The following is a 288358-nucleotide window of genomic DNA, read 5'->3' as shown; positions in this document are numbered from 1 at the left end:
AAAACAAGGCAATTTTTGCTTCAGCTCCTCAATATTAACATTACATTTTGGCTTATTATACCCACCTTTGAATTTTCCTTGACCCTGATTCTGGTTAAAATTTACATTCTTATTCTCCATATTTGCAATCTGCGGCTCAGCTACCTTCACCTGTGCCCACATTGCCTTTTCTTTCAATTTCTTCTGCCTGGCATCTATCTCATCACTGCAGTATTTTGCCTTCCTGAGTATGTCATCAACCGAAAGTGCTTGCCATCCGAAAATACCATTCTTGATCATATCACCAATTTCAGGTCTCAGGCCATAAACAAATCTGTATATAAAGTGGCTCATGTCCTTTTCACTTAATTTTTCATAGCCACTGTACTGTTTAAAAACCCACAGCAGTCTTTCATAAAATGAATGAACTGATTCTTTTGGCTCCTGATTCGTTCTGTCAATTTTAACCCAATCTACTTCTTTAGGGGCAATTTTTTCTTTTAACCAATAAATCACTTTGTCATACAGTCCCATGACTTCTGATGATGGAGCACCTGTCACTGAATCTCTACCTGGTTCTACTTTTGGCCAATTTACAGCAATTTTACATTCTGTCCAAAGATCTGATGGGACAACAATGTCAAAGAATCCATCCAGATCAATCCACAGAACTTTTGACACTTTAATAAATCTGTCCACCTGTTGATACCATTCCACTGGCTTCTCTCTCAACCGAGGAAAATCATTTGTGAACAAAGAATGTCTTGTCTAGACCAGGGAACATGCACATAACCACCTCCTGCAATTTCCCTCATTGGATATTGATTAGACACCATGCTCCGTTCTCTCTTTTCTTCCTCTCTCTTTTTCGTCCACTTCACTCTCCATTTACTCAAGTCACCCAATTTCTTAATGTACACAATCAAATCTTTTATATGCAAAATTCTTCCCATTGCAATACAATTTCCAATGTCTCTTTCTGTAAAGTCTATTCTGTAATGCTTTGTCAATTTTTTCTGTTTGCTCAAATCAATCTCTAATTCTGTAGCCAATTCTTCCAACTGTTCATATTTATTTTTCGTTTTCCATTGTATACTTTTGCAAATGAACAACAATTCATCATCTTGATAATGCTTCAAACTGTCAGGCCCAATTGTGCCAATGATTAATTCCTCTAAATCTGCTTTAAGTTTTGCAACATCAAGTATTGAAGACGAATCTGTTTTCTCAACATTCTTTTCTGGAAACTCGGTATTTGATTCTGCGCCCATTGGTGTTCTGCATAATGAACCTGGATTAAAATTTAAATCAAGCATCATTGTTTTCTCTTGATGTATTTCAGTTAATTCTGAGTAAAATTTTTCAGCCACTTTCTGAATTTCTGTATTTAATGGAATAGTCAAACCTGGATGTTTAATTTCTCCCTGATCGAAAACTGGTTGAACAGGACCAATCGTTACTGCAACTGTTACTGCTTCCATGCTTTTAGTCAATTGCCGAATTAACTCTTCTTTTGATCGTAAGCATTCTGAATTATTTGGAATTTCCTCATCCCTTCCAGTACCCATTAAGCTTCTGGGAGGAATCTCATTTCTCGGAACTGGGGTTTCTGGAAAATTTCTACTTTCATCATGTGGACTAGAATTAGTTCTTGTTTCTAATCTTTCAGGAGTTTCTGTATTATTCGGGTAAAATGTGGGTGATTGCTCATTAAGTGGTGGTGCACTTGGTGTGGTTCCTGTAGAAACCATCGGGGTAGACCATGAACAAGCTAGTTTGAAAGGAGTCTGTTTTTTATTTGTAAGTTATATTTCTTCTAGAACCGGATCTTCCAAATCACTCTCTCCAATATTATTTTTCTTTTGGGTATTCTTTTGACCTGGTATTTCTGTAATCATTACTCTTACTGGATAGAGACCATCACACATGTCTGCCTGTCTCCACCGACGCATTCTATCCTCATGGGTTTCTCTATTAGAGTTTGATTTTGGAGGCCTTATCATACCATTCGCTTCCCACTGAAGTTGAATCAGCTCATCCTCCCATTCAACTAAAGCCTCAAATTGTGTTGGTCTAGGCTTCGGCACAAGAGACATCATTTTTTCTCTTAAGTTTTTCAAAATTCTCATATTAAATGAGCCATCCTCCGGCAAAGCCAAAACACCATCATCTTTAGAATAATGCATCCAAACGTCAATCCAAAGACAAGTATGATAACCATATTCACCTTCCATATAGGCTGCAGGTGTTTTGTACTTATGAAGTAATCTTCCACCTCGCGTTTCAAATTTCTTATCGGGTGAAATAAAAAATTTAAATTTTTGAAACCATGTAAGCTTTTTCTCCTCTTTTTTATAATAATAATTCATGTTTTAATCAAATCTGCCTAATTTAAAATGATCGTAAATGTTTCCTGTTTGTTCGGGAAAACCAACCAATCCGTGCGCGAAACACACCAACAAGCCAATCAGGTTGAGCTACGTCACCACCTTGCTCGACCAATAGAATTGCTGCTTTCTGGGAAAGCCAATCAGCTAACAGCTCGTCAGAGTCACGTGAGCCAATCAGTGCGCTAGCTGTGACGTATGCTAACCAATCACAGCGCAAACCCTGTGACGTACACAGCCGCTGCAGCTCCTCGCCTCTCACTCCCAACGCTCACCCCTCCTTCACAAAAACTTTTCACAGCTCCATTTTAAGAAAACTTTTCAATGGATTTCAATTAATAACAACATAAAAACAAACCATTTGTCTGTTTCGCTAAAATAAAGTGATAGTTTATACAATCATTCAAGTATTCTTTTGCGTGGAATAGACGACGCTACTCTCACAGAATATTCAATCGTTGATAAAGTAAGACTACTCTACCCTTCAAACAGGAAATAACAAACTCGTTTTCCTCTGAATGCACATAAAGTGGCATATCATTTACGCACTTTCAAACAGAAAGTTTCACTAACCATACATACATGAGATCCTGGCAGGACTTTAACCAGCCATAGAAATCCACATTCGTCAGTAAAATAAATGACGTCACTTTACCCCTCACTCAAGTTTGGATAAAATTCTACTACTCTCTTTCCAGTGAGTTTTAAAGCAGGCTCCAAGTCCCTATACTCAAAAGCTACGATTTCATAGACAATCCTCACTGTACATTCTACCTAGCACACCTAAAATCCCTAAATCCGTGTTGTACAACCACAACACTAGTGATAACAATACCACTAAAACAGAACAAATGCACTGTGTAACTTCACTTTGTCACACCACTCATATGCCGGCACAACCAGGATTTTTCACATTGCAGGAAAAAACCTTTCGACTACATGTAACAAGTGAACAAACTCAACATATGTTAAACATCAATCCTATGTAATTACCATGTAACATGTTGGTTACCATAGCAACCGAACTCTGCTACCAGGGAAATTGATCCAGCGCCCCTATAGAAAATATGTCATAAGCAACACTACCCAACTACACAATACTCACCATTAATCATAAAACACTCAAAAGGCCCATAAACTAACGGAACATATTTTTGGGCAACTGAATCATGTGACCTAATTAAAAAAACCTATTTATAAAATATATACACATTTATATACAACTGCAGTATTATAAATTTACCATGATTTTTATAAAACTTTGCATTTAATTAAGCCACTTAGGCAAATGGATCTGCTGATGGTAACGTCTGTGAAATAACAAGGCCAGCTTGTCTTTTCAGAAACTTATTTATTAACTATTTATTCAAGGAAAGTGCATTATTTTAGAATCTTTTTATTAAAGCAGCATTATTTGAGGATTGACAAAACAGAGCAAACAGTTTCAAGCAAAATCAATTAGCATGATTAAAGAAGAATAAACAGTTTTTCCATCACCTAAACCCTAACTTCCCTGTCTAAAACTCACTTCACCTAAAGAATAAAGTAAAAAGTCATTTAGCCCTATTAATTCTTACGTGCTCCAAAGAAAGTCCGTCAGCACGTCACGCCTAACAGGTCTCAGGAGAAGATGAGCAGGAAGCGCGCCCTCCCTCGCAAGGGGTCAGTTTTTATACCTTTCTAACTAGCTAAAGTAACATTATCGGACGTTTTTTCAAGAAACTAAACTCTCAATTGGCTAAACCACATCGGCCCACTATTAGGTCATTGTCCTTTGACCAAGTCCGGGGCTTCATCACAGCCCTTATTGTTCTTAGTTTTACCATACTCTTTGCTTCCTCAAAAAGTTACATTTCCCGAGGAGGAACTCTCGTTTCCTAATCTTGGCAGGTTCCGCAGCATCCTGTCCTTGACAAAGGCACCAAGAACACATCTCGACTCGACCACATTTGACATTATTTAAACGTTGTTTGTTCAGCAGAAAGATGACTCTTTCATCAGCGCAACTGCTCATGGGTAGAACTTTCACTCTGGTCAAGTTTTCACAAGCTGCAAAACCGCCATCCATTCTGTCAGGCCCATTCGTACAACTAATGCATAAACAAACACAAAACATTGATTAATGGAAGAAATAAAGTTCGTTCTGTTACCCACCCACCTTTGCTAATTATTACCCATTAATCTATGTTACCTAGCAGAAGCAAAATGAAGTAACAAACAGATTCATGCAACATTTAAGACAGAAAAACAAAACATGAGCACACAGAAATAAGCACATGCCATTATAAAACAGCCGCATTTAATTCTGACAAAGTCGATAGACAGAATTAATGTATTATTTTACACACACATGCATTTGCAACATAAAGCACAAATATGAGCACACATATTAGCTTCCCACATGTAGTGATCTGCAATGTACTCTAGGTTGGTTAATAAAAATTCACTGTACACTTTGTTAATATTATTATTATTATGGAAGTTTAACTTTGCGAGTTGAAATAAATGTATTTCCAAATCTCGCTCCATCACTAGCATACTCAGATCTGCTTCTCACATTCATAAGCTATGGGTTGAAAAGCAAAAGGAGGAGGTTAAAACATGCTCACTCTGGATCTTATTAGCAAGAAACCCAGCCTGGTTCTGGATTACAGCACAAATACGCTGGTTGAATAGATCCAAGGAGTGGCTTGAAGATTTTACCTATGGCAATAAAGCCTCTCACTACCACACTCAGGGCCGGACTGGGAACCCAAACCGGCCCTGGCAAAGTGCTCGGCCGGCCCCCCCACCCCCCGGGCGGGAGGGGGGGCGAGCGCTTTGCCAGGGCCGCTTTTCAGCCGATTTTGTTACAGGGCCGATTTTGCAGCTATGCTGCAAAAACGGCTCTGCAACAAAAACGGCCCCCAGGGCACAAAACCGGACCCCACCCTTGCAGCCGACCGGGGGATTGCCCGGTGCCCACAACGGCCAGTCCGGGCCTGACCACACTGAAGGTAGGTAAGTAGGAAGCTGGGAAAGGGCAAGGTAAGGGGCTCTAATATATGTAAACAAGCAAAAGGAGGCAACATGAAGTATTGTGATCACCATGCAGAGTCACCACTGAGTTCATATCGGTAAATCGATCTTGGGAATCTATTATCCAGTAGATGGTGAGTGGAAAAGAAAACTTCTTCACACTTTTTCTTTATACTTTTTGACTTTACCCATATCCCTACCAGACAGACTGCATTAGTGAATCTCTTCTAGTTAAGGGAGGGAAAGGAGCTGGGCAACTATGGCAAATAGGTTTTTAGTTAGTTTCTTGAATGAGAGGTTAGTGGGGTTTTATGTTTTTGGTGGGAGGTTGTTACATAAGTAGAATCTAGCGTTGGGTAAGCATCAGTCTTCTCTGGATGTGTAGTCAGATTTGGTAGAATGGAGGAGGTTGTAGTTAATGCAAAGCAGAGATATGACAGCATCATATATGTGTAATTTTTCTTCTACATAAGTGGGTGGTAACCTACTTATAGAACTGGAGATGAGGCAGAGGAACTCGAAGGTGATCCTGTTTTTGACTGGAGATCAGTTTAGATTTCTGCAGGGTTGGGTAATATGACAGATTTTTTCACTCCATTTATGAGTCATACTCTAGGGTTCCGTGCTTTTTGCAGTGTGTTTCCTTGATAGTCTGGCAGGCCATATTATCCAATGATTCATTATTCCAGGCAGGATTTAACAAGTTAGCCCACCAGAGTCATGATGTGTCTTAAAAACGTAAGTGTACGGCATACATTATTGATCAATAGTCGTGGCAAATCTGGGAATGCACCATAGATCATGGGTGGATGGCAAATGCCGTAGGCTGTAATGTGTAATCTGTGATTTGAACAGATCAAAGGATTGTATAAAATATACATTTTCTTAACAAAGAAATAACAAATACAGTACATGGTTTTTGAAGAATTGTGCACAAACTTTATTCAAATATAAATAATTGTAAGCATTTATATGTGTTACATTACAGGAAGTTCACCAAATTATCTCTTTTATTTCTTCATGTGGTCTTGGCTTCCTTACTAGGTTTTCAACCGATTGTCCTTTTTTATTGTATATAGTTTTGTGTTCTAGCTCCCGTTTGTGAGATACACCCCTCGCAGTTTCTGACACCTTCTATATATAGTGGTTGACTGCACCGCTTGTTTAAATTTTAAGCAGTGTATACTACCTACCAGGTTATATTTCCTTTCTGACACTACTTCTAATACATCGCCTAGCAAACAGTAGACAGTAGACAGGTACACATTGCGTAACAATAGTGTGAAATGTGTTGACATTTAGCTTGCACATTACCTTCCCCAATCACACCAATGGTTGTTCACTTCACCTTGCATCACGCTAGTATTCATGCTTGCTTGTACATTGTTCCGATTAGCAAAAAATTTTCTTCCAGTTTGAGTAAAGAGACAAACGCCACTTTATACTGTCACGCCCTTTTTTTAAATCTCCAGGTCTGTGTGTATTTTGTCATGTGTGAAGTCACCCATACTTCTCTCGACACTATTTCTTTTAGGGTTTCCACGACTTAATGGTGATCTTTTGTTTGAAATCTTCTAAATGACCAGGGGTTGCTCCAGTGCATCATTGCATTGTGTGCAGCCTATGTGCCTCATGTTACTTTTTTGTATCCTTCCCAGCCCTGAAGAAGTCACTGGATACTTCCCATTGTGACGAAAGACATGTTGGCTGGTTGTGCCTGTCAATGATAAAGATTAAAAAAATTGAAGACTTTCTAAAAAACTTGAATGGACCGTGTATGAAAATATTCTTGATGCAACAGACTTTGCTAATCAGTATATCTTCCCAATAATGTGGGCCCGTGGTTTTCTACACAGAAAGCATATGCACTCTAGCACTGATTAGCAGTGGTAATGTACCCAGAGGCCTAAATCAAACAAAAAGAGGGTTGGTAAAAAAGGAGGCAAAAGGCAAAAAGTCAGTGTATTACCTTGAAAAAAGGGCCAAGTCTAACATCGACATACTCTACCAGATGGATATCCAGGCTCTACAACATAACATCTAGACCATGGGTACTCACAAACTTTCTCTCGGGGGCCGAATTTACAGTGTGGTTTGTGGCCGAGGGCCGCACCGGTGGAGGCGGGGTCAGTGGGGAAGGTGGGAGGGGCTAGAAAGAAAAAAATTGTGACCATGAAGTTGAACACAGGCCCCTGCAGCGGACGCGTTTATCCACTGAGCCAACAGACCAGCATACACACACATCTCTCTCTCTCTCTCGCTCTCTCTCTCTCTCGCTCTCTCCTTCCCTCTCTCTCTGACTCCCTCTGTTTCTCTCCCTCTGTCTCTCTGTCTCACCTCTTTCTCTCTTTGTCTCCCTCCCTCTCTTTCCTTCCCTCTCTCCGTCTCCTTCCATCTGACTCCCTCTATCTGTGTCCCACGGTCCATCTCCCTCTGTCTCCCTCCCTCCATCTGCCCTGTCTGTCTCCCTCCCTCCCTCTGTCTGTCTCCCTCCCTCCCTCTGTCTGTCTGTTGCCTTCCCTCCCTCTGTCTGTTGCCCTCCCTCCCTCTGTCTGTCTGTCTCCCTCCCTCTGTCTGTCTCCCTCCCTCTGTCTATCTCCCACTCTCCCTCTTTCTCCCTCTGTCTGTCTCCATCCCTCCCTCTGTCTGTCTCCCTCTGTCTGTCTCCCTCTCTCCCTCTGTCTGTCTCTCTTTCTCCCTCTGTCACCCTCTGTCTCCCTCCATCTGTCTTCCTCCCTCCGTCTGTCTCCCTCCCTCTGTCTCCCTCCCTCTATCGGTCTCCCTCCTTCTGTCTGTCTCCCTCCCTCTGCCTGTCTCCCTCTGTCTATCTCCCTCTCAGTCTCCATCCCTCCCTCTGTCTGTTTCCCTCTCTCCCTCTGTGTCTCTCTCTGTCTCTCTCTCTGTCTGTCTCTGTCTCTCTCTGTCTCTCTCTCTGTCTCTAAAGCTGTCTGCATCTACCTCTATCTGTCTCTGTCCCTGTCTCTGACCCTACCTAGCTCTGTCTGCCCCTGTCTCTATATGTCTTTATCTGTCACTTTCTCTATCTGTCTCACCTCACCCGGCTCTCACTCCCTGCTGCCCTCTGTCACCTCACCCGGCTCTCACTCCCTGCTCTGCCCTCCCCCTCACCCAGGCTCTCACTCCCTGCTCTGCCCTCCCACCTCACAGGGCTCTCACTCCCTGCTGCCCTCCCACCTCACCCAGGCTCTCACTCCCTGCTGCCCTCCCACCTCACCTGGCTCTCACTCCCTGCTGCCCTCCCACCTCAACCAGGATCTCACTCCCTGCTGCCCTCCCACTTCACCCGGGCTCTCACTCCCTGCTGCCCTCCCACCTCACCTGGCTCTCACTCCCTGCTGCCCTCCCACCTCACCCGGGTTCTCACTCCCTGCTGTCCTCCCACCTCACCCGGCTCTCAATTCCTGCTGCCCTCCCACCTCACCCAGCTCTCACTCCCTGCTGTCCTCTGTCACCTCACCCAGCTCTCATTCCCTGCTGCCCTCTGTCACCTCACCTGGCTCTCACTCCCTGCTCTGCCCTCCCACCTCACCCGGCTCTCACTCCCTGCTCTGCCCTCCCACCTCACCCGGCTCTCACTCCCTGCTGCCCTCCCACCTCACTGGGATCTCACTCCCTGCTCTGCCCTCCCACCTCACCCAGGCTCTCACTCCAAGCTGCCCTCCCACCTCACCCAGGCTCTCACTCCCTGCTGCCCTCCCACCTCACCCAGGCTCTCACTCCCTGCTCTGCCCTCCCACCTCACAGGGCTCTCACTCCCTGCTGCCCTCCCACCTCACCCAGGCTCTCACTCCCTGCTGCCCTCCCACCTCACCTGGCTCTCACTCCCTGCTGCCCTCCCACCTCAACCAGGCTCTCACTCCCTGCTCGGCCCTCCCACCTCACCCGGGCTCTCACTCCCTGCTTCCCTCCCACCTCAACCAGGCTCTCACTCCCTGCTGCCCTCCCACCTCACCCGGGCTCTCACTCCCTGCTGCCCTCCCACCTCAACCAGGCTCTCACTCCCTGCTGCCCTCCCACCTCACCTGGCTCTCACTCCCTGCTGCCCTCCCACCTCAACCAGGCTCTCACTCCCTGCTGCCCTCCCACCTCACCTGGCTCTCACTCCCTGCTGCCCTCCCACCTCAACCAGGCTCTCACTCCCTGCTGCCCTCCCACCTCACCCAGGCTCTCACTCCCTGCTGCCCTCCCACCTCACCTGGCTCTCACTCCCTGCTGCCCTCCCACCTCAACCAGGCTCTCACTCCCTGCTGCCCTCCCACCTCACCCGGGCTCTCACTCCCTGCTGCCCTCCCACCTCAACCAGGCTCTCACTCCAAGCTGCCCTCCCACCTCACCCAGGCTCTCACTCCCTGCTGCCCTCCCACCTCACCCAGGCTCTCACTCCCTGCTCTGCCCTCCCACCTCACAGGGCTCTCACTCCCTGCTGCCCTCCCACCTCACCCAGGCTCTCACTCCCTGCTGCCCTCCCACCTCACCTGGCTCTCACTCCCTGCTGCCCTCCCACCTCAACCAGGCTCTCACTCCCTGCTGCCCTCCCACCTCACCTGGCTCTCACTCCCTGCTGCCCTCCCACCTCAACCAGGCTCTCACTCCCTGCTGCCCTCCCACCTCACCCGGGCTCTCACTCCCTGCTGCCCTCCCACCTCACCTGGCTCTCACTCCCTGCTGTCCTCCCACCTCACCCGGCTCTCAATTCCTGCTGCCCTCCCACCTCACCCAGCTCTCACTCCCTGCTGTCCTCTGTCACCTCACCCAGCTCTCATTCCCTGCTGCCCTCTGTCACCTCACCTGGCTCTCACTCCCTGCTCTGCCCTCCCACCTCACCCGGCTCTCACTCCCTGCTGCCCTCCCACCTCACTGGGCTCTCACTCCCTGCTCTGCCCTCCCACCTCACCCAGGCTCTCACTCCAAGCTGCCCTCCCACCTCACCCAGGCTCTCACTCCCTGCTGCCCTCCCACCTCACCCAGGCTCTCACTCCCTGCTGCCCTCCCACCTCACCTGGCTCTCACTCCCTGCTGCCCTCCCACCTCAACCAGGCTCTCACTCCCTGCTGCCCTCCCACCTCACCCGGGCTCTCACTCCCTGCTGCCCTCCCACCTCACCTGGCTCTCACTCCCTGCTGCCCTCCCACCTCACCCGGGTTCTCACTCCCTGCTGTCCTCCCACCTCACCCGGCTCTCAATTCCTGCTGCCCTCCCACCTCACCCAGCTCTCACTCCCTGCTGTCCTCTGTCACCTCACCCAGCTCTCATTCCCTGCTGCCCTCTGTCACCTCACCTGGCTCTCACTCCCTGCTCTACCCTCCCACCTCACCCGGCTCTCATTCCCTGCTGCCCTCTGTCACCTCACTGGGCACTCGCTCCCTGCTCTGCCCTCCCACCTCACAGGGCTCTCACTCCCTGCTCTGCCCTCCCACCTTCCCTCACCCGGGCTCTCACTCACTGGTCTGTCCTCGTACCTCACACAGGTCTCACTCCCTGCTCTGCCCTTCCACCTCCCTCACCAGGGCTCTCACTCACTGGTCTGCCCTCTCACTGCTCTGCCCTCCCACCTTCCCTCACCCTGGCTCTCACTCACTGGTCTGCCCTCTCACTGCTCTGCCCTCCCACCTCCCTCACCCGGGCTCTCACTCCCTGCTCTGCCCTCCCACCTCCCTCACCAGGGCTCTCACTCACTGGTCTGCCCTCTCACTGCTCTGCCCTCCCACCTTCCCTCACCCTGGCTCTCACTCACTGGTCTGCCCTCTCACTGCTCTGCCCTCCCACCCCCCTCACCCAGGCTCTCACTCCCTGCTCTGCCCTCCCACCTCACAGGGCTCTCACTCCCTGCTGCCCTCCCACCTCACCCAGGTTCTCACTCCCTGCTGCCCTCCCACCTCACCTGGCTCTCACTCCCTGCTGCCCTCCCACCTCAACCAGGATCTCACTCCCTGCTGCCCTCCCACCTCACCCGGGCTCTCACTCCCTGCTGCCCTCCCACCTCACCTGGCTCTCACTCCCTGCTGCCCTCCCACCTCACCCGGGTTCTCACTCCCTGCTGTCCTCCCACCTCACCCGGCTCTCAATTCCTGCTGTCCTCTGTCACCTCACCCAGCTCTCATTCCCTGCTGCCCTCTGTCACCTCACCTGGCTCTCACTCCCTGCTCTGCCCTCCCACCTCACCCAGCTCTCACTCCCTGCTGTCCTCTGTCACCTCACCCAGCTCTCATTCCCTGCTGCCCTCTGTCACCTCACCTGGCTCTCACTCCCTGCTCTGCCCTCCCACCTCACCCGGCTCTCACTCCCTGCTGCCCTCCCACCTCACTGGGATCTCACTCCCTGCTCTGCCCTCCCACCTCACCCAGGCTCTCACTCCAAGCTGCCCTCCCACCTCACCCAGGCTCTCACTCCCTGCTGCCCTCCCACCTCACCCAGGCTCTCACTCCCTGCTCTGCCCTCCCACCTCACAGGGCTCTCACTCCCTGCTGCCCTCCCACCTCACCCAGGCTCTCACTCCCTGCTGCCCTCCCACCTCACCTGGCTCTCACTCCCTGCTGCCCTCCCACCTCAACCAGGCTCTCACTCCCTGCTGCCCTCCCACCTCACCCGGGCTCTCACTCCCTGCTGCCCTCCCACCTCACCTGGCTCTCACTCCCTGCTGCCCTCCCACCTCACCCGGGTTCTCACTCCCTGCTGTCCTCCCACCTCACCCGGCTCTCAATTCCTGCTGCCCTCCCACCTCACCCAGCTCTCACTCCCTGCTGTCTTCTGTCACCTCACCCAGCTCTCATTCCCTGCTGCCCTCTGTCACCTCACCTGGCTCTCACTCCCTGCTCTGCCCTCCCACCTCACCCGGCTCTCACTCCCTGCTGCCCTCCCACCTCACTGGGCTCTCACTCCCTGCTCTGCCCTCCCACCTCACCCAGGCTCTCACTCCAAGCTGCCCTCCCACCTCACCCAGGCTCTCACTCCCTGCTGCCCTCCCACCTCACCCAGGCTCTCACTCCCTGCTCTGCCCTCCCACCTCACAGGGCTCTCACTCCCTGCTGCCCTCCCACCTCACCCAGGCTCTCACTCCCTGCTGCCCTCCCACCTCACCTGGCTCTCACTCCCTGCTGCCCTCCCACCTCAACCAGGCTCTCACTCCCTGCTGCCCTCCCACCTCACCCGGGCTCTCACTCCCTGCTGCCCTCCCACCTCACCTGGCTCTCACTCCCTGCTGCCCTCCCACCTCACCCGGGTTCTCACTCCCTGCTGTCCTCCCACCTCACCCGGCTCTCAATTCCTGCTGCCCTCCCACCTCACCCAGCTCTCACTCCCTGCTGTCCTCTGTCACCTCACCCAGCTCTCATTCCCTGCTGCCCTCTGTCACCTCACCTGGCTCTCACTCCCTGCTCTGCCCTCCCACCTCACCCGGCTCTCACTCGCTGCTGCCCTCCCACCTCACTGGGCACTCGCTCCCTGCTCTGCCCTCCCACCTCACAGGGCTCTCACTCCCTGCTCTGCCCTCCCACCTTCCCTCACCCGGGCTCTCACTCACTGGTCTGTCCTCGTACCTCACACAGGTCTCACTCCCTGCTCTGCCCTTCCACCTCCCTCACCAGGGCTCTCACTCACTGGTCTGCCCTCTCACTGCTCTGCCCTCCCACCTTCCCTCACCCTGGCTCTCACTCACTGGTCTGCCCTCTCACTGCTCTGCCCTCCCACCTCCCTCACCCAGCTCTCATTCCCTGCTGCCCTCTGTCACCTCACCTGGCTCTCACTCCCTGCTCTGCCCTCCCACCTCACCCGGCTCTCACTCGCTGCTGCCCTCCCACCTCACTGGGCACTCGCTCCCTGCTCTGCCCTCCCACCTCACAGGGCTCTCACTCCCTGCTCTGCCCTCCCACCTTCCCTCACCCGGGCTCTCACTCACTGGTCTGTCCTCGTACCTCACACAGGTCTCACTCCCTGCTCTGCCCTTCCACCTCCCTCACCCTGGCTCTCACTCACTGGTCTGCCCTCTCACTGCTCTGCCCTCCCACCTCCCTCACCCGGGCTCTCACTCCCTGCTCTGCCCTCCCACCTCCCTCACCAGGGCTCTCACTCACTGGTCTGCCCTCCCACCTCCCTCACCAGGGCTCTCACTCCCTGCTCTGCCCTCCCACCTCCCTCACCCGGCTCTCACTCCCTGCTCTGCCCTCCCACCTCCCTCACCAGGGCTCTCACTCACAGCTCTGCCCTCCCACCTTCCCTCCCCTGGGCTCCCACTCACTGGTCTGCGCTCTCACTGCTCTGCCCTCCCACCTTCCCTCACCCGGGCTCTCACTCACTGGTCTGCCCTCTCACTGCTCTGCCCTCCCACCTTCCCTCACCCTGGCTCTCACTCACTGGTCTGCCCTCTCACTGCTCTGCCCTCCCACCTCCCTCACCCGGGCTCTCACTCCCTGCTCTGTCCTCCCACCTCCCTCACCAGGGCTCTCACTCACTGGTCTGCCCTCTCACTGCTCTGCCCTCTCACCTTCCCACACCCGGGCTCTAACTCCCTGCTCTGTCCTCCCACCTCCCTCACCAGGGCTCTCACTCACTGGTCTGCGCTCTCACTGCTCTGCCCTCCCACCTTCCCTCACCCGGGCTCTCACTCACTGGTCTGCGCTCTCACTGCTCTGCCCTCCCACCTTCCCTCACCCGGGCTCTCACTCACTGGTCTGCGCTCTCACTGCTCTGCCCTCCCACCTTCCCTCCCTCGGGCTCTCACTCACTGGTCTGCCCTCTCACTGCTCTGCCCTCCCACCTTCCCTCACCCGGGCTCTCACTCACTGGTCTGCGCTCTCACTGCTCTGCCCTCTCACCTTCCCTCACCTGGGCTCTAACTCACTGGTCTGCCCTCTCACTGCTCTGCCCTCTCACCTTCCCTCACCTGGGCTCTAACTCACTGGTCTGCCCTCTCACTGCTCTGCCCTCCCGCCTTCCCTCACCCGGGCTCTAGCTCACTGGTCTGCCTCTCACTGCTCTGCCCTCCCACCTTCCCTCACCCGGGCTCTAACTCACTGGTCTGCCCTCTCACTGCTCTGCCCTCCCACCTTCCCTCACCCGGGCTCTAACTCACTGGTCTGCCCTCTCACTGGTCTGCCCTCCCACCTTCCCTCACCCGGGCTCTAACTCCCTGCTCTGTCCTCGCACCTCACACAGCTCTCAGTTCCTGATGTCCGCTCCTCTCTCTCCCCCCCCCCACTCCCCTGTGTGTCAGGCTGGGCTGACACAGCCTCCCGGGCACCCCAGTACTTCACAGGTCTTTGAAAGACCATTTACATGTAAATGAGGCTTTGCTCACCGATTAGCGCCCCTGCAGCCCCAACTTTTGACTGTGGCTGGAATCGCCCGGCCCCCACAGAGCACTGTCTCTGACTCCGCACTGCTGCTACAGAGGTGTTTGCTGAAGTTTTAAAAAGAACACAGGAGTGATGTCTCAAGTTCCGCGGGCCGCCACAGAAGGCTTGCCGGGCCGCTACTGGCCCGCGGGCCGTACTTTGAGTACCCCTGATGTAGACTATACAAAGCTGGGAATGTCTGCAGTACACAGGTGTGGAGCTTTGGGCTGGGAAGGAAATATCCACAGAGAAATTGAAATTCTGCTAGATAGAACTGGTCTCCATGAGTCATAAATAGTAATTTCTTCTTTTACATTTTTTAAACAAAATACACTTCACACCAGAGAAGCAGCACATTATAAACCCTATTATAGCTCATCATTGTACATGATACACTATGGTATAAGCTGCGTTTATCCATTTGGCCTAGGCATGTTCACCTCTCCTAAATTGTTTAGGTACAATTACCCAAATTGCACCTGGATTGGTGTAGTATGGAGTAGAGTAAAGTTGAGTGGTATAACGGAATAAGCGTTGTGTGTACTGGTGTAAAGTGGAGGGGTGCGGAGTGCAGTGGCACATAGTGAAGTGGCGTACAGTAGATTAGCATACAGTGAAGTGGCTGCATGTAGAGTCACTAGAGTGGTATTGTGTACAATGGAATAGCGTACACTGGAGTGGTAAAGAGCAGAGTGGTATAGAGTTGAGTGGTGTAGAGTGTAATAGTAAAGAGTGGAGTGGAGTATGATGCCACAGATTTGAATGTGGTATAGTGGACCCAGTGTAGTGGCACACAGTGGAGTAGCACACAGTGGAGTGGCATTGAGTAGAGTATAGATGAGTGGTGTGGGATAGACTGGAGTGGCATACTGTGGAAAAACATACAATGCTGTGGTATGGTGTAAAGTGGTATGGTGTAGTTTTAGGAGACTAGCTCATGATTTAATAAATAAACAAAAGGACTCAGGTATGTTTCGCCATGGGATGGGGACACCTGGTGAGTGTGTTCAAAAAGCCCTCACCCACCAACCTAGTTGGTGGCATGCTTCATCATCGGGCCCACCCAGTGACACCTAGCATGTCCCGGGTGTGCTTCGACGCCTGATTACAGCGGAGCAGGTATGTTGCTGAGTGTGCAGTGAAGGGTGTTATGAGGGTGAAGTTTAAAACGGCTAGGCGGGGTCCCAGTACCCGAAGATAAATTAGACTTTAATACCTGGGCCTCCGTCAGCGGTTAAAAATAAGGCTGTTGGATGTTAGAGGCGAGTTACGACCTCCCACATCCGGTGGGTCAACATGTTTCAGCCAGTGCCTTATATATGCTGGCTTTCTTCAGGACTTATGCTAAAAAAGTGGGTGCAGTTAAACTAGTGGGTGTGTATTACAGACTATGTGTTTACACGCCCTAAAGTGTTTATCTATGTGTGAGAGGGGGTATGCGAAGGAGGCACTACAGGTCCAGAGCAGGCTCTGCCCAGAAATGCTGGCCAACCCCCTGCCACTTCTCAACCTTGAAGCATAAACTTGCTAAAACTAGCGTGTTTCTTGAGAAGGGAATCCCCCCTCTCACACATAGATAAACACTTTAGGGCGTGTAAACACATAGTCTGTAATACACACCCACTAGTTTAACTGCACCCACTTTTTTTAGCATAGGTCCTGAAGAAAGCCAGCATATATAAGGCACTGGCTGAAACATGTTGACCCACCGGATGTGGGAGGTCGTAACTCGCCTCTAACATCCAACAGCCTTATTTTTAACCGCTGACGGAGGCCCAGGTATTAAAGTCTAATTTACCTTTGGGTACTGGGACCCCCGCCTAGCCGTTTTAAACTTCACCCTCATAACACCCTTCACTGCACACTCAGCAACATACCTGCTCCGCTGTAATCAGGCGTCGAAGCACACCCGGGACACGCTAGGTGTCACTGGGTGGGCCCGATGATGAAGCATGCCACCAACTAGGTTGGTGGGTGAGGGCTTTTTGAACACACTCACCAGGTGTCCCCATCCCATGGCGAAACATACCTGAGTCCTTTTGTTTATTTATTAAATCATGAGATAGTCTCCTTTTGATTAACATTATATATAACCCCGGGGATAAGGACTAGCTATCTGGTCCTCTCTCTCTCTCTTGATTACGCATATGCATGGTGTAGTTTTAAACAGCATAGCATGCAGTGATGAAGAATGGAGTGGCATGGAGTGGATTGACACAGAGTGGAATAGCATAGAGTGGAGTGGCGCAGAGTGGATTGGTGTACAGTTGAGTTGCATATAGTGGAGTGGCATAGCGTGGAATGGTGAAGAGTAGAGTGGCGTAGTGTAAAAAAAGGGAAGTGGAGTGTCATAGAGAGTAGTGGTGTAGAGTCCCCTTGGGCCCAATGGAAGTAATATGGGGAGGGGGTACAAGCACCCCTCCACAAATCATGTTTGGGCCTGGGGACCCCATCTTTTTGGGCCCAAAGCACAGATAAAGGGAAGGCGGGCTGAGCAGCCCCCATCCAAGCTTTTAAAAGGCCCTGTAGTCCCCAGAACCAGCATTTATACTGTGTCCTGGGTAGCCCACCAACAGGACACAATAGTTTGCCTGCCTGCACCAGCATGGGCAGGGAAGCTTGTGTTTGCTTCCACCTGATGGGAGCATTTTTTAACCTCTCACCATTACAGGAGCAAACATGAAGTTGACTACCAGCAGGCAGGAGATTTAAAAAATGCTCTTCCAGGCTAGAAGCATATTTGTGTTCCGTTTCCCTGCTCGCACTGATGTGGGCAGGGAAACAGAACTAGAATATGCTCCCACATGGTGGTAGCAGCATCAATAGCTGCTCCCTATGGATGGGACGAATGCTTGTTCCAGTACTATTCAGGGATACATACTGCAGCCGAGGGGACCCTAGGGCTCTCTGCCCGGTTTCCAGCTTAATGCTTGGTGGGTGATCCAGGTGGGCACTAACCATTGAATAATGGAGGCCCAGGGGGATCGTGGTCCCCTGGGGAAAATAGGCTAGAGAAGGGAGTGTGTTCTCTACACATTGAAAAACAATCTGAATTCCTTGCTGGAGATGAATGGATCATTGATTTACTGAGGCACAATATCTTCTATAGTGTCTGTCCAAGATGAATAGGTTATTTATTTTTATCTCCTGATCTGAGAGGACAGTCCATGGTTCCCTCTTTTTACTGCTGCAAAATATCCAAAGGCGCCAAATTACCAACAAGCTCAACCCGTTTGGTCCTGTTCCTTCCACATTAGTAGTAAACAACTATGTTCCCTCCATTTTCAAGGCTGAAGAAAATTTCAACTTACCAAAGTGACCCAGGCAGTTTCCCACCAATTTTGAGGGTGAGTTCTAGATATATGAGGACTTCTCCACCAAACCATAACACACTTAATTCATATACTTAAGAGGAAGTACCCTTGTTTGTTGGAGATTCAACTCTTTGTCTGTAGTCTCATCGTCTTTTAAATATGAGGATTCATTTTGCCACAAGGTCGTCGGAGACACTACCTTGTGGTCCTTTATGCAGGTGCATAATAGAATATGAACTTACTCATTAACCAGTAGATAGAAGGCCAGTTGGGTAGACATTTTGTGCAAACCTCTGGGCTCTTCTTTGATAAAATCACAGGCAATGTTCCATTTTGGCCATGGTGCTCATTTGACAGAAACTAAAACTCAAAGGGAAACGCATACAAATATAAACATGGCAGGTGCCCTGTTTGAAGTTACATATCTGTAAAGGACAAATGATCCTAACTTTGTATGCCTGGCCAAGGCAACACAAGTGTGCTTTCTCTACAATTTAATGTTGAAAAACGATCTGAAATCTTGGATGGAGGTGAATACATCCTTGATTGTTTGGAGCAAAATCTCTTCTGTAGTGACTGTCCAAAATTAGGGGTTTCCTCCTTGTCATCTCCTGGTCTGAGAGCAGAGTCTACTATTTTCCCTTTAAATTGGAAAGCAGAGTCAACGGTTCTCCATATTTATAGCTGGCGAGTATGGAATAGTGCCAAATAACCTTCAAGATCCACCCATTTAACCTTACCTTTTCCAGTTAGTAGCAAGGAACAGTGTTCTTGTCATTTTTCATTTTCCAAGCTGCTGGACCTTGTGTTTTTGTTACAACTGCACATTTGTTCAGTGAATTTCTAGGATTTTTATTACCATACATAAACCCTTCCCCCACTGCGGACGGACCTTGATGTGAGGAGTGAGGTGTAGGCCACAAGGCCTGGCCTGCAGCCATGCCCAGTGGTAACCCCTGTAAAAGCAGCCACCAGGCCTTCAGACATGCACACAAGGGGTTGGCCACATGTCCTAGCCTGCGGCCAGACCCTACAGACAACGCCCTGCATGCAGCAAACTCCACCCTGTGCATGGCCTTTGGCCATGCGCAGTGGGGGTTGGCCACGCGGCCTGGTCTGCTACCAGTTCATATGGCCAACCCTTTGGCCATGTGAGGAGGGAGGTTGGCCATAGGTTGGCCATAGGTCCTGGCTCTCGTGACCCCATCTACCAAGGACTTAATTATTTTAAAAGGAAGCATGACACATAGCACCATTCCCTGAGCCTCATTAGGCCATGGCGACACCATACCCCAGGGCTTTCTTTTACTAAGGGGATAAGGGCTGTGTGTCCTCTCCAAGCCTTATTATCCCCTTGGGACCCCGTCCATCAGGGCCTTTTTTTAATAAAGGTGGAGAAATTGGCCATCTCCAAGGGAAATGTTTTTATCAAAGGGGAGGGGGGCAAGTGGTCCCTCTTCAAAGCCTAATTAGGCCCTAAGCACCCCATCCTAGATGGTCACTTCTAAAAATAAAGGGGAGTGGGCTCCCCCTTTTCAGGCATCGAGGACCACAACCCAGAGGGCTAATTATTTTTATTATGGGGTGGGGGACCGGGTGACCCCTTCACTAAGCATGAATAGGTCCTCAGACCCCATCACTCAGGGCCTTTTTTTAAATTTAAAATGGAGGGGGCAACGTGACCACCCACCAAGTCTTATTAAACACTGTGACCCCAATCCCCAGGGTTGTTTTTTTTATTTAAGGGGAGGGGGCTGCAAGCCCCCCTCCCGTATCGTATTAGGCCACAAGGACTCCAATCATGATTGATTTTTTAATAGGGAAGGAGGGCCCCCTGACCCTCCTTCCCTTGCCCTATAATGCCCAGGGGACCAGATCCCCCCGGGCAATTGTTTTTTTATCTTTTAATGTAATTTTTTTGTAAATGGGAGGGGCAGAGTAACCACTCTCCCAATTTCAGCACATTGGATCCCATCTACCGGGTCTCAGTGTAATTTTTAGTGAATGGGGGCATGTTGCCCCCTCACGGGCTGATTTTGGCCCAGGAAACCTCATCCCTGTGGCCCTCAAACCTAAAGGTGGCTGCCCTGGCACTCACTGAGGCATGCACCATACTCATTTTGAGGACCACAGAGGGAGTCTCAAGGCCATAGCCAGCTCCCCATATGCAGTGGGATCCAGAATTGCTCCAACCCTTAGGGAGCAGCAACTAACACTGTTGCCTCTGGGCAGAAGCAACAATTTGATATGTTTCCCTGCCTGCATCAGTGTGGGCAGGAAAACAGATCAAACGTCAACTACCAGTAGGTGAGATTTCCCACTTGGTGGGAAATTCAAAAATGTTCCAGCCAGAACAGTGCAAACACAGGTTTTCCTGTCCGGGCCACTGGGGGTTGGGAAACTGCTACATCTTGGGGTGGGCTCCCTGGAACATAGCTACTGGGCTGTCTTTGGGGTTGGTGTCCCCGGGACCAATAATGGCTCAGGGAATGGGTCATGATCCTACCTCTCTTAAAGTAATCTTCCCGATGGTGGGGTCCTCAGGCCTGTGTTGGCTCAGGAAGGGGGCCCCTCTCCTCATTGTGGAAAATTTCAGCCTTTGGGCCTTTGGAGTCTTGGGGAGTGGTGGCTGCTCATCCTCCCTTCCTTCATTTTTTGTAAATTGTGGCCCTGGAACCTTTTGAGGCTCGGGGAGGGGGCGTGCATCCACCCTCCCTGTTTTGTGCAATTTTGTCCCCAGTGGTGAGCTCCTTTTGGCCTTTGGAGGATAGGGGAGGGGTACCACGTGCCTCACCAATTTTGTGAAATTCTGGCCCCAGGGTTGGGCTCTGCAGGTTCCTTGGAAGCTCGGGGAGGGGTGCCTGCTTACCCTCATAGATGATATGTGCAGTTTACAAATCTATATCACATAACATAACAATAGCAAAACTAATAGCTCAGCTTCAAAGAGCTGAGACCTATTTTTTTGTCAGTTCTTGTTATCAATGTCTTACCCTTTAGGTTGTGTGAGATTGGTCTTCTGTGCTATTTGTAATCATGAGTGCCTTTTTAAACCATCAAAGATATCAACTGATTTGCTACTACAGCTTGCAGTGTTTTGTTACTTTAAGAGTGCCAATACCCTTGAGTTTCAATGACTATACTTCAGTTCAAAGGATTTGATTACTGACTGCCAAAATGTATCTCTCCCTCTAAACTTGGAAGTATATTGAATTGTGTACACAATTGACAAAGGGATACAGATACGGTGTAATCAAAAACAAAACCATATCTAGTGAGCAGTAAGTAAAATGAACAGAAAAGGCAATTGTTAGGCATCCATTACAAACTTTTAATTCAAATTCATAAGCACAAATAACACTTCAAACCTCCAATGTTCTGTTATGCTGGGTTTTAGAATTTGTAAAATATGATTCTCTCAGTCTTCTCACCCATTAATTGAGGATAGATTTACATACATTTCGCGTAAAGAATACTAAATCAATATGTTCCTTCACAATATTTTGGTGCTTGATATTCTGGAGATTATATATTTGTAGGTCTATATTATTGACCTCGATATTGTGACATACATTCTCAGCACATAGAATCCATCTTGTACCATCATCCTCATTCACTATTGTTAGATTGTATGCCACCACTCCCATTTACAGGAATATCTGCTAAACAGATGCAGTTTGGACTGTGCTACCCACAAACATTTTCTAATTTGCATGAGCCTGATTCTCTTTTCAAAACTCCCTACAGCAGCCATTTTATTAACTAGTTTTCAGTAGTCAACTACTCTTTGTCCTACTAACGCTATTTGTGAATTTGAGTAAAAATTGGTCATCTATCTACAGGGCCCTATTCACTTTGGAGTAGGTTTACACTTTGTAGTAAGTTTACTACTTTCAGTATTCTACTCACAAAATCCAATAAAATTACTTTGAAAATCTTAAGTTAAGTTACATGTCTCTACCCCCAGAGTAATGCACATTACTCATTCTTGTTAGGTGGGTGTTGTCCCTCCCTAAACCCCTCCCAGACTCTCCCTAACCCTTTCTTACTCCTCTGTAATCCCGTCCCATTTGGTAGTATGTCTTCCCATTTTGTCACCCACTCCCATGTGGCCCTCTCTCATTTGTGATTAAAATCTGTACTTACTGTCGGATCGCATAGCCCTATACGCCGACGACGTGTTGTTTTTTTCACTAATGTGGACAGGACTGGCCCGCGGCTGTTGGGCATCAAGCAGGTGTTCGGTGATACCTCTGGCCTCTATATGAATGAGCAAAAATCTACTTTGGGCGGAGAGGGCTATCTTGGCAACTGGGCCTCCGCGGTAAGGTGTGGTACACTGTGGGATGAAATATCTAGGTGTGTTCCTCTCTGATTTGCAGTCGATGGCATGGGACAGAAATCTAGTGCCGGTGTGGAACAGGGTGCGCGATGTTATTAAAACATGGTCCCACATGCCCTTATCTATATATGGTCGCTCAGCCATTTTTAAGATGGTCTCTCTTACTCGTCTCTTATATCAGCTACAAAATCATCCATTTCCTATCTCCCCAAGATGGTTCCGCCGGGTCAATGCAGTGTTGGGTCAGATTTTATGGGACGGTGGGTTGGCCAGGTTGTCTTTTCGTACCTGTTTCCAATCCACGTATTGTGGGGGGCTAGCGACATCCAACATTCTTTCGTACTATATGACTTTGCACCTTTTGGTCCTTAATGAATAGTGGTTTGGGAATAGGTTGGATCCAGTGTATGCAGTGGAGCGACGGCTCATGAGTGATTACTCGGAGCACACACTCCTATATTCTGCACCCCTGCTGCCCTCTTTGCCGGTTGCCACACCGCTCATTTTTCGGATCTGGAGACAGGCTTTGTGGATGATGGGTTGGTGGAACCGTTTGACACGGGAGACCCCACTATGGCAAAATGGACACCCGACGCAGTTGCGGCCTTGCCTGGATTCCGAGGTTGGGATGTGATTCGGATCTCCACCTTGGGGGATGTTATGCGGGGGCCCATGTTGAAGTCATCTCAGGACCTGCAGAAAGACTTTCAAATGCCACATACCCAATTTTTTAAACATCTGCAATTTCGACTTGCTATTTCCCCTAGTGTGGAGTGATTGGAGGAGCTGGTTAATTTCAGCCCGGTGGAGGCGAAAGTTTTCATGGGTGATTTGAAGGACCGTAAGGTCTCTAAATGTATCCATTCCTAGTCACGCATAGCTCCCCATCCCTGCAGCATCTCTGCGAGGCTTGGGAGAGTGATGGGGCCAGCTTGAAGAGGAGGACTGGGTGGAGGCAGTAGAGTCAGGCTGTACAGGGCGGGCTTGGTGGCTTCCCCGGTGTGTCTACGCTGCATGCATGAAGAGGGCCCTCTGCTTCATACCATATGGGATTGTTCTGCGCTGGCGCGGTTTCGGCGGAGAGTAATGACATGCCTGTCAGAGGTTTTGGGTTGGGACCTCCCTCGCTCACCTAAGCTGGTTCTCCTGCACGTTATGGATGATATAGGGGCAACGTCTACAAACGTCACCTTTTGCTCCTGGGCTTTACCGTTGCCAAGCGTGACATTGCTCGAGCCTGGAAGGTGACAGTTGCGCCATCCGTCTCGTTTTGTAAGACAGGTCTGGATTTTTGTATGGGTTTGGAGGCTCCCATCTTTATAGCGAGGGGGTGCCCCCATAAACACTACAACATCTGGAAGCACTGGGCAGACTGTCAGGGACTTTATTTGGAGCCTGTTCCAGCACAGGGCCCGGACCGGCTCTGATCTTCTCCCCCCTTTTTTTGTTTGTTTTGGGGGGGTTATTTTTTCTTTTTCTTTTATTTGATTGTATATACATTAGGGAGATAGAGCCCTTTTTTGTAAGGTATTGTAGCGGGCGTAGGATTGATGCTCTGACTGTACAACTTGATTTTGACAGTGCAATAGGGTGGAGGGGCGGGGGGTTTTGTTTGTTCCTTATTTCTTCTGTTCTGTTTAATTTGCAAATCCTTTCAAGATTTTTTCTTTTATTTCTATATGAGAAAAGTGTCAGAGTCATGATAATGTATATTGATGCTATGGAAGCCTCTGGGTTACAGAGCTCCGCTCTATGTGCTATTGACAAATAAAATATGTTAAAAAAAATCAATCAGTCGGGGCAAACAGCTCTACTCGTTGAAGTATACTCAAAAGTTACATGTTTGTAGTATGTTTTGTAGTACATTTTGTAGTATTATAATTAGGCCTCCCAATTTTTTGGGGTATTTATTTTTGGGGCATTTCCATCTGTATTTATCCATATTTATTTTTTGGCTATTTTATCTGTATTTATCCATATTTATTTGGTGTTTTTCGTATATAAGAAGTTGTAAAACTGTGCATTTCTGTATCTATTCAACTGATAGATGCGCACTCATACTATGATGTCTGTCGCTTTTTAGCTATTTAAGCTGCCAAATATTACAGAACAGTACATCCAATGGTAAATACTAGCATTATACCATACATGCATGTGACAGATTCAGTTATTTAAAGAAATGTCATCCTGTTTTTTAATTTCCCTGGCTGTTCATCTGCTCAGGTGCTGGCCTATAATTCATGAAAGACTGCACTGAGAAATACTTAAAAGAAGCACACTTGTCTGAATTTATCCATTTTTTATAATAAATGCAGACAGAAAACACATTGTTTTCTGTCTGTATTTATCTGTAAAAATCAGTAAAAACGGAAAACAGGGAGCCTTAATTATAATGCGTACTACAAAACCACAGTTTGTAAATCAGGTCTGTTGTGTTCTGGATGATAATTTACGAGATGAACACATGCTATGTATAGTGATTTCAAGAACAGAAAAAATGCCATTGTGTGCACATTTTCTCATTTATTTACCTAAAACCTACTGTCCTCATGGTGCACTTTAAACTTTGCAGGCCCTGTCCATGGCACTGTCTACTCAGATGTTCATGACTAATTTGGCAAGTACACCCAGGAGTTTCAACTTTAACACATGCATAAGGAAAAAGATTCACATCTCTTCTATTCTGAGCCCTTATTTAAGATGCAGCCTGCTTCACATTAAACAACGGCTTAGGCTGTGTCTGTGTCCATGCCTGCATTGGCCTGTTCGATTAGAAAATACTTTTAGAATCCATAAAACCTAGTATTAATCACATTATTGTGAGTGTGAAACACAAATCATAATAAATAATTATGTAATAATTAGATTGCACAATATAATTGTATCTCAGACTTGTTCCTTATTTTGCAATCTTCTACCTGTTCTGCTTTTCAAGGCATCTTTCAACTCTTTGTTTGTAAGACTGTAGATTGTGGGGTTGCACAAATGGACTACTCCATAGTAGGCCAAGAAAAGAATTTTGCACTCACTCCCCTAAGTACATGGAGACTGGCCTTACATAGACAAACATGAAGGCCCCATACAATAAAATAAGACACTGTGAGGTGAGATGCACAAATGGAGAAGGCCTTATGTCTCTGTGTAGTGGTCTGCATTTTCACAATGGCTGAGATGATTTTATGTATTATGTATAATTAAAACCATGAGAATTTTACCAATATCAATGTAAGGATAAAATTCATTGTTTCAATGGTACGAGTGCTGGTGCAGGAAAGTTTCAGCAGGGCAGCAATGTCACATAAAATTGGTTACTTGCATGAGTCTTTCAGAAGGAGAATGTGGATAAAAGAACAGTGTGACATACTGGCCCCAGGATGTCTAGAATCCATGCAGCAGTGGCCATATGCAGACACACAGATCTATTCATTATCAGTGTGTACTGTAATGGATTGCAGATGGCTACATAGTGATCAAAAGACATGATGGTGAGCTTAAGGAATTCTTTTGCAATCATGGCTGCGAAAATGTACACCTGCAGCAGGCATTGCAGAAGAGTAATTTGTGTTTTTGCAAGAAAGAAGCTGGGCAGCATTTTTCAGATTGTGACAGAAGTGTAGGACATGTCTACAAAAGACAGGTTTGAAAGGAAGAAATACATAGGTGTTTGGAGTTGTAAGTCTGAGTAAATGATAGATAAGATGGTAAGGTTACCAGAAACTGATATTAGATATCAAAACAGTAATCCAGCAAATACTCTCAAGTCGGAGAGATCAGAGAACCCCACAAGAACAAATTCTCATCTCAAAAAGAAATACAATTATTGTTTACAAAGTCCAAAACACGAAAGATGAGTCAAGTTTCGAAGTAGATTGACTTTAGGCACTTTGCATGAGAGTGCATGCTGAGCAAGTAAATGCTTAAGTTGTAAATATAAAGTTACTATTATTTCTACATTAAGTCTTATTTTAAGGGTAGCCAGAATTATGATGTCAAGACGGACAATTCTCCTGCTCATTAAGCATCATACCTACCCCAAATATGGAAGATTTCTAATTACACTGATCACTTAATCAAGTCTCATGTTTGTAGGTGTGACTTTAATAGAACATGGACAACTATGTGGATCAGCAGGCTAAAAGAGTAACTTGGTGGACAAGTTAACAAGTTACAGAATGCACATAGAGACTTTTCAAGCAAAAACTTACATGCACAAAAGGGGATTATGAGTGTGCAATGACTAAAGCTATTTAGGCATGCCCTTGCCCAAACAAGGAGAATGTTTCACCAAATAAAAAGCTACCTCCATGTGAATAATCAGTCTGCACCAGTCTTATTCTCTTGCCTCACAGTGATAGCGATCATGTGTGCTCCTCCATTTTTACAGGTTGTGATTGTTCCTCACTCCATTGTAGTTCACATATTCTCACTTTCCCAAAAGTAGAGATAAACTTTAGCTTTCCAGGGTCTTTCTAGTCTTGCTCACTGTGCTCTTCGATGCCCATGCTTGTGCCTTCCACATCACATCCACGTGTCAGTGTTGCACTGGAAAGGTTGGCCTCAACAATTGGAGAACCTGTAGAAGGGGAAAGATTATCATCAATTCGGATCCTATGTCTTATGGTGCTCAAGACCTACCATGTGCTTGTCTGAATGTGGTGTATATAGCGTACCGCTGCCTATCTTCTCAGTCTCAGAGCTGGGCAGTTACAACAGAGAAACCTAGGAAATACACTGGGTGTAAACTTGTATCTTATCCTTATCTGTACTCATATAGTCTGCTTGTGATTTCTTCTGCCTCCTGTCTCTATCATTCCTTGTTATCTTGACAACATAGGTCGCTCTGACAATGATTTACATTTGAAGCACCGATTCAGCACACATGCCACGAGAGAGAATACTTTAGAAGCTCTGATGTTCAGATGAAGGTAAGACTCAAGGAGATTACAACTATATGCATGTAGCTTATGCTTACACGATTCTACACCATTTGCTACTAATTTCCATATTTCAAAGGTTGTACTTGTTTGTGCAGTAACTTGAACAGCAGTATGGTGGATGACGTCATTAGTAATGTCATAACTAATCCAATAAATAATATAATTTGAGACATCATCAGTGATGTCTTCAATTATGTCATTGAACAGGTCATGAGTGATGTAATATGTAAGATTATAAGCATAGCACGGAGAGGAGAACATTAGAGTTATCTCAGATAACTGCAACTGAGGAATGTTTTAAGAAGTATTTCCACCAAACTATAACGTCACTTTAACCTTTGTTATTTTTCTAAGTGCAAAGTCTCTCTGTAGTTATAGTTAGGATCAAAGTTTTCGTAGGAAAATCCGCGTGATGAATCTTCTTGAAATTTTCACAAAACTTCCCCTTTTCGGTGCAGCCACTGTGTTGAAGGTTTCCGGGTGGTACATCATACAAAGGCCAAGAAAAAAGTGGGGTCACAAATTTGGTGTAAATACATTCAGTCTTTTTTGAGAATTTAAGGTGTAAAGTTTAAAGATATATTTGTGGATTGGTTGAAACTCAAAAATTCAAGCTACATGAATAAATGAGGTTCCAGTGCACTGATTGACTGGATACAACATATCATGAATTGTTGTAGCAGCCATTAATGATTCGGGGATTTGATACCCTGTCCTGAAAATGTTTTTCAAAAAGGACATAAAAGGGCAGGTTAGGGATAGCCTGACCCCTACACCTTGCAGTGGCATTCGAAAAGGGATTTCACCGGGCCAAATTGTGTTTAGAAGTATAGGGCAAGTTTACCACAGGGCTGGCTATTTTTGTTTAAAAAGGCAGGCCCCCATTTTTCATTAAATTGCCCCTGAAGTGGTCCAGGGTTTGGGACGTAGCGCAAATGTATTTATTTTTATTTTCAGAGGGGTACAAGTACCCACCCAACTTTGACCACAGGGACCTTATCTGTCAGAACCTGATGCTGAACTGTCTTGAGACCCCATCCCCTAAGACTGTTTGATGATTTCAGGTACAATGCTCTGCCCGCAGGGAAAGATGTGTTTTGCTCAGGGAAGGGTGGTACCTCTGGAGTTTTTTCTCACTCATGGCTTGCCAATATTAAGTTGGTGAGTGTGAGCGTGAAAATCGAGCGCTAGACCGCCTGCCAGTGAGATTTCTCAATGCAGGGGGTGTGGCAGATGGCTACCGCTCATGTTAAGAAAACTGCCACTTGCATTGAGAAAGCTACCTCTCAAATAGAAAATCTGCTTGTGCGGCAGAAAGAAGCTGCACCCTCTGGAGCTCCATGTGGTCCCTTTTGTGCTGATTTTACAGTGTGGGACATGCTCCCGTTGCTAAAAATCAGCACGAGAAGCACGACATACTGTACTCCCCAGCAGAATCTTGCAGAGTTTTTAGGTAACTCCGCAGAGATCCATGGAGTGACACGTTGTGAATTCTGCCACCCCTAGTTCTACTCCTGCCGGATGGGAGACATGGTGATAGGGTGCTCCCACCTGACGGGAGCCCAAAGAAATGTAGACAGCTCCTGTGCAGTCTCAGAGGATATGCAATCGCAAAATAGGGAATTGCAATTTTTGCGATTCCTTATTTTGCGAGTAGGTTTAATCTTACCTACATTGCTCAAAGTCAAATTGCGATAGCAAAGGCTGAAAGTCTGTGAATTTCGGCGTTTGCGGTCGCTAGTTGGCTCCCTACATCTGGCCCTGAATGTGTACTTTTGAGATGTGAAATCATGGCACCACAACGCCGAACTTCCAATCAACATCAAGCACTTGCAGTTCAAAACATAGAAGTGAAACCTATAGTACGTGCCTTCTGTGAAAGTGCAGGGGCAATGCCCTTTCCCCCTCGGAGAACATCATTAGAGCTAAGAGGCACCTTAGTAGACAATTGCTCCTTCAGTGTCAAAGTGGAAAATGTTGGAAAAGAAGCTAAACTCAAATTGATTAAGTTTATGGACCCCCATTTGGAGGTTCACAGAGAGACAACATTTCCGATTGATTCTAAATTGAATTAGGGATGTTTGAAAAGGAACACATAAAACACAATCAAAGGGAGTTTCTGCCCTAAACAAAGAGTAAGCAAGGTGACCTGAAATAAGGGTCAGTGAGAGTCCTGACAGCCTTCTGCTTAAACATGACAATTACAGATACAATAGATTTTAACATGAGATGGGTAGTTAGTATTTCTGGTGGGACTGATTGTCAACTTCTTCATTTTTTTTTCATCTGTGGCAAGAAAAAGTTGATTGGCATCCTTTTGCAGTGATCCGCTTACTGCAGAATAGAAAAAAAAATGCCCAGGAAAAGTCCTGACTTACCCCTTGCTATCACTGATCCTGCCCTTGCTCCCATGTTCTTTGGCAAAAACAGAAATTGAACAGGCTGTGGATAAGGGACCTCGACTGTGATGTCACCATGGTTTAACTAGTTGTGATGGATCACTGACATAATATCGACGACACAAATATCGAGATACACAAATATCGAGTAAAAAATATCGATTGACAAAATATCGACTCCCTATCTTCAAACAGGTAAGTACCAAAATATCGACTCCAAAATATCGACTTACAAAAATATAGACTGTCAAAATATCGATTTTTTTAAATGTCTTAAAATTAAGTTAAAACTAATATAGTAATAAATATATTTAATATAAACTTAGAAATAATTAATAAAAAAATGTAATTTTAATAAATAATTTATATAATAAAAAAATTATATCACCAAAAATTACACACACATATATATATATATATTCACTGAAAAAACCATAGGTTATAGACCATATATAGTTAAGAATTAGCATTTAAAAAACCTTATTTTACTCACACAAAACCATTGAAATTCCATATATAGTTAGTTGCACTAACTATATATCGCGCACCTGCAATCCACTGCTGATGATGTCACATATTACATCATTCATGACATGGTCAGTGACATCACTGATGACATCACTGATGACATCTCAAATGACATCACTGATGACATCACTGATGACAACATCCAGTGACTGTATGTTTCTGTAAAGTTAAAATATATCTTACATATTGAAGAATGAGTGGATGTATAAGTGTCTGGATAAAGGATTTAGTAGGTGCGTGACTGACTGTATGAGTGAGTGATTAAATGTGTCTCACTGAATGCATGGGTTAGTGACTAAACTGTCTTAATTTGTGCATCATTATGTCTGTTGTTCTGTAAACTGCTGCATGTGTTGATCATTAGCTATACGAGAGGCTATATGTGTTATTAATTGCTTGCCCAAGTATTTCTATGGGAGATTGAGTTTGTGTGGGGGTGGCTGAAAGGTGTGTGACTCTATGCATAGATGTGTGAACAGTTTATTCACTAGGTGTATGAGTTCAAGAGTGCATGTGGAAACAGCTACATGGGCAGTTGACTGTGTGCATGAGTGTATTGATGAGTAAATGGATATCTCAATGCTACATGTCATAGTAAGTACATATGTAAAACACAGTACATGTGAGAGTTGGCATATATAAATAACTGTGCATGAGAGCCACCGAATGAGTGAGTGGTTGTATCGATCATTGTGAACTTGTATCAGGGATTGTATAAGAGAGTAAATATGTGTTAGTATATGTTTCAATAAGTAAGGTGTGTTTAACTGTATAGTTGAAGAAATGGAGATGAGATTGTTTCTTTGCATGACTGACTGGGTGTGTGAGTAACTCCATGGATGAGTGGAAGTGTGTGAGTGTCTGTATACACTGAGTGTATCTAAGATTATATTAGAGTCTGAAGAGGTTTATCGTATTAGCACAAGAATGATGTCAAATGAGATGTCATTAGTGATGTCATCAGTGATGTCATTTGAGATGTCATCAGTGATGTCATCAGTGATGTCACTGACCATGTCATGAATGATGTAATATGTGACATCATCAGCAGTGGATTGCAGGTGCGCGATATATAGTTAGTGCAACTAACTATATATGGAATTTCAATGGTTTTGTGTGAGTAAAATAAGGTTTTTTAAATGCTAATTCCTAACTATATATGGTCTATAACCTATGGTTTTTTCAGTGAATTTTCAAGGTTTTGTAAATGCTAATTCCTAACTATATATGGTCTATAACCTATGGTTTTTTCAGTGAATTTCAATGGTTTTTTAATAGCAAATATCATAAGCTGTCGAATGTCAAGTACGTGGTAAGTGAAAACATTTTCGTGTTTATGCACACTGATCTGCTTTGAATGGTGCCCCCCCCCCCTCATTTCTATTAGGAGTACTCTCTCTTTGCAGATAGTGAAAGGTAGTTAACGCAGGTCTTTGCCCCCATTGTAATCCGTCGTGCCTGCTTCTCTCTCCATTTGATTCATTGTTATCCAAGTATTTACTGTTTTAGAATTAGTTCTCTTTGGTTCATTCTCTATTTACAAACAAACACAGAGTCGCAATACTCTGTTTAGTCTTTGCAGATAACGAAAAATCGTGTAAAAAAAAAGAAAAGGAATCAAGCAAAATCAGTAGGCCACTAATGGGATCTCTTTTTGACCTCGCTAAAATAGAAACATTAGGAACAACCCCTCATGACAAATACAAAACTAGTGAGATGAACTGAACTCCACACAATGATGGCTGCAAAACAGCTCGGCTCCGCCACCCACCCCGCCCAAAATAACGATAAAGAACGGCTGCCATGATTGGTTGCGGAATGACCACGACGGAGCTACGAAATGGTGCTGCTCTCATGCTAACCCCAGCTTCAGTCTGAAACATCCAGAAACACTGTAGACTACCAATTCGATCAGTTCCGGTAGCGCCCCAATGTAACCCGGTAGAGAAGAACTAGCCCTCCCCTCTTTGACTGATGGTTCTTGTTGCCTGTCCCTTCTGTTGTCATTTAACAGAACTATTTAGCCTGCTGAAAGGGGTTGTGTTCCGACCGCTGGTTGGTGGAGACATTTTGACTATATTCTGTACCTGCGTTGTCGCGTAATGCGTCATATGACGCGCCGCGTTAGCGCATCCGGAAGTCATCCGGGGCGCGCAGCGCGTAACGTAAGCATAACAAGTCATGTGACTTGTTAATAAAACTTTTCATTGGTTCATTTTACTTTTCTTATTGTAATGATGAAAGGCTTGGTCATATGACCTAAAAATTACGCTTTTCATTACTTCCGAACATTATTTTTTCTTAAATATATGTTATAATGTTCCAGGCTAATGTACTTTCCCGGAAATTTTACAACTGTCCTGCAAGTAAAATATATTCTTTTTTCGAGAAAAAGAGCGTTTCTTCGTCCCATGACGGAGCCGTTGAGCAAAAGAGGGTCGACCTGCTGTCTTAGTCGCCGATACGCCTGAATATGAGATTCTTATTGATCACTTTATGTTGCAGGAATAGAAAACACAACAGCCCTTGACCATTTATCTTTACTGCGTTCCTTCGTATTATACCTTTTACCCTTCATGTAATTGGTCTGCTTTATTTCACTTGCCTTTTAATGATTCTAAAACAGTGACTATTATTAAAAACTTTACCAATGTATATACTACTACCATGTTTTCTTTTAAAAACCTTTATTGTGAAAATTTCATTATACAAATACGAGCCTATAACCACGTGGGCCGGCCACGGAGCAAACTGTAATCGTATATGATGAATAGACATTTACACTGTAGAGGAACGTAACGGGCGGGCCATTAGGTTGCAAGAACTAAGGTGTCTAACAGTTACGGAATCGGTGGACGTACATTTTATAATTAAAATACGACAGGGCCAGTTACAATAAAATTATCTAGATATACATTTGCGGGCAAGTACCATGGGTGACGTTAATTCGAACTTTCAACAGTACAGTAATCAATAACACATCAGAACTTAATATCAATAGGGATGTCGAAATATTCAATCAATTCTCGTCCCCGCCCGCCATGTGCTTCAAAACTGCATACGTATCTCGTGATTTCAAGGTTCTGCAACCAGTACACAACAAGGAGTTACGAGTCCCATTTATTCTGGCGCCATTTTGGGCGAGGACGGGCAGGTCCAGGATATAGTCAAAATGTCTCTACCAACCATCGACTATGATGATGTTCATATGCTGTATTTATTAGAGTAACACTCATCTGTCCACATGAAATTAATTTGCCACAATCTAAACATGTCATTTTAATCTTTCCAAAGTTCTTCTAAATATTTGGGACCGTTTCCCTTGCCTCTGAAGCTCTCAGTGCCACTTCTTTGATGAATGTACTAGCAGGTCAGGGGTTCTCCTCCAAATCTCTCTTTTATGCAGCACTATAATTAATTGGTGCCACCTCTCCATATGATGATGCATGGTATAGTTACCACAACTATATTTTTTTTCGGTTCCTCTGGAGAGTTCATCGTGGCAGATGAAGCGTGTAACGTACCGGGCATTTACCTTTTTTTGCATGTACAGGAAAGGAAAAAAAAATCGAGCGTCCGAGTTCTAAGGTGTCCCAGGGCCATTTTGGTGGACCAGGCCCAAATCCAAAGAACAGCTATCTCACAGGCTAATGGGGCGACCCACGCCGAGTTTCAGCATTGTAGGATGACCACACAAGTACAGCAACTTGCTAGACATCACCTCGGTGCCATCCGGATCTCGGCGCCCCACTGCAGATGAAGTGCCTCTCAACTATGAAACCACCACGGTGACATCCGGATCTTGGCGCGTTGTGCTGCCTTCGGCCTATTCGCACATCGGTCCGCTACTGACGCCATCTCACAGGCTAATGGGGCGACCCACGCCGAGTTTCAGCATTGTAGGATGACCACACCAGTACAGCAACTTGCTAGACATCACCTCGGTGCCATCCGGATCTCGGCGCCCCACTGCAGATGAAGTGCCTCTCAACTATGAAACCACCACGGTGACATCCGGATCTTGGCGCGTTGTGCTGCCTTCGGCCTATTCGCACATCGGTCCGCTACTGACGCCATCTCACAGGCTAATGGGGCGACCCACGCCGAGTTTCAGCATTGTAGGATGACCACACCAGTACAGCAACTTGCTAGACATCACCTCGGTGCCATCCGGATCTCGGCGCCCCACTGCAGATGAAGTGCCTCTCAACTATGAAACCACCACGGTGACATCCGGATCTTGGCGCGTTGTGCTGCCTTCGGCCTATTCGCACATCGGTCCGCTACTGACGCCATCTCACAGGCTAATGGGGTGACCCACGCCGAGTTTCAGCATTGTAGGATGACCACACCAACTTGCTAGACATCACCTCAGTGCCATCCGAATCTTGGCATCTCAACGCCTAGTGGTATCTTCCATACAAAAAATATTGTTACGCTGCCTTTGGCCCCATTCGCACATCAGTCCGCAACTTAGACATCACCTCGGTGCCATCCGGATCTTGGCATCTCAGCGCCTTGTGGTGTCAGTCAGAAAATATTGTTGTGCTGCCTTCGGCCTATTCGCACATCGGTCCGCTACTGACGCCATCTCACAGGCCAACGGGGCGCCCCACGCCGACTTTCAGCATTGTAGGATGGCCACACCAGTGCGGCAACTTGCTACACACCACCTCGGTGCCATCCGGATCTTGGCATCTCAGCGCCTTGTGGTGTCTTCTACACCGGAAATATAGTAGAAAATATTGTTGCGCTGCCTTTGGCCCCATTCACACATCAGTCCGCTACTGACACCATCTCACAGGCCAACGGGGCGCCCCACGCCGACTTTCAACATTGTAGGATGGCCACAGAAGTGCGACAACTTACTAGACACCACCTCGGTGCCATCCGGATCTTGGCGCGTTGTGCTGCCTTCGGCCTATTCGCACATCGGTCCGCTACTGACGCAAACTCACAGGCCAACGGGGCGCCCCACGCCGACTTTCAGCATTGTAGGATGGCCACACCAGTGCGGCAACTTCCTACACACCACCTCGGTGCCATCCGGATCTTGGCGCGTAGTGAAGCTGCAGCAGCTGCAAATAAGCTTCAGACAGTGTTACAACCGCTGCTCAGAACTCTCAACTATGACACCACCTCGGTGCCATCCGGATCTTGGCGCGTTGTATTGCCTTCGGCCTATTCGCACATCGGTCCGCTACTGACGCCGCCTCACGTGCCAACGTATTTTCTCCGCATTTTATACCCTATGCCGCATAACAGGTCATGTGACTTGTTTATAAAACTTTTCATTGGTTCATTTTACTTTTGGTTTCCTAATGATGGAAGGCTTGATCATATGACCTAAAAACAACACTTTTCATTGGATGAAAACTTTTTTTTTCCCCCAAACGATGAAAGCCCCACCTTGTTTCTGGATGTTTCAGACTGAAGCTGGCGTCAGCATGAAAGCACCACCATCTCGTAGCTCAGTCGTGGTCATTCCGCGAGCAATCATGGCAGCCGCTCCCCACCAGAAGCCTGCAGGAGTCGGAGCCCCCAAAACTTTTGATGAATTCTCAAGGCGGAGGGGACGCTTTCGAGAATGGGGTCCAAGACCTAGCAGACAAGCGTCCGATTTCCAAGGTGTCCCAGGGCCATTTCAGTGGACCAGGCCCAAAAAGGAAACAGCCTGCCGCCATTTTGAGAGTCCTGTGACAGCCGCCTATCGCTGCACCGCAAGAGTGGGCGCAACTCAGCTGAATGGCGGATTTTGACACAGTGGACCAAAAGCGGACGGAATGGCAACTGAAACGGTAAAGGGGCGCCCCACTAAAACAGATGAGACTCCACCTGGAGAGGCCCGTTCACGCCGCCTCCCCCGGGGCGCTCCACGCCGTTATTCGGAGCAGCATTGTAGGATACCAAAACCAGTGCGGCAACTTACTGGACATCACCTTGGTGCCATCGTTCTGCTGCCTTGGAACTATTCGCACAACAGTTTGCTACTGATGACCCACCCCCCGCGACGCCCCACGCCGTTATTTGCTGGGTGGCAACTTACTAGACATCACTTTCGTGTCATCTAGATTTCGGCGCGTTCTGCTGCCTTGGAACTATTCGCACAACAGTTTGCTACTGATGACCCACCCCCCGCGACGCCCCACGCCGGAAATCTGGACGTTGTGCTGCGTTGGGACTATTCGCACAGCCGACCGCTACTTCGTTGTTTTTCTCTAAAAATGTTTATATGTTATTACTATTTTTGTTTTCTTGTATATATTTATAAATTATTAAAGTTTTATAATCTTACTACTTTGTCGGAGTGCTATATATTTTTAATGTGACACATAATTGTAAAAACTTTGATGTACAAAGAGTCATCCCTGGAATCTTCCGCTTCACGCTCGGTCCCCTCCCCAATCACAATACAGGATGGTTTTCAGATAATAGCAACGCTTCTGCTGTGACGGATCTCATCGAGTGTGGGCCTTGATCTACTATAACTCCTTTGAAGACGGGTGATTCTTTACAGCTGTGGCCATAAACTACATCTGCAGGGCTAGCTGATAGCCTAGGACCGGCCTGGACAATCGGACACAGAGGAAAAGGAGTGTCAGAGGGTGCGGTAGTGAATAGGGCGAAAGGGAGGTGTCGGGCGGGCACAGGGTGTGATTCTCAGGGAAGAACAGCGCAGATGGGGGGAGGTTTATTACCCATGCATAAAACAGAGAGCGGGGGTGACCACTGCCTGGGGGAGATGCTTGCGAGGGTGGGGAGCCATGCTAAGGATCGACAGCGTGCACAGAGTGGATCTGGTCAAGGCATCTAAAATGGCTGCCGTGCACGACAAAAGTGTGGCATTTGAAAAAAGACAAGATGGCGCACACAATGTTTTTCAACAATTCCTGATTTCCTTCGAATCGAACGTTAACAGACGTTGGGGCATATTACCAAAGTTAAGCGATATTTATCCCTAACGATGCATTGCAAAGATTTTTTTACCGTCAGAAATTATCGCAGATAAACCTTGCTATTATCAAGGTTTATCGCAAATACGATAAAAAACGAGCGCAATGCATTAATATCGCTGAAAACTCCGCGATATTCATGCATTACCGAGCTAATGCTCTTAGCCATGTTATCCACCTCCCATTGGATAACATGGCTAAGAACTGCTCAGGGCAGCTGTTACTTTTTGGAGATATTCGCGCTTATCTCGAATATTTCCAAAAGTTGATAATAGGAGATAGCGATGTTAGCGACTGTTTCCAGTCGCTAACATCTTGGCATGCCCACTTTGCATGTCATTAGTGATAAATATCACTCACATGCAAAGTGGGACCCAAGATGGTCGCTATCTCCTACTAGCCGTCGCTAACTGGTGTTAGCAACAGCTAGGTAATACAGATATAATTTTATCTCCGCGAAGCGGAGCGCTGTTACAGATATATATCTTGTTTTTGAACGTTAATTTCTCAAAATGCACTGAAGCACATATATTGAGACATAGCAAAGGCACATCGGGCTACCAGTCCCTAATATTTTACCAAGTTTCGTGCAAATCCATTCAGCCGTTCGATTATTATTATTATTATTTTTTTTTGCCCCGCGGGGCCCTTTTAAAACCTCCACATCAAACCTAGGGGGTCAGCGAGGATCTACTATGCCCCCTTATGGTCATCAGCCGTTCGATTATTATTATTATTTTTTTTTTTTGCCCCGCGGGGCCCTTTTAAAACCTCCACATCAAACCTAGGGGGTCAGCGAGGATCTACTATGCCCCCTTATGGTCATTTGCCCCTTCGCTTTGGCCTCCTCTTGTCTCTCGATCCTACCGAGAGACAAGATGGCGGCCGCTACGTACTGTTTGGAATGTTTACAGACACCGGAGAGCCAATCAGCTTCGCTTCGCAAAGCTCCGTAACGCGAAAAGTACGCGAAGCGGTGCGCTGTTACAGATATATATCTTTTTTTGAACGTTAATTTCTCAAAATCCACTGAAGCACATATATTGAGACCTAGCAAAGGCACATCGGGCTACCAGTCCCTACAATTTTGCCAAGTTTCGTGCAAATCCATTCAGCCGTTCGATTATTATTATTATTATTTTTTTTTGCCCCGCGGGGCCCTTTTAAAACCTCCACATCAAACCTAGGGGGTCAGCGAGGATCTACTATGCCCCCTTATAGTTATTTCCCCCTTTGTTTTGACCTCCTCTTGTCTCTCGATCCTACCGAGAGACAAGATGGCGGCCGCTACGGACTGTTTGGAATGTTGACGCTGTTCCGTCACCTATGGTGTGCTGCATTTACAATGCTTCAGAAAAGGTGTTGGATCTAGCCCTGATCTCTTGACTGGGTGAGAGTACTCTGCTTAATTCAGAGACTCTGTCCATCACCACCCCTTGTTGTAAATTATTTTGTCCACCCTAAGCGTGGAAGGGTATACTCAGATGTGAGTCCCTTGCTCATTGCACCATCAGGATTCAAGCAAGCCGGGCCGAAGACGCCTGAAATGGCAGAAACCGGTCCCCGGAAGCTTGTTTCCTTCCCAGTGTAAGAATTGGCTTGTGTAGTTTGGTTTGCCCTGTTCCCATCATGCACTGGGACAGGAACAGACTAATTTGCATACAGCCAGGTTCTGAAACTGGGATGGTGCAATGAGCTAAATAACGGTGTTGGATCTAGCCCTGATCTCTTGACTGGGTGAGAGTACTCTGCTTAATTCAGAGACTCTGTCCATCACCACCCCTTGTTGTAAAGCATTTACAATGCGGCGCATCATGGGGCAAAAACAGCACAGATGCGTGATGTATCTGTGCCGTAAAGGTGGCGCATTGCTGGAGTTGTATCGCAAGTGTGATGAAGCTCCAGCAAGGGTCGGGGGTGCCCCTGTCGCAGGGTTTCTGTTCTCACACAGAACTGTGGACAGAGGATTGGAACCTCGGCGAATGCATTGCTGGAGTTGTATCGCAAGTGTGATGAAGCTCCAGCAAGGGTCGGGGGTGCCCCTGTCGCAGGGTTTCTGTTCTCACACAGAACTGTGGACAGAGGATTGGAACCTCGGCGAATTAGGGTGTCCCAAAACTCACGTTAGTAATCAAAAACTCCTTAGCAAGCTAGGTACAGTGTCACATTGGATATAACAAACTCTCAATGTTTAGACAATCCACAATATGAACGTATAGTACCTCAGGATACGTGGAACTCATGAACAGTCGGTCGTTATAGATTTCTTAGAAACCAGAACATGGAGTTAAGAAGAACAGATGTGTATTTGAAATGTTTATTTACTAATGCCGTCTTCTCAGGCGTAGTACCTTAGATAATAAAAGTACACATATTATCAGTAGCAAAATTACCAGCATAGTTACTAGTACATAAAAAGTGAATGGTGATAGTATGTTAACATGCTGTAAATGAATAAGAGTTAGCAACACTTATAAGCAGCCGCGGGCCGTGGAGGGAGTTACGGTGGGGCAGGGAGGCGGGGAGGGGGAGGGGCAAGGTAGAGAGGGCTCCACCCTGCTTCTCCCCCTCCCCGCCTCCCTGCCCCATCGTAACTCCCTCCACGGCCCGCGGCTGCTTATATCTCACCCTCCCTAATACACATATTATATTATTTGCTAAGAAGGTCTCTTTGTGTTGGTTTAGGGCGTGCCCATACTTTAGTGTCTTAGATTTGAAGGAATCACATCAGCATACACCAGCTCTCTCTTCATGTGAACCGCATCAACTGTTGTGTATGTGTGTTCGGCAAAGCAATATAAAACCCGCCTCATGCCCAGAATTGGCAGAAGTTGCACTTATGTTATGAGTATGAAGTCGTGGAGATCAGACCTCATAACAATTCTGTATCGTGTTGTTCTTGAAACTTTAGCACTCGCTGTACAGATATAGTTTAACAAGTAAAGCAGATAGTAGACCGATAACATATTATTCTCATGTAAACCACGATGAACTACTAGGTGGAAAGCTAAAGCAACAACTAAGTGTCGTGTGCAGAAGTTGCAAAAAAGGAAAAATGGCGTTTAAACCGGTAATGAGCCCATGCTAACTTAACACGGTGTAAAGATATCCAGGACCTAGATGACACCTCCTCATGATCCGGAAACGAACTGAATAAGATAATAGAAGTGCCATCTCATGAGAGCAGATTGCAAGTTTATATGTGGACGGTCCGCAAGGTAAAGCATTAAAAACTAGGAAAATTTAATGCTAAAGAAAAATAAAACAGCCAAGTACTTTATCGAGTCTTAAGCCAATAGGCAAGGTAAATAATAAAAACTTGACAAATAAGTCAATGAATTGTCAATGAAATGCTAGTACTCAGCATATCAAACATGAAAAAGGTCTATGACATAACTGTGTATGCAAAATAAGCTGCAACAGCCTCCAATAGGAAGTCACCGTCTTCATCCGAAAACAGTTCAGCCATCCAATTTAAAAGCGGAAAAGAACATACGTGCTCTCCCAGCACCGGATCCTCTATCACCATCAGAGGACAGCTCGGTGGGTTTTCAAGAAAGCTCTGTTCCAAGAAAGACTGTGCTGCCGCCAGTAAATTCCAGGGACCAAGTAGTCCATGCATCAATGCCACAGCCATAATCCTTTCGCCAGGACAAACCAACTCGTGAGTAATGATAGGAGTCATCAGCTGATTAAAGTCGACGTCAGGAGAAACCGGTCCGCAGAGACACAAATCAATGGCCCAATCGAAATCACAGGTCAGGCAGTGAAATACAGGCTGGACACAGGTGAAGTAGGAGAACCGAAAAGATAATCCATATGCCGTGCTTAATATCGCCAACGGCATTGTGCCATAATATTCTAGCATGCGATTGCGGAACAGTGTCAGCAGCTGCAGGGTCGGAGGTTGCATAGGAGGGACATCCATATTTAAAAATGTAAAAAAGCACAAGAGCGTCCGCTGGTAATGCAAGTAAAAATGCCAATCCACGAACCTGAGTGCAGAAAATACAATGAAAGGAAGCAGGGATGACTCCAAAGATTTTCTCAAATGAAGTCACGAGACCACTGGTAACAACTTTAAAAAAGTGCACCAGGGACTTTGTGGAGGATGCGTTAAAGATAGTCGGAAACATGTTGCTGAAATTGAAAGGCAAATGTTAATTGAAAAAGGTTTTGCACCTCTGTATGGGTGTTCGCTATGTGAAGTACGAAAGTTTCACGGGCCGAACTCAAGGCCACCTCTCTCTGAGACAAAAGAGCTCTTATTCTTGCCATGCCGTTGAAACGTGTCTCAAGGTTGGTATTTGTGGCCAGATTGAAAACTCCCTATGTTCATTTGTGGGAGGAAATAGAACATTTCTGCAGCAAATAACCCGTTCACTTACTGTTACGATAAAAGGAATACTTTTAATTAACTCAGAACAATCTTCATTATTGAGCATCAAATAACTACCATTTTCCAACAACTTGAACGTGGGGATGATAGCAGGAACTGGCGTGCCTTGCAACATGCAAGCCATATTTGGTTGGTGTTTGTTGCATGAACCGTGTAACTGTATGTGCCTACACATTAGTGAATGATCTGGCGTCTCAGTGCATTCCTCTCCATTCAGATAAACTTCTTGATCATCTTTGAAACATCTATATGTGTATGGAAGCGACCAGACCTCATGAAGAAAAGCACTACCTAAAGGTTCATAACGACCTATTGGTATATATTTCATACAATTTGAAAACTTATATAAAGCAAAAGGCAGCGTTATTAAACCGTGGATAAGGCATGTTGCCAAAAAACCCGCAATCCTCTGCTGATGATGTCACTGAGCATGTCATGAATGATGTAATATGTGACATCATCAGCAGTGGATTACGGGTAATGGTATCTCTAGTTTACTCCCTTATAGCTGTCTTTCTTTTAACATAAGTGTCTGTTTCCTTCCCTTATACTTACTGTTTTTGGGTCGCTTCCGGTTCGCGTACCCGCGAGCGAACTGGGAAGCGAACTAAGAGAAATAGAGGTTGGCACAGTTCCAAATATTGTACCAATTTTTTAATAACGGGGAGGTAGTTCTGAAAAGAACTTTTTTTTTTATTTTTCTGAACATTTTTTTACTGTTTTTGAATTTTTCGGAACAGTTTTATATTTTTTTGGGTTTTTCTTGGAGGGGGCAATGAAAACGATTCATTGTAAAGGGCTCAACAGGAGCAACAAAACAAAAAAAAGAAGTATTTATTATTTTGGGCGTTTCGGACAAACTTGCATATGATAGTCAATAGCTCTGTTGATCAGAGTGATGCTTTTTTCTCCGTAGGAAATGAATCCATCGCAAAATACGCAGGTGTGTTTTACTTCACCAAATCTCATTTGTATATTTGGCACCATCTCCCTGCCCTCTGGTCCCGTTACTTCCGGTACAACAGATCTTCTGGCCATAATAGGGAGATTATCTAGGTCGTTCCGAAACTGTGCAGCACTGTAGTTGTTAGGATGCCACCTAGTCATATGGCGATGCATTGTGTAGTTTCCGAAACTGTATTTTTTGTCGGTCCCTCTGGGCAGTCTATCTTGACATATAAGGCAAGTTACGTATCTTGCATTTACTTTTTTCTGACCTTTGGGAATTTTAAAAAATTGCCAAATGAAGTTTTCTTTCCGGTGAGACGTCCTGGGCTGCTCAGGCAAAAACTGCCTCTCTTCGTGCTCGTCCTCCTGTTCCTCTTCTTCTTCTTCTTCTTGAATTACAACTTGAGCAGGTGGTCCACTCTTCCTTGGATGTGGTGGAGGTGGTGGGGAAGCACCAGCTGAAGCTACTAAAGAAGCCATTGCTCAGTGATCACAAAGGGTCTTTCTCTCACAATGATGAAAGTCAGAGTGAGGAAAGAAGGAGGGATTTTCATCATTTGGGAAAAACAAGAGTTCTCAACCAATCAAAAGTGTTCATTTTAGATTATATGACCTAGTCTTACATCATTAGGAAACCAAAAGTGAAATGAACCAATGAAAAGTGTTATTACCAAGTCACATGACTTGCTGTGTTTACGTTAAGCGCTTTGCAGGGCCTCCCGGTTTGCTTCCAGAAACCTGCGCTTTGCGACTCGCTTCGCGTACCAGTTCGCTAACGTAGCACGTCATATGACGTATCACGCGACAACGTGAAACGTCATGCGGACGGGAGGCGTCACGATGTTGTTTTCTAACGCGGCACTTGCGGTAAAGAAACGTTTACCGGCTCGCGGTCTATTTCGCGGCATCAAGGTCAGCTAACGGGAAGCTTCCCGATTCGCGAAGCGGGAACGAAGAAAAAAAAATATTTTAAAAAAAAATTATTCATAAACATATAAAATATATTTTTGGATTTAAAGAAGAATACATTTTACAGCTACAGATATTAGCTGTTAAAAAACCAATGAAATTCACAGAAAAAACCATAGGTTATAGACCATATATAGTTAGGAATTAGCATTTACAAAACCTTGAAAATTCACTGAAAAAACCATAGGTTATAGACCATATATAGTTAGGAATTAGCATTTAGAAAACCTTATTTTACTCACACAAAACCATTGAAATTCCATATATAGTTAGTTGCACTAACTATATATCGCGCACCCGCAATCCACTGCTGATGATGTCACATATTACATCATTCATGACATGGTCAGTGACATCACTGATGACATCACTGATGACATCTCAAATGACATCACTGATGACATCATCTAGTGTCTGTGTGTTTTTGTAAAGTTTAAATACGTTTTACATATTGAAGAATGACTGGATGTATGGAAGACTGAGTGTGTGTGTGGCTGGCTGGGAGGTGTGTGACTCTGTGCATATCAATGTGTACTTGTATCAGTGATTGTATAAGAGAGTAAGTATGTGTTAGTATATGTGTGAAAAGTATGGTGTTCTGTGTTTAACTATAGATGAGGAAATCGAAGTGTGATTGATTCTTCACAGGACTGACTAGGTGTATGAGTGCATATGATAGTGTTCTAATAATAAGTGACTGTATGTATGAGTAATTGTATGGGTGAATGAGTGAATGTGTGTGTAGACGTACGAATCAGTGAGTGTGTATGTAGTAACTGGTATTGGTGTGTCATGATGTCATCAGTGATGTCATTTGAGATGTCATCAGTGATGTCATTTCAGATGTCATTAGTGATGTCATCAGTGATGTCACTGAAGTATGGTGTTCTGCGTTTAACTGTATAGATGAAGAAATGGAAGTGTGATTGATTCTTTACAGGACTGGCTTGGTGTGTGAGTAACTCCATGGATGAGTGGCAGTGTGTGACTGTCTGCATAGGTGTATGAGTGCATATGATAGTGTTGTAATAATAAGTGACTGTATGTATGAGTGATTGTATGGGTGAATGAGTGAATGTGTGTGTAGACGTAGGAATCAGTGAGTGCTTATGTAGTAACTGGTATTGGTGTGTCATGATGTCATCAGTGATGTCATTTGAGATGTCATCAGTGATGTCATCAGTGATGTCATTTGAGATGTCATCAGTGATGTCATCAGTGATGTCACTGACCATGTCATGAATGATGTAATATGTGACATCATCAGCAGTGGATTGCGGGTGCGCGATATATAGTTAGTGCAACTAACTATATATGGAATTTCAATGGTTTTGTGTGAGTAAAATAAGGTTTTCTAAATGCTAATTCCTAACTATATATGGTCTATAACCTATGGTTTTTTCAGTGAATATATATATATATATATATATATATATATATATATATATATATATAAACATATTATTAAATAAACATATATAACATTTTAGAAAATGTTTAAAATGTATTGTTACAACTATAGTGAGTTCAACATTAGCAAAAGTGTTGGATAGCGTAGAGGTCAAATTTAGTACTCCCACTCCAGTGGGTGCAACAGTAGGGAAAGCGCTGGATAGCGTAGAGGTTAAAATTACTATTCCCACTCCAGGGATGTATGACGTTACAACGCATACTTTTACAACGCCTACCATTACAACAAAACTTTTACAACGCAAAAACTTTTACAACGCATACATTTACAACGCAAGATTTTACAACGCATATACCTTTACAACGCATACCATTACAACGTAAGTATTGGTAAGTATATAATAATTTTTTGAATATAAATTAATAAAAAATATTATAATATAATTTAATATAATTTAATTTTATTAAATAAATTTAATTTAAATGTAATTTTACTTTATTTTTACAAAGTACCCCTGTACCCCAAAAACCCCAAACTGACCCTGAACCCTAAAAATACCCCTTTACCCATAAACTGAAAACTGACCCTGAACACTAAAAATACCCCTTTACCCGAAAACTGACCCTGAACCCTAAAAATACCCCTTTACCCCAAAAACTGAAAACTGACCCTGAACCCTAAAAATACCCCTTTACCCAAAAACTGAAAACTGACCCTGAACCCTAAAAATACCCCTTTACCCCAAAAACTGAAAACTGACCCTGAACCCTAAAAATACCCCTTTACCCCAAAAACTGAAAACTGACCCTGAACCCTAAAAATACCCCTTTACCCAATACCCAAAAACTGAAAACTGACCCTGAACCCTTAAAATACCCCTTTACCCAAAAACTGAAAACTGACCCAGAACCCTAAAAATACCCCTTTACCCAAAAACTGAAAACTGACCCTGAACCCTAAAAATACCCCTTTACCCAAAAACTGAAAACTGACCCTGAACCCTAAAAATACCCCTTTACCCAAAATCCCAAACATATAACCTTTTAAAAATAATTATATACTTACTAATACTTACATTGTAATAGTATGCGTTGTAACGGTATCTGCGTTGTAAAAACATGCTTTGTAAATGTATGCGTTGTAAAAGTTTTTGCAATTTAAAAGTTTTGTTGTAATGGTAGTGCATAGTAAAAGTAGCGTTGTAAACGTTGCATACCCACTCCAGTGGGTGCAACAGTAGGGAAAGTGTTGGATAGCGTAGGGGTTAAAATTACTATTCCAACTTCAGAGAGTGCAATAGTAGGGAAAGTAAATACTTCACAAATATATATAAATAACATAAATAGTAATACCAATTACAAATAATTAAAATATTAAAAAAGTGTATACAAATATTAAATATTTATTTATAAATACAAAATAAAATTATTTAATTATAAAAATTGCCTACTCATACTAATTAATTACCTATTAACAATAAATTAATTTACAATTTAAAAATTAATAAATTATTTTCAATTACCAATTATATTTGAATTAATTACCAATTAATAATTAATTAACAATTAATTCTAAATAAATATCAATAAATAAATTAACATATTTAATAAATTATAATTAAATTACTTCCCACCCTATTCCCCTATAAACACACAACCCGCTACAGAAAATAAATTACTAAAATTAAAATATTTATCAATTAATCAATTATAATTAATTACCAATTATATTTTAATTAATTACCAATTAATAATTAATTAACAATTAATTCTAAATAAATATCAATAAATAAATTAACATATTTAATTAATTATAATTAAATTACTTCCCACCCTATTCCCCTATAAACCCACAACCCGCTACAGAAAATAAATTACTAAAATTAAAATATATATCAATTAATCAATTATAATTAATTACCTATTATATTTTAATTAATTACCAATTAATAATTAATTAACAATTAATTCTAAATAAATATCAATACATAAATTAACATATTTCATTAATTATAATTAAATTACTTCCCACCCTATTCCCCTATAAACCCACAACCCGCTACAGAAAATAAATTACTAAAATTAAAATATTTATCAATTAATCAATTATAATTAATTACCAATTATATTTTAATTAATTACCAATTAATAATTAATTAACAATTAATTCTAAATAGATATTAATAAATAAATTAACATATTTAATTAATTAGAATTAAATTACTTCCCACCCTATTCCCCTATAAACCCACAACCCGCTACAGACTTATATTACACAAAAAATAAAAATTATTATTAACTTACCTTAAATTCGATATTTTTGTTGTCTATATTATGTCTAGTCGATATTATGTCCATTCTATATTTTTTATTCGATATTATGTCCATTCTATTCGATATTAATTTTCTCTAGTCGATATTTTTGTTGTCTATATTATGTCTAGTCGATATTATGTCCATTCTATATTTTTTACTCGCTATTCTGTCCAGTCGAAATAAAAGACTCAATATTATGACTGTACACCAGTTGTGATGTCAATTGCACTACCCCGTCTTTTGGTGGCTCGACACCATGTATGCCTCTATGTGCACTTTCGGTCTTATCCAACACTGAAATCCAGTTCTGCTTTTAGAGAATCATCGTAACGATTGACTTTCACCTAATTTATTAGCATAGCGTCCTCTTGTGATCACCTAGTGTAACACAGAGTGGGGCATATTCTTAAGCCCCAATCAATCAATCAATTAATAATGGAATTTATAAAGCGCGCTACTCACCCGTGAGGGTCTCAAGGCACTGGGGGGAGCGGGAGGAGGGGGGTTGGTGCTGCTACTGTTTGAAGAGCCAGGTCTTGAGGTGCTTCCTGAAGCTGAGATGGTCCTGGGTCAGTCGTAGGTGACTGGGGAGGGAGTTCCAGGTCTTCGCTGCCAGGTAGGAGAAAGATCTTCACCCGGAGGTGGTTCTGCGAATTCGAGGGAAGATGGCGAGGCTGGCGGAGCGGAGCTGGCAAGTGGGGGTGTAGAACGAGAGGCAGCTGTTGAGGTAGGCGGGGCCCAAGTTGTGGAGCGCTTTGTGTGCGTGGGTGAGCAGTCTGAATGTGATCCTTTTGCTGGCGGGGAGCCAGTGGAGGTTTCTCAGGTGGGTGGACATGGGGCTGTGGCGAGGGATGTCGAGGATGAGTCGAGCGGAGGCGTTTTGTATGCGCTGGAGGCGAGTCTGAAGTTTGGCGGTGGTTCCTGCGTATAGGGCGTTCCCGTAGTCCAGTCGGCTGGTGACGAGGGCCTGGGTGACTGTTCTTCTGGTTTCTGTGGCGATCCATCGGAAGATCTTTCGAAGCATACGCAGGGTGTTGAAGCAGGAGGATGAGACGGCGTTGACTTGTTTGGTCATCGTGAGTGAGGAGTCCAGGATGAAACCCAGGTTGCGTGCGTGGTCCGTTGGCGTCGGAGCAGTGCCCAGTGCTAAGGGCCACCAGGAGTCGTCCCAGGCAGAGGGGGATTGTCCGAGGATGAGGACTTCTGTCTTGGCTGAGTTGAGCTTGAGACGGCTGTGCTTCATCCAGTTTGCTACCTCTTTCATTCCTTCCTGGAAGTTGGTTTTGGCGGTGGCTAGTTCCTTGGTGAGGGAGAGTATCAGTTGGGTGTCGTCGGCGTAGGAGATGATGTTGATGTTGTGTTTTTGTGCGATGGTGGCGAGGGGGCTCATGTAGATGTTGAAGAGAGTTGGACTGAGTGAAGATCCTTGGGGTACGCCGAAGATGATCTCTGTCGCCACAGACCGGAAGGGTGGGAGGCGGACTCTCTGGGTTCTTCCGGAGAGGAACGAGGTGATCCATTCAATTGCTTTACCTTGGATTCCAGTGTTGCTGCGGTGGTGTATTAGGGTGCAGTGGCATACGGTGTCGAAGGCTGATAAGAGATCCAGGAGAATGAGGGCGGCTGTTTCTCCATTGTCGATCAGGGTTCGGATGTCGTCTGTGGCTGCGATGAGGGCGGTCTCAGTCGAGCAAGTTGTTGTTCTGAAGGAAAGCGGTCAACTGTTTGTTGACGGTCTTTAAGATGACTTTGGCCGGGAAGGGGAGAAGAGAGATGGGTCGGAAGTTCTTGAGGTTCTTGGGATCAGATGTGGGTTTCTTCAAGAGGGCGTTGATCTCTGCATGTTTCCAGCTTTCAGGGAAGGTGGCTGACGAGAAGGAGCTGTTTATGACGTTCCGCAGGTGGGGTGCAATGGTGGTGCCGGCTTTGTTGAAGATGTGATGGGGGCATGGGTCAGAGGGTGAGCCGGAGTGGATTGTGCTCATGACGTGGACGGTGTCTTCCCTGCTGATGGGGGTCCAGGAGTTGATGGTGATGGGGGGGGTCGCAGGTTTGGTGTTTCGGTGGTGAAGCTTGGGGTCCGAAGCTGTCGTGAATATCTGCAATTTTGTGGTGGAAGAACGTGGTGAGGGAGTTGCAGAGGTCTTGCGAGGGGGTGACGTCGTTGTTTCTGGCGTTGGGGTTGGAGAGCTCTTTCACGATGCTGAAGAGTTCCTTGCTGTTGTGGGTGTTGTTGTACATGTCGCTCTTTGAACAATGTCCTCTTGGTGTTCCGGATCTGCTGGTGGTATTCGCGGGAGGCGGCTTTGAGGGCTGTCATGTTTTCTGTAGTCTGTTCTTGGCGCCAGGTCTTTTTGAGTGTTCTGCAGGATCTTTTTGTGACCTTGAGGGTGTCAGTGAACCGTGAGGGTTTTCTGGTGGTGGACTTGCTGCAGGGGTTTTTCATTGGGGCGAGGTCATCTGCGCAGTTGGTGATCCACTGTGCGAAGTTGAGTGCTGCGTTGTTGGTGTCGGTTGTGTTGGTGTCAGCAGGAGGGTTCGCGCTCAGTGAAGTGGCAAGCAGGTCCATGGTGATTTTACTCCAGCATCTGCGAGGGATCCGGTGTGCGTGGTGGTGGGATGTGATCTTCTTGAAAGTGAAGTGTATGCAGGTGTGGTTGGTCCAGTGTAGTCCCGTAGAGTGGTTGAAGGCGACGTAGGTGCTGGCAGAGAAGATGGCATCGAGGGTGTGGCCGGCGCGGTGGGTGGGGGTGTACACAAGTTGCTTGAGTCCGAGGTTGGCGCGGTTGTCGAGCAGGGTGGTGGTGGCATTGTCGTTGTTGTTCTCCAGGTGGAAGTTCAGGTCTCCTATGAGGATGTATTCTGGTGAGGCTAGGGCGTGCGGGCTGATGATGTCGGCGAAGGTTTCGCTGAATTGTGTCCGTGGGCCTGGGGGTCTGTAGATGAGCGTTCCTCTGAGGTTGGTCTGGGGGTCGGTGCAGATTTGGAAGTGTAGGTGTGCGGCAGTGGGGGTGGTGTCTTCTGCGTTGGTTGTGATGCTGATGGTGTCTTTGTAGATGATGGCGATCCCTCCTCCTGTTTTGTTGGCTCGGTCCTTCCGGGTGATTTTGTAGCCGTCCGGGATAGCTGTGGCGATGTCGGGAGCTGAGGAGGCGTTTATCCAGGTTTCCGTGAGGAAGGCGACGTCTGGTGCTGTTGTGTCGAGGAGGTCCCAGAGTTCAAGGTGGATCTTTGAGCGCGTCCAGTGGAGCTCCACGCCTCCACGTAGCACCTGGGCTCCGTGCTTGTAGCTCCTCCCCCCTCGAGGATGATGATGGTGGCGGTCGGCGATCGGCTGGCGTTCTGTGGTACCCGCTGCGGCTCCTGCTTTCTCTGATTCCTGAGTACCGATCCCCAAAGTAAAAGCGTGAATCTCCCCCTCCTGGGTGCTGTATGACCGCACGTGGAATACCTCTGAAGCAAATGTATCGCCAGCGCACCGGGCGTCTGATGTGCTCGGCGTTTTGGAGCTGAGGCGAGGCGAGGTGAGGCGAGCCTGGGGAGTGTCTACACCGCAGCTGCTTAGGTCTATTCCGGGACTTTCCTCGAGCTGGAGGCGTCCGACTGGATCCTGGTGTGTTTGAGCTACGAGGCGTGAGCTAAGACGCTGTCACGGCTGCGTGGGGAGAAAGGAAAAAGAGCTACTTTCGCCCATAGAGTGAGTCAGTGTATGTTTCATTTGGTAAAAGCTGAGCAGCCCTCTACCAGCTGTGACTCCTCTCTTTCAGATCTGAATTGGTTTAAAACTTTTGAACTTTGAAACCTGTGAACCTCTCAAACCTTCTGAGCCTTTGCATAGTTATCTGGGCTAGTAACCCCTATTAATCTCGGTATACTTTTGTGACGCCATTTAAACTGTGTGCAATATGGGGAAACTTTTAAACACCCGTATTAAGGCAACGTCGACAGCAGGCAAAAGAGGCAGCGGCTAAATTAATAGATGGAGGTAACTCCAAGGAGGACGATTCGGTACACTCATCAGAAAGCTCAGATGAGGTGGAGGAATTAGCGACAGAAAATTTAGCTCAATCCAGTGTGGGGGTTAAAGCCATTGATCCCAATTTGGAAGATAAAGCAAAGACTCTTGAGCCTCCTCAGTCTTCCCAGCCTTCTAAGCAATTTCCCCTGTTCATTAAAAAAATCGTTTTTGCTTTCATCAAGTAATCTCCCCTCCCTAAGTACGGATTTAAGTCAAAATCAGCACTTAGAGACTAATGATGTAAGTACTGCTGTAAGTACTGCTGTAAGTACTGCTGCACCTGATCCAAAGAATATAATTGACTCGGTCGATTTAAAGAAAGAGGAATTAACAAGCACAGTAGTGCACCACTCATAAATACGTGATGAGAGACCCGGTGGGTTGGTGGAGGTCCCTTTCAGCCCTTTGCTAAAGATGGACACTGAGACAGAGCGTGAAATGAGGATGTCCGTGAAGGATATGTTGAACTTAATCCTAGATGAAGTGAGAGAGATTAAGAGGTCTCAAAATGTCGAACTGGTCGCTATCCATCAGAGACTGGACAAAATGGATAAAATTGAGGAACTAGTCTCTAGTTTTCCAGCCCGCCTAGTGGAGGCGGAGGAGAGGATTTCTACCTTGGAGGATCAAATGGTTGAGGTGAAGAAAGAGACTAGAGACATATCTAAAATAACAAGGGCCCTCGAGATTAAACTGGATGATTTGGAGAACTACAACAGAAGATCCAATCTGCGCATAGTGGGGGTTCCTGAAGGAATCGAGGGGGGCCAACATGCTTTTGTGGGTCACCACGTTTTTTCAGCAGGAGGTGATACCGGAATATAAAGGCGATCTAACCATAACTAGAGCTCATCGGGTTCCAGCTCACCCTTTTCTGAACTCTACCCTCCCCCGCACCATTCTGCTAAGCTTTGCAGATGTTAGGGTCATGGAGCAAATATTGATTAGGGCGATCAAACAGAGGCAGTTCCTGGTGAAATGTTGAATCTTTTCCGATTTGTCTGCAGCAGCAGCTAGACGAAGAAAGGAGTTCGTTAAGATTCTTCATCTATTTAAAGCTCAGGGAGCTCAAGCCATGATCGCACAACAATCAAAGTTGAGAGTGCTGATTAAGGGGAAATTTTATATGTTATCCGATGTTGAGGAAGCGCAGGAGATGCTTCATGGGATACAGAATGGCTAGATGGGACATAAGACTGAATATTTGAAAATTCCCCACTACAATCATCATACCTTATGTCTTTTGCTTTATGTCTTATTTTGTTCACAAATTCAGTGGGAGGGGGTGGGTGGCACGGCCCTGGGATTGAAGAGGTGTAATTACACGACACCTCAATGTTAAGGGAAAGGTTCCCGTGGCTAGCGTGGGTAGGGGGAGGTAGAGCAAGGAGAGAGCCACAGGTTGTAGAGGGGGGGTGGGGTGGGTAATAAGTAAAAAAATGGAGTTCTTAACAAAAAAATATTTTTTCTTTTCTTTTCCCTTTTTTTTTTTTCTTTTTTTTCTGGAGATAAAAAATGGCTTTTCGGAAGATACAGATTGCAGTGTTTTTTTGTTTAAAGAAAGTAAAAAAAAAACAATTTTTATTTGACTTAGGTAAATGTAAATGTTTAAATGTCGGCTAGAACAGGATTAAAAATTATCTCTTTTAATGTGAATGGTCCAAATATTCATAAGAAAATGTGGGCCATAGAAACATGGATTTTGAACCCTGCAGTTATACTTCTACAAGAAATTCATATTCCCGTTTCAAAAGTTGCCAAGTTTTCTATGTTTAAAGTTTGGGCTTCCTATCGCGGCTTTTCTCTCTTTACTGAGTCTCAGAGAGGAACCACACTTTTCCTAAATAGGAAAATGGAGGCGGAGATTATTCAAACTGTAAGAGGGAGGCCAGGGTCGTTGGTGCTGGGTTACTTGTAAATAAAAAAATAGACAATCGCCCATAACGTTTGTGAGCTTTTATGCTCCCCTGAATGATAACCCTGCGATATATGAGGAGCTGTTTTAGTCCCTATTGATGGTAGGAGGGGATATTGTCATCGGGGGGGATTTTAATATCCTTATGAATCCTAAATTAGACTCTACCACTGGTGGGAAAAAACTGTCGAAACCCAAATCGTTTAGATCAATTATTAATAATGTAAACACCCTTGATCTTGCTGACCCTTGGCGTTTCAAAAATCCTTCCAAAAGGGAATTTACTTGCTGGGCAGGAAGGTTTAAGTCATTTTCTCGAATTGATTTCTTCTTTGCCTCTACAAAACTTAAAAGTCGGTATCATCGGATTTTGCATAATGGCTTTTCCGACCATGCGATGTTAATTACTGAGTTTGTGTAGGAGGATAGTAAGACAACCTCGAAGCGATGGGTATTTAATAACACTTATCTGTCTGAAAAAGTTTGGGTCACATCACTTAAAGATGAGATAGGGGAATATATCGGACGCAATATGGGGATGGCCCCTCTCCATGTTGTATGGGATTCATTGAAGGCGTTTATTGGGGGGGTTGTCATAGGAAGAGACGCAAGGGAATCAGCTGTTTTAAGGGACATGAAGAATTCACTACAGCAAAAAGTACAGGCCCTAATAGATCAAAAGTATCACAATCCCTCTGTGAGTATACAGAATCAATTAAACGCTGCAAAGCGGGAGCTTAGTGCACACTATTTTGCAAGAAGTGGAGACATTTTTTGTAGACCGTCCCAAAAAATATATGAACATAGTAATTTTACAGCTAAATGTTTGGCATGGCAGATTAAGGAACAAGCGGCAGCCAATATAATTCATTCCCTAAAGTCCCCAATTAATGACTTGGACACCTCAGATTCGGAAGAGATAGGGACCATAATGTTGTCCCACTATGAAAACATCTATACTTCACATCATATTACGGATCAATACAGACTTAATGATTTCTTAGATAAATATCCTCTCCCTACTCTTTCTTATCTGGACTAAGAAACAATGGCAACTTTATTTTCTAGGGATGAATTAGAGTTGGTAGTTAAGGGTCTCCCACGTGGTAAGGGCCGTGGTCCAGATGGACTTCCTGCTGAATTTTTTGTTACTTTTTTAGCTCCCTTGCTGAACTTCTTCTTTTATTATTAAATTCCATGTTGGACGGCGGCCCAATTCCAGCATCCTTTTATGATGGAACGGTGGTTAGCTTTTTGAAAAAGGGAAAATAGCCTAAAGACCCAAATTCCTATAGGCCAATTACACTACTTAATTCGGATTACAAAATTGTCACAAAGTTACTCTCTATTCGCTTTAATTATGTCTCCCCGCAATTGACCCAACCGGATCAGAATGGATTTATTGCAGGCCGTCAACTTATTACCAACACACACTATTTGATTGAGGCACTAGAATATTTTGAAACACGAAAGGTCCCAGCTTTAGTTCTCTAAGATGCAGAAAAAGCTTTTGATTTGGTGGTTTGGGATACACTTTTTTTTATTTTACAGCGTTTGGCATTCCCTCACACATCACTAATCTAATTAAAAATCTGTATCAGGGTGCAAAAGCTCATATTCTTGTCAATACATCCATGGTTGGCTCGATTTCAGTACAGAGGGGGACGAGGCAAGGTTGCACATTGTCTCCTGCCCTTTTCGCCTTTGTTATCGAGCCTTTAGCAGTCGCAATTAGGAACCGTACTGATATTTCTCCGCCTCTTGCCTCCATGGCTAAGATTAAACTATATGCGGATGATATAATGCTGCTATGGAAACCTGAGGTGCATTCACAAATACAGGCCTTTTTTGTCTTTGCAGAATTTGAAGCCTTGGGGGGGTATCGAATTAATAGAAAGAAAACTGAGATTTTAATTTGTGGTGGTATAAATCCCGATTTGCACCCAGATATTCAGAGCTGTATTAATAACAGACCCAAAAGGTATTTGGGAGTATATTTTTCCTCCTCAGTACGGGATTTATATACATTGAATTTCGATCCTCTAATTCAAAAAGTTTGCGATATGTTCACGCGCTGGAATATATTGTCTTTATCCATTCTAGGTCGGGTGGCATTAATCAAAATGTCAGTACTCCCCTTATTTAACTTTTTGTTCTCCACTATTTCCTGCTCCCTCCCTAGCTCCTTTTTCTTAAAAGTCTAGTCTTTAATTTCAGCCTTTGTCTGGGCAAAAAAGACACCCCGAATTGCTATTAGTACGTTATATGCAGACAGGGAACAAGGAGGCCTTGGTCTACCGAATCTTAAAGATTACTATTATGCATACTTTGCACAGTACCTGTCAAGATCTAAACACCCTGTATCTAGTCAGGCATTATTTATTAATTTCTTTTTTGATTTAATCTGTAAAGAGACTAAAATTCCCTCCCCACTCTCGATTTTTAAATCACCTAAATTAGTCAGATATAAGGTTCTGAATTGGTTTTTAAAAAAACGTGATGTTGTTGAAAAGGTATTCACTCTCCCTCCTGAACTTAGTAACTCCATTGAGCGACGCTATTTCTGGTTTCGGGATTAAAATGGGGTTAGAAACTACATCCAATTGGGTCAGATCTGGGTTCTAAACATTGTCGAACTTTGTGAAAAACTGAGTTTGGCTGACTCCGAATGAGATGGCCATTCTAATTTGTGAAAATTTTCTCTTGATAGGCTCATATAACTTGCTTTCTCTAGTCTCTGGTTCAATTCGATCTATTACAGATAGGCCGATCTTTACAGTTAACCAATGAACTCTTTTTGTCTCCACTTTTTAAGAACCCCGTAAAATGGAGAAGAAGCTTAGCGCAAAGCAGGGAGGATGATTTAGGCACCAAAGCAATAAAAAAATGGCAGAAACATGAACATTCTAAATTAACTGATAACTCTTGGACAACATTAAATACATTTAATTTCAGTGTTTTGAGAGGTGCCAATTGGCAAAGAATGCTTTTTTTTAGTAAGTGGCTCTTATACCGTACCCCAGTACCCATTGCGAAAATGTACAGTAACACTTCATCTACCTGTTTCAGATGTAGTCAACCGGACTTAGCTAACTGGTCCCATTAATGGCTCACTGTCCTAAAATTAAGGTATTTTGGGACGGAATTTTTACCTTGATTTATCTTCATTTAAAATTCATGGCTCCCTGCTATGCAAATTTAATTGTATATGGATTTGATCCAGAGCTTAAACTATCCGAACCTTTGGCAAAAGTTATGTATATCATAGTAGCAGTTGCTAGATCACTGATACTTCAGTACTGGAGGACAGAGACGGTTCCAACTGTAGATGAGTGGTATCAAAAAATCAAGAGAGTTAGGAAAAGTGAATTTATATTTGCTCAAAGGATTGGGGGATTGAGGAAATTTACAAAAATGTGGGAATCTTACTTTGATTAGATTTTTATTTGATTATGGTTAGCAAACTCGATGTCTGATGCCGGAACTGTTTGTCTATATGTTCTCCTGGAAATGTACTCTGTTTTTGTTTAAATTCAGTTTATTATTTATTTTGGATTAATTGTAATAAAGGAAATGTCAAGTACTTCAATAAAAAAAAATTTTTTTTAAAAAGACGAGGTCCCAGAGTTCGATGGCGTGCTTGTGGACGGAACAGGTGCTGAGGAGGATGCACTTGAGGTGGTTGTTGTTGCTGTTCGCTTTGGCGGGCGGAGTGCGGGGTCTGAGACAGGTGAATTTGCAGTCTTGACAGGTGAAGGGTCCGTGGGTGCGTCTGGGGGTGGCTTGGTAGCAGGTGGACGGACGTCCGGTGTTGAGTGCGATGAGGGCGGCACTGTTGTATCGCAGTCGGTTGGGTTGGGTCCAGCTAGGTCCAGGGGTTCTGGCGCTGGGCGCGGTCCAGGCGTGGAAGGGCGCAGAAGTACTTGCCTTTGGCGCGCCTATGGCGCGCCATCGGCGTGTCCACTGCGTGCTTTACCTTGGATTCCAGTGTTGCTGCGGTGGTGTATTAGGGTGCAGTGGCATACGGTGTCGAAGGCTGATAAGAGATCCAGGAGAATGAGGACGGCTGTTTCTCCATTGTCGATCAGGGTTCGGATGTCGTCTGTGGCTGCGATGAGGGCGGTCTCAGTCGAGCGAGTTGTTGTTCTGGAGGAAAGCGGTCAACTGTTTGTTGACGGTCTTTTCGATGACTTTGGCCGGGAAGGGGAGAAGAGAGATGGGTCGGAAGTTCTTGAGGTTCTTGGGATCAGATGTGGGTTTCTTCAAGAGGGCGTTGATCTCTGCATGTTTCCAGCTTTCAGGGAAGGTGGCTGGCGAGAAGGAGCTGTTTATGACGTTCCGCAGGTGGGGTGCGATGGTGGTGCCGGCTTTGTTGAAGATGTGATGGGGGCATGGGTCAGAGGGTGAGCCGGAGTGGATTGTGCTCATGATGTGGACGGTGTCTTCACTGATGATGGGGGTCCAGTAGTTGATGGTGATGGGGGGGTCGCAGGTTTGGTGTTTCGGTGGTGAAGGTTGGGGTCCGAAGCTGTCGTGAATATCTGCAATTTTGTGGTGGAAGAACGTGGTGAGGGAGTTGCAGAGGTCTTGCGAGGAGGTGTTGTCGTTGTTGCTGGCGTTGGGGTTGGAGAGCTCTTTCACGATGCTGAAGAGTTCCTTGCTGTTGTGGGTGTTGTTGTACATGTCGCTCTTTGAACGATGTCCTCTTGGTGTTCCGGATCTGCTGGTGGTATTCGCGGGTGGCGGCTTTGAGGGCTGTCATGTTTTTTGTAGTCTGTTCTTGGCGCCAGGTCTTTTTGAGTGTTCTGCAGGATCTCTTTGGGACCTTGAAGGTGTCAGTGAACCGTGAGGGTTTTCTGGTGGTGGACTTGCTGCAGGGGTTTTTCATTGGGGCGAGGTCGTCTGCGCAGTTGGTGAACCACTGTGCGAAGTTGAGTGCTGCGTTGTTGGTGTCGGGTGTGTTGGTGTCAGCAGGAGGGTTCGTGCTCAGTGAAGTGGCAAGCAGGTCCATGGAGATTTTACTCCGGCATCTGCGAGGGATCCGGTGTGCGTGGTGGTGGGATGTGATCTTCTTGAAAGTGAAGTGTATGCAGGTGTGGTTGGTCCAGTGTAGTCCCGTAGAGTGGTTGAAGGCGACGTAGGTGCTGGCGGAGAAGATGGCATCGAGGGTGTGGCCGGCGCGGTGGGTGGGGGTGTCCACAAGTTGCTTGAGTCCGAGGTTGGTGCGGTTGTCGAGCAGGGTGGTGGTGGCATTGTCGTTGTTGTTCTCCAGGTTGAAGTTCAGGTCTCCTATGAGGGTGTATTCTGGTGAGGCTAGGGCGTGCGGGCTGATGATGTCGGCGAAGGTTTCGCTGAATTGTGTCCGTGGGCCTGGGGGTCTGTAGATGAGCTTTCCTCTGAGGGTGGTCTGGGGGTCGGTGCGGATTTAGAAGTGTAGGTGTGCGGCGGTGGGGGTGGTGTCTTCTGCGTTGGTTGTGATGCTGATGGTGTCTTTGTAGATGATGGCGATCCCTCCTCCTGTTTTGTTGGCCCGGTCCTTCCGGGTGATTTTGTAGCCGTCCGGGATAGCTGTGGCGATGTCGCGAGCTGAGGAGGCGTTTATCCAGGTTTCCGTGAGGAAGGCGACGTCTGGTGCTGTTGTGTCGAGGAGGTCCCAGAGTTCAAGGTGGATCTTTGAGCGCTACGGTGGAGCTCCACGCCTCCACATAGCACCTGGGCTCCGTGCTTGTAGCTCCTCCCCCCCTCGAGGATGATGATGGTGGCGGTCGGCGATCGGCTGGCGTTCTGTGGTACCCGCTGCGGCTTCTGCTTTCTCTGATTCCTGATTACCGATCCCCAAAGTAAAAGCGTGAATCTCCCCCTCCTGGGTGCTGTATGACCGCATGTGGAATACCTCTGAAGCAAATGTATCGCCAGCGCACCGGGCGTCTCTGCGCTCGGCGTTTTGGAGCTGAGGCGAGGCGAGGCGAGCCTGGGGAGTGTCTACACCGCAGCTGCTTAGGTCTATTCCCGGACTTTCCTCGAGCTGGAGGCGTCCGACTGGATCCTGGTGTGTTTGATCTACGAGGCGTGAGCTAAGACGCTGTCACGGCTGCGAGGGGAGAAAGGAAAAAGAGCTACTTTCGCCCATAGAGTGAGTCAGTGTATGTTTCATTTGGTAAAAGCTGAGCAGCCCTCTACCAGCTGTGACTCCTCTCTTTCAGATCTGAATTGGTTTAAAACTTTTGAACTTTGAAACCTGTGAACCTCTCAAACCTTCTGAGCCTTTGCATAGTTATCTGGGCTAGTAACCCCTATTAATCTTGGTATACTTTTGTGACGCCATTTAAACTGTGTGCAATATGGGGAAACTTTTGAACACCCGTATTAAGGCAACGTCGACAGCAGGCAAAAGAGGCAGCGGCTAAATTAATAGATGGAGGTAACTCCAAGGAGGACGATTCAGTACACTCATCAGAAAGCTCAGATGAGGTGGAGGAATTAGCGACAGAAAATTTAGCTCAATCCAGTGTGGGGGTTAAAGCCATTGATCCCAATTTGGAAGATAAAGCAAAGACTCTTGAGCCTCCTCAGTCTTCCCAGCCTTCTAAGCAATTTCCCCTGTTCATTAAAAAAATCGTTTTTGCTTTCATCAAGCAATCTCCCCTCCCTAAGTCCGGATTTAAGTCAAAATCAGCACTTAGAGACTAATGATGTAAGTACTGCTGTAAGTACTGCTGTAAGTACTGCTGCACCTGATCCAAAGAATATAATTGACTCGGTCGATTTAAAGAAAGAGGAATTAACAAGCACATTAGTGCACCACTCAGAAATACGTGATGAGAGACCCGGTGGGTTGGTGGAGGTCCCTTTCAGCCCTTTGCTAAAGATGGACACTGAGACAGAGCGTGAAATGAGGATGTCCGTGAAGGATATGTTGAACTTAATCCTAGATGAAGTGAGAGAGATTAAGAGGTCTCAAAATGTCGAACTGGTCGCTATCCATCAGAGACTGGACAAAATGGATAAAATTGAGGAACTAGTCTCTACTTTTCCAGCCCGCCTAGTGGAGGCGGTGGAGAGGATTTCTACCTTGGAGGATCAAATGGTTGAGGGGAAGAAAGAGACTAGAGACGTATCTAAAATAACAAGGGCCCTCGAGATTAAACTGGATGATTTGGAGAACTACAACAGAAGATCCAATCTGCGCATAGTGGGGGTTCCTGAAGGAATCGAGGGGGGCCGACATGCTTTTGTGGGTCACCACGTTTCTTCAGCAGGAGTGGATACCGGAATATAAAGGCGATCTAACCATAACTAGAGCTCATCGGGTTCCAGCTCACCCTTTTCTGAACTCTACCCTCCCCCGCACCATTCTGCTAAGCTTTGCAGATGTTAGGGTCATGGAGCAAATATTGACTAGGGCGATCAAACAGAGGCAGTTCCCGGTGAAATGTTGAATCTTTTCCGATATGTCTGCAGCAGCAGCTAGACAAAGAAAGGAGTTTGTTATGAATCTTCATCTATTTAAAGCTCAGGGAGCTCAAGCCATGATCGCACAACAATCAAAGTTGAGAGTGCTGATTAAGGGGAAATTTTATATGTTATCCGATGTTGAGGAATTGCAGGAGATGCTTCATGGGATACAGAATGGCTAGATGGGACATAAGACTGAATATTTGAAAATTCCCCACTACAATCATCATACCTTATGTCTTTTGCTTTATGTCTTATTTTGCTCTCAAATTCAGTGGGGGGGGGGGTGGGTGGCACGGCCCTGGGGTTGAAGAGGTGTAATTACACGACACCTCAATGTTAAGGGAAAGGTTCCCGTGGCTAGCGTGGGTAGGGGGAGGTAGAGCAAGGAGAGAGCCACAGGTTGTAGAGGGGGGGTGGGGTGGGTAAAAAGTAAAAAAATGGAGTTCTTAACAAAAAATCTTTTTTCTTTTCTTTTCCCTTTTTTTTTTTTTTTCTGGAGATAAAAAATGGCTTTTCGGAAGATACAGATTGCAGTGTTTTTTTGTTTAAAGAAAGTAAAAAAAACAGTTTTTATTTGACTTAGGTAAATGCAAATGTTTAAATGTCGGCTAGAACAGGATTAAAAATTATCTCTTTTAATGTGAATGGTCTAAATAATCATAAGAAAATGTGGGCCATAGAAACATGGATTTTGAACCCTGCAGTTATACTTCTACAAGAAATTCATATTCCCGTTTCAAAAGTTGCCAATTTTTCTATGTTTAAAGTTTGGGCTTCCTATCGTGGCTTTTCTCTCTTTACTGAGTCTCAGAGAGGAACCACACTTTTTCTAAATAGGAAAATGGAGGCGGAGATTATTCAAACTGTAAGAGGGAGGCCAGGGTCGTTGGTGCTGGGTTACTTGTAAATTAAAAAATAGACAATCGCCCATAACGCCCTGCGATATATGAGGAGCTGTTTCAGTCCCTATTGATGGTAGGAGGGGATATTGTCATCGGGGGGATTTTAATATCCTTATGAATCCTAAATTAGACTCTACCACTGGTGGGAAAAAACTGTCGAAACCCAAATCGTTTAGATCAATTATTAATAATGTAAACACCCTTGATCTTGCTGACCCTTGGCGTTTCAAAAATCCTTCCAAAAGGGAATTTACTTGCTGGGCAGGAAGGTTTAAGTCATTTTCTCGAATTGATTTCTTCTTTGCCTCTACAAAACTTAAAAGTCGGTATCATCGGATTTTGCATAATGGCTTTTCCGACCATGCGATGTTAATTACTGAGTTTGTGTAGGAGGATAGTAAGACAACCTCGAAGCGATGGGTATTTAATAACACTTATCTGTCTGAAAAAGTTTGGGTCACATCACTTAAAGATGAGATAGGGGAATATATCGGACGCAATATGGGGATGGCCCCTCTCCATGTTGTATGGGATTCATTGAAGGCGTTTATTCGGGGGGTTGTCTTAGGAAGAGACGCAAGGGAATCAGCTGTTTTAAGGGACATGAAGAATTCACTACAGCAAAAAGTACAGGCCCTAATAGATCAAAAGTATCACAATCCCTCTGTCAGTATACAGAATCAATTAAACGCTGCAAAGCGGGAGCTTAGTGCACACTATTTTGCAAGAAGTGGAGACATTTTTTGTAGACAGTCCCAAAAAATATATGAACATAGTAATTTTACAGCTAAATGTTTGGCATGGCAGATTAAGGAACAAGCGGCAGCCAATATAATTCATTCCCTAAAGTCCCCAATTAATGACTTGGACACCTCAGATTTGGGAGAGATAGGGACCATATTGTTGTCCCACTATGAAAACATCTATACTTCACATCATGTTACGGATCAATACAGACTTAATGATTTCTTAGATAAATATCCTCTCCCTACTCTTTCTTATCTGGACTAAGAAACAATGGCAACTTTTTTTTCTAGGGATGAATTAGAGTTGGTAGTTAAGGGTCTCCCACGTGGTAAGGCCTGTGGTCCAGATGGACTTCCTGCTGAATTTTTTGTTACTTTTTTAGCTCCCTTGCTGAACTTCTTCTTTTATTATTAAATTCCATGTTGGACGGCGGCCCAATTCCAGCATCCTTTTATGATGGAACGGTGGTTAGCTTTTTGAAAAAGGGAAAATAGCCTAAAGACCCAAATTCCTATAGGCCAATTACACTACTTAATTCGGATTACAAAATTGTCACAAAGTTACTCTCTATTCGCTTTAATTATGTCTCCCCGCAATCAATTGACCCAACCGGATCAGAATGGATTTATTGCAGGCCGTCAACTTATTACCAACACACACTATTTGATTGAGGCAGTAGATTATTTTGAAACATGAAAGGTCCCAGCTTTAGTTCTCTTAGATGCAGAAAAAGCTTTTGATTTGGTGGTTTGGGATACACTTTTTTTTATTTTACAGCGTTTGGCATTCCCTCACACTTCACTAATCTGATTAAAAATCTGTATCAGGGTGCAAAAGCTCATATTCTTGTCAATACATCCATGGTAGGCTCGATTTCACTCCAGAGGCGGACGAGGCAAGGTTGCCCATTGTCTCCTGCCCTTTTCGCCTTTGTTATCGAGCCTTTAGCAGTCTCAATTAGGAACCGTACTGATATTTCTCCGCCTCTTGCCTCCATGGCTAAGATTAAACTATATGCGGATGATATAATGCTGCTATGGAAACCTGAGGTGCATTCACAAATACAGGCCTTTTTTGTCTTTGCAGAATTTGAAGCCTTGGGGGGGTATCGAATTAATAGAAAGAAAACTGAGATTTTAATTTGTGGTGGTATAAATCCCGATTTGCACCCAGATATTCAGAGCTGTATTAATAACAGACCCAAAAGGTATTTGGGAGTATATTTTTCCTCCTCAGTACGGGATTTATATACATTGAATTTCGATCCTCTAATTCAAAAAGTTTGCGATATGTTCACGCGCTGAATTATATTCTCTTTATCCATTCTAGGTCGGTGTCAGGAATGGTCATGGCACAATCTTAAACCCGCTTACCACTCCTCATCAGCTAGTTCCTACTGACACTAAGTTTCATTGTCGCTCTGCAAGCTGGACGCAGTTGGTGGCTCAGTTCAGACACAAGATGGAGGAAGCCTCTCCTGATGCCACTGATTGCTAGGACTGTCAGCGTTCTAGTCGTTCTGTCTGACGCGTGAATGCAGGCAATGTGAGGCGCGAGCAATTTTGACGCTGCGCACTTCAACCGTGATTCCCTGAGAGACGGTAGCCTCCGTGCTCTCTCTTTCCCTCTTGAACCGCGTCTCGCGGTAATTATTTGTTAAAATATTTGGATATTCCCTTGAGTTCCTGTCACCCCTTTCCTGGAACTTATCCTGTGACAGCGCTTCATTTTAGTTGGGACAATTTGGACTTCGTCAGCTGTGTTCAGCGTTCACGGTATTTTCCTCATTGAAACGCTATCCAGTGAATACAGCGTTTCCCAGTCCAGTCGCTGTTAAGTCAGCGTTTCCCAGTTCAGTCGAGTCCTTGCTACAGCAGTCATTTCCCGGTAAGAATTTTCCTTGCTGTACTAGTTGAACTTCAGAGTGTATAAACCCTTAAGAATATTTACTGGTTCTAACAAGCGATATAATATACTATCAGTGAGAAGTTTCCTGACCCGTTGGTCCCAGAACAAAGACTGTGAAAGATTACCCAGTTCTAGTTGAAAATTCAGACTTTTTGAACAGCGCCTGAATATTCCAGAACTTGTCCTAGAGCGCCATCTTCTGGGTAAATCTTTAGTTCCTTATCTCCTCAAGACTCAGTGGAATTTGGCAGCAGTTTGGAATATTCGTCGTGCAGGTTCCTGAATGTAGATAGAAATATATATATATATTTTTGCTTACCAACTTTAATCTTCAGCAGCATTGTACTTACCTGTTTTCGAATACCCAGCCCAAGAGACTTAGTTCTAAGCCTTGCAATTCCAGTTCCACGGACCAGTGATAAGCCAGTACTCCAGCTCAAAAGACTTTATTATCGAATATGAAGCAAACCAGTTATTAACCCTATCCAGCCTTTTGAGTCTTTTCAGAGAGAGGCAAATGCACACACTTAGTCAGGTAACAGGAGGGTTAGAGTAAAATAATATTTAGTTTAATCCAGATGTTGTGAGAATGTAGTAATGGTTTGTTAACTCTTGCAGGTGAACTATCATTTTCTGAAGAAGAAGAAGGAAGTCACCAGTGTGTCAGTCTCTCTGTTAGTCATCCACTTCCCCTTTCCCCCTCATCTCTGGGGTCAGAGAAATCTGGTTCAGAGGTGAAAGGGAGTTGGGAAATAAGCATCACATCTTCAGCCAGGCGTTCCTACGGAAATCTGGAATTCCAGGTACTGACCCTTGACAGATTGAAGTGCCCGCAGTTGCCTTCCGTCTGGGCGTCATGGCTGAAGGTTTAGATTTGAAGGCCCTGGGTTCCATTTTAGAAGGATTACAAAAACAGTTGAGTGAGACTAGAGAGGAGGTTAAAAAATCTAATCAGGAGACTAGCTATCTTTGTCAGCGGCTTAATGAACTTACAATTAGTCCCAGTCCAAATTTTGGTGGTCAGAGGTCTCAAACATTTAGTCCTTCTCCTTCGTCTTCAGAACTTACAACTCAGGTAGTGCATGCTATGTCCCCGACAATTCCATTAGCCCCTCCTGAAAGGTTTCTGGGAGACCCAAACAAGGCACAGGTATTTGTTACTCAATGCTCTTTGCATTATCTGTGCAAACCAATAATTTTTAAAGAAGACCAATCAAAAGTGGCGTTCATGCTGTCTTATCTGAGTGGCGATGCTGCGGCGTGGTCTATGCCTTTGGTATCCACCAATGATCCGGTGTTATATAATTTTGAAAATTTCAAAACTGAATTTTTGCGAATTTTTGATCGACGAACAATTTCTCAGTCAACAGACAACGAGCTTTTGGATTTGAAGCAAGGAAACAGAGAGTTGGTGGCGTATCTTGCTCAGTATAATAAACTAATTGTGGAAACGAAATGGCCAGAGGCCAAAAGAGCAGCCATATTCTACCGAGGTCTGAGGGACGAATTAAAGGATGGGTTGGCTCAAATTCCTAAAAGACCTACTGATGTGTCGGAATTGATAGATTTGGTTCTTCAAATTGATCAGAGACAATCAGAAAGACGTTCTGAACGAAGAAAAGATACCCGACCAATTCCTCCAAGGTTTGACCAGATGCGGACAGAAGTTGGAAAGACTAAAGAAGAAGTAACTACAGAAGAACCGATGCAAATTGGTACCGTCCGAGGTCCGCTGAGTAAAGAAGAAAGAGAGAAGAGACGAGTTGGGAAGCTGTGTATGTATTGCGGTGGTTCAGGTCATTTTTTAAGAGAGTGCCCTAGACGACCCAAGACTGCGTCATGGGTAAAAGACAAGCTCCACCAGTAGAAGGAGTTGCTCTGGTGGAAGCAGATTCTAAGACAACTCCCAATCTGCAAAGTTTGGCCAACACTTTGCAATTTTCTGCTCCTCATCTTATTCTTTCATGTCAAATCTCATTTGGCAAATCTGGACTGGCCACTGTGGCAATTATGATTGACTCAGGAGCCACGGGAAATGTCTGTGATCTAGCTTTCGCCAGGAGTTTGGGCATCCAGTTTGTGAAGAAATCCAAACCTGAACCAGTGCGCGCTGTTGATGGAACTCCTCTATCCTCAGGTCCAATATCCTTTGATACTGAAGTGATCACAATTTTGGGTCCAGGAGAACATTGTAGCTACATCAGTTTCAATCTAATTGATGCCCCGCAATTTCAGTTGATTTTGGGGTTACCTTGGCTAACTGAACACAATCCCAAAATTGATCGGGCTAAGCGAACTGTTGAATTGAGTTCTGACTACTGTCTACAGCATTGTTTTCATCCAATTCCTAATGAGAGTGAGCCAACAATCTCTTATTGTCTAGCTAATCAACCTCAGATGATTTGCACGGTGGAAATTCCAGAAATCCCAAAGGAATATCAAGATTTAAAGTCAGTTTTCGATGAAAAAGAAGCTCTTAAACTCCCTCCCCATCGGGAATATGATTGTAAGATTGAGTTAGAGCCCGGAGCGTCTTTGCCATGTAGTCGGATCTATGCTCTTTCAGAATCTGAGAATCTGCATTTAAAAGAGTACCTTGATCAGAATTTGGCCAATGGCTTTATTAGACCTTCACAGTCTCCAGTATCCTCTCCTCTTTTCTTTATCCCAAAGAAGGACAAGAGTTTGAGGACTTGCATTGACTATAGGGCATTAAACCTGGTTACAAAGAAAAATCGTTACCTGCTACCACTCATTTCTGAGCTTCTGGATCAGGTGAAAGATGCCCATATTTACACCAAATTGGATCTAGGAGGGGCTTACCACTTGGTGCGGATGGCTGAAGGAGATGAATGGAAAACGGCATTTCGAACTAGATTTGGTTTATTTGAATACCAGGTTATGCCTTTTGGATTGTGCAATGCACCCGCTGCCTTCCAGCATTTTGTGAATGATATTCTTCGAGAGTTTTTGGATAGGTTTGCGGTAGTCTACATAGACGATATCCTAATTTTTTCTAAGGATTTGGAAGAACATGTTCTTCATGTACGAGCCATCCTGAAATGTTTATTGGAGAATCAACTTTTTGTCAAACTGGAGAAATGTGTTTTTCATTCATCACGAGTCGAATTTTTGGGCTTTATTCTTTCTCCACAAGGAGTTTACATGGATGATTCAAAGTTAAAGGCAATTCAAGATTGGCCCACTCCAAAATCAGTAAAAGAAATCCAAAGTTTTTTGGGGTTTGCTAATTTCTACCGACGTTTCATCCAAAACTTCTCTGAAAAGGTGAGTCCTATCACACGATTGCTCAAGAAGAATGAAAAGTTTGTGTGGGGATCCGCTACTGAGGAAGCCTTCCAGTTCTTAAAAAAATCTTTTATTTCTGCACCTATTCTGCAGCATCCTGACTCATCAGAACCATTTTTTGTAGAAGCGGATGCCTCTAATTGGGCCATTAGAGGAGTTTTGTCACAGCGACACCGGAAGACTGGACAGCTCCATCCGGTAGCTTACCATTCTCGGAAGTTATCTCCGGCGGAGATTAATTATTCCATTATAGATAGAGAATTATTAGCTGTGAAAGAAGCATTTCAAGAATGGCGTCATTATTTGGTGAACTATCATTTTCTGAAGAAGAAGAAGGAAGTCACCAGTGTGTCAGTCTCTCTGTTAGTCATCCACTTCCCCTTTCCCCCTCATCTCTGGGGTCAGAGAAATCTGGTTCAGAGGTGAAAGGGAGTTGGGAAATAAGCATCACATCTTCAGCCAGGCGTTCCTACGGAAATCTGGAATTCCAGGTACTGACCCTTGACAGTCGGGTGGCATTAATCAAAATGTCAGTACTCCCCTTATTTAACTTGTTGTTCTCCTCTATTTCCTGCTCCCTCCCTAGCTCCTTTTTCTTAAAAGTCGAGTCTTTAATTTCAGCCTTTGTCTGGGCAAAAAAGACGCCCCGAATTGCTATTAGTACGTTATATGCAGACAGGGAACAAGGAGGCCTTGGTCTACCGAATCTTAAAGATTACTATTATGCATACTTTGCACAGTACCTGTCAAGATCTAAACACCCTGTATCTAGTCAGGCATTATTTATTAATTTATTTTTTGATTTAATCTGTAAAGAGACTAAAATTCCCTCCCCACTCTCGATTTTTAAATCACCTAAATTAGTCAGATATAAGGTTCTAAATTGGTTTTTTAAAAAACGTGATGTTATGTTGAAAAGGTATTCACTCTCCCTCCTGAACTTAGTAACTCCATTGAGCGACGCTATTTCTGGGCCAGATCTGGGTTCTTAACATTGTCGAACTTTGTGAAAAAATGAGTTTGGCTGACTCCGAGTGAAATGGCCATTCTAATTTGTGAAAATGTTCTCTTGATAGGCTCATATAACTTGCTTTATAAGTCTCTGGTTCAAATCGATCTATTACAGATAGGCCGATCTTTACAGTTAACCAATGAACTCTTTTTGTCTCCACTTTTTAAGAACCCCGTAAAATGGAGAAGAAGCTTAGCGCAAAGCAGGGAGGATGATTTAAGCACCAAAGCAATAAAAAAATGGCAGAAACATGAAAATTCTAAATTAACTGATAACTCTTGGACAACATTAAATACATTTAATTTCAGTGTTTTGAGAGATGCCAATTGGCGAAGAATGCTTTTATTTAGTAAGTGGCTCTTATACCGTACCCCAATACCCATTGCGAAAATGTACAGTAACACTTCATCTACCTGTTTCAGATGTAGTTAACCGGACTTAGCTAACTGGTCCCATTAATGGCTCACTGTCCTAAAATTAAGGTATTTTGGGACGGAATTTTTACCTTGATTTATCTTCATTTAAAATTCATGGCTCCCTGCTATGCGAATTTAATTGTATATGGATTTGATCCAGAGCTTAAACTATCCGAACCTTTGGCAAAACTTATGTATATCATAGTAGCAGTTGCTAGATCACTGATACTTCAGTACTGGAGGACAGAGACGGTTCCAACTGTAGATGAGTGATATCAAAAAATCAAGAGAGTTAGGAAAAGTGAATTTATATTTGCTCAAAGGATTGGGGGATTGAGGAAATTTACAAAAATGTGGGAATCTTACTTTGATTAGATTGTTATTTGATTATGGTTAGCAAACTCGATGTCTGATGCCGGAACTGTTTGTCTATATGTTCTCCTGGAAATGTACTCTGTTTTTGTTTAAATTCAGTTTATTATTTATTTTGGATTAATTGTAATAAAGGAAATGTCAAGTACTTCAATAAAAAATTTTTTTTTTTTAAAAGACGAGGTTCCAGAGTTCGATGGCGTGCTTGTGGACGGAGCGGGTGCTGAGGAGGATGCACTTGAGGTGGTTGTTGTTGCTGTTCGCTTTGGCGGGCGGAGTGCGGGGTCTGAGACAGGTGAATTTGCAGTCTTGACAGGTGAAGGGTCCGTGGGAACGTCTGGGGGTGGCTTGGTAGCAGGTGGACGGATGTTCGGTGTTGAGTGCGATGAGGGCGGCACTGTTGTATCGCAGTCGGTTGGGTTGGGTCCGGCGGGGTTCTGGCGCTGGGCGCGGTCCAGGCGCAGAAAGGCGCAGAAGTGCTTGCCTTTGGCACGCCTGTGGCGCGCCATCGGCGTGTCCACTGCGTGTCCTGGTGGCGTGCTCCATAAGAGGTGAAGAGGGAGGGAGGGGCAGATGGGAGGCGGCGAATGGGAAGGGATGCACAGGCAAGTGGGCGGGCCGCAGGGGTCAGCGGCGGGAATCAGGGGAAATACAGACAGCGGTAGGGTGCTGGAGAATGAAGAAACAGGCAGGCAGAACCTACAAACAAAGAAACAAAACGGGGGAAAGCAGAGAAAGGGCACAGAAAGTGGAGGAGAAGCAGACAGATAAAAAACGGCAGTCACTAGGAGCTGCAAACTCGCGGAGGCAGTGGCAGCTGGAGACGGGGGTCACAATCCCTCAGGAGGAGCCTTGTAGCGTGGGAAGCATCAGGACCAGGGTCAGGACAAACTTACCGCTGTGCAGAACGCACCTTAAGAGGCTGAGTGGGAGGGAGGGACAGCTGGGAGGCAGGAGCGGGGCAGCGAATGGGAAGGGATGCACAGGCAAGTGGGCAGGCAGCAGGGGGCAGCGCCGGGAATCAGGGGAAATACAGACGGCTGTAGGGTGCTGGAGAACAAAGAAACCAGCAGGCAGAACCTACAAAAAAAGAAACAAAATGAGGGAAAGCAGAGAAAGGGCACAGAAAAGGGAGGAGAAGCAGACAGATCAAAAAACGGCAGTGACTAGGAGCCGCGAACTCGCGGAGGCAGTGGCAGCTGGAGGCGGGGGTCACGATCCCTCAGGAGGAGCCTTGCGGCGTGGGGAGCGTCCGGACCAGGGCCAATCGCCACTGTAACTTCCCATTTTCTGACATTCCTGTGGCGATAGGGTCAGCGCCTTATTCTCAAGGCAGCGTTAACCCACTTAACCTGGCTGTAAGCCATTTTAAGTGGCTTAACGCTGCCTTGAATAAAGCCCCTTTCACTCTAAATTTTGCGTGAAAGGGGCGTGCAGTGGGTGCGGCGGTGGGCGTTCCACCGCAACACCCGTTGTAATCGACGCTGCCACCTATTAACAAGGGCGGCGATAATAGGTAGCAGCAACGCACTTAAGACCAGAAAGATCCTGGTCTTAAGTGGGGAAAGGAGGAGAAATGCTTAATTTCACCTCATTTTGTATTGTTTCATTTGTACTGCCTTGTGCAGCACACAGGAAAAAAGCAAAATGGTATTTCAGGAATGTCCATGTGCAGGAAGGTGCACCTTCCTGTACATGAACACCCCTCCCCTGCACACAGACACCATTGCAATCTGGTGCGAGGGTGCCTGCGTTGTCGCTAAGTCATATAACTTAGTGCCTTTGCAGGGGGAAACGCGAAGCTGCACCACATTCTTGAGAATAGGGTGCAGCCTTGCGTTTATGAAGTGGCGGTGAGGGGTGTTAAGCCAAGGAGGATAACGCCTCTCACCGCCACTTCAATGAGAATATCCCCCTGTGTGTTCTGTAGCACTTACTGTAAAATAGTTGTCCGGGGCGATTATGGAACCACGCAGCTTGCTTTGTCTACACATGTGCTTTTGTGTAAATTACCACCCAGTCAACAGTTTTAACCCTAAATGCGGACTGCTGAACCTCAAGTTGGAAGCAGGGCAGCAAATATTTCTGTCACCTTTTTAGCACGCTCTCTAACTTTTGCCTAATTTACACAAACACAAACACTGACAATGGGAACGGTGCCTGCAGGCGTGATGAGCACAATCTCAGATGGCAGTATCTTCACAAGTGCGTTCTTAATTGGGCTTTATCATACATGTACACTTTTACTGCGCTTAAAACAACCACACCAACTCAACATTCAAGACTGCGCCTGGAATGTGTTCCTCTACAAAGATCTGTGTCTTCCATGGCAGCGTGATCTCCGGGAGCTCTTGGCATTCCTGCCATGAAGAGGAGGCAAAGTCGATGCGCCTGAATCCGTGGCCATTTTTACCACCTCCTCCACTTCCAGAACTGCCTTCTCCGTGCTGAAACCCATTCGGAACCCAGATTGAGTGTCACGCAGACTGCTTTGGCTTTCAATAAAATTAGCCAATTGGTGCTGCACCATTTTTTCCAGCATTTTGGCTGGTACAGGTAGCAGAGAAATTGGCCTATAATTGTTTAATTCCCCTGGATCAACACTAGGTTTCTTCCTGAGTGGCAGGAGAATAGCGTGCTTCCAAGTTCACGGGAAGATGCCAGAGGTGGGAGATGTGTTCCATATGTGAGACATCATTTGGATAACATTATGCGCCACCTCCTTCCATATTTTTGGGGGGGCACAGGTCCTCAGGTGAACCTGATTTACATCTCATTATCTCTCCCATGGCGAGGCGGTAAACGTGACAAAGAAAATCAAAGCTGCCACCCACCATCTCAGGGACCAATCACTGTGCGGCATGGGCCACAGTGGGATGACGCCGTGCCTAGTGCTGAAAGTAACAGGCAAAGTGCCACCAACAGAAAGCAGGCATAATAGCTGGAGCACAAGCCCTTGCTCCAGTGACTACGTAGTACAATTGAAAAGACAAGTACTCACTGGCTGCATTGCACTGCATGTAGGGACTGCATGCGTGCCGCCACTCGCTCCCGCAGCAATACTTCATGGGAGTGAACTTCCTCGAAAAGGTGGGACATGCATCTACCATTAGCCATTTACAGGCCAGCATTTCAAAATGGCACACACAAAAGCCAATCGAAAATGATGGAGGATTCAGACTTCACAAAGTGAATATAGCAGATCACCTACAGATCAAGAGCTGTTTAGGATTGACCTAAAAAAATCTGCGTGCCAATTACAAGTGACATATGGATGTTTTAATATATATATGTTAGTTTATAAGGAAGTGCAGATGTACTGGGCACTGCCTTCTGTTATGTACAAACATAGGAGAATAGTGCTGAACAAATACAGCGGACATTAACACCGATATAGCAGAGTTTCAGCACTTGGGAGTTTCCATATGGTGTGTAGCCCATATTGTCATCTGGACAGCAGGGAGTGTCCATGTGGTGTGTAGCCCATATTGTATTCTGACGGCAGGGAGTGTCCATGTGGTGTGTACCCCATATTGTCATCTGGACAGCAGGGAGTGTCCATGTGGTGTGTAGCCCATATTGTATTCTGATGGCAGGGAGTGTCCATGTGGTGTGTACCACTTATTGTCATCTGGACAGCAGGGAGTGTCCATGTGGTGTGTACCCCATATTGTATTCTGACGGCAGGGAGTGTCCATGTGGTGTGTACCCCATATTGTCATCTGGACAGCAGGGAGTGTCCATGTGGTGTGTAGCCCATATTGTATTCTGACGGCAGGGAGTGTCCATGTGGTGTGTACCCCATATTGTAATCAATGCCATCACTGAAGCCAAACTTCACTTTGAAAGTTGTGGATCAATCACTTTACTTTTTCATATATGATGCACATATGAAAGTGGTTGTTGCTTCTTATAGAATTTCAATCGTTAACAATCTTATGTCAATCAGGCAATGTTCAAAGTAAATAAAAAAATAACATGATAAAACTGTTCATTAGCACGTTAGATAGTGCAAATCATGATTTTGTGTTCACCAATAGAGACCTTGATCGTAAGCTTGGCAATACTGATATCACATTGGTTTTTGTACATTACATGAGATAGATGACTTTATGGTGCTGCGTTTGCTGTGTTTTTGCTGTTTCAAGTGCCAAAGAAGGAGCATTTGTTTTCCTGAGCTGTGTTCTCTGGTACAGACAGACTCAAAACCAGACAGAAAATAACCTTCCAAAGCAATATATTTAAAGCTAAAGCTCTAGTGTACATTATCAATGAGTTTTAAATCATAACTCACCCATTGCAGAGCCTTCTGAAGTTTGACACTTTTACAGGCAGATTTGTGTAATGTTAATTCATTTCACTGATTCACAAGATATGTGCTTGATTCAAACACCTTTACCATTGTATCATGAAAACAGGATTCTACAGCTGATGATGTGTAATAAGAATGTGTGTGAATTCTTGGTTTGTGGAGATGTTGCAACAATGGGCCTCATTTATGAAAAGTGACGCATCACTGCGTGAAAACAGCAATGTGTCACTTTTCATTGCGCCCTCCCTGCGACATGCTGGATGCATCATATTTACAGTATGATGCATCCGGTGGCAGGGAGTTACAGTTACGTCAGTATGTCTGACGTATATGCAGGTGCGTGCAAAAATGAAGCATTGCTGGAGTGTGTCACAAATGTGACAAACCTCAGCAATGGGTCATTTTGCATGGGCAAGTCCCATTTCAAATGTGCCTGTGTCAGTCTTACGCCTGCTATGAGGCAGGTCTAAGATATTGACGCATTTGTGTCCTAGAAGTGGCGCAGTGAATTCTCATGGATTTCACTGCGTCACTTCCATGAGGATTACATGAGTCGGAACGCCCACCCTGCATACATTATACTTGGCGCAGGAATAATGTGGCGCAGGGGTTTACAAAGTGAGGCATCCACCTAGATGCCTTACTTTGTAAATATGACACAACATGGTGCATTTTTTACACCACTGGTGCGTCACTAAAAGTGACGACCTGGATGCGCAAAAGTGATACAAGGGCTCATAAATAAGCCCCAATGTGTTCTGTTGTTGTTTGTACGTTTTGTCTTTGTGCTGCGTTTTTGCTGTTTTATTTTATTCTGTAGTTGTTGTGTTGTGTTCAATCTTGATTATGTTATTGTGATGTGCCCAGCTATGTTTTGACCCTCTTGTGTACTGTTTTGTTTATGGTATTGTATTGTGTTGAGTTGTTTACATTTGTAATTTTAACATATGCTGCTATGTTTCCAAACACTCTGCATGCCTTGCAAGTTTCTTTTTAGAGACAATCACTTACTATACTCCAAGTAGGAAAAATAGCTTTGTTCCAGTTCTTCAACTACTTAAGAAGTGAGTCTTCCCAAAATTGGGGCGAAGTGGTGGATGAAGACAACAGTTGAAAGTTTCAGAATTAGGATCAACACTTTTGGAAATTATTCACCGGTTGCTTACAGGTCCCCAAATTTTCAAGAAATTCCAAGACACGACCCTTCAATAACAGGCCAGGTCTTGAAATGATAAAAGGGTTTTCCCCACTTCCAGTCAAAAGCCAGTCCCATCTGGTTCATAGATCTTGTGACTTTTTCCTGAAACCCAATAAAACTACAGCTTATTTGATCTTGAATATAGTTTGTCAGAGTCAGGGATTCCTCTGTTCCTCTGAGGACAGGTAGGACTTCTCTACCAGGCAGTCTTCTTGATGCTTCCTGTGTTCCAAGCAGCACTCTGAATTGAGAGTGATTGGAATGAATGTTATAATGTTAACAAACATTGCATAAAATATGTCCTTACAAATGGAAAATAGTCCTACTCAACCTCATCCTTTTTCTAAGAATAATCACCATTTTTCATGGCTTTTGATGCTGAGCTATGGTCAAAATAATCCAACAATGCCTTGTGGTCCAGTTTTACCAGATGGAGGACTGGAGTCTTGCCTTTGTTTCTCCCCCTCTTTGACTAGCCGTAATGTCAGTCTCCTCGCGCTCCTCCAAGCCCAAAGCCAAACACACTCCAGGGACCTCATATTCACCCAAAGAATCTTGTGAGCACAGTGAGATAAAAGGGGGCAGAGGTGTGGCCTCAATTTGACCTCTAGCGGCTCAAACAGATCCCTTCATGGAAGCTGTCCCTTGAAAACCCTTCCTTTATTAATGACTGCTGACGCAGAAGGCACTGACAGCCAGGTAGTTCTTATTCTAAGCAGATTTGTGATGAGGGAAGCCTCATTTGACATACGGCTGTCAAACTGGAGCGGGACTAAGCCATGCACATTGGACTCCAGTCGCAGCCGCTGGCACTATGGGGTGGTGGGGAGGCAGAAAGGCAGCAGGAGCATCGGACAGGGAGGGGGGCAGTCAGGGGTGGTTTAAATTTAAAAACATTTATAAACGTACCTGTTCCTGTGGCTGCCTCGCACTTCAGTGCTGCTCCTTTCTGCTGTTCCCAGCAGTCTCTGGGACAGCAAACTCCAATCCAGACGCTGCTCTCATATTATGAGAGCACATTGGGGATCAGCCTGAGTGGGCTGGTTTTTACGCTCTACTCAGACACATGGAGTCTGTGCCTTTCTCTTACAGCTGTGTTAGGAAAACCTAAGTTTGCAAGTCTGTTTGGCCGGCCTAGGATGGTCAGCAAAACAGACATGCACACTTAGATTTGCACAACACTGCTCCTCACCCCTCCCATGGAAAGGGCCTGCCCCTCCCTACACGCACTGGCTCAGAGCCAGCAGCTGAAAAATAATTCAATAGTAAAATATAATTGTATTTTTCAGCTGCTGGCTCTGATCCAGTAGGTCAACGCTCCTTCACCATTGCGGAGGAGCCGCCGCTGTTGGACACATCAGATCTGGAGTAGTGGAGTAGTGTGGCTCACTGGTTAGAGGTGGCAGACCCGGGTGCAGAAGTCGGCCCAGGACCAGGGTTCAATTCCCGACGCGGCAGGGTCATGGACTTGGGTCAGTGGACTCGATAATTCTCGCTTCGGTGCTTACTCTAATCAGGGGTTCCACTCGGCAACTCTGGGCATTAGCTTGCCTAATCTCCACAACGGCCCCATCAATTCCGGGGATGCCTGGCTCCACCTTGGGCACTCCCAGCAGGGACCATCCCACAGGGAAAGCCAGGACGTGTTCCCCAGAGTTATACAGCGCCAGGAAACCTACGGACGGGTAGCAGTGCGCTTTACAAGCTCAAATACATTTACATTTACATTTACATTTACATCTGTTCCAGATTCATACGATTCATGGTTTGCAAAACATTTGATAGAACCTATTTTTAGCTACAGTGGATGCAACTGGAGAAAGGTATATCGCTACTACACACAAAGCATTCTTGTACCAAAGAAACTGTTGACTGACTGAATATTATCAATAAATAGCTGTTGTTGGATTCTACTTCTATCTTTCTCTAAGAATAGGATATTTTTTTTTTGAGTTCAAGTTTATTGAAACCAAGTGCAAAAAGAAAAACAAACAAAGATGCATCATACAGGATATTATCAACAGGTATAGAAAACACATAATGAGGATGCAGGAATGAGAGGATTTAAGAAACAATAGTATATGAGTGGAAAAAAAGGGGTAAGGAAGGGGGAAGGAACAGAAAAAAGACATATTGGGAAGATGCAAAAGACACTATGGTAAATTCTGAACAATAGACATTGTATGCATATATATAATAATTTAAGAAAAGAGTACCAATAACAATAAAAATTGAAAGAATAACATCGATGAGTAGCTTATAAATAAAAGACAACAAGGAAATAAAGAATAGGATTTTTAACCTGAAAACATTTATCAATACGTGCACTGCAGCAGGATCACTGAAAACATTTGTATGTTTGTCCAATGTATTCTTTTAAACATGTACCTGAGTTCAGTTACTAAATGTTATATCTGAACAGCTTAAATTAGTGTTTAATTTCAAAATGCATTGTCACACCGGACTAAACATAAAACTAGGGCACTTTGCTTTTTAACACAGAGTCTTCATGTTCAGTGTTCCATTGCTGCTTCTCAGCTCATGTGCTAGGGTTTGCCCCACATGTTATTGGAGAAAGACTGCACTAGACCTCATATGTGATAGCTTAATTTTATGCAGAATGAACAATTACTGCTCATATATGACTGACTTGCAAAAGTGTCTGTCATGCCAGTTAATTGTTCCAACAATTGCCATAGTTTAGGGAAAAACACATGCAGTGAGGGCTGCTGAGCAGTCACTCATTCTACAGTGATAAGAATTATCAGCTATGTATTGTAAAAAACATTTAAAAGATTAATGTTCTACACTCATCGCAAGCATACAACAGTTATCTGTTTGTTTCACGTTTTAAGGTTACATTTTATGACTCAATATCTTTTGATTCAAAAGACCTAGCATGACCAGGTCTGCTTCTCTCGTACTTGAGATGTGGGTTGAAAAACAAAAGGAGGCAGATAAACCAAGCAGGCTCTTCCTGGAAACTCACTCTGGATCTTATTAGCAAGCAACTCAGCCTGGTTCTGGATAACAGCACAAATAGCTTGGTTGAATTCTTGGAGATTGTACTCATGGCAATAAAGCTTCTCGGTGCCACAGTGAATATAGGTAAATAGGAAGCTGGGAAAGGGCAAGGTAAGTTGCTCCGAAAATATATACTCAAGAAGAGTCACCACTCAGTTCACATTTGTAAATGGATCTTCGGAAGCCATCGTCCAGTAGATGGTGAGTGGTAAAGAGAGCTTCTTGCACTCATTTTTTTTTATTTTTTTACTTTACTCAAATTCATATCAGACATATTGCATCAGTTAATTGTTTCTAGCCAAGGGAGGGAAAGGATCTGGGAGACCAGGAGGGGTGGCAGCCACTGCAAATACGTTTTTTTGTTTCTTCTTGAAAGAGAGGTTATTGGTGCTCTGTGCCAGGGGCGCCTCCTCCATGTGGGCGGAAGAGCTTCGCCCCACTGATTTCTTGCAGTGCTAGAAGCAGAAACATAAAATGGTATTTCAAATACCATTTTATGTGCCTGCTTCTTGCACTGCGAGAAAGCAGAAGGGTATGTCTGGTTGGGGGCAGGCAGGTGGGTATGCCTGGTTAGGAGCGGGTGGGTGGGCTTTCCTGCTCCAGGCGGGGGAGGAGTGGCTTGCCCACTGTTGTGGGTGCTGACTGTTTAGTCAGCCTCAGGTCCAACCAAACCAGTCATGCACACTCTGCTTTTTCTCTATGAAGGCTGCATGCAGCCTAAATAGAGAAAATGGCCTCTCCATAGACGCCTGTGGAGTTGGCGTCCTAGACAATCACAACGCTGCCATTGCAGCATTGTGATTGGCTTGGGAGAGGAGAGGGGGGCTGCCTGCTTCCTATGAGGTGTTAGGCACAGAGAGGAGATGTGACTCTGGACCCGAGGCAAAAGAACGTTTAATTTTTTTTTTTAATCAACCCCCTTCCCCCTGCGACCCCCCCGTCCACGAGTCATGCCAGCAGCAACTGCCTCACATGACTGTATTTATCAGAGTAGGCTGAAGAAGAACCTCCAGGACTGTGGGCGTATTATTTATTCTTAGCAAGTACCAGAGAAACCGTGTCATAAACCACTTAAAAAAATAGCTGTAACCATGAAAAAGAAAAGCAAAAACAGCAGAACGACCAGGGAATTAACATATGAGACTCTGAAACCAAAATTACTCTGCAAGTCAGTGGTACCCAATTTATTCCAGTTCCTTTAGATACTAGAAAGATCATGATATCCCGCTCCTAGTGCCTCGAAGTATGGTGCTTCTAATAATTTCCGAAAAAAACAGAGGAAGGGAGGGAGAGTCTCACGAGTGGATTCGTACTCCCTAAGTAAGTTTACATAAACAAAAAGAATCCACGATATAGTGTTTGGAAGTGTTCCTCACTGCGGTGTGGAGCACTTAGTGTTTTTTAAAATTCCCCTCTCACACCAAAAGGACCCTTGGTGTCATGCTTCCTCATAGTGGTCTTCGCACCCCTCTTTGGGATGCGGCGTGCTGCGACCTACGACTACTTGGGAGCACTTATAGTTAATGACTATGTATGGTGCATGTGAGGGTATTTTTATATATTAATGTGAGTGAGTGGTGGGATGAGTGAAAGATTAAAAAGGACCTGGCTCATCGGACTAACAATTTTTTTTATTTAGGTCCCCGGGCTGGTACTATTAAAAAAATGTGAAGTGCGAGGTGTTTATGTTGTGATTATGTACATCACCTCATGTGTGCGTCGACATGTTTCGGAGATCAACTCCTTCTTCAGGAAGGAGTGCACAACTTCCCCACCTTACTCACATTTCACTATGTAAAAGCAGTAATTGAAATTTACAAAAAGTGAACAAAATATATGTGTGTGGCCTATAGGTTATAATGTACCTACAGCGGTATATTCCAAGTAATGTGCAAATTGCATTACCTAAGGAAAATATGAGGAAAAACATCAGTAAAACCTCTTAAAGACATTTTAGCAGGTGCAGTCACCTAGAAAAAAGTCATGCAGGTTGTGCTCACTGAGTAGAGGAGGTCATACTACAAGTGAAGGAATAACCCTGTAAAAAAACGACATAGACATGAATGACACACAAGTAACATAAAACACACACTCTATTGCAGCGATGGAGAAATACTAGATGTGGAGAAAACTGGAAAGAAAAAGGCATTTATAGGCATACTTGTCTTAATATTGTAGCTAACTTCATGAGACTTCTGAACGTCTGGGGTTAACTTGCCAATCTGCAAACTAAAAGTAATAGCTGTAGTGAGCATGGTTTATTACTTACTTAGGGTCTTGATGTGAAAATATGCTCAGTACCATATTCACAGACTCAATGGGAGTCGTTACCGATGTGTCCCCATACGCGGCTCTCCTGGGATGGTGAATGAGCCGGTGGCGTGTGGTATTTATACACCCAGGGTGCTGTTAATTCGCCGCTAATTAGTAGTTAAGGATGCCTGTATACCGGATACGTTAAGATATCCAAATAAGGAAAATACGGAGTCACAGAGGAATGCCAGGTGTGTCAGCCCCGTAGCTGGCAGAAATGATGAGACGCGCATGCGCCGTGCATGGTACCGCACGGCGCATGCGCCGGTAGAAGCCTCTATACCCGGGCTTTCAAGCTAGTGTTAGCTTTCAAGCTAGTTAGTGTTAGCACAAGCGCGGTGCATCCTTAAAGTGCTGCGCGAGCGCAAAACCCAGCCAGTGCAAATGGGCTGCATAATATGGCTATCAATCGGAGGTTCGTGGTGTTAAAACGAATCCGAGGTAATGCATTATTTAAAAAAAAGAGAGAAGAAGGGGAATAATATTCACTGTTGGTGAAGAAAAACAGTTCATAAGCCAACTATGTGCTGTTATTCATGACTGGAAGTATTGAGTTCAATGTAAATACATTACACACTGGGTGGTGTAGTCATGAAGTGTTAGATGACAGATCAGTTAGCAGTGCCCAGAATGAGCGCTGATACCCCTCAATATGCAATGTGGTTTATATAGGGCATGTGTAGACTGTGGAGAATAAATGCACCAGTGGATAAAGGGATTGATCTACCACATTTCATAAACCACTGAGAGAGATATACAGGTCAGTACTGATTGGTCAAGTAGCTAGTTGGCCCCTCGGTATGTCATCATTAAGGCCATTTACATGTGTCCCCAAACGGAACACCCAGCATTGTTCTTTTTGGAAAAGGCCTTCCTCTGACTGCAATTGCTCGATTACAGTCCATCGAAGGTCATTTACGCAATGTTGTGCATTCAGGTAATGAGTAGCCATCTTGGTTGTGCTCTTTTTGCACCTTACGTTGCTCTTGTGTTCATTCATACGGTTTTTTTTGCCCTAGTGGTCATGCCCACATACTTCAGACCACATGGGCATGTGATCATATAGACCACATTCTTCTCTGTTCCCAACTAGTCCCGTTACTGAATGTCAATTTTTTACTCTTTTGTGTCAGGTGGCAACTACTGCAGTTTCCACAAGGAAAGTGACCTTGGACCCCAATAATGGACGTGGTGTGTTCCTGGGTCCTTCGGGGCGTATATGGACCAGTATGCCCTTCAAATTCCCACCCCGTCTATGTGCAAATATGGGTTTTTCCAAATCCAGTGTGCCACACGTAAGGATTCCCCAATGTCTATTTACAATCCTGGAAACTTTGTTGGAAAGTGTGTTGTACGTTGTGACACATATTGGTCGTCTTTGTTCAGAGTTTTTTGGTATCTTTTCTTCCAGGAGGTCTTCCCTGTTGTTGTTTTTAGCCCTTTTCATGGCAGAGTTAATTATCCTGTCTGGGTACTGCCTCAGTTTGAGTTTCTCTTTTAGGTCATTGGCCTGTGTTTTGTACTCGGATACGTCAGTGCAATTACGTCATAGGTGCAGAAATTGGCCATACGGGAGGTTCTCCCTTAAATGTCTGGGATGAAAGCTGTCAAATCTAAGCAAGCAGTACCTGGCTGTCGGGTTAAAGTGAGTGGTAGTTTTTAACACACCTCCTTCTGGGTAAATGTTTAGGTCTAAAAACACTAGTGGTTCGTTTGATACTGAGCTGGTGAATTTCAAAAAGTATTTTGAGTATTTAACCAACTCACAAAGTCGTTCACTGATTGTAGGTCCCCTTGCCAAACGACAAAGATGTTGTCTATGTACCTTCTCCAGACACAGATATTCTGTCTGAAGGGATTGTGCGTGTTCAGGATTTTGTTGGCCTCCAAATGGTGCACATAGAGACCAGCAAGACTCTGGGCGAAAGTACTGCCCATGCTGGTCCCATAGCTCTGTAAGTAGATAGTGGACTCATACTGGAAAAGATGTTGACGCACACATGAGGTGATGTACATAATCACGACATAAACACCTCGTACTTCACATTTTTTTAATAGTACCAGCCCGGGGACCTAAATAAAAAAAAATGTTAGTCCGACGAGCCAGGTCCTTTTTATTCTTTCACTCATCCCACCACTCACTCACATTAATATATAAAAATACCCTCACATGCACCATACATAGTCATTAACTATTAGTGCTCCCACATAGTCGTAGGTCGCAGCACGCCGCATCCTGTAGAGGGGTGCGAAGACCTCTATGATGAAGCATGACACCAAGGGTCCTTTTGATGTGTGAGGGGTATTTTAAAAAACACTAAGTGCTTCTAATAATTCGCCTGCTACTCGGTTTGACTAGTGGAATTGATTTTAGTAATTAGTATTCTACACACCTCTCCACCTACCTATGTTTTAAGTGTGTAAATACATTTATTAAAAATTTTCAAAATGCTAGATCGCACATTAAAAATAATGAAAAAGCAAGCCTTATAGCTCAAACTTGATGTAATGGGGCACTTCAAGTAGTATGCAGGGTTGCCAGTTTTTTAGGTTGAGCGTGGGCCAGTATGCAAGCTCTGCTCTGTGGTATTTCAATACATGAGAGAAGCTCTGCCCACTCCCTTTCCCTTATTTTTCATTGGCTTGTGTCTTTGTCCTTCGTAAATGCTTTCTTGTGATTTATTATGAGGCTTGTTAGTCCCTCCTTAGTACCGCTGTGTCATCATTTGCAACCTCCCATGGCCCCTTTACTTGGTTGTGGCACGGTGGTGTACTTTTTTTATACTGAGCAATGGCGGCCCCTTGTTTACGTTGAACTGGGTTGCTAGGCCATGTCCTAGTCAGGTGTCTGCAGGTAGCAGGACTCTAGGGGCTGCACGGGTAGGATGTTGGACCTCTTCTACCTCCGGTTAGGGTCTTGGAGTTCAGTGCTGATCCATCCTCTTTTCCGGTCCAGGTTTTATTTACCGCCATGCCTCCTATTTGTGCCACTGCACTGTTGCTTCTGTTACTCTGCGCTGGTGTGACATTAGTCTGCTTTCCGGCTTGTGTGGATCCGCTTTGAGTCACACTAATCATGTTATTCCAGACCCTGCTGCTACACACCGACGTTTAATTTCCCGCTACTGTGCTAGTTTTTACTTGGAAATAACAGGGCTGGCACGATGGATGCACTCCCTCAGGCCAAACAGGAACCTCCCATGAGGCTCCTGGGGTTAGGCTCTGGAACGGTAAATGGTCTAAATATCGATTCCAAAATATCGAGTAACCTAAATATCAAGTCCAAAATATAGAATGGACAAAATATCGACTGTTCAGAATATAGACATCCAAAATATCGTTTTGAAGGTAAGTACTGTAATATCGAATTTAAAAATATAGACATTCAAAATATCGAAGTACACAATATAGGTGATTAAAAATATCAACTTTTTAATAATATCAAATTTTTTTAAGTGTTTTATATAGTTAGTTTATGTGTGAAAAGTGTATATTTATTTGTAATTTATTGTAAGTAATTAATTGTATGTTATTTAATTTTTGCGTAATTTAATTCTGTAGCGGGTTGTGGGTTTATAGGGGAATAGGGTGGAAAGTAATTTAATTATAAATAATTAAACATGTTAATTAATTAATTGGTATTTATTTTGAATATATTGTCAATTAATTTTTAATTGGTAATTAATTAATTGTTAATTGATAATTAATTTTTATTAATTGATTAATTGATAATTATGTGAATAATATTATTTTATTTTTAGTAGCGGGTTGTGGGTTTATAGGGGAATAGGGTGGGACGTAATTTAATTATAAATAATTAAACATGTTAATTAATTAATTGATATTTATTTTGAATCAATTGTCAATTAATTATTAATTGGTAATTAATTAATTGGTAATTGATAATTTATGTTTATTAATTGATTAATTGATAATTATGTGAATAATAATATTTTATTTTTAGTAGCGGGTTATGGGTTTATAGGGGAATAGGGTGGGAAGTAATTTAATATAATTAATTAAACATGTTAATTAATTAATTGGTATCTATTTTGAATAAATTGTTAATTAATTTTTAATTGGTAATTAATTAATTGTTAATTGATAATGTATTTTTATTAATTGATTAATTGATAATTATGTGAATAATATTATTTTATTTTTAGTAGCGGGTTGTGGGTTTATAGGGGAATAGGGTGGGAAGTATGATTTATATTAATTTATTTTCACTAGAGTGGGGATATTAACCCCATGGATGCTCAGCATATTCCCCTGCTGTGCTGAGAAATCGTCAATCCCATACAACATGACGAGCTGGGCTCGTCATGAGCGTGCGAGGAGGCTACTTCATGACGAGCCCAGCTCGTCATGAGTGTGGAAGGGGTTAAAATGTACCCCTATGCTATCCAACGCTTTCCCTACTGTTGCACTCTCTGGAGTGGGAATAGTAATTTTTACCCCTACGCTATCCAACGCTTTCCCTACTGGTGCACTCACTGGAGTGGGAATAGTAATGTTTACCCCTACGCTATCCAACGCTTTCCCTACTGTTGAACTCTCTGGAGTGGTAATAGTAATTTTTACCCCTACACTATCCAACGCTTTCCCTACTGTTGCACTCTCTGGAGTGGGAATAGTAATTTTTACCCCTACACTAACCAACGCTTTCCCTACTGTTGAACTCACTGGAGTGGGAATAGTAATTTTTACTCCTACGTTATCCAACGCCTTCCCTACTGTTGCACTCTCTGGAGTGGGAATAGTATTTTTTACCCCTACGCTATCCAACGCTTTCCCTACTGTTGCACTCTCTGGAGTGGGAATAGTAATTTGTATCCCTGTCGTGTATTCCTATAGGTTCTGAATCAATCCCCCTATTCCTGACCCTGTTCTGGTTAAACTAACTATCAAGTTAACTAACAGTCAGCCCATGAGGCAAGACAAGCCCCCATGATGCAGATACCGTTATCTGACGCAGTCACACTACGGCACAGGAACGTGTTATCTGATTAGGTCATAACGCTTGAGATCTAATTAGACAAGCGACATTCCTCCAGCCCCTGATAAGGCATACGACGTTCTCATAACAAATCAAACCTATGACAACCTGGAAAATCCGTGCGGCCATTGTTTTGATTTCACAGAGAACTTTAGTAAAGAATGTGCTAACGAGCAAGTCGTATGACATCTTTATTGACGTATCTATGTCCATCCTTACGTCAATCTCGGCACCTTTAAGGTATAAATATTGCCGATCTTGCCCTATGCAAACACACGCGTGGTGACAAGACGGAGCAGCCACACTTGCCGAAGCCGAGAGCAGAGCAGACCCCGCTGGCGCCGCCCCGCCTTCCTGACGCGCTGAGAGACGCGCTGCTATCTCAAGCCGAGAGACCCAGCACCGGCGCTTTCGGGCAGCCCTCGCAGGCGGCCTGGAATATCGAGAGCAGAGAAAGAGATACCATTCCTCATTCATCCTAAATTCCAGGTACAGAACTGAATAACCCCTCACAGAGAATTCTTTAGTTATTCACTTGGCAAAAACAAACTTAACTTAAAGTGTAACTTTCTATTCCCGCCCACGCATTAGACTTAGGTCAGGTACACGGGGTAGGCGTATTTAGAAACACCAGTTGAGTACGTTTAGTCAAATGTATATGTGTATGTAAATATATTTTAATCATTTTAGACATCATATGGCTCAGAAACCATATCAATGTTTTTACAGTATTATTTTATACTATTGCTTTTAATGTATGCACTTTACTTAACTATAAGTATTGCAATAATATCGATCCATTTCTCATGTATGAGAAAAGAGACTGATCAATAAATAACACCTTTTTATTGAACACGCCCGTCTCTTCCTTTTCTCTACATTCTGATGAGACTAAGAATGCACGTACTGACTGAGTAAAATAATTGTCTTGTGCTCACACGACTCTCGAGATTGACTCTTGATTAGGGGAGAGCAAAGTTGTCATGTTCTATGGTTGTCAGAAACTAAATCCCTTCTTGTCTAATCAGGGAAGTTAATTCCTCCTTGAACATTCGAGAAAGTTTCTAGCGAACTCTGAGCTACGCTGGCAAACCCAAAACTTAAGACTAGTATCGACAGTAGTAGACCTAGTTAACGTCTGGCCTAGGCCTTTACTGCTGTAGGTATTATTCCAATGCGCAGAGCCTATTGGGAAGATAGGAGCTACACTACATGGCGCCCAACGCGTTTGGAAAGGGCGATAAAACTAACGTAAGACATTTAGAGTAACTCAGTCGTGCTTTCTCACTCAGACCCCTTTTTCCATTATACTCCAAAGACGTCTGGAGTGGGTGAAAGGTTATATCCTCCAAAACCTCGCAGGAGGGAACTCCTATGTATGGTTCTTGGTATAGTCAACGTTGAAGGATAAACAGTTCCAAAATATTGTGCATCTAATCTCTGTTTCCATAAAGAAACCTGATCTGCAAACAAACATAATACCATCCTGTCGGTAAAATGGGAGACAGTGATGAAGAAAGAGAAGCAGTTAGATTAGCAGCTGAAATAGCAGCAGCTGATAATGCTGCACTAGATGCGGACGGGGATATAATACTCATCCCGGTCGCCAAAAGGAAATCTATAACCTTAAAACTTATAGAAAATGGACTGACACCTAGAGGTGGTACAGTCATATTCGTAATTGAGGCACACGAATATCGGCAGACAGAGGTATACTATTCATGGATACATTTTCCAGCAGCAAATGCTGTAACAAAGTACTTCCACTATTACAAAATAGAGGTACCACCTGACATTTACACTCCTTTCGAGGAGGTGGAAGTACCACTCAAATTCCAAGAGCATTTGCTCTTATTTGATGGCGCCCTAATACATAACAACCACATTACAAGGCTTGGTCCTTTAGGTAGACCAGGAGCAACGTGGCCGGTCTTAGCCGGATACACACCACACCCAGACATCGAAGGGATGTCTACAGGAGAGCTGTTAATACAGCTAAAACAATTACTAAAGATTCACAGACAATTAGTTCAGTATGTAATGCGGACTTCAACAATTCAGCCAGCGATTAAACTTCCACAGCTGACCCCTCACCAGGGGAACACAAATAAAATTACACCACAGAACATCCAATCCTGCCTAGGTAAAGTACCGGCTAAACGGGAACAAATACCATTCTGGTTGGCACAAAAAATCACCCAAATAGAGGCGGTGTTTCCTGACACCACCCCGCTAGAAAAACACAGGATTCTGACTATATGTCTCCCAATGGGAATCGCACCACACATAGAGGACTGTGACACTTGGGGTACAGTCTTTGCTTCCATCTACACAAAAACGCACGGTGTTCCATCCATTTCGGTAATACCAGATGTGCTAAAACAAATTCAAGATGAATACGGTCCAGAACCAGCTTTAACTCTTGGTATGAAATTACTGAAAGACTTCAAGCAGGTCTCGGCTATATTATTAGCCAACATAAAAGGTGAAGCAGCAAACGTGGCGATCCGCCAGAGGTTAAAAGAGACGGATATAGCAGACCAACCAGCTGAAATTGCCAGAATCATAGAAAAATCCTATGAGGAACTAGGTAGAGATAGTTTAGGTGGAATACCAGTAAAACCGCAACTGACTGAAATTCCAGAAAAAATATTCTTTAATAATAATTCACCAAAAAAGAACTGGGATGGAAACAAACAATCCAATCCTAAAGAAAAGAAATTCCAGTCCAGAGGAAGGTCTCCAAGGCGAAGAGAAAAATCTCCAAACCGAAGACAGAGGTCACCGCAGAGTGACCCCTCTGGGAATAGATACAACCTTAGAAATAGGGATAATATTAAAAAACCTGATAGATATCAAGGCATTGATACACGTCCCTCTCAATCTTTTCAGAATTCCTCGCAGAAATCGGAAAGAAGAGGACGATCAGAACAAAGAGAAGAGCACGCCAAGTCCAAAGACAAGGAACCTGCTCAGCTAAAAAAGAAATTACAATTTCCAAAAAAGAAGGTAGCCAGTATCAAGGTAGTTAACAATGCCGAGAATACTGAGGACACAACTGAAAAACGGAGAGTGGGCTCAGACAATGCTAGACAGCGCAGCAAAGGTGAGCATAGCTCGCAAAGTCCTTATGAATCATCTGGAGACAGTGGACACGAATGAATATCTTCAAGTGGAAACTGCAGACACCAGAGTTAGCAAACCCCACAAGATATACGAGATAACATTACGTATAGAGGGAGATAAGACTAGGAAAATAAGGGGACTATTTTGGGATAATCTCTCCAAGGGCTATGATATCCTTCTAGCTGAAAAAGACTGGCCACCAGAGTTTGTCAGGGAGTGCCCTCATGGCGAAGAAGTAATTATGCCTGCCTTCTCGAATCAAATCCCGATTCATAAAAAATACACACTTGCTAGAAAGTGGGCAGTGGCCTTAGCACCTCCTTTATATAAAAATCATGTAGGATGGGATGAGGATTCTCCTCCTCACAAAATCCAGTTAAAATCACAACCTACTGCACAAAGGCAGTACCCAATTAAGCAAGAAGCTAAAAAACAGGTAAATGAAATACTAGATCAGCTAGAATACCAGGGGGTGATTGAAACTTGCACCTCACAAATGAACAATCCTTTGTTTCCGGTCTCCAAACCAGACAATTCATATCGTCTAGTTTTGGATTACCGACACCTTAACACATGTTGCAAAACTTTTGCAGTGCAAAACTCACACAGTGCTGCACTAATGAATAACATAGTGCGCAAAAAATACAAAACAACCTTGGACATCTCCAATGGATTCTTTTGTCAAAACATAGCACCAGAGAGCAGATATTTAACTGCATTCTCAGTAAATGGCACTCAAAAACAATTCTGTCGGTTAGCCCAGGGGTACAAGAACAGCCCGGGGGTATTCTCAGCGAGAGTAACAGAATTACTACAACTATATGATGATGAAGCATTATCTTATGTCGATGACATTTACTTAACAGATGATGACTTGGATACTCACTTGAAAAGAGTGAACACCATAATACTTGGGTTCGCAGCAGAGGGTTACAAATTCAACTTTAAAAAGTCCAGAATTGCCCATCTGACGGTCCTATTCTTAGGATATGAGTTATCAAGTGAAGGCAAAAGCCTGGCTGACAATTTTCTAGAGAAATGTGCCGTACTCCAAGCACCTAGAACACTAAAAAACCTACAGTCAATTCTAGGCTTCCTAAATTTCGGAAGAACTTACATTGCAAATTACGCAGAAAGGGTCAAACCCCTTTATGATCTAATTAAACCAGACATTAAAAGATCCAGTTGGACTCAAACACACACAGAAATTTTGAGATCCTTACAAACAGACATGCTAATTAAAACAAAATTAGAAACACGTGATAACACACGCAATCTTGTGATTCGAGTCATTCCAGGGAGATGCGGATTCACATACCTGACCTCTAATGAGGGAGAAAAGGTACCAATGGCATTCAAATCACACTTGTACACTAAGGCTGAAATGAAATTTAGCCCAACGGAAAAAATTCTTACAGCAACACAGACAGCTATAGCAAAAGAACGAGCCCTGGCACAAGGTAAACGAATAGTAATCGGGACACCAATACCAGCCTTAGAGGCGGTAACAAAAGCAAGCATTCCAAATGCTAAAGCACTCCATCCGAGATGGATACAATGGGCTAACTCTCTTGCTGCAACAGACGTGGTGTACGAATTTGATCCTTACTTAAGAACACAAGAATTCCTCCAATATGAATTTGAATGTCCTCCGCCAACCGAAATTCTGCCTCTAGATCACTACGGCTGTATAATATATACAGACGGATCAGCACAACCCGCAGTAGGGGGTAAACAAGCTTACAGTGCTGCGTGCGCGATTGTTAAAGGTCGTTGGCACGAAGGGAAATTTAAACCAACCCTCACTAAAACACAATCCCTAGGAGATTGTACAGCTCAGCGAGCTGAACTACTAGCATTCAAGATGGCGCTTGAAAATACCGATCGAGAATTCCCCACACTCATAGTGTGCGATTCGTATTATTGCGTTCAATCTTATCATGAATATTTGCAGATCTGGCTTCAGAACGGCTTCAAAGACGCTAAAGGTGGCACAATCAAGCATAAAATGCTCTGGGAACAAGTAGCTCTTTTACAAAAAGAACTACCAAAGACTCACGTGATACATACACTGAGTCATCAACGTGATGGCGTTCACGTTGCAGGGAATTCATTGGCTGACGAGGCCGCGAAGGCAGCTGTGCAAACGGCTTCCGTAGCTGCCGTCACCCGGTCAAAAACAAAAATAGACAGCGAAATATTACAAGCTGTCAGCACTTCAGAAAAGGATTCGATAGAACCACTCCCTAAAGGCTTTCCAGTAAAATACTCATACATAACTGATGCAAACAATGTTCCTTTTGCTCGAATCCCTGGAGTGGGGGATAGGGCAATTCCAAACATGGAACATAGGTTAGGACTAATAATAGCGGCACACGAAGGGCTTGCTTCTATCCATGCTGGCGTCTCAGCCACAGTATCATTATTAAAACAGAGATACTGGTGGCCACAAATGAGAAGACAAACAAGGAACTATGTTCTAGAATGTGAAATATGTCAAAAAAATGAAAGTATCAACGGTGAGACGTCCAGCGCAGACACCCCTTCTAATCTCGGATAAACCATTAGCCTGTGTTTATCTTGACCACTGCGGTCCCTTACAAAGGGATGGTAACTATAAATATATCTTGGTTGCAGTGGACTCATGCACGAGATTCATATGGATGTGGCCCCAGCGAACGGCTGACGCCAGAACTGTTATAAAAGATTTGCGAGTCTTTATCGGCACATACGCAATTGGCATGCTGCATTCGGACAATGGTCCTGCTTTTAGCTCTCGGGCTTATAAGGAGGCCATGGTCAGCATGGGCGTGCAATTGCGGTACTCTTGTCCATTTCACCCTGAGGGGAACGGAATTGTTGAAAGAAAAAACCGTGACATAAAGCAATCTATAACGGCAAAGGTATTAGGTTCGGGAGCTGGGTGGGTCAAACATCTAATAAGTGTCCAACGTGGTCTAAATAACTTGCCAAGAAATTCTCTGAAGGGATTCAGTCCGTACGAATTATTATTTGGAACTAGAATGATTATCTCTGACCTCGACAGTCAGACTTCAGTGGTTAAAGAAAAAAGCTTTGATGTCAAAGACCGTTTGGCTATTTTGCAGGACTTAAACAAAACAAGAAAAGACCTGAGCAACATACAGTTGAAACAACAGCCAACAACCACTGAAGAATCACCACCTGTCCCAGCAAGACCTGTCTGGATTCCAAAAGTCGGGGATCTAGTCAGGGAGAAGATCGCGGTAAAGAAGGAATTTGGGCCTTCTTACAGAAAAGCAGTTCCTGTCTTGTCTGTCAACGGGACAAGATCAGTTGTACTACCGCCACTTGCTGGTAAAAAGGAGAACCGAGTTGTATCCATCGACCTGGTAAAACCACAACATGTGGCCGATAACAAACGGTAGGCCAAGTGGACTCCCAATAAGTAGCAGAACACCAAGGTTTGCTACCAATACAGAGGTCCTAACAAAGAGGCTCATCACTTTCGAAACGCCCACAGAAGAACAACAAGGACTATGCAACAATGCAATAGAACTAAGACCTCTGAAAACCCAAATAAAAACATTTAGCAGAGACACACCAATCTACAATGAAGTACCAAGTGAAAATGCAAGAAACAAAAATCCTGAACCAATTGGAACAATTGACAGAACTGCATCCGGCTACTTCATAAACTTCGATGATTCCTCTGAAAGCCTCAGTGAATCAAAGACACAGCCATCATCAAAATCCTTTAAAGACAAAGCTAAGGAACTTTTGAACCAACTGAAAGAAACATATCTGACTTCTCCATGGATTGAATTTTGGGTGGGTTTTGGTGCATTTATCCTCATACTTTGGCTCATCATGGTGTTTACTTTGGGACGCTTCATTGAGGGAAAATATGCTAAAATGGACACAGCAAGTCAGAACATCAACTTGGTCCTCAAACCACACACATCTTCACACGTCGAGAAAAGAGAACTTTCTTCAGCCAACTTCACAGCCAATCCGATACCTGGTGGGGTAGCCTGGGACAACACTGACTATGAAATTTATGGTCCGGTCGAGATCCTGAAATATCCACACCAAATCAAGATCTCCTTGAGTGACTTTGCAAAACCAAACTCATTTGCTGATGATTGGGACTTCGAAAGCATTAATAACATGATGTCTGACTTAGTAATGTCTGCTAAATTTACAAAACATGATTATTTGCAAGGTTCTACAAATTATGATAGTATGTCGTGCTATAACCACTATGGAAACCATTTTTTGCATAAATCTGCACAACCTAGAAATGTTTTAAATTATAATCAATGGGAACATTGTGCTACACCTCCAAAAGGGAGCTCAAGAACCGTTTATGACAAATATTCATATTTTTCAGGTTTTAACATAAGTAATGCTGAAACATTTTATTTTAAATTGTCAAACAAGACAGGGATGAAAACCATGATAACCAACACAAAGTTGATATATTCAGATTCATTCTTCGAAAAAATGAATACTTTTGGATTTGATTATTGGGACAAAAATGTTGAATTGAAAAGTGTTTGGGGTACAAAAGAATGGCAAGTACAGGGTATAGAAGCTTTGTTTAGAGCCTGCATGATCCCAGAACAAATGATATTTTTAAATGACACTGTTCAACAAACCACCTGTCTTGGCTTAGCCAAAATCAAAGATTTAAATAAACCGTCTATTCCAAAGCCAACAATGTTTAGCAATAGCTCTGATACAGATGAAGAGATAGACGTAAACCATATATTAAACCAAAACAGAACACATCCTGATTGGAAACAATGGTTGATCTGGCCCACAGATGCAAATAACTGTCAAGACAGATTCCTGAATAAAACACAGGGGTTCAAAATGACCAGGCCAGACCCTAGATATCCCCAAAGACATCACCCAGGGATAATAACAACCTACAGTGTGGGCAAATTATGCCTTCAATGGCTACAAACTTCCACACTGCCTGAAATTAAGCAACACCTAACTTTACTTACTGATGGTGCTGACTTGCGTGATTTCATAATGGGACCACGCAAACAGCGTCAAAAGCGTTTCATAGCAGCCTCTGTATACAATGAGGTCTGGAAGGTTACTCAAATTGAAACAGCAGAAAGAATACGGGAAATTGACCGTATTAATTTGGAAAAATCACTTTCTGTAGTGGACAATGGGTTAATGACTCTGTCCTCCAGAATTTTTTCATTGGACAGCATTGTGTCTTCAGCAATCGATATATTATCGCAAGACTTACTGTTATTACAACATGGACAGTCACAATTGCGTTCTATTGTACAGCTTGGCTGGACGTTACAAAATCTGCGTTCAGGCTATGTGCCTTGGCGTTTAATCAACACAACGTCACTATTCCAAATCTTTAACCTTACTGATAGACAAATTGGTATGGCGCAAAAGGGTGCTGATTATACAATCTTGAGCATTGAAAAACTTGAAAGATTACCAATGACAATGTCAGAACGACCTGTCAGTGAATGGATAATCCACGGAATCATAAATATTCCTATCTCAACCTTCAGGTTTCAATACTGCCAAAAATATATACAGGCTGGCATGTACGAGAAATTGGGAAAGGGGTACCTTAAAACAACATGGAACCTGCCCTATTCACATGCATGTGTCAGTAATAAAGGACAGAAAGTGTTTCTTAGTGGCAACAATTGTGCTATGTCACTAAGCGGCACGCTTCTGTGTAACAGAATTAGTTTGCATGGAGCCTGTGAAGGGAATTCATACAACCTTTCATGTCACCAGCAAGGCGCACCTGCAACTGAGATAGAACCATTCTTTCAAAGACTCTATAATGGGAGTTACATTCTTATTGTAGACCGCAGATGTTGTAGTCTTATGCCCGGGACTCCTTATCTAGTCACTCGACTGCGAAGGTCAAGTGCTGTGGACGTTCTTTGTTCCCCAGCTCCTTTCCAGACAGGGAGGCAAGGGCATGGCCCAATTTGAAAATTACTTCTATTCGAATAGATACTTTAAGCAGAATGAAAACAGTGCTTCTTCAGACGCCTACCAGGCTCTCGTCATCTAAAGAAACGTATGATCTACAAGTCGCAAGGACGACTGCAGAGATACATACATTATTATCTACTAATTCCCCCGTACATTTCGCGGAAATCCTGAGCGAAATCTTAAATATTTCTGATACCACAGGGGTCTCAAAGGTATTTAAGACAGTATTTTCGATGGCATTAACACCATTCAAAGCCATACTGGGTATTTTTCCAGATTTTGTCCATTCGATTTTTGGCGGACTTCCCCTGATCCTGGGACTAATTGCAGGAATCCTATTCTTAGTCCTTATTTTTCGTTATGGCAACCCATGTCACAGATCAAACTCTCGCGACAATGGAAGATACAATCCTAGCCATTGGATACCGGGACCGGATATCAAAAATCCTGGGACTCTCCCGGCTTAGAGACCTGAACATGACTTGGTTTCTATCATTTCGACCAATGTGGCAAAGGTGTGTTTTACCTGTACTAAGGTGCCTGCTATGCGGAGAAGAATGCGTGTTAGACACCTGTCTGACGCTACAATCGGATGCGCCAGTGGATGCAGATACATTGTTGGTTCCTACCAAGGTTCACGCTTTGTGCTGCCCTCAAAGGCTGCCAATCCTGATGACGGCATTCGTGGAATCTTCACCACTACGATTGAAGAGTAGTGAAGTTCGAGATGAAAGCAGCATCGATCAGGTACGACCTTCTGTCAGCAATGCGAATCAGAATGTCAATGGAGACAATCATGCGCATGAATGCATGGTTACACCTATTTCCGACTTAGTGGAACTTTCCCATGAAGCTGTTGACAGTTTTTTCGAAAGCCTTAATGATATGATGTTCTCACCCGAACAGAAATAGAGACTTTTGAGCAAGCTCGCACACGGCGTTCCCTGAATTCGGCCTTCAACTTTAAAAATAAAGTCACATGAACAATTTTTCCCACCAGTTCACGGACAGCAATTTTTTAGCAGCCCCAAATTATTTTTCACAAAATCTTCGGGACACTTATCTTCTGCTTAAAGTAAGAAACTATTCCTAGAGAACTAAGATTTCTATTTTTAGATACTTTATAAACTTTAGTTGCCCGCTGGTATGTTCATAAATATTTTATTATGTGATGAAATGGTTTTGGACTTCCTTTCTGTATAGCCATATTAAGAGCCATTTCATGTGTATTTCTCAAACACCAAATTAGCAATAATGCATACAAATGCGTGTTTACTTTTGCATTTAATTCATAGCTTAAGTGCATACAATATATATGACTGCAATTTTTCAGTATATTTGCAAATTTCAGAATGCTTTTATGTATTTTGGGGTGGTAAGGTGTACACTATACTCTATAGTATGTTGTACTATGTTATACTATGCATAGATTAGTAAATATGACCATAGTTAGCGTGGAGTGGGTGTCGTGTATTCCTATAGGTTCTGAATCAATCCCCCTATTCCTGACCCTGTTCTGGTTAAACTAACTATCAAGTTAACTAACAGTCAGCCCATGAGGCAAGACAAGCCCCCATGATGCAGATACCGTTATCTGACGCAGTCACACTACGGCACAGGAACGTGTTATCTGATTAGGTCATAACGCTTGAGATCTAATTAGACAAGCGACATTCCTCCAGCCCCTGATAAGGCATACGGCGTTCTCATAACAAATCAAACCTATGACAACCTGGAAAATCCGTGCGGCCATTGTTTTGATTTCACAGAGAACTTTAGTAAAGAATGTGCTAACGAGCAAGTCGTATGACATCTTTATTGACGTATCTATGTCCATCCTTACGTCAATCTCGGCACCTTTAAGGTATAAATATTGCCGATCTTGCCCTATGCAAACACACGCGTGGTGACAAGACGGAGCAGCCACACTTGCCGAAGCCGAGAGCAGAGCAGACCCCGCTGGCGCCGCCCCGCCTTCCTGACGCGCTGAGAGACGCGCTGCTATCTCAAGCCGAGAGACCCAGCACCGGCGCTTTCGGGCAGCCCTCGCAGGCGGCCTGGAATATCGAGAGCAGAGAAAGAGATACCATTCCTCATTCATCCTAAATTCCAGGTACAGAACTGAATAACCCCTCACAGAGAATTCTTTAGTTATTCACTTGGCAAAAACAAACTTAACTTAAACTGTAACTTTCTATTCCCGCCCACGCATTAGACTTAGGTCAGGTACACGGGGTAGGCGTATTTAGAAACACCAGTTGAGTACGTTTAGTCAAATGTATATGTGTATGTAAATATATTTTAATCATTTTAGACATAATATGGCTCAGAAACCATATCAATGTTTTTACAGTATTATTTTATACTATTGCTTTTAATGTATGCACTTTACTTAACTATAAGTATTGCAATAATATCGATCCATTTCTCATGTATGAGAAAAGAGACTGATCAATAAATAACACCTTTTTATTGAACACGCCCGTCTCTTCCTTTTCTCTACATTCTGATGAGACTAAGAATGCACGTACTGACTGAGTAAAATAATTGCCTTGTGCTCACACGACTCTCGAGATTGACTCTTGATTAGGGGAGAGCAAAGTTGTCATGTTCTATGGTTGTCAGAAACTAAATCCCTTCTTGTCTAATCAGGGAAGTTAATTCCTCCTTGAACATTCGAGAAAGTTTCTAGCGAACTCTGAGCTACGCTGGCAAACCCAAAACTTAAGTCTAGTATCGACAGTAGTAGACCTAGTTAACGTCTGGCCTAGGCCTTTACTGCTGTAGGTATTATTCCAATGCGCAGAGCCTATTGGGAAGATAGGAGCTACACTACACCCCTACGCTATCCAACGCTTTCCCTACTGTTGCACTTACTGGAGTGGGAATAGTAATTTTTACCCCTACGCTATCCAACGCCTTCCCTACTGTTGCACTCCCTGGAGTGGGAATAGTAATTTTTACCCCTACGCTATCCAACGCTTTCCCTACTGTTGCACTCACTGGAGTGGGAATAGTAATTTGCACCCCTACGCTATCCAACGCTTTCCCTACTGTTGCACTCACTGGAGTTGGAATAGTAATTTTTACCCCGACGCTATCCAACGCTTTCCCTACTGTTGCACTCTCTGGAGTGGGAATAGTAATTTTTACCCTACGCTATCCAACGCTTTCCCTACTGTTGCACTCGCTGGAGTGGGAATAGTAATTTTTACCCCTACGCTATCCAACGCTTTCCATACTGTTGCACTCACTGGAGTTGGAATAGTAATTTTTACCCATACGATATCCAACGCTTTCCCTACTGTTGCACTCTCTGGAGTGGGAATAGTAATTTTTACCACTACGCTATCCTACGGTAATAATATTGTGTATTTTTTATTAATATTATGTTTATATATATATATATATATATATATATATATATATATATATATATATATATTTTAACAGATCTGTTTGTATTTTTTCTTTTATATGTTAAATTAATTATTTAATAATTTTAAGGTAATTTAAGTATTTTTAAGTATATTTTAGCTATTTATTTTTAATAATGTTACATTATTTTTAACAAATTCGATATTTTTACAATGTATATATATATATAAACGATATTTTGGACTCGATATTTTGGTACTTACCTGTTTGTAGATAGGAATTCAATATTTTGTCTGTCGATATTTTGGCGTCGATATTTTGGGTAGTCTATATTGTGTCCGTCGATATTTAGTCAGTGATCCCTCTGGAACACCTATGTGCTGCGCAGAGGTACCCTTCTGTACCCATTTGCTTCCAGATTGCCCTGTAAATCCGCCAACAATGAAAAAGTACAACATTACAAAGTTCCTGCCATGCCTCCTTCCGCCAACATGCCGGGTAAGCGGTAGGGTGGGAGACAGCAGGTCCTGCTCCCTGGCGTCCGTGGTGTGTCCGGTGCAGCAAGAAGCAGAAAATCTAGGGAGAGGGACTTATGTACCCCTCACCCTGCCTGGCGCACCGGACATGACGCGGCATGCACGGGGACTCATCCCCAGGCCAACCCCCCACGAGGGGGGGATGCCCGATGCCACTAGAGGGCCGCCCTCCTGAGTGGCCCCCTGCGGGGGCCTCGGGCAGCCGCACTCCCTGAGGTCAAACGTAAATTGGCTGACTCACCAGTACATACACTCACAGATAAAACCTGGGAATTTTGTTGTGCTCAAGTAAAGAACACTCCTCTACACAACAGACACAAGGAAGTACAATTTAAATACTTGCATAAATACTACTAGAATGCGATCTAGCGTATAGCTAGATTCGGTGGGGAGGGAGTGGAGGTAAATGTGTGAGTTGTGGAAGTCAGTTAGCTGATTTTCTGCAGGTGGCGTCGGCCTGTCCTGTGCATAAGCTGTATTGGCAGGAATTCTTCCAAAGTGTGACAGAGTTACTGGGTGTCCACGGCTTGCAACTGTTTGTTTGTGCAGGCTAGGAGGCTTGGTGCCAACCATTGGATACAAAGCGGATACTAATGTCAAAACATTGACTTCGCAATGCAGCGATATGACTGACCAATGTCCAGAGAGGACAGCCCCCTCAGCCCATCCCAATGACATATGGTTTAGGCTTCAAACGAACCTTTGCAGCACTGACATGCTCTCCGTTCTGGCTGCACAGCCTCCAGACTCCCTCACTGAGCTTTTGTTACACTGTGTAAAACATATGTGTTATTTGGGGACTACTATTTAATTTAATACTAATGTGTGGCATGGCGCACAGTCACTTTATTATAGCTGCAGACCAGCTGCTTTTATTTGTTGATGCATTTGAAGACGCTAACGAAAATGTTTTTTGCCAGAAGGGATCTAATCACCAAAAAGGGCAGCTTTTGGTGACGAAATATGGAGGACCCCTTTGAAAGTTCAGTGGTAGCCTGTTGGTTGCTGATTGCTGTAATCGTGTTAAAATTGTAGGGGCAAAGTAAAACTTTTGCCCATGAAGTAATAATATTGGTTACAACGACAAAAAGGCCATTGAATAAACCAGCTTTAGTCTCATAATGTAACTTTTCTTGCTGCATAATTGTATCCAACCTGCTGCATAACCTGATCCTTCATTGCCACATAACCCCAGTGTCCATGCTTATGTCATTAAAGGTTTTGAGGATTTCCACAGCCCAGGCAGGGGGCCCCCCTCAGAGGGTGGCCATCTTAGTGCCACATTTGGCACAACCTAACTGGTCGAGTGGTTAGACCCCGGAGTCCTGAGGTCCGGCGCATTGCCTGCATCACTTTCGGTGCACCAAATGGGTGGGGGCAAGGTATATATACCTCTCCTGCCCATCCATTTGTGGTGTACGTGGTGTGCCACTGTGCATGTAGCACATACAATTCACACTGGCTCTGGGATAAGCCTGAGTTACAAATGGGGGTGGGGTCGCGCACTACTCACACACCGGCGGTGTCGCCCCTAAGGACTCTGGTCAATGTAGTAAAGTGTTCGCGATGCATCATCTTTCGACCTTCTGCTATCTTCGCTGTCTTCGCCATCCCTGGACACGTGTTTCGGGGTATTACCCCTCATCAGCAGGGATAGGCCGTGTACTGGGGTTGCCGATGGCTGCCAATATCTGCCAGGTATAGTACCACTCAGGCGCGTAGGTGCGGGAGCCCAGGCTCGTCAGCCCGCTGCTCAAGGGAGCTTTAAAGTTACAAATGGGGGTGGGGTCGCACACTACTCACACACCGGCGGCGTCGCCCCTAAGGACTCTGGTCAATGTAGTAAAGTGTTCGCGATGCATCATCTTTCGACCTTCTGCTATCTTCGCTGTCTTCGCCATCCCTGGACACGTGTTTCGGGGTATTACCCCTCATCAGCAGGGATAGGCCGTGTACTGGGGTTGCCGATGGCTGCCAATATCTGCCAGGTATAGTACCACTCAGGCGCGTAGGTGCGGGATCCCAGGCTCGTCAGCCCGCTGCTCAAGGGAGCTTTAAAGTTACAAATGGGGGTGGGGTCGCACACTACTCACACACCGGCGGTGTCACCCCTAAGGACTCTGGTCAATGTAGTAAAGTGTTCGCGATGCATCATCTTTCGACCTTCTGCTATCTTCGCTGTCTTCGCCATCCCTGGACACGTGTTTAGGGGTATTGCCCCTCATCAGCAGGGATAGGCCGTGTACTGGGGTTGCCGATGGCTGCCAATATCTGCCAGGTATAGTACCACTCAGGCGCGTAGGTGCGGGATCCCAGGCTTGTCAGCCCGCTGCTCAAGGGAGCTTTAAAGTTACAAATGGGGGTGGGGTCGCACACTACTCACACACCGGCGGTGTCGCCCCTAAGGACTCTGGTCAATGTAGTAAAGTGTTTGCGATGCATCATCTTTCGACCTTCTACTATCTTCGCTGTCTTCGCCATCCCTGGACACGTGTTTCGGGGTATTACCCCTCATCAGCAGGGATAGGCCGTGTACTGGGGTTGCCGATGGCTGCCAATATCTGCCAGGTATAGTACCACTCAGGCGCGTAGGTGCGGGATCCCAGGCTCGTCAGCCCGCTGCTCAAGGGAGCTTTAAAGTTACAAATGGGGGTGGGGTCGCACACTACTCACACACCGGCGGTGTCGCCCCTAAGGACTCTGGTCAATGTAGTAAAGTGTTTGCGATGCATCATCTTTCGACCTTCTGCTATCTTCGCTGTCTTCGCCATCCCTGGACACGTGTTTCGGGGTATTACCCCTCATCAGCAGGGATAGGCCGTGTACTGGGGTTGCCGATGGCTGCCAATATCTGCCAGGTATAGTACCACTCAGGCGCGTAGGTGCGGGATCCCAGGCTCGTCAGCCCGCTGCTCAAGGGAGCTTTAAAGTTACAAATGGGGGTGGGGTCGCACACTACTCACACACCGGCGGTGTCGCCCCTAAGGACTCTGGTCAATGTAGTAAAGTGTTCGCGATGCATCATCTTTCGACCTTCTGCTATCTTCGCTGTCTTCGCCATCCCTGGACACGTGTTTCGGGGTATTACCCCTCATCAGCAGGGATAGGCCGTGTACTGGAGTTGCCGATGGCTGCCAATATCTGCCAGGTATAGTACCACTCAGGCGCGTAGGTGCGGGATCCCAGGCTCGTCAGCCCGCTGCTCAAGGGAGCTTTAAAGTTACAAATGGGGGTGGGGTCGCACACTACTCACACACCGGCGGTGTCGCCCCTAAGGACTCTGGTCAATGTAGTAAAGTGTTCGCGATGCATCATCTTTCGACCTTCTGCTATCTTCGCTGTCTTCGCCATCCCTGGACACGTGTTTCGGGGTATTACCCCTCATCAGCAGGGATAGGCCGTGTACTGGGGTTGCCGATGGCTGCCAATATCTGCCAGGTATAGTACCACTCAGGCGCGTAGGTGCGGGATCCCAGGCTCATCAGCCCGCTGCTCAAGGGAGCTTTAAAGTTACAAATGGGGGTGGGGTCGCACACTACTCACACACCGGCGGTGTCGCCTCTAAGCACACTGGTCAATGTAGTAAAGTGTTCGCGATGCATCATCTTTCGACCTTCTGCTATCTTCGCTGTCTTCGCCATCCCTGGACACGTGTTTCGGGGTATTACCCCTCATCAGCAGGGATAGGCCGTGTAATGGGGTTGCCGATGGCTGCCAATATCTGCCAGGTATAGTACCACTCAGGCGCGTAGGTGCGGGATCCCAGGCTCGTCAGCCTGAGTGCTCTGCCAAGCTACCAAGGGTGTGTGCAGGAGTTAGCTGAAGAGTGTAACTCCCTTCTCCTGACTAGAGTGGTGAGTTTGGCCATGCGTAGGTACATAGCCTAGCCAACCAGAAACTCCATTTATAACACTGGTAGCGTTATCACCCAGACTCTTTACTTTTTATACAATCGTTTGCTTGTCACTCCTCAGAAGTTGGCCACCTTTTCCCAAGATCTTTCACCTAAATGTTGGTCCTGTTCCTGTCAGCATGCAGATTTACTTCACATGATGTTTCATTGCCCCAACATTGCTTCCTTTTGGCAACTGGTCTGGTCTCGCCTACACAAGATTTTTGGCTTTACACTCCCTTTCTCCCTTCCCAATGTCCTTTTAGGTTCCTTATCCCCTGACTTACCACTTTCCCCTTCTCACTATAAGTTGCTTGACTTGTTTTTGGCCGTTGCATTTCATCTCATCACCTCCAATTGGAAGGATTCCACTAAAGTTAGTTATTCAGCCTGGTGGAATGCTATTTGTTTTCATCATAGACTTGATACCAACTATGTTACCCCCGTTTCATTAGCTGTTAAACGAGACATGTTATGGATTCCTCTCACTACCTACCTTTCCAGAACCTCTCCCTCTCCTCAAACTGTTATTGTTCCTTACCAAAATCCGTTCGATGATGTTCATAAACCACCATGATTTTGCTTATTTCTCTTTTAACTTCAATTTACAACGTTTTTTAATGCTTAGTTATTGCTTGCTGTTTATCACATCTTTCTTTATTTACACTTTGTATTTGCATACAATGTTAATTTTTAGGAATTGTCATTTCCCTCCTATTTTGTTTTTCTTTTTTCTTCCCTCCTTTGTTTTTTTTTTTCTTCTCATTTGTGTACCTCTTATGCCTCTCGTTGATTAACTGTATAACATTTTGTATTTTATGCTGTATTTTTGGTTTCAATAAACTTGAACTTAAAAAAAAAAATAACACTGGTAGCGAATGCCTAGGAGTTATTTGCAGTCCTTTTGCAACTGCCCCACAAGGCGAATGTTAAGAGGCCACATGGCTTGTGGTGGGCTCTTTTGGGGGAGTTTGGTTGAAGAGCTAGTGCCCGACTAGTATGTCTTGTGCTCTCATCGCACTGATAGGCCCTAGTTATGAGCTGATTGGATCAGGGTGAGCTGCCTATGAATGAGATAGCGCTGATGCATCAGAAGCACTGAGAATCTAACAGCTAGAAGTGCTACAGTTGGTGTCCAATGCAAGGGGTATCCGTTAGGCTAGAGCTGTACTCAGATGTAAAGCCTTCAGTGCTGGTTTCAGCCGTCCCCCTAGGACCACCGTTCAAACCCCAGCAGTGGAGGAACTGAGTGGACTGGTTGGTGTATCTCTGTTGGGGGGGTGGCAGCGTGGGGCCTTGTCGCCAGTCACTGGCTTGAGGTGTTCGATTGATTGGTGCGGGAGCGGTGGCATTACCGATTGTGGAGCTGGAGACCCGGGTTTGGGTCTCAGCATCGGCCCTCTATCCTGTGAAGCTGGGCAGGTCCCTTGGTCTGGCTGTAGGGCCGGAAGCGGTTGTTGATTGGTTTGGAACCTGTGACAGACTGGATGGTGCCAGAATTTTATGGCATCGGCTTGATGGAGTGGGGAAGAGTCATTGGTTTGGTTGGTGCTGCAGTGCTTTCACAGTTCTAGTGCTTTTGGGGTCTCGCATGTAGTTCTAATTCTTGTTAATCATATGTGTATAAGGTATAGGAAGCGGCTCAGGGATGGGGGGGTCAATCAGCCTGACTCCCCATCAGTGCATACCCAAAAGTGGTTTAAAGCATGCCGCACTGAATGATTTTTTTTTTGCATAATTACTTAAAATCATTGCAAAATTGCAGTACATTATCCAAAATTACACTAAAAATACGTATCTCGCGCCATTTTAATACAAATATTTAAGCGTTTATAAAAGATTAGGAATGTCATTTGTGCCAGACCGTTTCTTAAATGTGGTCTTGTTCTTGAATTTCTTGATGTTAAAATGAAGTATTAGCAAGGTCGGTGTTCCCTACATATTCATGGGAAATTGATACTTCGGGGGAGATTTACAAGCCCCTTGCGCCTCTTTTCCGCTGCCTTTGTGTCACTTTTGTGACCCAGCAGCGGTGCAAAAGATGCGCCATGGTGCGAGGTATTAACAAAGTGACGCATCTGGGAGATGCATCACGTTGTAAAGCCATGCGCCATAAGGAGGCATTCCTGTGCAGAGGGGGGGGGGGGGGGGGGCGTTCCTGCCCAGGAACGCCTCCTAAAAGTGGCTGAGTGAAATCTACAAGATTTCACTCAGTCACATTTAGGCCCATGCTGCGTCAAAACCCTGCGCCTGCTTGAAGCAGGCGTAAGGCTTGAGGAAGCATTGAAATTATAGGCCCCCCCAGAGCATTGCTGGAGCTGCGTCGCGCTTGCGACGCAACTCCACCAATGCGCCGCTTTTACGGCACAGATGCGTCACGCATCTGTGCCGTTTTGGCCCCATGGTGCGCCGCATTGTAAATGCGGCGCACCATGGGTGAGGGTGCTGCGGCGCACAGTTACTGGCGCATCCCTGCTAATTTGCAGGGATGTGCCAGTAATTGTAAATCTGCCCCTTAGTACGTTGTGGATCTTATGGGTGCTGTACAGGTCTTTCTTGGAAGTGGCAATTCACTGGTCTGCTCCTACTGTTGCTACCAGAGACTCAACAGTTGCAACCGCAAACTTTTCCTCTGTGATGTTTTCATGTAGGACCCTTCCTGTCATATTCATATATTTGCCAAACGTTGCCAGGTCTGAAGGCCCTGCGCTTGACTGAAGCAATGCCACTGCGTCGGCGTATTTTCTAGTCCCATGCCTTTAGGAACATCGGTTTTAACAGTATACCTGCTGCAATGCAATTCTTATTATGCGTCCCGGTAACACACAAGCCCTTTGTAAACTTCCATTTCCCATGGTGCCGTAGGCGTTTAGGCCACCAGATGGCACTGCTGCACTGTGGTTCCTCCCTTCGGTCAACAGTACTGCTAGAATGGGTAAACCTTTGTTGGGATGTTTGTCGCATTATGTTCACGTGGATCCATGCAGCGGGTGCACTTGGGCAGTACGGCAACAGGGATAGGCGGCCTAAGAGATTGTTTTTAAGTTTAAAGTTGATTGAAGAAACGTTTATAGCATACATAGAAAGAAATATCATATAGTCAAATTTACAATAAGAAACTTCTATGACTATTAAAAAAAATGGGAGAGAGAAAGGAGGGAAAGAAAGAAGGGGGAGAGGGGGGAGCAGTAAGAGGAAAAAGCATTACCTGGAGCACAATTCTAATTCAACAACATTAGTATGATGAAGTATAATATGAAATATAAACACAAGAATCCATGAGAAGGAGAAAGGAGTACTATCGAAAGATATTCATCAAGAACATAAAGTAAAAAGACAACTAAGAAATCATGGAGGTTTCCTAACTTCATCCGAAGTGTTGGCTACAGTGGAAGAAGCTAAGGCTGAGGTCGTTAGATATGAAGATTAAGGAAGCCATAAAAGATCTCTTTTAATGCATAAAGAAATAGGGGTGACATTACCTGTATCTAATCTATGATGGAAACAAACAGCATTCCACCAAGCCCTGAAGGTGACTTTCTCAGCTTGTTTCCAGGCCTGAGAGATTTTAACATGACATTGTCTGGATGGTGGGCCTTGTGGGACGACAATAGCTGGGTGGGGTTTAGGCGTATTGGTGTGTCGTAGAGTCAAGGTACATGTAGCCACAGGCAAACTGCAGCTGCCTCTCTGACTGAATCAAAACCGGGACGGACTAATGCTCCATCACCAACTCTTCATGCTGCATGCCACGTGGGCATAATGCTGGGAGAAGGGGGGCGGGGGGGGCAGTCCAATTATATCTGACAGGATTCCTTACTGCTTGGACAACAGTCTTTTAACATCCTTACAGCCTTATTCATCAAGCCGAAATCGGCTCGCAAAGGGCCAGATTCTGAGAATCTGGCCCATTGCGAGCGCTATTTTTGCATTTGGGATTCATCATCCCAAATGCAAAAATCGGTAATAGCGATTTCGCTATTTTGCGAGGAATTACATTTAAGGAATCTCTATTTGAGATTCCTTAAATGCAATTCATCATCCATTTAAAAATTGCGAATTCGCAATTTCGGCCCGCTATTTACCGCAAGGTCAAACCTCGTGGTAAATAGCGAAAACTTAGAAAAATGCTTTTAAAAGCATTTTTCTAAGTTGCATGTTGCACACACACATGTCCTTTGGACATGTGTGTGCGCAACACCGGTTTCAATTTGCATTTAAGGGGTGCTACAGGGTGTCCTTCGGACACCCCTGGCACCCTTTAAATCGCTATCTTATTTGCGATTAGCTAATTGCTAATCGCAAATAAGGAATACTCCCCATTCATTCCTATGGGCCTTTTGGCAATCTCGGGCAATCTCCCGTTTAGCGAGCCCCTAATAGCGATTCATAACGAATCGCTATTAAGGACTTGCAAAACGGGATTCATGTAGGACCCATTCATTCCTATGGGCCTTTTGGCCCATAGGAATGAATGGGGAGTTATTCCTTATTTGCGATTAGCAATTAGCTAATCGCAAATAAGGAATGTGTAGGAATTGCATTTCTTTATGCAATTCCTACATGAATCCCGTTTTGCAAGTCCTTAATAGCGATTCGTTATGAATCGCTATTAGGGGCTCGCAAAACGGGAGATTGATGAATCAGGCTGTTAGTTCACTGTTGTAAAAATGTTAAAGAGGCAAGGCCTCTGATCAGTCATTGAGTTGGGATGGAATGGGATACATAGTAATGGGGTAGTACAAAGTAACACATCAAGGGGTGCCTAGCTTGGAAAGCCCTTAAAAATAATCACCTGTCTATTGTCCCTAACTCAGCATTTCATTGAATAAAGGCGTAATTGCATACAAGGCTGTGAGCTCTGTGTAACTGAGCCTTTGAAAAAGGAAGATTAATCCGAAACACGTCAGGCAGCTCGAGATGTGAGGGATGGTTTTCGGATGTACACTGCTGCCCCCGTCTTGTAGGGAAGTTGGAGCGTCATGTATCACACGGCAGCTTAGCCATGGGGAAGGCATCACCGCTTTGAATCACAGCGAGCCATGGAGCTGGTCATCTTTTCCAGTTCATTTTCGGGCAACAGCACTGTGTATTATCATCAGCCACACCTTGGTGCCCATTGGAGGGTTTGAAAGGGTACCCTGAGACCGCAGCACATTGGGGACTTCATATCCCAGAATGACGGAGACTCATTAGAGCAGCCTATCAGGAGGCATGTCATTGAATAAAGGTGTCTTTGCATACAACGCTGTGCACTCTGTATAACTGAGCCTTTAAAAAGGGAAGATTTATCCGAAACACGTCAGGCAGCTCGAGATGTGATGGATAGTTTTCGGATGTACACTGCCGGATGAGTGCATCCCGTCTTGCAAGCAAGTTGGAGTTTCATATATCACACGGCAGCCTATTTGTGGGGAGTGCAACACTGCTTTGAATCACAGTGGGCCATGGAGGTGGGAATCTTGGCCAGTTCATTATGGGGCAACATTGAATTTCTAAGGTTTTTTAAATGGTCATTTCTAACTATAATGTGCCTGAAACCTATGTTTTTTTAAATGCTAATTTCTAACTATGCCTACAAAGTTAGGACATGTGAAGAAATAGGAAGAAAAGCACAGCAAAAAGCAAGACAAATGCAGAAAGAGGCAACAGAAGTCCAGAAAGACAAAGAAAGGTGCAGGAAGAAGCAAAAGATGTGCAGAAAGAACCAACAGAGGAGCAGAAAGTCCTCCTGCGCCACCAACTTTTTAGTGATGGGTACTGGTGGTAACTGACTCTGACTAACCAGGACCGGAGCCAGTGCTATGCTAAAAGACACCTAGAATACAGTGAAAACACCTACATACACTAGGGAACACTATGCATTGGGGTACCCCTGTAATGGGCATAACCTCCTCTGTATTTGCCATGAGTTAGTGCCTGGGTAATTGCATGAGTACATGGGTAGTGACTGCATGATTAGAGTGCTGCAAGTACAGTGCATGGTGATTTTATAACTGCTTGGGATTTGGCGGAGTGATTGGATACGCACAGGATGCTGGATGGGTGATTGGAGGAGTGCATTGCGAGTGACAGAGGGATTTCTGGAGGGCATGGGTACAACCTGCGTAATTGGAGGAGTGAATCACTACTGTGTAGGTGGTTAGAGGTCTGCATGGTTAGTGCACAGGGGATTATAGCAGTGCATGTGTTAGTGCATGAGTACATGGGTACTGACTGGAAGATTAGAGTACTGCAAGGAGAGTACATGGTGAATTTATAAGTGCCGGGTTTTGGTGGCGAGATTGGTGATTGGAGGCGTGCATGGGTAGTGACAGGGCAATGGCTGGACAGCATGGGTACTGCTCAGGGTATTGTAGCAGTTCATGAGTTAGTGCATGAGTCATTGCATGAATGCATGGGTAGTGACTGGATGATTAGAGTGCTGCAAGGAGAGTGCATGGTGAATGTATAAGTGCTTGGGTTTTGGTGGAGCGATTGCATAAGTACACGCATGTCACACCAGGCCCTGCCCCCGCCCTTCACCACTGTGCAAACGCGCCCCCTAGCGGGTTTTAATTTGAGGAATTAATTCCCCTTGAATCCTGAGGGTCCCTGGGGGCCGACTAGCCCACCATGTACCTCCAGTAAGCGCCACAGATTTGTGTTGCAGAGAGGTGGTCCGAGGCCACAAACCTTTTAACACCTCTCTGCAAAGCAACTCTGTGGCACTTACTGAACGTACCTGGTGGGCTAGTTTACCCCCAGGTACCCTCAGGATTTAAGGGGACTTAATTCCCCAACTTAAAACGTGCCACAGGGCACGTTCGCACACTTGTCATATCAGGCCATGCCCCCTCTCTGCACCACTGTGCAAACGCACCCCCTGGTGCATTGTAAATTGGGGGATTAAGTCCCCTTGAGTCCTGAGGGTCCCTGGGGGCCAATTAGCCCACCAGCTACCTCCACAGAGGTGTTTTGCAGAGTGGTGTAAAAAGATGGCGTGGCCTTGGACCACTTCTCTGCTAGGCAGCTCCCTGGGACTTACTAGAGGTACCTGGTGGGCTAGTTAGCCCCCAGGATCCCTCAGGATTCAGGGGGACTTAATCCACCAAATTGAAACGGGCCACGGGGTGCGTTTGCACAGTGGTGCAGGGAGGGGGCGGGGCCTGATGTGACAAGTGTGCAAATGCGCCCTGTGGCGCATTTTAAGTTAGGGGGTTAAGTCCCCTTGAATCCTGAGGGTCCCTGGGGGGCAACTAGCCCACCAGGTACCTTCAGTATGCGCCAGGGAGCTGCGTTGCAGAGAGGTGTTCAGAGGCTACGTCCCTTTTTACACCTCCCTGCAACACAGCTCTTTGGCTCTTACTGGAGGTACCTGGTGGGCTAGTTGGCCCTTGTTTTTTAAGTGCAGTTTGGGCAGTGAATGCAGTGCTCTGCAAGGCATGCTGTATTCGAGTATGTACTTGAAGCCCAGCCCACTCTCCGCCTAAAGTTGTCATTGGCTTGTGTCATTGTCCTTTGTAAATGCTGGCTTCTGATTCAAAAATAGACTTGTTGGTCCGTCTATTGTCTTCATTTGTAACCTACCTATCTCGAGTGAATTACACCCGACCAATGTGCACTGTTGCAAACTCAGTTGAGTTTATTTTTCAAATTTTAAACCATATCAGATTTTCATTAGTATCAACATAACTTTTCATTGCAATACATTGAACAAAACAGTCTTTGTTATTTAGACATAACAGTTCTTTTTAAGCTCAGAACAATACAGCGTACATAACACTACAGATCATTTTCACATTAAACAATTAAGAAGCCCGATGCATTTCGAGCCCTATGAGGCTCTTCCTCCGGGGCCTGAAATCTGAACAAATATAAGAAAACAGCGTTACATTTTTGGGGACCACTTCTGAATTAAAGTCAAGAAAAACGAAATCAAAGTGTTGAAATTAGTGCTCCACCACCATCTCCCCGTGTGAAATTGTATGAGGCTTACCCTCTCCGTCTAGGACTGGTTAAAGGAACCTAAATAATGAAAAACGTAACATGAACTCTCAAAACCCTATACCAAAGAGCTGTTCTCTAGACACCCACAAACCTCATCTACTTAACAACTAAACTTACCCACGTGAAGACACATCGCCGCAACTGATTCTACAAAGAAAATGAACCGGGGTCAGTATTCCCGAACACCTTAAGGCATTAATAAAAGAACCCATCCGAAAACCAGTTCTACAAGCTACGTACCTAGTGGAAAAACGCTGTTCGTCAATAACATCACTCGTGGCTGTTGCCAGACGGTCAAACAACTATGTCTAAACCTCGCGCTTAAGTCTCCACGTCATTTGCGCGCCTCCCAATGAAAGCCGCTGTGCTACCTCGAACGTCACTCCAACAACTAGAGCGGGCCGCTCTCTCTCAAAGCGGTATTACTTCCTGATCAAAACTCCTCACTATAAACCACGTGATGCCGGCTGGACCTATCCAGTATCGCTAATCTCATAACTTGATCCAAGAACACTCGAAAATGCACGGCGCGTGTTAAATTAAAAATGAAAAATGTGACACATGCAGTGAACAAATATAAGGAAAAACCTACAAAATAAGAAGGAAAAAATCAATCTGTACAATTATTTTCGGTCAACCATCATTACATTGCATAGAACACATGGTGCATGAGATTACAGACAATTTTTACAAAAAGCAAGAAAAATCTATTTTTTCATTTAACCCTTTGGGATCTTGAGTCCCCAACTTTTTTATCCAGAAAATTTCTCTCTGTAACAGAGATCTGGTTAAGTCTGTACCCTCAAACTTCTCAACCCTTTCTAGGACAGAAAACTGCAGTTGAGCTATGCTGTGTTTAGCCTCCTGCCAGTGTACTGCTAAAGGGCTTTTCGTACTTTTATTTCTGATAGTACTTTTGTGTTCAGAAATCCTGACTTTTATTTTTCGCTCAGTTTTACCCACATAAAGTTTCCCACATGGACACTTTATGTAGTAGATCAAAACATTAGAGTTACAATCAGCATTAAAAAATATTGGGATGTTTTTGCCTGTTTGAGGATGATGTATAAACGTGCCCGTGATGGCATTATTACAATGGACACAGTTACCACATCTCTTCATTCCCTTGAAAGAAGAGGTTTGTTTTTGTTTGAATTTAGGCGCCAAAAGTTCCTTGAGATTTTTAGACCTCGTATAAGCAAACATTGGCTTTAATTCAAAAATGCCATTGAAATCAGCTTCATTTTGCAGGAGTGCCCAATGTTTATTTACTATGTTCTTGATCTTTTGAGAGCTGGTGGAAAATTTCAAAACAAAAACTTGTCTCTCCAGTTTCTGTTTCATTTTTTGATGTAACAAATTAGTTCTGTCATACGTTTTCACTCGTTGTCTAGTTTTCTCCAGAATTTCTTTTGGATAACCTCTCTGTTCATATTTTTTCTGTTGTATATCTAGATGTTTCTCCAAGTCTGACTCTTTAGAACAAATCCTTTTAATCCTCATAAATTGAGAGAGGGGTAGATTGTCTCTCAATTTCTGTGGGTGGAAACTTTGGTATAACAATGCATTGTTTACATCAGTCTCTTTCCGAAACACTTCTGTGTGTATTTCTGAGTCCACTAAAGTAATTGCCACATCTAGGAAGGTGGATCTTCTGTTCACTAATATTAGACGTGAACTGGATATGTTCATTGAACTGTTCTAATTGTAACAATTTCTTTTCCAATAGAGATTTCTCAGCATTCCATATGACAAAGATGTCGTCTATAAATCTACAGTATAGTACTGCATGCTTATTCCACTCCTCATCAGTATATATGTGATCTGCCTCGAATTTAGCCATAAATGTATTCGCATACGCCGGGGCCCCGGCAAATCCCATAGAGGTCCCTTGTTGTTGTAAAAAGAAACGTTCTTCCCATAACCTCCCATGAGGACCGGCCCCTTTACTCCTGTTCTCACAAGGTACCTCTTACTTGCTCTGAAAGCACTATTTTCTTGAATGAGTTTCTCCTACTGCAGGCATGACATGCTTTTCTGCAACATTCAGCGTGCCATGCGCACTTTCACTTTCCAAGCAGCCTGGGGCAATTGGCGGGCGCTTCTTTGAAATGAAATTGGTCTCAAATTTACAAGAGTTTCAGCTATTGACTTTGTAAATGACAATGCCTTTTATTTATGTGTTAATTATCAAAACATATAAATAAAAGGTATTTTCATTTCCAATGCCAATAGCTTAAAGGTATGCAAATGCGAGACCTATTGCATTACACATGCTTGTTCTTTCCAGGTGCCCTCCAAAGTAGTTCTGCCCAGCATCTCTTGAACCCTGCACACAACAGGAGAGAATGTTGGCTAGAGCTGGCCCTGCCACTTGGGGCTGGGGAACCAGGTACGAGCCTAGGTATTGGCTCAATATCCTGTGATTAATTCTGGGCAAAAGATCAGTCACTTGATCTCCCCATACCTATTAAAAATGATAGTATATTTGTGTAACATTACGTAGCTGGTGCTCAAGTGAAAGCGCTCAGCGCCCCGTACCTTCCGGTCGAGTTCACGCTATATAAACTAGCACTAATACATATTAATCTTAATCATATGTGGGTGAGAAAGTGAAGATCGGTGCGTTGTTGGCAAGCCGCAGAGCATGCCCTCCCTTGTGTTGTGTGGTTTTTACCTCAGGGGTCCATATTGCCAGTAGCTGTTTTCAGGGTGGCGAGAAAAACGTCACAGCTTCGCACACCAATAATTTACATTGGCTTTCTTCAAACTTTGCTGAAATCGATTTTGAGTATGAGTATATGTATGGTGGTGGTTAAAGACAGCTAAGAGCACACACTTGCGGCATTCAGTCGATCTTGATTTAGATTAGCAGGGCTTCCTCCCTCCTGTCTCTACTGTCTGCATTAAAATAAAAGAAAACAGTTTCAGTTTCATGATGAAACCGAAACTGTGTGTCTGAGTGGCTGAGCTCTTTAGTTCCAGGTCCGGCATTAATGAATTTATGATGGTCCTGTAGCTGTTTATTGCTCCGGATGCCAATACGCCACCAGCCTGACAGTCTTTTTCCTGCCTGCCCTCACCGCCATTAGGGACAACATTTGAAGAGGAAAATTAACACTTGAAGATGTTTGCTGTCTTGCTCTTTATCTCTGTGTTACATAAATAAGGTGCAGATATGTTCTCATGCCAGGAGAGTTGTCAATCGCCCATGTCAATTTCATTCTGCGTGTTTCTTCTGCGGACTCTAGAAGTATAACATTCTTTACTTTCTAGGGATTTACATGAAATTAAAAAGGCTGCACCCATCTCATCATTACCTAGGCATAATTATTGTTGTGATCATACCTCTGGCCATAGCCATTTTGTATGCCTTGCTGTGTACCTATGTGGTGAGGAGCTGTCCTCATAATAAAACGCTGTGGGCAGCTCCTGAGACATGAAGACATGAAGGAGGAAAGGAAATACTTATTATGAAGGAACTGTGCAACAACCCAGTGGCCACCATTTACCTTTCATTATACTGAATAACATGGTACCTACGTTGTTATATGACATCTCTTTATTAATGTAATAACTGTACTTTAACAATTACTTTATCAACCTTCTTGCATTCTCAAATTTTCTTGAAAATGCACTATTTGCCAACTCTTTTTTCAAAAATTTCTTGGGGGGAGAAACCCCCGAAACCCCCATAGGTTGTCCGAGCTCGCACCCTATGGGCTCTCAACACAGTGCACTCCAACACAAATTTTACGCCCCACCACTATCAAATGTCACTAGTTGCCAATGCTCAGTGCATCTGGTTGGAGTCTGTTCTATAAGTTGAATCCAACATTTGGTAAGCATCAGTATCCTCTGTATGTGTATTCTGATTTGGAAGCATGGAGGAGGTAGAAGTTGAAGGAAAACAGTGATTTGACAGTATCATATTTGTGTACTTTTTCTTCTCGGTAAGTGGGTGGTAACCCACTTATAACATTTTAGAAAAGGCAGAGGAACTTGAGTGTGATCATTTCTTTGACTGGATAGCAGTGTAGATTTCTACAAAGTTATGTAATGTATCTGATTTTTTTCACTCTATTTATGAGTCGTACTCCAGAGATCTGTGCTTTTTGCAGTGTGTTATCTTGGTAGTCGGTCAGACCATATTAACCAATGTTTCAGTATTTCAGGCAGGAGTTAACAAATAGAACCCTCCACAGCATCATGATGTGTCTTATCAATCAATCAATCAATCATAGCATCTGTAAAGCGCACTACTTACCCGTGCGGGTCTCAAGGCGCTGGGGGGGTGGGGAATGCAGCTATTGCTCGAAAAGCCATGTCTTGAGGAGTCTTCTGAAGGTCAGCAGGTCATGGGTCTGCCGCAGGTGGATGGGGAGGGTGTTCCAGGTCTTGGCGGCGAGGTGGGAGAACGATCTGCCACTGGTAGTCGCTCTTCGGATGAGGGGACCTGTGGCGAGGGCGAGGTCGGCAGAGAGGAGCTGGTGAATGGGAGTGTAGAAGCTGAGTCAGCTGTTGAGGTACGCTGGTCCGGTGTTGTGGAGTGCCTTGTGTGCGTGGGTGACGAGCTTGAACATTATCCTCTTGTTGACGGGGAGCCAGTGCAGGTCTCTCAGGTGGGGTGTGATGTGGCTGCGGCAAGGGATGTCGCAGATCAAGCATGCAGAGGCGTTTTGAATGTGTTGAAGCAGTTTCAGGAGTTTGGCCGAGGCTCCTGCATAGAGGGCATTTCCATAGTCCAACCTGCTGCTGACGAGGGCCAGGGTGATCGTACTTCTCGTTTCTGTGGGGATCCACTTGTAGATCTTGCGGAGCATGCGGAGGGTGTTGAAGCAGGAGGAAGAGACTGCGCTGACCTGCTTAGTCATGGAGATCGTGGAGTTGAGGATGACCTCTAGGTTGTGTGCGTGGTCGGTGAATGTTGGAGCTGTTCCCAGTGTGGTCAGACACCAGGAGTCGTTCCAGGCAAAAGGGGTGGATCCGAGGATGAGGACCTCCATCTTGTCGAGTTCAGCTTCAGTCGGCTGTTCCTCATCCATTTGGCGACCACCTTCATTCCTTCGTGGAGATTGGTTTTGGCGGTGTGGGGGTCCTTGGTGAGGGAGGGGATCAGCTCGGTGTCATCGGCGTTGGAGATGATGTTGAGGTCGTGCACTCGGGCAACGTGGGTGAGCGGTGCCATATAGATGTTGAAGAGCGTTGGGCTAAGGGATGAGCCCTGGGGTACGCCGCTGATGATCTGGGTGGCTTCAGAGCAGAAGGGGGGTAGGCGGACGCTCTGTGTTCTGCTGGAGAGGAAGGAGTTGGTCCAGTCCAGGGCCTTCTCTTGGATCCCGGGGTCATGGAGGCTTGTTCGTAGTGCGTGGTGCCAGACCATGTCGAAGGCGGCTGACAGGTCCAGGAGGATGAGGGCCGAGTTTTCTCCGTTGTCTAGCAGGGTCCTGATGTCATCGGTGGCGGCGATGAGGACAGTCTCGGTACTGTGGTTTCTGCGGAACCCGGACTGGAACGGGTCTAGGATGATGTTCTCCTTGAGGTAGCGGGTCAGTTGTTTGTTGACGGTCTTCTAGATGACCTTTGCCGGGAACGGGAGATGAGCCGGAAGTTCTTGAGGTCCTTTGTGTCCGCCTTCGGTTTCTTGAGTAAGACGTGCTTCTACCTGTCCGGGAAGGTTGCTGTCTCGAAGGAAATGTTGATGTCTTTCCGGAGATGGGGTGCGATGCCGGTTCTGGCTTTGTTGAAGATGTGGTGTGGGCATGGGTCTGACGGAGATTCGGAGTGGATGGTGTTCATGATCTTGATGGTGTCGTCGTCGTTGATGTTGGTCCAGGAGAGCAGGCAGTTGGTGCAGATGGTGGTCGTGGGGGTGGACGTTTCAGTGGTTGTCAAGGTGGTCATGGCGTTGAAGCGGTCATGGATGTCTGGTATCTTGCGATGAAAGAAGGTGACCAGCATGTCGCACAGGTCTGGCGAAGGAGGGATGTTGTTAGTGTAGGAGCTCGGGTTGGAGAGTTCCTTCATGTTGTTGAAGAGCTCTTTGCTGTTGTGTGCGTTTTTGTCTAGGCAGTCTTTGAAGGAGGCCTTTTGGCTGATCTGATGAGGTGATAGTGTCCAGACCGGGGACCGAGTACACGATTCGTACGGGCAAACGTAGTCACACCTGTAGCATGATTCGTATGGAAAACATTGTGTATGAGCGAGCCGCACCAAAAAAAACGACCTGCACACCAATCAATAAAGCGTACGCCAACACCCACCCCAAAAACCGCACGTATCAGCCAGCCACACCAACAAATACGAACCACACACCAATCAATAAAGCGTACGTGAACCCCCACCCCGAAAATGGCACGTATCAGTCAGCCGCTCTAACAAATACCTATCACGTAACACGTATCAGCAAGCCGCACCAACAAATACAGACCGCACACCAATCAATAAAGCATACATGAAATCCCACCCCAAAAACTGCACGTATGAGCGAGCCGCACCAACAAATACGAACCGCACACCACTCAATAAAGCGTACGCGAACCCCTACCCCGAAAACGTCACGTATCAGCCAGCCACACCAACAAATTCAAACCGCACACCACTCAATAGAGCGTACGCGAACCCCCACCCGAAAACGTCACGTATCAGCCAGCCGCACCAACAAATACGAACTGCACACCACTCAATGAAGCTTACGCGAACACCCCAAAAACGTCCCGTATGAGCCAGCAGCACCAATAAATACAAAACGCACACTCCCCACTAATAAAGCACCCGAACCCCTAAACCAGCATAAGGAGGGTGCAAACGAGTCGCACAACACCACAAAACATGTCTCCTGTGTACACACCATTTGAAAACAATGTCCTGGCCACATCCAAACAGCCAAACAGAGGGCCCAAGTCGCACCCACCCCTTATAACACACCGACCAAAAATTCAAAATAAGCCACACCCACAAATGGACCAATAAAAGGGCCCACACATACAACCCATCATCGATTGCAACATACCTATTTGCACAAACACACTGACAGGACACCAACAACTGCACCCATACACCTTCACACATACACCCTGTCTAATTCACACCCACACCACCCCCACACAATCAGACCCACACACCCTCATCCATACACACCATCACCCCCTCAATCACATACACTCCACACCATGACCACACCAAAGAATCCAAAGTTCACTAACCCAGAGATGGAGATCCTTACAGATGAAGTCATCAGAGTTGAGCCACAGCTGTTTGGTGCATTGGTCAGACAGACCAGCATTGCAGACAAAACCTGGCCTGTGGGAGAAGATCGTTGATAAGGTCAATGCTGTTGCACCCATCAGGCGCACGAGGAGGGATTGCCAGGCCAGGTGGTACGATATGCGGAGGATGGTCAAGAGGAAGATGGACGAAGACTATGCCAATGCACACCACACTGGAGGTGGTGGTCCACGCAGACCTGCCCAATACAATCCCTGGGAGGAGAAAGTCATGGCCCTGCTACCACCGGTGGGAGTTCACAGAATCGAAAGAGCCGTGGAGCCTGGTGAGTATCCAAACAACTCATGTAACATGGGGGGACTCCCAGCAGTGCCTAACAGTATGGGGGTGGGTGGGCGTGACTCCCAGCAGTGCCTAACAGTATGAGGGTGGTATGTGGGTGGGTGCAGAGGAATTCCAGCAGTGCCTAACATGACTCCCAGCAGTGCCTAACAGTATCGGGGTGGATGGGCATGACTCCCAGCAGTGCCTAACAGTATAGGGGTGGTATGTGGGTGGGTGCAAAGGACTTCCAGCAGTGCCTAACAGTATGAATGAATGAATGCGGGTTTTGTAGAGCGCATAGTAACCCGTAAGCATCCCAACGCTAAAACCAAGACAGCAGAATCGGTGTGGGGTGCCGAGATAGAAGAGGGGGGGGGTCAGGGGAAAAGGTGAGTTTTCAGAAGTTTTCTGAAACGGAGATGATTGAGTTCACTCCTAAGTGTGAGGGGTAGGGAGTTCCACAGTTTGGCCGTGTTCACAGAGAAAAGCCGGCCTCCTGTGCGTGCCTTTTTGACTCTATGGACAGTGATGAGGTGTTCGTGATCCGAACTCAGGCTCCTTAAGGCTTTGTAGGGCGTGATGAATTTTTTTAGGATGAGGGGACCCTTGTCCTGTAGCAGTTTGTGCGCCAAGCATAGGGCTTTGAATTTAACTCTCTCTCTTATTGGGAGCCAGTGCAGGAGTTTCAGAGCTGGCTTGGCCGGGGTTCTGGTCGGGGTGTTCGTGAGAAGCCTGGCCGCCGCGTTTTGTATTCGCTGTAGGTTGTTGAGGGTGGCTTCGGGAGCTCCCAAGTAGATGGCATTACTGTAATCCAGCCTAGAAAGGATCAGGCCTTGGATAAGCAGTTTCCGGGAGGTAAGAGGGAGCAGGGGCAGAATTTTTCTAACTGATCTGAGGAGACCGAAGCAAATCCCAGCAGTTTTTTTAGCTTGGGTTTTGAATGACAGGTCTTTCTCTATCCAGATCCCCAGGCTCTTGATCTCCTCTTTGGGAGCAGGGGGATCTCCCAGGCAAGTAGGCCAAAGGTTGGGGGGCAGGGTGGGCCCTTTCTGTCCAAGGACCATGATTTCTGTTTTGGACCCGTTGAGTTTGAGGGCCGATTTGTTCATCCACATGAAAATTTCAGAGAGGCAAGTGTGAGTGTTGGATGGTTCCTGGTTGGGGTGGGATAGTGACACTACCAGTTGGGTGTCGTCGGCATAGCTAATGATTTTTACTCCAAACGGGGTGACCACTTCCTCCAGCGGGGACATGTAGATAGTAAACAATATGGGGCTAAGGGAGGAGCCCTGTGGTACTCGCACTGGAGGGGGATCACTGTGGAGCGGGTGTCATTCTCCCAGACCTGGAAGGAGCGGTTGGTCAGGAATGATGTACGCCATGCTAGCGCGGTACCCTCCACCCTGATGTTCTTGAGTAGCTGGATGAGGACCTGGTGGTTGACAGTGTCAAAGGCCGCACTCAGGTCCAAGAGGATCACTGCCACTGAACCTCCAGCATCCAGTATGCATCTGGTCTCCTCCACCATGGCTAAGAGGGCGGTGTCTGTGCCCTGGCCTGGGCGGAAGCCCGTTTGTGATTTTTTGAGGATGTTGTTGGTTTCAAGGAAATTCGAGAGTTTTCTGTTCACAATCTTTTCCGTGATTTTACTTATACCGGGGAGGAGGGAAATAGGTCTGTAGTTGGCCATGTCTGCTGGGTCCAGAAGCGTTTTTTTGATGACAGCGGCCTTCCAGCTGGGAGGGACCGTTCCTTGGCACAGCGAGGAGTTGATAAGGTCGGTTAAAGAGGGGGCGATTATCGGTGCCACTTTTTTGAGGATACGAATGGGCACCGGGTCGCTGGGGGAGCCGCTTTTGATTGTAATAAGGGTGGTAAGGACCTCTTCTTCCGATGTCAGGTTAAAAGTGTATAAGTAGATATCCAGGTTTCTCAGCTGTGGGCTGCAGGTTAGGGGGTGGTGCTTTTCATCTGCTGTGGGGTTTACTTAGGGTATAGTGGCGAGGATATTGCGAATTTTATCTTCAAAGTATTTTGCCAACTTGTGGCATTTGTCCTCGGAGTTGTTTAGAGCTGGAGGGGGGTTAGGGACCTGGAGCAGTTCTTTCAGGATGATGAAAGTTTCTCTGGCGGAGCTGGAGGATTTTTTTATTCTTTCATCATAGAATTGGCTTTTGGCGTTGCGCAAAGCAGTTTTATAGAGTCTCATGGAGGAACGGAAAGCTAATTTCCTTGGTGAGGTCCCGTCTTTCCTCCAGGCCCGTTCTATCTTTTTACATTCTTTCCGCAGCTCTCTCAGTTCAGGGGTATACCAGGGGGCGGGATTGCCTCTTTTAGTTCACTTTCAGGTGCTTGTTTTGGGGAGAATAGAGTCTAGAGAGTGGGTGAGCCAGGAGTTAAATTTGACATCTGCAGTTGATGGGTCTAGAGCTGGGGGGGGGAGATTTCTTGAGTTTGATGACCCATTCTTCCGGCGAGAGTTTGGCCCAGCGTCTTTCAGTGACCCTGATTTTAGAGGGTTGTGGAAGGGGAGCTTTGTAGTGCCAGTCCATGGGGACCAAGAAGTGGTCGGTCCATGGCATATGGAGGGGGGACGAAATTATGAGGTCGTTGATGTTAGTGAAAATAGGGTCGAGGAGGTGACCTTTCTCGTGGGTGGCCTCTGTGTTAGCTAGTCTAAGATCGAAGGAGGTGAGGTCAAGGAGGAGGTCGGAGGCTGTCAGGTCCTTGGGGTCTAGGAAGTGGAGATTGAGGTCTCCTAAGATTAGGAGGTTGGAGACTGACACGGCCAAAGAGGTGACGGCTTCAGCGAGGGAGCTAGAGAATTTGGTAGAGGGTCCCAGTGGGCGATACATTAGGAGTCCGGCGAGGAAGACTGTGGGCGAAATTTGCAGGGCGAAGTGGCAGCTTTCGCATTCTTCAATAGTGCTGATGTTTGCCCTACAAGTGAAGTGTTCCCTGTGTATTATAGCCAGTCCACCTCCCCTGCCGAGGGGTCTGTTCTGGGAATGGATTTGGTGGCCTTGGGGGAGGGCATTGACAATGTCAAAGTTGGCGTTGTGAGAAACAGGATGTCAATAGAGATCTCCTGAATGAGGAGATTTAGCTCCGTAGAGTGCTTTGGAAGGGACCTGCAGTTGAGTAGGCCCAGCGGGAAACACCCTAAACAACGAAGTTTGAACAACGAATTACCTGAACCACGAATCCCGAACAACGATCATTCAGTTAACAACGAAATCCTAAACAACTACTTACATAAACCACGAAAAGTTATATCATATTTCTTGGGTATGTATTGCGGGGCTGCAGCCTGCCTTCATCCGTCACAGGGAATACTTTTGCTTTCATGCTGGCACAGGGCGCCCGTGTGACTCTTCACCCCCTGACCTGACTCTTCACCTCCTGACCTGACATGCTTCTGGCCCCTTCTAGAATTTACACGGAAATGCAGCCGCAAGGTTGACGGGCTTTGATAAGCGCGGGGTTGCAGCCTGGCTTCATCCTTTCCGCTTGGCAGCACGTCTGCAGGATAACGTCACAGGGAATGCATTTACTTTGGTGCTGGAGGTTTGGTGAATAGGTACAGTGTCCAATCAACGACCCACCCACCCCACCCAAGAACTGTAATGCTCTTTCGCAACATGGAGAATTGTAGGAGACTTTCACCTCGAAACTCACCACTCTCAAAAACCTAGACATCCAAAGCGGATGTAAAGTAGACATTACAGGAAATGCATTCCTTCATTGGAAGTACAAAATAGAGGGTACAGCTCGCCCGTGTGTCATTCATATAGCTTGGCAGCATTTAGAAAACCACGCGGGCTAAGTATTGCAGGGCAGCACCCTGCTTTCATCCTTACAGCATAGCGTCGCAGGCGATGCTTTGGTGCTTGTGGTTGGGTGATTGGGTACAGCGCGCCCTTGTGTCTTTCGGCTCTTCGCCCCCTGACCTGACATGCTTCTATTATTTACACGGAAATGCAGCCACAAGGTTGGCGGGCTTTAACGAGCGCGGGGTTGCAGCCTGGCTTCATCCTCTTAGCTTGGCAGCACCTCCAGAGTATAGCATCACAGGAAATGCTTTTGCTTTGGTGCTGGAGGTTTGGTGAGTAGGTACAGTGTCCAATCCACCCCCTCACCCTAAGAACTGTAATGCTCTTCGCCCCCTTGTATGACACACTCAGCAGGCAACCAGGACCGGTGCTATGTGAGGATGTTGTGTGGTCAGTGGGTAAAGGGCGCCCCTGAACTGACATGCTTCTCGCCCCCTGGCATGATTGACTCTGCATTCTAGCCACCATGTTGGCGGGCTATGACGAGCGCGGGGCAGCAGTCTGCTTTCATCCATCTAGCTTGGCAGTACGTCGGGGGCAAAGCGTCATCTACTATTATATTTATTTTATTAAAAAAGACAAAAATATGCTGATTAAAAAGAACATAGTGGTGAAAATGGGTATTGAACCATTTAAATATATTTCGTGGTTTAGGAACTCGTGGTTAAAAATGCAGTTGTTTAGCATTGCTCGTTGTTTAGCCTTCGTGGTTAAGGAATTCGTTGTTTAGGCAGTAGTTGTTCAATCATACAATCGGCCGAGCTGTAGGTCGTGACGTTCTACCACAGTGTGGGCTGGATTGCAGAGAACGCAATTGATGAAGGGTTTCCCTGCTTCATGAATGTATTTGCAGTTTTTGTTTTTCATGGGGTTGAGGGCAAGAAGGTTTTCTTGGGTATAAGTCAGATGGTTCTGGGTAGAATTGGGTATAGTGGCTGGGCCCAGACGGGCTTGCCTTGGGCGCACCTTTGGCGCCTAAACGGCACGCCCGCTGTGCGCGTCCCCTGCGCGTCCGGTAGATGCACATTATGAAGGGGAGTGGGCGTGGCCTCTGCGAGTGGGCGTGGCCTCGCTACCCCGGAAATGGCGGCAATTTTAGATTTCCCCAGAGCGCCGCGTCAGCGTACAGTCGGCTGCGCGGGAAAGCTTTGGTTGTGAAGGCAAGGGGGGACAAGTGCTCAGGTGAGGAAAATACAATTTTAAAAACAATTTATTCGATTTAAAATAGTGTGAGAATGCAGCAAAGTATCTCCCGGCTTTCCGCCTCAGGAGCTGTCAGGCTAATGCGCAGGGAAGAGCCGGGCGACTTATATAGCGCAAAGGGGAGTGGGCGTGGACTCTGAGAGTGGGCGTGGCCTCGCTACCCCGGACATGGCGGCAATTTTAGATTTCCCCAGAGCGCCGTGTCAGCGTACAGTCGGCTGCGCGGGAAAGCTTTGGTTGTGAAGGCAAGGGGGGACAAGTGCTCAGGTGAGGAAAATACAATTTTAAAAACAATTTATTCGATTTAAAATAGTGCGAGAATGCAGCAAAGTGTCTCCCGGCTTTCCGCCTCAGGATCTGTCAGGCTAATGCGCAGGGAAGAGCAGGGCGACTTATATAGCGCAAAGGGGAGTGGGCGTGGCCTCTGAGAGTGGGCGTGGCCTCGCTACCCCGGAAATGGCGGCAATTTTAGATTTCCCCAGAGCGCCGCGTCAGCGTACAGTCGGCTGCGCGGGAAAGCTTTGGTTGTGAAGGAAAGGGGGGACAAGTGCTCAGGTGAGGAAAATACAATTTTAAAAACAATTTATTCGATTTAAAATAGTGCGAGAATGCAGCAAAGTGTCTCCCGGCTTTCCGCCTCAGGAGCTGTCAGGCTAATGCGCAGGGAAGAGCAGGGCGACTTATATAGCGCACATTGGAGTGGGCGTGGCCTCTGAGAATGGGCGTGACCTCGCTACCCCTGAAAAGCGGCAATTTTAGATTTCCCCAGAGCGCCGCGTCAGCGTACAGTCGGCTGCGCGGGAAAGCTTTGGTTGTGAAGGCAAGGGGGGACAAGTGCTCAGGTGAGGAAAATACAATTTTAAAAACAATTTATTCAATTTAAAATAGTGCGAGAATGCAGCAAAGTGTCTCCCGGCTTTCCGCCTCAGGAGCTGTCAGGCTAAGTATGGGGGTGGGTGGGCATGTCTCCCAGCAGTGCCTAACAGTATGGGATGGAATGTGGGTGGGTGGAAAGGACTTCCAGCAGTGCCTAACAGTATGGGGGTGGGTGGGCATGACTCCCAGCAGTGCCTAACAGTATGGGGTGGTATGTGGGTGGGCGCAAAGGACTTCCAGCAGTGCCTAACAGTATGGGGGTGGGTGGGCATGGCTCCCAGCAGTGCCTAACAGTATGGAGGTGGTATGTGGGTGAGTGCAAAGGACTTCCAGCAGTGCCTAACAGTATGGGGGTGGTATGTGGGTGGGTGCAAAGGACTTCCAGAAGTGCCTAACAGTGTGGGGTGGTATGTGGGTGGGTACAGAGGTCTTCCAGCAGTGCCTAACATGACTCCCAGCAGTGCCTAACAGTATGGGGGTGGGTGGGCATGACTCCCAGCAGTGCCAAACAGTATGGGGGTGGTATGTGGGTGGATGCAAATGACTTCCAGCAGCGCCTAACAGTATTGGGGTGGGTGCACATGACTCCCAGCAGTGCCTAACAGTATGGTGGTGGTATGTGGGTGGGTGCAAAGGACTTCCAGCAGTGCCTAACAGTGTGGGGGTGGTATGTGGGTGGGTGCAAAGGACTTCCAGAAGTGCCTAACAGTATGGGGGTGGTATGTGGGTGGGTGCAGAGGACTCCCAGCAGTGCCTAACAGTATGGGGTGGGTGCAAGGGGAGTGCCAGAAGGCTGGAAGGGGGAGGGTGAGAGGGTGCAAGGTGTAGGCTAGGAGGCTGCACTCATCCCATATGGCCCAGGTACACACCCATGCACCCTGCCAACGCACAGGGAGTGTGAAAGTACTGACAAGATAGCTGACACTGGGCCCTGGTCTAGGCAGCACAAGGCCGTCCTGTGACCAGTGCAAACACTAACACCAGGACAAGGTCAGATATCCTGCACAGGAACTCACAACCACCATCATGGCAGCATGCTTCATGGTGGGACAGACACAACACGAGGGACGTCCACTAGCAAATCACACTCAAACTACTAGCATGGCCTGTCACACACACCCCTTACAGAAACAGAGCCTCTGGGGACAGGCAATGGAGTGCACCACTGTCACAATCGCCATGTGACACAACACAACAAATACTGATCTGATGACGCATCCAAGCTAAAAATGCACAGTGCTGAATCAGAAGTCCATTGTGCCTCCCACACAATGCTGTGGCCACAGCTTTTGGACGCTGTGGATGCACTTAAGTAGCACCATGGACCTGTGCGTTGACAAGGTGATGCATCTTGGAGAAGTGCCATGTTCTAAAGCCCTGAGCCACAATTGGGTGTACTGGTCCAGGGTGGTGGCAGTGGGTGGCCGTCACGCCACAGCAACAGCTTACAAAAGTTGCAGACTGAAATCAGAAAAACGTCCCCTCTGTCTCTATCATAAACATGCTGCATTTAAACCCTGTGCATGCTTGAACCAGGCATAAGGATTGACGCTGCATTGTGCAGATTGGGGCACACAGAGCACAGCTGGATCTGTGTCGTGCTGGCGACACAAGCCACAGCAATGGCTGTGGCAGTCATCGTAAACAGTACCGAACATGTCAATGACCCCTAAGCACATGTCAATCTGATTCCACAACATACCCATACACAAGTGAACCATGACAACAATCCAAAGCAGGTGGAGCAGTGCTAACGAAAATGGATAACAGAATTGGATGTTGCATGATAGTGCATTCACAGTGTCTGTCGCTTACAACCACAGGGCAACCTGTGGAAACTACCCCCAACCAGGGGGGAGATGGATCCCAGTCCCAGGCTCAGCAGGACCCGGACTCCACCGACAGCGACACCTCTCAACACACCGTGGCTGACCCCAACCAACCTGGCCCCTCTGGATCCCAATCCCATGCAGCAGCTGGATCAGACACATCTGTGCCAACCACCACACCCATTCCCGCCACATCCCAGCAGACAGCTCGGAGCCCTGACCATAATCCACACCTGAGCCAGTCTGATAATGAGGGACAAGGTTCACCAGGCACCCAGGAGGTGGCAGACAACACCACCACTGCCAACACTCATGGGTCCCGTCGATCCCATGTGCCCACAAGCGCAGGCCAGGCTTGTTTTGGCAGGGGTGGTGGGAGTGGCGCAAGGCGGAGTCGAGAATCTGACCAGCAAACTGCAGGGCCCGGTATGTCAGAACTCCAAAACATCATGGAGGCATACTGGCGGGACACCAGGGAGTTCAGCCAGGTAGTGGAGGCCCTCAACAAAATTGAAAGTCATCAGGTCGAGCAACATGCCAGTCAAGAACGACACCAGGGACGGATGGTGGCAAGACTGGATGAGCTCTTGACGGTGCAAAGGGAAACAAGCCAATCACTCCGTCAGATTGATGTCAACATGCAACACCCTCCCTGTGTCACCAGGCCCGAAACATCAAGGCAAAGACCAACACCGGACACAGGGAGGGAGGAGGAGGAATTGTCTGACGGAGCGTCCCAAGCATCATCAAGGCCTGCACGTGAGGGTCCCCCAAGGAAGGTGGGTCATCCACGGCTAAGACGTTGAGAGGCCGTGGGCTATGCACAACTCCCAGGTCACCTGGTCTGGCATCTTGCCTTTGTGTGCAAATGCATCACCTTATTGACTCTCCCACATTGACTTGCTGGTCGCAGTGTGCCCAATGATGCAAGCACTGTGGCCTGGACTCTGTTGACTCAAACTGTAAGGCATCAAATCTCCTGCTGTGAACTTTGGATTCCCCCACTTTTTGTACAGCACCTACTTACGTTTCACGCACAAGAACAGAAAATAAATATAAATAACATTATACGCAGTGGTGAAGACGTTTTGTACCCAGGTGCAAAAACATATGTGTGGGGACAAGTAAAAAATGCCAGAGTGTTGAAAAACAGCAGCCATCCACACACTGGGATCGGAGTCCGGTTGAGGACACACATAATAATAATATATAATAATCCTGTATTTGTAAAGCGCACAGCTACCCGCAGTAGGTTTCCCGGCGCTGGGGGCCGTCAGGAAGATTAAGCAAGCTATTGCCCAGAGTCAAATGGTGTTGGGCAGACCCCTGCCACCGGTGCCTGGGATCGAACCGTGATCCCCAGAGTCCAGTGTCAGTCTCCCTGGCCGCTGCACCACACCTCTTCCACATAGGTCACAACATTACAACAACTACATACATGGATGGCAATACACACCTGTGATGGTTACAAAATGCAGAAAGGGGGGTTGGCTTGCAATACTGCAATTACAGACAGGTACAGAAGAGTCACTTGGAGGTGTACAGATCATGGGTAATATGTAGGTGTCCACGGAGGGAGTACCAGGATCTGAGTTCAGATGTATGAAAATTATCAGCCACATGCAGTTGTACTGTGGATGTCATGAATGGTGCCCAGGTCAAGGGTAACGGGGTGTTGGATGGTAGACGTCCATATTAGTTTATTTGCCAGGGCCTGTGGAGTGCCTACTGAGTGTGGCTGAGGAGTATGAAGGTGAACCTGCAGTTGACTGTGGGACTATTGTAGTTATCTCAGGTGGCGGTCATGTGGCAGTAGCAGGGGATGTTGAGGATGAGGTGTGTGCATGCACCCTGGAGTTGCGCAAGTACTCCTGGAGTCTGGTACTTGTACCTGTGAAGAGGTTCATGCTGTAGTTGGGCTGGCTGGTGTCGTTGACGGCGACCAGGCTGAACACCACCTCCTCAACAGACATCGCCATAGCCAACCCAGAATGCTATAAGATCTCCCGCAGACAACGCACCAACAGAGTGGGATGCGGAATCGCCATCATCCACATGAACACTCCCAGACTCACTACCAACACCAATGACACCCTCCACACCACCGCCTAGCACATGCACTTACAGATCCACACTGACGCCAACAACACCCTCAGAGGAACACTCATCGACAGACCACCTGGACCCCGACCACAATCCATCAAATCCATCCCTGACCTCATCAGCACGCACGCCATCCGCTACACGGATTACATACTCCTTGGGGTCATGAACTTCCAGCTTGAGAACAACAACGACACAAACTCCACTGCCATGATCGACAACCTCGTCAACCTCGGATTAAAACTACTCATGACAACACCCACCCACACTACTGGACACACACAGGACCCCATCTTCTCCGCAACTCCACAGTCTCCTTCAACCACACCACCAAACACCACTGGAAAGACCACAGATGCCTCCACTTCATATTCAGTAAACCCACCACACCACCCCGCACACAGCACATGCCATGCCGCTTTTGGTGCAAGGCCACCGTGGACTAACTGACCACCACCCTCGCCCTGGGACCACCCGCCGACCACACATACCCCGACTCGGCTGCCACCAACCTCAAACAGTGGCTCAATGACTGCGCCGACACCCTCGCCAGACTCAAGACCTCCGCCACCTATCACACCAACAAGATAGCCGCATGGTTCAACAAAGACTTCAGGACCTCCAAGTGCACCTGTCGGAAGCTGTAGAGTAAGCATGAGCGGATTTTGCGTATTGTCAATCCGCGGATTTGCGGATTTGCGTATTTCAAAAATACGCAAAAAACGCGGATCCTAGCGTATTTTTTTTTTGTGTTCGCACGGGTTTCTGCAAGTTCGCGAGGGTTTTATTGTACAAAACGCTCGCGAACGTGCAGAAACCCGTGCGAACACAATGTGCCTGGGTAATGCGCTCGTGAAAGTCAAGGATGTAAAGTCTATCCAGCATCACAGCTGATTTTCGACGGTAGATTTGGGAAGAAGGCACATCTGCCCAGCCTTGACAACGCTTACGATTGTTTTTGGGCTGATGAATGAGTCACTGAAATTAAGCTTCAACTAGGGCACATGCTTTATTGATATCTGTAAGTGCTTCCTGTTGAGGTTTAATTTTTGTGCCAGGACCATCGTGCCAGAATGAACCCTGTCCTTCATATTTATTCAAGAAGACGCCACCGTTTTGTGCCATACCTCTACTCAACTGGAGTACTTTCTACCGGATAATCATCAGTAAGTGCTACCTCGTTGGGTAAATGTATAGTGCTTTTACTATACTACAGCTTACTAAAGTGCCAGAGAGTTGTCTACAGCGACCATGTGTGTGTTACTATGCAATCGCCCCGAAGGGCGCAGGGGTCCCTTGGGTGAGCTGCTGCTGTAATTTACAATGGCGCCAGCAAGCTGCCAGCACCGTTGTAAAATAGTTAAAAAGTTAGCTTGCACAGGAAGCACTTAGATAAAATAAAGCAGCACCTGCTTCGTTTTATCTAGTGGTTCCTGTGCAAGCTAACTTTGTAACTATTTTACAACGGCGCTGGCAGCTTGCTGGCGCCATTGTAAATTGTGGGGGTTCAACTTTTGAACCCGTTACATCCGCGCATATTTTTTTCGGATTTTGTGGGAAATCCGTAAAATACGCGTATTGCGGATTCCCCAAAAATCCGAAAAATCCGTGGGCGTAACGGATTTACCGCTCACACTTACTGTAGAGGAGCTGGCTCCGCAACCAAACACCATACAGCTACACCGCACACAAGAGCGCCACACGCAGACACCACCAACTCATCAGGACCACCAACAGGACAGCCTAGACAGCAACGCACCCAACAGCAAACAGTACATCAACATCGTGATTGAACTCACAACTCCCACCTTCAACACCAATGACATAGCACCGTCACAAGACCTGTGTGCCTCACTGTCCACCTTCTTATACCGTAAGATCATCGACATCCACAACAGCTTCCACTCCGCTACCCCCCACACACAAATGAGTCCACCCCCCTTAGACCAACACCCACAAAAATAACCTGACCGCCTGGTACAACGTCAGCGACGAAGACACCATCAGGACCATGGACTCCATCCACTCCGGATCCCCATCTGACACATGGCTTCTCAACATTTTCAAAAAATCCAGCTAAGCCAGCGCACCCCTTGTCCCAAAACACAATCAACATCTCCTTCGAGACAGCTACCTTCAGTGGGAGCTGGGAGAATGCTGATATCAACGTCTTAGTGAATCTACAAAATGCGGAACACAAATACCTCAAGAACTTCAGGGCCATCTCCCCTTCACAGAAAAGGTCACTTAGTCGATCATCAACAGACTGCTGACCCGCTACCTCGAAGACAACAACATCAAGGGACCATCCCAGTCTGGATTCTGCAGCAGCCACAGCACGGACACCGCCCTCATCACCGCCAACAAGGACATCAGCATCCTCATTGACAAAGGAGAAACAGCCGCCCTCATCCTTCTGGACCTATCACCAGCCTTCCACATGGTCTGCCAAGACACCCCAACAGCACGCATCCATGACGCCAAGAGATTGCCCTGGCCTGGGCAACATCTTTCCTCTCCGGCAGAGCCCAGAGCATCTGCCTCCCACACTTCCATTCCAAGACCACTGAGACCATCCACAGCGTCCCACAGGGATCATCCCTCAGCCCGACGTTGATCAATATCCACATGGCAACACTCACCCATGTTGCACTACAACATAGCCTCAACATCATCTCCTGCCCCAATTACACACAGCTGATCATATCCCTCACCAAAGAAGCACACACTGCCAAAGGAAACCTCCACAGAGGAATGAAGGCCGTTGCCAAATGGATGAAAGATAGCAGGCTGATGCACAATTACTAAACGGAGGACCTCATCCCCGGCCCCACCACCTCAGCCTGTGATGACTCCTGTTGGCCAACATCACTAGGAACAGACCCAGAACCTACCAACCACGCACGCACGCAACCTGTGGGTCATCCTCAAATCCTCCCTCACCATGACCAAGCAGGACAACGCCATCTCAGCTTCCTGCTTCAACACCCTCTGAATGCCCTGCAGGATCTTCAAATAGATCACCTCAAACACGTGAGAAACAGTCATCTGGGCCCTCTCCACGAGCTCACTGGATTACCAGAACACGCCCTATGCAGCTACAACAACCAAACTCATGAGATAGCTGCATCGCATCCAGAACGCCTCGTCACGTATGATCGATGATTTCCCCAACACGGCCACATCACACCACACTTGAGAGGCCTGCAGTGGCTCCCTGTCAACAACAGGATCACCTCCAAACTCATCACCCACGCACACTAAGCTCCTAACCACGCCGGACCAGCATACCATAACAACCGACTCAGCTACTACACACCCACCCGCAGCCTCCGCTCTACAAACCTCGCACTTGCCAGAGTCCCTCACTTCTGGAAAACCACAGTCTGTGACAGATCCTTCTCCTACTTTGCCTCAAAGACCTGGAACACCCTCGTTACAAGGCTACAACAGACCCAGGACCTGCTGGCCTTCAGATGACTTCTCAAGACCTGGATTTTCATTCTGTAGCAGCCCCCCCAGCGCATTGAGACCCTCACGGGTAGGAAGGGCGCTCAAAAAATAATAGTTTGATTGTTTGATGGATGGCTTAGCCAAATTGTGTGTGTAGGATTGGAGACCTGTATATGATAGTTACAATGAGGGTAGTCAGGCTGTTGGTGTGATACCGAATGTGCAGATGTTTGACAATGCGGAGTGTGTCCTTGGTGTTGTATGTGACTCTGAGGGTGTACCTCCTTAAGTTGGACCAATCATAATCCTGGTTTTGGTGTGTGGTCCCTGTGGATTTTGTACTATCCGTCTGTGATGGCTATGTAGAAGTGGTGTGCTGATGTTGCATACTACCACGTTTAGTAATGAAGGTGATGTTTTATGCTGTTGTGTTGATGAGGTAACACAGTACAATGTGGTACTGATGGAAGTTGTGTGTGTGCTGTACGAGGTACATGACCTGGTTGTACGTAGATGCACTGTTATGTGGGGCTGCATCGTGTTGCCAGTATGAGTTGCACACACAGGCTGAGAAGCTGTCATGGGTGTGTTTGTGGTAGCGTGAAAGCAGGAGGATGATTGTCTGGTGTTCACTGTTTGTAGGGTGGCTGGAGCAATCAATCAATCAATCAATCAGGGAATGTGTAAAGCGCACTGCTTACCCGCTAGGGTCTCAAGGCGCTGGGGGGTGGAGCTGCAGCTAGTGCTCGAAGAGCCAGGTCTTGAGCATTTTTCTGAATGCCGGGAGGTCTGCGGTCTGTCGTAGGAGGAGGGCGTTCCAGGACTTGGCAGCGCGGTGGAAGAAGGATCTGCCCCCGGAAGTGGTTCTGTGGATGCGCGGGATGGCGGCCATGGATAGGTCGGCTGAGCGGAGTTTCCTGTTGGGTACGTAGAAGGAGAGTCTGTCGTTGAGGTAGGCTGGGCTGGTGTTGTGGAGTGCCTTGTGTGCGTGGATCATGAGTTTGAATGTGAATCTTTGGTCGGTGGGGAGCCAGTGCAGGTCTCTCAGGTGCGGGTGATGTGGTCACGGCGTGGGACGTTGAGGATCAGGCGTGTGGAGGCGTTCTGGATTCTTTGGAGTCTGTTGATGAGTTTGGACGGGGCTCTGGCGTAGAGGGCATTTTTGTGATCGAGTCGGCTACTGTTGAGGGCGTTGGTGACGGTTTTCCGTGTGTCCGTCGGGATCCATCTGTAGATCTTGCTGAGCAGGCGGAGAGTGTGGAAGCAGGAGGAGGAGAATGCATTAACTTGGTTGGTCATGCTGAGCTTGGAGTCAAGTATGATCCCTAGGTTGCGAGCGTGGTTGGTTGGTGCTGGGGCGGTTCGCAGTGATGCTGGCAACCATGAGTTGTCCCACGCTGAGGGATTGGGCTCGAAGATGAGGATCTCCGTCTTGTCCTTGTTCAGTTTGAGTCGGCTTGCCTCCATCCATTCGGCGATGGCCTTCATGCCCTGGTGTAGGTTCGATTTGGCGGTGAGGGGGTATTTGGTGAGGGAGAGGATCAGCTGGGTGTCATTGGCGTAGGAGATTATGTTGAGGTCATGTAGTCTGGCGATGCGTGTGAGGGGGGCCATGTAGACGTTGAACAGAGTGGGGCTGAGTGAGGATCCCTGGGGGACGTCGCAGATGGTAGTGGAGGATCCGGAGTGGAACGGAGAGGCATACTCTCTGGGTTCTGTTGGTGAGGAAGGCAGTGGTCCAGTCCAAGGCCTTGTCTTGGGTCCCTGCATCGTAGAGGCATGTGCGCAGTGTGTGTTGGCTGACGGTGTCGAAGGTGGCAAAGAGGTCCAGGAGGATGAGGGCCGCTGTCTCGCCGCTGTCGAGTAGGAATCTGATGTCATCTGTGGCATCGATGAGGGCGGTCTCGGTGCTGTAGTTGCTGCAGAAGCCTGACTGGGAGGGGTCCAGGATGCTGTTGTCTTCTAGGTAGCTGTTGAGCTGGGTGTTGACGATCTTTTCCATGACTTTCACAGGGAACGGAAGCAGGGAGATGGGCCGGAAGTTCTTGAGGTTGCTTGGGTTAGCCTTGGGTTTCTTCAGGAGGGCGTTGATCTCTTTTACGAGTCTTTACTTTTCATCATTGAACTGAATACTAAACAAACCTTTAAGGGTATCCTTTTATATCGACCTCCCGGATTTAGAAGCCATTTTATCTCTAACATTGACACCCTGTTAGAATCCAGTCTACAAAATGATGAATTCACCATCCTCGGAGAATTTTATTTCTATGTCGAGGATAAAGCCAACAGGGAGACGGAAGCATTACTAGAGACCCTGGAGGCAGTAGGTCTCACTCAAAAAATTCAGACCCTCATCCATGAGGCTGGCCACACCTTGGATGGTTTATTTTCCTCTGTCAACAACCTTGCGCCAATGGAAACGCTTGCCCTGACGTGGTCAGACCATGCATTGATTAAATTTGCCTTTCCATTCACCCCCCTGGGACCGTCCAAGGTATCAAAGACCGCCACCACCACTAAAAGGAAGTGGGAGCTCATGGAGGAGCAATCCCTTCGCTCCCTGTTCGAAGAGTCCTGTCCCTCTTTCATAGGGTCCCCTGAAGTTTCAGCCCCAAAATACCTTAAATGGCTCAACAACTCATTTAACACTTCTGCCCCTTTAAAGAAAATCTCGGGAAATAGACAAAACCCTTCAGCTCCTTGGTTTTCTGAAGAGCTTCGGCTAGAAAAACAGCGCTGCCGGCAATTAGAAAGACGCTGGCGCGCCAAGTACTGCCCTAACCTGAAATCTATCTACAAAACTGCACTATCGCTTTATAAAGATCACCTAATAGCTAGTAAAAAGGATTTTTATACCAGACAAATCAAGGAAGCAAAAAACTCTTCTAAGGAACTCTTTCGAGTGGTTAACATACTTACATCGTCAAAAGGCCCACGATTTAAGTGTGACCAAGAACTATGCGATAATATTGCTGCAGCCTTCAAGTTGAAAGTGTTGAACATTTTCAATAACTTTCAGAATTCCACCCCTTTCCCCTCGATAGATTTCACCTGTAGTGAGCATAACAAAAATACTTCGCTTGCCTTTTCTCCCGTCTCCGTTGAGACCGTAGCCAGATACATCCAAGACACTCAATCTGGATCCCCTTCTGATCCTTGCCCGCCAAAAATCCTTAAAGAAATCGGCGATCTGGTGAGCCCAGCTCTCACAGATATTTTCAATTCCATGTTTAAGACTGGCTGTTTTCCATCAATTTGGAAAGATACCTCCATCCTCCCATTGCTTAAAAACCCTCACTGGAGCCTACTGACCCAAATAATTATCGCCCCATTGCCAGGCTTCCTCTTCCAGCCAAAATAATAGATACAATTATGAATTCTCAATTGACACAATTTATTAATGATAACAATTTGCTGGATCCATCTCAGTTTGGCTTTCGGCGTGAACATAGTACGGAGACAGCACTGATTAAGGCAACAGAAGAGATTAGGGTGGCGATGGATCGGGGTGGCACAGCCATGCTCATACTTCTCGATCTGTCAGCCGCATTTGATACGGTTGACCATTCTCTCTTGCATGAGCGGCTCGAGAGAATAGGGATCGGGGGTACAGCATTGGCTCTGCTTTCCTCCTTCCTAAAAGACAGAACACTCATGGTTGAGTTGGATGCCCACCAATCGGATACATACACCCTCCCTTGTGGAGTGCCTCAGGGCTCATCCTTGAGCCCGTCACTTTTTAACGTGTATGTCTCAGAGCTGGCGCCACTAATTCAGAACTCGGGGTTTTGCCTCACGTCCTATGCTGACGACACTCAGATTGCCATTACCATACAAAAAAAAGATTAATCTCCCGCTGCACAATTCCAAACCTGCATGCGTTCGGTCAATCACTGGATGAACACCCATTGCCTCAAGTTGAACTCCTCTAAAACAGAGATCCTGACTTTTGGCAATGTTCAACCATGCTGGGGCTGTTAGGGTTTGTCATGAACAAAGGGCTTGCCTTTCTTGAAAGGAGTTTGTTGTCATAAGCTGAGACTTGTAAGATGTATAACTCTTGATAAAACCCCTATAATCATTGAATAGAATATTCCGGCAGTTGCATATAAAAGAAAGACAATGTTTGTGGAGCTTCGTTTATTTACTTTGTCAAAGCTTGTTGGATTGACTTTACCAAGCTCCTTTTTGTGTTTGCAAGTGTTTGAGGAAAGTGCCTGCCGGTATTCTAATAAGGGCTGCACGTTCCTAACTGTGGATTCTGAAAACGTGCAGCGCGTGACAGCCCCGCCCGCTCCTGCTTATAAAAGCCGGCTGGAAGCTCTGCCGGTTACTTGTGCTCGTTGGTTCTTTACTTACCTCTGTATCCTGCCTTGTCCAGCAGTTTTCCTGGCCGCGTCGGATCCATTCCTCTCCTTGGCTCTTCCGGATCGTCTGGCTTTGGTGTCAGTCCTGACCTCCTCTCCTTCCCTGTCATTTCCGGTGTCTTCCACAGAATTGTCCGGTGTACAGAGGTTCCTCCTGAAAAAGTAAAGACACACAGAGTGACATGAAAAGCAGGTATCGTGTTGTAGATCTATTGCAATACAGTAAGTGCTTCTTTTGTTTTAAAACTACAACGTTTGGTTAATTAGAAGACAGGATCGTCTTTAAAGATCACAAATAACTTTCTACGAAGATTTGACTTTGGTTAAAGAGGCTCTGAACATTGCGCTCAATAGACGCTTACAGAACCACGTTTTTGAACAGTGTTTTATTCCCAGCAGCTTTGAGAACTCATCATTTAAGGACACATCCTTGGATTTCGATTTCAAACCTTGAAAACTCCTCAAAGAACAATCTTTTGTTTTATTGTAACGATGTACATAGATCTCGAGTCTATGGAACAAAGTGGAATATTTTATGGGCAAAAGTGAACATAATATAAGTGAGTAACGCCATCTAGTGGAATATTTCAGTATATATATATTTGGTTAAGAATCAGGAAGCATATAAATCGGACTTTAGGAAAGAAGCATTTCTTTGATTCAAGTTCACAGTCATGGTGAATTCTGTAACCAGAATAGAGAGGTATTTTACCACATATTAACACAAGAATATTTAGGAGATGTTTAGAAACAAAATAGAGAGATAAGTATTGTCATGTTTTTATGTTCTGTTTAGACATACAGTTCCAGACTTCAGGCTGCATTAAGAAGAGCAACCAGTGAAGCTGTGTTTGTTTCTCTGTTTATTATTTTATCCAATTCCCCCCTTCCTTTGGATTTCTTGATATCTTTACACTGTTATCAGTCAGTGTGGAGGAGCAAGATATTCAGAGGCAGGATAGAACTGTCTTCATCCTCCCAACAGAAGGAACTGGATACACAGGTAAGCGAAATCTAACAGGGGCAACCTTTGGTGGCCAGTGGAGATGGGTGAACCCCACAGACCAGCGGAAATAGTTAAGAACTTGGGGGTGTGGTTGGATCCTAAACTTTCCTTAATCCACCACACCAACGCTACTGTGTCAGCAAGCCACTTACTCATTAAAAAGATCAGAAAAATTCTCCCATACATTCCAGTAGATGCCAGAAAAACTGTTGTCACAGCCCTGATCCAGTCCAAACTGGACTATTGCAATGGATTATTAGGAAATGCCCCAAAACAATGTCTCAAAAAACTCCAAAGTGTGCAGAACTCGGCCGCTAGATTGCTTCTCAACATTCCCAGAACCCACTCAGTCACCGCCGAAATCCACCAGTTGCACTGGCTTCCAGTGGAGAAACGGATTAAATTCAAATCTCTGTCCATAGCTTATAAGGCCCTTAACAATAAAGGGCCGATCTTCTTTCAATACTTGCTGGCCAGGTATGAACCTACCAGGAATCTCCTGTCCTCGGGCACTAAACTTCTCGAGGTACCAAAAACCCGCACCGTCCAATGGGGCGTGCGTAGTTTACATTTTTACACCTCCAAACTCTGGAACTCGCTCCCTCTTGAGCTTAGAGAGTCTCCCTCTCTTATCGGCTTTCGGAAAGGCTTGAAGACCTGGCTATTCCAGAATTAGCCGTCAGTGCAGACTTCCCCACCCGTCCATAGCGCCAAGACACCCACGGGTAAACGTGCGCTCTACAAATTACAATAACATAACATAACATAACATAACATTGCATTCGAGCCATACGCGAGTGGCCCGTACCCCAATAGTACGTGCGTGTGTATGGGTCGTTTCACTATTGCATTCGAGCCACATGCGACCAATAGTACGTGCGTGTGTACGGGTCATTTCACTATTGCATTCGAGCCATACCCGAGCGGACCGTACCCCAATAGTACGTGCGTGTGTACGGGTCATTTCACTATTGCATTCAAGCCATACGCGAGTGGACCGTATCCCGCCATTGCGTGTGTGTGTGAGGGACATTTCACTATTGAATAAGTTGCATTCGCGACGGAATACACACCATACTTGTGTGGGGATCCCAGAAAATACATAGGGAACATCTAGGGGACGAGTAGAATGCCCAGAATGCAGGCTAGTTGTCAAGGAAACAGAGATTTGAGTGTGTTCTACAGGTGTTCTGAAAAATTCAGTTGGGCAACACTATACAATGTTGCAAAATTTGTTGTGGTGCTCAAGCTCAATATTTAAACCATGCAAATGTGTGTCCTGGCATTATGTGTAATGGGATTGGATGAAACATAGGATGCAAACTAATCTGGCCTATCACACTGTACTCCTTGCACTGACAGCCTCTCAGCAGCACTGATTTAAGGCTGCATGTGGCTGTGAGAGGGCACTTGCCTGCAAAACATTGGAGTGGACAACACTGCTGCTGTCTCTGCATTCCCTGGACCCTGATTTTGCTGAGCATGGAGAGGGCACCTGCATTCAGTGAGGAGGAGAACAAGGCCCTGCTGGATGCCCTCCTGCCAAACGACAGGAAGCTGTATGAGAGACCAGGGGAGCAGGTGAGTGATGACTGCACTACCTTGGACTGTGAACCTGTTGTAGGTGTGACACTACAGCCATTGTGTATTTATGGAACAGAGATGCAATGTTGTTTGGAGTCAGTGGCGGTGTGTACATTGTGGTATCTCCCATGCAGTGAATGATGTGGTTAAATATTGTTTACTGCTTACCTGCATTGTGCTAACTGTGACATTCTATGCAATGTGAATCACACTTTCTGCTGTGCCACACCTTGCATGTTTTTTTGGCATGATTTACTTAGCGGTAACTGTGTTCCCCCAGAGTGACAGATGAATGTACTCAATGTTGATGATTGTTTTTCATGACCTGTGTGGATGTAGGACAAATGCATGCTTTGAAGTCATGGAGATTGAAGATTGTGAATGTTCTTTGTCACCTTGCTAATTGTGTATGTGATGTTTTACAAAACTGACAGTTAGCATGACGCCTGTGTGACATCTTTCTGAAGTGTGACATGTGCAAAGTCATGTTGTATACACTGTTGACAATGACGAGCAAATGATCTGTGTCAGGGTGTGCATGTGTGGTCTGCTGAGGGTTCTTCGGTGTAGTGGGATATGTGAGAGCATGTCACGTGCTGTCCACCACCCTGAAGTAGCATATCTTGTTCAGTGTGTGCCATGCTCAGTGAGTGGTTTGCACCCCTTATGGCATCTGTTGCCTTTCAAAGGCATGTAGTGCATTGGTGTTTGCTCACAGGCCACATTCACATGGACAATGATGCAAGTCCGGTCAGCATCCTATGCCCTGTTGTCATCGTCAATGTGGTGCAAGTGTGAGTCTTTGGGACATGGACCAGGTGTACTGATGTTGTTTCACTTTATCTTCCTGACAGGTATCTGCCTATGAGAAGGGGGAGATCTGGCTGGACATAGCCAGGGCTGTCAGGAGTGAGAGGGGCCCTCGCCGAAGGATCCGTAACATCAGGAAGAGATGGCAGGACATCCGGTGCTGGACCCGCCGTATCGCCCGGGTCCAGCTGAAGCTTGAAGCTCCACACCGGCATGGTGACACCCATCACATCACCCCCCAAATGCCCCGGGTCCTGGAAGTGGTTTTTCCAGACCTCCATAAGCAGTTGCAGGAGGGACAGCAGCAAGGAGGGGGTAGGTACATGTCTGTTTGTTGTCATGTGTGTCACATGCTACCTGCAGTGCTCAGAAGCCTGGTAACACTCCCACAGTTGGAGTGGTGTGGTCAGACAGGCAATTTATGCATTGTCATTTTGATGACCCATATTCAGCTGATGCTCTTTAATATCCCTTCCCCTCCTCCACATGTGTCACCTGCTTTGGGTATTTCATTTGTGGGCATGTACTCCTAGGGTGAAATGTATTAGTATGCATATTGCTTAGCACATCATCATGTTGGAGGGAGGTCTGTGACACGTGTTGGTACCTTACCTGTTCCACGACCTGTGCACTGTGTTAGCCCTTTATGATTTTTTGGCACTGATCATGAGTCTCAACATGGAGTTCAGCAACGGTCTGCCTCAGTGGCCTTTGTACAAGGTATACTTTGTATTTCTCATGTGTTAGCTACATGTGCACACTGTCCATGTATACAATGTTTGGCTTGTGCATACTCACACTGGGCAGTGCGTGTGTGGATAATCAGAAGAATATGTTGCTGGTTGTTTGTGACTAATATGGATGGGCTGCCACACGAGGTGACCTTGGGTTAATTTAAATTGCTGCACAGTTATTTATACCCTGATACAGACTTCTTGAGCTGTATCACTCACATTGACGGGGTGATGGGGTTGTTGTGCAGGGGAGGTATGATGGGCCAGCCTGTTTTGCCTTGTCAGTGGTGAGCTGTGTATGTAATTTCTGATGTGAACTCATCACTATGCACTTACCCTGTGAAGTTGGCTCACAGAGAGGATTGTTCCACATAGATTTGTGCAACATGTATGTATTGGTGGTGCAAAGCAGTTTTGTCTTGGTGTGCACACTACTGTATTCACATTTCCCATGTGGTTGAGGGTGTGTCAACAATGCAGCGATGTTTTTAATATTCACAAATCCACGCAGATTATCTTAGGCATTTTCAGGATGTTGGACATGTGGGCCACTTCACTTGACATCCAGGGTGTGTTATGTGCTAGGAACTGTATGATCTGGTGATAGATGCCCCTGTGAGGAGTGTTACAATAGTGTGTGGTGATGGAGGGTGTCTCTGTACCAATCATATACTCACACCCAGTCAACAGGTCAGTGTTTTATCCGTCACCTTTCTGATGCACACTCTGCCCCCAAAGTTCAAACATGGTCATGTGCAAATCTGTCTGTCCATGTGCCTAATGGGAACAGTCCAGTCAAAAATGTCAAACCATGCCTTCCCTGGACTGGAAACAAGGTTCCTGGGACCACTGTCTGGCATTACAGCTGTCTTCAGCCATGCTTGTTTGTATACACATCTGTGTTTCACGCAAGCCTGGCTGTAGACAGCTGTGATGCCAGTGTGAGGTGATAGAAAGCTTGTGTCAGGTCCAGGGATGGCATTACATAGCAGTTTGGGCAGGACTGTTCCCATGTGGCACAGGGTCAGACAGATTTGAACATGACCATGTCTGGACTGGGGTGGCAGAGTGGGCAACAAAACGGTGATGGATCAACACCGGAGCTGTTGACATACAGTGGCTCAGCATTGTGACTCTCATTCTAATTGTGGCCTGGTCTGTTACTTGTAGCTTTGTATACAAGGAGCGTTGTGTCTTTTACAATTGCTCAGTACTGGACTCAAATATGTGCTGAATTATGTGGCATGTGACTCCTGATGCATGCCATGATTAGAAATGTCCAAAAATGATTTGTTGATCATATGTCTGATGTGTACAGGTGACTGATATATATATTTTCTTTCTCCTTGCCAGCAGCATCATCACCTGAAAGTGGAGGAGACACAAGCACGGACCAGGCAGAGGTACCCAGCCGCAGTGCCACCAGCTTTGAGGTGTTGGAGGGAGGCAGTGGCAAAGAGGGTGAAGGGAGTCAGGCGGCCGGACGTCATGAGCAAGACCCCTCATACCATGCGGACGGCTCGGCTTCGGACTCCCAGGAGGAGGGGGAATATGCAGCAACAGCATCTGCACCCACTATGTCTGTCCCCTCCTCCTCCAGACCCATCTTCACCCTCCCAGTTGCTACGGCCCCTTTGGTCCGTGCTGCCCCCTGTGTCTCCTTCGTCCCCGGCACCGCAGCCCCTGCCCCTGTCTCCCCTGCTGCCCTCAGTGCTGAGTCTGTGGACATACTCCGGCCGATTCAAGTTGGTCAGGCCTAAGTGCTGACTGTCCTCCATGGACAAACCAAGATCATGACACAGTTGTTGGAGGGCATGTCATCTGACATGTTATGTTATGTTATTACAATTTATAACGTGCACAGCTACTCATGAGTGTCCCGGCACGGAGCTACAGGTGAGAGAAAAAAGAGGGGACCGAAAGGAAGAAGGACAGAAAAGCCAAATTAGACAAACAGGTGGGTCTTCAATTTCCGTTTAAACAGTGCTGTGTCCTGGATGGAACGAAGTTCAAGGGGGAGTACGTTCCAGGCCAAGCTGGCCTTCACAGTAAAGGAGCTACCTCCAAGCCGCTGAAGCTTGTAATTAGTAACTCGGGTCAGGCGAAGGGACTGAGAGCGAAGAGCACGTGCAGGATGATAAAAGGAGAAGCGTCTCTGCAAGTATAAAGGGCCAAGCTTATGGAGGGCGCGGTGAGCCAAACCCAGAACTTTAAACTTGACTCTGTTCGCCACAGGAGCCAGTGAAGAGAATGCAAATGATGTTGAACACTGATCCTAGATGAGATGCCTAACAGCAGTCTAGCCACTGTGTTCTGCACGACCTGGAGTCGCTTTAACAAATAGGCCGGGATGCCAATGTAAAGAGTGTTCACATAATCCAGGCGCGACAAAATCAAGGCGCAGACTACCGTCTCTTTCGCTGCTCACGGGAGCAGTTGGAAGAAACTCCTCAGGGTTTTAAAGAGACCAAAGCAGCAACCAGTCAGTTTGTTAATGTGTGTTGAGAAACAAAGGGACTCATCCACACCCCCAAATTTTTACCAGGCTGACCCATGGAGTATGGCGGCAATGAGTCTGGAGGCCACAGGAGTTGGCTAAAGTTGGATGGAAATTTGCCAAAGAGCAGAATCTCTGACTTTTGTTCATTGCATTTCAGCTGAGCATCTGCCAGCCAGCTGAAAACTGCAGCGAGACAGTGCTGAGCCGTTGAAACTGAAAGCGAGATCTTATTCCAGGTAAAAAGCAACTGTGTGTCATCGGCGTAGGCCATAACCTTAGCCTCTAACTCCTCAGCCAAATAGATCAGAGGTGTGATATAGAGGTTGTGACTGGTTGAGGAGGGGAAGAACACGGTGGAAGCCAAATCTGATCGATACGGCCTTCCAGGAAGGACTCAAGCGATGCCCACACTGTGCCGGAGACGCCAATCCCCGCAAGCCGAGCCTTCGAGAAGGTTATGCGGCACAGTGTCGAACGCTGCGGAGACCAACGTCGGAGTTTGTCGTCCAAGACTCAACACTGACGGCAGCACTTGTGTGGTAAATATAATATTACCTCATATATCGGATTTTCTAGAATGCTATCAAAAGGTAAAGAGAGAAGAGTCTGTGGTGCAGAGATAAAGACTTTATTCAGTAACTCGAGTTAAGGGAGAGCTCCCGCACCAAGCGGGTTCACACAGCAGAATATTTATACATATCCAATCAGTAGGAAAAAGAAAGAAAAAGGAAGTGACAAGCAGAAGTGACAAACAGTAATTTCAAAAAATATTTGTCAAGGTAGGGGCATGTCCTATGTCTCGTGAGAGTGCATGTGATTTTGAAATGTGTTCTTGCTCTTTTCAGTTGAAGGCCCTTCCTCGTCCGGGGGTTTTTATCTCTGGCTTACAGTCAAGAACAGGAACTATTTCTTAAAACAGGAACTATCTGCTGCTGGTTCCCAGAATTGGCAGAACCACAGGAATGTGTGGTCAATGAACTGAGATGTCAGGTGCAGGGTGTCTTGCTCGTGTGTCTGAAGACAAAATGGATGCCACACACAAAATGGATGTTTGTCTGAAAAAAAGAAAAATGGCTACCAGGCAGAAACAGGGAAATGATGGGGCCCAATTGTCAATTTTATTTCCTCACTTGCCAATCTGCAGCATCAACCCCCCTCTTTCCGACCCATCCACATACCCCTCTCCCATACATGTCCAACATACATGCAGATGCACAAGATCACACAACCCAACAGGAACACCCAGCATACCCACACGTAAGTCAAAACGCAGACCTCCAGGTATCCAATCTCAGGGGGATGTACGCACACCCACAGGGACAGGGGCCAGACATCACCCACCCACTCACAGACACACTACACCTGACTCACAGCTCTCTACCCCCACTCCCATTGTGTCCTCGGGTGCAGGTGGTAGCCTGTCAGAACTGGCAGCAGTGTGCAGCGCTGAATATGTTGCCACCTTTTGCGCTGCACCTGCCACTGTGAAGGAATCCTCCCCACCTGCACCCACTACACATACCCTTCCCTTTCCTGTCCCTGCGGTGCCGGACACTGACTCCAATGATGCCCCCAATGTGTCCACAGACCTCTGGCTCCACCATGTGCAGGCAAGTTTTGGGGTGACAACCTCCACAACGTCAGCACTGTTGTGAACAGTATTTTGGACAGGCCATTGGCCTTCTGTGAGGCTGGACTCATTTAATTTATTATTTTACACGATGGCACTGAATAAAGCATTTTATTTTTCATTCTGAACTATTGCATTTCAGGCAATTGCTTTAGGTGCTTGTGCCTACGAGGTGGTGTAATGTTGATGTTTTGGTATTGTTAAAGATGTCTATTTTTCTGATGGGAATGAGGTGGACGATTGTATCTCTGTGCTATCCCAATGTAGCAGCACATTATCTAGATTGGTGTGTGTGCAGTTTGCATATAGACAATATCCAAAAGAGTGTCCCTTCCTCAGTGTCACATGAGATCTTCACTACAGACAGTTGCACAATTGTTGTGGTGACTTTTGTGAGGATTTCCCCTAGGATTGTACATTCCCTTAGGCAATGGCCATGCGTGCTCACAAATGAAATCAGATAATTGGTCATTGCCATCCATGCTACTCCCTGTGCTTGGGTTTGTAATGTGTAGTACTGCCTTCAGGGGGTTCATCATAATTTTTCACACTGTGCATGACAATGTTATCCGCCTTGACCTCACGATTCAGATTGTAAACTTAGAACTCTGTGCACATAAAACACATTTGGGTGCTTTGTATATAGGAGTTTTGTAGCCTCTTCCTTCCATGAGGGAGTACATGTTTCACCACCTGGACATTCACATCATGTCCGGGATGTACATGACAATTTATTAGTCCATTTGTGCTTCATTTGTTTGTTGGTCTGTTACATGACTACACACTATTGAGTCATGATGGAGGAGGGGTGTGGCAGCTAAATACATGGGTGGATATGCATGTGGGATCTGACAAGAAAAACCACATGTGGTGTGTCACCCAGTGTGTGACAGGATACGTGAAGTAGGTCACTGCTGTGAGCGATGTGTTGATATGCAACTATCATGAGTGTTACAGGTTAGGGATGTACACATACAGGCATGTAGTTGTTGTATGCTGTTGGAAATGTACAACCCTATGACTGAACACTGCTGGGAGTCCTATCTACACCCCCCTCCTATGTCTGGGCACTGCTGGGAGTCCTATCTACACCCCCATCTTATGTCTGGGGACTGCTGGGTAGCCTATCTACACCCCCCTCCTATGTCCGGGCACTGCTGGGAGTCCTATCTACACCCCCCTCCTATGTCTGGGCACTGCTGGGAGTCCTATCTACACCCCCCTCCTATGTCTGGGCACTGCTGGGTATCCTATCTACACCCCCCTCCTATGTCTGGGCACTGCTGGGTATCCTATCTACACCCCCTCCTATGTCTGGGCACTGCTGGGTGTCCTATCTACACCCCCTCCTATGTCTGGGCACTGCTGGGTGTCCTATCTACACCCCACTCCTATGTCTGGGCACTGCTGGGAGTCCTATCCAGCCGGCCCTCCTATGTCTGGGCACTGCTGGGATTCCTATCCAGCCAGCCCTCCTATGTCTGGCACTGCTGGGAGTCATATCTATACCCCCCTCATATGCCTGGGCACTGCTGGGAGTTCTATCCAGCCAGCCCTCCTATGTCTGGGCACTGCTGGGAGTCCTATCCAGCCACCCCTCCTATGTCTGGGCACTGCTGGGAGTCCTATCTACACCCCCTCCTATGTCTGGCCACTGCTGGCAGTCCTATCCAGCCAGCCCTCCTATGTCTGGGCGCTGCTGGGAGTCCTGTCCAGCCAGCCCTCCTATGTCTGGGCACTGCTGGGAGTCCTTTCCAGCCAGCCCTCCTATGTCTGGGCACTGCTGGGAGTCCTATCCACACCCCCTCCTATGTCTGGGCACTGCTGGGTGTCCTATCTACACCCCCTCCTATGTCTGGGCAATGCTGGGAGTCCTATCTACACCCCCTCCTATGCCTGGGCACTGCTCTGTGTCTTATCTACACCCCCCTCCTATGTCTGGGCTTTGCTGGGAGTCCTATCTACACCCCCCTCCTATGTCTGGGCACTGCTGGGAGTCCTATCTACACCTGCCTTCTATGTCTGGGCACTGCTGGGTGTCCTATCTACACCCCCCTCCTATGTCTGGGCACTGCTGGGTGTCCTATCTACACCTCTCTCCTATGTCTGGGCACTGCTGGGTGTCCTATCTACACCCTCTCCTATGTCTGGGCACTGCTGGGAGTCCTATCCAGACAGCCCTCCTATGTCTGCCCACTGCTGGGAGTCCTATCCAGCCAGCCCTCCTATGTCTGGGCACTGCTTGGTGTCCTATCTACACCCCCCCTCCTATGTCTGGGCATTGCTGGGAGTCCTATCCAGCCAGCCTCCTATGTAAGCGCACTGCTGCGAGTCCTATCCTGCCACCCCTCCTATGTCTGGGCACTGCTGGGAGTCCTATCCAAAAATGGTCCAGAACCTATTTCTTTCTATTAACCAATTCAATCAGTAAATATTCAAGCATTCTTAAATTCATGGGCGTTCCTTGTGTTCGCACCAAAGCAAAAAATATAAACTCAGTTGTTTAAGCTAAACCAAAACAAATATATCACTACAGCACCAATATTCCAAACGGAACATGGAAAAACATCATTTTATTTCTCACCATGAAATTATTATTATTTACAAATTACACATTATATTTGCAATAAAAGGTTGCCCAATAGGAGCGTGCACAAAAAGAAGTGATTGAAGAGAAGTGCAGTGAATCAAAGAAAGAGAAGAAATTCAAAGAAATATACAGAATATTTTACAATAGTTTCTATAATTATGGTATTTACAATTTCCATAACATTGTCACCTGGCCCATACACAGATAAACAATAACTAATCTCTAAGTTATGTCAACACAGCAGTCATGTCAATTGTGTGCACTTTTTGACTAAATGCTGGGTCCAAGGTGAATCTAATATTGTCGACGTTTCGACTCGACTTAAAGGCGTCCGGTGAGTTAAACCTGGACCATGCGAGTCTTCATCAGGACGTTCAAAAGAACGGGCAACCAAGGGTTAAGGATGACCCTAGAAAAATCAAAAGGGAGGGGGAATATAAGTTACCCCGCTGTAGTGATATATTACAAATGGAATTAAAAACACCAGGGGATGATTGCTTACCCAAGGGTGTGCAGACTAGGCTGCTTGTGTCTCGTATTCAATCAAGACTGCATCCTGCAAGACAATAATGTGCAGAATGTAGGCTGCTTGTGTCTCGTATTCAATCAAGACTGCATCCTGCAAGACAATAATATGCAGAATGTAGGCTACTGTTCGTAGTGCCCCCTCAGAATTGATACACAAAAGTAGTAAGGATGTCCCGTGGGTATAGCCCAGGGCGTTACCTTATATTGAGGGTGAATCCAACATCCCTCACGCTGTGGCAGTTTATATAGGCGTTCTCTTTATTCAACTCCTTTTTCTAAATAAAACGTATGGCGATTCTAAGGGGAAAGGAGGGTAAATAGTGTAAACCCACAGGGTTAGGTAGTAACGTCTTATAACCCCTTGTTCCCCGAATTACCTTTCGTGATAAAACTCAGTGCCTCAGAGCTCCTGTCCTCCGTGGATCAGGTAGCAGAATCTGGGGAAAAGTAAGGAAAGCTTTAAAAACCCGAGTTGCTGATCCAGTAATATGCCCCACTCATGAGCCCCAAGGAAGGAGTCTCTTACCGCTGCCTATCAACTAGTACTCCGCAGATTATCCAGTTTCTCCGTCTCTCGCCACATCAACGAAAAACGTCATGTGGCGCATGCGCAGTAGCCCTTGTTCTAGAAACCCCGGGACCAAAAATGGAAAAAGGACTACGCGGGCGCTACTATTGCACCGGTGATACTACTGAGGTGCCCGACTATCGGAGCCCCATTACATCAACAGGGGGATCACCTTATGGGACGGAGAAACTGGATAATCTGCGGAGTACTAGTTGATAGGCAGCGGTAAGAGACTCCTTCCTTGGGGCTCATGAGTGGGGCATATTACTGGATCAGCAACTCGGGTTTTTAAAGCTTTCCTTACTTTTCCCCAGATTCTGCTACCTGATCCACGGAGGACAGGAGCTCTGAGGCACTGAGTTTTATCACGAAAGGTAATTCGGGGAACAAGGGGTTATAAGACGTTACTACCTAACCCTGTGGGTTTACACTATTTACCCTCCTTTCCCCTTAGAATCGCCATACGTTTTATTTAGAAAAAGGAGTTGAATAAAGAGAACGCCTATATAAACTGCCACAGCGTGAGGGATGTTGGATTCACCCTCAATATAAGGTAACGCCCTGGGCTATACCCACGGGACATCCTTACTACTTTTTTGTATCAATTCTGAGGGGGCACTACGAACAGTAGCCTACATTCTGCATATTATTGTCTTGCAGGATGCAGTCTTGATTGAATACGAGACACAAGCAGCCTACATTCTGCACATTATTGTCTTGCAGGATGCAGTCTTGATTGAATACGAGACACAAGCAGCCTAGTCTGCACACCCTTGGGTAAGCAATCATCCCCTGGTGTTTTTAATTCCATTTGTAATATATCACTACAGCGGGGTAACTTATATTCCCCCTCCCTTTTGATTTTTCTAGGGTCATCCTTAACCCTTGGTTGCCCGTTCTTTTGAACGTCCTGATGAAGACTCGCATGGTCCAGGTTTAACTCACCGGACGCCTTTAAGTCGAGTCGAAACGTCGACAATATTAGATTCACCTTGGACCCAGCATTTAGTCAAAAAGTGCACACAATTGACATGACTGCTGTGTTGACATAACTTAGAGATTAGTTATTGTTTATCTGTGTATGGGCCAGGTGACAATGTTATGGAAATTGTAAATACCATAATTATTGAAACTATTGTAAAATATTCTGTATATTTCTTTGAATTTCTTCTCTTTCTTTGATTCACTGCACTTCTCTTCAATCACTTCTTTTTGTGCACGCTCCTATTGGGCAACCTTTTATTGCAAATATAATGTGTAATTTGTAAATAATAATAATTTCATGGTGAGAAATAAAATGATGTTTTTCCATGTTCCGTTTGGAATATTGGTGCTGTAGTGATATATTTGTTTTGGTTTAGCTTAAACAACTGAGTTTATATTTTTTGCTTTGGTGCGAACACAAGGAACGCCCATGAATTTAAGAATGCTTGAATATTTACTGATTGAATTGGTTAATAGAAAGAAATAGGTTCTGGACCATTGTTTTCCTTACCGCAATAGACCCAGGTCCGTATCCTTTTGGGTTACCCCATTTTCATTAATGGGAGTCCTATCCAGCCACCCCCTATACTGTCTGGGCACTGCCGGGAGTCCTATGCACCCACCACTCAGATGTGAGGCTCCGTACACATACATTACAGACGTGTGTGCGGCATGTATCACTATTGCGATGGTGATATGCGTGTGCGTGTGGTGCAATGTACCCCGACATTAATGGCGTATGTGCGGCACATTTTCACTATTGCAATGGTGATATGCGCGTCCGTGTGGCGCACCGTACCCCGACATTAATGGCATATGTGCGGCACGTATCACTATTGCAATGGTGATATGCGCGTGCGTGTGGCGCAAAGTACCCCGACATTAATGGCGTATATGAAGCACATTTCGCTATTGCAATAGTAATGTGGGCGTGTGGCGCACCGTACAGGTATACTTAGGTTGTTGTGGTACGTTGTACTCACCGTCTGCACCGTCGTCGGTTTCGATGTACGAGGTCGTAGGCGTACAGGACTGGGATGACACGGACGATGGGGTTCATGTCGTGTATGTCGCGTACCGGGGTGCGGTTCGGGCCGGACTCGCCTTTTACGACAGTTTTCAGCTCTCGTAGCAAAAGGGCCATACGGAGTGTCGTCGACACAGATCGTACTTCCTGGTCTGGAAAGAGCGGCCTATTTATGGTTCGGACGCAGTGTACCGCATCAGCCGGATACAATCCGTATGTACTTTCTAGTTGTATGGTGTTTGGTACGAGTCGTACGGAGTGACGCTTTGGGTTCGGATCATACTTGCTTGTTCGTACGGGGACGTTGTAGGTGTACGATTCGTACGGGGAAAACGCTCTATACAGCTAATCGGAGCGCTTTTTCCCTAATCGGAATCGACCCCTTGGTGTCTTTGTGTGGCTTGATAAATCTGACTTAAGGATTGCATTGCCCTTGCATCACCTTGCATGACACAAGTACAAGATAAATCGTATCCAAGATTTGGATGGTATTCCAGCATTACTATTGATTGAGCGAAGACTTTAGTATTTTCATTAAACAAGTCACAGTGAAGACCACATTGTAATTTCTGAACAGATGACTTGATCCTTCTGTCAAATATCTAGGGATTGCACTACATAGGAATATTGAGCCAACAATAGGAATGAACTATGAGCTGGCAATTGTCAACCTTGCCCTCCAGTTCAACATGTGGATTAGCCTATCATTGTCACTTAAGGTCTGAGTGGCTGTCATAAAAATGGCGGTTCTTCCCAAAGTTTTGTTCTTGAATAAAAAATGCACAATTGATTTCCCTTAAGAGCCAGTCTAGTTTGAGTACCAAACTGAATCGATAATATTGACTATTAGAAATGGGGGTTCTATAGTTTAATGTGGTATACACCCTGTCCAAGTAGGGATCCTTACTACTAGTCAGGATGAGTAAAGTACATGCCTAAATTTGCCTGTGCTCATCCTCTGGTAGCTTGGCTCAGAGCAGTCAGGCTAGACTACAAAGGCAATGCATAAACCAACGACCATAAAGCAACGCCCATCTGACCAAAATACCCAAGATCAAGAGAACACGCTTTGGAGGTCGGCAGTTCTCATTTCAGGCGTCCAAGATATGGAATTCTCTTCCACCAGACCTTCGGGCCCAACCTAATCTCCTGTCATTTCGCAAATCCTTGAAGACATGGTTGTTCCCCTGACCTCTTCTTCTCTCCGCCTGACCCACCTCTGGAGTTCATAGTGGATTCAGTTAGCGCTGGGGCGCTTTCGGGCAGCCATGCGCTCTATAAATCCCCCCCAAAAAAAATACAAAAAATAAAACATTTGTATTTAACACACAGTAACACAGTGAATATACCACAAATGGACACCACATCAGTTTGAAACAATAGAGTATCTTTATCTAAACCAAACACAACCAAAACAAAAAAAATCCAACATACAGATATCAATATATAACTTTTAAAAGGTAAAAGCAGTTCTGCAATGGGAAACTGTGTATGTGTCACTTTTAAAACAAAGTACCTTGGATGCATCAAAATTACATGATGAAACCAGTAGCAGGGAAGGTGATGCATTGGTTTCTTACTTGCAGGGTAGGGGATGCATTGATTTCTTTCTTAAGGGGAGGTGATGCATCAGTTCCTTACTGAAGAGCTAAAGAGGAGGTGATGTGTAAGTTTCTTACTGCAAAGGGAGATGATGCATCTGTTTAATACTGAAAAGCCCAGTGTTGTTGTAGATTTGGCATGCTGGTGCGATGCGTTGTGCATCTGTTTTGTAGTGTTGCTTTACAAGGCTTTGTGTCGTCAGTGCTGGGGATTGCAAGGTGCAGCATTGTGTCATCCGGCATCAGTTGCGAAGAGCTGGCAACTTAGCAGCACTTCTGAGAGGCTGTCAGGGATCACTGACATAATATCGAATACAAAAATATAGGCATTTAAAATATCGACTTCAAAATATCGACTACAAACATATCGAAGTCCTATCTACAAACAGGTAATTACAAAAATATTGTATCAAAAATATCGTTTAACAATTATATAGTTAGTCAAAATATCGAATTTTTGTAAAAGTAATTCAAAATAAATAAAATATTAAAAATAATTAACTAAAACATACTTAAAAATACTTAAATAACCTAAACATTATAAAATAATTAATTTAAGTAAAAAAAAACAATTTTATTTGTTAAAACATAAATATATATATTCACATGATATTAATTAAAAAAACACAATATTTTTACCGTAGGATAGTGTAGGGGTAAAAATGACTATTCCCACTCTAATGAGTGCAACAGTTGGGAAAGTGTTGGATAGCGTAGTGGTAAAAATTACTATTCCCACTCCAGAGAGTGCAACAGTAGGGAAAGCGTTGGATAGCGTAGGGGTAAAAATTACTATTCCCACTTCAAAGAGTGCAACAGTAGAGAAAGCATTGGATAGCGTAGGGGTAAACATTACTATACCCACTCCAGTGAGTGCAACAGTAAGGAAAGCGTTGGATCGCGTAGGGGTTAAAATTACTATTCCCACTCCAGGGTGTGCAACAGTAGGGAAAGCGTTGGATAGGGTAGGGGTAAAAATTACTATTCCCACTCCAGTGAGTACAACAGTAGGGAAAGCGTTGGATAGCGTAGGGGTAAAAATTACTATTCCCACTCCAGTGAGTGCAACAGTAGGGAAAGTAAATACATGTATATTAATATCTATAGAAAATTAATTAAAAGTAATTACCAATTTAATATAATATAAGAATTAATCAATTAAAAATACAAATTAAAATTAATTATTACAATTAGTTTCCTATTAATAAAAATGAATTACAAATTAACAATTAATTAATTATAATTAAATTATTTCCCACCCTATTCCCCTATAAACCCAAAACCCGCTACAGAAAATAAATTAGTAAAATTAACAGAATTATCAATTAACCAATTACATTTAATTAATTGGCAATTAAAATTTTATTAATTGCCAAATAAAAATTAATTATTAATTAATTCAAAATAAATACCAATAAATACGTTTACATATTTAATTAATTATAATTAAATTACTTCCCACCCTATACCCCTATAAACCCATAACCGCTACAGAATTAAATTACACAAAAATTAAATAACATAAAATTCATTAATTAAAATAAATGATAACATAAATACATACCTTTCACACATATACTAACATAAAAAACACTATAAAAAATACGATATTATAAAAAATTCGTTAATTTTAATAACCTATATTATAAACTTCGATATTTTGACTTTCTATATTTTTAAAATTAGATATTACAGTACTTACCTTAAAAACAATATTTTTGATGACTATATTCTGTCCATTCAACATTTTGTCCATTCTATATTTTGAAGTTGATGTTTGTGCAATTCGATTTTCTACTCAATATTTTGTCTGTACACCGCTGTCAGCTGTTTAGCAGGACTTGGCAAGGCTTTGCGTCACTTTGCACTGGTTCTTATAGAGATCAGCTGCAGAACCCAATTCTGAGGCCCTTGGAATGGAGAGAGACACCTCAGGAAAGGATAGGACTCACAGATAGCAAAGTCCAGCAGTGGCAGCAACATATAGCAAAGGGGACATACTCATCCTTACAGCTCATCAACCCTTCTCCTTGGCAGAGGTTCGTCTTGATCCAGAAGTAATCTAAAGTTCTGGAGTTTTAGGTCTAATATGTTTGCCCCCTTTTCCCTTTGTAGTCTTTGTCAGAAAGTTTCTCTTGCTCAGAAAAAAACTGTTCTGCCCTCCCTGGTCAAGCCACACTACAGGGGGTGGAGACAGCATTGTGCAAGACAGCCAAAACCTATTCAGGTGTTAGTGAAAACTCCTCCCACCACTCTAGCCCAAGATGACTCATCAGCATATGCAGGGCACACCTCAGCTCCCTTTTTGTGAGTGTCTGGTGTGAATGCACAAAGAGCCCCTCCCTGTCAGACTAAACCAAGACGTTAAATCCAAAAGCAGGCAGAAGCACACAGACTCATAAAGCAAGAAAATGCCCACTTTCATAAACGTGACATTTTAAAACACACAATTTAAAAAACATCTTCACTAAAAGATGTATTTTTACATTCTCAGTTCAGGGAAACTAAATTCCAAATCTCTAGCTTTTCCCGATTGAAATGTATACTTGTAAAATGTTCCAAGACAGGTCCAGGCATAGATTATGGAAGAGCCAGTCCTTGCAATAGTGAAAAATAAAATTGGCAGTATTTCACTACCAGTACAAGTAAAGTACATAAGCATATGTCCTACCTTTCATTTACATTTTGACCATCTTCGCTCGCACCGAAGCGGTCGCTCCCCACGCTCCCTGACCCCCAGAACTGGTAGCGCTTCACTCCTCCTCGCAGCTGCAGCCTGGTATCGTAGCGCTTGGTGAATCCACCAACTCGCATTGCTTAAAATTCATTTTTGTAGCACCTAGCATTGTAGCGCTTTGCTGCTGATAATTTATAGTGTAATTTGCGGATTGGATTTAAATTTTAATTGTTAGACTGCCGCCTGCATCGCCTGCAATAACATTTGTGCCTGATTGTGCCACTATCACTGCCCGGATCCTAGCGCTATTCCGGCTGTGCCCCTGTCTCGCTTTATATTTGGGCTGCCATTTTGTGGTCGTAACTATTGGCCAGTCTCTTCCCCGCTCCCGCCTCCCAGCTGACCCCCCCTCGCCCCTCCCCTTCCACATATGGTTGATGCCCATACGCGCAGCGGTCACGCGCAGCGGTCGCGCCGAAGGTGCGCCAAAGGTAAGCCCGTCTACGCCCGTCCGTGCCCTCAACCCCAGACCCCCTGGCCCCCGCGTAGCGCCCTTCACCCACATCAAGTATGACGCCGCCACCCTCCTTGCCCTCAACCCCGGACGCATCCCTCATTGTTGCGTAGCTGCCCCTGGACACACCCACGGACCCTTCGCCTGCCACTCCTGCAAATTTACCAGCATCAAGACCCATACCACTAACCCCAAACGCAGCTCCGACTCTAACCACCTGAAGTGCATCCTGCTGAACACCCGCTCGGTCCACAGACATGCCACCGAACTCTGGGATCTACTCGACACTACATCACCGGACGTCGCCTTCCTTACTGAAACATGGATGAACGCATCATCAGCACCCGACATCGCCGTAGCCATCCCAAACAATTACAAGATTATCCGGAAAGACCGCGCCGTCCAAACGGGAGGAGGCATCGCCATTGTCCATAAGAACACCATCAAAATCACGACCCGCTCCGACGATAACCTTACAACCGCCGAACACCTCCACTTCCAGGTCCACACCGACCCTAGAACCACACTTAGAGGCACCCTCATCTACAGACCTCCAGGAACCCGTAAACAATTCAACGAAGACTTCACCGACTTCATCAGCCCACATGCCCTCGCATCCGAGAACTACATTCTATTAGGAACCCTCAACTTCCACCTGGACAAGAAAAGCGACTACAACACCACCACCCTTCTTGACAACCTGACCAATCTCGGCCTCAAACAACTTGTTGACACCCCCACCCATATAGCCGGACACACGCTCGACCCGATATTCACCTCCAGCAAACACATCTCCTTTGACCGCACCACAGCTCTCCACTGGACAGACCACAGCTGTGTTCACTTCAGCTACAAAACAACATCGACCCACAACAGCCCACAACCTATCCCCCGAAGAAAATGGAACAAAATCACCACCGACAAACTCCTCACATCGCTCAACCAAAACCCACCCGCCCTTTCATCGGACCCAAACCAAGCTGCCATCAATTTCAAACAATGGATCACTCACAGCGCTGACGAACTAGCACCCTTGAAAAACCATCTCACCAATCAAAACAATAAAAAGGCCCCATGGTTCAATGATGACCTTAAGAAATCCAAAAAGCTATGCCGCACGCTTGAGAAGACATGGAGAAAAAACCCAACCGCCGACAACATGACCACCCTCAAGGCAGCCACCCGCAAACACCACCAGCAGATCCGATCCACGAAGAAATCAGCATTCAAGAACCGACTTGATAACAACGCCCATAACAGCAAGGAACTATTCAACATCGTCAAAGAATTCACCAACCCCACTGCAGCCTCAAACGACATCACTCCCTCCCAAGACCTCTGCGATTCGTTATCCTCCTTCTTCTACAACAAAATTGCCGACATACACAACAGCTTCGAAAACAGCTCAAACAGACAACCCTCTCCACCCCCCTCAGAACCTAAACCGACCTCTAACTACCTCAACGCCTGGAACCCAATGACTACTGAAGACACCATTCGCCTCATGAACTCTATTCACTCTGGATCGCCTACCGACCCATGTCCCCACCACATCTTCAATAAAGCAGAATCCATCATCGCACCCCATCTCCGTGATATCATCAACTGCTCCTTCATCTCTGCCACCTTCCCAGAAAGCTGGAAACATGCCGAAGTCAGCGCCCTCCTGAAGAAACCCACAGCAGACCCATCTGAACTTAAAAACTACCGCCCCATATCCCTCCTCCCATTCCCGGCCAAAGTCACCGAGAAAGCCGTCAATAGCCAACTCGCCGCCTTCCTCGAATCCAACAACTCCCTCGATCCCTCACAGTCCGGTTTTCGAGCCAAACACAGCACCGAAACCGCCCTCATTGCAGCAACAGACGACATCCGAACACTCCTGGACAACGGAGAAACAGTAGCCCTCATCCTACTCGACCTCTCCGCCGCCTTCGACACAGTATGTCATAGCACACTCATACAACGCCTCAACAACGTCGAAATACAAGGAAAAGCTTTAGATTGGATCATCTCGGTCCTCGCCTGAAGAACACAGAGAGTCCACCTCCCCCCATTCAAATCAGAGGCCACCAAAGTCATCTGTGGTGTACCACAAGGATCTTCACTCAGCCCCACCCTCTTCAACGTATACATGAGTCCCCTCGCATCCATCGCGCGCCAACACAACCTCAACATCATCTCCTACACAGACGACACTCAGCTGATCCTCTCTCTCACCAAAGACCCAAACACCGCCAAAACCAATCTACACGAAGGAATGAAAGAAGTAGCCGAATGGATGAAGAACAGCCGTTTAAAACTTAACTCGGACAAAACGGAAGTCCTCATCTTAGGATCATCCCCCTCTGCCTGGGACGACTCATGATGGCCACCGGCCCTGGGTACAGCACCCATACCTACAGATCACGCACGTAACCTGGGCTTCATCCTAGACTCCTCCCTCTCGATGACCAGGCAAGTCAACGCCGTCTCATCTTCATGCTTCAACATCCTACGCATGCTCAAAAAAATCTTCTGCTGGATCCCCACCGAAACAAGAAAGACAGTCACCCACGCACTTGTTACCAGCCGACTGGACTATGGAAATACCCTTTACGCCGGGACCACAGCCAAACTACAGAAAAAACTCTAACGCATCCAAAACGCCTCAGCCAGACTCATACTGGACATTCCCCGTCATGCTCACATATCCGGTCACCTGAAGGATCTCCACTGGCTCCCGTCAACAAGAGAATAACTTTCCGTCTCCTCACCCACGCACACAAAGCCCTCTACGACCTAGGACCCGAATGCCTCAACACACGACTGTCCTTCTACACACCCACCCGCCAACTACGATCATCCAATCAAGCCCTCGCCGCAATTCCGCACATCCACAGATCCACCATGGGAGGAAGATCCTTCTCCTACTTAGCGGCCAAAACATGGAATTCTCTCCCCACTCACCTCCGACTTACACAGAACCACCTCTCCTTCAGAAAGCAACTAAAAACCTGGCTATTCGATAAGTAATGCACCCACCCTCCCTCAAGCGCCTTGAGACCCTCTGGGTGAGTAGTGCGCTATACAAATTCCTGAACTTGAACTTGAACTTGAACCCCACCCATGGGAGGGCTGAGACAAGTTTACAAGGCTACTCAGTGCTACAGGCATTTGATTTGCAGTCCCTAGGCACACATAGTGCACTTTACTATGGATTTATCAACAAATAAAATAAGTCAATCATAGATGACCATTCAGAATGATAATCTACACAGAGAACAGTGGTAAAGTGCCCAGAGTTCTAACGCCAACAAAAATAGGGACAGAAAAATAGGAAGCAAAATGCAAAATGTCAGGTAATAACCCTGCAAAAAGGGCTAGGTTCAACACAACCTCCCACCAGTGTAATGCCAGGGAAGACCAATCAATACCTTGATAGTCATCCCTGATTGGGGCGTTAGAACATGGACCCTGGCCCGCAATAGCAGGGGCACTGTCAGGAATACACATGAGGCCAGTGTCATGCATCAGCATTTCCCGGGCCTACATACCAACCATGTGCTAATATGTGCCTAAACAATGTGTTCATGATTTCCTGTCACTTGATTTTGCCACTGCTTATTTTAGGCCTTTGTTGTGCCTGCCAATGCTTGCTATACATTTATTGCTCACAGGGAATCTTTGGTTCTTCCACCAACCAAGGCACATGGAAAGAAAGTGTGCATCAGCTTTGTTTTCCCTGTTTCCAGGGAAATGTTCAAGAAGGAACGTGATGCACGTGAAGGAGCAAGGTAAACAAACACGTTGCTAGAAAGTGACTGGCAAAGCCCTAGGATTAGCCATAAATGGCCACACCCAGTGAGGAGCGTCGCTTGGCTTTTTGTCTTCGCCATCCTGAGCAGCGGATTGGCGGCTCTTCGCCGAGTCATCAGCCGCGTCAACGTTGCTCCGGGATTCCTCTACCGCCATCTTGGAAAACAGGCTCCAGCGATGAACATTAACAAAGCAGGAACCAGGACTGAAAACAAAGCTAAGTGTTGAGTTCATGAATCCACTGTATGCATCGTGTGTTTGGGGGATCGCAAGTAACTTCTTGAACATAGTTTGGCCTTCTGGTTATTGAGCACCATGTGCTCATATTAATGTTTTTTTTAGCTTTCACTTTTGTGTGACATTTGCATTTTGACAACTTGATCTTATCAATCAATCAATCAAAAAGCATTTATATGGCGCACTACTCACCCAGAGGGTCTCAAGGCACTGAGGGAGGGGGTCCGCTACTGCTCGAACAGCCAGGTTTTGAGTTGCTTCCTGAAGGCGAGGTAGTCCTGGGTCAGGCGGAGGTGGGTCGGGAGGGAGTTCCATGTCTTGGCGGCGAGGTAGGAGAAGGACCATCCCCCTGTGGTGGCTCTTCGGATGCGGGGGACGGCAGCGAGGGCGTGGCCGGTCGATCGGAGCTGGCGTTTGGGAGCGTAGAAGTTGAGGCGACTGTTGAGGTAACCTGGGCCTTGGTTGTGTAGGGCTTTGTGTGCGTGGGTGAGGAGACGGAAGGTGATTTTCTTGTTGCCAGGGAGCCAGTGCAGGTCTCTCAGGTGTCCGGAGATGTGGCTGCGACGGGGGATGTCCAGGATGAGTCGTGCTGAGGCGTTCTGGATCCGCTGGAGTCTCTTCTGGAGTTTGGCGGTAGTTCTGGCGTAGAGGGAGTTGCCATAGTCCAGGCGGCTGGTGACAAGGGCCTGGGTGACCGTCTTCCTGGTCTCGGAGGGGATCCACCGGAAGATCTTACGTAGCATGCGCAGGGTGTTGAAGCACGATCTTAGTGATGTTTGGCTTAGTGAGACATCATTCCTGGCATTTGAAGTACATTTGCTGGGACACTATTAAAGCCAGAACGTTCATTTAAGTGTAAGGCCTGAATATATCATGCCAATGGTGAGGGTAATTATAAGAAGCATACTAAGTGTGTATCTAGAAATAGGCTGAAAGTTGAATACGTTGCATTTATGTTTTCTAGATCAGTTGCTTTTCACCTATATAGTTGAACAATGTGCATGATATTAAAACAATCCTAGTAGTTCAGTTTCATTGAATGCAAACTAGCAGCCACACTATGGAAGTAACTACTGGGAATACATGTGATCTATAGATATAGTGGGTATATCTTGAGTTTATCTGACTGTTAATAATTACCCTTGCTGCTAGGTTGGGATCTAATGCTAAGCCTGCTCTTTAGAACTCGAATCCTGTCTGGCCCAGTGTCTTCTCTTCTCTTTTTTCTCTCGTCCCGATCTCCTTCCCTCTTGAAACATCTGCCAGAGCTCCTGTTTTAATCAGTAGCGCTGAGAGTTGTTATGAGCGGAATGAGGAGCCCCTGCAGACGATCCTGGATTTCAGGTGAGTGGCTTGTCTCACATCTTACAGGCACATTCCAGTTATATGCCTTTCTGAACCCAGTTGGATCTCTCTGTCCATATTCTCTGACCTCTCTAAGCTAACCCATTGGGAACCCTTCTCTGCACCTGTGGATCCCAGCTGTCCAACACATAACCTTACTTTGCTCACTGATATTTCCCGGTAGGAAGACAGTACCACAAAATACCAACATGGTGATGTGGCACAGTCTACCCCGGGTTCTGACTCTTGCTCCCTCCAGGTGCAACTCTGTCGACCAGGACAACAAGCCAGAGTGGCCACTTACAGCTGTCAATGATGAGAGCCCGGCCTCAAGCCTCTCCGGGCTCTCTAACCCCTGTGATTTCAGAGAGGGAAGGTTGGTAGCCCCAGGTGCCTGGCATCCATTGCCATCTCTCCCTCCTGATAGATCAGCGATGGCATCCTGATACTGGCCCACCAGCCCAGGATATGTACCCTGAAGCTTGACCAGGTCTGGTGGCTCAGTGGACTAATGCGTCCATTGCAGGGGCTTGTGTTTGACCTCGTGGTCACAGGTTCAAATTCCGGCAGGTCCACTCAGCTTTTCATCCTTCTGAGGTCGATAAAATGAGTACCATTGATTTGGGTAACAATGAACAACTGGTATTCAGCTCCAAGAGACCTCTGGGTGAACGTGCACTTTACAAATACAATTTTTATGTTATGTTATGTTATGACAGGAGACTGCCCTCCAAACCAGGGTCTGCACCCTTAGGTTGGACCTGTGCCTGCCAAGTTAGGACTTCTGGGGAAGTATACCGACTACACCAAATGAAGCACCCACCTTCCTCAGGTGTAGTGTGATAGTCTGCCTGATGCAGACCCCCAGGCTCCTGTCCACTTGACAGTACATTAAGACCCCCAGGCTAGAAGTGTCCTCACCAGGGTCAGTCCTGGTGGGCTCTGACATCCTGACCCAATGGTCCCTCCAGTGGGGACTGTCTCCCCCTCTGACCCTTTTCTCTGGACTGCTGCACCCTTCCACTTGGAGTGGTGCTTCCAGACACCAGAACTGATGGTATGCTTGTCACAACAACCCACTCCAGCTCTCTTTACATGAAGGGATCCCCCTCAGGGGATGGCAACCCGGTACAGACTCGGCCCCCCTCCTGGTGCTCACTAAAGTAACCAACCAGGTCTTGGGACTGGGTTTCGGGCACCCTGGGAATCAGCCCCCCACCCTTCAGGAATACTCCTAAAAGTCACCTCAGACTCTCTGGAATCCACCAAAATGTTTATTTCACTAGGATATCTGAAATACCTTAACGCGAAAAAATAAACATTGAACCATTACACAACGCCTCTACCCTGACTAATCTTTCACGAGGCCCAGGAATCACAGCTGACTAGGATGAATTCTTCTGTGAAGTGCACAGCTCAGAAGCAGGGCATGCTTGATATTCTAAATCTTACTTCATCAATTGTGAGAAGTTGGCCTGGTAGGGGATGTTTCCAATTCTGGAACCACCTACTACCTGACCAAACAATCCCTTATGGTGTCTGGTTGTAAGTCAACCTTATTAGACAAGCTATCCTAGGGGTAGCATGGACTAAGCAGCCTAAAGGCTTAACTTAAGAGGTCGTGTTAAGCGAGCTGTTTTACCACATACAATCCTGTAATACCAAATGAAAGGACACCACACAAGTATATATTATAAAAATATATGTGTTTATTACTAAAAACAATCCCCAGTATTCTTTATGAATAAAGGGGCACAAGCGTTAAATCAAAAAGCACTGTTTAAACATACAAGTTGCACAATTATGGATGAGGGCAGGGGGCCACTCAAACCATATACTAAACAAGTGGTATAAGAGAGGCCACTCGAACAGTGGTTAGGCCTAGGGCCTAGGGAATCGCTGGGAGCAGTCAGGACAAGCAATGCTGAAGTCGGGAATGGCCCTCGGGATTCGGGAGATGTGCGGAAAGCGCACGCATGCACCAATGTTAACCAATGGTGCGTAAAAGTCAAATAGTTAAAGTTTAAGGACACTTCCGCTGAACCTAGAGGAACAAAACTTAACACACAGACCCTAGAGGTGTGCACCAGTGTGGGAACACCGGCGGAGCAAAGTTACCTCACCCACAGGAAGTGGGTGCACAGGGTCGAAGTGGCGTCGGGTTTTGACACGCAGGCTCTTGGTGCTTGAAGCTGAAAGGGCTGCAGGCAGGGTGAAGACGAAGTGTCCGGTGGAGTCCAAGGGTGGACTCAAGTTGTAGAGTACCTGAAAGCAGAGGGGACAGAGTCTGGGTCACTCAGCAGTGACCAGGGTGGAACCAGGACGGAACCAGGCAATGTCGGGCGCAATCAGGTGGTCGTCGAGGAGCTTCTCTCCGCTGTCACGTGGGCTCTGGGGCATCTGCGACGTCCAGGAGCAGGTCACGATCTGTCCCACGCAGGCTCTCACCGTCGGTGCAGTCGGCTTCAGGTTTGGAGCAAACAAGCCTTGGTAAGAGCAATCCACGCAGGATCGGAAGATTGCTTCTCACTCGGACCAGGAAGGTCAGAGTCGGGGCTCCTTTTCAGGGGAGCTGGTGTGGATCTGGAGCAACCAGATTCACGAGTCTTCTTCGGTAGTTCGTCGGCACAGGGACCACAAGCCAGCTGGCAAGTGACCGGGCCAACGTGTTGAGCCAAATCGTGCCAAAGGGCCCCACGCAGCACTCGTCGAGTGTGGAGGGCTGAACTTCGGCTCAGGAGTAGCTCAGGGTGGGGGCTTCTCAAACCCCGGTGTACAGCTTCGAGGGTCACTCGTGGGCTGCACGGTCAGCGTCTCGTGGTCACTTCAAGATGGCGTGCCCCACGCTTCCGGTCGCCTCCACGGGTCTCAGCTTTGCAGGGACTGTGGATCGGGCTGTTAGAAGCTGGGCAGGCTTGATCTCGTCGATCTCAGTCGCTCGAGTTCCGGCGGGAACTGCAACTAAGTAGACGTCGAGGGCTGGATGGTGCCTGCTGCTGCAGGGTGGTCACTCCTTGACCACAAGGGAGATTCTTCGGGCTTCCACGTTGAGATGGAGGGCGAAGGGTCCAGAATATCGTTTCAAATGTTTCTTCCAGGAAATCTGATGTGCATTGGCACTGCTCCCACTCTTATTCGAATCTGGTGGGCGTGATTACCTGCTAGGTCCCCTCCTATGGGTGGGACCCAGGAAGTGGGTGGATACACCCCCTTCCTTTGATCCAGGCCGCCCTGGCACGAGGGCTGGAGTGCCCCAGAACCGGTTTGGCCGGATTATGCAAGGGGCAGCCTTGTGCGCCCCAGGCAGTGTCTGGTTTCTTTCAAACCTCCCTGCTACAATACACTATCTCCTGTCTGGAGGGCGGTGACACCCTCCTGTGACAGGAAACCCTTTGTCCAGGACCCCCTTGACTGGGTTTCGGTCAGCTCCAGGGGTCCAGACATTTGTCTGTGGCAGAGGCATCCATTTTGTGGATCTTAAGGCCTTTGGAGAAATCAACCGCATTAAAGTGAAGTAACATGTCTTACCCCTCTAGAGGGGTGGAATGCCATCCCCGTCGCCAGAACTGGCGAGGGGATGGTATTCCAAAGCGTATGACACCTTACACGACATGTTTTGATAAAGCCAAACCAGAGTTGCTAAATAACCGCGAGGATTATAAGGCACTTAATAGTATATGGTATGGCATTATCCTGAAACAGCTTAGGGATTTGTTCCCGACGGCTGCAGACAGGCTCAGCTCATGCTAGAGCTCCATATCACATAAAAACCATGCACCCAGCCTCCAGGATTGGTGAGGCCTGTCTATAGGAGTGGCTCACAGGTTTACATGTGTCCAGATATAGGTTTAGACATAGGTATACTATATCTAAGCAAGGGGTGTGTACACCACCTTACCCCAGCTGAGTGATCAGCCAGTTGTGTCAATTTAAGAACCAGCCAGGGGTGGCAAAAGGTATGCTGCAGCCCCTGGTAGGCCTTAGTGGCTCCTGTGCCCTGTACACCTATAGTGCATTCTACAGGGGCTGACAAGGAGTCCATTTCCAATTGGTATGTACCTAGGGTACATGGAATCCATTTTACAGAGAGAGCAGATGGCCTGGGGCCCTGATTAGCAGGGAACCAGGTCAACTAAGTCAAAAAACCAGCTAAACACAGGCAAAAAATCTGGGGTAACCATAGTCAGGTAGCCACCTTCCTACATAACCCCCCCCCAAACGAAAGGAGATAAGGCTATCCTTGGCCAGGTAAGCCTATATTGCCTGAGTGGCCATATAAGGAAGTACCTGCACTAGCATGGGTACCCCCTGTCTCATGGTCCACTAAGCAGTCCCTCACCCTTTGGGTATTAGAGGGTCTCCACCATAGGGAATCACTACCTTGGGTGTGTTTAGGCAAAGTTAAAGGCTGGTTTGGATATGGAGTATTGAAGCGAGGCTCTACTAATTTAGGGCTTAGCTTCCTCCAATTATCTTCCACCATGTGTGCCTTCCTCTCTTTAACTGAGTTGCACTGTGCTCTCAGGGTCAACCTCTGGCTACCTAAAGCTGGAGGCTGGGTCCCTCTGTTTGGCTTGCTGGAGGGACAGTTCAGGTTTGGGCCCCTTGGGTCCCAGGTTTGGCTGTGCCCAACAGAATCCATCTGTGGGAGGTCCCTAACTGTTTTTAAGGGGGCTCCCTCAGGAGTTTTTAAAGTTTTCACCTTACTAGGGCTACTAGTTTTGGTGCACCTAATCTTTTGATGGGGGTGCTTTATTTGACAGGGGGCCCTCTGGATCTCACTGTCCTTCTTGTCCTCTGCAGCCCTGGGCTGGCTAAGGCAAGGTAGAGAGGGGCAGGTTACCTGCTCCAGACTGGGTCCCACCTGAGAAGGGTCCACTGACATCAGAGGTTCTGTCAGGCTAGGCCCAACCACCTCTGGGGCAGTTCCTTCATCAGGGGTAAGATCAGTTCCCTGAGGAGGCTGATCCTGTCCTAAAGTCTGGTGAGGGGGAGATTTCTCTTCCTCCTCCATGCTCTCAGTTTGTGTGGAGTTATCCATCATTTCAGGTTTCACAACACACGTGTCAGTTTGAGTTTGGGCTGTGGCCATCACAGCCCCACCAACCTTTTCAGGAGGAGACTCAGTTTGGGTTTCTGCTGTTATCATAACAGCTTTGCTATTCTGTTCAGGAAGAGCTTTTGCTAAAGATGGGGCAGAGAGTTTCTCAGCCCTACCAACCTTTTCAGGAAGGACATCTTGAATTGGGGCTGTAGCCATTACAGCCCCACTAACCTTTCCATTGGAATTCACCATTCTAGAATGGGTTTCCTGTTCAACCTCAGCCCAGGCTGAGATCTCCAAATCATTACCAAGTAGGCAGTCTACAGGCAAGTTTGGTGACACTGCCACTCTCTTTGGGCCAATGACACCTCCCCAGCTGAGACTTACTACTGCCATGGGATGATTTGTTTGGATTCCATCAATGTTTGTAACCTGGTATGTGGCACCAGGTAGAAGTTGCTTAGAGGGGACTATGCCATCAGCCACCATGGTGATGCTAGCCCCTGTGTCTCTAAAAGCCTCAACTTTCAAACCATTGATGATGGGTTCTTGTCTATACTTGCTCAAAGTATTTGGGCAAGCAGAGAAGTTGGCAAACCCCATGCCAGTCTCATAAACAAGATCATTGGGTGATGGGGACCTGGATAGGCCAGGGTCCACCTGAGCTCCAACCGTAAACCCACCCAGATTCCTGGGTGTGCTTCCACTTCCTGGGGGATTACTGCTGACAGTAACAGGAGGTGTGGAAGCTGGCTTTGGAGGTATATTTTCTTTATTGTTATTCTTGGGACAACAGTTGTCTGTTTTGTAATGCCCCACCTGTTTACAGGGATAACAATAAGGCTTTTTCTCAGTTGAAGAAGTGTCTTGGGACCCACCCCCATCCTTGGAGTTTTGGGGCCCTGGGGAAGTCTTTTCTTTACTTTTATCCCCACCCTTATCTTGAGGCTTGGTAGACTCCTTCTTCTGGTTATTGTCCTGATTCTTAGGCCTAATCCTGGTTCTGACCCATTTGTCTGCCTTCTTTCCCAATTCTTGGGGAGAGGTCAGATCAGAGTCTACCAGGTGCTGGTGTAAGAGCTGGTTCTGACAATTACTTAGGATCTGCTCCCTCATAATCAAATTATACAATCCTGTAAAGTCATGTACTTTGCTGCCATGTAGCCAACCCTCCAGAGCCTTAGTAGCACAATCTACAAAATCAGTCCAGTCCTGAGTCTGTGTCTTCTGGGTGTCTCTGAACTTCAACCTGTACTGTTTAGTGGTTAAGCCAAACCCATCTATCAGAGCACTCTTCAGGACTTTGTATTTGTTTGCATCCTCATGTCTAACAGTGAGGAGCTTATCTCTCCCTTTCTCTGAAAAGGAGTACCATAAGATTGCTGCCCACTGTTCCTCAGGAACCTGCTGTACCATGCAGGCTCTCTCAAGAGCAGTTATCCACTTGTGGATGTCATCCCCTTCCTTGTAGGGGGGCACAATCTTTGTCAGGTTTCTACTATCATAGGACCTGGGTTTCTCTTTAGGAATATTGCTGCCACCAGTGGCATCTAAGCCACACAATTTTTGCTCTCTTGCCAAGGCAAGTTTAGCTTGAGCTAAGGTAAGCTTAGCTTGACTCAGGGCTACCTCCTCTCTCTCTATCTGGAGTCTGACAGCCCTCATTCTAGCCCTATGCTCAGCTTTCTGAGAAGCACTCATGCCTCTCTCTGATTCTCTGGAGGCACTAGAAAGATGAGAGTCCCCTGAGTGAGATCTCACTCTTCTGTTGCCTGGGAGAATCATCTGTTGGGTTCTGGGGAGGTGCTGGCCCTCTCCATTCCCCAGTAGGTCCAAGTTGGCCTGGCTAAGCCTACCAACTGGAACCTGGCTACCCTGATCCTGTACTCCTAAGTCCTCAACATCTGAGTCCTCATCCAAGTCATCATCATCCTCCTCTTCAAGGGGATCAACTGCAGGGGGGTTCCCTCCAGTTCCTGTATCTAGGGAAGCTGCTTTTGCCTTCTCTAAGTCATCCTGTTCTAGGATTTCTACCAGGATTAGGCAGGTGGGGCTTCTGCCCCTTTTTAACCCTCTTGCTTTGCACAAGGCAATCAAGTCTCTGCGGGTTAGTTTGTCATATCCAAAAGTTGCCTGGGTAGGGTCAACTGTCACAGGACTAGACCCTGAGGCCTTTCCTGTGTCAGACATGGTTACTAGTGAGGTGTAAGTGGTGCACTTACCTACACTAAGTGTTTTCCTACTGGACCTTGCTAGTGAGTTGTAGTCAGGGGTGTGCTACTCCCTTCAACCTACAACTACTAAGTTCAGTAGAACTTAATATGCTAAGCTTTTGATTTTATATGTACCTAGAGGTACTTGATGTGATCTTTCAATTTGATATAAAGATTGCAATGGTAAAACAACAGCAAGCTCAAATCCGCACCGCTGCTCACCAATGTGAGAAGTTGGCCTGGTAGGGGATGTTTCCAATTCTGGAACCACCTACTACCTGACCAAACAATCCCTTATGGTGTCTGGTTGTAAGTCAACCTTATTAGACAAGCTATCCTAGGGGTAGCATGGACTAAGCAGCCTAAAGGCTTAACTTAAGAGGTCGTGTTAAGCGAGCTGTTTTACCACATACAATCCTGTAATACCAAATGAAAGGACACCACACAAGTATATATTATAAAAATATATGTGTTTATTACTAAAAACAATCCCCAGTATTCTTTATGAATAAAGGGGCACAAGCGTTAAATCAAAAAGCACTGTTTAAACATACAAGTTGCACAATTATGGATGAGGGCAGGGGGCCACTCAAACCATATACTAAACAAGTGGTATAAGAGAGGCCACTCGAACAGTGGTTAGGCCTAGGGCCTAGGGAATCGCTGGGAGCAGTCAGGACAAGCAATGCTGAAGTCGGGAATGGCCCTCGGGATTCGGGAGATGTGCGGAAAGCGCACGCATGCACCAATGTTAACCAATGGTGCGTAAAAGTCAAATAGTTAAAGTTTAAGGACACTTCCGCTGAACCTAGAGGAACAAAACTTAACACACAGACCCTAGAGGTGTGCACCAGTGTGGGAACACCGGCGGAGCAAAGTTACCTCACCCACAGGAAGTGGGTGCACAGGGTCGAAGTGGCGTCGGGTTTTGACACGCAGGCTCTTGGTGCTTGAAGCTGAAAGGGCTGCAGGCAGGGTGAAGACGAAGTGTCCGGTGGAGTCCAAGGGTGGACTCAAGTTGTAGAGTACCTGAAAGCAGAGGGGACAGAGTCTGGGTCACTCAGCAGTGACCAGGGTGGAACCAGGACGGAACCAGGCAATGTCGGGCGCAATCAGGTGGTCGTCGAGGAGCTTCTCTCCGCTGTCACGTGGGCTCTGGGGCATCTGCGACGTCCAGGAGCAGGTCACGATCTGTCCCACGCAGGCTCTCACCGTCGGTGCAGTCGGCTTCAGGTTTGGAGCAAACAAGCCTTGGTAAGAGCAATCCACGCAGGATCGGAAGATTGCTTCTCACTCGGACCAGGAAGGTCAGAGTCGGGGCTCCTTTTCAGGGGAGCTGGTGTGGATCTGGAGCAACCAGATTCACGAGTCTTCTTCGGTAGTTCGTCGGCACAGGGACCACAAGCCAGCTGGCAAGTGACCGGGCCAACGTGTTGAGCCAAATCGTGCCAAAGGGCCCCACGCAGCACTCGTCGAGTGTGGAGGGCTGAACTTCGGCTCAGGAGTAGCTCAGGGTGGGGGCTTCTCAAACCCCGGTGTACAGCTTCGAGGGTCACTCGTGGGCTGCACGGTCAGCGTCTCGTGGTCACTTCAAGATGGCGTGCCCCACGCTTCCGGTCGCCTCCACGGGTCTCAGCTTTGCAGGGACTGTGGATCGGGCTGTTAGAAGCTGGGCAGGCTTGATCTCGTCGATCTCAGTCGCTCGAGTTCCGGCGGGAACTGCAACTAAGTAGACGTCGAGGGCTGGATGGTGCCTGCTGCTGCAGGGTGGTCACTCCTTGACCACAAGGGAGATTCTTCGGGCTTCCACGTTGAGATGGAGGGCGAAGGGTCCAGAATATCGTTTCAAATGTTTCTTCCAGGAAATCTGATGTGCATTGGCACTGCTCCCACTCTTATTCGAATCTGGTGGGCGTGATTACCTGCTAGGTCCCCTCCTATGGGTGGGACCCAGGAAGTGGGTGGATACACCCCCTTCCTTTGATCCAGGCCGCCCTGGCACGAGGGCTGGAGTGCCCCAGAACCGGTTTGGCCGGATTATGCAAGGGGCAGCCTTGTGCGCCCCAGGCAGTGTCTGGTTTCTTTCAAACCTCCCTGCTACAATACACTATCTCCTGTCTGGAGGGCGGTGACACCCTCCTGTGACAGGAAACCCTTTGTCCAGGACCCCCTTGACTGGGTTTCGGTCAGCTCCAGGGGTCCAGACATTTGTCTGTGGCAGAGGCATCCATTTTGTGGATCTTAAGGCCTTTGGAGAAATCAACCGCATTAAAGTGAAGTAACATGTCTTACCCCTCTAGAGGGGTGGAATGCCATCCCCATCGCCAGAACTGGCGAGGGGATGGTATTCCAAAGCGTATGACACCTTACACGACATGTTTTGATAAAGCCAAACCAGAGTTGCTAAATAACCGCGAGGATTATAAGGCACTTAATAGTATATGGTATGGCATTATCCTGAAACAGCTTAGGGATTTGTTCCCGACGGCTGCAGACAGGCTCAGCTCATGCTAGAGCTCCATCTCACATAAAAACCATGCACCCAGCCTCCAGGATTGGTGAGGCCTGTCTATAGGAGTGGCTCACAGGTTTACATGTGTCCAGATATAGGTTTAGACATAGGTATACTATATCTAAGCAAGGGGTGTGTACACCACCTTACCCCAGCTGAGTGATCAGCCAGTTGTGTCAATTTAAGAACCAGCCAGGGGTGGCAAAAGGTATGCTGCAGCCCCTGGTAGGCCTTAGTGGCTCCTGTGCCCTGTACACCTATAGTGCATTCTACAGGGGCTGACAAGGAGTCCATTTCCAATTGGTATGTACCTAGGGTACATGGAATCCATTTTACAGAGAGAGCAGATGGCCTGGGGCCCTGATTAGCAGGGAACCAGGTCAACTAAGTCAAAAAACCAGCTAAACACAGGCAAAAAATCTGGGGTAACCATAGTCAGGTAGCCACCTTCCTACATCAATGCAAAACTAGAACGCAAAGGGGTTTGTCACCTTCTAGCAGCCATCTTGGAATTTCTTACTCGTTTGAGCTCAACCTTGGACATGCATGCAGGCTTCTTTCCAAATTTGCCCAATGTTAATGGGGTTTTGATGCTGGGACTCAGCCCCCCTTCAGGATCACTCCGGAAGGCCTTCTAAGACCCTCTGGAATCCACCAAAATATCTGCCATTATTGCGAGCTCCCTGGGGTCAGGGAACTCACTCCACTGGGTGTTATCATGGAAAACATCCTTTACAACACAACTTTTACCACGCAGTGTCTTTACGACGCAACTATTACAACGAAAACCATTACAACGCATTGCGCTGGGGGGCGCTCTAGGATAGGGATTAGATTTAATTTACTATCCAACACCTTCCCTACTATCCACGGGGACTGGAGTTGCAATAGTAAATTAAACTATTCACTATCCAGCACCCCTCAACACTATGCGTTGTAATGGTTTACGTTGTAAAAGTTGCGTCGTAAAGGCATGCGTGGTAAAAGCATGCGTTGTAACGGCGTACATCCTGTCATCATAGCTCTGGAAAACAGGGACTGAACATATGCTCTCAACCAATCACATCACACAGCCCTACACATGTGTTAACCACACTACCCTTCACTTGAGCATCCAGTGCTATGCAAAAGTATCCCACATCACCGAGACTGGTGAGGCAGTATCAAACTGTACCTGCAACTCAACCCACACTTTTCTGGGGTGTCTACATACTTCCCTGACAGGATTTCTACCATGGGAGAACACCTCTCTCTGTCACTCATACCTAAATTCATTAGAGTGTCCCTAACAACATTAGGAATATGACTCTCCATTTCAGTTCCCCAATCTGCCTCATGGACCCTGCACACTATTTACAGAAATGCCTGTTAAACAGATGCAGTTTATTCTGTGCTATCATCAAAAGAATTCTGATTTGCATGAGCCTGATTCTCCATTCTACAACTCTCCACATATGTAAAACAGCAATATCTATTATTAGTAATAACTGCTGCAGCCTTTTCTAAACTAGTTTTTAGAAGTCAACTACTCTTTGTCCTTCTAAAGTTTTTTGCAGATTTGAGTAAAAATAGCTCATCTCTCTACAGGTCCTGATTCACTATTGAGTATATTATGATTACACTATGTAGCAAGTTTACTACGTTCAGCATCCTACCCACAAATTGTGATACAGTTACTTCAAGAATTATAAGTTACATGTGTAGGTGGGTGACGTCCCCCCTTAAACACGTCCCTGGCCCTCCATAACCCACTTCTATTCGTCTCTAATCCCATTTAGTAGTACGTCTTCTACTTTTCTCACCCACTTCTCCTTGTCCCTCCCACATTTGTGATTAAAATCTATACCTACATGTGTGGAGATTCTGCAATCAGGGCAGATAACACTGCGCATAGAAGTATAGGCAGCAATTAAATTTTCCAGTATGTTTTTTAGTACTTGACTGCATACATTTCCAAACAGAGTCTTTCTTGTTTTTAAATTCACTTTGGGGAGATGTTAGTGAGAGTGGAGCACTTAGGTTTGGTCCAGTGCCCAATTTCTTTCTCATATATCCTGTCCATGGCACTTTCCACTCCGATGTTCATTACAACTTTTTCAAGCACGCCCATGAGCATAACCTCTAACCTATACAAAAGGAAAAGGATAGACATCTCTTATATGAGCCCTTATTTAGGACTCAGACTGTCTCACATTATACAATTCCTTAAGCTGTGTCAGTGCCCATGAATGCATTGACCTGTTAGGCTAGACAATACTTTTATAACCTATTAAACCTAGTATTGATCAAATTATTTTGAGTGTGAAACAAAACTCATAATATATAAATATGCAATAAATATATTGCACAATGGCATTGTACATCAGGTTTGGTCCTTATTCTGTGATGTTATACCTGTTCTTCTTTTCAAGGCATCTTTGAACTCTTTGTTTTTAAGTGTGTAGATTATGGGGTTGCACAAAGGGACCACTCCATTGTAGACCAAGAAGAACATTTTGCTCTCACTCACTGAATACATAGAGACTGGCCTTACATAGACAAACATGAGGGCTCCATAAAATAAAATAATCACTGTGAGATGAGAGGCACAGGTGGAGAAGGCCTTTTGCTTCTGTGTATTAGTCTGCATTTTCAGAATGGCTGAGATAATTTTGAAGTATGAAGTAGTAATTAAAATCCAAGAGAATATAATCAATATCACGGCAAGGATGAAAGTCATTGTTTCAATGGTACGAGTGCTGGTGCAGGAAAGTGTCAGCAGGGTAGCAATGTCACAGAAGAAGTGGTTAATTTCATGAGTCTTACAGAAGGAGAATGTGGATAAATGAACAGTGTGAAATATTGGCACCAGGAAGCCTAGAATCCATGCTCCTGTGGCCATTTGCAGACACACAGATCTATTCATGACCAATGTGTACTGTAATGGATTGCAGATGGCTACATAGCGATCAAAAGACATGATGGTGAGCAGAAGGAATTCTGTTGCAATCATGGCCATGAAAAAGTACACCTGCAGCAGGCATTCATGAAGAGTAATTTGTGCTTTTGAAAGAAAGACCATGGTCAGCATTTTTGGGATTGTGACAGAAGTGTAGGAGATGTCTACAAAAGACAGGTTTGTAAGGAAGAAGTACATGGGTGTGTGAAGTTGTGACTCTGAGTAAATGACAGATATGACGGTAAGGTTACCAGAAACTGCAATTAGATACAAAAGCAGGCATCCAGCAAACATGGGAACTCTCAGGTTGGTAAGATCAGAGAACCCCACAAAAACAAATTCTGCCAGGTAAGTGTGATTGATATCTCCCATCTGAAAAGAAATAAAGCATTATTGTTTACAAAATCTAAAACACAAAAGATGAGTCGAGATGGCATTCTGAGCAAATAAATGTTTAAGTTGTAAATGTCACTGATTACTTGTACATTAAGTCTAAATTCTTACATTATTTTAAGGGTTGGTAGACAATTCTCCTGCCAACCCCACATTTAGAGAATTTTTAGTTGCACCATAGTCAAAATCAGGGCTAGTGACCAATAAGTGGATCAGAATAGACAGGCTGAAAGAGTTACTTGGAGGCATATTAACGGGTCCTGTTGCATCTCTCTTGTACCGTGCTCATGTTGGTAGATATGACTTCAATAGAACATGGCCAAATAAGTGGATCAGCCAGCTAAAGGAGTAACTTGGTGTACAAGACACAATGCCTTTGACTCTGAAGACACAGGGAGTTTTTTCAAGGAAAGACTCAAACACACCAAAGGGGATTATTAAAGTGCAATGACTAAAGCTATTTTGGCATGCCCTTGACCACACAAGGAGAATGTTTCACCAAATCAGCAAATGCAAAGTTACCTATATGTGAATAATCAGTCTGCACCAGGCTTGTTCTCTTGCTTCACAGTCCTATCATTTTTGTGTGCTTCTCCATTCTTACAGGTGAAGTGCTGCTGTGATTGTTCCTCACTCCATTGCAGTTTGCATATGCTCACCTTTCCAAAAGAACTTCCACGGTCTCTCTAGTCTTGCTTACTGTGCTCTTTGGGTGCACATGCTGGTGCCTTCCACATCACATCCATGTGTCTGTGTTGTACTTGAAAGGATGGCCTCATCAGTTGGTGTACCTGTAGGAGGGTAAAGATTATACTAAATTTGGATCTTATGTCTTATGGTTCTCAAGACTTACCAGGTGCTTGCCTGAATGGGTGTATATAGCGTACCACTGTCGCTCTTCTCAGTCTCAGAGCTGGCCAGTTAGAACAGAGAAAGCTAGGAAATACACTGGGTGTAAACTTGTGTCTTATCCTGATCTGTACCTATACCCTGTGCATGTATGGTCTTCTTGTGAATTCTTCTGCCTCCTGTCACTATCTTTCCATGTTATCAACAACATATGTCGCTCTGTGGGTCTGACATAATGATTAACATTTGAAGCACCGATTCAACACACATGCCACCAGAGAGAAAGATGTTTGAGAGATTCAATGTAATAAATCACAAGCTCTGTTGTTCAGATGAAGGCAAGGCTTTAAGAAGATGAGAACACTATGCATGTAGTTTATGCTTACATGATTCTATGGCATTTACTACCTAGGTCCATATTTCAAAGGTTGTACTTGTTTGTGCAGTAAATTGAACAGCAGTATGGTGGATGAGGTCATTAGTGAGGTCATAACTAATGTAATGAATGATATAATTTGAGATGTCATCAGTGTTGTTAGCAATTATGTAATTGAACATGTCATGGCTGATGTAATATGTAATATTATAAGCAGTGCATGATGAGGCACTAATTAGAATTAGGTCAGATAACTATAACTGAGTTATTCAACAAAATGTTTTGTTTTAAGAAGCATTTCCACATAACTGCAATGTTACCTTAACCATTGTTGTTCTTCTCAGTGAAGAACCAGGAGGTAGTTATAGTGAGGATCAAAATTTCCGTAGGAAAACCATTTTAAATGTTGCCAATAACTTAGGCATTGCTTGAGAAATCTTCATGAAAATTTCAAGAATTGTCTCCTTACTGGTTTAGCTCCAACGTTTAAAGTTTTGGGGTAATGCGTCAAGCAAGGGCCAAGAAAAACGTGGAGTTTTCAAATTTGGTGTAAATACATTCAATAGTAATATATTTGTGGATGGACTGAAACTCAAAAATTCAATCTTTGTGATTGAATGATGAAGTTCCAGTGCACCGATTGACTGGCTACAACATAACAAAAAATGTTGCAGTAGCCATTAAGTACTCCAGAACTGGGCGGTGAACTCCACTCCGTTCACTGAGTTTTATGCTTCCACGCTCCGCGGAGTGCAGACACCTCTGCTCTACCTAGTGCAGTCAAGTTTTTTTGTCCACTCGCACTCGCAAACTGTAAGTTTGTGTGCATGAGCTGCCGCTCAGGTAGAATTAAAATAAATGCCCTCCACCACTTGCTGAACTTCACAGACTGTTTTTGTCAGTTCGCTGAGTTCTGAATAGCGAAACTCCATGAACTACGCCCATGCTTGATGGATATCCTGACCCCTACACCTTGCATTGCATTCCACTAGAGATTCCACCGGGCCAACTTGTTTCTGTTCTTGTTAAGCAGTCCTGTGTAATTGTTCTTAAAAGGCTGGCCCCCACTTTTCATTAGATTGCCCCTGGAGTGGTTCAGAGTCTGGGAGTTAGCACAAATACAAAAATTTAATTTTCAGAGGGGGACAAGGACCCGCTCATTTCAACTTTAGCCACAGGGACCTCATCCCCCAGGACCTGATGTTTAACTGTCTCTGGAACCCCATCCCTTAGGAAAGAGTGATGATTTCAGGCACAGTGCCCTGTCCGCTGGGAAAGCTCTGTTTGCTCAAGGGAAGGTGATAAACTCTGCACCTCTAGAGTTTTTTTTCACTCATGGCATGCCAACCTTAATTTGGCGAGTGTGAGCGAGAAAATCCAGCTTTCGGCCACCTCATGGTGAGATTTCTCAAACCGGCGCTTGCTGCAGGTCGCCACCACTCACAATGATACAACTGCCACTCGAATTGAAAAAGCTACCTCTCACATAGAAAATCTACTTGTGCAGCATAACGAAGCAGCATCCTCTGGAGTGCCACATGGTCCCATTTGTGCTGATTTTACAGTGTGGGACAGGCTCCCGGTGCTAAAAATCAGCCTGAGAAGCATGTATTGAACTCCTCTGCAGGATTTTGCAGAGTTTTTAGGTAACTCCACAGTTTGATGGAGTGAAACTTTGCCTCCCCTAGTTTTACTCATGCCGGGTAGAAGACAAGATGAGAGGGTGCGCCCACCTGACTGAAGCACAAAGAAATGTAGCCAGCTTCCGTGCAGTCCCAGAGGATAGGGAGACCAGGAGGAGTGCTGCCCCTTTGGGGTCTTATTACTCTTCTCTGGTTGGTTTGCAGTTGCCTCTTTTGCCTTGGGCAGTGAAAGGACTGGACTAAACTTTCTCAACTTGTTGCTGTGTATGTGCGAGGGCTAGAAGTAGAGCATGCCCCTTGTTGTGAAGTCTCAGGGACCGCAAATACTTCACCAATCTCTGGGTACAGCTTCTGGAACCATGGTTTCAGATGCCACAGAGAGGGTAAAACAACTGACTCCGTCACTGATTCCATCACTGACTCCGTGTCCTGAAGGCACTGCATAGGGCACCACTGCATCTTGCTCTGCAACCCTGGTCTCACCGACGATAACGAATGCCACTGCCACCGAGTCGCTGCTTGCACTGTAACCTTTGCAATGCTCACTGCAAACGCCTTGCTTCACTTCTGTCCCCCTGGTCTCACTGATGCTGTCGCTGCCCGCTGACTTCAGCACATGTGACTGCACCATGGCTTGGGGGCACATTTTGTAAGTCGCAAGATACACGTCCCCGTCCCAAACCACAGTCCGGACCAAGCAACGCCAGTTCGCCGTGATCTGTCAGCACAGCATTGAGCATTACCTTCACTCATCACCGCAGCCCTGGTCTCACCGACGCTGCTGGACAACTGTCACCATGCCGCTGATTGCACCGCACCTTGGGAGCATCACACACCGCACTGCTACGGGACACATCGCAACTGCAACAGTTGGCACGACCGGCCCACACCAACGGGATCAGCCGCAATAAAAAGATACTGTTTACAAGTCTGCTGACACCACGACCAATGCAGTCAGAGAGAACTGTTGTATTCCATCTTCAAGGAACTGTATTTTTAAGGTTATTCTTGTAAAGTGCATATTTGAAAGGACTGTATGTTGGATTTTTATCATTGTGGTCTTGTTTCGAATATATAAAGTATTGGATATTAATCTAAACTGTTGTGTTGTGCTTTTTTAGTGTTGTCACTGTGTTACTGTTGGTTATGTGCAAATGCTTTACAAATTGCCTCTAAGATAAGCCTGACTACTTGTGCCAAGCTACCAAGGGGGTAAGCAGGGGTGATTTTAGGAGTGTATCCCCCTTATCCTGACTAGAAGGATGGGCCCCTGTTTGGACAAAGGTGCAGAACATTGCCAACTAGAGACCACCATTTCTAACAATGTGCTTCTATTAATGTAGTAAATTGTTGCCTTGTAACAATAATGGGGACACTTTAGTGTCAAGTACAAACGTACATTTGTGCATTAGTCTACACTAAAAAGAAGTTAAAGAACTAAGAAAGAAATGTGTCTCATATTATAAAATCATACAGTGAGTTTGAAGGATAAGTGTGTTACATGAAGGACAGGCAGGTAGTCATCCTTCTAAGCAGGTTTGTGATGAGGCAAGTTACATTTGACATATGGTTGTCAAACTGGAACTTGACTAGAGTCATGGACATTGGACACCAGTTTCTGCTACTGCCACTATGGAGCGTCGGGGTATCGGGCAGCAGGAGCATCGAATAGGAGAGGGGGCAGTTTAAATTTAAAAAACGTCCCTGTTCCTGTGGCTGCCTTGCACTTTGATGCCCCTCCTTTCTGCTGTTCCTCGCAGGTACCTGGAACAACAGACTCCCCATCCAATCCAGATGCTGCAATCATATGCTGCTCCCATATTAAGAGAGCAGCATGAGGATTGGCCTGAGTGGTCTGGTTTTACACTCTACTCAGATACAGGGAGTCTGTTTTTCTCTAACCCAGCTGTAGAATGCAGCTGGGCAAGAGAAGCCAACGTGCGTATGTCTGTTTGGCTGGCCTAGGATGGTCGGCCAAACTGACATGCACACTTAGAAGCGCATAACACTCCTCCTCCTCCCTCCCATGGAATGGCCCAGCCCTTCCCTACACGCACTAGCTCAGAGGCACCAGCTGAAAAATAAATGTAATATAATATATAATATAATATGTTAATGTTAATGTTAAAAATGCTTATAGAGCGCATGGCTACCCCAGTGACGGGGCGTCCCAGCGCTTGCAGACAGTTTGAGAAAGGCGAACTAATCCAGGGGGAAATGGGTAGCACCACTTAAGAACCCTGGGTAGAAGGGAGCAACCAGGTTTTGATGAGTTTTCTAAATGACAGGTAATTATTTGTAGCACGCACCTCCGAGGGAATCGAGTTCTACAGTTTCGGGGCCAAATACCTGAAAGAGCGGCCACCAGCTCTGCTCCTTTGGATTTTGATAATTAATGATAATTGTATTTTTCAGCTGCTGACTCTGAGCCAGTGGGGCATCGTTCCTCCTCCATTGTGGAGGAGCCGCCGCTGTTGGACACATCAGATCTGTTACAGATTCATAGCGTTCATGATTTGCAAAAAGTGTGATAGAACCTAATTGTAGCTACAATAGATGCAACTGAAGGCAGGTATATTCCTTCTGCACACAATACAGAGTGCATTATTGCACTAAACAAAATGTTGACTGACTTATTATTATCAATAATTAGCTGAGGATAGATGCCATTTCTATTTTTCTCTAAGCCAATATTTTTCAACCTGCACACATTTATCACTGCAGCAGGATCACTGAAAACATTTGTATGGTTGTACAATTTATTCTTTTAAACTTGCATGTGAGTTCAGCTACCCTATGTTTTATCTGAACAGCTTAATTTACTGTTTAATTTCAAAATGCATTGTCACACCGGACTTTATTTACTACCAAACTTGAAATGAGGTCACTTTGCCTTTTAACACAGAGACTCCATGTGCAGTGTACCATTGCTGCTTCTCAGCTCATGTGCTAGAGTTTGCTCCACATGTGAGTGGTGAAATACATCACTAGATCTTATATGTGATATCTTCATTTTATGCAGGCTGGACAATTATTGCGCATGTATGGCTGACTTGCAAAAATGTCTCTCATGCCAGTTAAGTGTTCCAACAGTTGCGGGGAGAGCACACACAGTGAGGGCTGCTGATCAGTCCCCCATTCCACTGTTATAAGAATTATTAGCTATTTGTATCTATAAAAACTGAAAAGATTAATTTTCCACACTCATTGCAAGCGTACAACAGTTATCCGCTTGTCTTTCTTTTTAAGGTTAGAATTTATAATTCAATATCTTTTGATTCAAAAGACCTAGCATGACCAGATCTGCTTCTCTCGTACTTGAGATGTGGGTTGAAAACCAAAAGGAGGCTGATAAACCAAGCAGGCCCTTCCTTGAGATCACTCTGGATCTTATTAGCAAGCAGCTCAGCCTGGTTCTGGATAACAGCACAAATAGGCTGGTTGAATTCTTGGAGACCGTACTTCTGGCAATAAAACCTCTCACTATCACAGTGAATGTAGGCAAATAGAAAGATGGGAAAGGGCAAGGTAAGTGGCTTCTCACATGTAAACTAGGGAAATGTATCAAAAGGATGTATTATGATCACTATGCAAAGTCACCACTTAGTTCACATTTGTAAATGGATCTTGGGAAGCCATCATCTAGTAGATAGTGGATGGTGAAGAGAGTTTCTTGCACTCTTTTTTCTCTATTTCTTTTTTGTTACCCATATTTCTCTCAGACAGACTGCATTAGTAAAATGCTTCTAACTACGGGAGGAGCAGGAGCAGGGAGACCAGGAGGGGTGGAAATCATTGCAAATATTTTTTTTCGTTTTTCTCTTGAAAGAGAGGTTATTGGTTCTCTGTGCATCTAGTGAGAAGCTGTTCCATAAGAAGAATCCAGCATTTGGTAAGCATCAGTCTCCTCGGGATGTGTAGTCAGATGTTTAAGCGTGGAGGAGGTTCTAGCTGAAGGAAAGCAATGATCTGACAGCATCATATTTTTGTACCTTTTCTTCTAGGTAACTGCGTGGTAACGCACTTATAGAATTTTCGAGGAGGCAGAGGAACTTGAAGGTAATCCTGTATTTGACTGGAGATCAGTATAGATTTCAGCAGGGTTATGTAATGTGACTGACTTTTTTCTCCCCTTTGGTTTTTCTTTGTTCGCCCTAAGTTCCTCTTTGGTTTTTCTTTGTTCGCCCTAAGTTGGCAGGGTATGCTCCCCTTTGTTTTTTCTTTGTTCACCCTAAGTTGGCAGGGTATGCTCAGACGTGAGTCCCTTGCTCACTTTGCTACTGTATTCAAGCAAGCCAGGCTGAAGACGGCTGTAATGCCAGAAACCGGTCCTGGGAAGCTTGATTCCGGTCCAGGGAAGACATGGCTTGGCAGTTCGGGCTGGACTGTTCCCATGAGGCACAGGGTCAGACTGATTTGCATATGGCCATGTCTGAACTACGGTGGCAGAGTGGGCTAAAGAACGGTGATGGATTAAACCCCGATCAGTTGACTGGGGGTGAGTGTTTGTATTGTCAACGCTCCGTCCAACATACCCTTTGGTTTTTCATTGACTTTTTTGCTCCATTTATAAGGCGTACTCCAGGGGTCTGTACTTTTTGCAGTGTGTTTCCTTGGTAGTCTGGCAGTCCATATTATCCAATGTTTTAGTAGTTCCAGCAGAAGTTAACAAAAGAGCCCACCACAGCATCATGATGTGTCTTATGAATGTAAGTGTAAGGCAGACATTTTTGATGCATTCCCTAGTTCACTAGTTTTTCCAAATCTGGGAATACATCATACATGTGAAGATGGCAGGAACACGCATGCTCCATCCATGTAATGCATTTCCAGCGATCAGTAATGCAAGGCAGTAAATTACTCTGCCTTGCTTTGCTACTGATTTAGCAAGTCATGCAGGGCCACACCAGGTGGCTTTGTGTGGCTTGATAAATCTGACTTAAGGATTGCATTGCCCTTGAATCACATTGCATTACACAGGGACAACGCAATCCTTTGATAAATCTTGGCCAAGATTTGGATGGTACTTCAATATTACTATTGATTGGACTAAGACTTCAGTATTTACCTTAAACAAGCCACTGTGAAGACCACATTATAATTTCCAAACAGATGAATTGATCATTCTGTCAAATATCTAGGGATTGTACAACATATAAATATTTAACCAACAATATGATTAAACTATGATCTGGCAATTGTCAACCTTGCCCACCAGTTCAACCTGTGGATTAGACTATCGTTGTCACTTGAGGTCCGATTGCTCTCATAAAAAAGGTGGTGCTTCTCAGACATTTGTACCTGTTCCTGAATAAAAACACCCAATCAATTTCTCTGATGAGTCAGTCTAGTTTGAGTCCCTGACCAAATTGATAAGATCAACAGTTAGAAATGGGGTTCTCTAATTGGCAGTGGTATACACTCTATTCAAGTAGGGACCCTTCCTTCTAGTCAGGATGAATAAAGTACACACCTAAGTTTGCCTACGCTCACCTTTTTGTAGCTTGTGACAGAGCAGTCAGGCTAGACTACAAAGGCAATGTGTTAAGCATTTGTATATATCAGAAAGTGACACAGTGAATACTCCACAAATAGCCACCACACCAGTTTAGAAAAATAAAGCATCTTTATCTAAACCGAACACAACCAAAATGACAAAAATCCAACATACAGATATCAAAATATGTCTTTTAAAAGGTAAAAAAATTTCTTTCCAAGGGAAACTATGGATGTCTGACTTTTAGAACAAAGTACCTTAGATGTGTCAAAATTACGGGACAAAGCAGGCACAGGTAAGATGATTAGTGGGTTCCATACTTGCGGGGAAATTAATGCATTGGTTCCTTTCTTCAGTGGAGATGATGTGTCAGTTCCTTACCTCAAAGGGAGGTGATGCGTCAGTTTCGTACTGAAAAGCCCAGATTTGTTGTAGATTTGGCACATAGGTGTGATGCGTTGTGCACCGGCGTTGCTTTGCAAGGCATTTTGTCCTCGGTGCTGGGGGCTGCGAGGCAAAGGTTTGCATCATCTGGCGTCAGATACAATGAGCTGGCAACTATGAGGCAGGACTCTGTGTCCAGTGTCAGTTCCAAGAGGCTGTCAGCTGTTTGGAGGGTCTTGGCAAGGTGTTGCATCGCTTTGCACTGGTGTTTATAGAGATCATCTGCAGAACCCACTTCTGTGGCCCTTGGAATGAAGGGAGGCACTTCAGGAAAGGATAGGACTCTCAAATGGCAAGTTCAGCAGTGACAGCGAAGCTGCAAAAAGTGTTTTTTGTCTTCTTAACAGGAGGCAAACACTAAGTAAGTAAGTAAGTAAACTTTATTGTTTAGTTAATTAAAACCATAACAAATATCCTTTACAAAAAGTATCCAATAATAAAAGAGAAAGTAAAATTCATCAAAATACAGTTTAAAACCGAGGTTGAAATAAAATTATCAGCTAGCAGTATAAAAGAAAAAAGTTAATAATAATAAGAGGCCTCATTAGATCTAAACATGACCAGTTGCTTTCAAGCGTTTATCAAAGGCTATCAAGAACTTTATCAGTTTGCAATTAATTATAGGAGCTGTTGAGTCCAAACCACCAATAACAGCAGTCCTGCAGGTGCGTAGTCTCTTGTTCCGAAAAATGTTCTTTAAAAAGAGGGTGTGCTCCCGGCTCAGATTCTTGCAATGACATATGATATGAATTATATCTTCTTTTGTGGTGCCACAGAGGCGACAGACCACTGTATTGTAATATTTCCAGGCAGGTTCGTCAGCCAAGGTTGGGTTTTTACCGAATCTCAGAGCCATCAGCTTTTTTTTTATAGAAACAGAATAGGTTGTGTCTAACTAGGCAGCCGGGGTAAGTTTTTTGTAACCGTTGATCACAGTCCAGGAATGGGAGCGGTCTGAAAAAATGGCTTTGTCAGTAATCAACGAATGAAATTTGGCCGCCTTATTTAATGCCTGTTTAAAGGAGATGAATGGCAAGTTTTTGTCCCACTATATTAAGCCATTGGAGATATTTTCAAGTAGGATTCACAGCACAGTTCAGTCTGTATTCTCTTTTAGGTAGAAACAGGGAACTGCAGGTCAGCCCATCAAAGCAACACTGAGCAAAGTGGCACTACTCATCCTTACAGCCCATCGACTCTTCTGCTTGGCAGAATTTCCTCTTGATCCAGAAGTGATCGAAAGTTCTGGGGCTTTAGGTCTAATACTTATGCCCCTTTTCCCTTTTGAAGTCTTTGTCAGAAAGTTTCTCTTGCTCAGTAAAACCAGTTCTGTCCTCTCTGGTCAAGCCACATTACAGAGGGTGGAGGCAGCATTGTGCAAGGCAGCCACAGCCTATTCCGGTGTTAGTGACAACTCCTCCTACCACTCTAACACATAATGACTGATCAGCATATGCAGGGCAAACTTCAGCTCTCTTTGTTTGAGTGTCTCTGGTAAATGTACGAAGAGTCCCTATCAGACTAAACCCAGACAGAATCGTAAAGCAAGAATACGGTAACTTTCTAAAAGTCACTGTAGAATGTTCCTGAAGCACACCCTTAATGTTCTCCGATACAGATAGTTTTGTCAACCTTTTCCTCGTTTGGCGTGCATGCACCTGTTTCAGTGCGCCGTTCCTTTTGCACCAAGGTATCTTTCGATCAACTGTGTTGGCCTGCTGGTTTAGCAGGTCGCAGCGGGTTGCACAGCCTTATGCACATTTGCGTCTCAACATAACACAATTTCACCCAGGTAATCAATTTTAGTCAGTTTATTTTTCTTCACTTTTCATCATGATTTTTCACATCTTTTTCATCACGTCAAAAGCGGTTAAGTTTGTTACATATTTTTACCGTGTAACTGTTTCTATGTATTGCCCATCCAGGCCTGTACATGAACATATTCCGAACATTCTTCCACTTGATTCTATGCGTATCCTACTCAATGCATTTCGGTTAAAAAACCTTCATCAGGAGTATCTGCAAATCATAAAAATGTCCTTATAAGTCACATTTCATTTCCGTGCCACATGATATAAATTAACAATCCCCCTCAGTTCCCATGCTTCTGTTAGTGCAAAACAGGTTGTACTTATGCACCCATGCATCCCAATTCCTCCCCCCATGAAGTGACTCCCTACAGCTTTATCGTGCATCAAATATAATGTGTAGTTCAACCTCCCCCTCCTGACTTAAACACTTTTCCGAACAAAAAAGAAATCCAATAGAACTTGTTTCTTTAACCTCATGTCCCAAAAATAACCTACCCCTTAACCTCAGAACATAATCCCTTTCAACCTTATAACCCCTCAGTGACATTCTTAAACTACCGCCCCACGAGGCCGTACTCCATCACTTCCCTATCTTGGGTGTAACACCATGTTCTACCCCCATGCATACCTGATGTCGACTACGCAACTCTTAAACCTCCTCTTGCACGCTTGTTATTGCTTGTGAGCGACTATGCTATTCGTCCCAAATTTAAATGGATCTTACCCTCCCCACCTCTATGGTCATTGGTGCAAGACGGCTCAAGTGTTCTCACCACCTCCCGCTCTAAATCCTTACTACCGTTTGCATGTACAGACTCAATTACCCACAATCCTGTGCAAAATGTTGCTTCAAAATAAATATTCCATAGTATAACAGTGCATCTTTTGAACGATTGTGTTTAAGTCAGGAGGGGGAGGGTGAACTACACATTATATTTGATGCACGATAAAGCTGTAGGGAGTCACTTCATGGGGGTGGAATTGGGATGCATGGGTGCATATGCACAACCTGTTTTTCACTAACAGAAGCATGGGAACTGAGGGGGATTGTTAATTTATATCATGTGGCACGGAAATGAAATGTGACTTATAAGGACATTTTTATAATTTGCAGATACTCCTGATGAAGGTTTTTTAACCGAAATGCATTGAGTAGGATACGCATAGAATCAAGTGGAAGAAAGTTCGGAATATGTTCATGTATAGGCCTGGATGGGCAATACATAGAAACAGTTACACGCTAAAAATTTGTAACGAACTTAACCGCTTTTGACGTGATGAAAAAGATGTGAAAAATCATGATGAAAAGTGAAGAAAAATAAACGGACTTAAATTGATTACCTGGGTGAAATTGTGTTATGTTGAGACACAAATGTGCATACGGCTGTGCAACCCGCTGTGACACACTTTCTAAAAGTGGCATTTTCAAACACACAATTTAAAAACCATCTTCACGAAAATATGTCTTTTTAAATTCTGTGTTCGGGGAACCTAAACTCCAAATCTCTAGCTGTTTACAATTGAAAGATATACTTGTAAAATGTTAGAAGACAACTCCAGGGATAGATTATGGAAGAGCCAGTCCTTGCAATAAAGAAAAAGAAAATTGCGGGTATTACGCTGCCAGGACATGTAAAGCACACTAGCACATGTCCTACCTTTTACATACATTGCACCTCACCCATGGGGTTACCTTGGGCCTACCTTGGGCCTACCTTAGCAGTGCCTTCCACGCCATAAAAGGGAAGGCTCTATGCCTTTCTGAACCCAGTAGGATGCCTCTGTCCATACTTTCAGGGCCCACTGAGCTAATCAATGGGGATCCCTTGCTCACTTTTCATTTGGATTCAAACTAGCTTGGCTGCTGAGGGGTGTTACCCCGAAACCGGTCCCAGGATGCTTGTTTCCGGTCTGGTAAGGACCTGCTTGGAAGTTCAGACTGAACTGTTGCTATGAGGCACAGGTTCAAGACTTGATTTGCAAATGGCGGGGTCTGAACTGGGGTGGCAAAGTGAGCTACAGAAGAATGATGGATTTAACCTAGATCTGGGACTGGGGTGAGTGTCTGAAAAGTTTCAAAGTTCCTTCCTTGATCTACTTGTGTTTGCTTTGTTTGACCTAATTTGGCAGGGTATACCCAGGCATTGGTTCCTTGCTCACTTTGCCACTGAATTCAAGCTAGCCTGGCGGCTGAGGGATGTTACCCCCTGGTGTCAAGATGCTTGATTCCACACCTGGCTTGGCAGTTTGGCCTGGACTGTTCCCACAAGGCACAGGGTTAAGACTGATTTGCATATGGTTGGGTCTGAAATGAAGTGGTGAAGTGAGCTAAAGAGCGATGATAGATTCAAGCCAGATCCGTGACTGGGGTTTAGTGTCTGAAAAGTTTTAGCACTCTGTCCATCATCCACTTGTGCTTGCTTTGTTTGCCCTAATTTTGCAGGGATGCCCAAACTTGGTTTCCTTGCTCATTATGCCACTGGATTCAAGCTAGAGCTAGCCTGGCTGATGAGGGGTGTTACCCCAAAACCGGTCCCAGGAGGCTTGTTTGTGCTCCAGGGAGTACCTGGCTTGGCAGTTTGGGCTGGACTATTCGAATCAGGCACAGGGCCAATATTGATTTGCATATGGCTGGGTCTGAACTGGGGTGGCCAAGTGAGCTAAAGAAGGAGGATGGATTCGAACAAGGTCTGTGACTGGGGGTCAGTATCTGAAACGTTCCAGAGCTCCGTCTATCATCTACTTGTGTTTCCTTTGTCTGCCCTAAGTTGGCAGGGTATGCCCAGACTTGGGTCCCTTGTTCAATTTGCCACTTGTTCAAGCTAGCCTGGCTGATGACGGGTGTTACCCCGAAACCGGTCACAGGATGCTTGTTTCTGGTCCAGGGAGGACCTGGCTCGGCAGTTCAGACTGGACTGTTCCCACGAGGCACAGGGTCAAGACTGATTTGCAAATGGCTGGGTCTGAACTGGGGTGGCACAGTAAGCTAATGAACGATGATCTATTCAACTCAGATCTGTGACTGGAGGTAAGTGTCTGAAATGTTTCAGTGCACCGTCCATCATCTCATTGTGTTTGCTTCATTTGCCCTAAGTTGGCAGAGTATGCCCGGACATGGGTCCCTTGCTCACTTTTCCACTGAATTCAAGCTAGCCTGGCTGATGATGGATGTTACCCCGAAAACGGTTCCTGGATGCTTTTTCCAGTCCAGGGAGGACCTGTCTTGGCAGTTCGGGCTAGACTGTTCCCATGAAGCACAGGTTCAAGGTTGATTTGCATATGGCTGGGTCTGAACTGAGGTGACAAAGTGTCTAAAAGGTTTGCTTGAACCCTTTTCCTCTCCTGTGGATCCCAGTTGTACAGCACATAACCTTACTTTGCTCACAGATGTTTCCCAGAAGGCAGACAGTGCCAACATGGCCAAACCAAAGGTGTTGTCCAGTCTACCCCTGGGTGTAACTCCTTCCCCCCTGAGGGGCAACTCTGTCCACCAGTACAACATGCCAAAATGGCCACTGACAACTGTCAATGACAAGAGCCAGGCCTCAGGGCTCTCTAAGCCATGTGGCTTCAAAGAGTGGAGAGTGGTAGCCCCAGGTGCCTGTCAATCTTTGCCCACTCTCCCTCCTGCTATTTCAGCAATGGCATCCTGGCACAGGACCACCAGCCCAGGGTCTGTACACTGAGGCTGGACATGAGACTGTGGGAGGCTGGGGTGGACTTCACCATACCCTGTCTTCCCTTCTGGGGTCCTGTACCCTCCAGTGGGGAGTGGTACCCCCTGACTCTTGAATTGTCAAGACACCTGAGGCAAGTGACCTGCACGATTCTCCCACCAGTTCAGGGTTGCTATCTTCTTGCCCTGAACTGTGGTCAGGGGTGAGACTTTTCTCCCTCTGCCGGCCCTCAGGCTCTGCACCCTCCCACCCAGAGCAGTTTTCCCAGAATGCAAACCTATTGAGGTATTGCTAGCAGTTACCCCTTTCTCCAGGTCATGGGGGATACCCTGAAACTGGCTCTCCAACCCAGGGTCTTCACCCTTAGGCTGTATCTGTACCAGGCAAGCCAGGACTTCTGTGGGAGTTGCACTCACCCTAAGGGAAATATCATCCTCAGGTATGGTGTGAGAGTCTGCCTGGTGCAGACCTGCAGCCTACTGTCCATCTGACAATGCATGAAGAAACCCCAAGCCAGAGTTGGCCTTAAAAGGGTCAGTACTGGCGTGCTGTGACCTCATAGCTGGCAACCCCTGACTCACTGGTCCTCTCACTTGGGACTGTCTCCCCTCTTAGCCCTTTCTCTGGAATTTTGTACCCTCCCACTTGGAGTGGTGCTACCGGACACCAGAACTAGTGGGATGCTTATCACAGCTGTCCCCCAGCTCTCCAGAAACTAAGGGATCCCATTCACGGGCTGCAACCTAGTACAGATTAGGCCCCCTTCTGGTGCTCACTCATTGAGCCAACGAGGCCTTGGGTCTGGGTTTTGGGCACCCTCGGTGTCAGGAATGCTCTTATGACTTGTCACAGGAACAGTACAACACTGGTGTCAATGCCCCTCTCAGATCCCCCATCAGTCAATTACTCTCAACTGACAGATAGGCACTGATGGGGGAAAGGGGAATGGGAGAGAGAAGAGACAGCCCAGTCTGATTGGATTCATCCCTGAACCTTGTCTCAGGCTTCTTTCTTCTGTGTTGTTTTAGATTCTGCTGTATCTACCCAATTTGTTATGGACTGTAGCCCCTTTTCTATTCTTATGCTTCTGATTAGTAATCCAATTTTTTCCTACTTCACAGCTTCTAACAGTTCTTTCTTCCTCCAATAATAGTATGCTCTCAATTCTTTCTTATCTTTTCTGGATTCTCTATTCACAACGATTAGATTCTTTCTTAGCAAGTTAAATGTGTTTTTCCCTTGAAAGGGTACTTGCTTGACTTCAAGTTGAGCTCAGGAATCAGTCTGCATTCTCTTCAGGTAAGTGCAACTTCTTTCTGTTAACTCGTTTACTCTTCTTCCAGCTAACCTTGAAGGTTGGCTGATTTGTAGCTCAAATCTGTTGCCAGATTTTCCGTGGCGGGGATAATAACTCAGGGCTCGATTCACAAAGGTAATCTGAGACAAAATTCTAAATTTACGATTTTTGGTATTCACAGAAATCACTTACGACTCGTATCTTTAGATCTGCACTCGGGTGGAATTTCTGCATCCAGGCCGGAAATCCCACACTCAGGCTGTTAAAGCTTCACCCAGGATGGAATCTCCACTTTTGGGCCAGAATACCCGCATTCGGGCGAGATGATCATTTTCTTCTATGTTAAACACCTATGCAAGCGCCTACCATCCCCAACTATGCTCCAGTTGAAACACTGCAGCCCAACAACCAAACCCAGCCCTGCAGCACATATGAAATCGGAGCAGACACATACAAATATTCCAACATGTCGCTTAATGTGTTTGTTGCTCTGCCCATGACATGCAGCAAGAAGGCTGAGGAGAAGGAGGAGGAGAGTAGAGAGGATATTCAGACAAAAGATCAACCTATTTGGGATGTCCAGCCAATATGTCATGGCCAGATACCGTTTCTCTTCAGAAGTCATCTTGTAGATGGTATATGAGTGGGAGCAGGAACTTGACTCTGTGACCTGCTGCTCCCATGCTATTCCAACATATCTCAAGATACTTTCTGCTCTCCAGTTCTTTACAATGGGGTTGTTCCAAAGGTCCTCCATTCAACTTGTGGGCATTTCTCAGGCAAGCCAGTCATGCTGCTTGCATCAGGTACTGACCTGCATGCAAGTCAAGAGCCCACCTCCACAAATAAATGCCCCAAACACCGGATACGAGACAAAGGGCAGCAAGGGATTTCTATCTCAATTCAATTCAAATAGTGCTTTATTCAAGTAATTACTCATAAAAGCAAATACATACACAAAATGTTAAAAATAAATAAATTTACAGTCAAACACGTTGACAAAGCACTATTGAATCCATAAAATACATTCAATTAAAAAAGATTCTCACAGTATTTGTTGGATGATTAAAAAAAGGTTAGGTTAGTTCATTATTAAAAAATAACAGGATTATAAAAACATTAATAGACTAAAGAGCAATAGTAACAAATTCATGGGAACAGGTATTACAAGGAGAGAATAGTTATTTAACTAGCAGTCTCTGTCTGGTTACAAAATCATTAAGAGCCTAGTAAGCAACGGAAACAAAATCATAGGGTCAGATTTTACAGACAGAGAATAGTTAATTAACTAGCAGTCTCTGTCTGATCGCCCATGCCCAACCAATATATTTTGCTGTGGCTATTGATATCCATTTAAGTGGGCTTGAACATATAATACGCAGGGCAACAGCACTACAGGTGGTCCCAAGGTTCCTACACATAGGTGCCAGCCAAACGCGCCTTGGAGCACAGTAGGCTTTACAGGAGAACAGAAAATGACCAAGTGTTTCCTTCCCCGTTCCACAGGCTGGACAAATGTCACACCCCCATGAGCCCCATTTGGCTGTCAATGATCTTATGGGGAGGGCTCCAGCTCTCAATTGGAATAGGAGCTTCCTGTCACCCGGCTTTGAAATAATATCCCAGTACGGCTCCAAAGCCGGATACAGTTTAACCTCAAGAAAACCCACAGACATGGACCCATTACTGGAACTACTCAGACTCCTGCTAGCAACATTTTCCCAAAATATATTTTTCAGGACAGACTTGGTGGGAAATAATGCACCTGCTGGATCAAGCCATATTGGACTTAACCCAAGCTCAAACAATATTGCTTATGAAATTTTATGAAAGCAGTCCGCCTTTATGACATCAATAAAACCTTCAGCATAGTGCGCAAGCTCGGGAGTAGTCCAGAGCCTTCGCCAGTACAGAATTGGTCGTAGTCTGGCTAGGTCCTTGATTTGTTTCCTACCAAGATCGTATCTTAGAGGCAACAGTGGAGTGCTTTTCGGGGTGCCCGTGAGTAGCCGTAAAAATTTGTTCTCTGAACCTTGTAAAGAGTTCAAATTTTCAAAGCCCCACATCTCTGCGCCATAAAGTGCAGACCCGATTGCCTTTGCTTCTTAAACCAGCAAAGCTGGCTTGACGGGTTTGGTCAAAGACTTCCTATGTTCCGAATTGATGGCACCCGATACTTGCTTGTGTCGCAGGGTAGCAATGTTTATGTGTTGACTCCACCTGCTGTTATCTGCAATGTGAATTCCCAAATAAGTAAATGAGTTTACCACCTCAAGAGGGTGCCCGTTCATGACAATTTTAGACTTAAAGCTACGATGTGGCTTAAAAACATGTGTTTAGTTTTTGTGGCATTCACCTCTAATCCATGTTCCCCGCAGAAATTTTCAAAAATGGACAGAGCACGCTGCAAGCCACTAGGGGTTTTAGACAGAATAAGTGTGTCGTCCGCAAACATTAATATAGGGATTTTTAACCCTGACAGAGAGGGAGCATCTACTGGAGCTGTTACCATGCGGGGGACAACACCATTTATGTACAGAGTGAACAAGGTTGGAGCCATTGAACACCCTTGTCAAACCCCACGTTCTACGGGAAAGTCATCTGTGACCATACCATGACCTCCCCACTGGATTTTAGCAAAAGTAAGCTCGTGGAGGCGCATTACTAAGGTCAATAATTCCTCAGGGACCCCCAGACACTGTAGGACATGCCACAATTTGGCCTGTGGCACCAGGTCGAAGGCAGCCCTTAGATCGACAAAAGCCGCATATAGGCTGCCTCCTCCCAGCACCACAGTCTTCCATTGAAGCAATTGGAAGCGAAACACTTGGTCCACCGTACTTGTTGCCCTTCGAAAGCCCGATTGGTAGGGTGATAAGATGTTATTGTCCTCTGCCCAATCAAGGAGCCTGTTTACAACCACACGGCCAACTATTTTTTGCATGGTATCGATGAGGCTTATTGGCCTGTAGTTACCCGGCTGTGCACGGTCTCCCTTTTTAAACACTGGGATTATCACTGCTCCTCTCCAAGAAGCCGGGACCTCGGCACCCTTAGCAATGGAGTTGATAAGTACGTGGATGTATTTACACCATCGCTCTTTGTCATTTAAAAAGATATCTGCAGGGACGCCATCTAAACCAGGAGCACGTCCTCTATTCACAGCATTGATGGCGAACATAATCTCTTTGCAAGTAAAAAGATTACCTTGAGAGAAAGACATAGTAAAACTGTCCTCACCAGTAATCTGGGTATTAAGAGCATACTGTGAGCTAAAAAATTCTACCCAGGCCTCTTGAGGTACGTTGTTAGGGGGTTCCTCTGCTCTCTCACTACCCCATTTGACAATATTCCAGAACACTCTGGAGTCTTTTCTGTCACTAGCTTTTTTCAGTTTACACCAATGTTGCTCGTCCCAGGCTCTTTTGGCTTTCGCTATGCAGGCTTTGTAGCCCTTTCTGGCTAGGCGGACGGTTTCGGTCACCCTCTTTTTAATGGCATGGCCTAGAGCAAGTCGTGCGGCCCTACATTCGGCATTATACCATTTTGCATCTTTACTAACTCTTGCCCCATTGCGCTTAGCAGGTTTCAGAATGTGTTTTTTGATCTTGTCAAAAAGGGTATCATGGATATTGACCACATCCCCCAAGCCAGAGAGAGAAACGCTAATTGTTTCCAAAAGTTAATATAGGTTTGTCAGTTTCATGATTGATATTATCAATGGCCTGTTGGTTGGTCACTACGCTAGCCCATCTAAGCCTGCGCATCATTTCTATCTAATTTCCGGCTTCCCACTTGTGCTGGGTGCAATTGATTGTACCCATGTGGCCCTTCAGCCACTCCGCGGCATGTTTTCACAACTTCCAACACAAATGTGTGCTCTCTGTCTGCGGAGCGTATGCCTCGAATGCAGACCTGACGCGCCACTTTTGGAACCTATGCTGGTCAAACGGAAAGTACGTATTTGGGGCCTAAAGCTCCAAAAATTGACCAGAACTCATTCTTTCATACAGGAATTAACATACAGGAAGTGGTAGACAGGAAATACATCACAGGATCCGATCCTAACCATCCTGCTCCTCAGTTCAACCCAATTACCCCCAAAATGGCTGAGGGTTATGAGGATAAAGCACACCCTTTCACTGAAAAGGAGTTAGACATTTTAATAGAGCGTGTGCTTACCAAACATCCTTAGCTGTATGGGGACAAGAGGGCCATCTGAGAAATGCAGCACAGCCCAGACTATGGTCCACCATTGGGGAGCATTGCAGTGCAGTGGGTGTGTACACCCAGAAGGCCAGGGCATGCTGCAAGCGCTAGCAGGACCTAAAACGATGGGCCCTGCACAAGTCCGAGGAGCTATTGGCCCAGTATTTCCAGCACCATGTGCATTGACCCCACAACTCACCACTGTACAGAGGGTGCTGCATGTAGCCTGGCCAAATCCTCCATGATCAGCTGGAGGGGCATGAGCAGAATAGACCTGGTAAGTGCATTATATGTAATATGTGTCTGAAAGTGTGAAGTGAGTGGAGACAGAGCTGTGCCATCATGTGTCCCATGCCTCCATTTACCTATTCTGTGTCTATGCAACAGTCATCATGAAGCAAAAGGATCACAGTAGCACATTGACTGTACAGAGCAAAGTGAATTCTGGGAGTGGTAGTTTTATTATGACAACTGGGGAATGGAGACACACACATGCATATGTACAGAGATTTACACTGCCAGCACCACTAACAGTGATCCAAGGGCATCATCACTGATGTGTGCATTTGATGAAGAATGGTACAGACCCTGTCTGGTGTGTGTATGAGAGGCCTATGGGTATTGGATGCTGTGACTTGCATTGCATTCAGTGAGTTTGGATTCTGATTGAGACAGATCAGCATGTGCCATAGAGTCAAGACAAACTTTGAGATCCTTGCCTCACTCTTAAGTGTTTCAAAATTTGCCAAGTGGGTCCATTGTGGCTTGTATATAATTTTTCAAGTCCTGGTCGCTGTTCACCACTTTACAGCACTACCTGATAAGTCTTGAAAGCCAATATGTGGCACTGTATTATCAGGTTTTTGGAGGGAATATGAAAAGGTTAGACTCACAACTTAGCAAACCTAATAGCCCAGGCCTTATAAGGAAGTGATTCCCCCAATCAGCATTTGTATTGTCTCATACAATGCTACACAGCATATGATATTTGTCCGGAAGTAAAAATGCAGAGGCTCCATATTACAGGCCCATTCCAATACCATCTTTGATCTCCTTTTGTAGACTGGGTTTGGAAGCTGCCTATATAGCAATGATACAAAGGGGTATGATGGACGGAGCACTTGAGCAAATCAAACACTCACCCCCAGTCAACTGATCTGGGTTTAATCCATCACCATTCTTTAGATCACTCCGCCACCCCAGTTCAGACATGGCCATATGCAAATCAGTCTGACCCTGTGCCTCATGGGAACAGTCCAGCCCAAACTTCCAAGCCATGTCTTCCCTGGACCTGAAACAAGCCTCCTGGGACCGGTTTCTGGCATGTCAGCCGTCATCAGCCAGGCTAGTTTGAATCGAGTGGCAAAATGAGCAAGGGACTCACGTCTGAGCATACCCTGCAAACTTAGGGCGACCAAAGCGATACAAAAGGGGATGATGGAAAGGGGGGGCTCTTCTTTAGCTCACTCCGCCACCCCAGTTACAGACTGTGTGTCCCAGTTACAGCAGTGACAGGACACACAGATCAAAAGATTGCCAAAGCTAAGGGTTGGTCAGTACAGATGTGTCAGCCACCAACATTCAGGTGAAATGTCCATCTCCGAATCAAATCAAGAGATGACAGTGAACATGCAGGTAATTTAAGCTCCTAATCACTGACAACTGTATAGTGTGGGCAGAGAAGAATAAAGACTGCACTTGGCTCATATAGTTATGTTTCTTGTTCTGAAGTGTACAACCACTACATAGTGATTTGTCATACATTTCAGTGGGCTCAGCTGGCCGAGAGGACCAACAGCAGGACACAATTCAGAGCAAAACATCTTTGGTGCATTGGCGGCCATGACCTCTCTCAACAAGTGAGGAAGAAGACAATGAGGCAGGACCTTCAAAATGAGGAGGCAGGGGAATTGCGCCCACCTGGACTAAGGAGGAAAACAACTCTGGTTCTACAGACCAGGTGGAGGCTGAGGACATTGAAAGGGGAAGAACTGGACACCTCTGGCCAGAGGGAAGAGGAGATCTACTCTCCCCCAAACCATACATAACCTTTCTCTGGGTTAGGTGTCCCCAGGGCAGGCAACAACACAAGCTGGGCCTTCCATCAGCCCCCTAACTCCAGAGGCCCCATTCCATGGGACCTATAGCTGCATCCTCTACAACTAGTTCTCCTCGTAGTGGCTACCAGGAAGTCACCAAAATCGGCTCCGAACCCGAGGCATCACACCCCTTATGTTCTACCCTAACCCCTCCCTGTGTTTTAACTCCTGTGGCTGCACCACAGAAAGTGAAGTGGGCATGTGAGGGTCAGACATACATGGCCTCTCGCATCATGCTGCACATATGTACAGAGCTGCTTCTGATGCCGGAAGAAAATGAACAAGCTATGGCCACCCTCACTGCTCACTTCCTTGGGTACAGCCATGTTGTCTGTCCTATTCCAACGTCCCTCCCACACCACTTTCAATGTCTCCCACTGTCGGTTGCCCCACACTGTTTCCCCCGTACTCCTCATGTGTCACTACCCTGTGTGTTACCTGGTCCTGCACTGGCCACCTAGGAGCCTTCTTCGGACTCAGAGGATTTGGAAATTGAGGATGATCAGAAGGACACTTGACCGGTTGGACAGAATTTTTTGGGGACAAATATTTACTTTGCCCTTTGCATATAGACTAGTTCCCCTGAAGCTCCCTGACGGATTATGTTTATGTTGCCACATCCCACTTCTCCTTCTTTATTAAGAACATCATTTGTTTTCCTTCCTCTCCCTTCTAAACGGACTGTTGTTTTATTTCTACTCCCAAACTTTTTTTGCATAAAACGTTATTCTGAATCATACTTTCTCTTTTCTTTAGCTTAATTGTGAATGTCTTGTACAGAATATGGAGATATATTTTGAGAGCTATTTGCTCCGCACAAGACAGCGTGAAGCAATGTTGGGGTTACACTTGTACATGTGTTATGCACACACATTCATCCTCACATCTTTAGGCCACCACAATTGGTAATCATTTGCTTATCAAGACATACTATGCAACATAGTCTTGACTTGTTATGAGATTTACTTTTATTTACACATATTCACACTAGACAAAATATTTTAGATGTGATCAATGGAGATCGTGCTTGCGACTTCGCAAATTTGGAGGTGAGGATTGCTGTAATACCTGGGTTGTCCCCAAGGTACAGGTTGGTTTGGTGTATGTGCCTGTATAGAGGGAAGTTCATGTGCAGGTGCAGATGGTGTCTGTACAGTTGCTGTTTGTGCATAGACAGGGGTTGGTTGTGCAGGTGGTGGTAGTGTCTGTTCAGGGGGTGATGGTAGATGGCAGGTGGGGGAGTTCCTGTTCAGTGGTGGTGATGATGGATGTCAAGGTGGGGGGTGCCTGGATAGAGGGCGGGGTGGGTGTGTACCCTTGCTGTGGTCCTGTAGAGTTTGTGGTACAGGTGTGTAGGTGTGATTCGCTGCAGGCAGATGTGATGGCTCCCCTCTCTGCATTTACCATGAAGGGAGACTCTGTATCACTTTTAGCCCTCCATCATCTTCATTGGCAATTCATGGTGTCTTGCACTCTCTTCCCTTTGCATGGATAGCGTATCTTTGATATTCTTGGAAATGTTGTGCCAATGTCTATCCATCCTCTCAAAAACATTGCTCAGTCTGTCCACCACCGGAGGCATTTGCTGCATGTCCTTCAGGGCCTCAGACATGTCTGACAGGATTTTCCCTATGGCACAAATGTCCTGCCTCACATCTACTGCTGTTGGAAGAAGCCCTGCTCCCACTGGCCATGATCGCCAGGTGCAGGCCTTTTCTGCAGGGGTCGGCCATGGATGAGATCCCCAGGTCCACAAGCAGGGAGAGGGAGGCAGGTGGAAGCATGTGGACAGGTAAATAGTGCCCAGGGGATACCTGCACCACAACAGGGTTGGTACTTCCATCAGATGGAGGAGAGAATGCCTGGGATACACTGTACTGGGATGGCTTTGTAGGGGAACTACCACGTCTGTACTAGATGTGAGGGCTGTGAGGAAGTGATGTCAATGTTGGGGTGTGTGTGACCTGTGGCTGGTTAGCTCTATGCTGAGGACAGGCAATATTTCTTTTTGGAGGCTGAGGCGCTTTGCCGGGCGAAGAGAGTGAGGCCTTGCCACATTTGGCTGATGTGGGAAATTGTCTGGCCATGACATCTGAATCATCATCCTCTGAGAGGATGGACAGATAGTCTTCATCATCATCAAATTCTTCAACCTCCTCCTCTTGCGCGATACTTGCAGGCGACATTACTGCCTATAGGAGCAGTGGATTTTCGCCTTTATTGCCCATCACCCAACACTGGTGGAAGGCCAATCCTCCTCATCGTCATCATCAACTGGAACACAGAGGTTGCAACAGGATAAGTAATTGGCCTGGTATTAGATGTGGTGCAACACAAGGGCTGGTTCTGCTATTCTTTGCATCAACAGATGAAGCACATGTGACCTGGTTTGTGTACCCCTACACATGACAGCTCACACCATAGTACTGAGGTGTTGACCGGAGACATACAATGCACAGGCAAAGTCACCAGCTTCAGCCACAGCTTTGTGTCCCACTCCCTTTGCATTCCCCAACGATATCAACTTCTGAACCTGGCTCCTCATAGGTGTAGTTGACGAAGCGGTCCCCAATCCAGCAGCTGGAGAGGAAAGTGACACCATACTCAATGATCTGCATTACTAATTTACAAACAGGCACATGTGACACTTATAATAATGAAATGGTATGTATGTAAATTTGTAAACACCAATTGCAGATTCTATGCATAAGGGGCCTCGGATCTTTATAATTGTTTTGGAGTCTAAGATAGGGAATCACTTCACACCGCGCTGACCTGATGGACAGTTGCGAAAGGTTTTCACTGCTGCAGCCAGGATGTCTTGCATTCCTCCAGGGCGGTTTTGTCTGCTTCACTGGTGTCCTCCTGTCAGCAGCTGTAATGAGACATATTTCAGTACACCGGATTGTGGTATATAAATAAATAATACCGGATCTAGGTTTGACTGGACATAGTAATAACAGATAGCTCAATAAATAAGAGTCAAGATTCGAGGTAGTAGGAGTTTGCAGGTTTAATACAGAATAAAGGACAGGAACAGGACAACCTACACAGGAATAGGATGGCAGCGCTGCCTGGGACAGGATTGGACTGGCGTAACATTTAATAACAGTACACAAGCATATATACTAAAACAGTTGCATTGCAATACATACAATAGGCGGAGCAGTGGGTGTGGTCAATAGCAGTCGCGAAAGATAAGGGTGAAAGTGGGTGTAACAAGAGGCGTATACATGGACATGTGATGTAAACGTAACAGAATATGTCATAAATGGGGCGGAAACATGGAGGGGGCTACCTGAGGAGCCGGGACCTCTAACCTAATGGTGCGCGCAAACTGACAATGACGTGTTACTAGGAGAAGCTGGGGGCTATGAACTCTGCGCTAGGAGTAAAGACTGAAGTCTGGAGAGTCAGGGCGACATGTACCTAAACACTATCTAGTATCTGATGTTTAGAGGACATGTTGATATAAACTAAGAGTCAGGAGGGGAGAGGCTAACAGACTCTAAGACTGGAGCATGCATTATTCTACATGTAGTGCGTGTTGAGGAATATTAAATGACCATTAAATGCAGTATTTCTCTTACATGGAGACGTAAAGGCTAGACAATGACAGAAACTATTGATGCGATTCAGTAGCTTAGGAATGCAGAGAAGGAGGGCTGAACTGATAACTAGAATCATAACATACTCTTGGCAGACTCGTAGGCAGAGCCAGGCTGGGCCGGGCACTGTGAGGCAGGAAGTAAGTGAAGGGTCGAGGATACAGGTGGGGGCTGTATCGCTCCTCAGCGAGGGCTCAGGAGACAGGAGCCGAATCTGGTGTCCAGGCCCTTTTGAGGCCTAGAAACGGGGACTTTTCAATGAAATAACGTGCACACTGAGAAACGTGGCAACGTAACTTTACATAGGCCTGATACTCGTAGCTTTCACGAGAACTGGAAACTGGCATACTAGAGATGGACACAACTGTAATTGCGTCTTTAATCGAACATGGGGAATACATATGCATATTAATCATGCACACATAGCATAAGATGGGGGACACGTAGGGACACAGAACATGGCAAAATTTACTTTTCCACATTCCCTCCTTGTCACTACGTTTCCATCAGGAAACATCAATATTCATGATACCATCTATTATTTCATACAGTATCATTTGCTCGTCTTGAATATTCTTGGAACTGGATTTAGGACGGGACTTGGGACTAGGAATACAAGAGGTAGCACAAATGCCACAAATCGCAGGGCCACATTGTATACAGAGGCAGCAACTGAATATGATCGCTACTGCAATACCTAGAAAGGACAACACTTTCCATCCCCAGGCGGAAATTATATTCCAGAACCAACCGGACCATGTCCAGGTGCCTGGATTTTGGTGTAACATATGGGCAATATTATGGAGTCTGGTAATAGCTGAATAAACAGACGGTGCGTTATTAGGAATGAAAATGCAGCAACTAGATCCGATGACTCTACATGCCCCGCCCCTATCGGCCAGTATGACGTCAAGGACGAGACGATTCTGGAGCACGACAATTCTCATAAAGGATTGCTCTTCGGTTAAGTTACCTAGAGCAGAAGTAGTCTCAATCACTACTGCTTCAAGGGTTCTCGTTAATCTACGTATCAGTTTACTATTCACGACAGTACCTAAATAGGGGAAAACACCTTTATTGGTATCTATATATTGTTCTAGAGCAGTTTCAGTATAATCGACAATCGGGAGGTCTCTCTTGTGTCTAGTATGTACTAGGTGGGAATTCCTATGGTAGTCAGGTGGGGCTAGAAAAACTGGTGGCAGTAGGAAGGCAATGTAACAGGTTCCCTCCCAATCGAGGGGCAGACGAACATATGCGGTCTGACCACAAACAAAATAAGAATGACGTGAAGCTTTGAAAATAGATTTCCTACTGTCACTATACTTGACAATAGTAGTACAATCACTATGACCTACATGTACGGAACCATTCTTTCGGACACATAATTCACCTTTGACTGGTAATACTGACATAGCAGGTAAGTCTGGAGTAGTATCAGACTGAACATTCAGGACCATGAAATTCGAAGAATAATTACCCAAATTATAAACTTCATTTTCTAGATCTAACCCTGTTCTGTGGGGAAGACCTTGCTTGCCTGGGAAACATGTACTGTTAAGAAAAGACATATCTGTTGAAGATGACGTTAACGTGGACCATGCTCCACATGAACCATTATGTGAGAATGGATAAGGAAAGAGTGGCAGAACTCCCTTCGGTGTCTGGAAAGGGGGGAGTCGACCACACACCCAACAATTAGTGGCATTGCTGGTCTGGTGTGAATAATGTAACATGCGGATAAAGGAATTATTACGCATAGCAAGACGATAAGAGAGTTCATGAGGAGGTAGATCACTAAACGTGTGCTCTACTGTAACGTTAGAAGACTTATTTACATTAGAAACTGGAAAACACAAATAAAATGCATAACTTGTGCAGGTAATCATAAGGCTGAGATATAGCAGAAAACATAAAATAATAGTGCAACTTTTAGAGTTCTCACTAACTCTCTCTCTGTGGGGGTCTATTATATACATGTCAGAAACCGGTCTAACCGTTTCACCTAGGGGAGGACTTAGACAATCAAACTGGCTGACTTATTTTACTAGACCTTAATTTTAGCTTGTACTCCTGCTGCGGAGTTTTCTCTAACAGGGAGGGATTTGTATCATTGTCTTTTGCGGGACAGTCCTTAAGAATAGTACTTTGGCAATCTTTATAATCCTCGGAAATGTTCTTGGAAACAGTCTTTAGTCCATAAAATTTCTTTACGTGAGACAAATGTACCCAGCCCTTCCTGCCTTCCAGCTTGACGGCAGTACGGGTGGCCAAGAGGACTTGTTTTGGCTCCTTCCAGCGGGGCTCCAGCGGACTTGAACGATCAAAGTTCCTTACAAGAACCATGCATCCGGGAATGATTTCATGCGGTGCCACCTCGGTATTGTCTGGAAATGCGGCGGCAACCTGTGAACGACAAGAGTGTAGGGCAGACATCAAGGAAGCTAGGTAATCTGTCAGCATATTACTTGAAACATCGGTAATACTTCGAGGTCTAGGTGTACCCCACATATTAGGGGGGCGGCCGAATACGACCTCGTACGGGGACAGACCTGATCTGGAATGTGCGACCATGCGCATATAAAACAAAGCGACTGGCAGAGCAACTAACCAGTCTACACCTTTTTCTTGACATACTTTGGCGATGCGGATTTTCAGGGTCTGATTATGTCTCTCTACGAGACCGGCTGCTTCAGGATGGCGTACACAATGGAACTTCCACTGGTACCCTAACAAAAGGGAGATGTGTTTCATGAGCTCAGATGAGAATGGCTGGCCGTTATCAGAATATACGACCCTAGGGAGTCCATAACGGGGGAAGAATTCACGAACCAGCTGCTTGGCAGTGGTCGCGGCTGTGTAATCTGGGACTGGATATGCTTCTGTCCACCTGGACAAAGCGCATACAACTACAAGGACATACTTGAAACCTCGACATCGCTCCATCTGAATATAATCCATCTGGAGGACTTCAAAAGGGTGGTCAGGGGGCTGGAATCCACCTTGTTCCACCGGGACACTTTTACCTGGATTAAACTGGCAACATATCATACAGGTACGGACTTTCTGCTTGGCTGCAGCTCGTAAATGCTTGTTGAACCAAGTGTTCTGGATACTGTCTAACATAGCTTTTTCTCCTAAATGTGCTGGACTATGTGCGGTATTGATAATGACTTGAACCATAGAGTCGGGGAGAAACCATGTGGCTCTACCCTTCGTTACCCATCCCTGATCTGTCTGGACCCCTCCTTGTTCGGACCATTTCTGGATTTCATCGGGAGTAGCATGTAACTGGATATCTATGACGTCTTGAGTAGGGTCCTTAACTGTCATACAGGTAGTCGGATCTGGAGTATGTGTCTGTGTCGGATTAACTGAAATGTCTGGAGTCTGTGCTGTAAGCTTGGCTGTGCGATCTGCTAGATCATTACCTTGGGAAACAATGTCTGTAACTTTCGTATGTGCTTTGCATTTCATGATAGCAATAGATGTCGGTAAGTGTATGGCATCTAACAGAGCTTGAATAAGGAGACCATGCTGAATCTTGGTTCCATGAGAAGTCATGAAACCTCTCTCTTGCCAGAGCACTCCAAAGTCGTGTACGACTCCGAATGCGTAGCGTGAATCTGTGTAAACATTAACTTTCAGGTTCCTAGCATATATGCAGGCTTGTGTCAGAGCGACTAGCTCTGCTGCTTGAGCGGACAGGGTGTCAATACGGTGTGTTTCTATAACTTCAGTGTCAGTAGTCACTGCATACGCGGCTACTAGTTCTCCTGTACTTGTTCTCATACATGAACCATCCACATAAAGGGTCAGGTCGGGATCTGGTAATGGAATGTCTGTCAGATCTTGTCTTGGCTTTGTCATAATATTAACTACTTCCACACAGTCGTGTGTGGCAGGATTCAAATTAACTGACGGTAACAGTGTAGCAGGATTTAGAACGTTGCAGCGTCTGATTTCTATGTGTGGCTGGAACAGTGTCAGTTCATAACCTGTTAAACGTGCAATTGTCAAGTGCTGAGTCTGTGTTCGGTTTAAAAGAACTTCCACAGAGTGTGGAACTTGTACTGTCAAGGAATGTCCTAATACTATGGAATCACTTTGTCTGATAGCTAGTGCTGTGGCTGCAACTGACTTGAGGCACGCAGGCAGAGCCTGGGCTACTGGATCTAATGTGCTCGAAAAATAAGCACAGGGCTTGTACTGTCCTGCTTGATCTTGTGTGAGAACAGATAATGCTGTACCTTCGCGTTCTGTGACGAAAAGTGTAAAAGGCTTACTGTAGTTCGGTGTAGCTAGAACAGGAGCTTGACATAAAGCTTTCTTTAACTCATTAAAATCAAGTGTAAGTTCAGATGTCCAAGGGAGGACAGTCGATACGGCTGCCTCCTGTGTTGTTAACTGTATCAGTGGTTTGGCTAGAAATGCATACTGAGGAATCCATTGTCTGCAATAAGAAGTAAGGCCGATAAAAGCACGTACCTCCTTCTGGGTCTTGGGCTGAGGAAGACTCGCTATTAACTGGATACGGTCTGGTGTCAACTGCCTACCCCACTTGGACAGTAAGTGGCCTAAGTAGATCACTTGCTGGACACAGAATTGAAGCTTCGAAGGGGACACCTTGTGCCCCATCTCGGCAAGGAAATACAAGACTGTAAGTGATGCTCGCTCGCAAGCACGTTCAGAACGGGCTGTGATCAGTAGATCATCGACATACTGGAGCAGGGCAGTGTCAGTTGGCATGTGAATATTGTCTAGTTGTCTCTTAAGTGCTTGACTGTAAATACTAGGACTTTCTGTGAAACCTTGAGGAGCTCGTGTAAATTGGTAGCTCCTTCCATTTAAACAAAATCCGAAAAGAAACTGGCTGTCTGGATGAATGGGGACACTGAAAAACGCGTTCTTGAGGTCTATGACTGTAAAAAATGAGGCTTCGGAATCAATGGCTGTCAATAGGGAAGAGATATCTGGGACAACTGGGTACTGAGGAATAATACATTTATTGAGTTCTCGAAGGTCAATCACTAATCGATATACTGGGGGTGCATTTGGATCAGTACGTTTCATGACTGGAATGATCGGAGAATTACATACATTGGAGTCAGTTTCTACAACTACTCCTTGAGCCATGAGCTCGTCAATAATTTTGGATAAGGCTGCTACAGCCTCAGGTGGCAATCTGTACTGTCTGATTCGTGGTAACACTACACCTGGTTTGAGAGTCACACGATGGGGTGTGATTTGCATATAACCTACATCAGTTGGACCTTGCGCCCATAGATGTTGCGGAACATTAGACAATCTCGGATCAAAATCTCGTAATACATAGTGACCCTTGAAGTCACGTAGAAACAGTCGTATTCCCTCTGGGGAGCAGCAAATAACTGCACCTAATTCTTTCAGTGTTTTAATACCTAACAGATTTTCTGGACACGACTTCGTAAGTAACAGATCAGTAGTGCGGGACAATGGACCTACTTCTAGAGTAACTGGTTTAGATATCTCGTTTACAATAGGCTTTCCTGAAAATCCAAGGGAAACATTTCTAGAGCCTGAGAGCGGAGCCCCTGGAACTTCGGCGTGACTGATGGTCGTCCTACTTGCCCCTGTATCAATCAGAAACTTTCTGTCTTTCCCTAGTACTTGACTATGAACATAGGGACCTTCTTGATCTACAGGAATCTCGATGAGAGGCAAGCCTACCTCCCTCTCTAGGCTGTTTCATGAATATGGCTGATACTCTGGATACTCGGACTGTGCATACTGGTACATCTGCTGTGTAACATGCTGTGTTGCAGCAATAGGCTGCGGTGCTGGAACTGTCTGTTGTGCATTCTGTGGCTGAGAAGTCTGTGAAACTTGTTCTTGTCTAGGCTGACGTGGTCTTTCTTTAGTCTTACCGGTAGCTATGTTATGTTTCAGAACTGCACATTCGTTTATATAGTGACCTGGCTGTTTACAATAATTGCAGGTCCCTTTAACGGGAACTGCAGGATGACTGGCTTGATTCGTACCCCTCTTCTGACTGTCTTGTGGAATAGATTGTGCAACTAATACTTTCATTTTTGTGTCTTTCATACGTTTTCTTTCATGATCTTGCTCTTCTCTGATTCTATTCTGGTGATACTGAAGCATCTGTAACATTTGGGACGGGGTATTAGCTTGCCATGTACTTTCGACTTTCAAAACTCGATTCTTAACTTGCGGACTTGAATTCTCGACTAATTTAGTAACAAAAAGATGAGGGTATGACTCGCTACTCGTCTTCAAGCCACTGTTTATGATAAAACATTTCTCAAATCTAGAATAAAAATCACTAGTGTCTTCGTCTTGTTTCTGTTTACAGGCTGAGATTGCATCCCAGTCTTCCTTTTTAGTCGCTAATAATCTTGGCAAAACTTGTATTAACAATTCAGGTAATTCTTTACATTTCTCTCCAAGACCAGTACCTGGTACTCGTATCTTATCTTCAGCTTCTAGAACTGCCCAATCGATCTTTTTCTCTCCCACCTCCCATTCTTTTTCCTTGAGTTTTTCATATACCCCTGCGGGCAACAGGACTTTTAACATTTTAATTATATCTGGATACGTGTATTCTCCCATACGGAGCATGTCCTTTAATTCTCGGTGGAACCCTGCTGGATCTTTGTCATGACAGGGAATTAATTTCTTCATCTCTAAGAGTTCCATCTTTGTAATTGGGGTGTAAACAAATACTCGTTGCATTTCACCATCTGCTGTCCTGACTGGGTGTACTTCTCGTAAAGGATTCTGTCTATCTATGTAAAACGGTTTACTTTCTGGAGGTGAAACATGAACAAAATGCGGGTTCAGGAACGTTCTATATTTATGACGCTGTTCTAGAATGACACTAATTAAATCGGTACCTAAACCTTTCCATCTATACTGGAGTAACTCGTTCAGGACATCGTGTAACGGACCTGGATCAGAATGTTGACCCTCATACAGAGTAATGAGGTGCTGGATCATATACATACCCACCAGTCGTTGCTCGGCTGGGGGCAGTTTCAGAAACATTTGAGCCACTATTTCATCTGGAAAAGTGGTAGAATCAGTAATCCATCGGACTGCTGATCGGGCTAGTTCTTGTTCATGCATAGTACTTAATTCACTGTAACCGATTCGTGATTTCAAAATGTGATCGGTAGCTTGAAATACTTGTTCCAGAGAACCTTGTTCTGGTGCTGGATGATGAAAAATGTTCTTGTGTTCTAGGCGTAAATGGCGGTCTGGAAATCTAGATTTTCCTACATACGCTATTCTGGCGGGATTCTCGTCCTCTACCTCTTCTGTAGAAGAGTCATTCTCCTTCTCGCTTACTTGTGCTGCTTTACGTTGTTCGTGTAACCTTATTATTTCCTTACGAATTCTCTTGTACATACTCTCTATACTACTGATGGTTCTGTGCTTACCCTCGGCTATATTATCACTCCACCTTGTCAGGATTCTCATTTCGGCCGGGTCTTTGGTCGGAGAATCTTGTTCTCTTATTAAACAATTAATCAGAAACTTTAATAACATGAGCTGGATCTCAGCTTTCCTTTGAGACATGGCTTCACCAATACTTTCTGGATCATCCCCTGTACGGATGAAACGATATATTCTGTCTAGATCTTCTTTCATATTCGGTAGGGTGTCCAAATACCCGGTCACCCGTCTTACACGTATGGAATATATAACCGTACTATCATCACCTGCAACTGGATCATAGCGGCATTCAGTAAGAGCTCGTCGGATATCTGCAACGGACTTATATTTGGGCGTACGCTGTAACGCACTTTCATGTAACTCGACTAACTTTACTCGTTGGTGTGGCGGCGGGGTACCAGGAGGACCTCCTCCTGCGGCCCCTAAACTAGAATCGTCGACTGATACTCTTCGTGCTGGCGCGGTGGGAAATTGTAATGTGGGCTGGACCGGGGGTACCGTAACAGGTACTCCGGTGACTGGAGGAGCAGGATTTACATTATTTACAGGAGCTGGCGGAACAGGATTTGCATATTCTGGGACTGTGTCGTCCAAATAGGACGAAATAAAAATATCAGCTGCGGTCGGTTTGTGACGTAGCTTGGTCGGAACTAATGGTGGCGGAAAATTACTGGATGCCTCCGGGGTCGCTTTTGGCAAGCCCTCGGCAAGAAGAGGATACATACCCTTAATGAGGGCATGCCTCTGTCTGTCTGACTGTTCGGTTTTGACTCGTTCACCTATCTCGATTAATTCCCTTTCTTGGGCTCGTTCTGAGGATTCTCTACTTAATTCTGACTTTCTGATTTCTTTTTCGGTTCTTTTATGAGATTCTTTGCGCCATAACTCGATGGCATCTTTCTGTGACTGTCTGGCTTTCTTTTTCCATAATGCTTCTTCTACTCGCATGATGCACTCGGCATCCCACGTACCTGATACGGGCCATCTATACTTTTCTTCTAACTGTTTGGTATACTCTACCCATAAATCTAGATATAATATGGCACTTATGCCATGCTTCTGATACATAAAGTGACCTGGACTGCTGCTTCTAACAGACCTTTTCTAGTTTTCAACTGACGTAGTTTGGAAAATAGGGGCATGACTGAACTGTAATCTAGACACAATACAATACACAATGAACACGATAATTACACCACTTTCGTACCACAACATTAAAATACATGAAGAACATTTAAAATAACAGTTCGAACAGAATACTACCTGGAATACGGAAAACAGAAATACATGAATTTTCTCGAGAACAGAACTGACTAGAACAGAAATTAGATGCACTGCTAAAACAGTACGAAACTTACCGGTCTCATAAAGAGACACGTCAGGACCCGCATCCACCGAAGTGGACACTTCGTTTTGGGTCTGTGTACCACCAAAACCCACGGACCAGAGTCAATTAGATTGACCCTGTCTAGATACTACCCCAGCAACGGTACTCACCGGGCAGCAAGAACGGAAGGCCTCGGACTGGACTGGACTGCTTCGACGCCGGACGGACGAACTTCGGACTTCAGTTACGGGTGGGCCTCCGGATACCTCGGACCTTGGACTCTCGGCTTGGGCTCTGGTCGGGACTCGCCGCGTTCCTCCACCGCCTCGTCTGGATGCTGGACCACAACCTCCGTCTCCTCCGTGGGCCTGAGGGATACTTGAAGCAGAAATATCTGCCGGTGCGCAGAAGAGTTCCGTCACGGCTGCAGAGGGTCAGGGGGCATACGTGGCTTCACCGGCGCGTGGGGAAAGGGCAAGTCCCTATTCGGGCGCCATTATGTGGTATATAAATAAATAATACCGGATCTAGGTTTGACTGGACATAGTAATAACAGATAGCTCAATAAATAAGAGTCAAGATTCGAGGTAGTAGGAGTTTGCAGGTTTAATACAGAATAAAGGACAGGAACAGGACAACCTGCACAGGAATAGGATGGCAGCGCTGCCTGGGACAGGATTGGACTGGCGTAACATTTAATAACAGTACACAAGCATATATACTAAAACAGTTGCATTGCAATACATACAATAGGCGGAGCAGTGGGTGTGGTCAATAGCAGTCGCGAAAGATAAGGGTGAAAGTGGGTGTAACAAGAGGCGTATACATGGACATGTGATGTAAACGTAACAGAATATGTCATAAATGGGGCGGAAACATGGAGGGGGCTACCTGAGGAGCCGGGACCTCTAACCTAATGGTGCGCGCAAACTGACAATGACGTGTTACTAGGAGAAGCTGGGGGCTATGAACTCTGCGCTAGGAGTAAAGACTGAAGTCTGGAGAGTCAGGGCGACATGTACCTAAACACTATCTAGTATCTGATGTTTAGAGGACATGTTGATATAAACTAAGAGTCAGGAGGGGAGAGGCTAACAGACTCTAAGACTGGAGCATGCATTATTCTACATGTAGTGCGTGTTGAGGAATATTAAATGACCATTAAATGCAGTATTTCTCTTACATGGAGACGTAAAGGCTAGACAATGACAGAAACTATTGATGCGATTCAGTAGCTTAGGAATGCAGAGAAGGAGGGCTGAACTGATAAATAGAATCATAACATACTCTTGGCAGACTCGTAGGCAGAGCCAGGCTGGGCCGGGCACTGTGAGGCAGGAAGTAAGTGAAGGGTCGAGGATACAGGTGGGGGCTGTATCGCTCCTCAGCGAGGGCTCAGGAGACAGGAGCCGAATCTGGTGTCCAGGCCCTTTTGAGGCCTAGAAACGGGGACTTTTCAATGAAATAACGTGCACACTGAGAAACGTGGCAACGTAACTTTACATAGGCCTGATACTCGTAGCTTTCACGAGAACTGGAAACTGGCATACTAGAGATGGACACAACTGTAATTGCGTCTTTAATCGAACATGGGGAATACATATGCATATTAATCATGCACACATAGCATAAGATGGGGGACACGTAGGGACACAGAACATGGCAAAATTTACTTTTCCACAGGATGGTAGCTATGAGCTAACATGTATGTATCATTCTCAATGACCATTGATATGATATTCCTGGCCAATGTGCAGCATGTTTACCTCATGGACTTTACATATGGGCCACTGCTTGCATGCAGCAGTTTCCATCTGTTACCTCCACACAGCACTGACATCAATGAGATGACACATTAACAGACAAACGTGTACGAGAAGTTTACTGATATTTGAAGGAAGGGGATAAATAATCAAGAACCCTCTGCATTACATTGATTACACCTTCACCGTTAAGACCATCATGCCTCATGAGTAAAATGTTGTCTGTTGACAAGTCAAAAGAAGTGTACATCACCAGGCTGACCAGTTTCACATTTGCACATCAGATCAAACATTGTATCTCATATGTGAGATGTGAATTAGTTAGGTACATTTTCTGGATCATTTGTGCTTCCCTACCCATGAAGTCACAAAGCTCATTTTGGACTGAGAGATCACACAATTGTTATGTCCATCGTTTGAGTGTCCTCTGTTCCCATAATCCATTTACAACATCATGATAGAACTTAGCTGACAACGGATGATGTCTTGCACAGCAGACATCCTAACCTCATTTATTTTACCCTCACTAATATTGGTGAATACAGTAGAAGTGGAGGCAAGCAGAATACAACATTTGACTAGGATCCCACATTGTGGGTAAGTTGAGAAGCTTTGATGGTTACCACCTACACTGGATTTGCCTTGTGCTTTTCAATCAAGAGATTTAAAAATTTCACTTCATCAAGTATCACCTTAGCATCCCATACGTCCATCACAAAAGTACACAACTGGCATCAGTGCGACTCTCAATCACACCAATTTCAATAGAATTTGTCCATTAAAATTTTGCAAGGGAGATTTCATATTATTGAATTACAATCCAGTTGTGTCTAGTCCTCTTCATATGACATAATATACTATTTTATGTACATTTTGCACTCACTTGGCATACATTTTGTGTCCCCGTTTGGCTAGCCACCATGGTGTGATCTGGTATGTGGTTAAATGACTTCATCCGAATCATGTGGAGGGATAGTAAGCACTTGTGCAGGTGCTTAGCATTGAATAAAATGATCATCTGGTCCGAATGTGGGTATTCTGGCCCAAAAGCAGAGATTCCACCCTGGGTGCGGGAATTCCAGCCCAAGTGTTGATGTAAAGATATGAGTTGTAAGTGATTTCTGTGAATACCAAAAATCGTAAGTGACTTCTGTGAATACCAAAAGTCACAAATTAAGTGATGCAGGACAACAGTGTTGGTGAACACATACAACATACATCGTAGATTAAAGGAACATTTCATGAGCATGAGCATTCAGATTCATTATGATTGGGTTTACTTACCAAGGCCCCGCATCTGCCCAGTGTGAGGTCCCTGACCAGATGTCACAGCCAACCTTGTAGCAGAAGTCAATGGGGTAATAGCATTCGGGACATCATTGGACCTACAATGATGTGTGTTTGCAACTTAACATTTCAGCTGCGCATGTGATGCATTCAATTTCAGACACAAAGGATAAGCACAAGCAGTGTGGGCCCTACCGTTGCAGAAGTGTGTCACACTAAATATCATGAGTGATTCTATATTTGGTGTTAATTGACTTCATCTGAATCAGTTGGGGGTTTGGTAAGCACTTGCACAGGTGTTTAGCATTGAATTAAATGATCACCCGAATGTGGGTATTCTTGCCCAAAAGCAGAGATTCAGCCCTGGGTGTCGATATTCCAGCCCTAGTGTTGACGTAAAGATATGAATTTTAAGTGATTTTTGTGAATACCAAAAATCGTAAGTGACTTCTGTGAATACTAAAAGTCGCAAATTTAGACTTTTGTCTCAGATTACTTTTGTGAATCGACTCTCAATTGGTAAATGATTTAATTATTCAGCGTTATTTAAGAATCGTAGTGTTAAACCCCTTAGGCTAAGTGATAATAGTTTTCTTTTCTCTGAGTGAATCAAAGTGAGATAATTAACTTTTAAGCACTCCACTTCACTCTCTGGCCAGAATGAATTTAATGAATAGCAGTCCCGCTGACTAATTTCTATTCCGTAACTCGGGAATTTAATTGATTTACTGCTTCACTCTGACAGCCACCGGAGAACCATAATTAATTGATTCCCTCACCGGCTAATGGGAATTAAACTTGGTTCTTGAGGAATGAAGAGATTTATGGCTTAGTTCAATACTTTGAATAGCCATAATAAATAGTTGCCACATGCTCCTAAACTCTGAAATGTTTATATCATTAGGATTCTGAAATACCTTAACACAATGAACTAAACGTCGAACAATTACACGACAGCTCTATCCTGACTAATCTTTAAGGATGTTTGTTTCCGGTCCAGGGAAGGCATGGCTTGGCAGCTCTGGCTGGACTGTTCCCATGAGGCATAGGTTCAGACTGATTTGCATATGGCCATGACTGAACTGGGGTGGCAGTGAGCTAAAGAATGATTAGTGATTAAACCCAGATAAATTGACTGGGGGTGAGTGCTTGCATTGTTCAACACTCTGTCCATCATCCCCTTTGATTTTGCTTTGTTCGCCCTAAATTGGCAGGGTATGCCCAGACGTGGGTCCTGCGCTCACTTTGCCACTGGATTCAAGCTAGCCTGGCTGATGATGGGTGATTAGCCAGAAACCAGTCCCAGGATGCTTGTTTCCGGTCCAGGGAAGACATGGCTTGGCAGTTCGGGCTGGACTGTTCCCTTAAGGCACAGGATCAGACTAATTTGCATATGGCCATGTCTGAACTGGGGAGGAGGAGTGAGCTAAAGAATGATGATGGATTAAACCCAGATTAGTTGACTGGGGGTGAGTGCTTACATTGTTCAACACCTCGTCCATCATCCCCTTTGGTTTTGCTAATATTTCACGAGGCCTAGGAATAACAGCTGACTAGCATGTATTCTTCTATGTACTGCGCAGCTCAGAGGCAGCACACGCTTGACATTCTAAATCTGCCTTCATCAATTCAACACTAGAATGCAAAGGGGATTGCCGTCTTCTAGCAGCCATCTTGGGATTTCTTACTATTTTTAGTCCAACCTTGGACATACATGCAAGCTTCTTTCCAATTTTGCCCAATGTAAATGGGGTTCTGACACTAGGACTCAGCCCCCCTTCAGGTTCACTCCCAAAAGCCTCCTCAGACACTCTGGAATCCACCGAAATGTCTGCTCCAGTACAAGCTCCCTGGGGTCAGGGAACTCACACTCCACTGGGTGTTATCATAGCTCTGGAAAACAGGGACTGAACATATGTTCTCTACCGATCAGAACACACAGTCCCACACATGTGTTAACCATGCTGTCCTTCACCTCACCATCCAGTGCCTTGCAAAAGTATCCCATATCACCCTCCTGAGACTTGTGAGACAGTATCAAACTGTCCCTGTAACTCAACCCACACTCTTCTGGTGTGTCTACATACTTTCCTACACGGGTTTCTATCATGATAGAACACCTTTCTCTATCACTCATACCTAAATTCAGTAGAATGCTCCTCCGACCATAGGAATATGACTCCTGGGACCCTGCACACTATATACAAAATGTATTTCCATTTCCGAGACCATTATTGGACATAAACTTGATCAATTTCCGATTTGGATGACCAATTGATTGAGTTGTTAAATGGTCTATGCCCTGAAGAAGTCCACTTTCATGTGGAAGAAACACAAAAAGAAAAAGAATTCGAATAACCTTTTGACGTTTGTGGTCATACTTTGTACTAACATGGAGATTGCCTAAGTGGTGCACTACTGTTCTCTATATTTAATTTTTTCACCTAACCTAGGTTGGCATTTTTTGGGCCAAGGGTGTCTTCAGTGTGTGAATACTTTGTCAAACAGATTATTTTTTGTTTGTAAATTCCCTTTGGGGAGATATTAGTGAGGATGCAGCAATTAGGTTTGGTCCACTGCTTCAATTTCTTTTTCATATATCTTGTCCATGGCACTGTCCACTCAGATGTTCATTACTAATGAGCCTAAATTTCAACCCATACATAATGAAAAGGATAGACATCTTGTTAGAAATGGGATTTCTGGTTGGCTAGGGAATACGGCTAAGTTAGGCAGAATCCACAACTCTAGTCAGGGCAAGGAAGTTACACGCTGAAGATAACCCTTGCTCACCCCTTGGTATCTTGGCACAAGCAGTCAGGCTTATCCCAGAGGCACTGTGTAAAGTGTTTATGAAACACACACACACACAGCAGCAACACACTAGTCACACTACAAAATAAACTCCAAACAAGGTTATATAAATAATAGCCTTTGTATTATCCAAAACACATTAGAATCATAATCACACAATGTACACTGTGCCAACTTGCACTAGACACTAATTTTACAGGGGAGTATATACATGGCAGGGCCAATAAGGCCACTGTCAGAACCATTACAATGCACAAGTAGCAAATATAAAACACAACCAGTAACTACTGACAAAATACTGTACTCAACATTAGCAACATAAACACATTAGGTCTGCATCACCTTAAGTATATACACATCATGCATAAATCCCATTACTGAAGTCCACGTAGTAACACTCCCAGGTGCACACATCACCTATGGCATAACTGCATTATGCCTTCTTTTACAGCCTTGCGCCCAACCGGTACACTCAGGTACCCAAAATGACTCCTGGGCCAACTGGCCTTCTCTGGGGCCCAAATGCCCTTTGTCCCCCCAAAATGTCAGGGCACTAAGCTACCAATTGCGCCCGAGTGCAGGCCCACCAGGCCAGCACCAGAAAATGGGTCGAGGGTGTGTTCCACCCGGGTCTCTCTAGAAACCAGAAACAATGCCACCAACGTTGCAGCTGCCCCCTGTCTGGCGGGCAGCTGTGGAATCACCCTTGGCACCGCAGTGCCTCTTGAGCCCCACTTCAGGACTCTCCAAGCAAAATTGCCCCCATGTTGCAGCTGCCCGAGCACTAGTGGTACAGCGGTGGCACAGAAGCAAGCACTGGCACTACGTGCCTTTGAAGCCGCTCTCCGGGACTACAGACCAAACTTACCCCCATGTTGCTGCTGCCGGCAGGCCGGTGGGGCAGCTGTGGACACAAGCACTGGCACTAATAGTGGCTTAGGGAGCCCCGTTCATGAGGCTCCTCTCAGTGCACTTCACTCGCCACCAATCATGCCCTAGGAACCCCCCTAACTGGGGCTCCTCTTGCAGGGGGATCTTGTGGGCTCCCGTAGGCAGTGCCTCCTTCCAGACCCCCACTCACCAGCGTTGTGCAGCAGCTGCAAGCCGCTCAGGGTTCCATCCCCATTAGGGTGAAGCTCTGCCCTTGATCAGGCAGACTTGCCTGACTTGCGGCCGGATTGGGACCGCCCAGCACTGGGAGCGAGGTTTCGTTTCCTTTCCCTCTTTTTCATTCACTAAGGTGGGGTAGCCTCCTGCCCACCATAAAGTTTCACTCTGTCTCCTCAGACATGGGGAGCTCGGCACCTTCCAGTATGGGTGAGGCTCCCGCCTGGGTTCAGGCCATTCCCTCAACCAGGAACGAATGCCTGTGTTCTTCTTTGGAGATCTTGGCCTTCCTTCCTCTGGACAAATGTGGGGTGGGCTTCCACTCCCCACACCTGGATTCCCTCAGAATGCACTTCCCAATGCGGGATAGACTCTTGCTCCAAATGACATAATTGCAGGGTGGGCTCCGGCTCCACCATGCATCAGCAGTGCCGGGTGGTCTCCCGCTTCCCTTCCGGAATCCTCACTCCGGAAGGCACGCAAATTAGGGGTAGGCACCCGCTGCCCTCCTGGAACTACGGGGGAATCCCCACACCCGGATTCCCTCCAGGCAGGTTGCAGCTTTGTGCTGCAGGTCACCAGCACCCTGCCTGTACTGGGTGAGAGATATAGCATTCTTCAGGCACTTAGTCCAAAGTTTCAGGGGCACAAAGTTGGGCCCAGGCAGACTAGCTCACAGGGCCCTGCAGCAGGAAGGCAGTCCCTCATTGCAGTTCCTACTGGGGCCCAGCAGCAGCAAGTCCCCAAGTAGCACAAGGAAGCACACTTACATGGGGTCAGAGCCCTAATATTTACACTACATTCTTTTTTTGTTCTGCCCTTGGCACAGGGCTTTGGGAATCAGTTTCAACTGGTTCTGGGGGGTAGTGGAGCACTCTGTTTACCGGGCTCCTATTCCCCTTTGACAGGTGGGGGCTCGGTCATCAGACACACCACAGGGGGTGGAGCCAGCATTCACCCAGGCAGACCTATTGAGGGTCAGGGGACTACTCCTCCCACTACTCCAAATGCAGATCTCCTATCCAGCCTAGCTCTGACTCACCCTGCCCTCCCTGGAGCAACACACACCTCACCAGCCCCTGTCACTCCAGAGCCGGACATGCAATACACATCAGGCAGGCAGATGCATAGCACACAGGAATGCCAACTTCTAAAAGTGGCATTTCTAAAATAGTGATAATAAATCTCACCACACCATTGTGTAGCATTTATTATTACTATTTCAAACATACCGAACTTGACATTGCTGCTCCTCTCATATCAGGAATTACCACTGAAACACGTATCAGTGAACCCCCAATGCATTCTATGAGAAGTCATCCTCCCAGCAGTGAGAAACAAAACGGCTGTTTGTCGCTACCAGGACATGTCATGCACTTAAGGTACATGTCCTACCTTTTACTTACAATACACCCTGCCCATAGGGCTAGCTAGGGCCTACCTTAGGGGTGACTGACATGCAGTAAAAGGGGGGGTCACAGACTTGGCACACACTTTAGGTGCCATGTCACAGTGGCAGTAACACTGCGCGCACAGGCCCTGCAATGACAGAGGCCTGAGACCTGTTTGAAAGGCTAATTTACCGGCGCTGGGTATATGAGATACCACATTACTGAGAACTGACAGGTAAATTAAATGTGCCACACAGGTGTAGGCCAATCTTACCATGTTTACCACAGAGAGCCCACACAAAGTAAAACCACCAACACCATGTAATAATAAAGGCTAGGAGGAAGGCAAAAAGTTCAGGGATGACCCTGGGAAAAAGGCCAAGTCCAACACATCTCTTCTTATATGAGCCCCTATTTAAGACTCAGACTGCCTCACGTTAAGCAATGCCTTAAGCTGTGTCTGTGCCCATGTCTGCATTGGCCTGTTAGGCTGGAAAACACATTTATAACCCATACAACCTAGTATGTTTCATATTATTTTGAGTGTGAAACAAAAATCATAAAAAAGTATTATGCAATACATATATTGCACAATAGCATTGTACCTCAGGCTTGTTCCTTTTTCTGTGTTCTTTGTTTTTAGGGGTGTTGATTATGGGGAAGATCAAGAAGAACATTTTGCTCTCTCTTACTGAGTACATTGAGATTGGCCTCACATAGACAAACATTATGGCTCCATAAAATAAAATATTCACTGTGAGGTGAGAGGCACTGGTGGAGAAGACCTTATGTCTCCATGTAGAGTCTTAAGGACCAAAAATGTGGAAAAATAAACAATATGAAATATTGGCTCCAGGAAGCCTAGAATCCATCCTCCAGTGGCCATTTGCAAACATGCAGATCTATTAATGATAATTGTGTACTGTAATGGATTGCAGATAGCTACATAGCAATCAAAAGACATGCTGGTCAGCAGAAGGAATTCTATTGCGATTATGGCTATGAAAAAGGACACATGAAACATACATTCCTGAAGAGTAGATTGTGTTTTTGACAGAAAGAAACTGGCGAAATTTTTGACAGAAGTGTAGGAGATGTCTACAGAGACAGGTTTGTAACTAAAAAGTACATAGGTGTGTGGAGGTGTGAGTCTGAGTAAATGACAGATATGATAGCGAGGTTACCAGAAACAGATATTAGATACAGAAGCAGTAATCCAGCAAATATGGGAACTCGTAAGTTGGATAGGCCAGAGAACCCCACAAGAACAAATTCTAGCCAGGTAGGTTTAAATGATATCTCCCGTCTGAAAATATATAAAGCATTATTGTTTACAAAGTCTAAAACACAAAAGATGAGTCAAGTTTCAAAGTAGATTGAATTTGGGCACTTTGCATGAGAGTGCATGCTGAGCAAGTAAATGCTTAAGTTGTAAATGTAAAAGTTGTAACTGACTATTTCTGCATTAAGCCTACATTCTTACATTATTTCAAGGGTAGCTAGAATTATGACGTCCTGGCAGACAATTCTCCTGCGCATTAAGCATCTTACCAACCATGAATATGGAGGATTCTTTGTTACACTGTACTCTTAAGCACGCCTCATGTTGGTAGGTGTGACTTAATCAAACATGGACAAATAAGTGGATCAGCAGTCTAAAAGAGTAACTTGGTGTGCAAGCCACAGTGCCTTTACCTCTGAAGTCACAGAGGGCCCGATTCACAGAACTAACTTAAGACAAAATCCTAAACGTACTACTTTTGCTATTCACAGTAGTTAGGATTTTGTCTTAACTTTGTCTTAAGACAAACTTAAGACAGACTTAAGACAGACTTAAGTTCAGATTTTGTCTTATCTCTCTTAAGTCTGTCTTAAGACAAACTTAAGACAAAATCCTAAATTCTGTGAATATCAATAGTAGTAAGTTTAGGATTTTGTCTTAAGTTAGTTCTGTTAATCGGGCCCAGAGAGTTTTTTTAAAGCAAAGGTCTAAACGCACAAAAAAGGGATTATGAGTGAGTATTTTGGCATGCCCTCGCCCACACAAGGAAAAAGTTTCACCAAATCAGTAAATGCAAAGTTGCCTTGATGTGAATAATCAGTCTGTACCAGTCTCATTCTCTCACCTCACACTCATACCATGTGTGTGTGCTCCTCTATTCTTACAGGTGAAGTGTTACTGTGATTGTTCCTCACTCCATTGCAGTTAGCATATGTTCACCTTCTCAAAAGAAGAGATAACATGGTCCCTCTAGCCTTGCTCACTGTGCTCTTCGATGCACATGCTTGCGCATTCCACACCGCATCCATGTGTTTTTGTTGCACTGGAAATGAAGACCTCATAAATTCGGTAACTGTAGCAGGGGGAAGATTATCATACATTTGGATCTTATGTCTTATGGTGCTCAATACCTGCCAAGTATTTGCCTGAATGCAGTGTATATAGCATACCGCTGCCTCTCTTCTCAGTCTCATAGCTGGGCAGTTAGAACAGAGAAACCTAGGAAATACACTCGGTGTACTCATCGGTCTTATCCTCAACTGTACTTGCACTATGTACATGTATAGCGCCAGGAAACTCACGGTGACAGTGCGCTTAACAAGTACCACCTAACAATAACAATAACAATAGTCTGCTTGTGATTTCTTCTGCCTCCTGTCTCTATCTTTCCTTGTTATCTTGACAACATATGTCGCTCGGTGGGTCTGACACTATGATTTACATTTGAAGCACCGATTAAGCACACATGCCACAAGAGAGAAAGGTCTTTGAGAGATTCAATGCAATAAATTAGAGGAAGGTAAGCCTTTAAGGAGATGAGAACAGTATGCATGTAGTTTATGCTTCCCTGATTGCACAGCATTTGCTATCTATTTACATATTTCAAAGGTTGCACTTGTTTGTGCAGCAAATTGAACAGCAGTATGGTGGATGACATCATTAGTGATGTCATAACTGATGTTATAAATGATATAATTTGAGATGTCATCAGTGATGTCATCAATTCTGTCATTGAACATGTCATGAGTGAAGTAATTTATAAGATTATAAGCAGTGCTTGGAGAGGCGCAAATTATAGTTAGTTCATATAACTATAACTGAGGAATGTCATTGTTTTTTTAGTATGTTGGGTTTTAAGAAGCCATTCCACCTAACTATAATGTAACTTTAACCTTCATTTTTTTCTCAGTGAATAGCCAGTAGGTAGTTATAGTTAGGACAAAAGTTTCCATACAAAAATAATTTTTTGTTTTGCCAAACACTGTGATGCCGCTTGATTAATCTTCATTAAATTGTCCAAAACGTTTCCTTTTCAGTTCAGTTGGCATGTTGGAAGTTTCAGGGTGATCCGTCATGCAGGGGCCCAAAAAACAGGGGATCCCAATAAGCATTTTCTCCATATAATCTCGTTGAATGCGACTAGCGCGAAACTGAATTACCCAAAATTTGTCGGAAAGTTAGATGTTGGTCCTGAAAGTGTGCTCTTTGTAATTTGATGTAAATCCATTTTGGCAGCTTTTGATATATTTATCTTTAAAAAATATAGATATCTGGGGACAGGATTACTTACAGTTGACTAGTGGATCCTACTTAAATTTTATTGGCTGCCAACACTACAACCACGAGGTGTAGGCAGCCATCTTGGGTCTTGCCTTGAAGCTGAGTCCTGCAAAAACAGTGTAATATAACGAAAAGGGACTAGGATTCAAGGTAGAAGGGGGACTGCACAGTCCCCACTCCTAAGTATGGGCGAAATTTGTGAATTCACGGTACGCGAATTCGTGCGAAAGCAAATTCGCATTCCGCATAATCCGCGAATTTGTGCGAATTTGCAGACATTTTTTTTTTTGCATGTTCGCAGAGCGCTTTGCGTCTTCGCGGGCCTCTTGTAGCGCACCAACCGCATGGGTCACCCATGCGGTCGTACATGGGCGCGGCCATCTTGTTCGCGTTGCGTATTTCCGTTTTTTATGGTCCCTAGTTGTATGCTGGAGTTGTGCGTGGGGCGCGATTACGTGTTCGCAGGGGAAATATCGCGCAAACTTACCCACGGCGGTCCTCAATTGGCGCGGCCATCTTGTTTTTCATTCATTGCTATGGTTCTGGGCATGCTTTTTCAATCCTCCCCTAATCTTTGCAATCCTTTGTTTCTTTGAACTTTTTTGGGATCTTTTTTACTCATTATCTATCCCTCTCTTTTTCTACATCTATATGTTGTGTTTTTTTCTACTTTTGGTTACTTTAAACTACTTTTTTAAACTCTTTTCTTTTATTTACTTTTCCCTATTGTTTCCTATATTTTATTTATTTTTCCTGTCCAGAACCATGGCAAAGGGAGCCGAGAAGAGCAAGGGGATGGGTCCGCACCCTGTAGCCGGCTCCCTTGTGGGAGATTAAAGGGGGAGGATGTAGTGGCCAGGGAGATTTTCAGTGCGGTGGAGGTGGCCGCACTTATATTTTATGTTCAGCGCCACCTCCCGACGACCGTGGCAGCAGGGGGCAGGCCCGGTCAAGGGTATGGCCTCCGGGAGCGTCGCCAGCAGTGGGATAAGGTGTGCCGGGCCATGCGTAGGGCATCGGGGGCCCAGCGCACCTATGACCAAAGGAAGCACCAGTGGGCAGACGTCCTTGACCGGGAGCAGGACCTGCTCCACCTGCTAGGCGTGGAGATCCCTGGCCTTGGTGAGTAGCTATTTAATAACTACTTTGTTTTCTTCTGCTCTGTGTTATATTGCTAATATATGTTTTTCCCGAAGAGCAAGAATGCTGCCAATTCGATTACATTGCAGGTAAATTAATGTTTAAATAGATTCTGTGATTGCAGGTGCTCGCCTGCTCAGTGGCGTTGCTACTATGCTTACTTGTTTGCAACTTTGTACCTTACAGAACTGTGTAATGCTGGAGAGACTAGAGACTCAAGTATAGTCCTTCCTTTGTACTCCTGCTGCCACTAAGGAGAAGAGATATTGGTTGATTGATAGGTTGAGTATATTAGTAGTAGGACATATTTTAGTGGTCTGCAATCATGATGACGGACTGTGTCTGTCACGTCGCGTGCTGCTGAGTGCTGGCAGTCATAGTAGAACTTTTTTGTTGTTGGGTTAGTTAGTGATTTACATAACTTTCCAAGTAGACGGTCTGCGAATCCAGCAATAGTTTACTAGTATCTTCCTAGTTGACCAGATCAGATAGGTCAATACATGTAGTGCAATTGTTGCTAATTTGTTTCCCCAAGATAATTTTAGATTGTGGTCAAAGACATCAAATATTTCAAAAAAACAATCATCCATGTTTGTGTTTATTTCATGATCATCAGCACTTCCCAGGGGCAAGAAGACTACACCCCAGACTCCGGCGGAACTGAGTGGGCAGGAACGGTCCTCTGCAGGCTCTTGTGCTGGCCCCAGTAAGTTGGTCTGTTGTTAATATAATTATACTTCCCTAACTTTTACAGCTCCTATTCATTCCAAACTGTTTCCTATTTCTATTTTTTTACAAAATAGTTTTTGATCTTCTTGTAGACTGTTTCTACATTCTTATTCTGCCTCTCTACCATCACTCTCTGTGCTTCTACTATTTACTATTATTATCAGTCGGTCTGTGTAGGTAGCAAGCTTGCCCAGTCGGCAAACGGTGTTAAACAAAACTTTGATCCAGCAATAGCTCTAGAGGCACTGAGTGCAGTCCTCTGGGTTGCCCTTGTTGTCTATTCCAGTCTTCTTAATGTTAGTGCTTTGACATTTTCCAACAACAAAATGTCAATGTCCACCAAGAATAAGCTAGTAGTTGGCTTTTTGATTTGATAGTAGCACATACCATACCGCTAGTGTTTCAGGGACTGTTCTGCACATACAGAAGTATGGACAAGAGAAATAGGACATTGTTGATGATAGGTGCAGTTTGACTTTCCACATACCTCAATCAGTCTGTGCGGGACTCGGGAGCCCTCAGCTTGTTGGAACTTCAAGTCCTCGTGGTGGTGATGAGGGGTAGGTGGTTCTGTCTGTAATTAGAAAAATGTTACATGTTAAAAAAGCAAGCAGTCATCAGTTGTGCCAAAAAGTGTTGCATGTTATGGCTAAGCATATAAGTTAACACCTTCCCAAAAACCGTGACTTTTCTTCAGTCCCAATAATTTTTTTTTTTTATGTATTAACATTTTCTCTTCCCTTACAAAACGAAATAGGGGGTGGTGTGTGGCATCTAAAAATATTACATGTTTTTTCTAGGCGTCACAACATCGGATGCAGCACTTCACATCACCAGTGCCGGGGCCAGCAGCGCTGAGGGGTCCACTCCAGGGGCGGATGCGGCCGCACCATAAGTACCTCCAGGATTAGCTGAGGGGGATGGCTTAGCAGCGGTGGACGATGGTGAGTTATTCTACTCCTTACTTATTGACATTTTAGAGTAGGCTCGCAAAGGAGTGTATGATGTACTGTACAGTAGACAGTACACTAGAACAAGTACACTGAACTGTTAAGAACAGTTACTAATTCAGAACTACATTTTTGCCAATCACAGAGAAGACAGTCACGCTTGACTTAGCAAAAGCATTAGCAGCGGTAGTTCTCGGGTAAGCAATGGCCCCCTCTATTTGACTTCAACTCAGCTGGGAAACTTTTATCGTGAAGCCAAGTCATACCAGATGAACTTGAGGGATGTAATGAACGAAAAGGGAAAGAACTTAGGGTGAATGGAAGGACAAGCGAGTCGTAACATTTATGACTGTAAAGAATGATATGTGTTTTTTAATACAGGCAGAGGTGGCTGATAGGAAGGAATCAGATGCATGGCTGCTTGAAGCAAGGATGGTTGAAGGAGAAAGAAAAGATGACTGCCTGTGTGGGTGAATCAGAAAATGCATGTGTGGTGTGCATTGCAATATATCATTAGTGTGAAACTCAAATGCAAGTCAAGGTGGTGGTTTACCAAATGAAAAGAAAAGGGTGTTGGTTGTGGAGCAAAAGTAAAGTTGGTACAGTTGAGGCATTAAGAAGAATGAGTTTTCTTTGGAAGCCTGGATGGTATCTTCTTCCTCATATATAGCAGAGGTGTATGTAGAGCAGACGCTCAGTGCATGAAGAGTGTTACTTTGTTTGAAAAGCATGTCCGTGCCAGAGTAGCAAAGCAGAGGAAATCCAAATACTAGAAGTTGTGATTGTTCAGAAACTCTCCCTTGCCTAAAGTAACAGTACAGTAGTTTACTTTACAAGCACAGCATATATTGTGTATGTATTGTATAGTTGACAATTATATCAAGTCAAGTCCCTTTCTCCGGCAATTATGGTTACCACACTCATTCCGTATGTTAATAATTTTCTTTCTGCTGTGTCAATCATGGGTGGACTATCGCTGTTCACTTAATCCATCACAACAAAGCACCTAAAGTCATCCATCATATAAGCAAAGATCATGTGATCAGCTAGATACATGATCAGAAATTAATAATCTTAATTTTCCTTTTGTAGTACTGAAGGCCCATGGGGGCAGTGCGAAATATAAATTACATTGAGCAGTAGCCCTTTATGTAACCGAGTATGGCCAGTGCCACCCCTATAGAAAAGTAAGAGCTTCCCTATCCCCACCTGCATGTACTGCTTAAAGTAATGCAAGTCTGCCTCATCATGGCTTGTGTCTGTTTTTCTTGCGTGCAAGCTGACTGATCTGCATTATGCCATCTACCACAAGTTCACGTACAAGTAATTTCTTTCGCAAAACTAGAGAAAAAAAGAAGAATACTGATGTACTCTCTGACTCTCTGACTATGTAGTGACTAGTGAGTCCATAGTGCTGCTAGTAGAATTCCTGAAACTCCCACTAATGTTACAAGCCTACAAAGACGGCGGAAAGATACATGCCAAAATGTTATAATGTGCTTGCAAATTGCTAGTGTTACTGTGAGACAAATTTCTGTTGAATTATTTTATGTTATTGTTAAAGAGCATTGGTTACAGTATTTTTCTTTCTTTCTTCATATAGATGCGCCAAAAAATCTCACCCGGCTGGAGACGGCTGTCCGGGCCAGGACCCGGAAGCTGGAGGCCATTTGTGCTGAATATCGCCGGCTGTGGGCTCGGGAGCAGGAGGAGGAGGCGGCAACAGGTGCATTCTCCAGTGCCCCTGGGTCCACCAGTCAGCAGCCTCCAGCACGGCGCCGTAGTCGGACAGCCTCCCGCTGCCGCTCAGCTGCAAGAACACCAGCAGCTCCCCCCCAGAGCCTGGATGTCATGCTTGCACCACCTACGACGCTGAGTGGACTACCTGGAGCGCCAGGTGGATAAGCAGCAGCAACAGATCCGGGACCTCCGCAAAGAGCTGCGGGACCGCCTGTCCACACACCGCCAGAAGTGACTGTGTCCCTTGCCCCTTTTTTAAAGACTGTTGGGGGTGGGAATCGGGAGTTGGGGATTCTTTGGGACTTTTCTCTGGACATTTGAAATGGACAATTGTTTGGGTTAGAAAGGAGGGTGGTTTGGGTCTTTGGGAATAGTTTATTTTTGTTAGGGTAATTAATATATAATTATTTATTTTACATACTTCAACATAGTGTACCCGTTCATGTTATTTTGTGGGGTGGTGGTCGGGGGTTACTGCACTTTTGGTTTCCTCAAACTTACCAGCATGAATTATCTAAAAGGTTAAAAAAAAATCAAAAGTGCCACTAACAGAGTTAGTGAATTAAATTGGCCTACTAGTACTTTACTAGTACTACTGTCAGTCTCTCCTCTGAGTCCTAGCCCATTATTCTACATCCCCAAAATGCTTATCTTACCTGTGATTCGTGTTTGAGAATAGAGCTAGGCACAGCGCTGGCTGCATGGCAAATGGCAATTACGGGTGCCCATGAAATCCATCCAGGACAGAAATGCCATTGTTGTGGTGTTAGTAGGAGTGGTACCACACTAGCAGTAGCAGCATATGAAAAACAAAGGTAAAAAATGAGACATTGAGTGGCCTGAGAGGAGTATTGGAAGGAACAGTTCATTTGTAGCCTAAGCAATGCTGAAGATAAGTATGGGAAAAAAAATTGCATGGATGATTGTGGCTACAACAAGAACAGTGACACAGCAGCGTAACAAGTCTTCTTGACATGTAGGAGGATGATGTTGACGATGGATCCAATCGATGGGGGGCATGAAATTCAGAATTTATTTTAAAATACTCATTGTTGGTTTTTTAAGCAGAATTACAATATCCTAGGAATAATCTAGCTGCCTTAAAATTGATTTGAGGAGGTTGCTTGCACCTTATCCTCGCCAGCAAGTATGTGGAATTATTGTTGTCATTTTGTCACACATCAATGAAAACCACACAGCCCGGGGGAAGAGGGTTAGAGTTTGAAAATTTGATGGGAATGGGGTTTGTGGGGAAAGTTTTGTGGAGAGAGGAAAAAAAACACAGCATGGACAAACAACAAATGAAGATAAACAAATCTTTGGGTACAAAGCTATCCATAAATCTTTTAAGTGACATAAAGGAAGTGCATGCAATACTGCATGCATGAAGTTGTTTGCTAAATGGATAGGTTACTGATAAGTAAGTAGTACTTTCTACAACATACTAACTATGAAGAAACAATGTGACAGTACAGGGCTGCAGTAATTACGCAATTTCACTTGCCTATCTGCCCTCAGAGAGAAGAATCACTTAGTACATTTAAATTAGTTGAAAAAATAGCAAAGAAAAACGTATACAATGGCTGGAGGGATGAATTGAAGCAGAGAGCAAACAAATGCACAGAGTCACACTCATAGAAGTTCACAGCAATAACATTACTTAAAAGATAAGAAATGAAGATGGATACTGTAACTGTATGTTGTAGTTGTCCTGTTGAATTTGGGAAGTTGCATGCATCCAGCCATTCCTCTTATGCGCGGTATTCCTCCATTCCATCTGACGCTCCGTCGATCAATGTTGGTGACTAGAAGACACACTGTCCACTGCCTGCCTGTCGGTTGCGGAATTGCGGATCGCTAATGGTAAGCATGAGTTCATAATTTTTCCCATTGCACAGGGTAAAAGCCTGCCTGTAATTGTTGATGGAAAAACACCACGGAGAAAAAATTATAAGGTATGCTGTGGAGAGCAAAAATAACACTTTCAGTTTCAGAGGCGACAGTATTACATACAAGCATAATTTCGAAAGTGCGTACTCTGAGTCTCCTTGTCAAGGATAGTAATTAGTAAGTATGGGCGAATTTTGCGGATCTACGGTCCGCAAATCTGAGTGAAATCGCAAAAAAACCTGCAAATTGCATTTTTTGGGGAAATTTGCATAACTATTACTGGAGGACTTTTTATTGGCTAATCCAGTAAGTGCTACCTCGTTGGGTAAATGTATAGTGCATTTCCTACACTACAGCTTCGTAAAGTGCCAGAAGAGTTGTCTCCAGTGACATCTGCATTACCGGCAATGTTAGCCTACGGTCCGAAATGCACCTCAGAAACAGGGCCAAATTCCCCTTTCCCCTCAACCTAGGACCAAACTGCTATTTTAGAACAAAATTAGACCTTCCCAGGACCCCTAAACCCAGTCCAAAAAATCTACAACACTCCCAAGTAGCCCCCCAAAAACATGCATTACTGCGACCTTGTAGTCCTCCAATGTAAGCCAACGGGGAAAATTGCACCTCAGAAAACAGGGCCAAATTCCCCTTTCCCCTCAACCTAGGACCAAACTGCTACTTTAGAACAAAATCAGACCTTCCCAGCAATGCTTCCAGACCCCTAAACCCAGTCCCAAAAATCTATAACACCCCAAAGTAGCCCCCCAAAAACATGCAATACTGATACCTTGCAGAGGCCTGCCCTTCCAGCCTCTAGCAGGCTGTGATTATTGCAGCATATCTATTTGTATTGTGCAAGCCTCATAGCCCCAATTTTACATGAACTGCTGTCTGGACTCTGCCTGGCATAACAACACTACACTGGCTCGACCACTCATACCACAACTAGACAGACATGTAGTTCTGCTGTAGTAGTTGTTGTTGACTTGTTTACCTGTTTGCCACTCAAGAATTGGCCATAGTTCTTCCGTAAACCTATGACGATGATCCATCCTTCCCAGTGAGTGACTGTAAAGAAAAAAGATATATTATTTAACTTTGATCATCAACAATCATCATCAATCATCATGGTATATTGGTAAACAGTGAGTCCAAGGACATTTTGCATATTGGAAAATACGTAGTGGCCCCTGCAGTTGAAGTACAATTTGAATTAAACAAGGTACGAAAAAGCCAAATAGACTTAAGTTACATTTAGTGTGTAAAAGATTAAATAATAACAGAAAACATATGATTCATTTCATGCAAAACAAACAAACAGCAATTGCTTTCATCAGAGCCAGATAGCCATTGCTGTCCACTGCATGCAATCTTCTTATTATTCATTCATTACCTGTTCCACTTTTTGTCCGCATCTTCTTCTGAAAGTGAAGGCCCGCAGGGCAGCCTCTCTGGTCAATTTCGTAAGTAACTGTCAGCAATCAGCAATGTGTAGTCAGTACTGCAGTCCCACTTGAGGGGACTCATCTACGAAGACAAAGTTTCTTGATTCTGCGTAATCCAGCAATCTGCTTTGAGGGAAATGGATAGGGGGAGTCTGGAGGAGGAGGATAGAGGAGCATGACTGAGTTGTGAACTTGTGAACCTCAGGAACGCAGACTGCGGCACCTTCAAATCAATAAGCAAATTACATGAAGACAGTGCTGCTGATGGACTTGTTGTGATTAGGTGATTAGAGTTTTGTTGTGGTAAAAGTTGCAAAACAAAGACAGACAGTGACACACAAAAGTGAATAAGAATGGAAAAAAAAGGAAGTCATTTTCAGCGCTCAGTATCAGGGAAGTAGAGCTCGTCCTCAAACTCTGTCAATTGAGATGGGAGTAGGTCAGCTAACAGAGAAGAACTTCTGTCACCTAAGTCGGTGTCCTCTTCTTCCTGCATGCATTCACATATTTTGTAATCTGGCGGTATGAAGTGCTGATTCATCTTGATCATTGTTAACCTCTCCACATTAATGGTCGAGTGGCGGGTCCTTTTTGACGTTACAATGGCACCAGCAGCACTGAAAACACATCCTGAAGACACGCTTGCGAGTGGGCAAGACAAATAATTTAGAGCCAGGTTGGTTACCAGTGGCCATTGAGCCCTTTTCCTGTACCAATACAGCAATGGGTTCTGATTAACGAAGACCACTGTTGTGTCACCCAGATAGACCTTCACCATCCACTCAAGGTTCTCCAGGGATGCTCCACTTTGCGTACCATCTGTGGCCTTTGCATCACTGGAACGCCAAACCCTTGATGAGTTAGACAATCCGCTTCCGACAAGATTATGGCTGGGCCTGATGCAGGTGAGGAGGATGATGATACGTTTGCTGGTGTCGTTAATGGCTGTGAGGGAAAGTGACTGCCATTGGCCACAGATTCAGAAGTGGACCTGGACGCCTGATTGCCTGCTGATTCAGTACTACTTCTGCCGGTTCCTTCAATTTTCTGCCGCTCTTTTTCAAACCGAGTGGCTGACAGAGCTAGCCAATGTTTGTACTTTGTAACATCTGCTTCATCAAAAGGAATGAATGCTTTGCTGGCCACTGCCTTTTTGTACCGTGGATCCAGAATAGTAGCACAAATGTAATGTTGTTTTGTATGTATTTTTTTAAGCCTTTGATTGTCAACTAGGCGGCTTAATAAGCTCTCCGCCAAGTGATATGCATCTTGCTTTTCAGCATCATCTCGGAACGTTGGAGACACCGCCTTCAGTTGGTGCTCTAGCATGCGCAACAGTGGGATAGCTTTGCCCAAAGTACAGTCCTCCCTGCTGACTTCACGAGTGAAGACCTCAAAAGGGCAAAACATCTCTTTCAGGATTTTAACTAGCTTCCATTCCTCCAACTCTCACCTCATGTCTTTCATAGTAGAACCCAGTGCAAAGACATACTAATTGATTACCATCCACTGCTCAGACAGACGCTCAAGCATGTAGAAGGTTTAGTTCCAATGTGTTATCACCTCCTGGATGAGTCCTCTGACTGGCAGTCCACGTTTACATTGCATGCACCTCAGCTGCTTCTGGGCCTTAAAAGAATGGCTGAAATGTGTACAGATTCTTCCGCAGGTTGTCAGTAACTTGTTGACTGTGCTTTCTTTTTTCAAGAAATCTTGCACAACAATGTTGATACTGTGAGCCAAACACGGCACTCTGAAATAGCTACCATCATGCATGGCCCTAACTATATTACTGCCATTATCCGTGGAAACATAACCAATCATGCGCTTTCTTGGATGCAGGCATTCATAGACCCTACTGTTAAACTCCTCCAAAATGTTTACTGCAGTATGTGATTTCTCCATGGCAAACATGGCTACTGTTGCATGTTTCCGAGTAGCTTGAAAAACTGTGTCCGTGTCAACACCTGCAGATATCTTCTCTCTAACCCCCGCAAAAGAGACCCAGTGTGCAGTGATGCATATGTAATCAAGGGCTTGGCAACTGGTCCACATGTCTGTTGTCAGGTGGATAGTGTGAACAGCACTTTTCTGCAAAGATGCCCCAATCAACTCCAGCACATCTTGATGTAGGGCTGGAACCGCAACTCTGGCAAAATAGGACCAGCCAGGAACCTTCCGTTTAGGGCAGACTGTTGCCACAAATTCTCGAAAGCCCACCCCTTCCACAAAAGAAAAAGGGAGAAGGTCCAGCACTAACATTTTAGCCAGCATAGCATTATAAAGGCGTGCCGTTGGGTGGTTGCGTTCAAATGGCGCATTCGACCAAAAGATGTTTTTAATGGTGGGCTGGACTGTTTTACTGGATGATGATGATGATGATGATGCAGACTTCTTCGACCCAGTTAGGCTCATTGATGTACTTTTTCGCATTGGTGTCTCTCCCAGACTCTTAGTGTGCCTCATCCATGTTGCAGGGGCAGAGGGGGTGCTGCTGCCAGGGGTACTGGGTGTACCAGAAAATATGTCTGTTGCTTCTTCACTCCCCCCTGCACGATAAGCCCCTCGTCATCATCATCAGATGCAACATCAATGGATACATTTGGATTTGTTGTACTTTTGGCTCCCTGGATCTTCCTTAGGTGCGCATCCCAAATGATAGTGTGGTATTTTTTGAGATGACCTCTCTGGCCTCCGGTACCATAGTTGGTACCAAGCTTACCACAACTAACTGCAATCTTACAAAGCAAACAAATGACCATGTTTTCCGCCTTTGTGCTAACACTAAAGAAGTCCCAAACTGGGGACTGGAGATGTCTGCTGGTGGTGGAGGTGCTACTTTCAGTTTCAATGCCAGATGAAGTGGAGGATGGGCGTTGCTGAAATGTACTCTGTTGTGCACTTATTACAGCACCACTACTTGAGGTAATGGAGGTCTAGCTGGATGGAGGCCCCTGCCGGCCCTTCTGCCAAGAATATATGGAAGCTGTAGGTGGTGTTGGTGTACTAGTTAACTGCGTTGGTGGTGGTACCAGTGCCACACCGCCCACATCCCGGTCAGCAGCAATTCGGGATAGGGTAAAAATGTCTGTCTGCTGCATGCCCGCTGGGGCTGGAGTGACGTCTGTGATGACTGGGTCATCGTCAGACTGTTCATCAGCAGCAGAATACACCACTTCTTTTTCGTAGTCATCACCCATAATTCAAAGCCTTGCGGGAACCTTCCTTTTAGGCTTAGCTACCTTTGTCGGCTCATGGCGTACCTCACTCTCAGACTCAGAATGCATTGTTGTTGGTGGTGGGTTCCAATCAACATCAAGATCATCAGAAGAAAGGAGGCTTGAAGTAGAACTTGTAGTAGCCCTCCTTGATCTTTTTCTTGCTGGGGATCTGGAACACAATGAATCATCAGGAGGAGTTGTTTCCTTGGAGGATACCTCCGCTTGAATTTCGATTTCCTGATGTGCCCCTACTTCAGGAGGAACAAGCATTGTGGGCAGTTGTGCCACTCCATGCGCCTCTAGATGCGCCTCTCCATGCACCTCTCCTCGCTCTTCTCCTTGCGCCTGTCCTTGCGCCTCTCCTTGCGCCTGCCCTTGCGCCTCTTGCGCATGTACTTGAGCTTGTACTTGCGCTTGTACTAGTGGCACCTGTGGTTGTTGTTGCGGCTATGGTTGTTGAACACTCATCAGATGAGTTACACCCTGCATTGATTGGATGCTACTTTCTTGCGATGAGCCAACATCACTGGTCGATGGTGATTGAGCAATTATTACAGTGGCTGCCTCTGCAGCACTCAAGGACTAGGACCTAACTTGTCGTGGTGGCACTGAGCCCAATGAAGCGGATGTGCTGCTCCCAGCTTGGTCCCTGGTGGACCCCGCTGCTGCAGGCGTAGTTTTTTTTCCCCAAAAAAATGTGCTGGTCACCACTCCAGTCTCCTTGGTAGGTGGCGCCACTTGCTTCTTCAGCTCCTTCTTACTGGCAGCTTTCTTGGTAGAGGAGCTACGGGAACCTTTTTTTGGGCCCATCTTATTCAGATGTCAGAACAGCAGGCCGCAGTTGCTCGAGTTGCAGAGTTGTCTGTGGCCACACGTGACGTTGTGCTGCAAACACTGCAGCAGGACTTCTTCGTGGCACTGATGATGAACGATGAGGCTGATTCGTCTTTGTGCACCTTTGTGCAAAAAAAAAAAAAAGCAAACGAAGCAAGAGGAACATCAGTTAAATAAATGTTGCATATGTGGTGCTTGAATTAATACTTTGCAACTAGGCATTTATATTATTACAACACACCCCTAAACGGAAAGACCAAAAATAAAAATTGCAAATATATTTCTAATAAAAAATGGATGTTTACATTAATAGAAGAGAGACCACACAGAGAGAGTTGTTTCATGCACCACTGAGTACCCCGGGTATAATGGATGAAAGCAAGGCATACTGGGTACAGCAGGCCTATGGCACAAAGCACACTGCCTGGCTTCAAAATGGACCCTTGACCTCCAGCCACATGGCCAGGCCCTGCCTGGACCAGGCCTCAAAATGGCCCCGACGCACATGGCCAGGCCCCAACACCACCCCAAAAAGTAAAAAAACACACAAAAATCACCACAAACCAATGCCATCCATGCCCTCAATGATGTTTAAATTCAAGACACCCCACAGAAAGACTTGGTCCATGCACTATGGAGTACCTCTGGGCATAATGGATAAAAGTAAGGCAAACTGGGTGCAGGCCTGAGCACATTGCCTGGCTTCAAAATGGACCCTTGACCCCTAGCCCCAGCCACATGGCCAGGCCCTGCCTGGACCAGGCCTCAAAATGGCCCCAACCCACATGACCAGGCCCCAACACCACCCTAAAAAGTAAAAAAACACAGCAATCACCACAATCCAATGCCATCCATGCCCTCAATGATGTTTAAATTCAAGACACCCAACAGAAAGCCTTGGTCCATGCACCACTGAGTACCCCTGGGCATAATGGATGAAAGCAAGGCAAACTGGGTGCAGGCCTGAGCACACTGTCTGGCTTCAAAATGGCCCTTGACCCCCAGCAACATGGCCAGGCCCTGCCTGGACCAGGCCTCAAAATGGCCCCCACCCACATGGCCAGGCCCCAACAACACCCCAAAAAGTCGAAAAACGCACAAAAATCATCACAATCCAATGCAATCCATGCCCTCAATGATGTTTAAATTCAAGACACCACACAGAAAGCCTTGGTCCATGCACCACTCACTACCTCTGGGCCTACTGGCTAGTGTGGCTTTACACTCAGGCACCCCCCAAAAAAAAACAAATTCCACATATAACAGTGAGCTAAAATTCCAGCACATAAATGAGATTTAAGTTCAACAAAACTCACAGAAACAGTTGTATCATGCACCCATGACTTACCCTGGTCCTACTGGATACTGTTGCTACCCACAATATATTTTTTTTAAAGTGAATAATTTTCATATTTGTAGTTGCAGCAACTGCAATGGCCCAAACAAACAACACCAACTTACTTGTAAAATCTCAAATCCAAAAGTTATCCACAGTCCAAAAAGTCCTCAAATCAAAATATCCAGCAGCAACCACAAAAAGTAATCCTTCCAGCTCCAGATCCAAATGAAAAGTGACCAGGACATGGACAAAACACTGGGAGGAGCCTGCGGGACAGGAACAGGAAATTGGAGACTCTGGGGCGCTTCCTTCCTCCCACCCCCCCAAAAATGGACTTCTTGAACGAAAAGGTGCAGACAAAAGTCAATCTGAGGAGTTATTCTCATCAAAAAATCATAAATTTCCGAAGGTTTATGCTGCCTGTGGTAGATTTCTTCTCGGGAAAGTGAGCTGTTCAAATCTCCCACCGGAAGTCAGCTGCTCGGCGCATCTACGTGTTCACAATTATTTACTCCGGCGATGCGTGATCGTGGGCCCTTATGACGTACTCGCATTGTCAAACTCTCGCTGTGCAAGATGGCGGGCCGAGATTACATACTCGCGGTCGAAAAACTCTCGCGCGATCATGCAGCAAGATCCAAAATAGTGCAGCACACGCAAACAGGGAGTAAAACAACTCTTCGAACTCAGAATCACGGTAAGTCAACGCCACTCACCGCGATATTGTATTTGTCAAGCGCGACCAAGCTAAAAAATCCGCCAGCTTGCGAATTTTGGATTTTTGGGCAAATTTGCGCGATTCGCGAAATTGCCATAAAATCCGCAAATTCCGCAAACGGAACAGATTTTACGCCTATGGTTACCCACTCCTAAAACAGTACCTGGCCTTGGAGACCGCAAACCTCCCCCTGGCTGCTGCAATGTCCCAGGATGCCTGCCTCCTGGATATTGCCGTTTGCATATGGCTTGGCGGGCGCCTTCTTGCTCAAGCCAAGCAGCATCAAACACTGCTCCTCTTTCAGCAAAGCGAGAACGTTACAAATGCTCTTGCATGCTGATAGCAGAGCAAAACTACTTTTGGACAGAAGGAGCTGCATGTTTAGCAATGTCCAAGTGAAATGCTAGCTCCCTCTCGTTGCCTCCAGGAAGTCCCACACAGTAGGATTGCTGAGAGGTCTTTGGAGGTCATGCCCCCTTCCCCACTACTCTGAAAACAGCCCTCCTGATGCACTACTGGCAGGAGCGCGCACAGATCCAGCGAATTACAGACTGATCGCGCTTATTGACGTAGAGGCCAAGGTATACGCATCAAATCTCTTGATTGCGCTGGAAGACTGGATCAGCAGCTACAACATCCTTCCAATCATCCAAACAGGGTTCAGGCCTGGAACCAACACGTTATGCAATCTGACAGCGCTCAACCTTCTTGTCAACAAAACTTTACACCTGTTTTGTTGACTTAAAAGCGGCGTTCGACACAGTGCCAAGGGAGATACTATGGGAAAAGATGGCCAACTGGGGTACCCCCCAGAAGTTGTTACGGGCCATTATAAATCTATACTCATCCACCTGGGTCAAGATAAAACTCGGTAATGGGGACAGGACAACATCAAAAATCCCCACCCGAATTGGCCTCAAGCAGGGATGCGTATTAGCCCCCACCCTCTTCAACATCTTCACTGCGGACCTTGACAAGAGCATCTCAGAGATTCAAAGCGACCCACAAAATTAGCCCAACACAAAATAAGGAATAAGGATAAGGAATAAGTTCTTTGAAATTTTCTCCTTTTTGTAAAGGTTTTTATTAACCATATACAATAAAAATGTTACTTACTTACTTACTTACAATACTGGCTGAGGGTTGAAGTCCACTTGGCTGCAGATGGTCTTTGCAGACGAATAACCCCGCCACCCCTTCTGTTACCTCCAGTAAGTCTCACACAGCATGTTTTTTGAGAGGTCTTGTGGGCCATGCCCCCCTTCTCCACCACTCTGGAAACGTGTCTCCTGGTGCACTGCTGGTTGGGTGATGAAGCCCTCTTGGAGCTAGACCATCCTTGGGGGTCAACAAGCCCTCCTGTTATCTCCAGTAAGTCATACACAGCCTGATTGCTGACAGAACTTCTGAGGGCACAACTTTTCTCCACCACTCTGCAAACGTACCTCATGGCGCACTACTGCTTGTAAGATAAAGGCCCCTTTGCTGCTGAAGGACCTTTGGGGGCCAAGAAGCCCTCCGGTTTTCCTCCGATAGGTCTCTTACAGTAGGATTCCTGAAAGCTGGTTGAGGTACCACCCATTTCCTCCAACACTCTGCAATCTCGACTACTAGTCAGACATTCATCAGTGTCACGCCCCGCTAGCTACAGGATTAGCCTACTGAGTTAGGACACTACGTAATGAAATGGGCGGCAAGATAATTTTGGCGACTGACACTCAACCCACTGGGCAAGAGTCAATATAAGCTAGAAAGCAACGTGCGGCCTCAGGGAACAATTGAGGCTACTAGATTGCCCTCTAGTATATCTTTGTATTTATGCAAATCCAGAATCCCTAAATATGTAAATGTGTGCAGTTCCCTTGTTATAGCCACTTGCCTGTGAGTGAGTTGTATGGGGTGAGTACACTCTATAGCTGGATAGATTGACGTAGTGCTTAATTTGAGCTGGTAGTTTCTGGTGCTTGACACCTCTACATAATTGTCAACACTGGCCCTTATTGTAGCTTCTACATTGTGATGCTGTTTGTGTTATTTAGAGATTATCAGAACAACAGATTTTTTGTTAAAACAATTTGCAATAAAAACAAATATTACACACCTCTAAAATCCATTCATATAGTTTTGCGGGCCTGAAATAGTTTGGTAGTCTGGCACTTACTTTTTTAAGAAAAATTAAACACTGGATTGACTGACCTACTTTCAGGGCTCAGACACCTCTTCTCCATGCTCTGACTTCAGTGTATGTGCTGTGCGGACTCCTATCAGATAACAGTGTGAAAGGTATGAGAGACTTAGCCCTTCACAGTGTGATGAAAGGTATACAGGTAAGAGGCATTGCCTAGAAAGATGGATTTCCTGAAACCGCAACCTGGTGAATACCATGCACGGAGGTCTTGCAATATTGTCTATGTGGTTGTGCATCAATCCTACTCACATATTTGGAAAATGTAACTTTTCCTCAAGGCTCTGTGTTTTTCCTGAGCAGACTGTAGGACTGGACCCCTGCACCAGTGCCTAGAGAGTGTTATATGGTTTTTACTACTCTGGGTCTCTGTATCAATACAGTTCAGTACGCGTCAACATTTGATTGAAAAATGTCACTAGAAGATGTTATCAATGCATCAATTTGAGTGATTGTAGAATTGTAGACTGGGCAACAAGAGACGTTACCAGATTTCACTGACTTCAAAAGCTGCTATATGCTTTATAGGAAAAGAAGGTTATATTCTGGGACATGTAGTCGTGCCTTAAGAATTGTAAGCATGGAGTGAAAATACTTACACAAAGCTGTTGACTTAAAAGCCAGAAACTGAACAAGCCCTGCACAAGCAAATCCCTTTAATACCAGAGGATTTATTGTTTCAACACTCTCTGCATGCTCTCCAGCGGGTACTACCAGTTCTAGTATGGCTAGATGAGCAGATGAGTTTTTAAGAGATTGTCTTCACCCATCTACTCTGCAAATAAAATCAAATTTATCTCAGTTTTATTCCCATCACTATGTCAAATGGTTCAATGCCATTTGGTACACTTTCATCCAGTCCTGGCATTTTGCATTCTGGAACTGTAGTTTTATAATTTGGAAAATAGGCAAATAGAGTTCTGCATTTATAATGAGCAAAACATGTGTGAGTTCCCGAAGGTAAAGTAGAACCCAGGGATTGATAATACACTCTTGCCTGACTAAAAGCAGGAGCCTTCAGCAAACACACATCATTATGAGGAGCCTGCACCACACACACACACATCATTCTGGGGAGTCTGCCCCAAACACACCTGGCATTCTGAGGACCCGACACTAAACACACATGTGATTCTATGGAGCCTGCACCAAACACACGTCATTCTGAAGAGCCTGCAGAAAGCACACATTATTCTGAGGAGCCTGCACCTAACTCACATGCTATTCTGAGGAGCATGTACCAAACACACATGTTATTCTGAGGAGCCTGCAGCAAACACACATTATTCTGAGGAGCCTGCACCTAACTCACATGCTATTCTGAGGAGCATGTACCAAACACACATGTTATTCTGAGGAGCCTGCAGCAAACACACGTTATTCTGATGAGCCTGCACCAAACACACATGTTATTCTGAGGAGCCTGCGGCAAACGCACATTATTCTGAGAAGCCTGCACCAAACACACGTTATTCTGAGGAGCCTGCAGCAAACACACATTATTCTGAAGAGCCTGCAGCAAACACACAATATTCTGAGGAGCCTGCACCTAACTCACATGCTATTCTGAGGAGCATGTACCAAAGACACATGTTATTCTGAGGAGCCTGCAGCAAACACACGTTATTCTGAGGAGCCTGCACCAAACACACGTTATTCTGAGGAGCCTGCACCAAACACACATGGTATTCTGAGGAGCCTGCACCAAATACACAATATTCTGAGGAGCCTGCACTAAACAAACATTTTATTCTGAGGGGTCTGCACCAAACACACATTATTCTGAGGAGCCTGCACCAAACACACGTTATTCTGAGGAGCCTGCAGCAAACACCCATTATTCTGAAGAGCCTGCAGCAAACACACAATATTCTGAGTAGCCTGTACCTAACTCACATGCTATTCTGGGGAGCCTGTACCAAACGCACATGGTATTCTGAGGAGCCTGCACTAAACACACATTTTATTCTAAGGAGCCTGCAGCAAACACACATTATTCTTACGAGCCTGCAACAAACTCACATTATTCTGAGGAGCCTGCACTAAACACACATTTTATTCTGAGGAGCCTGCACCAAACACACATTATTCTGAGGAGCCTGCACGAAACACACATTATTTTGAGGAGCCTGCACCAAACACACGTTATTCTGAGGAGCCTGTATCAAACACTCATTATTCTGAGGAGCCTGCAGTAAACAAACATTATTCTGAGGAGCCTGCACCAAACACACATTAATCTGAGGAGCCGGCACCAAACACATATTATTCTGAGGAGCCTACACCAAACACACATTAATCTGAGGAGCCAGCACCAAACACATATTATTCTGAGGAGCCTCCAGTAAACACACATTATTCTGAGGAGCCTGCACACAACTCACATGGTATTCTGAGAAGCCTGCACCAAACGGACATTTGTCTGAGGAGCCTGCAGTAAATACACATTTGTTTGAGGAGCCTGCAGTAAACACACATTATTCTGAGGAGCCTGCACCAAACACACGTTATTCTGAGGAGCCTGCACCTAACTCACATGCTATTCTGAGGAGCCTGGACCAAACACATATGGTATTCTGAGGAGCGTGCAGCACACACACGTTATTCTGAAGAGCCTGCACCAAACACACATGTTCTTCTAAGAAGCCTGCAGAAAACACACTTGTTATTTTGAGGAACCTGCACCAAACACACATTTTCTCCTAAGAAGCCTGCAGCAAACACACATGTTATTCTGAGGAGCCTGCCCCAAACACACATTATTCTGAGGAGCCTGCACCAAACACACGTTATTCTGAGGAGCCTGCAGCAAACACACATTATTCTGAAGAACATGCAGCAAACACACATTATTCTGAAGAACATGCAGCAAACACACATTATTCTGAAGAACATGCAGCAAACACACATTATTCTGAGGAGCCTGCAGCAAACACACATTATTCTGAGAAGCCTGTACCTAACTCACCTGCTGTTCTGAGGAGCCTGCAGCAAACACACATTATTCTGAGAAGCCTGTACCAAACACACATGGTATTTTGGGGAGTCTGCAGCAAACATACATGTTCTTCTAAGAAGCCTGCAGCAAACACACGTGTTATCCTAAGGAACCTGCACCAAACACACATGTTCTTCTAAGAAGCCTGCAACAAACACGCATGGTATTCTGAGGAGCCTGCACCAAACACACATGTTCTTCTAAGAAGCCTGCAGCAAACACACATGTTAATCTGAGGAGCCTGCACCAACCACACATTTTTCTGAGGAGCCTGCACCTAACTCACAAGCTATTCTGTGGAGCCTGTACCAAATGCACATGGTATTCTGAGAAGCCTGCAGCAAACACACACATTTTTCTGAAGAGCCTGCAACAAACACACATGGTATTCTGAGAAGCCTGCAGCAAACACACACATTTTTCTGAAGAGCCTGCAACAAACACACATGTTATCCTGAGGAGCCTACAGCAAACACACAGTAGTCTGAGGAGCCTGCACCAACCACATTTGTTATTTTGAGGAGCCTGCAGCAAACACACGGTATTCTGAGAAGCCTGAACCAAACACACTTGTTATTTTGAGGAGCCTGCACCTAACACACATGTTATTCTGAGGAGCCTACAGCAAACACACAGTAGTCTGAGGAGCCTGCACCAACCACATTTGTTATTTTGAGGAGCCTGCAGCAAACACACAGTATTCTGAGAAGCCTGAACCAAACACACTTGTTATTTTGAGGAGCCTGCACCTAACACACATGTTATTCTGAGGAGCCTGCATTAAACACATGTTGTTCTGAGGAGCCTGCATCAAACACACATGCTACTCTGAGGGCCCTGCATCAAACACATGGTATTCTGAAACTCCAGAAAAGGTTGCATTCTTTTAGAGGCAGCTTCGGGAGGGGAGTTTGTGAAACAACACCTACCTTCTGGACAGGGTACACAGCTTCACCCTGGACAGTCTTTAAACACCCACACCTCCTCCCTCCAAGGCAAACATTTACACAGCATTTAACTAATTGCCATAGAGCAATAGATTTTGCAGTAGTTTTGAATGAGATCAAATGAAATATTCCAATACCCCAATAGTTAAATGCCAGTTTCCACAGTCTCCAGTATGTAACACACTCTTGCCAGGACAGTTTCCCTTGTCACAATAGGTAGAGTACCATAAATGGCCACCTTTTAAGTTGTCTTTGGAGATAAAGAAGTGTACCCAGTACAGTTGACACAAAGTCCCCACATGCATGGCACACCAGGCAGGCAGGATCTCTCTAGTGAGTGCAGCAAAGTATCCACAATTCCTAAAGTGCCATCCTTAATTGAGTATCCTTAAGGCCATCATGGAAAGCACCATCCCAAGGCCAGTATCCACAATGCTGCAGCCTAGAAACCTCTATCCCTGGCTGTCTGTAAGCCAGTATTGCTATTACCCCAGCATGTAAACCACTCAACCAGGTTGGGACGGCAAAGGCTAAGTACACAAAGCTCTATTCATGGGCCTGATTCCTCTGTGCCCTAGTATGTCAAGTAATATCCTGAGGTCAGTATGTGATATACAACATGCCCTTGTTTGTAATGCCCTAGTGCAATACTCTCTGGCTAGGATCCATAATTGCTCAACGTGTTACACAACAAAACTGGGGCCTTATCTTCAGTGCCTCAGTATGTAAGGCACCTCCACCTGGTCAGTACTTGTATTATACCAATAAAAAATCCACAGTGGCCAAGTATGGAAACAATATTGCTAATTCAGTAACTGCTAAGGGGCAGTATGTCATGCACCATACCTATGCCACTATCTGTAATACCCTTGTATGTAATGCCCTATACCAGGACATAATCCACAACTGTTCCCGGACTGTTTACATCTGTCCCAAATGCACCTGGAGGCAGCATGGTCTGAGCAGCCAACACCCTAATTTAAAAGATGTAGTACTGATACTTACTTGTTTTCCTTACACATATGGGCATTATCAGCGGGTGCACCTGTGTTTGACACCAGTTTATATATGCAATGCCCTGTCCCCATTAAGGTCTATTCAATACCTGAGCATGCAAATGCAACACAACTAGGCTGCTAAACCCCTCTATGTGTAATGCCCCAATATGTAATGCATCACTTTCCCACCAGCATGTGCAGCGCATAAGTGTTTTTACAAGCATCCTCAGGTCATTGTCCATAAACACCTCTAGGGCCCCTAAAGATATGTGTCTTGTTTTGACTCCTTTGAGGGGCTCCTTTAGCTCTTCCAGCACAAGATGATGTGCATCTGCCTAGACTCAGAGAGCATCCAGAGCATGCTACTGCTGTTTCACTGCCTTTGTCTTTACTCTGGTTTTACTTTTCTTCTTTCTCCTTTTCTCACCTTCTTCTTTCACTCTGTCCCTCAGAGTTCAATTACTCACACTGTTACACTACTGTCTTTTTCTCAGTCTTTCCCATGATTTCATAAACTTCACTCTCATAGTTCTCTCTAGTCTCTTCTGATCCCTGTTTTTTTGCCCTTTTCTGTGTTCTGTCTCTAATCCCAGCTTCTATTGCCCATTTTCTTGTCACTCAGTTTCTCAATCATTATTTTCTTTCCTACATCTTGACACGTTTCTTGCTTTCACTTATGATTAATCATTCTCTGTCCTCTTAGCATCTTTTTTCCTCCTCTCATCTCCCTGTATTTTCACACCTCTCCTTCTCTCACTATCACACTTTTCCTTCTCTTACTTTCACACCTCTCCTTCTTTTATTGTGTCATCTTTTCTCCAGTCGTTACCTATGCTATTCTCCCATGTGCATAATGTCACTTGTCACCTGCGGTATCGTGTTGTGTCCTTTCTTTGTCCCTTGTGCCTGCTCAGCTCCCTCACTGTGGGAGAAGCCTGAGCTGGAGCTCCAGGGGTCTGGGAGAGAAACACTGACCATGTGCAGGTCTTTAATGAGTATAATACATGTGTGTTGGGCACAGGCTGGAGGAGCAACACTTCTGAATGATTCTTTACAGGGCTTGGAGGGCAGTCCTTCCAAACCTGAAAGCAGTCACCACAGCCTCCACTCAACAGGAAAGTCCCCCAGTATGGCAGTGGCCCTGGGCCCTACAGCTGCTGAAGCTGCCACCGCCTGTGGCTCATCGTGTCCTCATGACTAGAACGCTGGAGGATGGTGGGTAACAGTACACTGAAGCCATCCTAAACTTGCAGACCTCCTTACCACACTTCCATGGCTGCCATGTGGTGCACTGTTGTGTGACATCTTCAGACAGTTTTTGTTGTAACTAAACGCAAGTAGCATCCTGGGACTTTTGTCCCTACTTCTTCCTTCATAAATATGGGTTTAAAATCCCAAGATGTACATTTCACATCTGCCATTTTCACCCTTGTGATGTTTAGCACCTTCAGTCAGACCTCACTTTATATCTTCAGCACACAGCATGCTAGCTTCTGAAGCCCATGATACTGAAATATAAATAAAACTGCAAATCCCAAAATGCACAGTGTTGTTCTCTAGTAGAATCACTACTGGTAAATCGCCTAAACATAACAATGAACCCCATGGCAGACAGAAGGATTCCCAACAAGGACAACGTGTCCTGAGCATATGGAAGATTCAAATGTATATCCCTGTGCAAACACTTGTGTAGGAGATGTGTGATGGTATTCACCTAACTTGTTTTTTAATATAAAAAATTAACACAGCAGACATGCACCACATTAATAAGAACTTTAAAACACTTTTGAAAGACGTCCAATAAATACAAAAAATAACGATGCCTCTAGTCACTGGGATGCAATGAACACTTAAAACATAATCATCAGTTTAAGAACCTGAAAAAAGAGACTGGCATTCAAACTCCTCCATCCTCCCCCAATGTGTTCAGTCAAGCACTGAGCCATCACCAAGAGTTTTGCCTCACATTTTGGAAACTTTAGGGGGTTGAACTGCCCCATAAAGTAGAGCAGTCAGCTACCACACCAATAGGTGGCGCATTGCCTTAAAACCTACCATAACTGAATATATAACTTAAAAAAGTGCAATTTGCCTAAGAAATAGGCTATAACGACAGGGCAGAACTTGGGAGAGGAACTGCAATCTCTTTGAGGAAGATTGCAAGATATTTGCCAAGGAATAAGAATCAAACTGTATAAAATACATATACCAAGTAGGAGTCAAATGTCCCCATTAAGACAACTATCCATGGAAAAAAAAGTTTTGTATATTCCAATGTCTGTCTGAATAGGTCTCTGGTTCTATATAAAAGTAATTAAAACATGTTCCCAAGGTGTGCAACCCTACGTGAACTAATCGGAAAAATTGATAGTGCCAGTGAGTCCCAAGTAGTGATAGAAAAAATGATAGAAAAAAAGTGTGAAGTGGTATGGGGTGCCTCACGGAAACAACACCATGGGAGTCTAACTGGTTGGTACTCACCAGTAGACTCAGGTTCTCATCATCAGCACGTCCATTCCATAAAAGAAATGTTAAACACACAAAATATAATAGTGATAACAAAGTGCACGTGAACAATAGTATCAGTGGTGAGTATACTGATTGCATGTACTAAAGTGGTACTGTGAACACTAACATTGACCCCATAAAGAAGATCCTCTTGTCTGGGGACCCCTTTATGTGTTAAAAACGAGCTATAACCGTCACTAGCTAGCCACCTTTATTCTCTGCTGTGGGTTTGCTCACATTAAAAAGACACTCTGTTGCCTCCTTGTGTCATAGAGCCATCAGAAGCCTGATGGATATCCCAACGGCTGTATTACAAGTGCCAGAGGATGCAATGCCCTTGAAATATGGTGGATGCATAATCAATCACATTTGTGATGGACATCCACCAAACTCTAAATCAGGCCCTACATTTCAGTACATTGACCATTGACACTGCAGGGCCAACTTTACTAAAAAGTCATGTGATGCAGTGCAGCAACCAGAGTTGCTCCATTGCGTGAAAAAGGAGAGATGGGAACCTGCCTTATCAACTCAAATATAGCCCTGTAGCTTTCTTTCCCCTGCGTGGGTGCACTTTAGGGTACCCTTCCAATAGAAATGACAATGCTTAGACATAGTTTCAAAAGTTTCCAACGTTATATGTGTGCTTATCCTACAGCACGCAAGAGAAAGTTGAAAAGATTGGGAACAAAAATATTTCTCCAACTTTAGGCCTGCCTCAAGGAGATTTACATTTTCAGACCAAAGCTTTGTCTACAAATCTTAGTTCATATGGCTTTGCTCCAAAAATCAGGGGGGACTTCATGCGATAAACCATATACCACTCATAGGATGCCCTTTGATGAATAATAGCGAACACAAAGTTCTGCATGGTGTTACTTTGCATCACTTTAGGACTACTTTCCACTAAAAAAACAAGGTTTGTGCTGGAAAGTAAATCCAAATTCAACACTTGACACATCTGGTCGACAGTTTGGAGTGTGATGGGGTGTATTCTAAATTTATCAACTAGTAAATATTGTGATACACAAATATCGACAACAAAAATGTTAAGGGTAGTAAGCGTACGTTGCTAATTATACACTTACTATTCCTATCTGCATGCCTTGAAAATGTATATTTGGTCATAGTATATATAAAAAGACATTTTATTAATATTGTACACATACCTTGTACATATTTTAGTTGTCATTTATGAAATTATAATGTTATGACAATTTTCAGTGCTCAGCCTCCTGGCATCACGTCCTTATGAAGTCCATCCTACACATACAAGAGACGGTGTTATGTATAATTTCACTGGTCACAGTACTCGATGATTTTCAGGTTCCAGTTCACAAAAGTTTCGAAATCCTGGGCAGTTTCAGCTTCACAGAGGGACACACAAGCTTGCTATGGAAGCAAGTCACTACAACCTACACCAGCAAAGTCCAAGGCTCATAGGCTTTTGTTGAGTAGCACAGTGTTACATGCCCGAAGACATATTTTACAGAGCGGTATCGAAGGGGGGATAATGGTTTTAATGTGCAACTGCAAGTGGTCAGGTATTTCCAGACCCAAAATATCCAGTTCCAGAATCACCAAGCCCAATTTAACCTGGTGTTGATCTGCACATGGTAGGTAACACCACAGGTGGAGAGGGGCAGGGTCTGCTGGCAATGGAATGAACCTGGCCCATGCCCTCCCCTCCCAAAAGTCCCACAGACTCTCTCCCCAGTTCAAACACCCCAGAACTGCACCAGCTCTACCACAGATGTGTACCACCTACTCAACGCAGGTGGTAAATGTCTCTGTTAAACTCCCCGATGACAAGTATACCTTGCCTTAAAGAACCTGGCAATTATTGATCGAGCAGGTTATTCCCCATTTTGGTGGAGTTTAACTCATGATCTTCATTAACACATGGTGAGACAGCAGCCGGCATCCCCGAGCTGAGTTAAAGGGAACTCAACACTGAGGTCACAGTGTGATCTGATTGCGTACAATGAAATCACTTCTGTGCTGCTTCAATCAGAGACTTGGTCAGAACATCACCTACATGCACATAACAGTGAATCTATTTACCTTCATCTTGAATGTCGAATAATCCCAGCTACAGGGGCTACGAAGGAAGCACACTTTACTCCAGTACACATTCTTTTCTACTGAAATTCTGGATGGAGGGTCCATTAGAAAGGAATGGTATAAACCTGATTGTTGCTTAAGCCTTGGAACACAATGCATAAACCCTGTAGTGCACATGTCCCCAGATCATTGTTGTATGTTTTGTGAAGATATGTGCCATAGAGATCCCTTGCATGACAGCCTGACAGCCTTTTCTCTGCATGCTCTGTTGGTGTCACACCAGCAGATGCAGGTGCTATTGTACATACTGTGTAACTTGTAAACTGATTGCAATGTCTCATGGTTTACACTTCAGTTACATCACAGCACTGGAATAAACTACCAGCACAGCTTCTTGGCAGTAACTGATAACTAATTCCTGTTGTGTGTGCATCTGTTTGTAGTGGTCAACAGAATTTGAGTTTAATATCCAGCATATTGATACCATCAGTACATTTGCTGAACAGGAACCTGTTTCAAAATGAGCTAAACATGACTTTACTGGTGTCATGGAAGCCATGCAGCTGGTGGGAGGACATCTGCCTGATGTGTAGGTTTGCAGACATAATACTGAGCAACACTGACAACACTCTATGAAAACTGCTGTTAATACCACTTGTAAATAATCCATAAATAATGCATGTTGAAGAAGGTTAGGCTAAAATAGATTCTAAGCACTTACTGTGCGAACATCGTCATCAAACTATTGGTAAGTTGTACAACTTCCGAGGATGAGGAGGCATTCAGAAGAGGAAGAGGAGAAGGAACATACACTTATAACTTCACAATACTTGTAAACCTGTACACTACAGAAAAGGTTTGACAGCATCCATGGAATTCACATGATGTGTTTTCCATCCTCTCTCTCCCTCCTTCTTTCTCCTGCTTATATGAAGCTGGAGGCAGCATTCACTCTGGAGGATGCTCCTCAGAGACACAGTCCCTGGAGCTACAAGGGCCAGATCTACAACTGCAAATCATTTCAGATGTTATAGTCATTATGTTTAAACACAATTAACATGATGTGTCCTTGTCATTGATGCATAATTCTCAGGACAGAAGGCATATGATGTCCAGAGGTTTACAATCATTAAGTAATAATTGCCTTAGGGTAGGACTCAATTGTATTGATTGTGTGTAAGGTAAACATGAAGTATTTTGACAGGTCTTGCCACTGGCATCCCCTTGATGACCATATGGCATATCAGTGAGGTTCCCAGATGACGTCCAAAGCTCTCACTGCTATAGCATAGGAAAGGCCATTTACTTGAATTTACCCATGGATGTATAGAGGAGTGAAAATTACTCAAAGTGAAGCAGATATGTACCTCCTTGATACACCCAGTGATCCTAATCCTTTTAATGGTAGAGGATTCAGAAGGATATCTCCATATCCATGTAGGTTCAGGGACGCAAGGTTATAATCAGAGGTGAGGGTGTAGCTGTTCCATACTGACCAGGACAATTGGTACTAGTTTTGTAATAGTATGCTTTTTATCCAAAGTCTCCTTGACTCTCAGGTCTAGCTGATCAATCAGTATATATCTCAAAGTGGAAGATAAAATTGTTGAGATTCAATGCAGTAAGCTCCAGTTATCACTGTTGTAACACCACTTAATGACATCATGGAAATATATAGACATAATAATAGAGATTGTCAGCACAATACCCACAAAATATTCAGTTACTTAAAGTACCAACACTGTACTTAGGTTGGAATCACAATAATCTGCTCATGTTTATTGTGTTAATCATCATCACTGTGCTACTCTCAGTCCTGTATGAAGGCCACAAGGAGTATGACCCTCCCGCCAATAACAGTGATCCCTATTACACTGTTGGAGGCCACTACCTGATCACAATCTCTAGAAGAGGACATAGAGGAATGTGAAATTAGGGTATACAAACATATATAAGAAATGCAGAATGAGTGTATTAACAGTCCCTTTAAATTTTCATATCATGTGTATCAAACAGCTAGACCCACCCACTCAACAGCTACATATAAAAGAAGGGAAGATCTTAGTACTCAAAGGGGTCAGACAGAGAACTGTGGTAACTATGGGTGTGGGTAAAAAGGAGGAAAGAACATACACAAGACCCACATTGGGGTTAAAAGACCCTTGCAGACATTGAGCATTAGTCTCAGTCCTAGCCTTGAGGTAACAGGCAGTTCACTGTTCCATGTTCAGGAAGTACTTGCACTTTCTGTGCACTGGAGTTAGTCTCCGAATTTTATTAAGTGGTCTATGGTTTTCATTTGGTGCTGGTGCTTACTAAAAGTTTGAATCCCAACCAAACAACTTTTGGGTAGGTCTTTTATCTTAAGAGAGGTTTCTATGTAGTACATGTACAGCATTCCTCCCACATTGCATTGATGGAGCCTATGTCTCTGTACCACCTGGCAGGTACAATCTATAAAGGCATCTTATTGCATGGATCAATATCTATTTTCCACCTTCACTTACTCAAACGTTTTCCCTCTGATTTGCGAGTGGTTGGAATGTATGTTATAATGTTAATGTTATAATGTTAACAATCCTTGATTAAAATAATTCCTTAGCACATTGGCAATCCCACATATCCCTATTATTTTATTAAGCAGAATCACCAATGTTCCTGGATTCTGATGCTGAACTATGGTAAAAAAATAATCCAACAATTTCTTGTGGTCCAGTTTAGCCAGATGGAGGACTGGAGTCTTTCCTCTGTTTCTCTCACTCTTTAACTAGCTCAAATGTCAGTCTCCTCTCAACCCAAACTCACCTGCAAAGCACCTCATCTTCTCCCAAAGAATTTGGTCTATGCGCACAGTGACATTAAATGGGGCAGTGGTGTGGCCTCCATTTGACTACTAGCTGCTTGAACAGATGCCTTAATGGGGCCATGAAAACTGCCAACCCTTCCTTTACCAGAGGAAAGATGAGGCAGAAGGCCCTGACAAGCACTGTCAAGTCTAATAGTTCTTCTTCTAAGCAGGTTTGTGATAAGGCAAGCTACAGTTGACAAATGCCTGTCAAGTGTGGGGAGGGGTAGAGTCATGAATCATAAGATCTATCACAGATCCATCCCAAAAAGTATGACATTAAAATATTGTAAAAAAAGCAAAAAAACTGCAGTAGAACCAAATTTTAACTACAGTGGAAACAACTGGGGGTAGATGATAAAGCAATTACAAATCAGGAATACAGCAACCTCAAATAAATCATTCTTGTATCAAAACAAATGCTGACTTACTTTTATTATTGATAATTAGCTATTGCAAGATGCCATTTATATCTTTCGCTAAGCCAAGGTAATGACAAAATAGGATTTTGAACCTGCACACATTTATCAATATGTGCACTGCTGCAGGATCACTCAAAACATTTGTATGTTTGTCCAATTTATTCTTTTAAACATGCACATGAGTTCTGCTACCATACTTTAAATGTGATCATCTTAATTTAAGACTTAATTTCACAATGCATTGTCACCTGACTTTGTCTATTACCAAACATAACTGACCTATGATACTTGATCAATTAAAATGATGACAATTGCTATATGCCTAAATACAATATTAAAAACAAACAAAAGGGTCCATATTGGCTTATAGGGCACTATCGAGCAAACTCCCTCTTTGGGGATAATTCCCACTAAATGTCAGTAAGTGAAGAGATGGAGGAATAACAATCTGGTCTAAAACATAAAGTGCTGGTGCATGTTGTATTAGCAGCATCAGAAATTGTGATCATCTCACATTTTGGACCCGAGGAAGGATTAAAACTGCTTTAAATTTGACTCAGTCGGTGACATGCTAGTGCAGTGTGATTAGGTTGTTCGAGTTAATTGCTTTCTATTGGAAACTGGACACACCTACTAGGCATAATGTACCACCAAACATAATAAAATTAGGTGTCTTTGCCTTTCAATACATAGGTCCCATGTGCTAGAGTTAGCTCCACATGCAAGTGGAAAAAGACATCAATACTGCTCACGTGTGACATTTGATTGTTATGCATTCTGGGCAGTTTTTGCTCGTGTATAGCTCCCTTGCAAACATGTCTGTCATGCCAGGTAATTATTCCAACAGCTTAAATAGGTTAGGGGAAAGCACATGCAGTGAGGGCTGTTTAGCACTCCCTCATTTTACGGCTGTGGGATTTCTTCTCTCCAAAGCATTTAACTGAAAGGTAAAGGGGCTGAGATTAAGCATAAAGACAATACCTGAATGTACCATAACTGTAATGCCTGAGAAACTGGCAAGACTGGCATGACAGAACCTATGAGACCGATCTGCAACTGAAATCTGTTTGAGAAGATTGGAAGTTGCTTGCCAAGGAAGGAGAATCTAACCGTATGAAATACTAAGATTTTAGACTCAGGAGAACAATTACTAATAAAATGTCCCCATCTATTAAACTATCCGGGTAGCCGAGTAATTACAGTCCTATATCCCATCTGCCATTTCTGGAAAAAAAGGTAGAATCTCATGTAAATACCATTCTCACAGAGTTTATCGAGCAAAATGAAATCTTAGATCTCTCGCAAAACGGTTTCAGATCTCGCTCAGCACGGAATCAGCTTTGTTGGCAGTGTTGGAAGAAATCCGTGGTAGCCTCGATGTTAGAAATACTGCGGCCTTAGTTCTTTTGAATTTAAGTGCCGCTTTCAACCCTGTCTCCCACGTGATACTTTTAAATCGTCTTCAGGAGATAGGAATTAGGGGATCGGCCCTGGTTTGGCTTCGTTCTTTTTTGGAGGGCAGATCTTTCCAGGTCCTGGTGCCACCTTTTCACTCTCTGGAGTATGCCCTGCAACAGGGGGTGCCACAAGGCTCAATATTGAGCTTTTTAACATTTATGTTCATCCCTTAGCGGTTGTGGCTAAAAGTAGAGCGTTGTCGTTGGTGTTGTACGCTGACGACACCCAATTGGTTATTGCATTTTCTAAGAAATGTAACCACAACCTTGTGAAATTCAAGGAGGACTTGTTAGTGATCGCAGACTGGATGGCTTCAAACTGCCTGCAGTCGAATGCCATTAAGTCAGGAATTCTGCTGTTCGACTTGTGGTCGGAGCAATATTAGCCAGACCAACTAAAACCAGCACCCCTGCCTAGTTAAGGCAGTTAAGAATCTTGGCGTTTGGATTGATAGTGGTCTCTCCTTTGATATTCAATCCACATCAGTAGCAGGGTCCTGCTTTGGGCTCCTGCGAGGATTAAAACTTCTGCTTGGGTTCAGTGATTCAAAAATACGTCATACCATTGTTCAGGCCACGATTTTATCTAGACTAGATTATGGCAATGCTCTCTACTTGGGCGCAAATAAGTCCAGTATCCGGCTTCTGCAGAGAATACACAATGCAGCTGCCCACACTCTTCTGGCACTCCCAAAATGTTGCTCAGTGTCTAAGTTTTGACCTAAATTACATTGGCTGTCAGTAGAAAAAAGAATCCAGTTTAAAACGCTATGTGTGGCTCATAACATTCTGACTCAACATGCACCGCCGGAGTTGGCAGATTTGCTCACCTTCTATTTTACTTGGCGCATTCTATGTTCAGCTGACCGAGGATTGGCTTGTGTTCCCTGAGTCTTAAGAGCAAGAGCTGGAGGCCGCTCCTTTAGAACTCTCTCCCAGCCTCCATCAGAGGGATCCAGAATCATCTTGCCTTTCGCAAAGCCATAAAGACCTGGCTTTTTCTGTTATAATTCCTCTTCAGCTTCTATAGCCACAGGTATTTGGTTGCTCTGGGACGACCCATTGCTGGGGCAACCATGCGCATTACAAATCTTATAATAATAATATCCACAGATTGAGTGAGTGGTGTACTGGTCATTTGGTTATCAATTAACAGAAGCCTCTGCATACTGTGATGAATCAAGACTAAGGGCTTGGTCTTGAGTTCGACAAATGGGTTACTCAATCACAAGCAAGATGGATATCCTGTCCACAGTATTACAAGTGCCATAGAGTATATATAGATATAATGCATTTGTAATATTGTGGACCGATTACCTGTCACATATGTGATGGAATAACCTATCCGCCAATCTCAAAATCTTGCAGTAAATTCTAGGACAATGACCATTGGCATCACAGAGACAATTTACTAAAAAGTCATGCAATGCAGTGCAGCATCCATAGTTGCTTCATTCTGTGAAATGAAGAGATGGGACAGTGCCTTATTTACTAAACTATAGAACTGCTGCTTTCTACCTTAGTTAGGGTGAACTTTATGGTACCCTTCCAATATAAAATACTATGCCTGCACATAGTTAACAAACATTCCAACATTGGGTGTGTGTTTATCCTACAGCGCCCACGCGATGTCTGTAAAAATTGGAAAGAAAAATGCTCTCCAACTCAAGGAGGTTTCTATTTTTGGACCAAAGTTCAGTCTGCTAATTTTGTTTATAAGGCTTTACTTAAAAAAGTATGGGGTAACTTCATGGGATAAACCATATGCCACACGTAGTACGCCCCTTGATGAAACTTAGTGAGCACAAAGTGATGCATGGTGCTACTTTGCATCCCTTTAGGACTACTATCCACCACAAAACAATATTCGCTCTGGAAAGTAAATCCGGATTAAGCACTTGAGCGCATTAGGATCATTTTTGGAGACACTGTACCGGTGCAAAGTGTTGATAAATCTGGTCCACACTTTGTAGTTGGATGGGGTGCATGCCAATTTATTAACTTGTAAATGTGATAAGATACTACAGTCACACAAATATCAGCAACCAAAATATTGAGGGTGGCAAGTGTGTGTTGCCCAGTATTCCTATCTACATATTTTGAAAATTTATATTTGGTTATGGTTAATATAAAATGTAAATGTATTCTTAATAACATACACTTGCCTTCTTCATATTTTGAATGTCAATTTGGAAATATTAGGGTGTGACGATATTCAGTGTTCAGCCTCTTGGCACAACACCCTGATATAGTCCACCCTAAAAATACAAGAGTGGTAGCAATGTATATCTGCACTGGTCACAGGACTCAATAATTTTCAGATCTCAGTTTGCAAAAATATTGAAATCCTGGATAGTCTCAGCTTCTCTGAAAGAGACAAAGATTTGCTACTGAAGCAAGCCACTTCTATGAATACTACAACCTGGAGCAGAATAGTCCATAGACGGCGGTGCCATCCTCACTATTGAAGGGAGTGGAATGACTAACTCTAACTCTTGGTGAGCAGAAACTAACATGGGTGAAATGGAAATGCCAATGAAACATCTGTAATTTGTTCTTGCCGGACAAGCGGTGGGAGCTTATTACCACTTTCCTCAAATGATTGAACATTAGCGCAGTTGAAGCTCTGTATGTGTACGTACATCTGCAGGTCCCTTCCTGTACTCAGTACCCAACAGAAGCAGCTCTTGCAGCCCAGATGATAGCACTGATTTGACCAATGCTACTACATTTGTTTGGTGACAACATCTTGTCTGCAGATCAGTGTCTAGTACTTTAAGGTGTGACAGTCAAAACAGAATTAGGCTAGAGGTGCTGACTATGGAACTGGGGAATCAGGGTTGAGTCCAAACTTCCTGTGATTCTGGGCAATCACTTAATCTCCCTGTGCCTACCAAAATGAATGTTTTATTGTGTATCACAACTGGTGCTCATGTAAAAGCACTCCAATATCTTCTAGTCAAGTTTGGTCTATGTAACACTGCAAAAACAAAAAAGCCCAGGATAGCATGTGGTGCACATTAGAGATGTTAGTAGTATCACATCAAAGAGTACAGATTATGTCTGCTCTGCAGAGAGAAAGATGCACTAGCTGGAAGGACACTTTTCCTCATAGGTTTTTGCTGGGTAGTATATTGTCAAGTGCCTGAAAACAAACTGGCCGGAGTGGTATCCGAGGGGGAATAAGGGTCTGTGCACCTGCCAGTGCTCAGGTTTTTCCAGACCCAACATGTCCAGTTCTGAAACACCAAACCCTATTTAATCTGGTGTGGACCCACACACAGTAGAACCCCAGGTAGGGAAGGACATGGGCTGATGGCAAAGGTTTCAGCTTAACCCATACCCTCACCATCCAGAAGCCCGACAGACTCTCTCCTCAGGTAAAATACACCAGAACTGCAGCAGCTCTGCATAAGATATGTACCACCTGCTCAAAAAATTTCTCTGATAAACTACCCAATGTCAAGGAATCCTTGCCTTAAAGAACCTGGAAATTATAGATTGAGGTGGTTTTTCTTGATGATAGAGTGCTCAACGCTCTTAAATGTGTGCATTATATTCATGTACCAACTGCGTTCCATATATTTTATTGTTTTGCTGTAACTATTGTTATTAGAATGAAGTTTATATCTTCATATTAAAATCAGTAGAATGAACTTGTGACGCTATTCACAGGACTGATCAGGATTTCGCAAGTGTTTAGAGAAACCACGTAATCGTGCATGTGCATTATGACTATTAGGTAAAATAAATGTATTCACTGTTTATAAATAATTCATATAGAGGCTTGTGTAACAGGTGCACATTAAAGAACGTCCTTAGGTTAGCCAATTGTAGGCCTAACTTTTGTTTCTCTTAAGTTTTGTTTCTCCTTGATTGCTTTAAAGCTGGGAGGTAATTAAAATGTATGTGCGTGTAGAAAGTTTCCTTACGCCCCTACTGCAGGAATTCAACCTCATTATTTTAGATTTAAGAAGATCTAGGATAGGAGAGGAGTGTCTTTGAAGAACTTGAACAGAGAGAAGGGAGGACACCTTCCGCGCCGGGTGAAACCTGGGTACCAAGGTTTTCAGAGAAGACTTCGAATTAATTAGAGTCTGTGGAAAGTTACTCAAGGAAGGTGTTCACAGAATACTTTACCATGTGACCTGGTAGGGGTGTACCTTTGTCTTTTTGTATCAGGCACAGGGACAGATTTGCAGGACTTCTGCTTTTGACTGAGAAAAGGGAGCATCTTAGAACGAGCTCTGTAGCTTCGCTACTTGACCCATTTAACAAGAGTGCACTTCTTAGGAAGTCAACACATGCTGACACCTTTGAGGAAAATTCTTTTGGGAAATTAGGAAGGGATGCCACTTTAGAAGTAGAGTATGGGGCAGCTTATTCGCTATTTCCGCAAATACAAATGAAAAAGGATTTGCACACAGTGTTTATACTCAGTTGTGTTCTGATTCTTGAATTCATTGTTCTGTGCCTATTGTGCTGAATGAACTATATTCATAACTGGGCTCTGTATTAGTATTCATGTATTTTCATACTGTGATTATGAGGTGTGTCTATATTCTTTTATTTTTGGCTTTTCATTAAATTAACAAACATGAATCCAGAGTCTGTGGTCCTTTAGTCAGACGTTAAGGGGAAATGTATAATTGGAAACTGGTTTTCTCCCCTCCACACTTCTATATCAGGCAATAAAGACCATCGGCCAGGTGTTCTTATTCATATCTAGAACGTGGAATTCAGCCTCATCACCGATTTTGGGGAATTTAACTCCATATCTGCTTTAACATATGGGGCTAGATGTAGGTAAATCAGATTTACCGATTCATAAATACCGAATTTTACCGATTCGGTATTCATGAATCGGTAAATCTGATGTAGGTAATTATTCGGTAACAAATACCGAATTGGTATGATTCGGTAATTACCGATTCTGTAATTACCGAATCGGTATTTGCCATTGATTCCTATGGGCCTTGAAGCCCATAGGAATCAATGGCAAATACCGATTCGGTAATAACCGAATCAGTAAAAATACAGAATTGCCAAGAGGGACAGGGTGTCACTTTGACACCCTGTTGCACCCATGTTTCTGGCTTGTGTGCCATGTGACACACATAAATGCCCTTAGGGCATGTCTGTGTGCCACATGGCACAGGTGTACATGCACAGATGGGCATGTACCGTCCCATCTCGCTCCTTCCTTTCCCGGCCAAAGTCATCGAGAAGACCGTCAACAGACAGCTTGCCGCCTTCCTCGAGATGAACGGATCCCTCGACCCCTCGCAGTCCGGGTTTCGGGCCAACCACAGCACCGAGACCGCCCTAATCGCAGCCACCGACGACATCAGAACCCTGATCGACAACGGAGAAACATCGGCCCTCATCCTCCTGGACCTCTCTGCGGCGTTCGACTCTGTCTGCCACCGCACCCTAGTGAAGCGCCTCAGCAACGTCAGAATCCAAGAGAAAGCACTGGAGTGGATCATCTTGTTCCTCGCCGGAAGAACCCAGAGAGTCCGCCTCCCCCCGTTCAGATCTGAGGCCACTGAAGTAATCTGCGGAGTACCACAAGGATCTTCACTAAGTCCAACCCTCTTCAACGTCTACATGAGCCCCCCTCGCAGCTATCGCACGACAACACAACCTCAACATCATCTCCTACGCCGACGACACCCAGCTGATCCTCTCCCTCACCAACAACCCCACCACCGCCAGAGCCAACATACACGAAGGGATGAAGGACGTCGCCGTCTGGATGAGGAACAGCCGCCTTAAACTGAACTCAGACAAGACGGAAGTCCTCATCCTGGGATCATCACCCTCCGCCTGGGACGACTCCTGGTGGCCCCCGGCCCTGGGCACCGCTCCCAAGCCAACGGACCACGCACGCAACCTGGGCTTCATCCTGGACTCCTCCCTGTCGATGACCAGACAAGTCAACGTCGTCTCATCCTCGTGCTTCAACACCCTGCGCATGCTCCACAAGATCTTCAGATGGATCCCCATTGAAACCAGGAAGACCGTCACCCAGGCACTCGTCACCAGCCGACTGGACTACGGGAACACCCTCTACGCCGGAACCACAGCCAAACTTCAAAAAAGACTCCAACGCATCCAGAACGCCTTCGCACGACTCATCCTGGACATCCCCCGACACAGCCACATCACCAGACACCTGAGAGACCTGCACTGGCTCTCCGTCAGCAAGAGAATCACGTTCAGACTCCTCACCCACGCACACAAGGCTCTCCACGACCTGGGCCCCAAGTACCTCAACGACCGCCTGACCTTCTACACGCCCACCCGCCAACTACGATCGACCAGCCACTCCCTCGCCACCGTACCACGCATCCGCAGAGCCACCGCCGGAGGAAGATCCTTCTCCTACCTGGCAGCCAAGACTTGGAACTCCCTCCCCACCCACCTTCGGCGAACACAAGACCATCTCTCCTTCAGGAAGCAGCTCAATACCTGGCTGTTGGAGCAGTGACATACCCCTCTCCCCCAGAGCCTTGAGACCCTCCCGGGTGAGTAGCGTGCTTTACAAATGCCGTGATTGATTGATTGATTAACGGCCGAAATCGGCCGTTACCGAACGGTATTTGGTCTCCCACATCTGGCCCATGGTGAGGTTACAGCCTGTATCTCCCATCTGAGTTAAAGGGAACTCATAACTGAGTAAGTGTGAGCTGATTGTGTACAATGCAATCACTTCTGTCCTGCGTCATTCAGAGAAGCAGTCAAAGGATCAACTACATATTCATAACAACACATGTATTTACCTTCATCTTGAATGTTAAAAATCCCAGCAACAGGGGCTAGGGCTGCTGCACACTGTTCCCCAGTGTACATTCTTTTCTACAGAAAGTCTGCATGGATGGACCATTGGAATGGAGATGAAGAGTTGTGACTCCCCAAAAGGTGCTTTGTGACCTCTGAGAATGGTATTACCCCGATTTTTTCTTAAGCCTTGGTGCACAATGCATGAACCCTGTGGAGCACATGACCCCAGATCATTGTTGTATGTAATGTGGAGACGTGCCAGAGAGATTCTATGACAGCCTTTTCTTTTCATGTTCAATCGGTGTGCCAGCAGCTGCAAGTGCCGTTGTTCACAGACTGCTGACTCCCTTTTCACATACTGAGTCACTTATACACAGATTATATTGTCTCATGGCTTACGAGTCAGTTACATCACAGCACTGGAAGAAATATGGAGCACATCTTCTTGGCTCTAGCTGATAACCAATACCTGTTGAGCGCTACAGCTTATTGAAGAGGTCAAGGGGATATCAGGAAGTGAGCTTGATAACTAGCACATTGATGCCAATGGTGCCTTTGCTAGAATTGAACCTGTTCCAAAATGAATCAAATATGACTTTACTGGTGACATGGATGTCCTGCAGCTGGTGGGAGGTCATTTGCCTAATGGGCGTACATGTGTGGGTACACATATAATAATGAGCAACACAGAATAACTCTTGACACCTCTCCCTTAACACTCCTGTTTATACCACTGGTAAATAATCCATTATTAATGCATGTTGTAGAAGGTTAGCATATGAAATAGATTCCAAGCAATTACTGTGCGAACACTGTCATCTAAGAATTGGTAAGTAGTACATATTTCGAGGATGAGGAGTTATGCAAAGAAGAGGAAGTGGAGAAGGAACATATTCCTTTTAGGCCACACTGCATTTAAACTTGCACACTGCATGTAAACTTGCACACTACGGAAGAGAGAGAGTTGACAGCATTCACATGCCGAGAGGCCGAAAGGAATGAATGGGACTTGCAAATAGGTAATTGCAAATTGCACATACATTCTCAAGGGTGCATAGAGGCCAAAAGGCCACCCTGATGCACCCCAACAAAGGGAAGTATGAACATGTGCATATTTCAAAGGCAGCAAAACTTACCATCAACTTTAAGTTGATGGTAATTTGCAATTCCAATTTGTGAAAACGCAATTTGCGAATGCATAATGCATAATGCATCGCAATTAGGGAATCGCGATTGGTGATTGGCCATGCCCTAGGACAGCGTGATCATTTCAGGCACAGTACTCTGCCCACAAGGGAAGCTGTGGAGTGGTAAACTTCACTCCTCTGGAGTTTTTTCTCACTTGTGGCTTGCAAACATTAAGTTTGTGAGGGCGAGTTAGAGCTACAAAATTGAGTGCTAGACTACCTCCTAGTGAGGTTTATCAATGCAGGTGGTTGCGGCAGGTCGGTCGCTATCGCTCATGTTGAGAAAACTGCCACTTGCATTTAGAATGCTGCCTCTCAAATACAAAATCTGCTTGAGTGGCAGAAAGAAGCAGCACCCTCTGGAGTCCCACACGGTCCCATTTGTGCTGATTGTACAGCATCGGACAAGCTCCAGGCACTAAAATCATCACTAGGAGCACAACGCAGAATTCCATGGAGTGAAACTCCGTGAGTTTCACCACCCCAAGTTTTACTTCCACCTGGTGGGAGACAAGATGAAAGGGTGCTCCCACTGATGGGATCAGAAAGAAATAGAGCCAGCTCCATGTGGACCCAGATGTTAGAGGCTGCATGTTATGTTATGTTATAGGGAACTTATCGAGCGCTCGTTCACCAAAATGGTTTCTTGGCGCTGGAGGAGATGTGAAACAGCAACAGAGGGGAAGACCTAGTTATCATATGCCTGGGAGAACTGCCATGTCTTCAGCTGTTTTCTGAAAGGTGCATAAAAGGTGACCGACCTCAGCTCAGGTGCTAAAACTGCAATCGGGAGCCACCATGTTTCTTGTGTTTAAAAGTGGGGGTGACTAGTAGATCCAGATGGCAAGATTGTAAGTTATGAGTGGGGGAATAGCGTAGTATCTTGGACAAAATAAAAGCTGGACCATTGCCGTAGAGAGCTTTAAAATGGTGCATCCCACCTTAAGAAAGCCACGCTTAGCCACAGGGAGCCAATGGAGGCTTTTCATCAGGGGCCAGACATGGTGCCATTTAGGTTGGTGGAAGATCAGTCTGGCAGCCTGATTCTGGACTAGCTGAAGGAGTCTAAGTTGGTAAGCCGGGATACCTACATAGAGAGAGTTGGAATAGTCCAGTCGGGAGATGACCAAGGCCAAGATCACTAAGGTCAGAGGCTAGCTTCCCGAGACAGAAATCTGCTAATCTTCTTAAATCTACGTAGTTGAAAGAACCCAGCAGAGACCACCGAACTGATCTGGGCCTTCATTAATAGATCATTGCTTACCACTATGCCCAAACTCTTGGCTGAACTAGTAGGGAGGGGAGGGTTGCCTAAGGTAGATGGCCAAAAGTTGGAGTTTCATGGATTCGCAAGTCCACCAGTGAGGATCAGCTCAGTTTTGTTGGGGTTGAGCTTCAGTTAATTTTTGTTCATCCACTCACTTATAAAGGTCATAGTGTCTTGAAAATGAGACACAGAAGATGGATGGAGATTAATGTCAAAGACTATTTGAAGGTCTTCCGCGTAGTTATATGTAACGACTTTCCATTCCCCAAGAGAAGAGATTAAAGGAAGGAGGTACCAAATAAAAAGAAGCGGGGAGAGGGAGGAGCCCTGGGGAACTCCACAGGGCAGACGCTTCGTGGGGAACTTTGAACAGCTCTGGGGATACCTGCAGTGGGAGCAGGCACCAGGAGGCTCTGGGGATACCAGCAGTGGGAGCAGGCATCGGGACTCGGTGTCCCAGCAGCGAACGGAGCCGCGAGCAGGAGCGGCAGCCCCTCCCCCCTCCCCACCGGGACTTCATCTGCATCTCGCGCCTCCCGCTTCGCGGGAGACGCTTCGTGGGGAACTTTGAACAGCTCTGGGGATACCTGCAGTGGGAGCAGGCACCAGGAGGCTCTGGGGATACCTGCAGTGGGAGCAGGCATCGGGACTCGGTGTCCCAGCAGCGAACGGAGCCGCGAGCAGGAGCGGCAGCCCCTCCCCCCTCCCCACCGGGACTTCATCTGCATCTCGCGCCTCCCGCTTCGCGGGAGACGCTTCGTGGGGAACTTTGAACAGCCCTGGGGATACCTGCAGTGGGAGCAGGCACCAGGAGGCTCTGGGGATACCTGCAGTGGGAGCAGGCATCGGGACTCGGTGTCCCAGCTGCGAACGGAGCCGCGAGCAGGAGCGGCAGCCCCTCCCCACCGGGACTTCATCTGCATCTCGCGCCTTCCGCTTCGCGGGAGACACTTCGTGGGGAACTTTGAACAGCTCTGGGGATACCTGCAGTGGGAGCAGGCACCAGGAGGCTCTGGGGATACCTGCAGTGGGAGGACTCGGTGTCCCAGCAGCGAACGGAGCCGTGAGCAGGAGCAGCAGCCCCTCCCCCTCCCCACCGGGACTTCATCTGCATCTCGCGCCTCCCGCTTCGCAGGAGACGCTTCGTGGGGAACTTTGAACAGCTCTGGGGATACCTGCAGTGGGAGCAGGCATCGGGACTCGGTGTCCCAGCAGCGAACGGAGCCGCGAGCAGGAGCGGCAGCCCCTCCCCCCTCACCACCGGGTCTATTTAGCCACATCCCATGTCCCGCAACGCGGGACGCGCGCGGGTCGGCGCCGGGCTAAGCCCGGGCAAAGGGCGGGCCCTCTAAGGCCCTCAGAGGCCAGAAGAGGCCGGGACGGGCTACTCCACCTGACCTTTTCATCGGATGAGGTATAGAGACGCACCTTTCGTACTGACTTGCTCTGTACTGCTTATTGTCGTTTGTCTGGGGTTTGTATACTAAACATGTCCGTTTGGGAGGAGCTCAATGCCCTGTGTGGCACCAACTATGTCCTGGATGCATCACCCCCCCAACAACGAGCAATAAATCTGACAATTTACATGGTACTCCGCGGGAGCTACCTTTACCTATAAACAATGACAAAATTGAGTCCTTTGCTCTGTCTCGGGGTCCCATTAATAAAAGGAAGTATGACGGTGCAAATGTCAATGAGAAACAACCAAAAACTCTAAAGTTATGCACCAGCCCCACATCTTCCCCCTCTAATCCAACCACACCAATGGCGGATATGGATGTGGACAAAATAGATGATCCTGTACCGTCCTCCCAACTGACTTTGCTGGCTCAGCTTGAGCAACTGTTTCTATCTGTCATATCACCTTTGGTAACAAAACTCAATGCCTTGGGGGATAGGCTGACTAGCATTGAGAAACAAATCCAAAGGAATTCCTCACCAACCAATAAGATGGTAACACCCGCGTATCCTAATCCTCCCACTACCCCTGTAAAGTTTAAGTCAATTACACGTAAGAATGCCCAAACTAACATACTACCTCTTAATTTACCTACCGCAAAAGGGCCCAAAGTGGCATTGAAACCTCTGTTAGCTAATTACACAGTGGCTAGAGCCGTTCCAGTAAAAATGCCACATATTAGCTTACCTCCTGAAGCCGCCCCATACGTGACTGTCCTCTCTGGGGTTCCCCCACTTAGCCAGGGAAAACACGAAACATACCAGGACCTGCTAAATAAAGCTATTTATTGGTTACAGAACAATAGACCCTTGCCACCTGATCTAGACGGTGGTATCCTGAGCGTCAGGAGGGTGGGGTGGATAGGTACGCTATCCAAAAACCCCTGTGGGGACTTGGTGCTAATCAAATTTAAGAACAAGAACACCACCCCATACATACGATCCTGCCTGCCCAACGAAGGAGATGGCCCCATTTGCATTTGTGACTTGCACGACTTCTACCCAAGTATCCCACACATTCCGTTACCCAGATTAATGGCTAAGAAATACAACCTTGGGGGAAGGGGTCCCTGTGCATCTGGCGCCACTAACCACCTAGCCTTTAACAGATTCGAACCATGGCTTAAAAATTTTATTTTCTGATAACCAAATTGCAATCAATAAGTAAAGTGCCGACATAGGTTTGCCCGTTGTTTTCCCCTGTACATTAGTTATTTTGTGGCACTATATGCATGACCCTTCTTGTTTCTTTTAGAGCTGTTATTGATTAGCTGATTCGTCATATCCATTTAATCCTGTTTTTAATAGTTGATATTAATTTTGTAATGAAATGTTACGGTATGTAATTTTGTATTGTTGCTGCTTTTATGATTTAAACTAAAATCGAATAAAGCTAATCTGACTGACTGACACAGGGCAGTTCCATCTTCTTAGAGGAGAAGTTGGCAAGCCGTAACGATTGACATCGGTTACTAAGATAAGAGGAGAGCCATTTTAGTGCCAAGCCCTGGATCCCCGCTTTGCTGACACGGTCAATCGGAATGTTATGATCGACTGTGTCAAAAGCTGCTGACAAATCCAGGAGATCCAGGGCCTGGGTAAGCCCTCTATCTACGCCCCCTCTAAGATCGTCCATAACTGTCAAGATGACTGATTCTGTGGAGTGGGAGGGTCGAAAACCTGCATGGTGGGAGTCCAAGACATGTGAAAAGCCATGGGGCTGCAGGAGCCTTAGAAGCATTGGAGCTACTAAGTGGACCACTAACAATGTGGTAAGCTGTGGGTGTCCTGAAGGGGACTGGGATCACACCAAAAAAAATTGAGAAAGTGGCATGGGGCTTTGAAAGGGGCTAGAGACATTAATTTATTATTCTTTGCTCATGGCTAGGCTTGCCCCATCATTTTAACTGTGGGCTTATTAAGACTTTGTTTGACTTTGTTCGACTTTGTGGTAGGGGAACTAGCAACATGTTTTCAGAGTATTGTTGTGTGCTGAATTTAGTGGAGCAGACCCCAAGAAATTATTGATTGCATTAACTGTACATTTTCTGGGGCCTATAAAATATGTCCCCTGGAAAAGTTTAAGAAGTTTTAAGCAATATCAGAACTGGAGCTTTTGCTGTTTTGCAGATGATTCCATAAATCTTTGTGGATGGTTTTACCGCTGTATTATGTGGCATGAGGAGTGCAAAAGAAAGACTCTCACACACATTTATTGTTGTTTTGAATAAAACTGCTGCATTTAAATGGTTATTGACATACATTACAGTGCATGTTATTAACAAATAGTGTATTTGAATAAGGTTTTTTATTATATTTGTTTCAATGTTAAGTCTTAACATGTGATGATTATTTTATTAAGGTAGGGATCATCGTGTTATGTATTGATGTGGTGACTCCTTGACAAATGCCTTATTTAAAATTGCACCCCTTTATATTATGTTGTTGTGGCTGGCATAGGTGGGGAATGTTTTTATTTTGTGGATCTTGCTGTTTTTGACATTGTTATAGGTACTGAATGTAAATAGATGTAGCTTAATGCATAGAATTTAGTAGTAGGGCCTAGGAGATGGAGACTGCACGGATATTCACAGTCTCCTGAGTGATATAAAGTTATAACACCACATGGGGTAGACCTGGCCTCAACATTGTTCTCCACAGGCCAGCAACTGCCACCGCCCAGCATGACTCAATCCAGAAAGAAGAGTTTCTGGGGCCTCCGGTCTGGTAATGCAGGATCACTGAATTTATCAGGAAGGTAACAAGAAAGGTGTAGGGAGTGAAGGTTGAATGTAGACTGTGTGATAGTATGTGCCAATGTGGGAGTGAGAATGTGTGACTGAATATATGCCTACTAATGGGTGAGATGATGTCTACGTCTTAAAAAAGGAGTTGGGCTCACTCTTGCATAATGTGACTGATCCATGACATAGGGAGCCATTCCTAGTGACATCTTGTATATTTGTGCAAAAAAGTAGAAGGGTTAATAATGGTAACACGATTGCTATTGGTGCGGAATACTGACCCATCCCTGGACTATGTGTGGTCCTTGCTAGCATTATGCTAGTAAACCCTTGTATCATGTATGTCCACCAGTGATATTTGTTATTATTATTATTATTATTAGGGAAATTTGTAAAGCGCCTGGTGACGCGCACCGGCATGTCCCCGCGCTATGGTAAGTAAGGTAAACTGTCCAAGCAGCCATCACAGCCGCCTGCCTCTCATATAGGTGAGTCTTAAGTTTCCTTCTGAAAGTGGGCTCTGAAGGCTCCAAGCGTAGCTCTAATGGCAGGGCATTCCACTGCTTAGCAGTCAGATATCTAAAAGACCTGCCCCCCTTTCGAGCCTTCTTTATTTTGGGAATTTTCAGTAGCCCTGAACAAGAGGAACGCAGGTCCCGTGTAGGCTCATAACGAGTAACCAGACTCTGTAGCGGGACTGGGGCTTTGCCGCTCAGGATGCGGTGACACGTGGAAAGAGCCTTGAACTCCACCCTGCTCCTGACAAGAAGCCAGTGCAGGGCCTGGAGCGTTGCCTCTGAGGGTGATCTCCTGGGGAGCCTCAGAACTAAGCGCGCAGCTGCATTTTGCAGCACTTGGAGGCGGTTGATGGCCCTTCTTGTGGTCCCCAGATACAGCAAATTGCCGTAATCTAGGAGCGAGGTGACGAGGGCATGCCCCAGCGTCCGACGTGCTGTAATAGGCAGAAGGTCCATGACCTTCCTCAGAGTTTTTAGAACTCCAAAGCATACCCCCACCACCCGGCCAATCTGGGAGCCAAAGGCAAGGTCGGCATTAAGCCATACCCCAAGATTCCTTGCTTCCTGGCAAGGAAGAGGTGTTTCTCCCAGACAGGGTGGCCACCAAGCCGACGACCAGACCGATGGCCCTCCCCCCACCACGAGTACCTCGGTCTTGCTACCGTTAAGTTTCAAACAGTTGGCGGACATCCAGGTTGCCTGCTCTTGCATGCAAACTCTGAAGCTGTCCGCCGCAAGACTTGGCATGCGTGAGAGGGGGATGACCAACTGCGTGTCGTCGGCATATGACACAAGGCGCAGGCCATGACTTTCAACAATCGCCGCCAGTGGGGAGACGTACAGATTAAACAGAGTTGGGCTCAGGGACGAGCCCTGCGGCACACCCTGGCCCAAGTTGATCTCCCTAGAGTAACATTCTCCCTGACGGACTTGAAAGCATCTGCCTGTCAGGAAAGACTGGATCCATCTAAGCGCAGCTCCTGATACCCCTCCATCATTCAGACACTGTAGCAAGATGGAAAGAGCTACAGTGTCGAATGCTGTGCTTAGGTCCAGGAGGATCAGGAGATATGACTATTCCCTTGAAGCATACAATGGGTCTGGCTAGAATCTAGCTATAGCACCTTCATTAATACAATCATGACAACATACTATACAATTCAAAAGGTACACAATTATTTATTAAAATGACAAAGATAAAAATCGATTCACAATTATAAATCATCCATTACAAAAGAACACACAATACAATTATTGGTCAACTAAAAAACAGTTAGACAATTTCTTGTGACCTGCACAATGAAACGGACAGACAAAAAGTTGCAAAACATGAAACTTGTAAGATACAGTTGTACATTCAATCCTGCAATATAATATAATCACTCCCTGGTTATGTAAACCAAAACTTGTATATCACCAAGGGAGGAAACAGTTTGAATTGTACTGGGTTTTGGGCGTCGACGCGTTTCGGTGGTAGTGCAGTGTTTATCTTCCACCTTTTTCAAGACAAAAAGTCAGTTGTCTGTCTCTTTACAGGGTCTTTGTGATTGTCCTATAATAAATATACATACAATTACTTTTCTGTTTGCATTTATCAGTCAATATCAATACATTATTAACAGATAACCAATTCAATTTCCTTGAGGATCGATTCCGGTCTCCACTTACTCAATTCTACAGAAATATTAATACCTCACACAGTGCATTTAACATTTCTTCTATCATATAATTTTGGCCCTTTGTTCCTTTCCATATCTATCTCTAAGTCCCCTCACTAGAGATGGACAGCTCACTCAAACTTTTTCCGGGAACAGGCATCTCCCCTCCCTTCTTGCAAATGGGCATGCTCTCCACTGCCTCATGTATATTACAGAACCATTGATAGTGGTAGCCTAGTCCTGTCTTTATAGGTCCTGTTATCAAATAGGGGGCTGGATGGTACCAAATACTGTTATTGAGAGCAATTGGCGAGGGGAAACTTAGGGACTTAGCATTTGCATATACTGGTTGTGGTAGAGTTGAGTTAAAGAAGAAAAAAAAATTTTTCTAGGTATGATCACCTGAGCAAAATATCATGCCTCTTTATTGGGATGGCTGAGGGCTCTGGCTCTTCCTTCTGACTCTGGGCTAATTATTTTGCATAAACCTAATTTTAATCAAAGTATATGGTCTTGTATATACCTGTAAATGGATATATCGTAGTGGAAACGATGTACACCACAATGCTGGGCAAATGATGTGTTTCTCAAAGTTGCTGGACCTGTTTCATCTATTTAAAAGACATGTTAGGGATCTGCATTAAATAGATATCTGTAATCTGCTATCTGCTACTCTTGTTTGAGTTAACTTTGAACACGTACCTTAACAGTAAGTAGATTTCGTGATATATGTCCTGCACTACATGTGGGTTCAAATGAATTGCCAATTTGCTTGTAGTTTAGCCGCCGTTACGTGGGAACCAAAAATCCGAATTCCAAACGTCTGCGCGGTAACTTTGTCTGGAGACGATACTCTCCTAGTGTGATTAAATGGAGAGAATTTAATCAGGGGGGCAATAATTTGGTAGTATGGGGTGGTTGGCCGTCCTCATCGTTTCCTATTCCAGCGACAAGGTTCAGCTGTTCTAAAGCATGGCGTGCGACCTCACCTACAAGCGGGCTTACCTTTAATTGCGGATAAATCGCGCTGTCTCTGGGTGTTTATGCGGTAACTCAGTCTGGAGACGATACTCTCCTAGTGTGATTAGATAGAAAGACATTGGTTAGGGAGGCAATTGTTTGGGCAATATGAGGTGGTTTGGCCCTACTCCTCGTCTCCTGTTGCAGAGACAAGGATCAGCTGTTCTAAAACGTGGCGAGCGTCCTAACCTAAAAGCGGGCTTACCTTTGAAGGCGGATGAATCGCGCTGTCTCTGGGTGTCTGGTTCGCATAAGAGACACCGGTTGACGGGAGAATTATAAATGTAGGGCAATGTGTCCTGATTGGTCGAGAGACTACCGCGAGTCATCCAATGAGATTCGTTCTTTTTCGGGAAGCGGATGCTTTGCATAAAATGACTTATGAACGTTGTGCCCCTATTGGATACTGACATGTCCAATGCGGATGTATGTTTGGCCCTCATCGACTCCCGGCCATATGGACTCTATTGCCATAAGTAGTGCTGACTCCGTCGAGTGCCGTGGGCGGAAGCCAAACTGAGAATCGTGAAGCAGGGAAGCCTCTTCCACAAAATCCATCAGCTGGAGGTTCACAGTTTTCTCAGCAACCTTCGCCATATATGGCAGGAGAGAAATGGGTCGAAAATTTTCTAACCTATCGTAGCTGATATTAGGCTTTTTTTGGAGAGGGAGGACCACTGCCCGTTTCCAGGCATCCGGTACAGTATGGGTCCCAAAGGAGATATCCAGGAGATGACGGATATACGGCTCTAATACGTGCAAACTGCCCATCAAGCGTTTGGGCGTAGTAGGATCCCAAGGGGAGCCTGACTTTATTGATCCGCATATCTGGATGAGCACCTCAGTAGGCGGGGTGACGAATGTAGTCAACACCCGTTGTTCTCCCCTCAGCCTAAGCTCCTCCTCAAATTCGGGGCCTGTGATAACTTGGCTTGGAAAGGCTGAATAGATATTTGCTACCTTGTTAGCCAAAAACCCTGCTATTCAGTTACACCTGTCCACCGAGCAGAATTCTTCTGGAACTGCCGCAGGCTTCCCAGCCGAGAGCGATTTATATATTAAAAACAATTCCTTCATGGAGTTTTCTGCTTCCCTAATCCTGGTGTCGTAGTACGCCGTTTTAGCCTTCCTAATTAGTCTTTGGTAAGTGCGTCTACTTGCAACATAGTCAATTTTAGCTTGAGTGGCGAAGGCTCTCCTCCACTGCCTGTCTGCGCATTTGCATGCAGCCTTGGCCACCCGCACCTCCTCACTATACCATGGTGCATCTCTCTGAGCACGTCCCCCCGTTCTAGCCAGGGCAAGCGGAGCAACACGGTCCAAGGCCTCAGTGATACGCTGATCCAGATTAGTGTTGGCTTTCTCCACATCCTCCCCCCCTGGACCACCCCCTACAACAAGTGCCTCATTGAACCTGGCTTGGGAGAAGGTAGCCCATCTCCGACTCGGACGATTTAGTGCTGACTGCTCCGGTAATCTAGCTCCCGGAATGTGTATCAAAAAGGGCACCAGATGATGGTCCGACCAAGGAATGGGTACGGGGGTCAAAGCATCCACCTGTCCCCAATTGGCAAATATAGGGTCCAATAAGTGGCCCCGCTGATGGGTGGGATCATTGACTTTCTGGTCAAGCTGAAGTGCACTCATCTCTTGGCAGGGGTCCCCGGCCGCCTTGTCCGCAGGGTCATCCAGCTGTAGGACACCCGGATATTTGTGAGCATTCTTTAAGACATTCTCCTTGTTCCTGGCTGAGTGGTGGGTCATAGGACCCATGCTGTGGCTATTCCTAGTGTAAAGCTGAGTATGGTGCATATTATCAGCCCATAAGTGACACTGTGTGCAATCTTGGTAGTAGGCTGACTAGACCTGAATAATAGTGCCCAATCCATGTTATGTTTCGTGGCACTCAATGTTTCATGATGAATATTCCGGCATAATAGTGTTGCACCCTTGAAATTGGGAGGGAAAGAAAATATGCCTATCCTTGAATGTAGTGGGTCATGTGTAACGTAAGTGTGTAAAATCTTACCCGCAAATTCATTATGTCTAAAGTATTTATGGTACATCAGTGACATATTTTGATTATTGTACGCTGGTTAGCAAGGCATAATAATGGAGCACCGTTGGCATATTTATGGACAGCCTTAGCGATCTGCTGCCTTTCAGAAACACATTTATAACCCCTCAGTGACTTATTGTGAGCACTCTTGGTAACATGCTGACTATGCCTGCATAATAGTGGCTCACCACGTGCACTCTCACTAGCCACAGCAGGGGGTATGGAAATGGGAAATTAAACTGATTAGGATATCCCAATACATGTGCCTCTATTAATATAGTAAATGGTTGTCTTATACATTTTAATGAAGATACTTTTATGTCAAGTAAAATGGCACATTTGTACTTTAGGCTTCACTAAAAAGAAGTTAAAAAAATTAAGAAAGAAATGTGCCTCATATTTTAAATCCAAATTGTGAATGTGAAGGATAAGTGTGATATATGAAGGACTACGCTGATTTTAAGTGTAAGGATGCATAAGTATGGGGTCCACAGTATACGTATACTATGGGCACTTAACAAATTACATTCAGTGAAGGTGTACGCGCATTAGAAGGCCATCCTGATGTATGTGAGCTGTGACCGGATGGGATGCTGCTCCTACCAGGTGTAATCACCAGCATCAAGGACTAAAATTAAGGAAAAGGCAGAAAAATAACCAACATGTGGTAAAATGTTTCTGTTTATACTCTAATAAGGAAATGCAAATGTACTAGGCACTGCGTTTTGCTATATAAAAACATAGGAGAACAGTGCTGAACAAATACAACAGACATCAAAACCTACATAGCAGAGATTGGGCATCTGAGAGTGTCCACATTGTATGTACCTTATATTGTATTCTGGGCAGTGGGGACTGTCAGTGTGATGTTTACCCCATATTGTGACCAGGATAGCAGGGAGTGTCCATGTAGTGTGTACTCCATATTGTAATCAATGTCATCACTAAACCAACCTTCAATTTGAAAGTTGTGGATCAATCACTTTCCTTTCTCATTTAAGAGGAACAGATACGTTCGAGTGTTGCTTCTTATTGACAGCCCTTCAATATCTAACCATCAATTGTCAATCAGACAATGTTTGACTTAAAAAAAAAGAAGATAACATTAGAGACCTGTTTATTAGCATGTTTGCCAATCCAAATCATGGTTTTGTGTTCATTAACATAACCCTTGATCACAACTTCGATCATAACAATATCACATTATTTTGTGTACATTACATGAGATAGATGACTACATGGCGTTATGTTTGCTTTGCTTTAGCTTTTTCTAAGTGCCAATGAAGGAGCAATATTTTTGGCTGAGCTTGGTTCTCTGGTACAGACAGACTCAAAATCACACCAGAAGACAACAAAAAAAACATCATTCAACTCAATATTTTTAAAACCAAAGACCTAGAGTACATTATCAAGGAGATTGTAACTGTAACTCACCACTACAGAGCCTTCTGACGTTGGACCTTTTTTACAGGCAGGTTTTTGTAATATTGATTCATTTCACTGCTATGATTAACACCATTAGCAAGATAACAAAAACATTTTTGAGTGAGGCAATTTCATGTCTTGTTTGCAAAGTTAAGATACTTGGTTGTTCCAAAACCTTTTACCATTGTATCTTGAAACCAGGATTCTATAGCCGGTGATGTGTAAGAAGAACGTTTGTGAATTTTTGACATGTGTTCTGTTGTTTTTTGTGCTGTTTTGTTTTTGTGATGCATTGTTGCAAGGTTATTTTGTTCTGTAGTTGTTGTGTTGGGTTTAGTTTTGATTATTTGATCATGATGTGCTCAGATATGTTTTACCCCCTAGTTGGACAGTTTGTTTATATTATTGTATTATGTAGAATTTTTTACATTAGACATTTTTGCAGATTTAGCTTGGTTTCAAAAAGCTGTGCATGCCTTGCTAGTTCCTCTGACAGAAAATCTGAAAGTACTTTGAGAAGGAAAAATAGCTTTGTTGTAGTACCTCAACTACTTAAGACACAAGTCTTACTAAAAATAAAACAAAATGGTGGATGAACACAACAGTCCAAATTTCAGACTTAGTATCAACACTTCAATAACAGGCCATGTCTTCAAATGATAAAATGAGTTTCCCCTCTTCCAGTCAAAGGCCAGTCCCACATGGTTTTGCAGGTTCTTCGATCTTGAGACTTTTTTCCTCAGACCCAATAAAAGTACAGTTTATTTGATCTTAAATGTTGATTGTCAGAGTCAGGGATTCTTCTGTTTTTTTTAAGGCAGGCAGGAATTCTCTAAAAGGCAGTCTTCTTGATGCCTCCTGTGTTCCAAGCATCACTCTGAATTAAGAGTGATTGTATCCCCAATTAACGCAGAACCATAAGATAATCAGGTATTGTGCCACCCTGGACCAAGCCTACAAAACTCCAAGAATATTTTAACTAAGCTTGGACGTCCGGACTTATTCAATTCTCTGCAAAGATGATTTGGTATGGGTAAAAATACACTTATTGGATTGGATGAAGGTAAAGAGGGAGGAGATTGAACTAATAAAACCTACGGTTAAAATCGATTTCCTGTTAAAAACTATCCCTGTGATTGAACCCTATTTGAGGATTGTTACTAAACCATTTTGCCGCCTGCTTGTAATGAGATTCCGCTTTTACTTAATTCATTTTATCTGTGTGATTTAGGTACCAGTACCTGTGATAATTTTTCAAAACAGGACACAATGCACTTTATTATGTTTTGTGATCATTATTTCACTATCCGCAGGCGGTTTTTAGGCCCAATCTAAAAGGAAGAGGCTTTATTCAGGTTAAACCAGCTTTATTGTACTTACAAAAGTTTAATGATCCATGGGAGATTTTTAATATTGCGAGCTTTCTTGTCGCAGCAGTGAGACTTAAAAAAATCCGGCACCCCATGCTGGTATAAGAATACTTTAAAGCCCATGTTACTACTTTTTTAATACTTGCCTTTTTATCACTAAATTATTTTTATTGTAATGGTGCATTGCCCTTATTGTTTTAACCATACTAAAGATTTTACGTATTCATGAATTTTATTATATTCCCGCCCACATTTTTTGCAATTGCCCTATCATTGAGGAATTGGTTATGACATTTTATTGTGTAATGTATGTGATTTTACTGTTTACTGTTTTCACTCTTCTGGGATGTATAAATACCTCCCTACAATAGTTTCTACCATTGAAGAACTTCTCTCTCTGCCACTCATACCTAAATTCAGTAGAGTGTCCTCTCACCATTAGGAATATGACTCTTCATGCCAGTTTCCCAATCCGCCTCAGAGACCCTGCACACTATTTACAGAAATGTTGGTTAAACAGATGCAGTTCATTCTGTGCTATCCACAAACAATTTCTGATTTGCATGATTCTCCTTTTTAAAACTCTCTACATCTGTCAAAAAAACAATATATATTATTATCAATAGTTGCTGCAGCCTTTTACTTAAATAGTTTCCAGAAGTCAACCGCTCCTTGTCCTACTGAAGTTAATTTGCAGATTAGAGTAAACACAGTTCATCTCTCTACAAGGCCTGATTCACTTTTAAGTATGTTTACACTTTGTACTAAGTTTACTACTTTCAGCATTCTATTCACAAATTTCAATACAATTACTACAAAAATTGCAAGTAATATGTCTCTACCCCAAGACTTACTCTTGAGTGACTTCCCTCCCTAAACCCTTCACTGGCCCTCCCTAACCCTTTCTTACTCCTTTCTAATAGCATCCCATTTGGTAGTAAGTCTTATTTTTTTCACACCCACTCCCCGTGTCCATCCTACATTTGTGATTAAAATCTATACTTACATGAGCAGAGACTCCGCTGTTGGGTTATTGTACATTAGGTAGAATTACAAAATGCCCTACAAAAGTGCATTTTGTGAATCAGGACGATTGTGCTCAGGATGGTAATTTAGAAGGTGCACATGCAGTGCCGGGTTTAGTGAATATAAGAACAGAAAAAATGCCATTGTATGCACATGTTCTCATTTATTCACCTAAAACTCATCGTCCCAATGGTACACGTTAAACTATGAAACCCCTGTCGATGGCACTGTCCACTCAGTTGTTCATTACTAATTTAGCAAGTACACATGTGAGCATCGAATCTAACCCATAAATAAGGAAAAAGATAGCCCATATTTCAGATGGAGACTGCCTCCCATTATGCAAAGCCTGACATTATGTATGTAACTATGCCTGCATTTTGCCTGTTAGGCTAGAAAAAACCTTTGTAAACCATAAATCCTAGTATTGATCCAAGTATTTTGAGTGTAAAAATCATTATTAATAAATATGCAATAAATATATTGCACAATATAATTATTTCTAAGGGCTCATTCCTTATTCTCTGATCTTCCACCTGTTCTTTTTTCAAAGCATCTTTGAACTCTCTGTTTCTAAGAGTATAGATTATGGGGTTGCACAAAGGGACTACCCCATTGTAGACCAAGAAGAACATTTTGCTCTCACTCACTGAGTACATAGAGACTGGCCTTACATAGACAAACATGATTGCTCCATAAAATAAAATAACCACTATGAGGTGAGAAGCACAGGTGGAGAAGGCCTTTTGTCTCTGTGTATTAGTCTGCATTTTCAGAATGGCTGAGATGATTTTGACATATGAAGTGATAATTAAAATCCATGAGAATATAATCAATATCGCAGCAAGGATGAACGTCATTGTTTCAATGGTACGAGTGCTGTTGCAGGAAAGTTTCAGCAGGGCAGCGATGTCACAGTAGAAGTGGTTAATTTCATGCGTCTTACAGAAGGAGAATGTGGATAAAAGAACAGTGTGAAATATTGGCTCCAGGAACCCTAAAATCCATGCTCCGGTGACCATACGCAGACAAACAGATCTATTCATCATCATTGTGTACTGTAATGGATTGCAGATGGCTACATAGCGATCAAAAGACATGATAGTGAGCAGAAGGAATTCTATTGCAATCATGGCTATGAAAAAGTACATCTGCAGCAGGCATTCCTTAAGAGTAATTCGTGTTTTTGAAAGAAAGAAGCTGGCCAGCATTTTTGGGATTGTGACAGAAGTGTAAGAGATGTCTACAAAAGATAGGTTTGTAAGAAAGAAGTACATGGGTGTGTGCAGTTGTGGCTTTGAGTAAATGACAGATATGACGGTAAGGTTACCAGAAACTGCTATTAGATACAAAAGCAGGCATCCAATAAATATGGGAACTCGCAAGTTGGAAAGATCAGAGAACCCCACAAGAACAAATTCTGCCAGATAACTTTGATTGATATCTCCCATCTGAAAATAAATAAAACATTATTGTTTACAAAGTCTAAAAGAAAAGATGAGTCAAATTTTGAAGTAGATTGACTTTGGGTACTTTGCATGCAAGTGCGCAAGTAAATGATTAAATTGTAAATTTAAAGTTACTGATTATCTCTACATTAAGTCCAAATTCTTACATTAATAATATTTTGAAAGTAGACAGAATTATGAAGTCAAGAAAGACAATTCTCCTGCTTATTAATCCTCAAACCAACCACAAATATCGAGCATTTTTAGTTACTCTGAACTCTTTATCAAACCTCATGTTGGTAGGATGGACAAATAGGTGGATCAGCAGGCTAAAAGTCTTAAACTCACAAAAGGGGATAATGATTGTAAATTGATTAAGCTATTTTGCCCCACGGTTGCACCAAAATCAGCTAATACAAAGTTAACTCCATGTGTATGGTCAGTCTACTCCAGTCTTATTCTCTTGCTGCACAGTCATAGCATTTGTGTTTGCTCCTCCACTCTAACAGGTGAAGTGCTGATGTGATTATTCCTCACTCCATTGAAGTTCTCAAATGCTCACCTTCCCCAAAGAAGAGATAACATGCAACTTTTTAGGGTCTCGCTAGCTCTGTTTACTGTGCTGTACAATGCACATGCCTTTGCCTTCCACATCACATCACATCCATGTGTCTGTGTTGCACTGGAAAGGATTGCAAACACAACAGTGATAGACAGAATGTGGATCAATGTCACACATTCACCCCAGTCCAAAGATCTGGGCCCAAATCCATCGTTTTTCCACTCCACACCACCCAGGGTTAGACAATGGCACTGGAAAGGATGGCCTCATCAATTGGAGTCCTGTAGGAGGGGAAAGATTATCATCAATTCGGTTTATATGTCCTATGGTGCTCAAGACCTGCCATGTGCTTGCCTGAATGTGGTGTATATAATGTACCATTGCCTCCCTTCTCAGTTTCAGAGCTGGGCAGTTACAACAGAGAAACCAAGGAAATACACTGGGTGTACTCTAGGGTCTTATCCTGATCTGTACTCGTACATGTATAGTCCGCTTGTGAATTCTTCTGCCTCCTGTCTATATCTTTCCTTGTTATCTTGACAACTTATGTCGCTCTGACATAATGATTCACATTTGTAGCACCGTTAAGCACACATGTCACCAGAGAGAAAGATCTTTGAAATATTCAATGCAATAAATTACAACCTCTGATGCTCATATGAAAGTAAGCCTTTAAGTCGATGAGAATAGTATGCATGTAGTTTGCATACATGATTGTACAGTATTTGCTACCTATTTACACATTTCAAAGATTGCACTTGTATGTGCAGCAAATTGAACAGCAGTATGGTGGATGGTGGATGACATCATCATAACTAATGTAATAAATAATATAATTTGAGATGTCATCAGTGATGTCATCAAGTAATTCATTGAACATGTCATGAATGATATAATATGTATGATTATAAGCAGTACATGGTGAGGTACAAATTAGAATTAGTTTAGAAAACTGTAACTGAGGAATGTCACTGTTTTTTTAATATGTTGTGTTTTAAGTGGCCATCCCACCCATCTATAACATCACTTTAACCTTCGTTTTTCTCAGTGTATAGCTAGTAGGTAGTTATAGGAAGGACAAAAGTTTCCATTGGAAAATAATGTTTTGTTTTGCCAAGCGCTTACACGTCGCTTGATGAATATTCATGACATTTTTCAAAAGTTTACTTTTTATTTTAGCTGGCGTTTTGAAAGTTTAGGGGTGGTCCGTCAAGCAGGAGCCAAAAAAACAGGGGGGTCCCAATACACTTGTAACAGGACGGAAGTAGGAGGCTGTGAGAAGCGCTCTATGGGATTCGTAGATTGGAGGCTTAGAGAATATAGTAGCGATTACATTTTCAAGGCGACAAAGAGCAAATACGATATAGGATTATCGTGGATATAACCTTAAAACTTAAAACTATGGCTACTTTTACCCAAACCATTTATATAACATCATGACCTATCAAATTGAAGGATACATGGGATATTCTCAGTTTTTATAGCACTGATCCAGTTCGGCAAACACAAGATTTTGAGATACGGACAACATATCGACTCAATTGGCAATTCTGAAATAATACGATAAAAAGAATAGATCCATGACCTCCGAACCTAATTTTACATGCGCTGATACAAAACGGCGACATCCCATTCCAGATATACATACATATCAACTTAACCCTTGAAGAAATATATCCAGGACCCCCATGCTTTTAAATCAGAATTGTATGTTTGTCGGCCCTGATGAAGGTGATTACATCTTGCTTTTACCGAAACGTGCGTAGGCCAACACCATCCAAGAATCATGTCAAGACAGATGACACATTAGAAAGATGCACTGAAAGTATACATGTAAAACAAAGAGTTCATGTGTAATAGGTCCTTGTCTTAGATGTTGTTGTGTTTTCTTATAATTATATTTGCACAGTATGAGAGTTAGTGTGTCTGAGAAGAGTGAATGGTGAGAAAGATGAATGAGAGTATGATTTTGATTCTAATTGAATTCTTTACTTTGTGTGGGGTCATTGAAATAACAGCTTATGAAATTGTAATGATTTCTGATGTCCTTCTTCATCATAAATGATTGTTAAAAACATCTTTCAAATCGTTTTTATAAAAAAAACAAAAGAAAAACTAAATATATGTATACAGAAAAGAAAAAAAGAATAAATATATATTTTTTGATAATAAAATATAATATAAATGAAAGTCATTTGTTTCGGAAATTTGGTATCTGATTTGTGTACTTGAAAATTGATTGAAGAGTAATACCAATTGATGAACAAGATAGGTCTGACAAGCGTTTTTTGTATACGAATACACGTTATCTCCTTATAATGTCTATAGGGATTTTTAATTTTTTGAACACGACTACAGCCCGAACCGCTGAACCAAATTACCCCAAAATTGTTGGTCCTGAAAGTGTGTCTTTGTAATTTGGTGTGAATCAGTTTTGGAAGGATTTAATATATATAACTTTAAAAAATATAAATATCTGGGGACACGAGTACTTACAGTTGACTTGTGCATCCTACTTAAATTTTATTGGCTGCCAACACTACAACCAGGAAGTGTAGGCACCCATCTTGGAACTTGGCTTGAAAGCTGAGTCCCGCAAAAACAGTGAAAAATAAAGAAAAGGGGTCAGGTTTTAAAAGGATTTTTTTTATTGTGCCGCAAATTTGTGGATGATTTAAAAAAAAAAAGATATGTAGGTGCCAGCGGATCTTTTCAGAGAAGCCCTTGGGTGGGCGAAAATTTAAGCAGAATGTTTTTTAATTATGTGGGAATGCCCATGTGGCACTCCCAGCCGGAGACTGCTACCTCCCCGGGGCAAGGAACAGTAAACTGATGTGGTGGGCCCGCATGTCCTCCCTACATCCCCAAGGACTGTCTCCTCCCCTGGACTAATTATTGCATAACTGCAGCTGAGGCTCTTATTGACTCTCCCACAGACCTAGGGACCCCCATCTCCCGGAGGCTTTTTATTTTTGATATTAGTGGGCCTCACAGACTCCCCAGGACCTGGGTATCACCACCTTCCTGGGCCAAAATGGTACTTGAAGAAAAGGGAGGGGGGCCACGTAAGCCCTTTCTTGGCCCCGTGGACCTCCACCTTCCATGGGCAGGCCGTTAATCAAGGTAGGAAGGGAGCTGCACAGTCCTCCCTCCTAAAACAGTACCTGGCATATGGCATCGCAAACCTCCCCCTGCCTGACTCTGTGACATTGCAGTTTGTGTATGGCTTGGCGGGTGCATTCTCGCGCCTGTCAAGCCATAACAAACGGTGCGTCCTCTTTCAGCAAGTGAGAATGTTACAAATGCTCTTGCTTGCTGAAAGCAGAACAAAACTGATATTGGACAAACAGAGCTGCATGTTTAACAGCTCTGTCTGTCCAAAAGCAATGCTAGCTTTCTCCTGTTGCCTCCAGTACACAGTGGGATTGCAGAGAGGTCTTTGGAGGTCACGCACCCTTTCCACACTACTGGTTGGGGGAGGAAGTCCCCTTGACTGCATATGGTCTTTGAGGGCCAATAAACTCTCCTGTTACCTCCAGTAAGTCCTACAAAGCATGATTGTTGAGAGGTCTTCGGGGTCAATGCCCCCTTTCGCCACCAATCTGGAAACATATTTCCTGGTGCACTGTTGGTTGGATGATGAAGCCCCCTCAGCTCTAGTGCATCCTTGGGGGCCAACAAACCCTCCTGTTGCTGACAGTAAGTCACACACAGCCTGATTGCTGACAACTTCAGAGTCCACACACCATTTCTTTACCACTCTGCAAACAAGCCTCCTGGTGCTCTACTGCTTGGAAGATGAAGAACCCGTGGCTGCTGAAAGCCCTTTGGGTGCCAAGAACCCTTCCTCCAATAGGTCTCTTACAGTAGGATTCCTGAGAGCTAGTTGAGGTACCAACCCTGTTCTCCAACGCTCTGCAAAGCGACAACCTAGTTGAAAAAACATAACATTTCACTTAAAAAAAACAAAGGTTACATGAACAATATAGTTAGGGAAAAAAGTTTGAAAAACTCTAGCAATCCACTGAAAAAAGCAAAGGTTACAGGGACCTTATTTTTAGACTGAGATTTTACTCATACAAAATCAGTGAAATTCAGCAGTTATATTTACCGGAGCTAACTACAACTTATGCCCAGCAATGCACTGCCAATGACCTTATATATTACATCACTCATGACATGGTTTGTGACATTACTGCTGATATCTCAAAGTACATCGTTTACTGATCTGCAAATATACCTACTATGTCCCAGTGGCTATTTCTTTAATATTGTACTAACTCCAAACTTAGGTGTATAGTTTTCACTACTGACATTCATCAGTGTTAAGCCCTGATGAATGTCAGTACAGACTGGAAACCATACAAAATGGTATTTAATATGATGCGGAATAATATCAAACTCATAGCTCACTTCCCAGAATACTTAAAGTTGCACTACACGGTTGGAGTGTGGTGCGTCAGAAAACACAGATAGAAACCCAATATGAACTTGCTATACACCTAAGGAATGCACTTAGTACAATGTGTTATGTAGAGATGAACAGAAGAATAGTTTTTTGTTAAATCAATATACCATAAAAACAAATAATACACAACTCTAAAAGCCATTCTTATAGTTTTGGGGCCATCAAAAAAAAATTGTAGTCTGGCACTTACTTTTTTTGTCTTAAATTAGGCCCTGGATTGACTGATCTACTTCAAGGGCTCTGATGCCTCTTCTCCATGCTCTGATGTCTGTGTATGTGCTGTGCATTCTTTGTGCGGACTCCTATCAGATAACTGTGTGGAAAGTATGAGAGACTCCATGCTTCACAGAGTGACTAAAAGCATACAGGTTGGAGGCACAGCCTGGAAAGAGGGATTTCCTAACACTGCAGCCTGGTGAATACCAATCACTGAGGTCTTGCCTTATTATCTATGTGGTTGTGCATCAATCCTACTCCCACATTTGAAAAATTTAACTTTTTCTCTGAGCTCTGTGACATCCCTGAGCAGACCTAGAGAGCGAGATACAGTTATTAGTACTCTGGTTCCATGGTTATATGTATCAATCCAGTTCCATACGATTCAAAATTAGATTGAAAAATGCAACCAGAAGATGTTAACACATCAATTGGTGGATGGTAGAATTGTAGAGTGGCCAACAAGAGGCTTTACCAAATTTCACTGACTCCAAAAGCTGCTATAAGGCCCCATGTCTTGCATGCCAGCTTTTCCAGTCCTCCCTTTAAAGGAAAACAAAGTTGTATTCTGGGACATGTAGTCATGCTTTAAGAAGTGTATGCATGGACTGAAAATACTTACACAAAGCTGTTGACTGAACTGAACAAGCTTTGCACAAGCAAAACCCTTCAATACCAGTGCATTTGTTTTGGATACACTCTCTGTATGCTTTCCAGCAGGTACTGCCTGTTCTAGTATGGCTAGATGAGTACATGAGTTTTCAAGAGCTTGTCCTCACCCATCCATTCTGCAAATAAAATCAAGTTTGCCTCAGTGTTATTTCCATCAATCAATCAATCATGGCATTTGTATAGCGCACTACTCACCCGGAGGGTCTCCAGGCGCTTAGGGGAAGGGGGGTCTGCTATTGCTCGAACAGCCAGGTCTTGAGTTGTCTCCTGAAGGCGAGATGGTCCTGGGTCAGCCGGAGGTGGGTGGGGAGGGAGTTCCACATCTTGGCCGCCAGGTAGGAGAAGGATCATCCTCCGGCGGTGGCTCTTCGGATGCGTGGTACGGCGGCGAGGCTTGCCAAACGTAGCTGGCGGGTGGGAGTGTAGAAGGTCAGGCGGTCGTTGAGGTACTTGGGGCCCAGGTCGAGGAGGGACTTGTGTGCGTGAGTGAGGAGTCTGAACATGATTCTCTTGCTGACGGGGAGCCAGTGCAGGTCCCTCGGGTGTCCGGAGATGTGGCTGCGTCGGGGGATGTCGGGCGAAGGCGTTCTGGATGCGTTGGAGTCATTTCTGTAGCTTGGCTGTGGTTCCGGCGTAGAGGGTGTTTCCGTAGTCCAGTCGGCTCGTGACGAGTGCCTGGGTCACCCTCTTCCTGGTTTTGGTCGGGATCCATCGGAAGATCTTACGGAGCGTGCGTAGGGTGTTGAAGCATGATGAGGATACGGCGTTGACTTGTCTGGTCATTGAGAGGGAGGAGTCCAGGATGAAGCCCAGGTTGCGTGCGTGGTCTGTTGGCTTGGGTGGGCTGCCTAGGGCCGGGGGCCACCAGGTGTCGTCCAAGGCGGAGAGTGATGACCCCAGGATGAGGACTTCCGTCTTGTCTGAGTTCAGTTTCAGGCGGCTGTTCTTCATCCACTCGGCGACGTCTTTCATCCCTTTGTGTAGGCTAGTTCTGGCGTTGGCGGGGTCACTGGTGAGGGAGAGAATCAGTTGGGTGTCGTCGCCGTAGGAGATGATGTTGAGGTTGTGTTGGCGTGCGATGGCTGCAAGTGGTCTCATGTAGACGTTGAAGAGGGTGGGACTGAGTGATGATCCTTGCAGTACGCCGCAGATGACTTCGGTGGCCTCGGATCGAAACGGGGGGAGGCGAACTCTCTGTGTTCTTCCGGCGACGAACGAGATGATCCATTCCAGAGCCTTCTCTTGGACACCTGTGTTGCTGAGGTGTTGGACTAGGGTGCGGTGGCAGACAGTGTCGAACGCTGCGGAGACTTCCAGAAGGGTGGGGACCGCTGTTTCCCTGTTGTCGAGCAGGGTTCTGATGTCGTCGGTGGCTGCGATGAGGGCGGTATCGGTGCTGTGGTTGGCTCAGAAACCGGACTGCGAGGGGTCAAGGGATCCGTTCGTCTTGAGGAAGGTGGCCAGCTGTCTGTTGACGGTCTTCTCGATGACTTTGGCAGAAAAAGGGAGGAGCGAGATGGGGCGAAAGTTCTTGAGGTCGGTGGGGAGCGCTGTTGGTTTCTACAGTAGGGTGCTGAGCTCGGCGTGCTTCCAGCTCTCCGGGAAGATGGCGGTGTTGAAGGAGATGTTGATGATGTCCCGCAGTTGGGGTGCGATGATGGAGTTGGCCTTGTTGAAGACGTGGTGGGGGCAGGGGTCGGTCGGAGATCCGGAGTGGATGGCGTTCAACGTGCGGGCTGTGTCTTCGGTGGTCACCGTGGTCCAGGTGCGGAGGGTGGCGGTGGGGGGATTGGTTCGACGGTGGGGAGCGTGGCTGGTGCGCCGAAGCTGTTGTGGATGTCGGCTATCTTGCGGTGGAAGAACGAGGCGAGAGAGTCGCAGAGGTCTTGAGAAGGAGTGATGTCGTTGTTGCCGGTGCTGGGGTTGGAGAACTCCTTGACGATGCTGAAGAGTTCCTTGCTGTCGTGGGCGTTGATGTCCATTCGTTCCTTCAGTGTTTTTTTCTTTGTAGTGCGGATGAGCTGGTGGTGCTTGCGGGTGGCTTGTTTGAGGGTGGTCATGTTGTCTGTGGTCTGGTTGAGGAGCCAGGCTTTCTCGAGGGTGCGGCAGTTCTTCTTGGAGACCTTGAGTTCGTCGGTGAACCAGGTGGCTTTCTTGCTTCTGGGTCTGCTGGGAGGGTTCTTCAGTGGCGCGAGGTCGTCTGCGCAGGCGGTCAGCCACTGTGTGAAGTTGCGGGCTGCTTCGTTGGGGTCCGTTGTGCTTGCGGGCGGGTTCTGGCTGAGGGAGGTGGTGAGCAGCTTGGCGGTGATCTTGCTCCAGCTCCTGTGAGGAACCTGTTGCGGGTGGTGGTGGGTCGTTGTTCTTCTGAAGCTGAAGTGGACGCAGCTGTGGTCGGTCCAGTGTAGTCCGGTTGAGTGGCTGAAGGTGATGTGCTTGCTGGATGAGAAGACGGGATCAAGCGTGTGGCCTGCGTAGTAAGTGGGGGTGTTGACCAGTTGCTTGAGTCCGAGGTTTGCGAAGTTGTCCAGCAGGGAGGTGGTGTTGCGGTCCTTGTTGTTCTCCAGGTGGAAGTTGAGGTCCCCTAGGAGGATGTAGTCCATGGATGGGAGGGCGTGCAGGCTGATGAAGTCCGTGATGTCTTCGCTGAATTATGTGCGTGGTCCCGGGGGTCTGTAGACGAGGGTGCCTCTGAGGGTTGTCTTGGGGTCCGTGTGTATCTGGAAGTGGAGGTGCTCGGCGGCGGGGAAGGTGTCGCTGGAGTCGGTCGTTATGCGGATGGTGTTCTTGTGTACGATGGCGATGCCCCCTCCAGTCTGGTTCACGCGGTCTCTCCGGATGATCTTGTATCCGTCCGGGATGGCGATGGCGATGTCGGGCGCTGAGGAGGCGTTCATGCAGGTTTCCGTGAGGATGGCGACGTCTGGCGATGTGGTGTCGAGCAGGTTCCAGAGTTCGACGGCGTGTCTGTGGACGGAGCGGGTGTTGAGCAGGATGCACTTAAGGTGGTTACCGCGGGTGCTCGGCTTGGTGGGGGCGGTGCAGGTCCGGAGGCAGGTGAACTTGCAGGCTTGGCAGGTGGAGGGTCCGTGGGTGCGTTTCGGGGTGGCTCGGCAGCAGGTGGGGGTAGGGCCGGCGTTGAGTGCGTTGAGGGTGGCGATGTCGTAGGTCCGTTGTGTTGTCTGGCATCGGCGGGGGCCGGGGGTCCTGGTGCTGGGCGCGGTCCAGGCGCGGACGGACGCAGACGGGCTTGCCTTTGGCGCGCCCGCTGCACGTCCGCGTGGTTGCCATTTAAGGCTATGTGGGAGGGAGGAGCAGCTGGGAGGCGGGAGCAGGGAGGACACAGAACAAAAGGGGGCCTGGCCGCGTGAACGGCGGCGGGAAGCGGGGAGCGGGGCGGGCAGGCACAAGGGGAAAAAACACTAAATACAACCACTAAGAGCAGTTAAGGCACAAAATACAACAACTTGAGACGAAAATACGGCGATACAGCTGGGGAAAGGTACAGTGAGGCAGGCAGCTAGGGAGGCAGGCAGACGGCACAACGAGGCTGCGAGCAGCAGCGAGGAGCACACACACAGCTGGGGGCCGTGCGGCGCGGGGGTGTCCTGGGAACAAATAATGTTATGCCATTATGGACAACTTCATCCAGTTCTGGCATTTTAAAAACTTCAAGCGGCATTCTGGAACTGCAGTTTTATAATTATTATTAGGTGTACTTGCATAAAAATGACGTTTGGATAGTGTTGTTGAATATAAAGCCTGGCTGACTGATGACATCACATAAATAGGTCCAACGTGGTCTAGTGTCAAAATTGCATCTACATGCAGTTCTTTATTTACTGTCATCATTTCAACACCAGCTACAACAGACACACTATGTCCATGTACAGTAATCTTGGCTTTATTTATACTGTCGGTATAACATAGCAGTCCTAAGCACACACAATGGTGGTATGTTAGTACTACATAAAACACCCAAATTAACGAGAAAATCCAGGGACTTGGATGGACAGTCTACATGGATTTCCATTATACTGAGGAGCCTGCACCTAACCCACATGCTATTCTGAGGAGCATGTACAAAACACACATGCTATTCTGAGGAGCCTGCACCAAACACGTGTTATTATGAGGAGCCTGTACCAAACACACATGTTATTCTGAGGAGCCTGCAGCAAACACACATGTTATTCTGAGGAGCCTGCAGCAAACACTTAGGTTATTCTGAGGAGCCTGCACCAAATGCACATGCTATTCTATGGAGCCTGTACCAAACAAACGTGTCATTCTGAGGAGCCTGCAGCAAACACGTTATTCTGAGAAGCCTACAGCAAACACACATGTTGTTCTGAGGAGCAAGTAACAAACACATAATACTCTGATAAGCCTGCACCAAAAACACATGGTATTTTGAGTAGTCTGCCATTCTGCTGAACCTGCACCAAACACACATGTGATTCTATGGAGCCTACACCAACCACATGCCATTCTGAGGAGCCTGCAGCAAACACGCATATTAGCCAGAGGAGCTTGCACCTAACCCACAAGCTATTCTGAGGAGCATGTACCAAACACATGTTATTCTGAGGAGCCTGTACCAAACACACATGTTACTCTGAGGAGCCTGCAGCAAACACACATGTTATTCTGAGAAGCCTGCAGCAAACACACAGGTTATTCTCAGGAGCCTGCACCAAACGCACATGCTATTCTATGGAGCCTGTACCAAACACACGTGTCATTCTGAGGAGCCTGCAGCAAACACGTTATTCTGAGAAGCCTACAGCAAACACACATGTTGTTCTGAGGAGCAAGTAACAAACACATAATACTCTGATGAGCCTCACCAAAAACACATGGTATTTTGAGTAGTCTGCCCCAAACTCACCTGCCATTCTGCAGAGCCTGCACCAAACACACATGTGATTCTATGGAGCCTATACGAAACACATGCCATTCTGAGAAGGCTGCAGCAAACACACATATTAGCCAGAGGAGCTTGCGAAAAACACACATTATTCTGAGGAGCCTGCACCAAACACACGTTATACTGAGGAGCCTGCACCTAACCCACATGCTATTCTGAGGATCCTGTACCAAACACACACCTATTCTGAGGAGCCTGTACCAAACACACATTTTATTCTGAGGAGCCTGCAGCAAACACACATGTTATTCTGAGGAGCCTGCACCAAACGCACATATTATTCTGAGGAGCCTGTACCAAACACACGTGTCATTCAGAGGAGCCTGCAGCAAACATGTTATTCTGAGGAGCCTGCACCAAACACATGTTATACTGAGGAGCCTGCACCTAACCCACATGCTATTCTGAGGAGCCTGTACCAAACACGTGTTATTCTGAGGAGCCTGTACCAAACACACATTTTATTCTGAGGAGCCTGCAGCAAACACACATGTTATTCTGAGGAGCCTGTACCAAACACACGTGTCATTCTGAGGAGCCTGCAGCAAACATGTTATTCTGAGAAGCATGCAGCAAACACACATGTTGTTCTGAGGAGTCTGCAGCAAACACATGATACTGTGATGAGCCTGCACCAAAAACACATGTTATTCTGCAGAGCCGGCAGGAAACATACGGTATGCTGAGGAGCCTGCACCAACCACACTTTTTATTTTGAGGAGCCTGTATCAAACACATGTTATTCTAAGGAGCCTGCATCAAGCATGTATGTTATTCTTAGGAGCCTGCAGCAAACACACACGTTATTTTGAGGAGCCTCTACCAAACACACATTATTCTGAAGAGCCTGCACCAACCACACCTCTCATTTTGAGGAGCCTGTATCAAACACATGTTATACTGAGGAGACTGCATCGAATACACATTTTATTCTGAAGGGCCTGCATCAAACACGTTATTCTGAAACTCCAGAAAAAGTTGTATACTTCTATAGGCAGCGTCAGGAGGAGAGTTAGTGAAATAACACCTGCCCTCTGGACTGGGAACACAGCCTCACCCTGGACAGTCTTTAAACACTCACGCCTCCTCCAAGGCAGAAATGTACACATTATTAAACTCCTTGCCATAGAGAAATAGGTTTTGCAGTAGTTCTGAATGAGAAAGAAGGAAATATTCCTGTAACCCAATAGTTAAATGCCAGTTTCCACAGTCTCCAGTACGTAAAGCACTATTACCAGGTCAGTGTTCACAATGTCACAATATAGAGAGCACTATAAATTGCCACCTTTTAAATTGTCTGTGGAGATAAAGCAGTGTACCCAGTCCGGTTGACACAAAGTCTCCACATGCAAGGTACCCCAGCCAGGCAGGATCTCTCCAATGAGTGCAACAAAGTATCCACAATTCCTAAAGTACCATCCTTAAGACAGTATCCTTAAGGCCAGCATGGAAAGCACCGTCCCGAGGCCAGTATCCACAATGCTGCAGCTTAGTAACCTCTGTCCCTGACTGTCCGTAGGCCAGGATCTCATTCTCTATTGTAGTGTAGTTCCTATATTCCCAATAGGCTCTGCGCATATATCCTTTAGACATAGGACTGAGGTCGACTAGGTCTCTACCGAATATACTAATCTTAATTGTGTGTGCTAGCTAGCTCAGAGGTCACTAGAAACTTTCTCGAATTCACAAGAAGGGATTAGTCCCTGACAACCGCATGAACATGACAACTTTGTTTCCCCAAGATAAAACGTATCTTCAGAGTCGTGGAAACAATAGATAGATATTTCACTCAGTCAATCGTGCATGCTTCGTTTCACTAGAGGCGCAGAGAAATAGATAGACGGGCGTTTTCAATAAAAGGTTTTATTGAACAGCATAAGAAATGAACTGCTACAATCGTACCACAGTTTGTAAAATGTTATGCGTACAGTATAAATAGTAGAATGAAATAATACTGTAAGAGCGTTGTATGGTTTCTAAACCCTATAAAAATACATACATAAATAACAGAGGCTAAAAGTACTCAACTGGTGCTCCTAATATATGCCTATCCCCGGTGTACCTAACCTAAGCTTAGTATGAGGGAAGATGTAAGTGAGGTGTAGCATAAATGTAGTATTCTTTTGCCAAGAATCTGCCCAAGATTTCTCTAAGTGTCTAATCAGCTCCGTACCTTAGTTTAGAATGGAGAAGGCTGGTCTCGGGACTCGATTTCCCAGCTACCAACAAGGGTAGTGTAGTACTGAAAATTCTGGACCCGTGTCATAAACATCGTTGTATCAAGACGATTTTGGTGTCAGCGGACCGAGAATGAAGAGTACACTATATACGAGCATTTTCGGCGTATTCTAGTGGCGAGATCACCCTGAAATCTGGGATTCCGTCCCGAACCCTCGGGTTCCATTTTGTACATGGCAGCCATTTTAGTGGTTGCCCTCACATAGGCCGATGACTAAGGCCAAAGCGAGTCTTAAGAACAAGTACACCTTTGCTGGTTTTTGTGTGACCTGGGCAAGCTGACTCCACTGCCCGAAGCCAAACCTGTTCGGTCAGTTCATTTCCCAGTGGCCGATCGAGATTAGTATCAAGGCACAGCATACCATAAACCCTTCATCACATCCAATCCGCGCCTAATCTTACACACACCTGTCTCTGTTTCCTTCTTTATGACCTGCTTTACGAGAAGGAGGTGCCCGAGTTTATTAGGGGTCCGTCCGATATCTGATGAAAATGTTGGGCCTTGCCGGGAAATTGATTGTGGGCTGGACAAACTGAAAACGAGCTTGTCATCATGAATCTGCTTTTTCTTTGTCATCAAAATATGTGAATGGTCAACTGTAAAATAAGGAATGTTTGCCTAAAGCATAATATTTTGTATAAAAAGGGATGGCTGGCTTTGTAAGGTTGAGCAGTCTCCTGAGAATATACACCGTGTTGTACTTCTAGGATACCTGTTACTGGCTGCAGCCAATAAATTCGCTGGCACCACTGGGTTCATAAAAACCCAGTACTTCAGTTGGCGCCCAACAAGGGGCGATTTCAGCGGTACCGGTCCAAGCCAGAGGTTCATGAGGAGCTTCGTGTGAAAATTCTGGAGGAAGGCCAACCACTTCATCGACCCCTGTATGTCGTTCGTGGTCCGAAAGTCTTTGCTGCGAGGTTCCCCGCTTCCCGACGGCTACGAAGGACTGCTGCCCTGACTATCGCCCTGTCTACGACCCTTTAATGATTTGTAGAGCGAAACGATAGACGAGTCTTCTGGTGACGTCATCGATACCTCAGTTAAGTATAAGTGGAGCGTCTCCCAGTCGTTAGTTTGGTTTTTAGTTTGGGTATCCCCTTGGGATCTTTGAGTTGGAACTTGCAAGTACCAAAGCCGAGGGACTCGTGTATTCACGAGACTATTGTATTTCGATAATCCTTTGAAGTTTGAAGCTAGACTAGAGAGCGAAGATGCCTGGTCTTAGCAGACTTGGAAATTTGTTTTGTCTTGGTTGTAATAGGGATTCCCGATTGGAGGACTCGTTTCCGGTTCCTCCAATTGGAACTCCAACTTATGAACTCTATGTAAAGCACGGCGTGGGCCCCATCACGTATAATGAAGTATGGATTCGATACACCAGGAAGGATGGTGTTTTAAAATGGCCCCAATATGGTAGTTTTGACACAGAGATATTAGATAATCTAGAGGTCAGACTTTTTAAAAAGAAAGCCCGGCCGGCGATGTTTGACTCTTTCCACCTATGGCGAAAGGAAGCCAAACAGAAAGAAATTAAATTAGCTAAAAGGAATAAAAGAGAAAAGGGTATCTCAATAATGCAAGCTGCTATGCAGTATAAAGATAACGAAGAAGAACAAGCGAGTGAGCAGTTGCACAGGCAACGTAAAATGGCAGCCGATAAATGCTATCCAGTTTTGTCACCTCTCCAGCAGGAGGCAACAAAGGAACTTGAGAAAGATCCTTTAATGTGGCATTTGTTGAATTCGCCGCCCCCCTATGCGCAAAGTGCTACTGCACCTCCGCAACATTTAGTTGTGCAACCTCCGGTTGTTGTGCCCAGGTTCTTCCACAACCGCCAGCTCCTCTTCAGTTGGCTCTTACTGCTACGGCTCAGCCTCCTCAAGGGCCGCCGACTTTGCTACCTGCTCCCTCTGTACTTCCTACGACTTTCCCTACTACATCGACTACCTCTTCTGATGTTCCTCCTGTTACTGCGTCTGCATCTGCATCTGCCTTGCCTCACTCTGCTTTTCCTCCTGTTCTTTCGTCGACTTCTCCTTTTGTTCGACAGAGAATGACTAACACTGTTGCTAGTCTCCTATCTCCTCTTTTTGGGGCAGCAAGTATGACCCCTGTTTCAACGCACAAACAGTTGCGTAGTCAACTGCCCGACTCTAGAGAGCG

Source organism: Lissotriton helveticus, chromosome 7 (assembly GCF_964261635.1).
Source record: "Lissotriton helveticus chromosome 7, aLisHel1.1, whole genome shotgun sequence".
Classification (NCBI taxonomy): Eukaryota; Metazoa; Chordata; class Amphibia; order Caudata; family Salamandridae; genus Lissotriton; species Lissotriton helveticus.
The sequence above is the reverse complement of the archived record's forward strand: the minus strand, read 5'-3'. Positions refer to the sequence as shown.